The 288,358-nt window shown below is 48.3% G+C and overlaps 1 long non-coding RNA gene across 2 annotated transcripts; it reads left to right on the plus strand.

Moving 5' to 3' along the window:
• The first annotated feature begins 581 nt into the window (after positions 1-581).
• LOC116270514 lies at positions 582-164,700 on the plus strand. 2 transcript variants are annotated; one of them, XR_004178574.1, is made up of 3 exons: positions 582-2,949; positions 52,480-52,600; positions 160,852-164,700. It is a non-coding gene; the product is annotated as an uncharacterized LOC116270514 (long non-coding RNA). The 2 variants fall into 2 exon arrangements; XR_004178575.1 differs by lacking the exon at positions 160,852-164,700 and having other exon boundaries at positions 52,480-53,579.
• The last annotated feature ends 123,658 nt before the right edge of the window (positions 164,701-288,358 follow it).

The following is a 288,358-nucleotide window of genomic DNA, read 5'->3' on the forward strand; positions in this document are numbered from 1 at the left end:
GACAGGCCTGGGGACCTGCAGATGCTCTCTACACAGGACCAGCCTCCTACAGCTCGGACTGGATTCGGCAGGGGTCCTGCCTATGCTGGCAAGGCCAGACCAAGGGGTACAATTCTGTAAAAGGGGTAAGATGTTGGTTTGAGGGGTGAGCTGGAAATACCGTGTCTGCCCACCCCATCTCCCTTCCTCCCTTTTCCCCTCCCTTCCTCCTTCCTTTCCTTCTTTCCTTTCTCCCTCCCTCTCTCCTCCATTTCACATGCATGGCTGCAGATGTGACAGGGAGTGCGGGAGCCATCCCCACACGGCAGGGGAGACGGGAAGCTGATAGGTGAGGACAGAGTTGTGAAAGGATGGCAGGGCAGGGCGTGAGGCAGCCCAGAGCCCAGGCCAAGGGCTGGCAGGAGGCAGGATTGCCTGTGGAACGGGGCAGCAGAGGCAGGGCAGCGGCGGTCTGCAGTGGGAAGGAGGGTGGCTGGGAGAGGCAAGGCTGGCAGGGACGTCCAGAGGCTTCATCCCAAATGGTTCCGGAATTCCATGGAAAATCGCTGTTGCAGGGCGGGGCTGGGGGGCGGGGGGCATTAGCAGGATGGCATCCAAATCAAATGTGTGTTCCTTTACGTTCAGGGGGAAGTGGGTCTGGAGGAAGGGCCTGGGGCCAGGGCAGGGCACAGTGGCTCTTCCAATGGCCAGGCCAAGGGTTCAGGTGGTGTAGACCTGGAGCAGAGAGACCCCCAGGAGTGGGGAGGAGGACTTTGGGGGTGCAGGTAATGGCAGGCACCAGGAGGTTAGGGAGTCATCGCCCAGCCTCGGTGCTGTGGATGGAAGCATCCCCAGAGGCAGAGGAGCAGATGGGGGTTTGGCAGGAGAAGGGGAGTGTGTCTTAAGACGTGGAGATGTCCAGTGGTGGATCTGCATGTGGAAGCTCCAGACAGAGGCAGGGGCTGAGAGCACAGAGCTGGGCCGGCGGCACTCAGCTAGCACTGAAGCCATGGAGACCTCGCTGAGGCTGGCCTGGGCCGGCCGCCCCCACACCTCACAGGCTTCCTGCAACCTTACCAGGTGCAGGCCAGGATCTGCCAGGATCTTCCATCTCATGGTGCTGCCATTTCTTATAGCCTCCTCCTTAGGTGTCTTCCAGCCAAAGAGCATCAAAATCTTGAGAACTGTTCAGGAACATTTGGGTCAAAATGCAGTCACAGGTCCCAGCCCAACTGCAAGGGGGGGTTGGGGTGCAGTAGTATCCTGTGTCGGGAAGAGGCATGGCTGTGGTGGACATCCCGCCTGTCCTTGCCACACCCAAGAGTGGGTCCTGTTACCCAAGGGCAGTTGGTGGATAGGAGGCATGGGGCTGTCCTGGGTGAGGTGAGGTCACAGAAGGTGGGCGACGAGAGGGCTTCAAAAAGGGAAGGGCAGGCATCTCAGAGGTCAGGAAAAGGGCAGATACACATCCAGGGGTTTTCATGGAAAAATCAATCTTCTGCGATTTCAAACCGGACAGCACCCACGCAAAGCTACCCATTCACACACCACATGTGTTTACTCTCCCGGCCTGGTGTGGACTAAACAGAGTCAGTTAGAAAAGTGTTCGGATGCATTCAGAGCTTTCAAGGCCTCAGCTTGCGTAATTACAAGGGGCAGGAGCTGAAATTTCATCTGTGCGACATCAGCTCAAAAGGAGCCGGGATTGGAAGAAACCGGGAGCTATGATTTGCACTTTGATAACTTAAGTGAAATAAATTGATGGTTCCAAATGGAAAAAAATGACCAGGTCTATTTCTATAGACTTTAAAGATTATCCACGTTAGAAATTTCAGCAAATGGGACAAAGATACAAATCAGTTGCTCGGTAGTACTTATTTTCACACTTCTAAGACCGTGTAAAAATTGGCTTTATCATATATACCTTGCTATAAATGTTGACACTAATATTGTTCGTTTTGAGCACAGACCTGGGCTTGCCAGCTAAAACCCAGAGCTCTAGAACAGTTTCCATGAGGACGGGTAAATTAGGGAGTGCCTGTCCATGCTAGCCCAAGGGCCAGGTTCACCTGCGCGCTCGGCACATTGCAGGATAGCTGTCAGTTTATTTGTCCTTCTCCCTGTCTGCAAGCCAAGTGCTTCATGCAGGTGTGATACACAGAAGGTATACAATAAATGTTGAATAACTGAGAAACTATATTTGCATTATTTTATTTGATTTTCTCAATCACGCTGCGAAAGTGAGAAAGGACAAATGGTATCTTCATTTTCCTTTTCTATTTTTTAAAATATAGAACAGGGAGCCTGCATGTAGCCCAATTTTATACCTGAGGATGCTAAGGATGAAAAGTGATTTGCCCAAGTGGGTGGGCATCAAAGCTGTCACTTGACCTGGGGATTCTCTGACTCTGAGGCCTGTCCTTCCCACCCCACTCAGATGCACCCACCCAATGGCTTCTACCATAACTAAGATGTTCAGATTATTCCAACATATTGCATATTTAAGGCTTATTCCAACATATTGCAATCATATAATTATTAAAAGCCATAAGCATAATTTGCAACATATGTACTCATATCTCACTTGTATTTTGACCATATATATTATATGAATAGAGTGTGGATTTTATAGAAGCACAGGTTTAATGATGCTCATCTGAGTCTCCCACGTGGAAGGGCATACTGATAAGTTGGTGGATTCAAAATAATCCAAGTTACTTTATTAGATTTCCCACTGGGGGATTTTAAAACCTTGCTTATACTGGGGTCTCGGTGTGATCGGTACCCTGCCTGCCTCAGAGTCCTGGGTGCAGCCTCATTTTCCTCTCTGCTGCCCCAGATCCAGCCTCCAGAGGGAAACGTCCTGGTCCTAAATATTCATGAGTCTTCACACAAAGTGCCTGTGGCAGGATGTGCTCTTCTCCCTGGGAGCTGATAATCTGGGACCATCATTACCGCCGAGAAGACTATGTGAGTCAGTTTGCCTGAGAGGGCCCTGCTTTTTCACCTGTTGTTGTGATGTAATTGATATGCATGCCATTGTTCATTTCCAAAAATGAGAGTCAGCTTTTATGTGATCGCCCTACTTAGAGCTAGCCTCCACTGAGTCCTGAAGAGCACGCACCGTTTTGAGTGAGGTGCACATGTTACCTAACGTGATCTTCCCCACACCACGAAGAGGGAACGATAGCTTTGCAGTTAATGGCACAGATTCTGGGGCGACCTGCTTGGGGGTGTGGCCCTCACTAGCTGTGGACCTTGAATAAGCTCCTAAACATCTTTATGCTCCAGGTCCTTCATCTGCATATGAAGATGTTAATAATAATAATGGCCTCATGTCCTTATTTGCAAGAAAAAAGAAAAAAGCACTGCAGCCCCTGAGGCCGGGCCAGGCAGGAAAGCACATGGAGGGTGTCCTAAGGGCTCTAAAGTGCTGCGTAAACAGAACGCAGTCACCACAACCACCTGACTTTCATCTGTTATTTTGCTTTTTATCTTATTTAATATTTTAAGCTTATTTCATGTTGAAAATAATGTATGAGGGCTAGAGATATGAGGAATTATTACATGCGATCTCTATTGTTACTTATTATTCATATTTATTTGAGGAGATAGAAAATAAATATGAGAACATTAACAAAAAGAAGACCCGTCATATACGCTGGGTTAGGGTGTTGCTCATGGAAAGAGTGACACAGACTTGGGGTCCAGGAGCTCAGTGGGGACAGTCAGGAGCCGTCCCACAGGGCAGCCAAGAACAGCCTTGGTTGCACATCAGTTCTAGAAAGCAGATTTTTCTTGCCCACGTAGGACAAATCTGCGGTTTTAATTTACATGCGAAAAGAAACCTGCATTTGATGTACGACCGATTTGGAATTGGAAAGCGACTTTGGACAGTGATGGCACAAAATTAAATATAGTTTTGTAAAGAGAAAAAAGATAGCATTTATTCCTATAAATTTTATTATACATTAGTCCCCAGGCATTAACTATATACTATATACTAGACATGATTTTTTACATGGGCTGACTTACTCTGCCTGATAGAAATTTATGACTTAGAGGCTGCTTTTGTCTTCAGTTCCCAGATGAAAAACCTGAGTTTCAGAGAGCTTAAGTAACTTCTCCAAGGCGGCACAGCCACCACCTGGCAGGGCTGAGATTTGGACTGAGACTGACTGGATTCAGAGTCCTTGTAGTTATGGACACACTTTGCTGCCCTTTGTGAGGACTGAGTGGAATGCAGGCTGTGTGGCTCCTGAGTCCTCGAACATTCTCTATACCCCTGGGAAGCTAAACTAATTATTTTTTCATCGAAATGTCCTGTTTCTTCCCTTATTCTACAAACCTGGGGAGTCACTGTCTAACGGGCACCCGTGTTGGTTATATAGGGTTACTGTAACAAAGTGCCACACACAGGGTGGCTCCAAACCACAGAGAATAACCCTCTCACGGTCCTGGAAGCTGGAAGTCTGGAATCAGGGCATCCAAAGGGCCATGCTCCCTGGGAAGCCCCTGGAGAGAGATCCTTTCCCATCTCTTCCACTGTCTGGTGGCCCCCTAGCCCCAGTGCCCCCATGGCTTGTAGATGCTTCAGTCCAATCTCTGCCTCCATCCTCATGCCTTCTTCCTGTGCATCTCCTCTCTGTGTCCAACTCCCTCTCCTTATAAGGACACCAGCCCTGTTGGATTAGGGTCTACCCAACTCCTGGATGACCTCCTCTTATCTAATTACATCTGCAATGACCTTATTTCCAAAAAAGTCACGTTGTGAAGTTCTAGGGGAGAGAGCCTCAGCATATCTTCTGGAGGGACACAGTTCAACCCGTAACAGCACCCACGAAGAAAATGCACGGCCCCAGAGAGGGTAGGCTGAGACGTCTGTAAAAACTCCGCAGTAGAGGCTCTAAGAACAGAGGTGCTGGCCCTGCGATGGCTGTGTGCTATGCTGTTCTTGCATTGCTGTAAATAAATACTGGAGACTGGGTTATTTACAAAGAAAAGAGGTTCAATTGGCTCGCTCTCCTGCAGGCTCCTGTGTAAGCATGGCGCTGGCATCTGCCCAGCTTCTGAGAAGGCCTCGGGAAGCTTCCAGTCATCGTGGAGGGTGGAGGGAGAGCAGACACATCACACAGTGAGAGCAGGAATGAGAGAGAGCAAAAGAGAGAGAGGGAGGGAGGTGCTGCACACTTTAAATGACCAGATCTCCTGTGAACTTGGAGCAAGAGCTCACTCATCACCAAGAGGATGGCCCCAGGCATTCATGAAGGATCCACCCCCCCATGACCCCATCACCTCCCATCAGGCCCACCTCCAACATTGGGGAGTATGTTCCAACATGAGATTTGGTTGGGGAAAACATCCAGACTCTAGCAGGCCTTTCAATAGATCAGAACAGACAGTGACCCACTAGCCTGGACACTCAGCCAGCAGGCGGGAGCTTCCCATTGGCGACTGCCTGCCCAACCCAACAGACACCCCATCAGTAAGGCCAGGTGGCACCTTCAACTCCCGGCCAGGCTGAACACGGCTGAAGGGCAACCTGGGTCTGAGAGGAAGAATGAAACAATGGCTCTGAGGGCACAACTTTTGCCTTAAGAAGTTCAGTGTAGCCCAACCAGCAGTTGGGTGCCACTTTGCGGTGAGTGGACGGACAGAGAAGCCCGGTGGATTCTGGCATGACTGACCCCTCATTGCTTAGTGTGTGACTGTGTCACTGCCTGCCGCCTAGGGAGCACGAGGACGAAAATAAGAGAGGGTCATCGAGCATCGTGACTGGAACAGGAGGCGTCAGACCCTCTGGGCAGCCCCCTGACAAGAAGCCCCTGCCTTGCTTGGGGTGGGTGGAGCACAGACCTTGTCTAGGATGCTGGATTTTAGTCTGAGGAGCTCACATCTCCCCAGCTGCATTGGAACCTGTAAATGTTCGGAGGGTGGGGGGCAGGCGGAGATTAGCCGTCCTTCTTCAACAAATGCGGAAAACAGCCGATCTCTGTAGAGCCTGAAGTGCCAGGTAGGGCCACAACGGGCTTTCCAGACCTTCTCTGAGAAAGAACAAAGCGTAAAGAAGTATAAACACAAATTGCTTTCATTCTCTTGGGCTGTGGGTTGAACTCTGAACTGTAGCATTTGAGTCAAGGAATGTAGGTCTTGGTGATTATTCGCATGTTCCACAGGATGTCTCCAGCGCGGCTGGGAGGTGAAGTTGCTGAATTGTTCAAGTGCCATCTCTTATTTCATCTGGACCCTCCTGTATTTTGGGAGAAAGGCCAAGCCCTGAGCACCGAATTAAACCTCCTGTGACTTGGTCTCCCTCCGCCTTCTGGGCTGTGCTTGAGGTGGGCTGAGGATTACTCTGTCTTTAGTAAAGAAGTTTTCTTTTCCCTGGATGACTTGAACTTAAAAACACAAATCAAAGAGTTGCGCGATTTCCATAGGGACGCATTAGGCAGGAGGAAATTATTCCCATCAGAATCCAGTGAATTTCATGTATATCTAGAATTGCTCTTATAATAAAAAATAAATGTTCTATAAGTGACGGTACCTGGGGAAATCACTCGTCCTACATCAATCGGTTTTGTGCTCAGAAATCAGGTTTCGCAGCCCCCTGTACCTTTCATCTTCCTGCATCACTGTCACTAATTACGTGACTTTATTTCACAGCATCTTGTATTTTGTGTGTGTGTGTGTGTTTTTTTCTTTTTCAAACAGCACTTCTTTGTGCCTTCAATGGGACTGACTTAGGTTCCTGTCGAGCTCAGGCTGTGGCTCGGTAGGAACCTAAGTCTGCACCAGCTCACCGCAGAACTTGTGCTTCCCTGAGAACCCCGGCACACATACACGACAGAAAGAGGCTGTGGCCACAGCAGTTTTGGAGTGCAAGGGCCGGTTACCCCTCATTTCGGCCGCGGTGGTTTGCTACCATCAGCCTGAGAGAATCTCTTTCTGTTGCAAGGTGAGTGACAGTTTAGAGCCGATGTTGGAAAAAATACCCCTGCATGAAAAAAGTAAGAGACAGAGCCTGCACCATCCTTAGTAGGGAGACGATGACGGTTCAGAAGAGGGTTGCTAAGGGGCTGCTGGATCACGAAGACGGGGACGCAGCCGGCTCTGGAGGGGGTGACATGGCTCAGGAAGGCTGACATCAGCACGCAAGGGATTGCCCTGTTGTCACCTTGCTACTGGAATTTAGAGGAAAATAAAGCCGTGGTGTATCTTTTGCTGGGAGTTAACACTGTAAATTATAAACGAGAACCCCAACCCACAGTGTGAAAATCTGAAAGTCAGAATCTCTCAGTTGCCTACCTACGGGGCCACTAAAATAAAAAACATGTCCCTTTCTCCGTCTCTCAACACATGCACACACACACTCAAAGAAAACAAAAGACTTCGTTAGCAGGTCTTTGCAAAGTTCACAGAATGCCGGTTGGAGATTCTTTCCACACACGGGTATTCCGAGTCTTTTGTTTCCTTAGGTGCATTTTGTACAGGGGGGCGGGGGTGCAGGCAGAAAGTCCCAGGGAGAAGGGCTCTGAAGCCGCGGATGGAGTTGTCCTAGGCTCTCGGAAGTGAGACACGTTGTCGATTTAAAAACAAATATTTGGTTTCCTTTTTTTTTTTTTTTTTTTTTTCCTGAACGGGATAAAGCAATTTCTTTTAGGTTGTTTAAACTCTCCCCGCCAGACTGAATGGGGTGGGGAGTGGTATTATTTCTAGATTTAGACGCCGTACGGGTGATAATGCATCGACTCCCGTCTGTGGCTGGGAGCCGTGGCTGCGCGAGACCCGGAATTCTAAAGGCTCTGGTCTCCGCATGGACGGAGACTTCCGTTGTTTTCTTCCCTTTCTCTCCTCAGCGGAGAGGGCTGGAGCGGATTTTGGTTCACATGAAAGTGTGCAGTGTTAACTAGGTGGCATATGGGTGGGGGGACATTCCTGCCTGTCCACTGCAGCCGGGGGGCGCGTTTCCATGGAGATAAGAAGCGAAAGTGCTCCGTGCAGCCTAATTGGTATGCATCCCTGGTTCAGGTTCATTGTGCTCCTGCTAATGACAGGGTTGTCTCAGTAATAAGGATGGTGCACTGGAGAAATTTGCTGCCTTGGTATATTTTTCCCTGGCAGAAAACTACTTAGAGACTGTAGTCAGTAAGAAGAGTGACTGGCAGGCTCAAGGGCTGCCCGCAGCATATGGGGGAAGGCTGCCGCTCCGTGCCACATGCATATGCTGCCATTAGACTCCAGCTTTGCGCTTTGTGTGTTCCTGGGCCCATGCCAGGAAGCCCACCTGCTGCAAGAATACTTGTAAAGCCCAACTCAAAAGTGATTGAAAAGCTACTAGAATAAACTGTAATAACACAGTAACACAGTGCTTCACAGATGGGACATAATTGCACGCTGAAGTGCACAGCCTCTGCAGTAATGAAAACACGAGCCATTAAATTAAAATCACAAGGGAAAAAACGATAAAAGTCTGTTGATTTTTTTTTAGTTTTATTGCAAAAACTTCAATTTTCCTGCCCTCATTAATCAAATACCATAAAACTATAGTGTTACTTTGTTCTGGTGGAGATTCAGGCAATTAAAATGATGAATGTTGATTAAAATGATGTAACTTTGGTTATTTACTTGCTAGGATAACTTAAACCCTCTGTAACCAGAGCCGCAAGCTACTGACACTCATCTATCTGTCTACAGATCGCAAAAGGCTTTGGGCACCTGCTCTGGAAGTTGGTGGAGGAGTCTGTCCAAGTTCGCTCAAGGCCGAGGGTGCTATCAAAGAAGAACTCTGGGTTTTGTGCTCAGTATTGATACATGTGAGGAGTAAATCCTTTTTCTCTGATCAGCCCACCCTTTTTCTGAAATATTAGTTTTTTTTTTTTTGGACAATTAAGGGAGACTTGTCCAACTATGTAAACACAGAAAGCACTTGAGCAACAATGCCCTTGTAATTAGCAGCGGGCCGGCCGCGTCTGGGCTGGCCTGTCAGGCGCGGCGTCAGCTGAAAGGGCGTCAGCTGAAAGGGCCCAGCAGGGCTCTGCGAGGTTGGGCTCTCGAGACCCGGCCGGCAAAGCCCAGCGCGGCATTGTTCGGCTCCTTTCTGTGGGTGGGCCCTATGAGGAGAAAGAAACATTTGTGTCACCCAAGTAAACAGCCTTGAAAAGACTTTCTTTTTTCATTTTTAATTATTCATTTCTCCAGCATTCCTCATGGCAAAGTGGAATGATTCCCACCCATTCAAAAAAAAGAAAGAAAGAAAAAAAGAAAGAAAAGAAAAGAAGAAGAAGAAAAGAGAAAATCAGCAGCAATGGGACCAATATATTTTCAATTTACAAACTGAGACAGGTGTGGGATTTCGTGTCCCCTCCAGCGGGACTGCGGGGAAAAGGAACCCGCGTTTGTCCCTGCAACTTGTTTCTTTTCTTCCCCTTCCCTGCAAAGGACATGGGGACGGTTTCTCTCCTGTGAGCCTCCTTTGCTCCAAGAAGGCCTTGCCAGTCACTAGAGGTGCTAATGAGTCATTCACAAAAACAACACCCTCCCTTTCTCAGCCGCCTCAGCTGAACATTGTCTCTGAAGGAGGGACATTTGCCGCTGGGTGAAAACTCAGAATGATTCAGTGGCAGGTTCAAAACGGTAATCATAAGCAGAAGCAGCATCACTGCCCTGTCCACGGCGGGCAGTGCAGGGGACAACAGCGGGGCAGGAAGCCGCCATCCAGCCTTTAACTCGGTGCAGATTTGTTATTTTCCCAGGGCATGAGCCTGTCTGTTGGATAGAGTCCTTTTTGTGGGGGACAGTGGCAGGGCTCACCGGGCAGCCACACTCGGGTGCAGACGAGTAAACTGGGGCCAGGCGCTCATGGTGCTGCCAGACTACACCACAGGCAGCAGCTTCCTGTGCCTCAGTTTACCAGGGGATGTACTGCCCTTCTGAAGGGCCATGTCATGACCCCTTTCCTGCACACACCCCAACACTCACATTGTATTCCTGTGTAGTCAGTCGGGTGTTATCACTCTGCCACACCCCAACAGTGCCGCATCGTGTACTGTGGGGCCCTAGACGTCTGCCCAGGAGTGGGATTTATGTTTTGTGCTGGGAATAGGCACACACGTGAGGCCAGCGAAGGGCTTGCCAAACTGCTCATGGCATCCTCCTACTCAGACCCGTCCTCCTTGGTGACTCGGCAGCCTGTTCCATGTGGCAGGCAGGATCCTGGCTGGGCCCGATGCTCCCTCAGACGAGTGGGCTGGCCAGTCCCTGCCCAGTGGCCCTGGAGGGCATTTGGGCCACAGGAGGGGCAGAGCATTGAAGTCAGGACAACACTGGGTGGGGGTTCGGTTCTAACTTGAACTTCATCCGGGTGGTGTGTTCGTGTCACGTGGCCGTGTTGTCAGGACAACACTGGGGTGGGGAGGGGATCGGCTCTGACGTGAACTTCATCGGGGTGGTGTGTTCATGGCACGTGAGCATGTTTGTGTGAGCAGGGATGCCCTGCACCTCCTCAACATGCTGAGAAGTGGCCAGGGCTGGGCCGCGGGCCGCGTCTTCACCGTGCGACTGTGGCCCATTGCTACATGCCTCGTGTGCTCTGCCATGGAGCCGAAATGCGGCAAAGTACGACTCTTCGAACCGTTAAGGCAACATGCAGCAACTTTAAGTGTGAAGGGAGAAGGTTATTCATATGTATGGGGTTTTCCCTCCTTCAGCCAAACAACTGATTGACAAAAAAGGCATGGGAAGTGTCTGCTTCTGATGGGATGTCCATGCAGAGCACATCGGCTCCCCACGGGAATGTGGGAGTGACAGCCAGCAGGCTGCCTCTGAAGCCACACAGGTGGGAGCTCGGTTGCCGTGTGGAAGAAGGCGGCCGGCTGCCCAGGGCAGAGGAGGGTTTCTGGAACCCCTGGGACTGTGGGAACCCAAGTTTATGTTTTCTCACCCTCATCCCTGACACTGCCCTGCAGCCTGGCCTGCTGTCCTGTCCATGGGTGCCCTTTTGGAGACTTTACCAAACAAGCCGCGTTGAAAGGCACACAAGGAAATGCTCACAGGGCCTGAGACAGCCCGCTGGGGTCAGGGTGCTCAAGAGGCGTGAACGTGCCCACTTCGCACCGCGTTACTCTGCACGGGGTTAGAGTGCTCCCTTGAGAATTGTGTCCTGAGTGCGTTTCTCATGCTTAAAAACATGTGACGAGGCTGGGCGCACACCGACAGCAGGCAGCCATGCCTAACCGTGCGGGGACATCGGGGTGCACTCAGGTCCCTTGCGCCCTAACAGGAACCAAGGGCTGTCCCCTGTAGAAATATTTCTTGCCTGGTGGCCAACGTCTGGTTCTAGATGTTTGCTTTCTCTGCTCTGCGTTCCTTCTCATTTCCAAGTCCAGACTTAGAGGGGATGCTGAGGATGCTGACCAAGCGTAAATGTGGTTGAATTAAGGCAGTCTGTGGGACGACAGAAGTTTGTAGTTTACGATAATTAAACAATGTTCTCTCTTCACATCATAAGACTCTATCTTTGGCGATAGAATTGGTTGACTTTCAAATTTGGTTGTTTTTTCCCCTCTCTGCCTTAAAAAGATGTTCTAAAGGAAAAATGGCTGTTTGTTTTTTGGTAGGATCCTTAAGGGAAGGATTCAAGGCCATGCAATCCCAAAAGACGCTGTTTTGAGAAAGGAGTAAGCGGTCCTTTCACGGGTCTCCTGAGTCTCCATGAAGGATTAATCAGAGTTATAGATCTGGGTTTTACTATGATATCTTACTAGTTTTGGTCAACTGGCCATCTTCTGGCAACACGGGAGTTGAGAGGAGAGTTGCTTCGACGTCTTAAAAGGCTCGGACTGACAGGGTGTTGTCCATTTCTCAGGTCTGGAAATGTGTCAAACTTGAGACCTTAGGGGTCCAGAAAAAATATGGCCATGGAGGTGTTCAGTCATCTGGTCATTCTTTGTCTCTGGGGGTCCAGAGGATCATTTGTAGGCTGGGAATGGTGGCTCACGCCTGTAATCCCAGCACTTTGTTAGGCCAAGGCAGGTGGATCACCTGAGGTCAGGAGTTCTAGACCAGTTTGACCAATATAGTGAAACCCTGTCTCTATAAAAATACAAAAATTGGCATGATGGTGAGCACCTGTAATCCCAGCTACTTGGGAGGCTGAGGGGGAAGAATCACTTGAACCTGGGAGGCGGAGGTTGCAGTGAGCCAAGATCGCGCCATTGCCTCCAGCCTGGGTAACAGAGCAAGACTGTCTCACCAACAAAAAAAGAAAATAATTTGTAGAACAAAATTATCTCCTTCTTGGATTTGTTGGGGCCAAACACCTTCAGCTGGGCTGTGCTTCAGACTTTGTTCTTTCCACAGGACCAGGTTCTGCTCAGCCATGAATATCAGTGGCATTCTCTGCTCCAGGGCTTCTCAGCTGCTGCTTAATGACTTTGCTCAGGCTTTGCGGCTTTTTCCTCTCCTGGCTTCCCCCTTAACAGTTTTCCACATCCTCATCTGGGCAGAATCCTCCTAATATCACACTTATTAACGGATTCTAGAAATTTCTGACACTTGGAAGAGAAAGCTTTCCACGCAGCTTCTTGGCCATGGGTTTCCCATGAGCATGTGTCTCTCCCCAGCGGGCTGGGCGACAGGCTGTGTCCATCCACTGGAAGGTTCTGCTTGGAATCAACTGAGTTACAAAGTAAATCCAGAAATGCATTCTGAGGTCTTGCTTTTATCCCTTGGAGGTGAACACACATGTGGGAAAACAGCCTGGGAAGCCACGGGCCCCCCGGGAGCCATCCACAGTGAGGCTGTGGCCCCTGGTGACCGTCGTGCTATTCTCTGATGACTGAAGTTTGTTGACGACTCCTTCTGCCTGTGGGCTAACTGCAGTCTTGCTCTCGGCTCTGGGTAGGGACCTGCATAAGAGATAATGTTTGGCTGCTGTAGATCTCATTAAATCATTAAAAATGTTCCCACCCGCTGTGGCTTAACAACCAATCTGCTTGAATGCAGTGGCACAGGCAGCGTGGCAGCCATGCCTGGCGGGGCCCAGCCAGTACGGCCAATGGCCATCCTGCAGGGAGGCCACCCTCGCACGTGCTTGGAAGGAGCACCCAGTCATCGAGAATCAAACCCTCCCATCTTCAGATGTGCTGACAATTCACTAGAAAGTGGCAAGGGAAACAATAGGCTAGGTGGCACCAGTCACCCAACTTTGCTACCAGTTTAGCAGTTTGGTAGAGCAGAGAAGGAGTTTGAAGATTCTGGTAGCATCAAGAATTTTATCTAAAAAGCCAGCACCTGCGTGAGCATCATCCCTTGACTGACCAACCTGCGACCATGACAGTGATGGCACCTGGCTGGTCTGTGTGTGTACATGTGCTTGTGAATGTGGCCTGTGTGCGTGCCTGTGTCTGTCAAAGCAAGGATGAAAGCTCTTCTGGTACGTCTTGATCACAGACACAGCCAAGTTACAGTAACGTAACTCCTTATAAAGTGAAGAAAGCCCCCGTTCGTCCTGCCCCCCCAGTTACTGTGTTCTGTTTCGGGTTCTGAGATGGAGGTTCGCTGCCGTGCAGGTGTGATGGGTGGTCGGGGAAGTTCTGGTGGTGGGAAGGCCCCCCAGAGATGTCTCAGAATGAGGCCAGGGAAGTGCCACCAGGGAGAGTTAATCTTCAGAGGATGTATTCATGTCCGGGGGCTGCTGTCACAAAATACTGCAAACCGGGTGGCCTAAAACAGCAGAAATTTATTCTTTCATGGTTCTAGGGGCCTGGAATCTGAGATCAAAGTGGGCAGGGACAGGAGCTCTCTGACGTCCCTGGGGGTCCCCTCCTTGTCCTGCCTGGCATCTCTGGTGCTCCTTGTCTGGAAGCTGCTCACTGCAGGCTCTGCCTCTTTCCCCACAGTCCTCCCTCTGCGTCCATGCCCTCACATAGCCTCCTCCTACCCCACTCCTGTGTGACCTTCTCCTAACTGAGCTGGTCACATCTGCAAAGACCCTGTGTCCAAGGTCACATTCTGAGGCTGCAGGTGGACATGGATGTTGGGAGGTCACCACTCAACCTGGAATGAAGGCAGCCCCTGCACTGGCCCTCCCTGAGCAGGGCCTGAGGGTGTTGGTCCTAGGGGAGGGACCTGGGCATCATGCCCGGTGTCCAGGCACCACCTTCACAGCAGATACGCTTCTCGTCCTGGTGCCGACGGTCATTCATCTGGAGCTGAAGAGTTCTCACATGGGCTCCATGGAAGGGGCAGAGTCAGAAAGGGCGGATGCACCCGAGATGCTTTGCACATGGCGATGGTGACATTGGACTGTTGCTTTGCCCACCGTCGCCCTGTCCATGCGTGGCCTGCCCTGCTCACCATCTCTGATGAGTTCTGGGCAAGCCAGAACTCAAGGCATATAAGGCTGTGGTAGAGATATGCACGTTCCCGAAATGACTAGCCACAAGGTCATCCCTAAATCAGTGACTCCAGAAACAAGCAGTCCTGAAGGAAATAGCAGAGTGTCTTGGGGTCTGAGTGGGATCTGCAGCCACTTCTGGAATGGAAGAGTTGCAGCTGTGGATGTTGAGTGGCTTCATGGTTGGAAAGTCATGGCAGGACCTGACAGCAGCTACAGTGTTGCTGGGCAGTGACCCCTCACCCACCAACCTGTCAAGAGGGCCGCATGGTGGCCACCCCGCCGCTGAGCTCAAGGCCAGGGAGAAGTGGCTGCAATGCCACCTAGGTGCTGGAGAGTCCTGTAGGTGGGAATGGTGCTGTTCTCTGCTCTTGTCTCCTCAGACACCCTCCCTGACAAGAGGCAGGCACCAAGAGCCGTGAAGGTCCAAGGATGCAGACACCTCTGGGCCCGTCGTATACAGAGCTTGCTGCTTCATTGGCAAGATGCTGTGGAGGGTTGGAGATGATTTTTGATCATCTGAGATTATTTTGAACTCAAGAGGCAACATCCTGAGTTTGTCCTACAGTCTCTGATTGGGATGTCACTAAAATATAGGAACCCCCTTGTCCCTCTAAATTTCTCCTGATTACTGTGGACCTTTGCATGATGCTAGAGTGAAGACAGAAAAGTAAGACACGTAGAGGTATGATCCATGAAGACCCATGATCCATGAAGAGCTATCATCCATGAAGAGCTGCGATATCTAAAGAACTATGATCCATGAAGAGCTATGATCCATGAAGAGCTATGTTCTATGAAGAGTTATGATCTATGAAGAGCTATGATCTATGAAGAGCTATGATCCATGAAGAACTATGGTCTATGAAGAGCTATGATCTATGAAGAGCTATGATCCATGAATAGCTATGATCCATGAAGAGCTATGTTCTTTGAAGAGCTATGTTCTATGAAGAGCTATGGTCTATGAAGAGTTATGATCTATGAAGAGCTATGATCTATGAAGAGCTATGATCCATGAAGAGCTATGATCCATGAAGAGCTATGTTCTATGAAGAGCTATGATCTATGAAGAGCTATGATCTATGAAGAGCTATGATCTATGAAGAGCTATGATCTATGAAGAGCTATGATCTATGAAGAGCTATGATCTATGTAGAGCTATGATCCATGGAGAGCTATGTTCTATGAAGAGCTATGATCTATGAAGAGCCATGATCTATGTAAAGCTATGACCTCTGAAGAGCCATGATCCATGAAGAGCCATGATCTCTGAAGCACTGTGATCTCAAGAACTGTGATCTCTGAAGAGCTATGATCTATGTAGAGCTATGACCTCTGAAGAGTCATGACCCATGAAGAACTGTGATCCATGAAGAGCTATGGTCTATGTAGAGCTATGATCTCTGAAGAGCTGTGATCTAACTGAAGATGTGACAGTGACTTCTAAGAAACTCAGCAACAATGTAGGGGTTATTGGTTGGCAGTGGGCCTCACAAGGCTTACTCCTGAGCCTTACAGGAGTGAGAATTGCAAGAGTTAGCACAATTCAGAAAGACAGGGCCCACAGAAAGTGAATTTATCTGAGAAGTCTCTGTACAGGGCTGGATCTTTGTGTCCTTATAAGGAGGCAAGAGAGATGCATGGAAGGAAGACAGCACATGATGATGGAGGCAGAATGGGGATTTTTCAGCTGCGAACCAGAAAATATCATGGACTATGGAGGTATGAGGCACTGGAGACAGTCTGGCTCTGCCAACACCTTGAGTTCAGACTCTGGCTTCCAGGACTATGGGATTCTAAATGTTTGCTACTTTAAGCCACCCAGTTTGCAGTAGTTCCTCACAGCAGCCTCAGCACACGAATCCAGAGTGCTCAACCTGGTCTCAGGTGCCTAGAATGAAGGAGTCTTATCAAAAGGGAGAAGCAGTTTCCTAAGAAATGGTGTGGGGTCGGGTTTGGAGGGCCTTGGTGGGTGGGCGAAGGGGCCTGGATGCCAGGATGTTCGCAGAGGGAGTTTGAGCAAGAATTGCTGGGTGGGGGCGTGTTGGATGAATTGGAAAGACTCAGCGAGGGAGGCTGGCGGAGTGGCTTTGTGAGTCGCTGGAACGGGGCACTGGGCTCCCCTTAGAATCCACTCCTTTCTTCCAGAAGACACTGGGGAGGCCGTTGCACTCCTGAAGCAATGAAGTTCGGGTACCACCCCCTCCCCCACACTGAACACTGCTTCTCCAATAATCCACGACCCCTAGGGGAGAGTAGCAATTTATTTTTCTTTCTTGGCTACAATTAGGCTTCCAACCATGGTGCACCATTCCCGCCGTTGCCTCCATCACAACTTAAGACAATGAGAATGCATTCGGATGAAAGTCACCGATGGCAGCGCTGTTGGGCAGGGCTTTATGCGGGCGCTCAGCCCTGGGGCGGGAGGCCCCTCTTTCTCCAGCAAGATACAAATCTGAATGTGAAATGTCATTAGAGCCTCCTTCCTCTAGTACTGCTTCTTTTTAGAATAACAAAAACACATCAGTGGTAAGTTTCAGTGTTATTTTTAATAAAAGAAAACCCTTTAATTTACATATATTTAAGGCTAAGTAAATGAAAATGCATTATGTTACCACTGTTCTATTGAATAATGAGCCCAGAGGGTTCAGAAGAACAGTTTGCTTTTCAAACCTTGTACACCCCCAGCTCAAGCCTGTCACTGGGGATAAGGGAGGGGACCAGATGGTATTGAATGTCCGGGGCCACACTGGGATGTTTTATGTGCTGGACTGGCAGTGCCCTGCTTGGACTTTGGGGAACAAGTGGATCCTACATAAAGCTACTGCCCAAGGCCTGGTCATCTACAGCAGCATCTGCAGGGGCTCAGAACCCATCCACTGCAAGCTAGCCCAGAGGCGGCCCTGGGGCAGGCACACCTGCCTCTCCCAAAAGCAGGCTTCTAGCCTTGCCTCTCCCACACTGAGGCAGTAGAAGGCCAGGGAAACAAAAGAAATAAAACACACACTTACAGGCATATGCACATACACAAACACACATGCACACATGCACACACACGCACACACAAACATATACTTACGCACACACACAAATACAGTCCTACATGCATAGACATGCAAACACACATGCATACACACAGACACTAGTGCACACATGCACACGCACACAGAAACACATATGCAACACATATGCTCACACACAAATACTTGTGCACACATGCACACGGACCCAGAAACACATACACACACAAATACAGTCCTACAGGCATAGACATACAAACACACATGCACACACAGACACTAGTGCACACATACACACACAGAAACACACACACACAAATATAGTCCTACATGCATACACATACAAACACACATGCACACACACAGAAACACATATGCTCACACACACCCAAATGCACACATACAAACATGCTCACACACATACATGCACACACAAAAATGCCAACACATAGTCCTACATACCTAGACACACAAACACACATGCACACACACAGAAACACATATGCTCACACACATACAAATGCACACACAAACACATGCTCACACACATACACACATGCATGCATACACACAGAGAGAAACATACGCTCACACACACACTGTTAAATGCATACACATACAAACACATATGCACATACACATACACACATACAAACAGAAACACATGTGCTTACATATACACACTTCTACATGCAAACACACATGCACACACATGAACAAACAATATCCTCCCCTATATTTTACAAGAAAAAAAAATCCTTAGGATTTAAAATTCACATTTTTCCCAGACTTGCATCTTGGAGTCTGGCATTCCCTTTCCCCCTCGGGTCCACGAGGAGGCCGTGCTGAAGCCTTGAGTGGTGTCCAGGTGAAGAGTTTAGCACAAGCTCAGGCACGCAGAGGCCCAGAAGGAACATCAGTCATCATCACCATTATCAACTGTTTCATTAACAAGCATTTACTCTGCTCTGCACTTTGACTCTCGTGGTGGTCCAGGGTTCCTTTTTTAAGAAAAATACTCTAGAGGCCCTGGTCCTGGCTCCAGTGATATGCCCTCATTTCCGCCGTGGGGTGCAGGCTGGACGTGGGCAGAAGAAACACCCATCCCAGGGTCTCCTGGCTGCCTTCCGTTGCCTTACTGGGATTTTCCTTGGGCAACTTCCGGGTGTGATCCTGAGCTCGCAGCGCCATGTGAACAGTGAGCTGAGACCCAGTCCTTCCCCTGGGGCAGCTTGGCCAGGGCTTCCCAGGGGAGGTGGCTTCTGTCCCAGGCCTAGAAGGGTCCCTGGGCAGTGGCCAGGCAGAGACTGTGTTGATCAGGGAGCCAGCCACCTGCAGGCTGAGGAGGGCCCAAGTGGCCCAGGGGAGACCTGAGGCTGCCAGCAAAGGCAGGACAGTCCCCTGGCCTTTCGGTGACATTACCGCCTCTGTGCAAGGACACACTCTTTTCTCTCTGTTTCTATTTTCTCCAGTTAATCAGGTGACTTAAAAAGAAGCTAGATAACGGTATTGTTTGCATTGACAACATCCTGATGATACTGTCAGGAAAGATGGGGGAAATGTCGCCTTCTGAACCAATAGAGTCATTAGGGAGCCCTCTGTCACCTCAGCACCCCGGTTAATTACCACAGAAAACCTGGGAATAGTAGCTATAATTTTTCTTCAGAAAGTACCGTATTTTTACTCTTGAGACAATAAAAGGCCCATGAAAGTGCTTTGAAGGACCTCATTTTACAATGTAATGGGTTGATAATTTTAGCAGAATGCTCCTGTTCGCAGGGCACTGTCCTTGTGCATTTGATTAAATTTGGGCTGCAAGTTATGAGCTGGACAAATGAAATCCTCTCCCATCTCCAGCGGCCCGTCACCATCTAGAGCATCTATGAATGGGCACGTTGGCCTACGACAGCGTCTCTCTGGGAAATGGAGATGCAAGCGGCTGAGGGGGCGGCATCTGCCTGTGCACGCGGCTGCCTGGGCACAGGCTGATTCTGTTTGGACAGCCATATGCAGACATTTCTCAAACAGCATAAGGCAGCAAGCTGCTGGCTTTCGGCTCACATCAAAATTATGGCAAGGAAAGCTGTTTAGATAATTTGGATGGTTGGTATGGTCTTAGACCATGACAAACCTGTGTGACTCTCATGATACTTAAAACCACAGCTTGCAGAAGACAGTCTGCACTGAGAGGCAGAAACGTGTGCGGTAGCATGTTGAACTTTCTCCTGAAGGGACAGACTTCTGTAATAGTGGTCACATCTCTTTATGTCTTCTGTTTCTACATGAGATGAAACTTGAAATGACTCATTGTAGAGCCTGATTGCTGGAGATGCTGCCCTGAGCTGCCAGGCTGCCCACTGGAGACAGAGGTGGCATAAGCCTGCAGCCTGATGTTGGAACACTCTTCATCCTTTCCTCTTGCAAGAAATCCTGTCCTTTAGTTTTGGCTGTAGATTTTGCACACTGCTCAGAATTGTATAAGATGCAAGGGGCCTGGGAGAAGCGATGTATGAATCTTTCGTTCTTCCGCCTCCTGCCCTATTGCTCACCCTTTTTGATTTAGACACTGGCTGGCTGTGCCCGGCCTGGACAAACCCTTACAGGGGCCATGGGAGTGTGGGAGGTCTTGGACCCAGAGGGCAATGCCTGGGGTCAGGGCTTGCCTTCCAGTCTCAGCACTCAGTTCGCTATGTACGTTGGGCCCAGAGCTGGTGAGCAAGGAACAGAAGGGCTATAGGTAAACAAAGTGCAGAATGCTGGAGGGGTAGCCTCGAGGGGAGCTCTGGCTGACCCCCCCGCAGGGTGTGGGGACAAAAGAGGAGACCTCCGGATTCAGCTCCACCCTTGCCTGTCTCTGATTCTCCAGAACTTTACTGAGTATAATTGTGCTGGGATGCCATACGTGGTCTGGCTCTCCTATAGATGGCAAGCTTGGTGAGAACAAGGACCATCCCCTGCGTATCATGGTGTCCTCAGGATAATGCAATGCCTGGGCACAAACATCTGCCCCAAGGAGAACGTCAGGTGCTGCCGTGTGGCTCAGCACAGTCGCCTTTTAGCAGCATTCCCCGGGACCCCTGGGCCGATGCTAGAATGCTCTCTGAGGGAACCCAACCCTGAATGTTTTACATTGTGAAGCAGTTGACTTATGAGGATGTTTTTGTTTTATCTTAAAAAATTGTCTTATTAGAGATGTATGGAGTTATTTTCCAAACCAAAGGCCCAACGTCCTTCCAACCGCATTCTTTAGGTTGCATGAAGGGATGAACTTGCGTGGATTAGGGAGGGAATTCCCCCCTCACCTTCCCTTAGCGGGGACATCGTCACTGTCGGAAGCATGATAGAACTGTCAAAAGTATGTGAAATCAGCTATGCAAATGGTGAAACAGAAGTCACAGTTCCCTTTGTTCTGTGACAGGGTAAAAATTTCACATTTTTCATCAGAGAGGAAATAACATTCCAACACTTACACATCTAAATAATTGGGTGAGGTTCCCTCCGCACTTCACGTAACCCCCGTCTGGCTGTGCAGGGCCAGTCGCTGCCCTGACCAGCATGACCACTGGCCAGGTTTACCTGCCAGCTGCAAGCACCATGTTCTCCTGGAGTGTGCCAAGCTGTGGGGATGTTTGGGTCTGTCCTTGCAGAGCACGGGCGCTCAGAGAGGTCTTTTCACAGCCTCCGTAGTTCTAGTTCCCTGCCTATGTCAGAAACCTGCCGCAGCTTCACAGGAGAGGGCCTGGGGGAGAAGCCTCAGGCTGGAGCCCCGGCCAGAGATGCTATCTGCCCTCTGCCTCTCTCCAGATTCCCTGGGTGGTCCCGTGGAAGGATGGCCGCTCCCTCAGGAGTCAGCCTGGGGCGTGGGGGAGGCCTGGGGAGGAGACCAGCTGGACCACCGTGTCCCCTGCTGTTCCCTGGAGGATGCAGCTTTCCCAGGAGCCCTAGAGTCCTCAGCTCCTCTCCCAGCCACTGTCACTGGGACCCCTGGCAATGCCTGACTGCCGGCCTGCCTGGGGGTCCCCCCTGCACCAAACCAGTCCTGGACACCTGAGTGTCTGCCATGGTCCCACAGAAACTCCACTTCTAGGGACACTAACGCCTGTGGAAGCACCTTGAGCAGTTTCTAAACATTGAGAGAATGTCAGTGAGCGCACTGACCCTTGAACAAGGGTCAAATATCCACACATAACTTTTGGCTCCCCCAAAACTTGACTAATAGCCTACTGTTGACTGGAAGGCTTACCAGTAATGTAGACAGTTGGTCACCACATATTTTTTATGTCGTATGTATTAGATATCATATTCTTATAACAAAGTAAGCCAGAGGGGAAAAGTGTTATTTAAAAAATCTTAAGGAAGAGAAAGTACATGTACTATTCGTTAAGTGGAAGCAGGTTATCCTGCAGACCTCCATCCTGCCCGTCTCCACATGGAGCGGACTGAGGAGGAGGAGGCACAGTGGGGTCCCTGCACTGTCTTGGGGCGGCAAAGCAGGGAGAAAATCCAGTATGATTGGGCCTTGCAAACCCTTCAAACCTGCGCTGTCCAAGGCTCAGCTGGAACTGCTCAAAGAACTCCACAAAATCCTAAATCACACCTTTACCTTTATAAGAGCTGCGCTCAAGAACCAAAATCACACAGGAGTAACAGTAGAACGTTAAGGAATGTTAATAGGCAGCTGTCTCCCCAGAACACCTCAGTCACAGAATGGTGGCCGCCCTCTCTCTCCTCTCTCCTGTCTCCTTCTCCCTTGTCCCCTTTCTCCCTTTGTCTTGGCTGCCTCCCCTTTCTCCACTGTCCTCTGACTCCCTGCTTGTCTTCCCTTCTCTTCCTGAGCCCCTTTGACCTTTGCCTCTTCCTTTCTTTCCTTTTCCTTCTGACTTTGTCTCTCTTCTGACTTCTTTCTTTCCTGACTTTTTCTTGAAACTTTGTTGTCTCTCTTTTGTCCTTGGCCTTCTTCCTCTCTCTTTTCTGTCTCTCCTTTGACTCCTTTATCATGAGTGGTGGTCACTTCCTCTCCTCTCTCTTCTCTCTCCTCTGTCTCCTCAGAACACCTCAGTCACAGAGTGGTGGCCGCCCTCCCTCTCTCTCACTGTCTCCTCAGAACACCTCAGTCACAGAATGGTGGCCGCCCTCCCTCTCCACTGTCTCCTCAGAACACCCCAGTCACAGAATGGTGGCCGCCCTCTCTCCTCTGTCTCCTCAGAACACCTCAGTCACAGAGTGGTGGCCGCCCTCCCTCTCCTCTCTCCGCTCTCTGTCACCTGTACGCACCCCTCATACCGTGGAGCGGAGAAAGTAGGACAGAGTAATATGGTTGGGATATTTGCCCCCTTCAAATCCCATGTTGTGATGTCGCCCCAGTTCTGGAGTGGGCCTAGTGGGAGGTGTTGGGGTCATGGAGCAAGTCCCTCTGTGGGCTTGGTGTCCTCCTGTGGTAATGAGTGAGTTCTTGCTCTGATAGTTCACATAAGTGCTGGGGGTTTAAAGAGCCTGGCACCTCCCCCGTAGCTCTCGGCTCCTTTTCCTCATCTGCCATGAGCGAAACCTTCCTGAGTCCTCCCCAGAAGCAGATGCTGGTGCCATGTTTCTTATACGGCCTGCAGAACCATACGCCAAATAAACCTCTTTTAATTATCAATTACCCAGCCTTGGGTATTCCTTTACAGCAACACAAAATGGACTAACACACAGCAGAAGGCAGAAATCAGCCCCAGTGGATGGAAGAACATTCTAGAAGAACAGAGGTTAGGGCAGAGTCCGAGGGAGTTTTGGTTTTCCCTTTCTTTCCCAATAACGAAGGCAGGAAGCCAGGAGGAGAGGGGAGCCCCGTTATCCAGGCAGCAAACCTGCCTCTGGACGTCACAGACTCTTCTCCACCACAGGGGCTCCCAAAGGAGAAGAGGGCCTCCCGCCATCCTGCCCCACAGCCGGTGCCCACACAACTGCCAGTGGTCCTGGGAGAACACAGAGCAATGCCCGCCCAGCCCCAGGCCCTGTCCCTCCTTTGTGGCTACAGGCCCAGAACACAAAACAGAAGCTGCTGCTTCTGTTGGGAGGAAACAGGGTCCCCTCATCTCACACCTCCTGTCAGGCAATGTGTTAACAGGGTAGCCAGCTGTGCCTGCAGGGCCGTGCCTCCAGCCTGGGCATCCGAGGGCAGGCAGCATTGGGAGCAAAGACAGAGATTTTCAGGGGCCACAGGTGTTGGGAGGTCAGAGTCCTGGGCACTTAGGGGCTGTTGGAGCTGTCTTCTCTCTCCGCTGCTGACCGTGGTCCTTGTCGAAGCCCCAGATGCACCCATGGGGCCTCAGTCTTCCCATCTGTGCAGCGAAGTGTCTTTACAAGACAATTAGCAGAAAGAAGTATGAACAATCGTGAATATTTGCAGCTGCATAAATAATGAATGGCTACAGGAGCAAACCTTCATACACAAATGTCACCCTTCATGTGTTTTTTGCAGGTCAGGGACAATAGCTGGAGCTTTGTTTTTTGGGGAGAGTAAAATAGGTTTACTTCCTCAAGGATTTCATCCATTTGTGCTTCACCCATTCCTTCCTGTGCCTGTGCGTGCATCAGAGAGCTGCGGCATAACAGGCCTGGCTTATATCCCTGCTTTCCCGGAATCTCCACCAAGCTCATTTTCTTGCCCATGGGTCACCTACGTCAGGGTCCCCTGAAAACATCTCATAACGCAGACGCCTGACCCCTGCCTCAGACTGGCTAAGTCAGAGTCTTGGAGGTGGTGCCGAGGAACCCGCATTTCCACAAACTCCCCGGTGATGCTGCTGCACACTGACGTTTGGGACCCGCTAGTCCAAGCAGGCTGTTTCTGGCCAGGGGTGTCTACAGGCCCATGTTGTAGAGTGGGTATGCCAAGGCTCTCTCCACAGCCCCGTCTCGGCTGGGGCGTTTGCATCCAAATCAGCTGTGGAACTTGCTCCAAATAGCGGTGCCCAGCTACCTGCCTGGAGATTTTGATTCCTGAGGTCTGGCAAGAACCTGGGCACCTCGTTTTTATCAAGCCCCCCAGGCATCTCAGATTCAAACAAGGAAAACGGATGCAGACTAAAAGCCCTGTGAAACTGCGCTAGGCTAAAAGCCCCATGAAAGTACCCTCAGGTGAGTCTCAGGGGAACTCATGGTCTCCACTGATGAAGAGATCAAGTCTAGCTGAAAGGCACGGATTTGTCCCAGGCCATGTAGTTACTGAGGGGCCTGGCTGGAAGGCAGGTGTCCGGAGCCAAATCCACCACCTCCCAGCACTGCAGAAGGCCCCTCTGCCTGCCTTCCTCTCCCTCCCTCCAGAGCCTGGCCAGCCGACCTCCCAGCTCCAAGGTCTCCCTCCTGGCTGGCACTGAGATGGGAAGGCTGATGTGTATAAACCACAGGACTGACTTTGTTCCTGGCTGAGAAATTAGTTGTAAACACGTATCTCTTCAATCAACAGGGTCTTCCGTGTGCCCAGACTCTAAGGTGATGGAGATGCAGAGCTGAGATGTACCAGCTCCCTGCTAGGCCAGAGCACAGGGGTAAGAAAGAGAGATGGCATGGAACTCAGGGACTACCTGAAGATGATGCGTTACACCCCCAAAGTCCATCTTAGGTGGGTGTGAGATTTGCAGAGGAGTTGCCAAGATGCTACAATCAGTTCCTGTGTACCCCACACCATTTCCAGGCTGTTAAGCTCTTACATTAGGATGATACATTTGATTTAACTGAGGGACTATTGTTGATACTTTGTTATTAACTAAGATTCATACTTTTCTACTTTCCTTCTTTTTGATGTAAATGTCCTTTTTCTAGTTCAGGATGCCGTCTACTTTTTCTTAAAACTTTGCAATTGCTGAGTTGCCAGGCACTATGCTAAATGCTTCACATGCATGTTTAAAAACGTTATGCCTTCAAGGCCCTGATTTGGGGACATTAGTGACTTGCTCAGAGATGAACCCTGATATGCCTCAGAGCTGAATGCGAAGCTCACTTTTGTCTTGGTCCAGGGCCCACATTCTTAGTACTGTGCTGCTGCTTCTTGGGAGGGTGCAGAGGTGGCCAGGGAGGCTGTGGTGTTGATGGTGCTCCTGATGCAGGACCCCCAGTGCAGGATCCCCAGTGCAGGGCCCCAAATGTGGAACCCCCAGTGCAGAACGCCCAATGCAAGACCCAAGTGCAGAACCAAATGCAGGACCCAAAATGTGGGACCCCAAATGCAGAACCCCAAATGTGGGGACCCCAAAGCAGAGCCCCTAGTGCAGGACCCCAAATGTGGGGCCGCAATGCAGAACCCCAAATGAAGGACCCCAAACATGGGACCCTAATGCATATCCCCCAGTGCAGGGCCCTAAATGCAGGACCCCCAGTGTTTACAGACGGCTGTCTTCTCTGTGTCCACATATGGTCTCCCACTGTGTGTCTGTGTCCTAATCTCCTCCCATTAGGGCGCCTGTCAGACTGGATCAAGGTCCACCCCAATGTCCTCATTTTACCTTCATCGCCTCGGTAACGACCCTATCTCCAAATACAGTTGCATTCTTTTTTTTTCTTTTTAAAGTTTATTTATTTATTTTTTATTATACTTTAAGTTCTAGGGTACATGTGCACAACGTGCAGGTTTGTTATGTATGTATACATGTGTCATGTTGGTGTGCTGCACCCATTAACTCATCATTTACATTAGGTATATCTCCTAATGCTATCCCTCCCCCCTCCCCTCACCCCATGACAGGCCTTGGTGTGTGATGTTCCCCATCCTGTGTCCAACTGTTCTCATTGTTCAGTTCCCATCTATGAGTGAGAACATGTGGTGTTTGGTTTTCTGTCCTTGTGATAGTTTGCTGAGAATGATGGTTTCCTGGTGCATCCATGTCCCTACAAAGAACGTGAACTCATCATTTTTTATTGCTGCATAGTATTCCATGGTGTATATGTGCCACATTTTCTTAATCCAGTCTGTCACTGATGGACATTTGGGTTGATTCCAAGTCTTTGCTATTGTGAATAGTGCCACAATAAACATACGTGTGCATGTGTCTTTATAGCGTGATTTATAATCCTTTGGGTATATACCCAGTAATGGGATGGCTGGGTCAAACGGTATTTCTAGTTCTAGATCCTTGAGGAATCGCCACACTGTCTTCCACAATGGTTGAACCAGTTTACAGTCCCACCAACAGTGTAAAAGTGTTTCTATTTCTCCACATTCTCTCCAGCACCTGTTGTTTCCTGACTTTTTAATGATTGCCATTCTAACTGGTGTGAGATGGTATCTCATTGTGGTTTTGATTTGCATTTCTCTGATGGCCAGTGATGATGAACATTTTTTCATGTGTCTGTTGGCTGCATAAATGTCTTCTTTTGAGAAGTGTCTGTTCATATCCTTCGCCCACTTTTTGATGGGGTTGTTTTTTTCTTGTAAATTTGTTTGAGTTCTTTGTGGGTTCTAGATATTAGCCCTTTGTCAGATGAGTAGATTGCAAAAAGTTTCTCCCATTCTGTAGGTTGCCTGTTCACTCTGATGGTAGTTTCTTTTGCTGTGCAGAAGCTCTTTAGTTTAATTAGATCCCGTTTGTCAATTTTGGCTTTTGTTGCCGTTGCTTTTGGTGTTTTAGACATGAAGTCCTTGCCCATGCCTATGGCCTGAATGGTATTGCCTAGGTTTTCTTCTAGGGTTTTTATGGTTTTAGGTCTAACATTTAAGTCTTTAATCCATCTTGAATTAATTTTTGCATAAGGTGTAAGGAAGGGATCCAGTTTCAGCTTTCTACATATGGCTAGCCAGTTTTCCCAACACCATTTATTAAATAGGAAATCCTTTCCCCATTTCTTGTTTTTGTCAGGTTTGTCAAAGATCAGATGATTGTAGATGTGTGGTATTATTTCTGAGGGCTCTGTTCTGTTTCATTGGTCTGTATCTCTGTTTTGGTACCAGTACCATGCTGTTTTGGTTACTGTAGCCTTGTAGTATAGTTTGAAGTCAGGTAGCGTGATGCCTCCAGTTTTGTTCTTTTGGCTTAGGATTGTCTTGGCAATGTGGGCTCTTTTTTGGTTCCATATGAACTTTAAAGTAGTTTTTTTTCCAATTCTGTGAAGAAAGTCCTTGGTAGCTTAATGGGGGTGGCATTGAATCTATAAATTACCTTGGGCAGTATGGCCATGTTCACGATGTTGATTCTTCCTATCCATGAGCATGGAATGTTCTTCCATTTGTGTCCTCTTTTATTTCCTTGAGCAGTGGTTTGTAGTTCTCCTTGAAGAGGTCCTACACATCCCTTGTAAGTTGGATTCCTAGATATTTTATTCTCTTTGAAGCAATTGTGAATGGGAGTTCACTCATGATTTGGCTCTCTGTTTGTCTGTTATTGGTGTATAGGAATGCTTGTGATTTTTGCACATTGATTTTGTATCCTGAGACTTTGCTGAAGCCACCCATCAGCTTAAGGAGATTTGGGGCTGAGACGATGGGGTTTTCTAAATATACAATCATGTCATCTGCAAACAGGGACAATTTGACTTCCTCTTTTCCTAATTGAATACCCTTTATTTCTTTCTCCTGCCTGATTGCCCTGGCCAACACTTCCAACATTATGTTGAATAGGAGTGGTGAGAGAGGGCATCCCTGTCTTGTGCCAGTTTTTAAAGGGAATGCTTCCAGTTTTTGCCCATTCAGTATGATATTGGCTATGGGTTTGTCATAAATAGCTCTTATTATTTTGAGATACAACCCATCAATACCTAGTTTATTGAGAGTTTTTAGCATGAAGTGCTGCTGAATTTTGTCAAAGGCCTTTTCTGCATCTCTTGAGATAATCATGTGGTTTTTGTCTTTGGTTCTGTTTATATGCTGGATTACATTTATTGATTTGTGTATGTTGAACCAGCCTTGCATCCCAGGGATGAAGCCCACTTGATCATGGTGGATAAGCCTTTTGATGTGCTGCTGGATTCAGTTTGCCAGTATTTTATTGAGGATTTTTGCATCGATGTTCATCAGGGATAATGGTCTAAAATTCTCTTTTTTTTTGTTGTGTCTCTGCCAGGTTTTGGTATCAGGATGATGCTGGCCTCATAAAATGAGTTAGGGAGGATTCCCTCTTTTTCTATTGATTTTAATAGTTTCAGAAGGAATGGTACCAGCTCCTCCTTGTACCTCTGGTAGAATTCGACTGTGAATTCATCTGGTCCTGGACTTTTTTTGGTTGGTAGGCTATTAATTATTGCCTCAATTTCAGAGCCTGTTATTGGTCTATTCAGGGATTCAACTTCTTCCTGGTTTAGTCTTGGGAGAGTGTATGTGTCCAGGAATTTATCCATTTCTTCTTGGTTTTCTAGTTTATTTGCATAGAGGCATTTATAGTATTCTCTAATGGTAGTTTTTATTTCTGTGGAGTCGGTGGTGATATCCCCTTTATCGTTTTTTATTGCGTCTATCTGATTTTTCTCTCTTTTTTTCTTTTTTAGTCTTGCTAGTGGTCTATCAATTTTGTTGATCTTTTCAAAAAACCGGCTCCTGGATTCACTGATTTTTTTGAAGGGTTTTTTGTGTCTCTGTCTCCTTCAGTTCTGCTCTGATCTTAGTTATTTCTTGCTAGTTTTTAAATGTGTTTGCTCTTGCTTCTCTAGTTCTTTTAATTGTGAAATTAGGGTGTCAATTTTAGATCTTTCCTGCTTTCTCTTGTGGGCATTTAATGCTATAAATTTCCCTCTACACACTGCTTTAAATGTGTCCCAGAGATTCTGGTATGTTGTGTCTTTGTTCTCATTGGTTTCAAAGAACATCTTTATTTCTGCCTTCATTTCGTTATGTACCCAGTAGTCATTCAGGAGCAGGTTGTTCAGTTTCCATGTAGTTGAGTGGTTTTGAGTGAGTTTCTTAATCCTGAGTTCTAGTTTGATTGCACTGTGGTCTGAGAGACAGTTTGTTATAATTTCCGTTCTTTTACATTTGCTGAGGAGTGCTTTACTTCCAACTGTGTGGTCAGTTTTCGAATAAGTGTGAGGTGGTGCTGAGAAGAATATATATTCTGTTGATTTGGGGTAGAGAGTTCTGCAGATGTCTATTAGGTCCACTTGGTGCAGAACTGAATTCAATTCCTGGATATCCTTGTTAACTTTCTGTCTCATTGATCTGTCTAATGTTGACAGTGGGGTGCTAAAGTCTCCCATTATTATTGTGTGAGAGTCTAAGTCTCTTTGTAAGTCTCTAAGGACTTGCTTTATGAATCTGGGTGCTCCTATATTGGGTGCATATATATTTAGGATAGTTAGCTCTTATTGTTGAATTGATCCCTTTACCATTATGTAATGGCCGCCTTTGTCTCTTTTGATCTTTGTTGGTTTAAAGTCTGTTTTATCAGAGACTAGGATTGTACCCCCTGCCTTTTTTTGTTTTCCATTTGCTTGGTAGATCTTCCTCCATCCCTTTATTTTGAGCCTATGTGTGTCTCTGCATGTGAGATGGGTCTCCTGAATACAGCACACTGATGGGTCTTGACTCTTTATCCAATTTGCCAGTCTGTGTCTTTTAATTGGAGCATTTAGCCCCTTTACATTTAAGGTTAATATTGTTATGTGGGAATTTTTTCCTGTCATTGTGATGTTAGCTGGTTATTTTACTCATTAGTTGGTGCAGTTTCTTCCTAGCATCGATGGTCTTTACATTTTGGCATGTTTTTGCAGTGACTGGTACCGGTTGTTCCTTTCCGTGTTTAGTGCTTCCTTTAGGAGCTCTTGTAGGGCAGGCCTGGTGGTGACAAAATTTCTCAGCATTTGCTTGTCTATAAAGGATTTTATTTCTCCTTCACTTATGAAACTTAGTTTGGCTGGATGTGAAATTCTGGGTTGAAAATTCTTTTCTTTAAGAATGTTGAATATTGGCCCCCACTCTCTTCTGGCTTGTAGAATTTCTGCTGAGAGATCCACTTTTAGTCTGATGGGGTTCCCTTTGTGGGTAACCCGACCTTTCTCTCTGGCTGCCCTTAACATTTTTTCCTTCACTTCACCTTTGGTGAATTTGACAATTATGTTTCTTGGACTTCAACACATGAATTTCAAGGGAATACAGTCTAGCCCACAACAGCAGCCTTCCCTCTCCTCGCCCCTGACACACGATAGTAGGAAAGGGGGTGTTTTGGAACCCAAGAGCGGGCTGGATTTTGCACTGAGGCTGCAAGTCAATACCATCAGTAATTGTGGCTTCATCCTCATGACTTTGGTCATCTTTATCAACCACATCTTATGAATAAGAACATCACTTTCTATTTTCAAATGTCTAAAAATAGCCTCCATGTTATTTTCTTTTAAGGCTTTCTATACATTTTTCATAACTTAACATTATGATAAGAAGCTTAAATTGTTAAATGTTTTCAAAATCAGAAAATTGTCCTGAGGAATTTGGAGCCTCAGTCATTTCAAATCACTCTACATATGCCTTTCCCGGGGCTGTGCTTAGAAGGCAGGCTGTCCTGGCTGGCTTCTTCTAGTTCCTGTGCCTTCTTCCGACCCCTTCCTGTCATCCACCTTCGACGGATCTCGGCAGGGAAACCTTTCCCACAGTTAAGGTGCGCCGAGAGGATCAATCTGCTTCGTGTGATCTTGTCAGAGATGTGGCACTGTAATCCAGCTGTTGATTGAAATCTAATTCCCGTTCACTTTTCCCAGCCTGGGTGAGGCCAGTTGCCTGTTTTCCACCTTCCTTCCGTGTTCTGTACCTGCCGCCTGATCAGAGATGACGGTATAATTGACTTCCAAGCCTTTGCTGGGGCCTTGAAATTGCCTTTGTTGGTAGTTGGTTGAGGTTGTCACATGTTGGGGATGAAAGAAAAGCCAAGTCAGGATTCTGTCTGCCCAGACCTGTCCAACAGGTGGGTTCCCAGCTGCAGAAGGCAGCTCCCCATGGGCAGCTGGGGATGATGGTCACGGCCAGGGAATCGTCACGCGCGACACACGGTTGCCAGTGTTTTCAGGTGAAATAATCCCCCTTCTATCTTGGAGCATCTTCTGGAAAATGCCTTGTTCTGATGCACATGATGAAGAAGAGGGCCCTGTGGATTCTCCTTGTAATGACTCAGGCTTCTAAAGATAATCTATGAAGCGGAATTTCTGTTGACTTTGAATGTTTTTGGTGGTAAGTACTAAGATGGAGGCTGAGCTGGCTTCGATGTGTCACAGCTGGTGCGCAGAGCTAAATGACAACTGAAGGAACTCAAATATGCATCTCTCCTCTGGCCTCCTTCCCACTTTTAGGACCCGATCACATGACTACCTTGAAAGGGAGGGGCTGGTTTGTATGAACGTCTTCTTCTGCCTGGGCTTCCACGTATGCCATCTCCTTTCCACTTTACCACCTGCTGCACTTCGCAGAGGATTTTCTAGATGCAGAGCTTTAGTAAATGCCCAGGGCTGGAGAGGCTGTGCATGGTGCATGTGGGATTTACTACGCGCTCTCCTTCCATCACAACCTCCTCCTGAACTGAGCACAGATCCAGCTGGACAGTCCTCGGCTTACATGGCTTTACAAATAGCTGTTTCAGAAAGAAGCCTGGACCGGCCGAAAGTTCCTTTGTGTACCAGGCAGACTAACTAACTCTGGATGTATGGACTCTTTTTGTTTTCTCCTAAGGATGATATTTTGGGACTTTTCTTTAAATGACTTGCCAGGGCTGGGTTCCAGGAATACAGATTCTGAGACACAGATTTGGATGTAGGAAGTTTGTTGGGGATTCTCCTCTGCATGGGAGAGAGGAGGGCAGAACTAGGCATAGGGGATGTTGAATGGCAGGCTGGGAGGACTGAGGTCCTTGCCAGCCCCACAAGGAACCCTGGGGCAGGGGCACCCTACAGTGGGGTCACCCTTGGTCCTATACCAGCAGCTGGTCCTGAGGGACCCTCCCCCTAGGGTGGGCTGAGGGAGAGGCATTAGTGCCACTGGGGGGCTGTCTTGGGGTTAGGACCACCTGCCCAGCTGTTCACACGATCCCGTCCCATGTCCACCCATGAACATCCTGCTAGAGTGTCTGGACCCTGTGCCCCGCCTGTCCCCAGTTCATGCAGTTCTGATGACGCTGTCACTTGATGTCCACTGACAAGTGCTCAGTCTCCACTGAGGTCCTGCAGCATACCCCAGGACTTTTGCAAGTGGCGCATGGTTCTTCAAAGCAGCAGCCAGCATGGCCTTGCTGTGGGACCCTCAGGGCCCAGCTGGAGTCTCTCTCTGGCTGGCTGAAAACTCAACGTGACATTTTCCCACCAGGTGTTCCTTTAGGTCTGCAGTGTCTCCCAGGCCAGAGGGTTAGGAGAGAGCCACTTACACCACCCCAGGGCCCCCTGCATGCCCTTGTCCTTCTCTGGGTCCTACCCATAGCTGTGAGCTTCTCCTGTCACTGGGTGTATATTGAAACCACATTCCCGAGGCTGAAGCATGAGGCCTCTGTGGCCCAAAGAGGACCCTTGTGGTTCCCCTGGAGGAGATGGAGGTGGAGGATGATGACTTCTTCTTTGTTTTGGAGGCCATCCTGGCGTAGCTGCACTAATGTGGTGGCCCCTGACCTTCCGGGGGCTGACCCCCCGCCCTTGGAGAGCTTGCATCTAGCATGGCCTCTCACGTCTGGCCCTTGAAGTCTGATGACCTTGACCCACCAGCACAGGGGGCCAAGGGGATGCTCTGTGGAGAGCTGGGACATGGGGGTCCCTGAGGATGGAAGGCAGGGGGTTCACACACCCCTGCAGCAAGACCACAAAGGCATCCCACATATCCCGTCGGTGTCACCGTTTCTGGTCCTACTTCCTGTGAGAGATGGGAACCCACACGCTTTTCAGGTCAACGCTGGTCCCACAACCCCGACGCCATGGGACCCTTCCAGCACAGATGCCAGGGCAGGTGCGGGCTGCACCCAGGCACGCACCGTTGGGTTGGTCATTGCTCCAGGCTTCCCAGGGAGCTACTTGGAGTTGTGGCAGGATGGCCCATGCACCCTTTAGGCCCTTCTGGAATTCATCTGTGGCTTGCTCATTCATCTGGCAAGGGGGCAACTCTGAGGCTTCCGTCAGACTCTCTTCACACTGAGGGCTCTCACCCCACAGGCCATTCCGATCTCACGGAACATTTCCATTCCAGGTGTACAGCTAGGAACTGGGAAGATAGCCGTCGTCCAGGTCTGTGGGGCCAGATGGGGTGGGACTCCACTTATTACCCAGCTCCCAGCGGGCCCACCCGGACATCGATGTCTGCAGACATTGATGTTAAACTACACCCCATCCCTCTAAATGTCTGCATGCTCCCTCTCCCTGAGGCATGGTGATCCCAGCAGTGGCTGAAGTTTCACTTTGACAGGGTGGGGAATGAATCACCGTACACCTTGCGTGAGTCACCATTGTCCAAGCCACGGAGGAGTGGAGTTGACACATCACAGCTGCTGGTCTAGCTGGCATCGGCTCAGGACATCATAACAGCTTAATGGGGCTGCTTGGTCACCTCATGACCGAACCCCGAGGGAGTCAGGAAATGTCAAGTTGACCTGTTTTGGAGGTTTTTTTGAGTTAAACTCTTTAAGCTCATTTGGTGTATGCTGCTCACACCTGTCCACCAGGGGACACTGGGAACTCAAGGTACACTAAGGGGTCCGTGCCCTGTCTTAAGGAAGCTGGCTAGGAGGTCCTAGCACTCCCTCCCTCTCTCACTGCACCTCAGGTGTCCCCATCCCAGCCATCACTGGCTCCACCTGCACGGCCTCCACAACAGCACAAGGAGGACGTGGGAGGGATGAAGGTGGCACCTTCAGGGCTGGTCCCATTCTAACTCCAGTGATAACAGAGCATCTCCTGGTCAGCCCCTTCTTCCTCATTACCCAAGCCTGGCTCTTCTCTGGCGCCACTTCCTGCCCCACGGTTCCAGCTGCAGCTCCTCCGGGCCTCCTTGGAGATCCACTGCTGAGGAGCCTTCCTCCCTGGAGATGCGGGTGCTGCTTGCCTGGTTGGAGGTTCTGGCAATCATTTTGAAAGAGATCTTTCCAATTGTTCTGTTCTTTTAAACTTTTAATTTTCAGTTGCCACTGACCCTGAAGTCAGGATCCTGAGGTCCTGAAAAGCGACAGACCCAGAGGCGTGGGTTTCCACTGCAAAAAGCGCAGCGAAAATGTTTGGAATCACCGAAGACAATTAAGTGTCAGGCAAGATTGTATGAACCAGGCCATCGGGTCTCGATTTAAAACTGGGAATGGTGTTTCTGTTTGAAAGATCTTGTGTATAAACATATTAACCTAGTTAAATATGTTAGATCGTACCTTGAATTTTGGCTTCCAAATGTAGCTATTTGACCAACTGGGGAAGTTTCTTAGAGGATGTGGGATTCAAACTGGCCTTTTAGGAGAGACTGGGTGAGTATGGGGTGGTGGGAAGTTCTGAATGGGGACAGCGCGGAGCACAGCCCAGGTGGGAGAGCAGGGAGAGGGTTTGGGAAGCAGACTCCCTGGCCGTCATTTGCCTCCTGGCCTTGGCTTTCCAAGCAGACAGGCAAGGTGGGACTGCCAGGATGTCCGTTTTTTGTTTAAAATAAGGTTTTCTCTGTGGTGTTTGACTGTTTCCTTATTGTTTAACGTTCGTCTGCTGCAAGAATTGAGGGAGGGAGATGCCCGGTAATCACAGAAGCTCTGGCTCTCATCAGTTACACATGCGCATCTGTGTAAGGAAGGTTGCACAAAGCTGCATCAGTGCGGGGGAGAGAGCCATGGCTGAGTCGCCCAGCGCTAGTGCACTGGCCTGCTCAGCATGCAAATAAATGCAAACATTTTGAATGAACATGTCACACGCCTGCACACATGTGCACACATAACACAACATGTGCGCATGGATCTAGATGTTTGTATAGCTATGATCTGGAGTTAGTAGAGAGCCTCTGATAATAAGTTGTCCATATTTAGCTGTAATCTGGAGTCAATATTCCGTAGGTCACTGCCGCTCGAGCCTGAGCATGTGTGCAAGTCCCCAGGCACCTGGCTAGAATGCAGATTCTGATTCAAGGGGCTCGGAGGGGCGTGACATTCTGTGTTTCCAGTAAGCTCCCAGGAGATGTTGAGCTGCTGGTCCGTGGGCCACACTTTGAGTAGCAAGGCTCTGTGCCTATTAGCTAGCGAGCAAGCTCTGAGGGCGGTCACTGATGTCCTCTGCCTGCTGCGGAGGGGGAGCCTGGTTATCAGAGCTGCTGCCTGGGTGTGACCCATCCTCCCTGAAGATGCTGCCCTGTCCCTGGCAGGTCTGAGGCTTGCCCACTGGTGTGCAGCTGGAGCATCTCAGCGGCTCGAGTCCAACGTTGACCTTTGGCCAACTGGGCAACCCCTCTATTCTTATATATATATATATATTTTTTGAGATGGAGTCTCGCTCTGTCGCCCAGGCTGGAGTGCAGTGGCCAGATCTCAGCTCACTGCAAGCTCCGCCTCCCGGGTTCCCGCTATTCTCCTGCCTCAGCCTCCCGAGTAGCTGGGACCACAGGCGCCACCACCTCGCCCGGCTAATTTTTTGTGTTTTTAGTAGAGACGGGGTTTCGCCGTGTTAGCCAGGATGGTCTCGATCTCCTGACCTTGTGATCCGCCCGTCTCGGCCTCCCAAAGTGCTGGGATTACAGGCTTGAGCCACCGCGTCCGGCCGCAACCCCTCTATTCTTGACCGCTGCAGGGCCTCTGGCTCTCTGGTGGGTGCTTTGTGCTGGGGAGTCACCAGAAGCCCCTAAGCCATGCATCCCGTCTGGTGCCAGGATCCCGCAGCGCTGAGGCTGAAGGCTCTGGTCGCCGCTTTAGTGATTCTGCAGCCCTTATCTTCATTTAGGGTTCTCTGGAAGCCGACCCGAGACAGGACTTGGGTGCGGGCTCCTCTGGGAGGGCGGGTTAAAGGCATGAGCGCTGAGCCTGCTGCCCTCCTGTGCTCCTGACCGGGAGAATCGCCAGCTGCCCAGACATCCAAGTCAGAAAACACTTTCTTTCACTAAACATGTCCAATCAGCCTCAGTTCTTCTCCTAAGGAGCCCTTGGCGGCTACGTCTTGGAGCCCTGCCTACAGCTGCTCTGGGCACTGCCACCCTCACCGGGCCCCTGTGCGTTTCCTAACTGGCCGCCGCCCATCTGTCCTCCCCCCACCACCAGCGTCACTGCCCGAAAACGTGAACTTAACGCTCTTCTGTGCAGAAGGACCCAGTGTCTTCTCCTTGCCCTTGGGATAAAGTGGCTCATACGCTATGAAACCTGGTCCTGCCTCCTCAAACCTGGGCCACGCACTCACCCTCTCTCCAGCCAAAATAGTCACGGAATGACAGCGATTTATGATTGATTTTATTATACTGTACTCATTATATAAGTTGTATCATGTATTAAAAAGAAATGTAATGGAACTGCATTATGGGAGGCATTTGAATAGGAATGAATTACAGAAATGAATCCCATTTATAAATTTCTTACTAAGTATCAGGCACTGAGCTGGGCTCTTCTCAACTATTTCACTGAACCTTTACACAGCTGAGTGATGCAGCCGTGATTATCTTCATCACACAAGTGAGGACACTCGGACATGGAAAAGGGTTTCAATTGCACAAGTCCACACGGCTAATAAATAGAATGGTTTGTTTCCATCCACAAGTCTCAAAATTGTCCAGTGAAATGGATCTCCAAATTCTACGTGTGTGTGTCTGTGTGTGTCTCTGTGTGTATGTGTGTGTCTGTGTTTCTGTGTGTGTATCTCTGTGTGTCTGTGTCCACGTGTGTCTATGTGTACATCTCGCTGTGTGTCTGTGTGTCTGTTTCTGTGTGTGAGCCCCTGTGTGTCTGTGTGTGTCTCTGTGTGTTTCTGGGTGTGAGTCTCTATGTGTCTGTGTTTGTATGTGTGTGTCCATGTCTGTCTGTGTGTTTCTGTGTGTGTGTCCCTGTGTGTCTGTGTATGTCTCCATGTGTGTCTGTGTATCTGTTTCTGTGTGTGTGTCCATGTGTGTCTGTGTATGTGTCTGTGTGTGTTTCTGTGTGTCCATGTCTGTGTGTGTGTCTGTCTGTGTGTGTGTCTGTATCTATGTCTGTTTCTGTGTGTGTGTCCATGTGTGTCTGTGTGTGTGTCTGTTTGTGTGTGTGTGTCTGTTTGTGTGTGTGTGTCTGTTTGTGTGTGTCTATGTCAGGGACAGGCACATCTGGTGTGTTGTTCTGGGAAGATGGGAACACCTTGGGATGCAAGGCAGGTTTGTGCAGCCCCACCCTGCAAGGCCATGTCTCCAACCTGGATGGAGGTTTCTCCCATCAGCCTCCATGCAGAGCCAGGCGTCTCCCCAAGTTGCCTTATTTGACCCACGGTGATTTAAATATCTGTGGTCTACATTCCACGGGGAATTAGTTTTCATAACTAGGTGGAGTTTAAGCTACTTAGGATTTAAGTGATGCTTCCTTGCTCTAGGCGATCTGGTTGAACGGTGTCAATCTTAGAGTGAGAATCAGGCTGGGCATGGTGGCTCAAGCCAGCAGTCCCAGCCACTCGGGAGGCTGAGGTGGGAGGATCACTTGGACCCTGGGGTCCAAGGCTGCAGTGAGCTCTGATTGCACCACTGCACTCCAGCCTGGGGAACAGAGCAAGACCCTGTCTCAAAATACATACACACGTAAATAAAATTAGAAAGACACTCTTATTTGCTTTAAAAATGATGAAACTGAAATATCTGATTTGACATTCATAACACACAAGTTTGAAGGAGAAAAATCCCCTCTTAGCTTTTGCTCTCTCAACAGGAAAAGTAGATTATGCAGCCTGTCAGATCTTTCTAGATCACCCATTCTTCCTGAATCAGCAAGCTGATGTCATAAGCCATGGCAAAGTGTCCCTTCTGCTGGCCTGTCACCTGATGCACTCATGCTGCTCAGTGGCACGATGAGTATTTTGTCCGAATCAATATTTTTCAGAGATACTAACTAAACGATGCAATATTTTTACGGGTCTTCTTACATCAGTGCAGGTGTTTCTGCATATTTGGTAAGCAACAGGAAGATTACAGCTCTTAACCTGTGGATTTTATTTGAGGTAACAGGCAATGGAACTTTTCTGCTTGTCTTAGTAAATCTTAGGAGTTGTCTACAATCAAATTCACAGGTCTCCCTCACAGGGGCTTTGTAGGTAAAAGTGAAAAGTGATTCAAACATATGTGAGTTCAAAGTGAATTGTATAAATCTTGTCAAGGTAGGAGAAAGGTGTGTTACATATTAGGAGAAAAAGAGTTTTTGAAAATACGTGGGAAACTTTTTCTTTCCTTCACTCCCAGCCTCAACTTGTAAACAAACTCTTCTCCTATCTATTTTACCTTCAGGAAGAGCAAATTTCCAGGTGTAAGGAGTGGAGAAGTACAAAACTGATTTGTAAAACAAAGGAATTAGTACAGAAAAAAACTTGCTTAAAAAAACAGAATTAACTGATGCTATTTTGTACTTGGAAAAGCCTATAATAAGGATGCATCAATTAGACACCTCTGCTATGATTGATGGGAGGACGTGCATATTATTTCTATTTATGATTCTCATAAACTGCTTCTCACTGCCTTCCATCTCCCGCAAACAAAGGGTACCTCTTCCTACGCCCGCTCTCTTCTTAAATGTGAGAGGTATGCGATGGGACTTGCTGGCTTTTTGGTTCCTTCGTGAAAGAAGGCAAATACAGGCCATGGGATGGTGATATATTTTCTCCTCTGTCTTTCTTTCTCTTATTTTCATTGCAGTAAACTTCAGTGCACACAGTTTCCTCGGTTTCAAGGTGCTTCTCCCCACAACCACCCCCAATCCCATTTCTTCTAAGCAGCCCCTGGTTGGGAAGTCCTTTGAGATTCAGCCTCTCTTGTACCCACAGCGGACTCCCTACCTTGCAGACAGCAGGTGCTTGGAGCTTGCTGGCAAGTCAGAGGGAGAAGCGGAGGTGAAAAGGGAACCTGGCCAGGGCGGGTCCTGCCTGAGCTCCCTGCCTCTGCTGCCAGGGGCTGCACAGCTCTTCGGGGTGATGTGCATGGGCAAAGCTCCCAGAAGCAGCCTCTGTCCTCATCTGCTCTAGCGCTTCAAGTCTGCCTTCTTCTTTTCAAAAATATTTTTGTCAATCTTACCTGTCTTTCTACACTTTTTTTGTTGGTTTAAGATTGGTTTTCTGTTCTTAAATCCTAATCTCACTTGTTCTTATTCTTTTTCACTTTACAACTAGTGGGTTTTAGACTTTTATTTTAATCTTCCCTCTCCTTCATCTTTCAAGCTTTTTATCTCAGTGGTTTTCAGATTTAACTTTTATTTAAATCTCATCAACTGTATCTCCTTTTCAACACTTACTTCTTTTTAAAGGAGTTTACCCCACATAGGCTGATGGCAAGGGTTTGGAATCAGATAGTTCAAACTCAAAGCTGGGGAAGCTGTTTCCTCACCGGGGTCTGGCTGCATGCATCTGTAAGATGGACACATGAACAGCACTTGTATCATGGAGATGCTATCATAAGGAACACCATGCATCTGCCCATGGTGAGTGCTTCAAAATCGTTACGCGTTGTTAAGGTTGTAATTTTTGTGATAGTCATTTTGGGATTTTGATACCTTTGCTTTTTAATTTCTACTTTTTTAATTGCTAAACTTAATCTTATTAAAATATCATTACAAAATAGATCATAAATAAAAATACTATAAAACAAATACACAAATTAAAATATAAAACTAGAAATTATTGATTCACCACTCAGCTTGAAATCGCAGAACGTCAGTGTCTACGCAGCTCCCCCGGGGCTCCTGCATTGTGTAGCTCCTCCCGTCCTGCAGAGGGAGCCACTGCTGTCCTGTGTGTGCAGCCATCCCTTTGCTTGTCTTTAGAGTTTCAACAGATGTTAATGCATTCTTTTTATTATTATTATTATTATTATTATACTTTAAGTTCTAGGGTACATGTGCACAACGTGCAGGTTTGTTATATATGTATACATGAGCCATGTTGGTGTGCTGCACCCATTAACTCATCATTTACATTAGGTATATCTCCTAATGCTATCCCTTCCCTCTCCCCCCTCCCCACAATAGGACCCGGTGTCTGATGTTCCCCTTCCTTAACAACACACTAAATAACACTGATTGTTTGCTGACCTCAGTATGACTGACTTCAACCATATATATTATTATTCTCTATGATTCTGTTCCCCGTTTTGTTCAGTCAACATTGTATTTTTGAGAGTCATTCCTTTTTTCACTGCTATTTAACACCTTTCATTCATCCCTTCAGAGGCCATAGATATATGGGTTTCGTGCAGTGCTGTTGGTTTTGGTTTCCTGATCATAAACAGGGCTTTCAGGACTTTCTTGTGCTTGTATTATTGCACATGCATTAGTGGTACCTTCAGAGTGGTGTGGCCAGTTCCTCAGCATGAGCCTATGCAACACTGGTGGGAGATGACCAATGGTGTGTCAAATTTCCTCCCCCTCCGATGGTGTAAAAGAGATGCAGCTGCTCTGCCTCTGTGAATGCTGAATCTCATCAGACTTTATATTTTAATTCATCCAGTAAGTGTGAATGGGATTTCACTGTAGCTTAGCTTTGCATTTACCAGGTTAGTACAGGAGACAGTGTGTCCTATATTCACTGATACCTCATATTTTTGTTCCTGTTCAGTGTTGGCTCTTATCTTTTATTCATTTTTCTATGAAGTGGATGGTCTTCTTCTGATTGATTGCTTCAGAGTTCTTCCTAGAGTCTGGATATTATTTCTTTGATGGTTATGTGTGGCAGTACCTTTATGGTGAACAGAAGTTCTAAGTATTAATACAGTTGAATTATCCATCTTTTCTGCTGTTTTGTAGTTTTTGTGTCTTTATTTAAAAAACAAATTTTCTTTACCTAAAATATACAAAGTTGATATCCTATATTTTCTTCCAAATTAAAAAAAAAATCATTTCACATGTTAACTACTAGTGCATTGTTTTGTATGTGGTGTAATGGTGTGAGGTAGGGAGGCCCAATTCTTGGCTTTATTGGGCTGCTAGTTGTCCCTTTCTTTCTTCAGTCACCCACAATGCCAGCTCTGTTAGAAATTAAGTTTCTGTATATGTGTGGGTCTGCTTCTAAATTCTATATTCTGTTCCATTTGTTTGTCAGTCCAGTGCCAATACCATGCCATCTGGATTACCAGAATGATATAAAAAGTCTCAACATCTGGCATATGGTTTTTTCTATTTGGGGCTGTTAATATAATAATGTAATTTTTAATGCAAAGGAAACCTTAAAGTCCTATGATAAACTCAATTTGGACCTAGATTCCATTTGCTTACAATGTCGTATTTTTGCATTTGTGTTTATGAGTGCTTTTGTTCATGTATGAGACTGGCTTGTCATCTTTCTTAAATTATTTTTGATTTTGATAACCAATACAATATATGAATTTGAGAAATATTTATCTTCTCTGGAACACTGTTGTGGTGAAATTGTTCAATGCTTGGTAAAACTCAACTGTAAAATCATCTGTATTTTCTCTGAAGGTAGATTTTAAATATTAATTCAAAGTATTTAATGATTATAGGACTATTTGGTTCTTTTTACATTAGTTTGGATAACTTGTGCTATGTCAGAATTTGTCATTTTCACATTTTTTCACATTGGTTGGCTTAAATTTTTTCTAATAACCCTAGGATATTTTTAAGTGTTTGTTGTATTTTCATTATTGCCAGTGTTTTAATTTGTGCAATGTATATTTGACTTTTATCCTTTTTTAACCTCGATTATATGCCAGAAATGTATTAATTTTATTAGTCTTTGTCAAAGAACCAGATTTTGGCTTTGTTGATTCTTTCTCCCATTTCTTTATTTTCAAGTACATAATATTTTGTTCTAATTCTCTTTCTTTTACTTTGTTGGGTCTATTCTCTTAATCTTGTAGTTCATTAACTTCTAGATTTTTTCTTTTCTTATATAATAATTTAAGACTACAAATTTGCCTCTTATTATGACTTTGGCTGCATCCTGTAATTCTTGATACCTAGTAATTTTATTGCTCAGTCCTAAGTATTTACCAGTTTTCACTACAAATGCTATTCTGACTTATGAGGTTTTTGGAAATGTATTTTGTACTTCACAAATATACTGATTTGTTTTAAAATTATTTTGTTAATTTTGAGCTTAATACATTATATTGAGTTTAGAGTGCTATTGATTCTAAAAAGTATTTTGATTTCAGAAATCCTAAAATGTGGATAAGAAATGACAAGAGCAAGTATAAGAAGTCACTGATTTTAAGACATATCACAACTTCAAAGACACTAAAAATAGAAAAAGAAAATTGGGTCTTAGAATCTAAAAAATTTGGGTGCAGTTAGAAACTATGTGTCTGTTATAGTACTGTGCTAAAACATGTTGCAATTGGCCTTATATTATAGTATATGGTCAGTATTTGTAAATATTTCTTGAGTGGAAAAAAATCACATTTTATTCTCTACTTCTATATATTTCTACTACATCAACCTCTTTAATAGTGGTATTCAAATATTTTATATCCTGACTGATTTTTGTCTGCTTGATCTTTCAAATATTTATGGAGTTGTTTTTAAAATCTACCATATGATACTAGATTTACCAATATTTTTATAATTTTATCTATTTTTGTTTTATATATGTTGAAGCTATGTTAATAAGAATAAAAATGTTTAGAATTATTATACTTTCCTAGTGAATTGAGCCTTCTGTCAATATATAGTAATCTCTTTTTTTAAAAAAAAAATCTCTGGTAAGGCCTTTTGTCTTTTTTTTTTTTTTTTTTTTTTTTTTGCTTCCAACTGATACTAATATATCTATCATCTGTACCAGCTTTTTAAGTTATTTGTTTTGAAATATATTTTCCATCTTTTTGCATTTTACCTGTCTATGTTTTTCTGTTTTAGATAGAGCTCTTCTAAATGGCATACAGTTGGAACTTTTAAAATTCAGACTAATAACCATAATATTTAAATTAGGAAGTTTATTCATTTATATTTGATTGTGAGTACTGGTGTATTTGGATTCCTTACTACTATTTTATTTCATGCATTCTATTTGTCCTCCCTTTTCCAGGTTTTTTTCCCCTTCTGTTCTTACCTTCTTTTAAATTGATTGAGACTTTTTTCCTCCCTATCTTATTGTGCAATTCAATTTGGAAGTAATACATTCTATTTCTATGATGTTATTGATTAACCTAGAAATGTTAAGAAGCTATGGCCACTTAACAAAGTCTACTGCTAATATTTACCCTCTTCACAGGTAATGCAGGAAATGTAGAGTTCTTTCAGTATAAATTATATGTTGTATATATAACTTAGTTCTATCTTGTTATTTTTAACCACACAAATTATATGTTATTATTTCCATGGTTGATGCTTGTTTAGACGTATTCACACATTTACTATTTTGTGTGCTAAACATTTCTTCTTGCATCTCAGACCTTTTTTCTGGAATCCTTTCTCTCTTCATAGAGTTTGCCCTATAAAAGTTCCTTTAATAAATATCAATCATAGTTTTTAAAAATGTCTTTAGTTCATTATCATTTTCAAAAGTACAATTAGCTGGTAGGCAATTTCAAGTCAACATCTTTTTTTTCCGTTTTTTTGAAGATATTATTCCACTGCCTTCCAGCTTCTCCCATAACTATTGAGAAGCCAGCTACCTTTCTAATTATTGTTTAATTTTAGGAAATCTACCTTTTCCTTGATAATCATTTTTAAATGTGTTTTTTAATCATTTATATTTGGCAGTATTACTAGGTTGTAGCTAAATTCAGCGGATTTAAAATTTCCCTTCTTGGGATTTATTGGTCTCCCTAAATATGAAAATGTATGTCTTTTAAAAGTAATAAAACCTTCCATCATTATCTTTTCAAATATTGTCTCTCAATCTATTTTTCCTCCTAGAATTCTGATAGAAAATATATTTAATATTATATTAATTTATATATTTAACTTTTATTTTTCTTACATTTTTCTGATATTTTCTCATTTTATTCTACATGTCTCTTAAATTGTGTTTTATAGTTTCTCCTTTTTTTCTATTTTATCCATTCTGCATAAGTTATTGAGAATTGAAGTGTATTTTCTAATCATATAATTCTCTCTTCAGCTGTATCTAGTTGGCTGCTTAGCCTTTCTTTTAAAATTTCTATTTTTGATTAGTAATACTTTTCATTGTTTTAAAAATCTCTTTGGTTCTAGGTCACTGCTCTACATATGGTCAAGCAATATTCATTATTGCCTGTGAAAAAATATGTTAGGAAAAGTATAAAGTGGCTGTTTAATATATTATTTACCTGTCCTTGATCCTTGACTTTCTGGGCAGAAGTTGATCAAGGCACGTGTTACACTAGCTTGATGTAAATTCGTAGATATTTATGCTTAAACCCACCCTGTGCACTAACACTACTTTGAATTGTGGCCAGTTTGTCAATTTAGGTAAGAATTCCAGTGGTCAAAAACAAAACTGTGTTATAGATCCCTTCTCAAATTATTAGTTAATAACTAGACACTGGTTTTATATGAGTTAGGTGTTTACCACCATGACAGAGAGAATAGAAATACAAATATTCTCTCATTGTCTTTCATCTGGTAGCATTTTCTTTTTTTTTTTTTTTCTTTTTTTTTTTTGAGACAGAGTCTCGCGCTGTGTCACCCAGGCTGGAGTGCAGTGGCGCGATCTCGGCTCACTGCAAGCTCCGCCTCCCAGGTTCACGCCATTCTCCTGCCTCAGCCTCCGAGTAGCTGGGACTACAGGCGCCCGCCACCTCGCCCGGCTAGTTTTTTGTATTTTTAGTAGAGACGGGGTTTCACCATGTTAGCCAGGATGGTCTCGATCTCCTGACCTCGTGATCCACCCGCCTCGGCCTCCCAAAGTGCTGGGATTACAGGCTTGAGCCACTGCGCCCGGCCTCATCTGGTAGCATTTTCTAACAAACCCTGACCTCAACTGATGTGAAGCTATTTATAATCCCTATTCCATTTGATATTCATACACTTTACTGTGGAAATATTAATGTTTAGTGACAGTCTCCTGCCTGAGATCCCCTGGCATATGATATAATATATGGTATTTTACAAAACTACAGTAGACTGTTCTAAAATCTGGAAGTTATAAATTCTGAAAAACAAGTTCTAAAATCTGGAAGTTATGAATTCGAAAAACAACTGGGTCTGGGGATTTCGGATAAGAAGTTGTGGTCCTGTAATGCTTATGTCATTGTCTTCTGGAAAGGATTAAATAAAATATGGCACAGTTCTTAATATACTGTGTTTGGCACATAGTAAACTCTCAATACATCGTAATTACAGTTGTTGTTGTTGAGTCTATCCAGATGTTTCCCTGATTATTGTACTTCATAAAGTGGTTTTAGGGACAAACAGACAGAAAATATGGATTTGACACTTTAATATGTATATGATGTTTTATCTTCCACATATTCATGGTGAAAGCTAGAAGGACATTTTGAAAGCTTGTTAGGCAGCAATGTAGGTTAGAGCCAGCAGGACTGAGAACTTGGATCTGAATGGCTTGGTGAGGAGGGAAGGCAATAGGAACGTAAAACAATTCCTCAGGCAGTCACCCTCCATCCAGGGAGGTGAGAACTGTGTTGAAGATTACCGGGGCAGAGAGTGGGTTCATAGCTTTCTAGCAGGAGGACTGAATCTAAGGGACTTGGCAGGAGGTAATAAGGCAGGGATTTTTTTTCTTAATCAAATGAGCAAATATCTTCAAAGATTATACGAAAAACTGTCAGGTTTGTGGAATTGAAAAATAGCCCTTTGTTATTCCTAAGCAGTTTGGCAATATTAATCAACACTCTGAAGAATGTCAGCACCCTTTCTTTCTCCACTTCTATAATTTAGTTCCAAAGAAATAATGCAAAATGAAAAAATATATATATTATGCAGGAAGATGTTCATTACCACCCTGTAAGACGTAATAGAGACTATCTGGTAAATACCTGTTAATCATGGAATGGTTAAGTCATAGTATATCTGATTTACGGACTATTACAAAGCCATTAAAAAATAATGCTTGTGAAACATTTCTTTTTAATTACATGGAACATGCTGGTGATAAAATGTTAAGTGAAAAGCAGGATACAACATTTTATGTAATGCTTGTTCTCAGAACTATGTAAAACATATTCATAGAAAAATAACGGAAGAAAGAGCTAAATAATGTTTATGGTGTGTGTGTGTAATAATCGGATTACAATTTTTTTTTAATCCTCTCTCTGGTCTTGTATTTTACATTGTGATAATGAATTAACTTCTTAATTAAAAAAGCAGCAATAAGAAAAAAATAAGATGTGGACAACGTAGGGTCCACAATGAAAGTGTTGTAGCAAAAGTAGGCTGCAGCCAGACTGGGGCGGGGGGGACGGTGGTGGGGGCCCTGCCACTGCGCAGGGCTGTAGGGCAGAGTTGTGACAAGCAACAACTAAACACACCCTGGTTTAGTAAGTCCAAGGGGGTTCCGGTGGAGGGAGGGTGTAGGCCTTGGCATCCAGGAAAAGTACCTGCAGGAGGTGACCACTGAAAATGCACCCCGCCTGGATGCAGAGTCTGCACTGTCTCCACAGAGACACCGCCTCAGCCTTCTTTAGGGAATTAGGGAAACCAGGCTGCATTTGGACAGATGGTGGCATTCAGGACACAGTATTAGAACATTCTGGTCGTTTGTGAATTAAATACATGTGTGTCCTCCTCCTCCCTTACTGTCTCACATAGGTGGAATGATTTTCTACTGTGAAGACACATGGGGTCAAGAGCACAGGTTTCTGGTGTTGGGCAGATCTGAGTTCTAATTCTACTGCTTGCTGGTGCCAAACGGCGTCCTAACCTCTCCAAACCTCAGTTTGCTCATTTGGAATGGACCACGTGTATTGACTGGCTGTTGTGGGATGGAGTGAAACAATGCGAGGATCTCAACCAAATGCCTGAGACCACACAGGTGTTCACAGGAACAGAGCTGTTATCTCTGGTACAAGCCTGAGCGAGCTGTTCACACCTATCACCCAGCAGGCATGGTTGCGTTCACCTATCTGGCAGGCATGGTGAGCCGTTCCCTCCATCACCCAGCCCAGGCATGGAGCGTTCACACACCTATTACCCAGCAGGCATGGCTGCCGTTCACACCTATCACCCAGAGGCATGGTGAGCTGTTCACACCTATCACCCAGCAGGCATGGCTGCCATTCACACCTATCACCCAGCAGGCATGGCTGCCATTCACACCTATCACCCAGAAGGCATGGTGAGCTGTTCACACCTATCACCCAGCAGTAATGGCTGCCATTCACACCTATCACCCAGCAGGCATGGTGAGCCATTCACACCTATCACCCAGCAGGCATGGTGAGCCGTTCACGGCTATCACCCAGCAGGGATGGCTGCCATTCACACCTACCACCCAGCAGGTATGGCTGCCTTCATTTAGAAACACGAGAAGTAATAGAGTTCTCAGTGTATGGAAACACCTTCTCACGGGGCTCTCTATGGTTAGGTGCTCTGCCTCCAGGGTTCCTATTCCTGAGCGTGGCTCCTTCTGGGGGCTGACGGTGGGGGGTGCGTGCCACGTCTGCTTCCCTGCCCTGTGTCTGCACTGCTTGGCTTCCCCAGACTAGGCAAGTTACTGAAACAAAGCACAGAACTGAGGCCTTGAGCCCTGCCTCATGGGCTCTTTCTCTATTTTCTTCAGAATAAAATGAAGAAATGAGAGGGGGTGGGGGGAGAGAGAGAGAGAGAGAGAGAGAGAGAGAGAGAGAGAGAGAATACAATACAAACAGTTTTGCACCTTAGCTTGTGAAAACATGTAAAGCTACAACCAGAGCTCCTTGCTTCCCGTCGGTGCCTTCATCCATTTTCAGACTGGTTTGCCTTTGGCCCCTTGGTGTTAGGGATGAAAGTAATTCCGTGCTGCTCATTGATGTATGCTTTCATTCTGCAATCGCAGGATGAGGGATAAAGGATACCTTTTAGGGATATCGAGGCATCAGTTAAGTCAAGGAGCATGTCCAGCCCCTCATCTCCTGCATAGGAAGAAGGATGGTAAGAGCAGGATGTCATGGTCTTGTCTGGCACCAGGACCCTGTTACTTCTCTGTAACTTACGAGATATGTGGTTAATATATGGTGTAGTACAGAAATTTAAAAATGTATTTAAATAGCAGTCATTTTCTCTTTAACTTTTCCTGGTATTGAACTGCACCATGGCCCACTCAGGTGTGTTGGAGGACAGCACTGTGTACTGGACTCATGGTTGGGTGAGGAAATTTATGAAGGGCAGGTCTCAAGTTCTTGCCTAAACCCCAACTTCTGTTTATTCCATTATTCCTTGAATCTCACAACTAGAGGTGAATCAAGGTTTCTGGCGAGGGCTAAAGCTTATACAATCTAGTCCCCATTAAGGAAAAACATAATGAAATATTAATATAAAATAGCCAGGACTCTTTCTGGTTGCTTAGAAGGGGGCATATGTGTGAGAGGTCTGAGGTTTCAACTTGAGGGTCTTCATGAAGACCAGGGATGACTAGGTGTTACCCTGCCCAAGTGCACTCAGAGCTGCTTTGGGCAAACAGCTGCATGGGCCTGTCCTTCTGGGGCTCCTCTTTCCATGAAGGCTACGAGAGACCCTGCAGTGCTCTGATGTCTACACTGCATCCTGCTCCTGGTCCGCAGTGGGGACCTCAGCTGAATTCACCAGGGCAGGTTTAGCACAGTCTGTGAGAAATAGACATTTTTTTTTCTTCCCAGGGAAAATACAATAGGTTTTAGCATTCTGGGAAGAAGATTGCAGTTGGGAGAGGTGTTGCTTTCTGAATATAGCTGTAAGCCCACCTGTTGATAATTAGGAAACAGACGGTCTTGAGCGGGGAGAGAGAGGTCACACTTCTGCAGGGAAGAAGAAACACAGGTGGCGACGCTCCCCAAAGTCACTTCCATATTTATTCTGACTTCCATAAGTATTTTCCTCTGTTTTCTCTTCTCCCTTTCTGCATATTTGTTGCACTGTCCTGCCATTATTTTAAAATGAGTGAAAAGGGCTGGAAGGGAAATAGAAGAAAGGAAGCGATGGAGCAGGCTTCACACACACAGTCCCCATCAATGGAAGTGACGGAGCAGGCTTCACACACACAGTCCCCATCAATGGCAGCGACAGAGCAGGCTTCACACACACAGTCCCCATCAATGGCAGTGACGGAGCAGGCTTCACACACACAGTCCCCATCAATGGCAGCGACAGAGCAGGGTTCACACACACATAGTCCCCATCAGTGTGGGGAGTGTGGCCAGCCCCAAATGCCAGATTCTTCTAAGAAGTATAACGTGGGGGTATTTGTTCCACCAGTTTTCTAAACATGATAGAAGTTTGGCTGTACTATTTTTACCAGATTTAAACATGAAAATGGGGCTTTTTCCCAGTGTTGGGTGGAGCCCACGCTGGCCTGAGCCCCCCTGAAGCACCTGAGGAGTGAAGTGGGGGCCAAACCTGGAGGAGGGTCCGTGCATGGAGGTTCCACTCAGGAAAGTGGCACAGGGGGCTCTGGGTCCAAATCCCCAGTACAGGCCCAGGACAAGGCATAGGGAGCCACTGGCCCCCACAGTGGAAGGGGACTGCTGGGGGGCAGGGAAGCTCACTCTGTTCTGTGTTGAAGCCCAGTGCCTGGCCCTAGCCTGGTGCAGAGTGGACCTGACTCATTATTTGTTGAGTGATAGATTCTGGAATGACCAGAGCAGGATGGGAGTAGGATTTCAGTATGCAGGGTTGAGCCCAGAGGGAGAGAATTAGAAACAAAAGAGGTGAGTGAAGGGGCCAGTCTAGTCCTCCCTCTCCCAGGAGAAAATGAGTTCTGCCATGAACACCACGCCCAGGGGTGGCTGCCCATGCTGACCAACTGTCTTTCTCAGCTGAAGGAAGAGGGTAGAGCAGCCTAGAAAGGTGGACATTTGGATGAAAAGCCACCAAGATAGTGTGACAATGGGCTGGCGCCAAGGACAAGAATGGAGATCCTAGGAGCAGAACTGATGCTGGGCAAGGTGTGGACAAAGAATAGGACATTAGCATTGAAGCGATGATCGAGATTGAAGGGATGATGGGGATTGAAGGGATGATGGGGATTGAAGGGCTGATGGGGACTGAAGCGATGATCGGGACTGAAGGGATGATCGGGATTGAAGGGATGATGAGGATTGAAGGGATGATGGGGATTGAAGGGATGATCGAGATTGAAGGGATGATGGGGATTGAAGGGATGATGGCGATAGCAGCCTCCACGGCTACCACCACCGTTCCACTGTGGCAGAGCACAACACAAAATAATTTTAAAAAGCAGTGCTGAAAGCAGTTTATATTCTTTTTAAACAAGAGGAAGTTCTGTTATAAAATAAGCATACTGAATGATAGGAGCATAAACTACAATCTATTATTCAACAACAAAAACAAAAATATTAAAAACATCTCCATGGGTGGAAAGAACATGGCCTCTAAGAATTCAGATCTAAGGACAGGCACCCAGTGTCCACGGAGCAAACGGTGAAGGAGCTGAAGCAGCATTGACACGGAGGGAGCAGAAGCAGAATGTTTTAAAATGTGATGTAAAACTATGAGAGAGGAATCGTTTTCAGATTATTAAACTAGTACATATGAGAAAATAAATGTACCGCCCAGGATGAGAGGCTCCATCAAGCATACCCACCAGCACAGCTGCTGGAGCAGGGCAAATAAATACAACACGTCCTGAGAAGACAGCAGTGGAAACGTCTCGGAACCCGACTCTGGAAACCAGGTATAAGAAAACCTCCAGATCAACTGAACGAAGGCTCTTGGCACAGTACCGTGGGCGATTCTTGACTCAGAGAAGTTTGGGAAAGCTGCAGGCAGCGTCCAGCAGGTGCTCCCGAGGGAAACGGGAGTTTCCGTCTGCCCCTCTGGGTCTCCGGGGTCCTGTGTTGGTTTCACTGCCGCTTCGCAAATGTTTCACCTTCAATTATTTGCCTGCTCCTCTGTGCCCAAAGCTTCTCATCCTAACTCAACTGCAATGCATGGCATGTCAGGGCAGGGCATCCACTGCTCCCCTACCATGGGCCACTTTGCTGGGCACCATTGCATGCACCACTGCAACGAGCGGGAACTCTGAGTATACTCATCTATTCTCACACTGCTCTAAAAGAATACCTGAAACTGGGTGGTTTATAAAGAAAAGAGGTTTAATTGACTCACAGTTCTTCAGTCTGTACAGGAGGCATGACTAGGGAGGTATCAGGAAAATTTAATCATGGTAGAAGGTGAAGAGGGAGCAGGTACGTCTTCACATAGCTGGAGCAGGAGGAAGAGAGAGAAGGGGGAGGTGCCACAGGCTTTTAAACAACCAAATGTCATGAGAACTCACTCAGCATCATGAGAACTGCAAGGGGAAACTCTGCCCCCATGATCCCATCACCTCCCACCAGGCCCCTCCTTCAACGTTGGGGATTACAATTAGACATGAGATTTGGGTGGGGACACAGATCCAGACCGTATCACTGAGTGACTGAGACATTTCATGGAGATAGAGGTAACCCATCAGCTCAGCTAGAGCCCGAGGGACCACCCCCACCACACCCTGGAATTGAGAGGGAAAGGGCTTCTAGTTCAACCCTCTATGTTCAGATTCACAGTCTAAGTCATGTCTCAATATGCTGCGTCCTAACCCAAAATGCAATTGGACAGTCTTCCTCATAGTTTTTTTTTTTAATATGTTAAATATGATCATTCTAATTGGAAAAAAAATGCATGTGGATTATAGGAAAGTGCATCTTTTAAGGAAAAACAAAAATCATAATGTATGTAAAATCTTGTATTCTGCATTTTTCACTTAGCATTACATTGTGAGAATTTTTCCATATCATTAAGCACTTCTCTAAAATGATTTTGAATATTATCCAATGGTCCTTGAAAAATATGCATGGTTATTAATTTTTAGTTGATTTATTTTAAACTATTCTCTTGATGAATGTTGAATGTTTTCTGCCAGGTTAATTTTTTTAAATTACAATTTTTTATCCTTAGTAAAATCCTTCATATCTATTTCTGATTATTTCCACAGAGGGAAGAGTGATAAAGCAGAATTGTGGATCCAAAGGAGGTAATCATTTCTGAGGCATCTGAGACACGTTGGAAATCTGCACTCTGGAAATTTTACACAAATGGACACACTCATGGACAAGGTATGTGTGATTCTTGATGCTTATTTCCACTTGACAATTGGAGTATTGTGAATTTCTGAAGTCTTTCTGGTTTTGGCCATTAAAACAATGGTAGCTGGTATCAGGTTGTGTTTGTTTGACTGTGAGTGAGGTTGCACTGCTTTCTTGTGGGAACTGGCTGTGTATTGGTCTGCCTTTCTGAACTATTTGCATCCATAGACGATTCTTCCTTAGAGATCTTTTTTCTTATTGATTTATAAGTGCTCTTTACATATTGAGATACTTAATAGCCTTTGAGTACTGTATATATTTTAAATCTTTTCCCCAATTTGTCATTTGCCTCCATTTTTTAATATTAAAAAGTATAAAAATTTTAGGTTGTCAAGTCCATCAAATTTTTCCTTAGTGTTTTGATGTCATGTTTACAAAATCTGTCTCCACACCGGATCTCTACACATATGACATTTTCTTTCTATAGTTGTTTAAGATTTTCTTCTTCATCTGGAGTATATTTATGCATGGTTTGAGTACAAGTGCCCAAATGTATAATTAAATAATTATTTCAGCAGAATGTATTGAATAATTCAGTCTTTCTCCACTGATTTAAAATACATTCTTACATTAAAGAATAATGCATAGTTCAGTTCTGTTTCTGCTTCTCTGTCTCTGCCATCGAACTCCTATCTCATCACCTGTCAGTGCCGCAAGTCTGAGTTGGTACGGCCTGATACAGCTTGTTTTCAAACGAAGCCAAAGGACATCCCTTCATTATTTTTCTTACTCATTTGTACTTCCATATCCAGTTTAATATAACTTAGTTAAGTTTGCAAAATTATGTTGACTTCTTATTGGAATTTCATTCAATTTATTAAATAATTTTGGGTGAATTGACATCTTTGCAATATACATAGTGACTTTACTATCTAGGATTATGATATGCTTGTTTACTTTATATCTGTTTCCTTTGTAAATATTTGCTTGATAAAGATATTTTTTATAACATTTATTTCAGTATATCTTCATGTGATATGGTTACTGTGAACAACTTTTTCATTGATGATATATAAGAATTATATCAATTTTTGTATATGTATTCTGCTAATTGCCATCTAAATTGACACAATAGTTAACCTTACTTTGCAAGTTACTGATTTATTAAGAGAGAGGTAGAGGAGAAAATCTTACTGTTAAAAATAATGATAATTTCGCCTTACAAAGTTTTAGCTTTTACTTATCTCCTTGAAATGCTTGGGATCAAGTCATCATAATTAATGCAAAAGGAAAAGTAATTTTAAAGGACGTATCATGGACTCCACCATGCACAGGACATCCTTTAAAGCCTGCTGCTTCCTTGGGGTGAATTTTTGTTATCTGTATTTCCCGTTCACTCAGATGCTTGTTCTGATATTCTTGTGTGGAAGGTGACCTAACCTTGAAGGGGGAATGAGAGAGAGGGATAAAGGAGGGAGAGAGGGAGAGATGAGCTGGATACATTTGTTTAATGTTACTGTTTTTTTTAAGGGAAAAGGGGAGTGAAAGAGATGGGTCCTTATTGTCCTGTTCGTGGAGAACTCTGTGCAGTAAGTCCCTCTCTGCAAGGCTGAAGATGTCGCCTGCTGTGCAAGGGTTCCCACAGCCTTCAACCTTGAGAATAAGGATGGTCCAGGCTGGGGTGCTACAGCGTCCCAGCACCAGTGCCTTTGCACAGCACCTGGCTGCTGCAAGTCCAGTCCCATTTAGACTGCGGAGTGAGATGTGCAGTAAGTCAGATGGGTCCTTATTGTCTTGTTCGTGGAGAACTCTGCAGTAAGTCAGATGGATCCTTATTGTCCTGTTCATGGAGAACTCTGCAGTAAGTCAGATGGGTCCTTATTGTCCTGTTCATGGAGAACGCTGCAGTAAGTCAGATCTGCAGCGCGCACGGCACAGCCTTTCCGAAAGCAAAGGTGAAGACTGTTGAGTTTTCTTTAGTCTCCAAGGCATCGACATGCTCAGAGCATGTGTTTATCTTTTGGTTTTGAGCTGAAAGTTGTCCGTGTTAATTGAAAACCTCCTAGCAATGTTAAAGCAGAGTTTTAAGGCAGGTGGATTTGAGCACTGACCTTGAGCCTGGGCACTAAAGTCCATTGTTTTTCCTAAATTGGCAACTCTGTGTGAAGCACCATGCCCGGTGCCTGGCACATTGCAGGTGGCCCAAAGCGCCTGGCTGTGGGGTGGCCTCTCTCCAGGCCTTGCTGCCTTCCAGGCACATGGTGGGACTGCAATGCCTGGGCCACTTTAGGCAAGGTGGGCCAGGTGGCAGATGTTGCTGCCACATGGAAGACTTGCTTTGTGGCCCAAGGCCCTCCAGGACTCTGCTCTCCTCTGGGAGAAGCTGGCCATGCTTGGAACGCCGCGGCTTCACCGGCCTGGGGTAAGCGGCCCCCCACCCCACCCCACCCCAATGAGTTCCTGTGGACACATGCTGTGGGTAAAGCCAAGGCTTCCTGTGGTGCTTTCTGGGATGCTGACCATCCGTCATGGTGGCAGCCAGCTGCCTATCTGACTGATGCATGAGGTTGTGTCGGAGATTTTAGCCAAATTCACGAAATCCGCAATCCAGGGAAACCCCGATTCACCTTCTGGAAGGAAGAGCTCCCATGACTTTGTCAACGAGGTAGACAGAAGGGTCCCCCAAAGATGTCTTTGCCCTGATTCCTGGAACCTGTGAAAATGTCGTGATACCTGGCAAATGTGGCTTTGCAGATGGGGTTAAGGTTAGGAGTACAAGATAGGGACATTCCCCTGGATGCTGCCATGGACCCAGTAGAAGCACAGGAGCCCTGACAATCACCTGGAGAGCAGAGGCAGAATGGGAGTGCAGAGACAGGAGGGTCGGGACTGGACCCATTATTCCTGGCTAGGAGGCTGCAGGAGGCCATGGGCCGGGGTTGTGGGCAGCTGCAGGTGCTGAGCATGGCCCCTGAGGGCGGCCAGCAAGGAAATGGGGTGTCAGACCCACTGGGGTGGCTGGCAGAGTGTAGCCAGCCACCCCAGTGAGCCTGGAAGCGAATTCCCCCCTTGAGGTTCTTAGTCACGGCCTGCCTGCCGGGCCTCTATCTCCACCTGGGGAGACCCAGAGCAGGGAGACCATCTGAGCCATAAGACTTTCCACCTCTAGAAGCGTGTGGTGAGCAATCTGCCTTGCTCTAAGGCACCGTTTGTGGGAATCTGCAACAGCACCCACAGAAAGCAAAAGCCGACTCCCATCAGCACGCTGATCTCCGTGACGCATGTCATTGTCCTTTAAAGTCCAGTACTTTAAAGCCGAGAGGCAGGGAGGCCACCACTAGGTTTTCTTCCTCCAGGAGACAATTTTCACAGCTGTGCGGCAGATGGAGGGGGCGTTGCAGACGGAAAGACTGGCTAGGAGGGGACTGTGGAGCCCAGGGTAGGGCCAGGGCTCGGGGTCCAGTGATGGCAGCAGAGAAGGAGCAGGATGAGCAAAACCGCCACCTGTCCTGGCAGGAGAGGTGGCAGCGGGTGGCAGCCAGCGGGATGCAGGGAATCATCACTCCTTCCCCCCAAGCATTCACTTTCATGCTAAACACTCTCGTCCAGACACATCAACCCAGGAGGTCATTTTCTTGGGTCCACCTTGCCTGGGTCACTGAGGTTAGAAGGACCTAGAGCCCAGATGAGGGTCAGGCACCCATTTAGGCTGTGTCTTTAGGGAAACCACCAGAGGGCTGGACTTTAGAGAAAATATTGCAATCAACAAAAGGAGAAGAATGTGTTCTGGCCATGGGCAGACTGTGCAAGTGAGGCGTGGCAAGAGAAGCTCCACAGACTTCTGTTGAGAACATTTTTCTCTCCCATGAGGGGTCCCTGATCCACCCAATGGCAAATGCTCCCTCCACTCTGTGCTCTGGTGTCGCTGGACTGCTCCGATGTACCCACCCTGTTTAGGTGAAATCATAGTTGAGCCTGCAGTCCTTAAGTCCTTTCCTACAGGATGGTGGGCATGGGCGGTGCTGACGGAGTTGCCTCGCTCTCGGTGCCAAGCCTCACAGTGGGGTATGCGCTCACTGCTGGCAGATCGGTGGCCCCCACTGCCCTCCTGCGGCAGCTTCTGTGGACCCCTCTACCTGGAATGCTGTTCCCTCCCTAGGGCAAGCCCAGCACAACGCTGAGCTCTGATTCTGCACCACTCCTCCCAGGAAACCTTCCCTGGCATCCCAGCCACATGAGGAGTCCAGCCAGGCATGCAGCTGGACACAGCCACCCAACTGGCCTAGGCAAGGCCAGCCAAGGGGCCACCCAGTCAGCCCACATCTTTGTAAAAATTAACAAATCCTTCTCAGCTGCTCTGTTTTGGGGACGGGTTGTTATGGAGCAAATCCTAACCTACACCATGGTCTCGACTCTGGAGAGAGAACGACGCGGATGAGCTGATGACTGGGGCAGTCTGAGCTGCTGGAATCGTGGCAAGATGACGTCATTGACTTTCTGGCGGGTTTTCTCCCACCAGTTGGTGCCCGAGGCTCCATCAGAAGCACAAATGAATCAGAAACATTTGGCTTGGCAGCCAGGTGTCTCAGGGTGCATGCGGGGCTGCAGGTGAGACATTAGCAGGGTGGTAATGACGATGGTGCTGACCTTGCTGGTGGAGCACCAGGTGTGCTCGGTGACTCCCTCCTGAGCATCTCACTCTGCAGTCGAAATGGGACTGGACCACAAAGCTTTGCAGCAGCCAGGTGCTGTGCAGGGGCGCTGGCGCTGGGACGCTGTAGCAGCCCAGCCTGGACCATCCTTCTTCTCAAGATTGAAGGCTGTGGGAACCCTGGCACAGCAGGCGACATCTTCAGCCTTGAAGAGCGGGAAGGGGAAGGTGTGTGCTGTATCCAGCTCTTTCTACCCCTCCTAGAGAAGGCGCTGCCTGAGCTGGGTTCAGGCAGGTCCTGGGAGAGCAGTGGGTTCTCTACTCTCAGAAGCAATTCACACTTTTAAAGCCAATTAATAACTGATTAGATGAACAGTGCCTGCAAAGGCCGTGAAGGTCCATTTCCATTCCACAAACCTTACGTCAGAAATAGTGTTCAGCTTGGCAGCCCAGAGGATGAATGAGGCCCCTGGGGAGTTCAAGCCCTAATGGGGAGCGTTAATTTGTTATGCTCGGTTAGTCTCTTTGCATTAGAAAGGTAGATAAGTACGTGCATGTTTAAAGCTACCTAAGCATATTACATTGGAGAAGGAAGGCCTCGCTAGGTTGGCCTTTTCCAGAAGAGTTTTAAATTTTGACCCAAGGCTGCACCCAGCTCTGGAACCTAAAGTTCAAGTCTGTGCTAAGCTTGTTCAGTGTGATGAGTTATCTAAGCAGGTCACAGGCCACATGATATTACAATGATCTGAGGGCAGGGCAAGTCCGAACTCAGAACGGCAGCAGTTGAGGCCGGTGTGGGGTATGACTGGGTTGCTGATTTATCTTCTTAGCATAGGAACAAAGATGTTTTGTGTTTCCATGTGCTGCTGGATCTGAACCCCGTGCTCTGAAGAGCTGAGGTGCTCCAGGGTAAACCCTGCACTGGCCATCCGGGTCAGATCCATCCAGATCCCACCCTGTGGCTGCAGAACCAAAGGGCAGCCAATGCCTTGGCCCTTGTCCTCGCAGCCCCATGAGGAAGTTATTCATGTTGGAAAAGACCATTAAATTTGGAAAACTTGGTCAGGGTGGGGGCCTGAGCGCTTTCCCTCCAGCTGCATCATGAGGCACCTGGCCAGTCAGCACACTCAGGTGCAGGTCCTGCTTGCCTCTGCCCGGGCCACTGCCTAGTCACCTCTTCTAGCAGGCGAGTCAGTGTGGCAGGTGGCTGGTCTCCTCCTGGTGGCACTCCCATGGTGCCACAGGCGTCACTGCACTGGGACTCCCGCCCACCCTGTTCCTGCTTCCTCTGGTGGCTGTGGCTACATGTGTGTTTTCGTCTTTTTACAATTTCTGGTTGTGTCTGTTTCCTGGGGCTGCTGTCACAAACCACCACAGACTGGGCAGTGCTCTGTAGTCTCGGTAGTTCTGGAGGCCAGAAGTCCCAGACCAGGGGTTTGGCGGGCTGTGCTCCCGTGGGGACCTGCAGAAGAGGATCCTTCTTGCGCCTTCCAGTCTCCATGCTGCTGGCAGGCCTTGGAATTCCCTGCCTTGCAGAAGCATTGCCCCGGCGTCCGCCTCCATCTTCACGGGCATTCTTCATCTGTGGCTCTAACCTTTCTTTCTTTTTTTTTCTTTTTCTTTTTTTTTTTTTGTGAGACAGAGTCTTGCTCTGTCGCCCAGGCTGGAGTGCAATGGCGCATTTTCAGCTTACTGCAACCTCCGCCCCCAGGGTCCTAGTGATTCTCCTACCTCAGCCTCCTGAGTAGTTGGGATTACAGGTGCCAGCCACCACGCCTGGCTAATTTTTTTGTATTTTTAGTAGAGATGGGCTTTCACCATGTTGGCCAGGCTGGTCTCGAACCCCTGACCTCAGGTGATCCACCCGCCTTGGTCTCCCAAAGTGCTGGGATTACAGGCATGAGCCACTGCACTCAACCTCCTTCTCTTCTTATAAGGAGAGGCCACGCTGGATGCAAGGCCCCCACTCCAGTGTGACCTCACCTCAACTAATTATATCTGCAAATACCCCATTTCCAGATAATGTTGCTGTCTTAGGGCCTTTGTGCTACTGTCACAGAATGCCATGGACTGGGTAATTGATAAAGAACAGACACTTCTTTCACACAGTTCTGGAGGTTGGAAGTCCTAGATCCAGTTGTGGGCACCTGGTGTCTGGTGGGGGCCTTCTTGCTGCGTCCTCATGTGTCAATGAGGAATAGAGATGAGCTCCTGGTCAAGCCCTTTTATAAACACACCTGATCCCTCCAGGAGGAAAAAGTCCTCTGGGCCAAATTACCTCTAAAAAGGCCTACCTCTCAATCCCATCACATTGCCAACACCTGTATTGGAGGAGGCGGAGACACACTCAAACCAGAGCAGTCACATTCACAGGAACCAGGAAGGACATGGGGGTAGGAGGACATGACTCCACCCAGGGCACATGTTAATCCGTCTCTTCAAGCTGTGGCTTTAGGTCACCTGTGCACTTAGTCTTCCTTTGTGTGACTGGAGTGCAGGGGATGGGTGACTCTTTGGGGAGCAGAGTGGGGGATGAGTCCACACTGTTTGGCTCTGCCTCCTTCCAAATACTCCCCTCACCACCTGCACTGCTTTGCTCTGCCTTTCCACGGTGTCCCCGATTGTTTCAGCCCTGTACCTGCACATTCCTTCCAGCCTTCTGTTGCTACCCTGGCCTTATTGTCTGGATCAAATGAAGTCATTTCTGACTGATCAGCATTTTCTGTGAGATGAATTAGTCAATGAGTTAGAGCAGGGAGTATGCAGCGAGAAAGAAATTAACTCCCCAAATCTACATCTGATGTAGGTAATATCTATCCCCCAAATTTGCAGCAACAGTAGTTAAGGCAACTAATTCCTATAAACCCCCAAATAAGTTGTGGCTGTCATGACTTATTCCCAGCCCCATAACAGGTGTCTGGAGGTGTTCCATGTGGGATGGTTCTTCTCCAGGTGGTGACTCAGGGATCCAAACCTCCTCTGTCCTGTGATCTATCATCCTCTATAGATTGTTGCTAAGGGCACCAAGATGTTGCCTCTATTCCACTCAAATGGAAAGGGGGAAAGATCGCGGAGGAGGATATTTGGAAGGTGAAAGTCACCTACTTTTATGTTCCATTGTACCTGCTATGGAAGGACCTATACCAGGTACTGGAGAGGTGGTGTTGAACAAGGTAGATCTTACCCTGTCCTCATGGAGCCTATAGTCTTGCTGGATTCACGTCACAATTAGTTCAATTGCTCAAGTCAAAATTCCATGAATGCCAGTTTTTTCTCATTTTTTCTCAATCTAGTTCATAGCTGGAATTTCAAATGTCCAGCCAAAATCTTCATCACAATAGCATTAAGTTTAACATATTCTTTCTCTCAATGTCTCTTCAATCCATTTTCTTGTTGCCACCAGAATGACTACAGTAGCCTCCAAGCTAACCTTGCCTCTTTTATTGACTGTCTTCAACTCTGCCCCATTTCAACAGCAGAGCCACACTAGTAAACTGCAAAGCAGATCGTGCTCTGGTTTCCTATACAATGATTTTCCTGGTTCTTACCAGATAAGGTCCAAATGCCTTAAAATAGAATACAAGATCCTCTGGAGGCGGGCCTCTGTCAATGTCTACATCCTTGTCCCTCAATACCCCCTCTAACCTCTCTTCTTCCAGCCCTGTACACACCACCCACATTCCCACAAAACACTCTTGGATGCATCACCTTGCTCATTATCTCTGTGCCCTCAAATGGAATATGGTACCTCTGTCTTAACTTCTTGGTGAACTCCAATTAAGCCTTTAGTTTTATTTTAGTTTTTATTTTATTTTCATTATTTTATTTTATTTATTTATTTTTTATTTTTGAAGAAGGAGTCTCACTCTATCGCCTAGGCTAGAGTGCAGTGGCATAATCATGGCTCACTGCAACCTCTGCCTCCCAGGTTCAAGCAATTCTCCTGCCTCGGCCTCCCGAGTAGCTGGGACTACAGGTGCACACTGCCACGCTCGGCTAATTTTTTTGTATTTCAGTAGAGACAGGGTTTCACTGTGTTGCCCGTGCTGGTCTTGAACTCCTGAGCTCAGGCAATCCACCCACCCTGGCCTCCCAAAGTGCTAGGATTACAGGTGTGAGCCACCACACCCAGCCTAGTTTTTATTTTTATCAAATGGTAAGCATGCATATAGTTAAAGAGTTACATCATTCTCTAGCATTTGTACAAATCATAAAAATCCCTTGCCTACCCTACTCCCATTTATCCCTCCTCAGACACAAGCACTTTGAACTCTTCTTTCTGATTCTTTTGGTATTACCTCCACATTTCTAAATAAAAGTGTTTAGATTGCTATTCCTTGGAGTTTCTGTTTTAGGCATTTATTTGTTGAGTTCATACTGTGGAAAAGTGAATAAGCTTTCTTTCACCATCCACCACCATCCTCCCAGTGTTACAGTGCTACCTGATTTTAGAAATGTTTACATGTCTGTATCTATGTAATGTAATTAACAGTTAGTACATGCAATGTGCCATGATCACGTTTCCTTCCTGCACAGATTTCCTGGACTTGATCATTGTTTTTTTAATCCCTTTGTTTTCTATGTACTTATAACTAATTACAATCCAGACTCTTCTCTAATTATCTAATTATTCAATACTTTAATGTAGACCCAATATTTTATCATTTTCATCTTCTTGAAGAATCCCTCCTTGAGCCTCTAAGCTTTTCTCATCTCGAGTTGTTTCCAGTTTCTCCTTTGGCACATACGGCTTCCTGGGATCTCACACCACATTATGTGGTGATTCCCTTTGCCTTTCTCTTGTATTGTATCACTTGTTTCCTGGAATGTGTATTTCTCCCGTTTCTGATTCACTCCCTCTTTTTGTTGGAGCACATCCTTCAGCAGCTTTCTGATAAGATGTGCATAAGAGATAAATTTTTTGAGAACTTTTATATCTGAAGGTAATCTCCATCTGCTTTTAAATTTGAGATTTGGCAATAGATGTAGAAGTGCCAGCAGAAAACAGTTTTCATCCAGGGCTGTGAAGGCATTTCTCTACTGTCCTCCAGCTTCCTTGATTGCTGTTGAAAAGGATGATGTTGTTCTGATCCTCTGTATGTGATCTTACTTCTTTTGTCCTATGTTTAGGAACTCCACTGAGCAACACTCTGATGCAGATCTGTATTCATCCATTGTTCTGGGCAAGTAATGGGCTTCTTTAATTTGGAAAATCATGTCCTAGAAATTTTCTGGAATTCTTCTATTGATTATTTCCTCCTCTTTGTTTTCACTGTTACCTCTCTAGAGGTCATTTGGTCATTGGACTTCCCATACTAATGCTGTGATGTTATCATCTTCCCTTCCTATTTTCTATTTCTGTACTCCTATTTCTATTTCTTTGTTTATTTGCTCTACATTTTGAGAGGTTCATTTCACTTTATTTTCCACTCTCATTTTTGAGATTTTCATTTCTGCCATCATCTATTTAATTTCAGTCCAAATGGTCCTTTTTATAGCTTTCTGTTCTTGTTTCTTTGATGTAATATTGTCTCTTATCTTCCTAAAGAATTAATGGTTGTTTCCATAAAGTTTGCTTCTTCCTATGTGGTCTCTGATTTATTTATTTATTTATTATTATTATTATTTTTTGAGACAGAGTCTTGCTCTGTTGCCCAGGCTGGAGTGCAATGGCACGATCTCAGCTCACTACAACCTCCACCTCCCAGGTTCAAATGATTCTCTTGCCTCAGCCTCCTGAGTAGCTGGGATTACAGGTGCGTGCCACCACAGCCAGCTAATTTTTTGTTTTGTTTCATTTTGGTTTTTTTGTATTTTTGGTAGAGACAGGGTTTCACTATGTTGGTCATGCTGGTCTCGAACTCCTGACCTCAAGTGATCCACCCACCTCGGCCTCCCAAAGTGCTGGGATTACAGGCGTGAGTCACTGTGCCTGGCCCGGTTTCTGATTTATCTAAGCAAATGTGCTTCTGTTTATTAGTTTCGATCTCTGCAGTTCGTATTTGAGCTTTTGCTCCTGTGTCTGATGCCATTTGGTTCTTTGCTCATATTTAAGAAAGAAGCACTAAAAGGTCAACTGGATGCTCCAGGCCAGGTTTTGATGATTGTGAGATTTACTGTGGGGAAGTCAACTACTCCTTTAAGTTGAGGGACTTCAGTGTCAGTAATTTTAGGTCATTTTTCTTTATCAATTCGGATACTACAAACTTTCATCTGGATTGCATGGCCCCTGATAGCTTTGTTATGAGGACCAAGAAAGGGAAAGAGCTGAAGACATCAACGCTCACTGACTGTTTCCCATTTCCGTGGTGGTGCCCCCACTTGCAACTGCACTGCAGTCCCCTGCTTTACCCTGCAGAGGTCACATCTCTGGCCTCCTGCTGGGCGGTGAGGAGGGCATCCTCCCACCTGCATGCATTGGGAATGGAGATCTAGGAATCTGACCACTTCTAAAGAGATTTTTGATCCATCTGCCTGCTTTTATTTCAATTGATTTACAGCTCTCAAAGGTCCCTGGCACTGGCAGCACTGGCCTCTGGGAGCCTGTCCTGTGGTGTCAGCTACAATAACTCTCCCCACTGCTGGCCCAGCTGCAGCCTTCTCTGGTCTTCCAAACTCATTGTCAATCATCTATCTACTCTCCAGCTTCCAAAATTGTGTTACTGCTCTTTCATTCCCTTTTCTCTTTATCCTGGTGGGTTTGTACCTTTAAAAGAAGCCCTGTGCTATCTTGGTGGGGGTTCAGAGCCCCGTTCAATCTGCCAACCCTATAGGAACAAAGCACAGCCTCACCCCTCCTTAGATATCTCCCAGTCACCTGGCAAAATCAACCACTTCATCCTTTTATTGTCACCTCTGACTTTAATCACGCTGTCTAGGCTCTATCCCCAACTAGACAAAATGCTCCTTGAAGGCAGAGACTGAGTCGATTTATCTATCCCCAGCACCAGTACAGTGCCTGGCATTCAATCCATCACTCACTCATCAAACGTTACGTAATGCATGTTATGTATGTGAATATATTGGGAATTCAGAGAGAAATGAGACATGGCTCCTGATATTGAGAGGTTTGCTTCATCATTGCAAGGTTGTAGGTGAAAACATACATGAAACATATCATTCAAATGACATATGTGTATGTGAATATACATGTGTCTATTTATATACACATATACATGTTGAAACATGTAACAATCAATGCAATTTGTCTAACAACTGATACAGTCATTTGAATACTGACCCCACTTCCAGAAGCATAAGCAGCTAACGAGTGCGACCTTTGCTCCCCTGTCATAGTTACCATCCGGTTACACAATGTAACAATGTCATATGTGAAATACATATGTGTTTGCTCATTAATCCATTGTCTGTACCTTTTGAGAAGACAGAAACAAAGGTGAAGTAAATTTGTGTAGCCAACTTATGTCTTTGTTGATTAAATTCCATGCTGCACGTAGGAATCAGGTCTGATTCACCCTTTTCACTCTCCACACCAAGCACATAATTTTCTCCCCATGGACAGTACATGCCAAACATGGAATAAATATTGAATACATGGATATATGGATGGATGGATGGATGAATAGATGCTAGATGGGTGGGTAGGTGGGTGAGTGATGGATGATGGACAGATAGACTTTGAATTTGAACTAAAGATCTTGAAGTAAACAACATGATGTCCTAGGATACATTTGGTAAACCCTAAAATTATGTGCATAAATTATTCCTGTGAGCTTTATATTCTTTATACAGCACCTCTTCTTGAAAACATTCTGAGGCTCCTATGAGGTCTTCGTTCCAGTGGATTTTGATTCTGGTGGGTCTGACCTGCCAACATGGACAAAATGGGCTGGTGATCCCTGTCCAGCATCTGCCCTCTTCTGTTTTGTCTGGACCTCAAGGACATGCAGTGGGAAAACGGGCCAACACTCCACTCACCCTTCATCCCACAGTGCCGAAATTTCCTCAGAAGGAGAGGATGCAGAAAAATCAGTTTCATTTATTAATCATTTCTATGTTATTCTTTATCTTATGTCTGATATTTTCAGCTAACATTAACTCCAAATTCATGTTGTCTGAAAGAAAGGAAATCCATGGGAACGCTAGGCAATTTTGAGTGTTTAAACGATAGGCTGGATTAACCACACCGAGTCCCTGGCCGAAGGAGGAGAGTGGAGAGCTGTGCTGTCTTCTGCATCCTTGACCTCTAGACCAGTGGTTCTCTGTGGTTCTCAACTGGGGTGGGGCTGGTTCACCCCAGGAGAATTTGGCGATATGTGAATAAATGTTTGATTGTCACTGCTGGGACGTAGGGGTGTTTGGTGTCTGGTGTGCCAAAGGCAGGAATGTTCCGAAGCATTTTACATGCACGAGATTCTGCCCTCCCTCCACCCCAAATACACACACATAGAATTGTCTGGTCCAAAATATCACTAGAGCAGGTGCAGATAAACCCTGGTCCAGAGGCAGTAGAAACAGCCAAGGGCCTGAGAGGGTCGCGAGTCACAGAAAAGAAAGGAAAATTTTAGTGAGAAAGTGACACGTAGCACACCGAACTTTTAAGGATCTCCAACGAGTAATCCGCCCCCTCTCCTTGCGTAACCCCAGATGAGTGGAACAACGTGTCTGTGACTGCCGCTCCTTCATTTCTCTTAGGAACTGACTTATCTGCTAAATCCTGAAATCAAATAAGACTAAACAGAAATGCCCTCTTGCTGGAGCAAAATATCAAGTTCACAGAAGGCTATTTGAGGAAAGAAAAAATCAAGAGCCGCATTGCTGGTGGCCTCCTCGAAGAGGAGAAAGCCGAGCCATTCTGCTGCAGCCGTCGCACACTTTGTGTGTCTGGAGTTGTCTGATTAAACTTGCCTTTCTAGTTAGAGAAATCTGCCTTACTGTCCGTTGATAACTTCCTTTGAGAATTGTTACTGTAATTAACTCACAGTCCAAGGACTGGAGTAAAATGCTTGGATTTTAAACAGGGGAGAAAATGACCATATTTTACCAAAAATCTAAAGCAGTCAATAAAATGGTAAGTGGTGCAAGAAGGGCTTCCAAGGGACTCTCGGACAGGTGCAAGAAACCGGGTATGGCTTTAATGGGCTCTTTAATGATTCCCTATTTCCGTCTTCTGCCTTTTTTATTTTTTATTTTTTTCCTGAGTGGGGGAAAAACCCCTTAAAACAGAAAGGTTAATCTAACTATACATTTTAAGCTTTTAAAGGCTCCATTACAAGACTGATTATGCGAAAGAAACGTACCTGACGCACTGCAGCTTCTAGATGCCTGTAATGATTCCCTTAAAACACCGTGGTCAGGATTCTCTCACATTATTTCTATGTAAATTGGATGCCTCACAATTACTATAATATGTGTGAAATTTCACTTATTATTTCTTTTAACATAGAAACTTTTATCACTTAGCTCACTGGACAGAATATTTGAGCCATTTGCAATCATTAGAGCATTTTTGTTTGGTCAAACCCTTATGGGATTATACTTCGGAAAAGACAGAGTGAATTATATTCATTGCAAGAAAACAGCAATTTTAAATATATAAGGGGCACCAGGAAACTTTTCATTTTAGTGCAAATTCAATCTTATATCTTACTTCTTTTTACAGCGGGGTAAGCCTTTTATCTTTAAGCAATTTATAAAACCCAGCAGGTAATGGGAGTGAGTCATGCAGGGAGAGATGAGTCTGATAGATAAATACACACTTTGGAGACAGACGGGAGATGTGATATCCTTGGATTTAAGGTAATAGCTTTGTACTTTGGAAGTTTTTCCTTGTGATCTCGGTGGAGGTCACAGATTGTTTACTCACGTCTCCCGAGATCGGCGTGGAGCGTTTATCCAAACTCTCCACCCCCGGCCCCCCAGCGCCCTCCTTCCACAGTTGGGCAGAGGTCTGGCCTGACCTGCGAGCGAGCTAGAGTGATGTGCCCTCCCTCGGAAAATGAACGCTCAGCCCACCTCTGCTGGGCCAGCTGGCTGCTCACGGGCCCTCACTTTGAAGAACATAGAATTGTTTCACATAGATTTGAGGAAGAAAAACAAAATCAGGAAAGAGAAGAGGTATTCCTATCTATTAAGCTGATTTCTTTTTGCATTGAGGGGCCCTGTTTGTGAATCTAACACATGAGAAAAACACGACTCGGCATCTTTGGAAGAACATTTTCTGCCTTAGTCATTTGGGATGCTTTTCTTATGGCAGAAAAAACAAAACAAAACAACCAGCAACTAAATGGAACTCTGCACAGATACACCCTGCATGTTAAGACAAAGTATAGATATGCTTGTTTTTAATAAGTGATTGAGGAAATTAAATTTAGACCTTGATTAATGTCTAGCTATATAAACACTTCAAAATTATTGAGGCAAGTTTATTTTATTTTTCATGTTTTTTTGTGTTATTTTAAAATGAGATGATTTCTGAGGGACATAAGATATTTATTTCCCAAATTTTATTCTCCAAACTTTTAACTTCTAAAGACAAGTTGAAAACTTTCAATTCTTTTGAGAGCACTTCCATATGGAATAAGAATTATTATTTTTACTTGGATTTTGATTATCTTTTTTTAGCTGTATTCCTCAAAAAGAAGATATTTACATTCCCCCAGAAATCAAATACAAAAGTTAAAATTTCTCTATTTATGTAGTGTTACTTCACATTTTGTTAGTAATCTTTTTAGACATATATAGGCAATTGAAATATGCCACATAATATATGTAAACCCAGAGCTGCATATTTGTCTATATTTGCGTATGTGAGAGAGAGAGACAGAGAGAGGGGGGAGGAGAGAGAGAGATTCAGAAAAGAATAGTTAGTAATATTGTGCTTTTTTAAATCTGGAAGTTAACTTGCATAGACACGATTGGAATGATATTAATGCTATAATATGAATAGTCAAACATATAATGCGTCCAACTTTGTCCTAAAGGTAGATGTCTATTTGTAAATAAAAGATGGAGCCTGAAATTCAAGGTTATGCCATGCTCGAGGGAAGAACAGTAGAGGAAGGCAGACAGGCAGTCCAGGGGGGCCGCACCCTACCTCAGCACAGGGGAGGGAAGAGAGCGTTGGCAAAGCCCGCAGTTCCCCTAGCCGGATGGCAGCCACAAGCTGCAGGTACCATGCACACAGGCAATTTAGGTCATAGGACTGCAGGTCTTGTAGCCTCAGGAATGAAGGACACGCACACACACGCATACACAGATAGCATAATTCCTGCAGATGCCTGGGAGAAAGGCAGCTACCGAGTACCGGATAAAGTACACTCAGTACATAGTAGGCGAAATAAAATGTATAAACATTGCATATTCGTTCTTCCTTTGCTCTTCGGTAGAAATGAATGCATTGGAGACACAGACTGTCTGCAGACTTCCAAATAGGAGTAGACACCCTAAGAGAATTCAAGAAAGAAACCTGAGGGACGGACGCTGCCTACCCTCTTTGGGCTGAATTATTAGAGCAGACTATTTTATACATTTTAAACTGATAATGTATTCATAGCTAAAGCAGAGGAAAACCCGGTGCATTTTTTTATTCCTTTTTTTTTTTTTTTTTTTTTTTTTAGCCTGCATATTTTCAAAGACCTCCTATAGTTAACATTATAATATAGTTAGTTGCTACAAATAATCGGGGGTGATTATAGGAAAACTGTCAGTGTCTGCTCACGGTCTGAAAAGGCTGCAGCAAATAGCTTTTCTCTTTGCCATGGAGACTGGGGCCTGTTTTTACGGTTACTCTGGAAACCGGAGGCTTTCTGTTGTTCGTCCTTTTCAGTTACTTCAGCTATTAAACCCTCCGGTTGAGACAAAAGGAAGGAGGTATGCAGACACTTCCTCGGAGAGAAAATCTCCGGCCCTAAGAAGAGCAGAACTCAGGATGAGAGAGAAAAGCGCTGTCTGTGGGTCTGGTGTTTTTCTCGGGGAGGTGGCTGTCCTGCACTCCAGGGGAAGCTGCCTTTGAACCTCAGAATCTGGAACCAGGTTAGGGCGGCGCTGCCCCCTCCCTCCTCCTCGGTCCTTCCCTCCCCAAAAGATGAAACGTGCGCCCCGCTGTTGCTGACATGCCCAGAAGTGGAGCCTCACGCGGCGCCCAAGACCTCACCACTCCCAGCATCCAGAGTTCCTTCTGGCTGCACAGACACAAGCCCAGCACCTCTCAACACAAATGCAGGGCTTAGCTGACTCAAGAGCACAGGTTTCGGATCCCTGAAAACAATGCGATGTTTTCACAATGCACATTCGCACGTGGAGAGACTGTGTGCACTTTGTTTTGCTTTGTTTTAAGAAATTGGAGCCAAAAATCATTAATACCCCATTATATTAATGGATCCAATAATAACCTAAAAAGATGAAAGACATTGAGTTGTCAGATATTTTACAGAAAAGTGGAAAAAGTAATTTGGAATACGAAGTTATAAACAGAATCCTGGGTTATGGGCAAGCTAAATGGGTTCCTCTCTCTCTCTTTTTTTTTTTTTTTTTTTTGTTTCTTTTTCTTCCAAATAAGAACGCTTTTTCACCTTAGGTAATCGTTTATTGTTGCCATCGATTATGTGCGTCTTGCCTTTTGGTTAAAGTGTTCTCTCAAGGGAAAGGAATTCTCCCTGGAAGAAACAGCTCACGAACTAGTCTCCAAATAATACCTTTCCCAAAAGTGGTCCATCCTAGCCTTGCCGTGGTCACACTGAGTAATGCTAAACACCACACAGGCCCCGTGGCGATAAACTAAACTAGTCTCAGTCAGCAAAGGATTCAGTTATCTTCCATTTGAACAGTTAAATGCGTCACACAAAAATCCCCACAACTGTTTTCCTTCCATCTGCCCAGTACCAAGGGTCCGTCCTGTCAGCAGAGTTACAACTAAAACACTTGGTCTTAAAAGGAGCAAGCAAATTAATAACAGTTGATATTTGTTAACGAGAAGCAGCATTAAGGAAAAGATGGGGAGAAAGAACTCTTTTTCGTCTACTCGCTGCTGTGCAGAGGTTTTAGTTATTTCAGATTGAAATGCAGAGCAGTAAAATGGCCAGCAGGCCGCACCCCTCCCTCCCCGTCCGCCTTGGGCACAACGGAGAGTACCCGTGCCAGGCGGCTCCCACAGAACAGCTGGAGTTTGGCCGGGCAGGAGGGCACCTCATGCACCAGGAGCCGCTCTGCCCTCTCAGTTCTGGCACATGGAAAACTGCAATAACAGAAACTTTGCAGCAAAGTAAAAATCGCAAAGCCTGTCCCCCTGGGAGGCCGTCCCCGGCCCCGTCGGGGATGCTCTGGGGTGGCAGTGTCTTCCGAGTGGCCCTATCCTGGCAGGTTTCAGATTCTCAGAGGTGGAAAACGAAGGATTCAAGATGGCAGCAGCGCTGCACAAAAAGTCAGTGCAATTTCCAATAGTCCTGGTCCATCCTCAGACTAAATCCTGTTGATTTCTCTCCAAATGGAAATTCTAGAAGTGCATGAAAGGCTACTGACCCTCATTAAACGTATATTTAAAGAGATTTCTGATCCCAAATGGGTGCCATTAAGAATTTCTAACACTCGTAAAAGTAGCTTTGGTTCTGGAAGAAGTATAAGGAGACTAACAAAATGGTCCATTGGCCCCCACCCCAATTTATGTTGTTTGTCTTTTGGATAATGCCATTCATTCATTAATTCATTCAGTTATTCTCGCGATAGTGATTTAGTGCCTGCTATGTGTTGGACCCTTTTCCTGGTGCTGGAAAGAGCATCATGAGCAAACTCCGAACGTGTCTGGGGAGGGCTCTTTTCAGATGCTGCGCAGGGGCTGCACGGCCGTCTCCATGCGTCTCGAGGGAGCAGAGGCAGGGAGAAGTTCCCCTTGATTAACTAACCTCTCATCATGATGTAGTGAAAATTAGATTGACCCAGGAAGACGGTACTTGTTATCTATTCCTTTTCTCTTCCAGTCGTCTCTGATCCATCAGGATGAGAAAATCCCACCCTGTGTAGAGGCTGCATTTTCTCAGTCCCACATGAAGTTGCAATGTCTCTGTAGCTGTTTTTGCCCTGATGACGATGCTATGTTTTGGGTGAACTTTGGCTTGAGGCTTGTGGCTCACTGTACATGTTTTCACCTTGATATCATACCAGACATCAGCCTTCTAAATATTCCTTTTGTTTTGGCCTCATTATTAACATTGTAATTGAATTTGAGTCGACTATAAGTAAATTAGTATTTTCTGTAACTTTGTCAAAGTACATTGTTTCCCTGAGTGAATTTGGTGCCTGCTTCAGAGATGCATATAAATTCTTAATTTGAATTTTTTACTATTGTTTGAAAACGGTTATGCAATATGTATGTCCTTTGTGTACTGTCAGACATAACTCTAGGGGTTTATATATTAAAGGCTGCCATCTTTTATAAATTGCTATTTAAAAGTGAATTGTTGATCCTTTGAAACTATAGTTTTCCAAATGCTAGCTTGTCAGCTATCAGCCTGAATGCCAGATTCATGCTGTAATTTTGTATCAAATTCAACCTTCCATTAAGAGGAATTCCATGGATTTGTGTGTGTTCAGGAATGCCTCAGACTGAGTAGTCATCCTCCTATGCTGCAAATGCCAAGTTCCAATAAAATCCCACTTACTCTGTTATGTTGTTCCTGGTTACCCCAGCTAAAAGTGAACTTTTTCTACCTGATTCTTAGCAGTTACTTCCTGTAAAGCTAATTTGACAGCTAACGCTATTGTGTCTATAGTAGACACTAAAGTAATCTTTAGGCCAGTGCGGTGGCTCACACCTGTAATCCCAGCACTTTGGGAGGCCAAGGCAGGAGGATCGCTTGAGGTCAGAAGTTCGAGACCAGCCTGCCCTGGTCTCTACGCAAAACCCCATCTCTACTAAAAATATAAAAGATTAGCCAGGCGTGGTGGCAGGCACCTGTCATCCCAGCTACTCGAGAGGCTGAGGCAGGAGAATCGCTTGAACCTGGAAGGCAGAGGTTGCCGTGAGCCGAGATTGCGCCACTGCACTCCAGCCTGGGCGACAGAGTAAGACTCAGTCTCAAAATAAATACATAAATAAATAAGTACGTAATCTTTAGATTTTGTTGTAATTTCAGTTCTCATTACTTTATGTCTCATCTTCCTAACTAGACATTAACTCCTTGAGGGCAAGGCTCCTATTCTAAGCATGTCTGTGCCTCTTCCAACCCTATCCCCATCTCCATCCCCAGTACGTGCGTTCTGCCCTGCTCAAAATATTTTTTGTTGTTGTTGAAGTTGAATCATCAATACTAGCTGACATGCATGCCTGAATTGAAATCACTTCTGATTTTAGAGGACAACAGGTTGGTGCTGTAGCCCAGCCCTCCCCACCGAGGCGTTAAAGCAATCACACAGATGCTGCTTCTGGTCTGCTGTGACTGTGGGTGATAGATGACTAACTGGCACTTGGGAAGACTTGTAGGAGAATGTGCCTAGGACAGACCCAGAAATACTGTGGCCCAAAGTCTTGCAGTGCAGGGAGCCAGGAATGGCCAGGTTGGCCAGGGCTCTGTCCTGGAGCGTGGGACCCATCTACTGTGTGAACGTTTCCTTTGGGGTTGCTGCCTGCTCCCCTTCCCTTTCTCCACTCCCATTTTCCTGCTATGCTGGCACTCATGCTAAATGGAACTTTTGACTTCATCTGTCTAACCTGGTCCTTTATGGTGCAGACCCCCAACACGTCAGAGACCCAGCACCTCACATTAAAGGGTTGATTAGTAATAGGGGAAGAAGTGGCAGATTCTGCAGGTCTTTGATTTCGGTTGCATATTAAATAATATGATGCTCTCTGGGACAATAGAGCTTTTCAGAAAATACAGATACAGTTTATGAAGATTTTTAAAATTATATTTTAAATAGAATTCTGGATTTTCTCCTGGCTTTATAACTTGTGCAAAATATATCAAAAAATATACAAAGTGAATGAACAACCCTGAAAGCCACAGATGTGCAGAATTAATCTGTAGATTTTTATGCAAAGGCCATTTTATGCCAGGACAGACAATAAACACATCCTTTTCCCTCCTCTCCAGTCTATTATTTGAATAGCTTCAGTACCCAGAAATTGTATGCATTAATAGGTTGGTTGATCTAGTGGTTTATTCATTTGTCTGTTTGAGCCATAGACAATTGTTGGGGGGAGGCTCTGTAGGGAGATTGCCTTTGATGATTTTGTAAATACTTTGTTTATGTAAGTTTTATTTATTTGTGGGAAAGTACACAGTTTTCCAAAAGCCTCTTTTAGGTCAGAAATACTAGAAAAGAAGTGTCAGATACGAGAAGAGAAGGTCAAGTTAAGGCTCAGAAGTCAATTCCCAAATGAAATGTTATCCCAGGCACATGCACATATGTGGAATGATAGAATGGAATTTGCCCAAAATCTTACCTGGTCTGAATACTTTCTAGAGAATTGCTGTTAGCACACAAAAGTCTAGACCTTTGCTCCCAAACACTTTCTGGGTCTCTCTGACTTGTCACTTCACCAAATGCTTTTGGGGTCCTTTCCTCTGATTTCTGACAGTGTCCTTCATCAGTTACCACGTGCACACACACACACACACACAGTCATGCACCCACTTGCAAAAAACAAAAACAAAAACAGCAAAAGGGACGCTCAGGCAGCTTGTTCTGCGCAGGAGCTGGCCAGTGCGTTCAAGGTGAACGTTCTGAGACTGCATTTATGTCCCCGGAGTTTTGAAGGCAGGGGCTGTATCTGCACCACCACAGAGGAGCTGGGCTCTGTGTCCCCCACTGACCCACTGGAGAGCAGAGGCGGGGGCAGGTGCAGGAGGACACACCCGCTCTTTGAGTCCACGTAACTAGCACTTGAAGAGATGCACAGGTCTGCAGCTCCTTCCCACAATTAAACAAGAAAGCCAGATGAAGAAGCTAGGTCGATTCTAAACAAAGCCTAGGTAAGGGGGAGTTTCGGTGATGGCTGTTTTACGTAGCTGGCAGCCACAGCGCTGCACGCAACGCTTTGAAAAGGACAAAGAGTTTCCTTCATGTTTACACTTTTTATTACTATATAAGATTAGGTCTGTTGCACACACAGAAGAGAAAGTCATTTTATTTTACACAAATCAGCTACTTAAAGTAAATTGAGATATATAGAATTTACCAATGAAATGAGTGATTTGATGTGAATAAAAGAGGTGGTGTGTTGTAAATCAACACTGACAGCCAAATGGGGAAAATTGACAGAGCACTGTAATCACTCCCAACATCCACTAAAGTTATTGATCCAGAACCTCTATAATCCCCTTCACATAACACAAGCAATTTCATATAATACCTGTAATAACAGCACATTCAACTCAAGTAGCCATCTGAAGCATTGCATGTAATGGTGAAGCAGGCCTCCGCTGAGTGAGTGTAACAACTAGAGCACAAAGCACCAGTGCCTCTTGCCTTTCACAGGTAACAGCCTCCGATAAGAGCTAGTTTAGAAGATAAACAGTTCCTAATGCCAAGGAAAATGAGCTATTAATTGCTGGCTTGCTAAATATGTTGTAAAAGACGGTGAGCAGCGGATGCAACACAGGGAGAATTTAACTGGATTTGGGGGTTGATAAACTTCTTAGGTTATCCACACGCCTGCTATCTGATGTTAATTACAACAGAGGGAAGACAGCTGACGGGCGTTTAGCCACTGGGTCATTACATCCTTCCCAGGTGTCTTTCCCATGCAATGTTCCTCCAGTTTTACAAGCTCCTTCTCGCACTGATGGATTATTCCGCCGCCTTATCAAAGCTTTGCCAGCTCCTCATTAATATATAGAGCAAGCTGCACTGTTCTATATATCATTGTCTTCCTCTTGGGGAGGGCTAATCAGTCAGCCATTATCAACCAGTCAGCAGAAGGCAGGCAATCAGACCTGACAGCAAAGAATCATGGGAGATCAGGGAAGGTTAAATGAGGCTGACAGTTGTGATAATGATGATTATACTATAAATTAAGATATGATGATAAAGGAGAATAAAAGACACAATCTGAAGCAATATTTGGTTTAACATGTCTCTCTTTTTCGTTACTGTTAAATGGCCATAACATTTATCACACCGAACAAGAATGGACGTTTAACTGCCATGATAAAATGGGACAGCATCAGATTGAAACCCAACAAGTTGTGATTACAATGTCAGGCACTTTTCCACTGGTTGAGAAAAAAACGGGAGATAGAGCATATGTTATAATCATTCATGCATTATTCTGTAGAATGAAAAGAAAATAGATCTATTTTAGAAATGTCTTTCAGCCTTCTAGATGGAAAACCAAAGGAAACAGTTAACATATTCTTCTGCTTCCAAGATCATTTTTATCAATGAAACAATAGGAAGTTAAGTGATAGTTCCTCCCATCATGCCTTCTCTCCGAAAATGTATGTTTATTAGTAGCTGATTCAAAGACTGCAAAGGGAGCTCTGTGAATGTCTCCTTCCCTGTTGAATTTTGAAATAAAGGCAGCTAAAATCAACCAAATAGTTCCTGTGTGTGACTTTTCATAGGCTTACAATAAAACAAAAGTGAGTCACCATTTACTCTGCTTTCAAAAATTAAGGCGTAAAATACCAATGCAGCTAAACGGATTATTAAATTGCCTTTACTAATACATTTTTTTAGGTATAAAGGCTGTAAGCTTTGAAACCTAAAAGAGATTTTGACAGCTCCATGTGGAAAAAAATGGAAAAATGGGGTCATATGTTCCTCTACAAACTCACATGTTGAATCTCGTCGTTTCTAACCTTGAAGTTTACTACACGTACGAAGACTGCCACTGTTACCCACAAAGAGCGTATGATTTTCACAAGACTTAGACAATACCTGTGCATTATGTACCCGTTCATATGGGCAGGCCAACAGACGATATATTATGAATTCCACAGTTCAATTTGCATCCACTGAAAGGACAACTTGGGTTCTTGATCTTGTTTTCAATTTTCTAGTAAAATCGGAGGTGGAGGAAAAAGAAGTCCCTTAATTCTCATTCATTTCCTTTGAAAATTTGTCTTTTAGTTGGAAAAGGAAAAAAACAATTAGAGTTGAAAATATTCCACTTTGCCCTTTTCTTGTTTTTAAATTTCAGAAGCTGGGACATTGGGAGAATAAAGTGTAGTGGTTCGTTCAGCTGCATCTGGTATTCACGGGTGCCCAGGCGAGATCTCAGGTTGGATTTTTTTTTTTCCAGCTAGTTTTTGCCATTTAATTGGGGTTTCTCAACCTCGGCACCACTGACAAGTAATTCTTAGTCGAGGCAGGGAGCTGTCCATCCTGAGCATAGTCGGGCGTTTGGCAGCATCGCTGGGTTCTGTGTTCACCAGATGCCGGTAGCACTCCCCACCCCTACAGCGCGACAACTCAAAGGGCTGGGGGCATCTCCAGTTGAGAACATTGATTTAAGCCAATGCAGTTAGCATGTAGCTAAGCGGACATGATTATCTGTTGCTCTGGGACATCCTCCCTTCCGCAGTGTGGCACAGGGACAAGGTGTTCCAGCACATGGCTGTCAACGAACCTATGGCCAGTGCACTTTAAAGCAGCATAGTTACTACCTGATTTCTACTATTTGGCAGCAGAATGAAAAGTCTCCGTGTTTATCTAGATGTGAAAGGAAGTTGCCAGGCATGCTTTGTAAACCTGTCAGTCGGTCAACAAGACTTAAGTGAATACCACAGTCTGGCACGGAAGTTTCCCCTTAGGTAGCACCAAGAAGGTAGTTCCGAGGGCTCAAAGAAGGGCCAAGGACACATTCCAGCATTTGGGGAACAGGCATTTCCTGTGTATCTGTTAATTGCGATACAGGACCTTCTACTCATATGCCGTGTGTATCACATTTTCATCATGAAGTTACACATTTTACACATAAGCATTCATGGTCAAAGATCACTTTGCTGCTTTCTCTGGAAGGCTTATTGCTTCAGAATCGCATCCACGGTCTTTATGAAGATGGGGGTTGTGCTCGGCCATTTATCCTCCCTGTGATCAGGCCTGCACGAGGCTTTTATTAAACAGGCGGAGCTGTCTGGCTTCGTGCTCCACGGCCTTCCCTGGGGCTCCTGGCAGATCAAGTGTACACCAAGGGCTCGGTCTGGGGAGGACAGGGCAGTGATTGTCTGGACTTAAGATATTTTGAGATGGCATCTTTCTCCCAAGACACGGGGTGTGTCTGGTGGGGGCTGAGGACAGAGAATCTGGAATGTGAGCTCTGCTGTCTCAGCGCATTTTGGTGGAGCCGAGTTCTCTGTCTGGGTGGCAGCCCTCCCTGTCATGAGCATTTCGAGGTCATCCTTACCACCATCTGCATGCATGCAAATGGTAGAACATAATTTACGAAGGACTTAAAATTTAGGGTCCTGCACAATGAAAACCAAAACAGCCTCCTTATTCCTGGTAAAAGGAGTCGTAGATGCGTTTCAGGTGCCTTCGAAACAGCCAGGATGCGTCTGCGTGCCCGGCGGCCACCTTCTGGCTCGCAGAGGCTCAGAGAGCTCTCTCAATCCCTGTATAGTCTGGCACTCGGACGTGCCGTTATCATTTGGCGGTCGGTTCTAATTTTGGCACATAAGCCACAGGCAGGAAAATATCTTGCTCCTTAGTCCATTTTATTAACCGTGTTTTGTTCGCTTGAGCCCAGCACAGTATTAGCCTCTGAATAATCACAGCTGTACAGGTAGCTGCAGAGAGTGAATGAGAGGTTTTCCAAGGGCCCTGCTCCCTGCAGAAATGATTTATACCTCTGGCTGATTGTCACTAACAGAAAATGAGAACGAGGGACATTCAATGCAAAGTAATGTGTTCTGTACAATTACTGGATTAATAATTTTATTCCATTACTGTGTGGGGACAGAGGACATCAGCCTGAAGATCTGCAATTCTAGGATATTTCTAAGCGTCCTGTTAAAAGAGTGAGCAAGGGTCAGGAAACTTAATTATGCTATAACTAGATAGAAATTGCCAAGTGATAAAAAGAAACATCCAGACAGATTCAGCAGGAAATTACAGCTTTAATAATATAGCATAATGCCTACTTCTATACAATTATTGGAGAGACCCTGAATGGTTCAGAATAACAGGCTTAGGTTTCCAGTAACTACCAAAAAAAACCCCACTAAAAATGACATTTTGCATCTTGCTGTAAATATTTTTTCCAAAAAAAAAAGCATTATTTGATCATCAAAAATCTTATACTCACTTGCAACCGGATACTATGGTCACAGTGACTTTTGGGAGTGATGAGAGGTTTGGATTATAAGGGGTAATTTATATTTGCAAATTAGATTTCCAGCATCATAATTTTAAGTTAAAAAAAATGTCTACTGCATTTAGTCTTTCGGAAAAGAAAAAAACTAAACTGAAACACAAACCAATGCATCATGGAGGTGCATTCAGACGCATGCCAGCTTCAGGAACTGTTGGCAGGTGTGTGACTGGCCACATCCCCACATCCTGTCCCCTCTGAGCTCACGTGGAGGTTGATGGGGGGAATAGTTTACTTCAATATATGCCTAGGAAGGGGGAGATTAAAGAGGAGGAGTGTTGATATTAATAAGTGGAGACGCCTGATAGCTATTCCATGACTTCAGAAATGAGGCAGGGAGAACTTTCTGAGGGTCAGGATAAGCCAGACCTAAAGCGAAGAAGCTATGTTTTGCAAACATGACATGACAAGCTATTTTAAATATCAGAGCCTCACCATTCACAGACACGGGCACGTGGTGCTGTGACCCTCCTCCTCGCTGCGTTTGGCCCTTTTCTCCTCTCTTATGGGGAGGAAAAGCCGTTTCTTGTGCTTGCCCAGGAGAGCCCAGTGTTTCATTTTGTATTCTAAGGATGCAGATTAATCAGCCGGCTCCCTTACCCAGAGATGGCCATTCTGCCCAGAAATCTGCATATCTGCATATGGCTGTTCTTCTCCGAATTTAATTTCCTACAGGAACTGATATTAATCACCCTGTTTAAACAGAGGGGATTTGGGGTCTGTACAAATGTGACATTTTTTTCCTTGCAGAACTTGCAGACTATTTTCCCTTTTTTTCCCAATTTAAAGGGACAATAGCTTCACTAGCTTAATCCTAAAGAGTTGCTGCTATTGCATTTTATTTTTATTTGACTGCTGATTATTTGGAAGGTAACAGTGAACACAGATTTCACTTCTTAGACTTGAGAAAAGTGTTCAGTTGATTTGGAAGTGGAAAGTCTCCAGCGTTTCAGCAACGATGACTTGGTTTTTCTGTGAGAAGTCCCTTTATCTCTCAGGCTAAAGCAAGGAGAAATTCACAGCAAGAACAACAAACCTTCTAAATAGCCTCACCGCATCCCTGGCTGATTACGTGTAGGAAAGTTAAATTCATTGGTGGCCAGTGTCCCTGCCAGGGTTATCTGGCGTATTTTATTCAGGCTGCCTGCGGTGTGGGGGTGGCTGGGGCAGAAATGTGAGACAGACGAACAGGCGCTGAGAAAAATGAGCAGTGTGCTTGGGGCTCCTGCCAGCTGGAAGCAGGGGCACAGCGGTGACCACGAGAGGCACCGCTTTTGTGAAAACAGAGGCTGTCGTCTGGGGTTTCGTTGAGACTCATGCCTTGGCCTCTCTTGGCCACAGAGATTAATTTGGGTTGGTGTTTCTTTTGCTGGGCCACGTGCAGTGACCTTGGAGACCATGTGGGCAGGGAGCAGGGACAGGTTTGACAGGCATGTTCCATGGCAGAGAAGCTGTGTGGGCCCTGGTGGCCTCCTGCCCCAGCAGGAGAGCCTCCGCTTGGACTAAAAGCGAGGCTAGGGGCTGGATGGCTTGCTCCCACAGAGGTCAGAACCTGGATTTTTGATGTTTAGTGCTTGCTGCCATGATTAGCAATGTGAAGTGGTGACCACAAGGTCAGAAGGAGCCTTCCAGAAGGGATCAGAACTTCCACAGCTCCAAGTTCATGCCACCAGCGGGTGTGTCCCTTACAAACCAAAGCAGAGACAAACACGAAACCATACTCTCTTCTTGCTCAACTAAAAATATGATGTTTCTTACATTAAATATTTCCTCCTCAAATTCGTGTATGCCACAAAATGGCAACTCGGAGCTGGTTTTGGAGTCACCCTAATGAAATGTTTGTGGCACGAGTGAGATGTGTGTCAGGCGTGGGATGCAGAGGCCTGCCACGGAGGCGCGGAGATTGTGGGATTCCTGCTATTCTCCCCGAACACCTAGGCTGCTGGATTTTCCTTGCCCATTGTAAATCACAAGGGTATCACTCCAGGCACATAGCGGCTTAGATTGTTTATCTACTTGTGCTAATAGCATTTTATTTGAAGTCTTAAAAGTCCCAAGTGGCTTAAAAGGGCACTATTACACGGCTTCACGTTTTATTGCAAAATGACGAGGTCCCACTTCATTTCCTTGGCTTTGAAGTCTTAATGCTGCTTGGCTGTCAGGGCCGTGTCTTTTCCAGTTTAAACTTTAAGCAAGATCCCCTTGAAACAAGACTCTTCTTTCTGCAGGGAGTGAGGACCAGTTAACAACTTGTGAAAACATTGTTTCCAAGACAGTAATGTGGCCGTCACCAGTGTGGTGCATCTCACTAGTTGGTTTATTGCCAACCAGTCAGAGAAAGGCAATAACCAGTTTGATGATGCATTTCTAATTCAGGGACTACATCTGACAATATTGATGCACACTCATTTTCTGCTAATTATTTAAAAGAAAAACATATCCCATTGCCTACCCCCGCCCTGACATATATACATGCACAGGAAAGGTGCTGGAAAGTTGCACCATCCTTAGAGTAACCAATACATTTGTTCATTAAAGAACAAAAACTGCATCCAAATGTTGGCACAGCTTCAAGCAGAGTTCCTGCCTGGGGAGCATGTGCAGGCCTCGGGGCAGACACATCCGGGAGGGAGGGAAGGAGGGGTAGTGGCAGAACAGTCCACCTACTGTTGGTGCCTTTAACCGTAGGACCAGAACTCAGAATCAGACACAGGTGTTGAGGAAGCAGAGCTGACAGTGAGGGTTAGCCTGGCCTGGCCTCTGCAGAGTCACCCTGTCATCCTGTGCTTGTGTAGACAGAAAATGCCAGTGATCATAGAGCAGAGGTAGTGAGGAAAACGTAGAGGAAGCTCTTTCAGATTGGGTTACAAACCAAAAGTTGAACTGGTTGGTCTGAGAAAGTCAAGGAGAGTGTGTGTGTGTGTGTGTGTGTGCACACGTATGGGTGTGCATGTATGTATTTGTGTATGTATATGTGTGTATTGTGCATATACGTGTGTGTGTCTGTGCATGTTGTATCAATGTGTGTATATGAATGTGTGTGTACATGTGGTGTCTGTGCACTTATATGGATGTGTGTAATTGTGTGTGTGCATGTGCTGACCGTGTGCACATATGGATGTGATTGTGCATATATGTAGTGTCCGTATGTACTTGTCCATGTGCATGTAATGACCATATGTGTATATATATTTGTGTGTATGTGGTGTCCATGTGCATATGTAAATGTGTGTGATTGTGTGTGAATGTGTTGTCTGTGTGTGTATATGACTGTGTGTAACTGTGTGTGTGCACATGGTGTCCGTGTGCATATATAGATGTGATTGTGTGTGTGTGTGTGTGTGTGTGGTATCCATATGGATGTGTGTGATTGTGTGTGTGCACGTGGTGTCCAGCTGTGTATATGGGTGTGTGTGATTGTGAGCACGTGGTGTCCAGCTGTGTATATGGATGTGTGTGTCCATGTGCATGTAAGAATGTGTGTGATTGAGTGTGTGTGCATGTGGCATGTGTATGTGCACATGTTTGTGCTTATGTGTGTGTGATGCGTGCATGTGTGTACTTCAGGATTAAATTAATGTGCGTTATCTCCCATGTCACATTTTCTAGAGAAGCTCCCTGGGTCTTCAGCTGGATACTGTAGGGACAGCCACCAAGGAGCTTTTCTCTAATACCTGGGACTTTCCTGAGGTACATCCGCCCTCACCATGTGGCTGGCACTCCCTGGAGCTGTGTGGCTCAGGAGTCCGGTTTAGAAAACCAAATATCAAGGGAAATGAACTCCCATCTCCACACTGAGGACTCTTTCTTGATATTTGCGGTGGCGCCTGTGGGTAAAATTTGACTCTAAGTGCAGCTGCCATGTTCGAAGCCACACTGAGCTCCTGGGGCAGCAGAGGATCCGGGGGCTCTCTGGAGCCTTGATATCCTGGTGGTAGTCTCCGAGTCCACCCCACAGACCCCGCTCTGGGTGACGACATCCAACCCTTACTGAACGGTCTTCATTTGCCTGGGTCAGTGGAATCCAGACGCAAGGGTGACCCTGGCCCAGGAACTGCTCGAGCAGCCGGGCGTCTCCTCAGCTCTGCGGCTGGGCTCTGAGGTGCTGGACGCACCTTCCAGCTGGGTGGTTCCACTGTCGTGGGCCACAGAACCGGCTGCTACATCTCAGGAGAGCTGCGTTCCTCGTGCCCTTCCTCTGTGCCGGGTGTGATGCTGAAGCTAGCTGTGGGTTGCCTCGCTCTGTTCCCACAGCAAGCCTGTTTCACAGAAAAAGAAATGGAAGTTCTAGCAGTTTAAGTGATTTCCTTAATTTGCTAGAAAGTGGCAGAACATGGATTCGAACTGAGGCCAGTGACATGAGAGCTTGGCATCACTCTTGACCACATTCCCTCTCCATTTGTTGTTGAAAGTTTAGTGCAGATGTGTGGAAAAGTAAGATTCTTGAGGGAATCTCATCGTTGACCCAGACAAAACTTCACTGATGCTCTTTGCCAGCCCACACATCACTGGCCTGCCCTGTCGTGGCCGTGCATTTAAGCCTGCATCCCAGCCCTCTGTGTGCAGGGATGGGGAGACAAAGATTATTCCCGCCCCCACATAAGAGCAGCATCTTTGAACATCAGTCCTCTGGTATGTGTGAAACAGGCATCGGTATAGAGATTCCACAGTGCCCAGGGCATTGTCCCTTCTTGGGAAACCAGGGGTAGCACAATCAAGAGCTGCAGACACACAGAGCTGTGCTTTGCTTTTATTTCCTTTTTTGCCATGCAATTCTATTTATTTCATCCAGAAGTCACTAGATAGCCCACTCTACAGATACTGGTGCAGAGGAGATGTTTGTCAGAAGAAAGGTAATTGACGGTAAATGTCAAATATTAAATCCTATCTGGTTATTACCCAGCGTATTAGCTATGTAAGTAGCTTAACAATTACAGCTGTGATTGACTAGGTGGGAACCAAAATCCTAAACATCAACTGCCAGAAGGGTAATTATAACACATTAGCACCTGCTTAGACAAGATTGACAACTCCAGTCTAACATCTGCTTAATATCACTTTCATACTTTTCATGCATTTTCTTCCCTTTTGAATGGAGCAACATAAGATTTCCTGGAGGATAACAAAAACGCCACATCCATGTGATTCATCCACGGTCCTACAGCAGCTCCTTGTCTCTGGTCATGGTTTCCTGCTGACACATTTACAACTGAATGAAGTGCAGAGAAACGGGCTTTGGGGAACGAGGCAGGCACAGTTGTGGTGCATTTCTAGCAAAACATTCCTGTCAAACCAATGCATTGAAAGAAATCCCAAAATGTAATATTTAGTTAGTTGGTTGACAACAAACAGTAGGAATACGTGTGTGTATGTGTGTGTGTGTGTATATATATGTGTGTGTGTGTATTTTAAATATGCCTTTCTTAAATATATCAAGACATATCTAAGAGAAGCATGTTTATATACCATAGGGCTTTATATGCCTATATATCTCTCAGATTGAAATGTACAAGAATGGTCTTCCACTCACACAATTACAGCTGGGGAGCGGCATTAGCAGTCCTCAGAGACAGCACATTCCTGCCCAGGGGCTCGTGCAGACCCAGCTGGCAGAGACAAAGGGCCACAGCACAACCCTGTCTCCCCTTCTGCACAAAAACGCCTGAGCAGCACATTGAAAAAAGGAGCCGGGTCATTTTCTGGCTGGGCTATATTTCTCTGGAGCTAAAAGGCATAGAGTTCTTGCCCATACATTAGAATGAGGGTTAGAAACTCATTTTAGTGACTTCCTACCACCTAAGTAACTGTTCTTCATCGTCTGATGAAAATTGTTTTGTTATTTAATATTCTCACTTTCATTTCCTAGGGTAGGGGCCCAAGGAAGATTATTTCTGCCTGACAATATTACAATCACACGGTTAACCTTTCTGACTTCGCTGGGTGAATTCACATGAATTCCCAGTGAGGGGGCATCAGAAAGTTAGTCAGACGACCACAGGATCAAACATGCAGGAAGTAGATTCTTCTCAGAGGTGCATATTTATTCAGTAATTTAAAAATATACATCCAGCTGGGCATGGTGGCCTATGCCTGTAATCCCAGCACTCTGGGAGGCCAAGGCAGGAGGATCACTTGAGGCCAAGAGTTCAAGTGAGATTCCATCTCAAAATAAAATAATAAATAATAAAAAAATTAAATATAGCTGGGTATAGCGGCTCATGCATGTAGTCCCAGCTACTTGGCAGGGAGGCTGAGGCTAGAGGATCACTCAAGCCCAGGAGTTAAAGGTTATAATAGCTACGATAGCACCACAGCCCTCCAGCCTGGGTGATAGACCATGACGCTATCTCAAAACACTAATCATTAAAATAAAATAATGCATTCGTTTATCTATTCACCCCATCACTCATATATTCTTTTATTTAACAAACTATTTATTGAGTATCTGTTATGCATCCAACCCTCAGCCGTAGCTGAACAGGCATTCATACAAGTGAGCATAAAAGCTGATTTCTGATAGTGTGAATTCTGAAAAGGAAGACAACATGTCAACAAATAACCACAGCTCGATGGAGGGATACTACGTGGAGTTATGAGAACTCCTTTGGACCGTGGAGGGCTTCACAGGAGAAAAATGTCACAGGAGAAAAAGATGTCACAGGAGAAAAGGAGCTGGATCTTAGAGAAGGAAGATGACTTTCTTCAAGGGTTTAGAAGTTGGTGGGATTGGAGGTCAGTATTCCAGGGGGAAAGAACAACCTCTAAAAAGACACTGACGTTCCATTAAGTCAACTGCATGCTCAGAAAACACCAAGAAGCCTGGCCTGGCCTGTGTTTCAGGAATGCCCTGCAGTTGAGGAGGAAGCTGCGGGGACGTCACGGGCTCTGGGGTCTCTTCCTGTCCAGGAGAAGCCATGAGAGCATTTTAAGCCGGATGAGAACTGGCCCAAGCTGTGTTTTCTAAGCTTTATGCTGGGTGCCACGTGCAGCTCTGCTTCAGGAGGGAGCTGAGGTCGGAGGAGCAGACCTTGTGGAAATCCAGAGGGGAAGGTGTAGGCGGCTGTGGGCAGAGGGGCGGGGGATGGGAGCAGGGCACTGATGCAGGGGACTTGGGGACAGACAGAAGCTGGGAAGTACACAGTGTACAAGAGAGAAGATTCTGGAATTGCCCCCAGTGTTGGCCGCTGGATGAAGAGCAGTGTGTCAACAGGTCAGAGTTCAAGCAGTGGAAAAGGTTTGGGATGGAAGAGAGAGTTTGGTTTTGGACATATCGAGCCCATTGGTTTGTTTGCTTTTTTGCTTAATATATAATGATTAATTCTTGTTCTTGATGGAAACATTAAGTTTGAAAACTTAAAAACACATGGTCTTGTGCCAACGCTGTAAACAGGTCGTTTATTTCTTAGAAACTGAGGCCACAAGACCACCTGGCAGGCCATTCTCCTTCTGGATGTGAGAACACAGGACACAGGAACTGACCTGAGAGGTGGCGCCTAGAAAGCCAGGACAGATCCGACGGTGTCCCGTGCCCGAGGGCCGTGGTCAGGGCCTTCCGTGTGGGACACGCGTGGCAGCAGTTTTTGGCTTCAGCTCGTCTGTCCTGTCGTTTCTGCGGGAGGCTCAGGAGCCCGCCCTTCTTGGAGGGCATCGCCGCTCCCTTCAGTCACAGGGCACAGGGCCCTGGAACATAAGGCACCACTCACCTGATTCCCTCTCATCCAATCCTTGCTCAACAGACACTTATTGAGCACCTGCTGTATGCCAGGCACGCTTCCAGGCACTGGGAACTCAACAGTGGAGGAAACAGACAAAACGGTGCCTTCCTGGGCTTCTGTCTGACACGAGGGCAGAGCGATTGATAGGCAATTGGCAGATGTGAGAGCCACGCTCCAGGGGGTCACAAGTGTCATGAGCACAAGACAGCATGGGGGGTGGGGTGCCTGGGGAGGGGTTGCCACCTCATGCTGGGATGTCCAGGTGGCTTTGGAGAGGACCTGAAGGAGGACAGCAAGGGAACCATGTGGTTCCCACCCCCAGAAGGTGCCCTCCTTAAGGTTCTTTGTGTTAGTCGGAAGCAGGGGGGCAATCAGGGGCCACAGACTCTCTGGACAGCAGCCTCCGACAGACTCAGCCTGGTCTAGGCCCTGGGTGGGGTTCTTCGTGTCCAACTGTGATCTGGTCCCTGTCCCTAAGGAGTTTACCACTTATGAGGAGAAACAGTCATAGAACAGACATATAAATGAGGCAGGTGTTTCCTGGGGAGGAGAGGCTGGGGGCCCCTGCAGTTGAGACCCCCAGTGTCATCTGGGCAGTCAGAAACCACAGCCTTGGAAAGTGCTATGCTGACTGAATCCTGAGAGATGAGTAGGACTTAGTGAGGCAAACAGGTCATTTCCCTCACACATTTAGCTCCTGAAACCTTGATTTAAAAAAAAAATCATCACAATCAAATAAATCATCTTTACAGTAGTGGTCAAACTGATAGTATAATAGCAGCCCTTGTGAATGTGAGTCGGCGTCTGTAGGATAGGGACTGGATTTGCAAGCACAAAAATGAGTTCGTGCAAAAACAAAGCCTTGTCTTGTGCTTGCTCTCCTCTCAAAATTACGCCGTTCTATTGGAGAAGAACATACCTAGTGAATAATTAAAGGAAAAGATTTGGTATGCAGATGCTATTAATAATCTTTATGTTAAGAAGGCAATAATTAAATAAGTCCCTGACATTCTGAGGGCACAGTTTTGCTGGAATAAGGATTACCTAAGAGCGGGTATGGATTCCTAGATCAGTCCGGATAAAAGATACAAAGGAGGGACACTGCCTTGACTGGAGAGTCACAACATTCAGGCTAATTCTCCAGGAATTCGCCTCCGGACCTGGGAACACGGGACGCGGGAACTCACCTGGGCAGTGGTGTCTGGGAAGCAGGGGTGGATCCAGTGGCATCCTGGGCCAAGAACTGTGGACAAGGCCCTCTGTGAGGGACACACTTGGGAGTGGCTCTCAGCTTCAGCGCATGGTGGGCTGCCTTTGTCTACATGCACGGGGCCCTCCAGGGTTGTTTTGGGAGGTGCTCCCTTCTGGAAATCGTGGAGCCTCCTCCTAGGGCGGATGGTGATGGGGGAGGCAGCAGGTGTGAGATCCCGGAAATGCGGCTTCTTGGGAAGGAGGCTGAACTGTTCAGCCAGCACTTCCCAACCTCTGATTCTTCTTGTGTCCAAAGGGTGCCTTGGCCTGGTGGTAGACATGCCCTCAGCTCAGCTAAGTCCATGGTGCTGAAAGAGAAAATGTAGACTTAAACACACCTGCACTCCATCCAGATGCACAGAGTGAGCATGCGTCTTAGAACATGCAGCATGTTGTCTATGTTTAAAAATACATGTGAAGCCAGGCGTGGTGGCTCACACCTGTAATCCCAGCACTTTAGGAGGCCGAGGTGGGATGATCACCTGAGATCAGGAGCTCAAGGCCAGCCTGGCCAACATGGTGACACCCCATCTCTACTAAAAACACAAAAATTACCCAGGCATGGTGGTGAGCACCTGTAATCTCAGCTACTCTGGGGGCTGAGGCAGGAGAATCGTTTGAACCCGAGAGGCAGAGGTTGCAGGGAGCCGAGATCGTGGCACTGCACTCCAGCCTGGGTGACAGTGTAAGACTCCGTCTCAAAAAAACAAAAAACAAAACAAAACAAAACAAAACAAAAAACAACTGTGATTACCTCTTGCCTCTTTTTCTCTTTAGTAGCTCTATCCTTCGTGTTTCATTTCTGCTTTCAGTTATGTTCTCAATAAGTGGTCCTGCTTCAAATTGCGTGCACTTGGTTTTTGGCTATTCATACTGGGCACTGTAGAAATCCAAGAGGTTGCTAAAAGGAAAAGAAACAATGACTCATGAAAGCAAACAGAATCCTCTCTTGGATTTGAAAGAGTAAGAAATTAGATTTGGGGGACGTGAACTGTACAGACCCCCGGTTGTGCAAGGAACCATGACTCCCTAGCAAAGACCCCATGGAGCTCAGTGTCAGGCGAGCCTGTGTCATGCACATCTGTGCCACCGAGTAGATGTGATGAACGGCGTCCACGCTCATCCTCATCTTCACACTGAAAGTACTCTCCGGATGTTGCTTTATTGTGTTGGGTGTGTAGTTTGCAGGTAGGCAGCAAATGAGATGCAGAAATTAGCAAAATGTTGACTATGATAACAAAGATGACAGTCAGGATTGCTGTTACCAAACATGTACACAGCAAGTAAAGAATCTGGCCAAGGCGGACATTGGCAGGACAGTGACGGAGGTGCAGTGGGACCCTCTCTTCTCTAGATGCCTACTTCTGTACACATGGAAATGTTGCTGTTTTAGGAACGACGACTCTCACATTGGGAGGGCACAATGCCAAGAAATCAATACCAGCTCTAATTGAGGCTACGGCTGCCGACGGCTGCCCCTGTCTGACAGCAGTTATCTCCGAGAAGAGATCCCACTCACGATCCTGTCTCTGAGGGAGAAGATTGGGAGCCCTCCGGGTGGATCCCTGCAACCTGCTGTCTGCCCCCGCAGTGGCCAAGATGGTCTGTGAAGCTGTGTGGCATGGAGCGTGCTGCCTGGCTAGAGGCTGAGCCTCAGAGGATCTGCAGAGGGAGTGGTGGACATGGGGGTGGTGAGATCCTGCATTTGTCCAGGAGAAGAATAGAAATGATATAGAACAGGAGCATGAGAAAGAAATACATAAGTAGGTTCTTCCAAAAACAACCACTACCTTTAAATGAAAGGGAAGACCATGTTCGCTCGGGGTGGCCACATAAATTCCCTTTCTCTGGACTCCACTGAAGCTTGGGGTTTCCTATTCCTTACCCCTCCCGCCCCTGGCTCCAGCCCCCTGCCTCCTATCTCCCCAAGAGATGTGGGGAGAAGGCAGGAGGGAGGAGCTCTGAGTGACAGCGTCCATGTCCCGCCTGAGGTCTCCTCCTGCCGCTGCCACAGAACGTGCACTTGTCTACAATCCTATCCTCTCCCTGACTTGACACACGGCCGTGTTCTGACTCATAAATCACCCTCATTTCTTCTTCTGCCCAGTAACTGTGGTGAACTGTACAGCCTCTCCCTGAGAAGGATGTCCTCAGCCTGCAATGCCCTGCATCTGTGTATGACCCTTTATCCCATACGAGGAACATTGGAACATTTGAGGGACCTAGAGGTGCCGCCTATGCTGTGCTGTAGAAATGGTCACACACAAAGGGCTAACTAGGAGACGGCCACACAGTGGGATTCAGGAGAACCTGCCCACAGGTTCCCTCCTCACTCCACCGTCCTCTGCTAACCACAGACCTGTTCACAACCCCACAGTTTTCCCTCTTCCAAAACGTCCTGTAAAGAGAATCTTGCAGCATTGCAGCCTTTTGAGATTAGGTTCTTTCACTTAACAAAATGAGTTCAAGATTTATCCATTTGTAGCATGAGTCAACTTTGTGCCTTTTTATAACTACTATCAACGTTCATGTGAAACTACTATCAAGTTCGGTCTTTTTGTGAAAATAAAAGTTTTGAGATTCACCTGGGCAAATACCTAGAACTGGGGTTGCTGGTTGTATTGCTCGTGTGTGTTGAACGGCATAGGAAACTTCAAACTGTTTTAGAAAGTGGCTGTTAACATTCTCATGAGCAATGAATGAGAATTTCCATTTCTCTGCATCTTTGCCAGCAATTACTGTTGTTAGTTTTTAAATTTTTATTCATTTCTTTTTATTTTAATTATTCCAATTGATGTGTAGTTAGCAGGATCTCATTGTGGTTTGGATTTGCATTTCCTTAATGTCAGCTGATGTTGGGCATCCTTTTATAAATGTATTTGCCATTGATATATCTTATTTAGTAAAGTGTCTGATCAGATCTTTTGTCTATTTTTTATTGGGTTGTTTTCTTATTGTTGAGTTTCAAGTATTCTTTATATATTCTGGATATAATTTATTCAACAGATATGTGATTTATACATATTTTCTATCAGGCCTGTAGCTTGTATTTTTATTCTCTTAAAGTGTTTTTCACAGAGGATAAATTTTTAATTTTGATGAAATACAATCTACCCATTTCTTTTTCATGGGTCATGCTTTTGGTGTCATATCTTGAAACATCTCATAAACTGTGGGTCAAACAGGTTTTCTTCTAGAAGTTTTATCATTTTACATTTTACATTTAGGGATATGATCTGCTTTGAGATACATTTTTGGATAAAGTATAAAGTGTATGTGAAGGTGTATTTATTTGCATAGGAATGTTCAATATTTCAAACATCTTTAAAATGATGTTTTCTCCACTGTTGCTGCCACTTTGCATAAAATCAGTTGGCTATATTTTTGCGGGTCTATTTCTGGACCCTATCCTGGTCCACTGATCTATGTGTCTATTCTTTTGTTAATATCACACCATCATGATTACTACACCATGATGGGAAGCATTGAAATTGGGTGAGGTCTTCTTTGTCAGAATCATCTTGACTATTGTACCTGCTTTGCCTTTGTACATAAATTTTGTAATCAGCTTGTCGATATCTACAAAAAAAACTTGCAGAGGTTGTGTTTAATCTATAGATCAAATTGGAGAGAACTAACATCTTAACAGTCAGTTTTCTGCTCCATGAACATAGTCTTTTCATTTCTGTATGAAGGAAATGACCTTGATTTCTTTCATTAGTGTTTTAAGTTATTTATGACATACAGATCCTGAATGTATTTTAGTAGATGTATACTTATGTACCTCATTGTGGGGTATTATTTTTAAATAGGTTTTTTAAAATTTCAAATTATAATGGTTTGTTGGTGGTATTGAGTTCAGCTGAGCTGGAGAGACCTCAGCCACCAGGCACAGAGTAGCCTCCTAAGACAGGAAGCCACATTATGAAGGCAGGACAGAGTCAGGCCTCCAGCCACACACTGCCATAGGTGAGCACGAGGCTGAATGTGAGAAGTGCTGGCTCCCGGGGTTCCAGCTTTGCCTGTAGAATGGCATAAGGAGAGGGTCAGATAGTGCAGATGTGGAGGTCACCTCCCAGCCAAGGGACCCTAAACCACATGTTCCTGTTGTTTATGGACCTGAGGACTTGGAGAGAAGGAGAAAGGGGAAGGAAGGGCTCCGAGCGGAAAAGATTGAATGCTGAGAGTGGGGAAAAGCGCCTTCCAGGTTGCCCCCTCCTCCCTCCAGATAGGGCGACCGGGGCTTGAAATGCAAATCTTCATGAGGGTGATTGGCTGGGGGCTGAGACATTGAAGGCAACTTCCCGGAGACCCTGCAGCGCTGGCTGGCTGTGCACCGAGCCCACCGTGGGGAGGGCAGTGTCTCCCTGGGCCTGCCAGGTGGAACCTTTGCCACTGCTCAGGGCTGCCTCTGAGGGATCACATGGAGGAGTCTGGCTGGGAACTGGACACCTCCGCTAGGAGGAAGACGGTTGGCTTTGCATGCCGCATTGGGTCCTGTGACTTTGCTCCACTCATCTCTTAGTTCTTAGTAGTGTTTGCTCTTAGTAGTTTTTACAGATTAAAAAAATTCTACATAGACAATTCATGTCATCTGCAAATAGAAACAATGTTATTTCTTCTTTTCCAATCTGTAGGCCTCGTATTTCTTTTTCTTGCCCCATTACACTGTGTAAAACAATATGATACTGAATAGGAATGATGAGGGTAAAGAGCTTAACCTGGTCCCCATCTTAAGGGAAAGAATTGAGGGTTGCATCATCTCTATGATGGCAGGTGTAGGTTACAGAAGGTGCCCTTTGTTAAGATGACAGAAGCTCCCCTCTACTGTGTCTTTACTGTGAGTCTAGGTCATGAGGATTCCATTATATTGATTGCTTTTTCTGCATGGATTAAGATGTTTATATTGTTTTTCTTTTGTGGTCTGTTCATCTGGTAAATTATATGGACTGATTTTCCAATGTTGGACTAGCCTTGAATCCCTGGGATGTACCTCAGTGAGTTGTGTTCTACTGTCCTTCTTATATATTGCTAGTTTCCGTTGCCTGTTTTCTATTTTTTCCATCTGAATTTATTTTTTGTTTCCTTTGTTCCGTATTCTCTTGTGTTAATTTGGCATATTTTTATGAGTTCATTTAACCTCCTTGATTGACTAGTTACTTATACCTCTTTTAAAAATTTTTTAGCAGTTGTCCTAGGGCTTAAAATATCTATCAATCTACTTTTACAAAATTGTATACCCATTTTTGTAGCATACCAAGGCCTTTTGACAATATATTACCAATTCCTCCCTTCCCTCCTATGTGCTATTTTGCTGTAACACTGGCTTTTATAGATGCTATAAACACATGACACATTGCTACTATTTTTTTCTTTAGACCAGGGATCAGCAGCATTTTTATTAAAGGATCAGACAATAAATATTTTAGGCTTTCCAGGCCATATGGCATCTCTTGCAACTACTCAATTTTGTTGTTGTGAATGGAAACAACCATGGGTCATATGGAAGTGAGTGGGTGTGAGAGGGTGTGAACGGGTGTGTGGGTGTGAGGGTGTGAGTGGGTTTGTGGGTGTGAGTGGGTGTGAGTGCATAAGAGTGGGTGTGAGTGGATGAGAGTGGGTGTGAGAGTGGGTGTGAGTGGGTGAGAGTGGATGTGAGCAGGTGTGAAAAGCGTGTGAGTGGATGTGAGGGGGTGTGAGTGGGTGTGAGCAGGTGTGAGTGGGTGAGAGTGGCTATGAGCAGGTGTGTGGGTGTGAGTGGGTGAGAGTGGGTGTGAGTGGGTGTGACTGCTTTCTAGTAAAGTTTCGTTTCCAGAGACAGGTGGGTCAGACTCCACCCGCAAGCCCCTGCTTTAGACTTTATCTTTTAGATAAGGTAAAACATGAATTTAAATTACCTTCAATTCATCTGTTTCTAGCATTCTTCATTTCTTTTTGCAGATCCAAGTTTTGGTCTGATCTAGTCGTTCTGACTCAAACATTTTTAACTTTTTTTTTTGTAGAGTACGTCTGCCGATACTGAATTTCCTCCAGTTTCTGTTGTTGTTGTTGTTGTTTGTTTGTTTTGAGTGTGTGTGTTTGAGAACGTGTTTCTCCTTCATTTTTGAAACGTGAAGTATTTCTCTGAGTATAGAATTCTGGATAAAGCATTTTCTTTCTCCCGCAGTTTCCCGGCGTCACCCACTGTCTTTGTCCTTCTGGCCTCTGGGTTCTCCTTGTCTGAGGTATCTTCTTTCTCCAGCTGCCTTGAAGATTTACTCTGTCTTTTATCTTCAGCAGTTTACTATGACATCTGCACTGGGATTTTGTGTTTTTTGCTCTTTTGTGTGTGTGTCTATTATCTTACTTGATGTTCTCTGCGTTTATTGGATCTGTGTTTGGTGTTTGTCCCTAATTTCTAAGAAGTCTTGGCCATTGTCACGTTCAGCATTTCTTCTGCCCTGTTCTCACTTCTCCTTCTGGTTTTCCAATTGTGCACACGTGGAATGCTTGATGTGGCCCCCAGCTCTTGGATGTTCTGTTCTGGTTGGGGGTTTTTTGTTTGTTTGTTTGTTTTGCTTTTTCTTATTCTTTTTACTTTTGTATTTTAACTTAGGTAATTTTTCTGGCCTGTCTTCGAGGTTGCTGACTCTTCTATGTCTGTGTCAAATCCACAGATGCATCTTTCAAGCACGCTCTTCATCTCCGTTACAGTGTTTATTTCTAGCATTTCCACTTGATTTTTTTCTCATACTTTCCATCCCTTCACTGAAATTCCCATTTGATATTGCATGTGACCCATTTTTTCTGTTAAAGCCTTTAACATACTAATTATAGTTATTTTAAATTCCCTGACAGATAGTTCCAACAACCGCTTCACATCGGAGTCGAGTTCTGATGATTGCTCCCTCGGGAATGTGCTGGCTTTCCTTGTCTTTTTATGCATTTCATAGCTTTTTTTTTTTTTTTTTCTCCAAGTCTCGTGCCTGGAGGTCAGCAGAGGATGAGAAGGCTTCAGGCCTGGACATGGGCCTGCCTTCTTCCTGCCAGGTCTGCAGGGTGAGGCCTGCATCAGCCTGCTGAGGACCTGGGGGTTATAATTTACTGTTGCTGCAGCTACTCTTGGCACACCTGGGATGCATGTTCCCACGAGGTCACTTGGGGAGGCGCTGGTGGGGAAGGATGGTGGGCAGAGGATGTCTGCCTGGGTTCAGGTTCAAGCAGTCCCTCCCCTTGGCTCTGCCCCAGGGCTGGTGCCTGGCAGCCACAGCCCCTTTCTGCCCGCTCCAAGCAGGGTTCTCAGTATTGTGCTGTTGTTTGTAACGGGAAGCTGTGAGTGGTAGGGTGGATGTGGTTTCTGCTGTGATTACACTCATTCCTGGTAACCCTTCTCCCCGGGTTTTTAGCCTCATCCAGGCTCCTGACACTCCCCCCAGGCGCAGTTGTGGATGGAGAGCTTAGCCCTGCCCCTCCCCAGGAGTAGCTTCTCTAGTTCTGCTCCTTTGTGCATGTCTGACCAGGAACAAGGACAGTTTGTGTTGTCTCCAGATTGTCTTCATGGTCTCGCACCCCCGAAGGAATATGTGAAACCTCACATCGTGTTCTAGAACAGAGCTTCTGGAACTCCGATGTGTATCCTGTTCACTCTGGAGTCTGTTGAACTGCAGACTGATTGAGGGGGTCCGGATCCTGCACTCCATACAAGCTCCTGGGTGATTGAGGAGGTCTGGATCCTGCACTCCATACAAGCTCCTGGGTGATTGAGGGGGTCTGGAGCCTGCACTCCATACAAGCTCCTGAGTGATTGAGGAGGTCCGGATCCTGCACTCCACACAGGCTCCTGGGTGATTGAGGGGGTCTGGATCCTGCACTCCATACAAGCTCCTGGGTGATTGAGGAGGTCTGGATCCTGCACTCCATACAAGCTCCTGGGTGATTGAGGGGGTCTGGATCCTGCACTCCATACAAGCTCCTGGGTGATTGAGGAGGTCTGGATCCTCCACTCCATACAAGCTCCTGGGTGATTGAGGGGGTCTGGATCCTGCACTCCACACAGGCTCCTGGGTGATTGAGGAGGTCTGGATCCTCCACTCCATACAAGCTCCTGGGTGATTGAGGAGGTCTGGATCCTGCAGTCCATACAAGCTCCTGGGTGATTGAGGGGGCCTGGATCCTGCAGTCCATACAAGCTCCTGGGTGATTGAGGGGGCCTGGATCCTGCACTCCATACAAGCTCCTGGGTGACTGAGGGGGCCTGGATCCTGCACTCCATACAAGCTCCTGGATGCTGCTGCTGCTGCTTCTCCCTGGGCCACACGTTAAATATAAGGCTCTAGAGGAGCTGAATGCACAAAAACTACATTTTGTTATTTTCTAGAATTGTTTATCTCTTCATTTTTTTTTAACAAAAGGCACTAGCTCAGTTTATACGTTTCAAGTTAGTGTCATCCAATATGCTCTCCTGACCTTAGCCCAAGGATCTCCCTGCAGTGCCATGAGAGCAGGAGCCCAGCCCACCAGCCTGGACAGGGCCTGGAACATAAGCTCAATATTTTCAGTTAATGAGTCTGTGAACAACTGGGATGGAAAGAGACAGATGAGCTGAGAAGGTAGTCAGGACCTCAACCTGTGCAACGAAATCCCACTTCTTTCCTGGTTACTTTGTAAGCAGGGAACCATCACTGCGAGTTGGCGACCTCCACGCAGCGCACTGGGCAATCCTGAGCACTGCAGATGCTCTGTGTGGAACACAGGCAGACAGCAGCACTACCGTTTCCTCCTTCTTCCTTTCTTCCACTTTCTCTCCGGATCCAGCCCCCACTGTATCCACCCAAACGACAGAGGACAGATTTGCCCACAGGGGCTGGCACAACGTCTGACACATCTTGCTAGGATGGCCTGACATTTCTCAGAGGCTAAATACTCCCTGCCTGAAGACCCCTCAAAGTGTGGGAGCCCCCGGCATAGAGTCAGCTACACCAGGGAGCTTCTGCACGGCTCTTCCTGTGGGCATCTCATGGTCCTTGTATGGATTCAGCTCTCTTATTTCCCAGCCAAACCCCGGGGACAGTCCCAGTGAATCTTTCTGGGAGGCCCAGGATGGGCTTGGCAGTGCCCTTGGCCTTTCCAGATCTGGCCCTGCCACACCCTCCCAGAGATGCCCAGCAGGACCTCACCTTCTGTATCTCATGTGACTGTGCTCACGACTCGTAGCACCAAGAAAAACATATTTGTATGCTTTCCTTAACTCTCTTCTCCTATTACTACAATATTTTTGGATATTCACTAAAATGGGAAAATAAGTCGATTATACTGTTCTGATCTCCTACTTGATAGAACAGTCTAGGGAAACTGACCTCCATTCACTGACCCTTGATATTTCCCTTAATGTTGTTTTCAAAGGAACTTGGTAATCTACTTGATTTCAGAACTGTGAGCATAAGGTCACCCTCTGAGAATATTGTGACCCTCCAATAAAAAGAGCATAATGTGTACTAACCCACTTCAGCTGCTCACTTACCCATTCAGCCAACCTCACCGAGCACACATGGACATGCAAGGCACTGGGCTAAGACGAGGCTATTCAATGACGACTCCAGTGTGGTCTCTTCTGCTAATGACTTACGATCTGTTGGGATCCACAAACACTGGTCATCTGTGACCCAAGATCTAAATGAAGTAGTTCAGGAGTGAGAGAAGGGAGCGAGCAGATGGACCAAGAGTGTTTGGAAGGTGCAAACGAGCCATGACTGGCGAGGCATCCCATCCCTTCTGGGAGAAGGCTGCCTTAAGTCGAATGGGGATTAAGTTCTAATCATACGGGGGAGGGCAAAGGATGTCATGTTCTGAGATGATCATAGCTCTGCTCTTCTGGTCTACTTGTGTGCTGTGTGGCACTTGTACACCTTCATCTTGACTCATTTATATACCATGACAACACTATGTGGCCTTTGCTACACTGGAATTTAATTCAATGGTGGTTCATTTACAGTTGTCAGGTCTATGTCCATAATCCAGTTTGGCCTATAGTGTTCTTTTGTTGTTATATTTTCACTAGATTTTAATGCCAGGAAATTGATGAGTTAATGGTATAATTGGGTAGCTTTCCATCTAAGCATGCAGGACCTAGAAATTTCCTTCTCTCCTTGCCACAAAATGCACAAACCCCTCAAATCAAATCGACTACACGGCTTTGCTTGCACCAGTGCTGATGTGCTGTGCTGTTTACTTCTTTGCATTTTCACATGTGCTTCATCCACCTCCCTGTGCACATGTATAGAGGGCTTATTTGGCTTTGATAGGATGATTCCAGTGGACAAGAAATCTGCTGTTATTTTGTATTTCTCTTATTATTGTTGTTGTAACTTTTTTTTTTTTTTTTTTTTTTTTTGAGATGGAGTCTCACACTATTGCCAGGGCTGGAGTGCAATGGTGTGATATTGGCTCACTGCAACCTCTGCCTCCCAGGTTCACGTGATTCTCCTGCCTCAGCCTCCTGAGTAGCTGGGATTACAGGTGCCTGCCACCACACTCAGCTAATTTTTTTTGTATTTTTAGTAGAGACAGGGTTTCACTATGTTGGCCAGACTGGTCTCGAACTGCTGACCTCGTGATCTGCCCACCTTGGCCTCCCAAAGTGCTGGGATTACAGGCGTGAGCCACTGCGCCCAGCCTGTTGTTACCTTTTATAGTACCTGAGCCAAGTACTGAATATGCATTGCTTTAACTAATGTGGCATTTTTCCAGAACCAGTTAAGTTCCAAGAAAGAGTCCCATAGTGAGAAAATAAATGCCATGAGGACTTTTCCTACACCATTCAGATGTCCCCACTGTTGGAGCTGTGGTGGGAGAGGACATGGCCTCTGGAGGTGACAGGTTTGGGAACAGTCCCTGGTCACCTTATTTAACATTTTCCCTAAAAACAGTGCTTACAGCTTAGTTTGCCAAATGCACTCACAGAAATAACTTCTTTGGATTTAAAGACACCCTTGATTTAGGCAGTCCCTAACCTCTGCATTGCATAGGCTGGAAATCTGGCTCAGAGAGGGGGAATGGCTCCTCACATCTACCTTATGAAGCTCCTATGGGGGCAGCTGTTGCAGAAGGTGGTGTGAGCTCCTCAAGGTCATACGGTTGTTAGGAACAGTCAGTCACTGGCAGAGCAGATGCTCGGCAGCAGCAGGAGAACGGCTGCTGCCTGCCCAGACATTGGTCTTTGTGCCCTGCCCCTACCCCCTCCTGGCCCATCCTGTGAGCAGGGCACTCAGGGGCTCTGCTAGCTCTGAGAGGAAGTGAGGTCTGGTGCTGCTGCCAGCACAGTTCACAGGGTGTTCAGGACGAAGGAAGATGTCCAGGGTGTCTCAGGGCCCACAGCGGTCACAGGAGGGCCCATTCAGTGCACCTTCTAGTAGAGAATCAACCACATGTTGCTCTATTTTTTTTTTTTTGAAACAGGCTCTCACTGTCACCCAAACTGGAGTGTAATGGTGTGATCACGACTTACAGCAGCCCTGACCTCCCAGGATCAAGTGATCCTCTTGCCTCAGCCTCCCAAGTAGCTGGGACCACAGACAGTTGCCACTACACCTGGCTAATTTTTGAAAAATTATTTGTAGCGATGGCGTCTTGCCATGTTGCCCAAGCTGGCCTCAACCTGCTGTCCTCAAGTCATCCTTCCACCTCAGCCTCCCAAAGTGTTGGGATTACAGGCATGAGCCACTGCACCCAGACTCCTGCTCTTAAAATGCCATTATTCACAGGCAACAGCAGCAGAATAGATAAATGGGACTTCATCAAAATCAAAACCTGCTATGCATCAAGGACACAACAAACACAGTACGACAGAGTGAAAAGAGGCAACCCAGGGAGGAGAGGAAATATGTGCAAATCATATACCTGATTGGGGTTAATATCCAGAATATGTAAAGAACTGCTACAACTCAACAACAAAACACGACTCAACTACAGAAGGGGCGCAGAACGTGAACAGACATTTCTCTGAAGAAGATACAGAGATGGCCAGTAAGCACAGGATAAGGTACCCTACAGCACTCCGCCCTGGGGAAGTGCAGACCAGAGCCCCATGAGGTGCCGCCTCACACCTGCAGGGATGGCTATTATAAAATGAAACAAAACAAAGTGTTACCAGTGGAGGGTGTCCAGGTTCTTGGTGTTTTGAACAAAGAATTGGACAAAACACACAAACAAAGCAACGAAGGAACAGCACAGATTTGTTGAAATGAAAGTACACGCCACAGAGCAGGAATGGGCTCTAGCAAGCAGCTCAAGAGCACCAATTACAGAATTTTCTGGGGTTTAAATACCCTCCAGAAGTTTCCCATTGGTTACTTGGCTTACACCCTATGTAAATGAGGTAGTGACCCACAGCCTGTCTGATTGGCTGCATTAGGTGACCAATCAGAGGCTGAAGAAGAGTTACAAAGTTACAAAAGTTACACATGAAGACTTGGCCTGTGACCAGTCTGATTGGTTTCAGGAGGGGACCAATCAGAGGTCCTTTCACTTTTCATCTGCAATGCAGAAAAAGAGTGGGGGGTGTTGCAAAGGGAGTAACCTCGGATCCTTTGGCCACTTTGGGTTTGGAGAGGTGAGGTTTTTCTTTTGATTCAGTTCTAGGAAGTCAGTGTGAATCAACCTTAGGTTCCCTGCCTCCAGACCCTATTCTGCCTCAAAAGAAAATAAAAAGTATTGGGAGCACAGGGAGAAACAGGACCGCTGTGCACTGTCCGTGGGGATATAGAATAGTGCCATTGTTATGGAAGACAGTATGGTGGCTCCTTAGAAAATCAAGTATAGGCCGGGCACGGTGGCTCACGCCTGTAATCCCAACACTTTGGGAGGCCGAGGCAGGCAGATCACAAGGTCAGGAGATGGAGACTATCCTGGCTAACAGGGTGAAACCCTGCCTTTACTCAAAATACAAAAAATTAGCGGGGCGTGGCGGCACACGCCTGTAGTTCCAGTGACTGGGAGGCTGAGCCAGGGGAATTGCTTGAATCGGGGAGGTGTAGGTTGCAGTGAGCCAAGATCGTGCCACTGCGCTCCAGCATGCGCCACAGAGTGAGGAAAAAAAAAAAAAAAAAAAAAAAGCATAGAATTAGCACACGAGCCAGAAATTCCCGTACTGAGTACATGTCCAAAAAACATAAAAGCAGGAGCTCAGGCTAATATTTGTTCCTAGCAGCACTATTCACAATCGCCAAAACATAAAAACAACCCAAATGAGTGGATAAACTTAAGGGTGAAATATCCGTACGATGGCAGGAGATTGTGACACACACGACAACATGGAGGAACCTGGAGGATGTCATGTAACATGAAATAAGCCAGTGATGAAAGGACAGAAACTGCATGACTTCACTCACATGACAGACCTAGAGTCGGCAAATTCATAGAGACCAAGAGTAGACGGGTGGCTGTCCGGGGCTGCGGGAAGGAATGGGGAGTGAGTGTTGAATGGGGACAGGGTTTCAGGATGGAAGATAAGAAAGTTCTGGAGATGGTGGTGGTGATGGCCACACAACAATGTGAGTGTACTTAATGCCTCTGCCTGTGCACTTAAACATGGGTCAGATGGTGAGTGTTATGTGTATTTTACTCCAATTTTAAAAAATATCTTGATGCTGCTGGCTATTGGGCAGGCCTTCTCAAAATAAGACACCCATATCTTGCCACCACAGGGCTTTTTCTTGGGTGATTGCAATTCATCTCTTATTAAAAAAAGAAGGAAAACATAGGATAGAGAAGATCCTCAGGTTATTTTGCTCAGATTTTTTTCTAAGATATCCTAAGAGTTGCCTCAGACATGGATTATTACTTTTGGTATGGAAAATATATAAAAATGTGATAGAATCTTGGGTTGGAAGGAACCCTAGGAGGTCATGCTACATCTTCTTCAGTCTGCAGATACCATATCACTTCAATTACCCCAGGTGGAAGAGAATTTATTCTTCTTTGGAAAAAGATCTCTTCTTACCCGTTTCAATTGTAAGCTTTTCACTGACAGGAGAATGTTCTTTATAGCTCCTCCAACAGTCGCTCTGTTCAAAAGAGCATCTGCAGAGGACCTGCCTCGACCACACTGTCTCCTGGGCAGGTGGAGGCCCAGGACCAAATAAAGCAACGTCTTCCTCTTCACTCACAGGCCCAGGAGGGGCAGGCACAGCTCTGTGGACTTCCATCTTCTCCTCCAACCCCATGGCCAGGGAGAGCTCCGGGCGAATGTATCTACAAGATGAGAGACCAAAGCTCACCTCACTGCCTTCCCCTCCCCTCTTTCCTTCCTGTTTCCTTCCAGGCATCTTTTCTGATAGTGCGGTGTTCTCTGGAGCCCTCGTATGTGAGCCTGGGTTCCTTTGGAGCCCCCCGTGTGACCTTTTGGTACCCCCCCACGTCCACATCTTCCCCGTTGGCTGTGTACCTTGCAACAGAACCCCATCTTCTAGAAAGGCTTTGTCAGCTCTAAAAAGAATGGAGTCGCTGCATATGCGATGCAGTTATTACAATAAAATGGGACTGGTATTCTGCTGCACTAGAACACTTCTAGAATTTACCAGATGCACCACTTTTATCTTCAATTCCAGAGGTCTCCTAACCTTCAGAGGCAGTCAGACACTAGAATCACGGCACAGTCGGCCTTTCGATTGGGATCCACCTTCTGCTGGGTGGTGCAGCCAACAGACATGTGGCTTACAGACTGGGGAGAATGCAGGTCGCTGACAACCTGCAGATTGTTCTTTCCAGGGTTCATATCCGTCTGCATTCTTTTATTATCTAATCACTGATCAAAGAATGTTTAGCTGGAACCGGAACTGATTATTTGGGTGGCACAGCAGGTGATCCTCCTGGCTTGTCACTTTATTTATTGCTGCGTTGATAACTTCTCTCCGATCCATGTATTAATCTACCTGCAGGGTTCCCACAGGCACACCTCTGGGCTGGATCAGGCACCATTCTGTAGACAAAGAAACTGAGGCTTAAAGAGATTATTTTCCCAAATAAGGCCACCCATGTCTTTGGACTCCAGCTACTTGATACCATTACAGAGTCAATAAGGCATGAGAACTCCGAGGCTAGAATAAGGTCAGGGATACAGTTGGGCCTCCTGTGAGGGTCACGGGGCCAGAACCAACAAGAAGGACAAGATCAGTTCCCTTCCTGGCCCTCCTGAATGTGTGGCACCCACGTCTCCCCATTACTTGCCCTGGCTGAGCTGCTGGTCCTAACTATTGGAAGGAAATCCAGAAAAGTGGATATTGATGTAAAGATTAAGTGAAATGCCATTATAATATGCAGCCTATAGTTGAACTGTTTAATCTATCATTGCTATCTGTCACATTGCTCGATGACTGAAAGCAACTGCATTACCAGTCTATAAAGCTGGAGTCGCTCCCTGGGTGATAATTGACCAGATTTGTATTTCTATTCATGGGGTTTTAAAAAGGAGGTAAAAGTGGGTTGTGTCCAAGTACAGCATTTGATTGTGTTAATAAATGTGATAATCGGGTTTGGATGTACAACAAAATGCCTCCCACAAGTAGCATGGAAGCCCATGCCGCTGGGGGCCTGTAACCTTATAAAACCCTAGGCCATTGTCCCTAAATTACTGCATTTATTGTACAAGGATTATTTCAACTGTACCCACTGGAATTATTTGTTCTAAAAGAAAGTTTTAAGCGAAGAGTCATTTAAGAAAAACACATTCTGCTTCTTCTACCCCCACCCTCCCTGTCAATCAGTGCCCTGGGCAATTGGAGCACAACTGGGCTGAACTCCCCAGAATCACAGGAGGGGCTTTCTGGACTCGTGGTCAGGGTCTGCGGTGCAGGCTTGTCTGGGTCTCAGCAGTGCAGCCACTGAGCCCCGCCTGGGTGGGGGCTAGGCCCTGGCAGGTGGAGACCCTGGTCCCGCCCCGGCTCCAGAGACATTGCTCAGCTCGTGACACCTTGACCATTTTACCTGGGACTCAAGCCAACTGCTCACCCAGCAGAGGACCTGAAATGGGACTGGCCCGCGGTGAAAGGCACCAGGTGTCAGAGCAGCCGGACCCTGGCCTAGTGCACTTCTTGGTCATTCCCACACACTCACGCTTGGGAGGCTCTCCAGGCTCTGGACGTCAGTATGGTATCTAAGTTCTCCTCATGTCTCCATCCGCAGAGAGGAGCTCAGGCTACCCACCACGCATGCTTCCTGTGAGGGTTCCAGATGCTTCCGACAAAGCAGTCAGCTCTCAAAACAACCAATGCCAATACCAGGAATAGTTATTAATATTTATAATATTGACTGACATTTTCTTCCTTAGGTTTTGAAGTTTGGAAGTCCAACTAGGGCACAGCAGAAGTGTACAATTAAAGTGGGTTCTGTGGGAGAAGCTGAGTCTGGTTTTTTGACGTTGACCCTCGTGTGGTCTTGGAATCACCCTTGTGGGTTCAGGTGCCACTGTCTGCCTGAGGGCCGGGGAAGCAGCCCCGAGGAGAAAGCTGCTAGCGCGTTGACAGTCTGAGGTCTTGGAGCTTGGCCTGTTGGGATGGTGATCACTAGAGGCCTTTGTCACAGAGCATGAGCAGGTTTGGAGACACCACCTACACCCCCAAGGCATCTACAATTACTTCCTTTATGTAAACACTTGCCCTCCTGAGATCCTGTCCACCCCTCCACCCTAAGGCTCCTCACCACCCTGCAGCCCACGCTGGCTCCCAGGGAAAGACCCTCGAGGCTTTTCTGGAGGTTAAGGAGAATGAATTCATCAGCCGCAATTGCTGTCCTCAACCTTTGCGCTGCCCTCTTAGGAGACCTGAGAGCTGGCCTGTGGGCGGGCTTAGGCTCTGCTCCCAGCTCACTTTGCTCTGTTCAGACTCATCTGAGAGCAAATGGCAAATAACCGGAGAGCACTTTGCAGCCTCCTGCGGGGGCCCCTCCCGCCATGCGGGGAGCACAGAATGCAGGGCCTTTTTGCCAACTGATCTCCTGTCTCTATTTCTATGGCTCCTATCACCATGGTATCCAAGATCCCGGCAGGCACGAGGCTAAAAACAGAACCCGGGGGTGGGGGAGTGTGCCCTTTCTGACTTCACAGTTATGTTCTTCAGGGAACAAACTGAAAGCAGAAAACCGGCTCCCTCCTCCCCACTGGGCACCCCAGAAGGCTGCCTTTCAGGCCCTACGGTGCAGGGGTGGTGGGTGTGCCCTTTGAAGAGGGAGAGCAACCCAGGCCTTGCAACGCCAGCCTGGGTGTCACTTAGGACCTGCTCAGAACCTGGGTACCTGAATTCCCACACTGTCCACATACATCTAGGGTTAGCCAAGAGGCCAGATGCTGTGCTGGGTCTGGGGGGAGCAGAATGAAGAAGGCAGCGTCCTCGTCCTCAAGCAGAAGGCAGGTCATCTGAACTCAGCCTCACAGGAAGCCATGGCTGAGTCAGGATGAAATATGCCGAGTAACTGGCTGCAAATGCATCAGAGGGTGGGGGAGGGATTCCAGATGGCTTCATAGAGGGAGTGCTCCAGGCTGGACTGGGTTGGGCCTGAGAAACCGAACAAGACTTTGGCAAGGAGAAATTGCTGTGGAGTGAGTGGGTAGCCTCCTGGGACCAGGGAATCGGGGCACCACAGATGCAACCTCCACGCCCCGCCTAGGGGTGCGCCTTTCAGCAGACACGTAAAGAACCCTCCCTGCCAGGTGCTGAAGATGCAAATAAAGGTGGAACTAGGTTGGGGGGCATGGGAGGCCCTCGGTGTGGGCTTGGTTCTAGGCAATGTGGAGCCGAGGAAGATTCTATTCAGGGACATCACTGACCCAAGCTTTCTTAGTGTTTTATGTATGGAAATTCAATCCTCAAATATTCTTCTTGTGACGTGAACGTGTTTCCAGCAACGGGTTAGCATTTAACATAACATAGAACAGTGCCTTTCTGCGTGCAGTACAGTACGCACTCGTGGAAATTCACAGTTTAGTTCTCTCGGGTGAGAAGGCCGGTCGCTAGGCAAGTTCTACTTCACAGTTCTTCACCGTTTACCAAGTGTTTCAGACCGTGGTTTTGATGGATTCTGGGTGGTGGGGCTGGCGGGCGGGATCATTTACCAAGCGTTTCAGACCCGTGGTTTTGATGGATTCTGGGTGGTGGGGCTGGCGGGCGGGTATCCCCAGCTACTGTGTGGTGGTACACACCCCCGTTCCTCCGATGCCCTCCTTCGTGAGCCGAGGGCATGTGAGAGCAGCCCATACAGCAGCACTGGCGGGATCTAGGGGCTCACACTGTGCTGGGAAGGAAGGGAACCTCATTTTGAGTTGGCCGAGCTGGGACTTGTCAGGTTGCACCATGCCCTGCCCTGCAATCCAGGACTCTGCCTTGACGACACACCTTGCAGATGACCTTGGACTCTGCAGCCTTCCATGTTCCCTCGTGGGAAGCTAGTCGTGGGAAGCCGTAAAACCTTTTGGAGGAAGGTTTTACGGACTGGTGGAGCCTCCTTCTGAATTGGCCAAGCTGGGGCCTTCAGGCTGTGTCCACACCCTGCGATCCAAGCCTCTGCCTTGAAGTCATGCCCTGCAGATGACCTTGGACTCTCCGACCCTCCATGTTCCCTCGTAGGAAGCTCATCACGTTCTTCACTAGCTTTTGGAGGAAGGTTTTGTGGACTTGTTCCCTTGATGCTGCATGATTGTCTGTACTTTACACTTTCATGTTTTAACCTTGGAGTGTTTGCCAACTGAAATAACCTACTCTCTGGAGATAGCATTTCCTCCTCATTTCAGGGTAAAGTGGCAAAGTCCTTTCTTTTGTTTCCTAAATGCTATCACGTGGCAGTCGATTGCTCTTCCTCCTCATGAGATAATTTTAAGTTAGAAATATATGAAAAACCATTTCTATCTGGTCAGAATTCCCTACAAAGGGGTTTTGTTGAACCTTTTATAACAACCATCTTAATGGACTTCTGGGTTGAACCTTGGTCAGTGCAGCCAACCACGTGAAGTCAATTCACTGGTACTGGTTGAATTGTTTCCCTCTAAAAAAAAAAAAGCCGAAGTTCTAACTCCCAGTGCCTGTGACTGTGGCCTTGTTTGGAAAGAAGATATTTACAGATAATCAGGTTAAGTTGAGGCCACTGGGGTGGTCCTGATCCAATAGGACTGCTATTCTCATGCAGAGGGGAATTGGGGCACAGACATCCATGAAGGAAAGCTGTGGAGATGAGGGAGAGAACAGCCACCTACAAGTGGAGAGACATCTGAGGCCATCAGGAGCCGGGGAAGAGGCAGAAACAGATGCTATCCCAAAGCCCTCCTAGGATCCAACCCTGCCAACACCTTCATCTTGGACTTCTGGCCTCCAGAACCTTGAGACAATAAATTTGTGTTGTTTTGAGCTACCCGGATTGTGGCACTTTGTGATGGTGGCCCCAGGAAAGAATGCGTTCACTTAAGTATAGTGATTTACAAGCCAGATTGGCTCAGAGCCAATTGACTCCTTTGGTCACTTAGAAGAACATTTCATCAATGCTTCATGAATGTATCTCTGTAATGTTTCTATTTAAGAAACCTGAAGGAAAGAAGCACCCTATGTTCAGAATGCATTGTTGCAACCTCTTAGAGAAAATGACCACATATAATTGTGATCCCCTCGTCAGCCAATCAGCATCCGGCAGGGACAGCACGGGGTGGAAACTGGAGCTTTCCATGAGCGGTGACAGGACCAGCTTCCCCAAGACCTTCCCATGGGCAGTTACAGGGCCAGCTTCTCCAGGAGCTTCCTGTGGGCAGTGACAGGGCCGGCTTCTCCATGTCTTTAAATATCTGATCTCTTATCAGTTTAAATATCTCCTAAGTGATAGCTTTTCATCAAATCTGGCTATTTTTCTGCCTTTATTCTGGCTTTGTTAAAGTACTCAGCTATGATCACTTTCAGTGACATGTCTTGGAAAGCCCTGATAATTAGATTTAAATCATAAAATATGCTAATGCATGCAGATAGTAGCAGGATAAGGATTTCAAAGGCAACTTAATGTATTATTCCCTTGGCAAAAACAGTTGAGTGCTGTGCAGCTGATAGGCTACGGGCTACTGTGAGGCACAGGAAGGTGAACGAAGAAGAGCCTAAGAATCTACCAGGGCTGTGCCTGAGAGGCCAAGGGCTGGGATCACTGTTAGATCTAAATCAATTATCTTTTAGTTCTTAAAGTCTTTCTGAATTTGTTCCTTGCCATGTGCATGTGCCCATTTGGTGCTGCCAAATCTTCCAGCTGCGTATTTACTGACTGTCTACTGTCTGGAGTGCACACTATTGGTGTTGGGGGTGTTTCAGAGCTTCAGCATGACTGAGCTCTCAGGGAAGAGACACAATAGACGTACAAGTGATGCCTACTGTATGTCTGGAATGCCCACACTCTGGGACACGTGGAGAGAAGGAAGAAGCAACTCACAAGGCAGACCATCTACACCCAGGGGAGTGGACATGAGCCCCGCTGGGGGCCACACGGTGAGGCATGACCTCCTAGGCACGTCTCTTCTCCATCTCCCAAGCAAGGAGACACCACAGCCCCAGGGGCTTTGGGGAGGTGACATAACCAGGTGAGCAGGTTTTCTGGGGGAAGAAGTGGAGGGACTGTAGGATTAGGAAGATGGTCTGGCACACTGTTTGCCACCTTTAACTGAGAAGGACTAGAACCCATGTGAGGAGATCTGGAAGAATGTTCTATCATCTGGTTATGAAATTTCATGAGAAAAGGCTCATGAGGGTGGGAGATAAGGACAATCACAACCCACACAAAGAAGGAGCCAGGAGAGTGACCAGATAGGGGTTTCCAAGTCTCCTCGACTTGGTGCCAGCACAGGATGGCTGCACACGGTGGGCTCATGGGGTGTGCTGGAGGAAGTGGACTCCATCTGTAATTTTGCTGACCTCCTGGATGATGTATGGGGGTCAAGTCATTGTTCTCAAAGAAAACAGGGGACAGGTGCTCCACTGGCTTCCTAGCCTGGGAGGATGTTCTGGGTCACGCCACTCACAGAGGCGAACCTGGGGTTAGTGCCATTCATTCATCCCACAAACACTTATGGAGCCAAACAAAGAAGGATCTTCATAGCATCCCACACAAGAACTCAGTTCACCCATGCAAGGCCTCCCCCGGCCACTCCATGTGAAGTCTTGGCCATCCCTGCTGTTCTGTCTCCCTGAGGTCCCTCCACCTGCGGTGAGCTACAGGAGACCCTGCTCACTGTGTGCCTGGTCACCGCTGGTCACCACCCCACCAGTCAGAGTACAGGGTGCAGGAGGGATGGATGTTTTGTCTTGCACACTGATGGGGCCCCGTTGCTTAAAACAGGTCCTACCACATAGTAGGGGCTCCACCCATGTTTGTGGAATGAACGAATGACGAATGGGGAGAGAGTTTGGATTCTGCTGCTGACTGAATTTGCACAGTTAGGGGCAGCCTGAGGGAGGGATGCTGAAGCCTGCTATGGGCCTGCACACCAGCAGGGTCTCTGGTCTTGTCAAATTGAACTTCCAATTCGAAGGAACAAATACTGGTTGTCTTGCCTCATATTTATTAGGTAAACGTTTCCCAATGCATAGCTCTGTTTTGGGAGCAGCTGGATGCATTAGTGGAAGCCATCAACTGCCTCCTGGAATCATGTAACACATCAACGTTTTACATCAGCAAACGGTGCCTTAGAGCAGCAAGTCGAGGCCTCTAGAATTTCTTTCAAAGCCCTTTTTGTTGGCGTCTGTTCAGACTGTCTGACTTCCTGTTGAGCTAGAAAGGAAAACTTTAGAAAGTCACTGGCACTGATATGCAGATGGGGGACTTCCATCTTTTTTTCTTCATGCTTTCAACAAAGAATTGACAATATTGTTTTGATGTGTTAATATCCTGGTTTCTTCTAAATACATTTTCTTCTATTCCTTTCACGAAAATGATTTGATCATGTTGTGTCCTTAGAAGGTATGCAGGAAGCACGGGGTGACTGGGTGCTCCCTGGGGGCAAGCGTGGTCACCCACGAGTTCCTCAGGATGCCTGGTGTCCTGTGGTCATCAGGGTGAGTGAGGGAGTGAAGCCAGGTGTAAGGAAACGGACAGGTTGTAGGATGTAAGTTACTGAATTCTGGGATTTAAAACAAGTACCTGTGCAGCCTGTAGGACTCAAACCTTCATTTTAATTTGCTATACATCTTTCCATGTTGCCTTCTGACCAAGTGTTAGTCTATAAAATTACTTTTAATCACACTATGAAACCAAAAAAGGTTTTATCTTTCAGGCATGGCTGTGATTGTTTTGAAATGCCATTCTGTCTCTCTGTTAAAGTTTAATTATCTGTTATGAATAGCATCTGTGGAATTCATGTTGCCCAACTTGTTTTGGAAGAGAAACCATCAAATATTTGGTAGCAAGAAAGCCAAGTGATGATGGTTACATCAAACACACAACTCTGCACTCTCCCTCTCATCCAAAGACACATCGCACAGCCCATCAGGGAGGAAAACATCCCGGAGACAGGGACTGATGACTGCCGTGCATGGCCTCACTCACTTATATGTTTTTTCAGCAATGTTGTCTCATGGTGCACACGCATGACCACGCAGGCACACACACATTCTGGCCTCGAGAATGCCTTCCAGCTCCTGCAGGCATCTGAATTCCGACTGAAGTGCCACCTTCTGCCAGAGCTGTGGTCTCTGGAGATTTGCTCCTGCAGAGTCAGGAGTCTCCAAACCCGAGGGCGCTTGTCTCCATGTGGAGGAAGCATTTGAATTTCTCCCCAGCTGCCTGGCCCCTCTCCTTTGAATGATGCTGTTGAACGTTGAGGCTCTACTCACTCGAAAGTTCCATGGTTCATGGAAAGTTTGCTGCCTTCTTCTGCAGTGATGTGGGTTGGAACACTGCTTAGCGTTCCACCTCCCCTGTCTCTGACATGGCTCTGTAAATGCTGTCTCATTACAAGTAATGTTTTTTTCCACCATGGGTATTCTGCTAGTTTTTCCATCTCCAAATATGTTTTTGTCCCATATCCACATGTCAATCAGCAACTCGTCTCAAGCTCAAAAATGATAGTTGGGAGAACTGAAATCGCTAGCAGTTTTAACACCAAAATTTAACTATTCCAGGCTCAGAATGACTGCAGAATAAATAGTTGCATTCAAAATTGGGCCACATTGCAAAGGCAAGTGCCCGGGTTATTCTAGAGTAATCTTGGGAGTTGCAAGTCAAGTCAGTCTGGTTTTCTTGAATGAGTGAAAACCCAAGTTTTTCCACCCAAGGTCTCACTGGCCCAGGAAGCTGAAGCCTTGGGCTCACTTACTTAAGCGCATGTGAGCAACTGGATTGGACACACATTTTCACCGGACTTGTGCCCCTACAACGTTTCCAAAGAAGGGAAAATCCCAGGTGTGCATGAATGTGGGGATGGTTTGCATGTGTGGAAACAAGAGGAAGGGACGGCCCAGCGGGCTGGGAGGGGGAAGAGTCTCCTGGGCGAGAGGATTCTGTAGGCGTGAGGCTGGGTTCCTTTTAATTTTGGGTGGCTCTAGGCCCAGGGACTGTGCCTACTTAGCTTATTCCATAGAAGGTTCTCACAAGGCAAGGGTTAGGTGCTTGGCTTTGCATCTTGCACAGACTTGGAGGGTGGGCAGGACTTCAGGGAGAGACCCAGCCACACGTGCAGGTGGCAGGTGGCACCCACATTCCAAAGAGTGACAGGTGGAGGTCCAAGCAGGGTCTGTGAGGCAGATGTCAGGGTGCAGGGCTTTCCCACAGGTGAGCCCGGGACACTGGAGGTTCTGAGACGGTGGAAAATAATGCAGTCTAGCGATAGGGACGGGGCCACAGTGCTGATCTATGGGGTGCAGGGCTTGGTTTAGAGGAAGTGGGGAGGTGCTTTACCCTCACCTGCAGGACTGGCAGGAGCCAAGACTCAGACGGTATTAGCCCTAGGATGAAATGTAGAAAAGGCCTTCAGAAACAAAGTGCTCATTTCGGGCCTGGAGTCAGGGTCAGTTCCTGACATCCACCTGCTCCCCAGTCCCAGGACAATCTGTTGCAAGCCTGGGTTAGGACCTATATTTCGTGGCTTGCAGGCCACAGGTGTGCCACGGAGGATGAGTGAGTTTGATCCTAGGCCTTCAATCTCAGACCCCCAGCCCAGGACCCTGGCCACCTCCCCTGTCTCAGGCCATCCCTTCTGCGACCACACCCTGCTGACCAGGGACTCAGCCCTTGGGACTGGGAGGGTCTCCCCATTGCTGGACCCCTTGGATATCATGCCAGCTTAGGTGGAACCTGGTTGGCCAAGTAGCCTCGGATACCTCAACATGTAGGACTAGGAATATCCAGAAGTTGCTGGCGTCATCAACAGAACAGCTCTTTAAATTTACCATGGCCAGTTCCAAGTTTTTTCCCAGGGTCAGAGCAGAGGAGGGCTGTGTGGGAAGGGAAGGGTACCATGGTATCAACCCAGAAGCACCATGGGAAGTGTGGGGCTGCATCTTTGGGTGAGATGGTGAGATGTCATTTTGCTGGACGGCTCTTTACAGAAGGCCCATGTGTATGTCTCACAACGGGTTGATGCGAATCTGGTGGACTTTTGTGTGTTTCGTGATGGGTTGATGACACTGGAAGTGTGAATCTGGTGGACTTTCCCTTCTGGTCTACAGAGTCTGGAAAGCACAAAGTAAGGAGGGAAAGGGAAGGAGAAAAGTGAGCTATGAAAAACTCAGTGACGACCTAATAATGACAAAGCTGACGGAAGCACAATGACAATCACAGCAAACACTGGTATGGTTTAGTGTGAAGATTCCGAGAGGATGGGCGCTGATGAGTCTGGCTGCGAACACACCACAGATCCTCATCTTAGAGAGAATCCTCATCTTAGAGAGGAGCGGCCGCCCGGCAGCCCTGTTGGTGACGGTGCGTCAGGACGAAAGTTTCCCACGGGACCGGTAAGCACAGAAAGGTGTGTGTTTGTGCTGCCTGACTTTGCACTGCCCCAAAGCATCAAGGAAGCCAGGGGGCCAGGCCTGGCTCTGGTCTAAAAGAGCCCATCAGAGACCAGGGGGCTGGATATGCCAGGAGGGAGGAGCCCCAAGCAGCCGGGACTCAACAGGCCATGGACAGCCACGCACAGCTGACCCCACCGTGCCCCACGTGGAGGTGCCCCCCTCCTGCATTCCGTCCATATCCACCTGGGCAGTGGTGGCCCAGGACCTCACACCAGCCCCCGCTGAGGGAGCCTGGAGCCCCTCCCTCTGTGGCAGAAAGTCCGCTGGGATGCCGGCCTCCGCAGACAGAACCAGGACAAAGCACACCGGCCACGCGTCCAAAGACAAATCAGACAAAATTGGCATTCGGGTCTCTCTGACACCCTCAGCAAGACCCAGCTCTGTTCAGTATCAATATCGTGAAATGGGCACCATTTGTGTACAAATGAAATACAAATCTGAGATTCATCACTCTCCTGATGAGGCTCTCTGTCTTCCCTCTTCCTCTGAGCTCAGGCTCCCGGCCTGACCCTGACCTTCTGCAATAATTAAGTTCTTGCACACCCTCTGTCTCCCCTCCCTTCGTTTTCTTGGCAGGCCTTTGGGAACATACCCATCTGAGCTAAGAACACGGTTTTGGACGGGATCTCCTCCACACCACCCGCTCCTCGTGAGAGAGCGCCGGAATGATCTCAGGCGCATTTTCCGTTACTGGTCCCCGTGCAACTGGACTCTGTTTCTTTAAACACGGACAATGGTTCTGGTGTGAGCCTTGATCATTATCTCCCACCTCTGAGTCTCATTCAAGGGGACCACTCGCCTGTCATTATTTTGGCCACATGTCCTTTCCCGTTTCTTATCCCTAATCTCATTATCTTCCCTTTTTCTCTGCTTAATTGCATTCAGCACTTACCCCACTTGCGGTTCATCCCTCTGAGTGACACTGTCTCACCTCTGCCTTTGTTGGCCGGCCCTGACGAGCGACTGTCATTATCGAAGGTCCTTGCCATCCTAGGTGTCTTTTCTCTTAGGACTAAATGGTCTTTTCCTACCCTTACCCCCTTGCAGCCTCCAGCAGCACTCAGCACTCGTTTCCAGGCTCCGTTTCTCTCTCCGGGTCCGCAGCGCCTCCTCGCTCCCCTGTCCACATCTGGGCACCTGGCACTATTTCCAGTTGAGCATTTTATAAAGCTGTGGAATGGGGCATCCCAAGGGTAGCTACTTCTATTTTTTTTCTTTCATGTCTTCAAAACAAACCCAAGGGAGAGATGGGCGCTGACGGGTCTGGTGGCAAACACACTGCAGATCCTCATCTCAGAGAGAATCCTTATTAAGCTGTAGTCTGTGTCATAAAGCACTGCAAAGCCTTTCATGCCCTGAGCTGATCTCAATTGCCCATTGTTTTTATAAACCTGGGCGGGTCGGTTTCCCTGAGATGCTATTAACTACAGCGAGAGATTTCCCTGAGCAGACGCTGCAGGAGCTTGGCCCCACATGTCACTCCGTGTGTGTCTGCCGTGCCTGGGGGTAATGTGCTCATGTGTGTGTATGTGTGTGTGTGTATGTGTGTGTGTGTGTGTGTGTGTCTTTCTCTGGGTACACTATCTTCATGCAATAGAATGTGGACATTCATTTCTTTCCGCCAGGAAATACGCCTCATTCAGTTGAAATAAATGAGCCCATGATCCTTATCTTTTCTGTAAGCCCTACATATGGAAGGCATTTGCTGATGACTCCTGAAACATTTCAGCTTCCCTGGTGTTTCCTGCAGGGTCTGGGATGGGTATTGCCTCCTTCCACTGGTTCATTGGCGCCAAATGTGCTGATTTCCCAGCCGCTCGTATTGACACAGTCCTGGCTTCCTTCCCCACCCTTGCTCTTCCGCTCTTCCTCTGGGAAATACACGCATTGCCTTCGTCTGCTCCAGCCTGCTTTGTGAAGGATCAGAGAAAATATTAATTGATTTTTTAAAAGAAATTAATTATCATTGCCATGTTTCAGAATCCTCATTGTCTCCCTGGGTGACCTCTGGCTTTATAAAGTTGCATTAAATTGTGTAACTTAACTTCACGGGGCCTTCCTTTCATTTCCAAGCATGACTTTCTTACCTCCTTAAAACAAAAACAACCTGTTTAAACTTCAGTCTGAGTTGATTTTCTCATTCCGCTCTGTCCCGGCACTTTATACTTATAGGTGCCCCTTCCTTAGGATTCATCATTTCTACGCCAGCTGCTTGTAGATGATGATAATGCTTAGCATTTATATGTGCTGTTCGTCTTCAAATGCTCCACAAATTTGGGGAGGTTTAATTGTCTCGCCCTTTCAGGCACTGCTGGATCAGTCACCCGAGGCCCAGACGCAGCCCCAGAGGCTCAGGGAGGACAGTCCCCGCGTCTCGCTGACCTCCCGGCTAATTCTACGTGCAGGGGCCTTCTCCGGGAGGGAATGAGGACAGCCGTGTCCTCCAGAGGCTGACGGCAGTGCACAATTATGCATTTCACCCCATTAAAACTGTAATTGATTCCTAAACCCCGCACACAGCAGCTGTTAGCGGGAAGCGTGGCACACTTCACACAGAGGAAGGCAGAAAGCACGGAGACTGTGTTGAGCGTCCAGCTTGCTTCCTGTGATCAGTTAGGCCCGTGGGAAAAACGGACTTCCTAGAAATCCCGGGCAATAAGGACCGGGGGCAAGAGGCGTTTTTATGCAGCGACCAATTTAACCGTTAAAAATGATCTTTTATGTGGTAGCACTGGGGTGCAATGTCTATGACAACCTTGTGAATCTCGTTAAGAGTCACTGTAGAGGAAGCTGCTGAGAGTCATGGAATAACTTTTCTTATGAAAATTCAGGGCAACATCACAGTTAGAGATGGACAGTTAAGAACAGATTGTTGTTTTAGACTGCTTCAACTCAAGCTTTCCCTAGGGTCGTTTTATTTCTAATAAATTTCATGTCCTCTTTCTGGAATCTTCGGATACCTTCCATCCTAGGACGGCCTTTCCCAGCCTCTAAGGACCATGTTCCTTATATTTCATCCTCATCTCTATTTCTTTTTTTTCTTTTTCTGAGATGGAGTCTTGATCTGTCGCCCAGGCTGGAGTGCAGTGGTGCAATCTCAGCTCACTGCAACTTCCGCCTCCCGGGTTCAAGCGATTCTCCTGCCTCAGCTTCCCAAGTAGCTGGGACTAGAGGTGTGTGCCACCACGCCCAGCTAATTTTTTGTATTTTTAGTAGAGACGGGGTTTCACCGTGTTAGACAGGATGGTCTCAATCTCCTGACCTCGTGATCCACCCACCTCGACCTCCCAAAGTGCGGGGACTACAGGTGTGAGCCACCGCATCAGACCCTTCATCTCTATTTCTAAATTTAATTTTTAGGCCTGGAAAATAAGCAAAAACATGCAACCCAGCTTCCCAGAAAACCATTTCTAGTGGCTACTTCTGTGACACCTCTTGAGCTATAATAGAAACAAGGTTTGGCTGTGTGCGGTGACTCACACCTGTAATCCCAGCACTTTGGGTAGCTGAGGATCGCTTAAACCCAGGAGCTCAAGACCAGCCTGGGCAATATGGTGAAACCCCATCTCTACTAAAAATACAAAAAATTAGCCAGGTATGGTGCACCCACCTGTAGTCCTAGCTACTTGAGAGGCTGAGTTGGGAGGATTAGTTGTGCCTGGGAGGTGGAGGCTGCAGTGAGCCGAGATCATGCCACTGCCTTCCAGCCTGGGCAACAGAGTGAGATTCTGTCTCAGTAATAATAATAAAAAGGTTTATTTAAGAATCCATCAGCTGAAACCTCAATCCACCAGGGACCATTCATTCCTTTGTAGAATACGATGATATTGACAAACGTATTGATAACTCCGAGGCGTGGCAAGTTCTGAGGAGACATCAGAATCATTAAAGAAACAGCAAATTATATTTAGACAGATTTTATTGCTAACTGTATCTTTATTCCAACCACTTGGAAATTAACAATTCAGTTACAATATAGCTATGACAAGTTTATTAACCAAAATTACTTGTATGCCTACCCTACTATGTGAGCTCAGTGTGTACACTTGAACAAATAATGACATCATGCTCTTCTTACTTGAATATGTATTTATACAAAGTATGTGGCTATTCCAGGGAAACCGTGATAAAATGGGAATACGTAGGGCTCAGGAGTTACTGCTGATACCAAGATAATCAGATCTGGATGTCCTAATGGTTTTATGGCCCTGGAAGGTCACCTAGTTTGCAGGACACAAAAATCAGATGAATCATTGCATATGACCTGTGATTAAATTGCTTGCAAAGACCATAAGTGCATTGCAAAGTTTATTGATTTCTCAGAAAATCATAATTATCTTGACCTCATGACTCTCAAATGGGATTAAATAATTCTTCCCAGCAGAGGCAATGAGAAGAGCGAACAGGCTTTCTGTCCCAAAACGAATTTGCCAAACTTTTCCTTAAGATATTGACTGATCCTATTAACTTGTTGGCCGCACAAGTAATGATGTTGAGATGTTCTTTCCCAGTGAATCTTGATTGGAATAGGATTATCTTTTCGTACAGATTTATCTCCAGAACTACAAATGTTTGTGACGAAATGTCCTCAAATTTTAGTCTCATTCAAACTCTCAGATAATATTGAATGCCCAAGCACTGAGGTTTCACTTAAGGACAAAGCCAGACACTGTCCATCCTCATGTCCTATTGATGGTGCTACTCTAAGTGTGTGTGTGTGCGCGTACAGTTGTGTGTTGCACACACGTGTGTGTTGTTGGCATGAGGGGGAAGTCAGGAAGGCGGTTCACAAGCTTGTTTATGATTTCTCCTAAGCAGAAAGAAGGGAGAGAAAATAGCTATCTTTGGAGGGATGGAAAAGCAGAAATACGTAGCCCCACCCTAATGGAGTTAGTGGGAAACACTGAATAATTCTACAGTGAGCATGCAGGAAGCTGCTGACATGAGTTCTGATAGGGGGAATGGAGTTCAGGAATCAAATGGATGAGGATGTGACTGGATCACAAAGAATGGAATGGAGGAATGGACCATGGAAGTGGCATGGGGATGGAGGAAGGGACTCCATTCCCAGCATAAATGAACAGGGAAATGGAATGGAAGGGAAACGGACAGGTGGAATGGAAGGTGGCAGGTGGTTCTGCGAGTGCAAGGTAGTACTGGAAAGGTCTGGCGGATGCAAGCGTCTCCCCAGGCAGGTCTGGCGAGGTTCAGTCCATGGTGACCTTAATGTACCTTATAATCAGGCTTCAGGTTCTGGCACCGAGAACAGGCGTAATGGTGGTCTGGCATCGCCCCGGTTCCTGGCGGCAGGTTCCGCGGTTCATATGGCGGAGTCTGGCATTGCCCAGGCGCGTGGTTCATATGCGGTATCCAGGACGAACTGCAGGTGATTCAGGTGGCAGTGGTCTGATGGTGATAAAAGACCGCAGATCTATCCTGGCCCAGCATCACCGACCCAGGCATTGCAGCGTCACCAAGAACCTGCGCGGATTCAGCACGCAATTGCGGTGCAGGAGCGCGCACGCCGATGTTCCAGGCGCGCCCTTCAGGCGGGCGGCGGCTTCAGACCAGGTGAACTGGCGGCATGACGGTGGAAAGCAGACCAGCATCCAAGATCCTGACATCCGGATGTGGCAAGGGCGACATTGCGGCGCACGCCGATATCGCCGCTGATCTGATAGTTCAGGCGGCGGCCCCTGAGGCGGGCAGCAAGTACTGGCCCTGATCGGTGACGCTACCAGGTGATCGGCGGCAAACGCGGCACTGATCAGGCGTGCGGCATGACCAGGCGGATCAGGCGGCCCAGGCATTGCGCCCAGACCAGGTGAACTGGCGGCGGTACGCGATGCGGCAAGAACAGGTACGCAGATCCAGATCCATGCGCACGCACTGCGCACGCAAGCCACCGCGTCGATCTGATCAGGCGCGCGTCTCCAGCGGCAGTGCTTACTGGATCAGGTGCTCTCAGGTGTGTGTGTGCGCATTGAGTCAGGTGTGTGTGTGTATGTGTTGTGTGAGCAGGTGTGCATGTGCGTGTGGGTGTGCAGCAGGTGGGGTACGATCAGGCTGAAGGCTGAGCAGGCACTGCTGGCTCCAGAGATCCTGGTTCCAGCCCTGGGGTCAGGAGCAAGTATGGTTTCGTGAAGGAGGTCGGGTGAGCACCGCCGCGCCCACCGGCAGGGCAGGGTCACAGTGGGCAGAGCACGGAGGCCACGTGAAGGGCTTGGCAGAGTGGATGGATGTCTCCGGAAGCATCTACGTGACCCAGTCAGTGGGATCAGACTCGCGTGTGTCAGGGTCACCATGGGTCAGTGAGGAGGGCAGATGGGAACGGTGACAGCAGCTGCTTATACACACATGTTTAGGAGGACAGGAGTCGTCAGGGGAACCTTTAAAAGCAGAGTGAAAGGCAGCCCATTCGGCATGCCTCATCCCACTGATACATCAGTTAAAGGGGGACAAGCGGCATGCATAAGCCCGCTGGTGTCTCGTGTCTGTGTCTGAGGGACAGAGCCGTTTTGGCCCTGTTGCCCAAGTCTGCTTTTCCCATAACCTCATCTCCACTTGGTCGTCACCCGTGCCTGGGCTTGTTGTGGGAGCAGCTTCTCACCACCCTCCTCAGATTCCCCGCTTCTACCAGGAGCTGCACCCTCGGAGACAAAACCTGGTGACCAGAACCGTCCGTGGCGGTGAAGGAATGAGGGGCGGCCGGGAGGGGCCATCGCGGCTTGGCGACGTGCACTTCCCCATCCTTACTTTGACTCCCTAGAGGACTTTTTGGCCGGTGTCTATGGGCGACTGTCACAAGTACCGTACACTGGGCAGCTTTAACAACAGAAACCACACAAACAACAGAAACGGCTTAAACAACAGAAACGAACTCTCCGTGATTCTGAGGCTGGAAGTCCCACAGAGCTGGGTCTTTCTGAGGCTCCGAGCGAGGCTGCTGGTGTGGCCGGAGCGCCGTGGTCTTTCCCCGCTCGTGGAGGAAGCATCACCCCCATGTTTGTCAGCCGTCGTCCCATGACCATCTTCCTGCTCTGTGTGCCTCTCTCCTCCTCTTCTAAGGACACAGTCATACTGGATTAAGAACGCAACTGCTGTGGTATGACCCAGCCTGACCCGGGCTGAACAACTGCATCTGCAAAGACCCTATTTCCAACTGAGCTACTGCGGAGCGGGACTTCAACGGGTATTTTGGGGAGACGCAGTTCCACCCACGACAGCTGGTTTTCTGCTGCTGGAATTCAGGGACCAGATCCTGGAACGCGGACCCTTTACCGGATGATCTTGACTGAGTCGCTCTAGGCAAACGTGAGAAGAGGAAACAGGCCCTTGTCCTTGAAGAGTTCACAACGAAGGTCTAGACTTAATTTTCTTCCTCAGCAACGGCTGCAAGGCTCTGCTGTGACAACTGAGGACCTACCGTCCACGTGTGGATTTGTTGCCCATCCCTGAGGTGACTCATTACCGGGACTTGACCACAGATGCCCTCCCATGTGACCTCACAAATGCGCACAGGAGCTTCCCTGCAGAGCAAGCTTCACTACTGTGAACCCATGAGAACCAAAGGCCGTGGGCAATCGTGTGTCAGTGGCCGACGGCCGTGCACCTACTCCTATGAGAATTTTAAAAATAAGCATCGGACATCCTTCCCTGAACCTATCGTGGTCCTGGCTACATAACCTGTAATAACGGCTCCAGGTGGCTTAAATTCTGTTTTCGGTGGTGGGTTGGTAACTGTTCCCTGCCCAGAGATGTACCTGGTGCCGTAGCGCCTGTGACCTGCCCTGGCAAAGGCAGACACGTCCATGATGAGACTTCCTGTGTCCTCTTTCCACAGAACCTGCAGATGCATCCGCACACCTGGCATTAGATCAGAGTGTCTTCAGAAGGCATCTGTCTCCAGAAGGTGTCTGTAGTTAGCTCATTCGCCCAGGGAGTGATGGGAACGGTAACCAGGAGGATTGGTGAATAACAGGGTTCATCGGCTGCAGTAATAAGGCTCAAATCACCAGCTAAGTGGGGAACTGGAGCTCCCAAACCCAGCATCTTCCCGTCAGGTGCTTCCACCTATTTCTTGTCCATCCTGAACCTCCTAGATCTCATTATTTAATCAAAATTCACAGCAATTAGTGCACAAGATTCTCGCCATCTGCCTGGTGAAGAGGTGCCACCCGTCTGCATGTGAGTTTTACAAGCCAGGAAATGAGGGGACTGGAAAGGCACAGAGCTTTTGAGCTGGGGCCACAGTGGCTGAGACAGGTACAGGTGTGCTGAAGGTGTGTCCTTCCCTTCTCTTCCCCAACGTGCTGGACAGGCCTCAAGCAGCCACTGTCCCCAGTAGTTAGCCGGAAGCTTCTACAGCTCACTCCAGTGTGCAGGGAAAATATGGTCATTTTTCTGTGTCTGTGACCCACAAAAAAGCGCCTTGGAAGAGAGAAGATCAGCATGCCTTTGAGATGAATGCTTTTTATTTAATCCCAAGCTCAAGTCTTGGAGACCTGATTGAAAGATTCCCCAGGTTGTTTACTCCCTATTCGATCCCCCCGTAAGTTAAACAGCCATCAGGGATCTACCGTGCGCCTGATGTGGGTGCTGCTGGGATTCCCAAAACAGAGGAGTTCTTCTCTAGAGAGACCAGCTAGTAAACAAAAGATGATCAGAGCTCCAGATGCGTGTGGTGGAGCTCAGAGGGGCAGTGCAGCCCCCAGCAGCTCAGGGGGAGCAGAGCACAGCTCTGGGCGGAGTGAGCCGGGCGGGCACCCTGAGCACTAGCGTGTGACCTGAGACTGGAGCCATGAGGAACGCTGGGCGCAGACAGCAGCTGAGGTGACAGCACGGGGTAGAAGCCCCGGCGAGTCAAACGTCCCGTGGCAGCAGCCAGCTCCATGTTGGAAGATCGGTAACGAGGCCACTGTCTGCTCCGCTTTTAAAAGCTTCTTGATACTCACCTGATTGCGGAAATACTTGAGTGAATCTATTGAACATTTTTTCCCCTGCCTGAGAGCAACAACTGCGCCAGCAAAATGCCTGACACCCACTAAATACACACCTGACACATCCTGGGGATCAGGTAACCGCCACGGTCCCCCGAGTGCGTAATCCCTCAGCTTGTTCTGGTCAGGTACTCATTGGCAGCGTTCCGCCCAAGGGGAAAAGCCATTGCATGACTGAGTAAATAATGTGCTTGGAAATGGGATTTTGAAATATGGAATTGAGATTGACGATAATAATGTGTATTTGTGACTACTTTTCCTCCTTCACCTCAGAATTTTCTCACTGTCGGATGAAAGCGTGAGCACGCTTTACACACCCTCACCACAAGCCCGCCGGGGAGAGTGGCTAATAACGGTAATAGGAGGAATGACGGCACTCGGCGTTTGCTGAGAGTGCGACCACGGCCAGGCCACGTGCAAGCCCGAGGCAAGGGATATTTTCTATTCATTAATAAATTGTAGGAATAGTAGCTATAATAAATATATCAAGCAAATTCATATATTATCATTCAACAAATTGTCCAGCACCTGCTAAGTGCAAGGCCCTGCCTCAGGACGCGGGCAGGGAGCAGCAAACCGAACTGGTAAAATCTCTGTGGTCACAGAGCTTCCCTCCCTTCAAACCTCACAACACCCCGGCAAAGAGTTGCTGTTCCTGTCCCAGAGAGATTTTTCATCTGTCAAATTATAGTAATAGTAATAGAGTTTAAAAAAATCAATAGCAATTATTTAATAGTATTATCAAAAATAATAGTAGAGTTATTATTATTTTACAGACAAAGACACGGATCTGGAGACATTAAGGAACACGCTCAAAGTCACACATTTACTAACTGGTCACTTTATCAGCCAGTCACGTACCAGGGGTCCCTCCCAGCGCCGGGGCAATGAGGCTCTGAGTGGAAATTACTTTCGGTGCCTCAGGGTTGCTGCATCCACATGCAGAAAGGACCTGGGGACTCCTGGACACCCTCCAGCCCGGCCTCACTCCCATGGGAGATGGGGACTACCCCAAGGGACACGAGAGTGAAATGCACTACCCCACAGCCTCAACCCCACAGCCTCAACCCCACAGCCTCACCCCACGGCCTCACCCCACGGCCTCACCCCACGGCCTCACACCCCCCACCCAGGCATCACCCCATGGCCTAACCCCACAGCCTCACCCCCATGGCCTCACCTCGGAGATGCAGGAAGTGAGTGTGAACTGCACACTTGTTTTATTGCAAAGATGCAGGAAGTGGGCGTGTGCCTCAGTCCAGGGCCCTGGACTTGGGCGTGGTGCAGACGGTCCCAGGAGTACAGGAGAAGTGCTGTGAGATTCCACCTGATTCTCTTGCCTCTAGTGCAAAAGCGGCACATTGCACACCCATCTGCAGTGTGAAAGGAACAAAATCGTTCAAGGGAAACAGCCACATCAGACTAACATGCCGAGGAGCCGAGGGAAAGAAGGCGAGCTGCGTGTGGCTCCCAGGAGAGCTGCCTGCCTTCACCTGTGACAGGTGGCCTCTGCCCACAGACGATCTTGTCCAGAATGAACACGATCCTTTCCAGGACATTAGCACTGACACCACACGCAGGTCCTCCAGGAGGACAAGACACACCACATCATAGATGCCCACTCAACCCCAGAGCAAGAGGACCAACGGTACCAGCGGTGGGGGAGGAAGGAGGGGAAACAGCACCGAACCCCTCAAGCCCGTGTGGGCCATCTCGTCCCAGGATCACGGTTTTAGAATCACTGTGTCCTGTTGGTGCAGGTGCATTTTCCTGGAGTCACATGTGAGGTATAAAGCCGTGAGAAGGTGGTTTACGTAAACCACGTCGTGCTTTTCTGTGGCAATGTGTGTGTCTGTGTGCACATGGGTGTGCGGATTTGGGCGGTGCTGAGGCGTGTGTTCGGTTGGGACGTAGCAATAAAGAGTGATCCCAAAGAGGGTTTGCAGGGGCCTGGCGGGGGTGGGAGCATCCACAGTGCACGGTGGCTTCTCTGCCTCTTTTCCTGGTGGCTGCAAACACCCATACACTCAGAATCATGCCGTCTGATGGAACATCCTGTGACTCTGGGAATGTTCCTGTTCCGTGTCTGTCCTGGTTAATACCACACCCACGGGCCCCGGTGGGTCTTTAGTATTTAAAATGTGGCTGCTCAGAATGAAGAATGCATGTTTAATGGAGTGAAATTTTAATTCAGATTTTAGTGTAAATGGTCACGTTGGGCTGCTGACTGTCGCACTGTCTGCCTGACTCTAGAAAGGATCCTGTGAGGATGGGACTGTTTCCCTTCCCTCTCTTCATCCAGCCCGGGGCTTTCAAGACATATTTACAATAAACGAAGAAATCTGGCCGGGCGCGGTGGCTCAAGCCTGTAATCCCAGCACTTTGGGAGGCCGAGGCGGGCGGATCATGAGGTCAGGAGATCGAGACCATCCTGGCTAACACGGTGAAACCCCGTCTCTACTAAAAAAACCACAAAACACTAGCCGGGCGTGGTGGCGGCGCCTGTAGTCCCAGCTACTCAGGAGGCTGAGGCAGGAGAATGGTGTAAACCTGGGAGGCGGAGCTTGCAGTGAGCCGAGATCATGCCACTGCTCTCCAGCCTGGGTGAGACTCCATCTCAAAAAATAATAATAATAATAATAAATGAAGAAATCAAAGGACAAAGGCAAGAGCAATGTTAAGAAGTCCCGAAACTGTCCCCTCACAACCGCCCATAAACACCCTGGAGGGAAACTTTCCCGTATTGAGAACTTATTTCTAGAGAAAGAGCCTGACTCAATGGCGAGGAATATTGTTGTTGTTGCTTGTGGTAGCAGATGATGACTCTGTCCCTCACACGTGTCCCGAAGCCTTTCAGATCCATGCATATTTCCTATCTGTGCAGCCGCTGGGGGCCAAGAGGTCCTCCGGATGTTCACCAATGGGAGAGGTGGCATCCTGCACACGGTGTCCGCCCTGTGCTCAGACTCCTGGTGTCCAGGATCTGCCGGCCAAATCTGCGGCCTCCCTGTTCTTGCTGGTTGGCCGCTTTCCACACACCTGCCTCCTCCCCTCCCACCTCTCCAGGACGAGGCCGCATCTTTCGCTCAGGGAAGGGCCCCAAGTATCTCTGCCACCCTCGCCCTTTCAGCCACTCCATGCTTTTCTGATTTTACGACGTCTGCTTAGGACGTGGCAGCCCAGTTGACATCTGTCATTGCGGGTAGAACTTACACTGTCATTGTCATTGGTATTATAAGAAAAAATATGGTGTTGGTTATCCTTTGTGATGAGACCTCACCTGTGTGTGGGGTTGTTTTTGGCCATTGTGCCCCAAGGGAGCTCAGGCAGTGGATACGCCCCGAGCAGCTCAGCCCTCCCTGCCTAGCGGGGGTGGCGGGAGATGGCATGTGCCTCGCGGGTACAGAGTCACAGGGCAGTAGATACACCCCGAGCGGCTCAGCCCTCCCTGCCTAGCGGGAGTGGCGGGAGATGGCATGTGCCTCGCGGGGACAGAGTCGCAGGTTGGGCGTCCAGTGCTTGACACGGAGAACGTCCAGAGCATCGTCATCACTGGAAGGGCTGGGCAGGCAGAGCCCCACGGTCCTGTGGGTCATAGTTAAGGGACGATGGACAACACTATGCTCCCCGTGAAAACTGCCAGGCAGGCTGGGCAGACCCCACGTCTGGGATGCCTGGTGAGAAGGTGGGCTTGGCACATCCTCACATCAACCAGCCTGGCCCATGTGCCCACCAGCCACCCCAACAGGGACAGCCAGCACATGGAGCAGGACAAGCTGCACTGACTCTCCCAGCCACGCTGTCTGTGATGGGCCACCTGCTTGCATCCCCAGAAAGCCGACTCTTCTCGGTGGGGTCTGGGGGGAGGAGAAGGGAGGTGGCACCTTTGCAGGGTATTTCTGGGGCCTCCTGCCTGCCCTGGGCTTGTCCCTGCTGCTGGCATGGCCCAGGGCTTCTGGGCCCCACCTCCCCTCTTCCTGTGCTAGGTCCGGCCTCCTCCCCCCTCACCACAGCCCCCCAAGCCTGCCGAGCTCTGCGAGTGACGGGGGCTCTGTCGGGGTGCTGTGAGGGCCCTTGTGCTCACAATGGCCTGGGCCTGGTGACTGGCAGCTACTTACCCGCAGCTCCCCATGGAGCTATTGGCTACTGTGCTTGCTCTCTGCAATTTTAAGCTGCTCCTGGCCTGAATATTAATAGGTAAGGTCCAGTGTGTGGAAAAAATAATGGCAGTTAAACCCCTTAACATCAAATCTGCATACAGTGAAATGATTCTGAAGTCTCCACAGCAAGCTCTTAATTTAGGGTTAGCTGAGGCATGAGGGTGAGGGTGGCGTTGTTCCCTGCATCTCCAGGGTGAGGGTGAGGATGAGGGTGAGGGTGAGAGTGAGGGTGACGTTGTTCCCCACGTCTCTGGGGTGAGGTATGAGGGTGAGGGTGACGTTGTTCCCCACATCTCTGGGGTGAGGTATGAGGGTGAGGGCGAGGGCGAGGGTGAGGGTGAGGGTGACATTGTTCCCCACATCTCTGGGGTGAGGGTGAGGGTGACGTTGTTCCCCACATCTCTGGGGTGAGGGTGAGAGTGAGGGTGACATTCTTCCCCACATCTCTGGGGTGAGTATGAGGGTGAGGGTGGCGTTGTTCCCCACATCTCCAGAGCACATTCCTGTTTTTGATGTATATTGGGCTTCACGTCCATGCAGAAGCTGGGAAAGGCCCCATTCTCATTCAGAGACAACCTGATCGCTGTTCCGCCTTTTCTCTTTATGCTGGATCCGGATACATTCAGGCCATTATGAGACTTTTTTCTTAAAACTTGTCATGAGAGAGGGACAATTTGGAACCAATTATTCATAACAGATCATTTCACACATACATATACAATTATACACAACGGATCAGTTCACACACCTCCACCTGAGATATAAAACACCTCTTGCTTTTAATATTATCTCACTGTGTAATTTTTTAAGGTAAATTATCCAGAATGTAAGAAAACATATTTTTTTTCTGGTTTAAATAGATTAGGTCTTATCTTGCTGCCTGCATCGTTGATAGGATTAAAATTCAAATCATAGACATGTGCCGTCAGGGCAAGGATGCTGAACAGGACAGAACCCAAGGCTGGCCCCTAGTCCCCACAGTTGAACCTGATGTCTTCTCCTAAATTCCACCTTTATTTAATCCTTAAGAAAGTGAATCCTTGGGCCGGTGCAGTGGATCACCCCTGTAATCCCAACACTTTAGGAGGCTGAGACAGGTGGATGACTTGTGGCCAGGAGTTCAAGACCATTCTGGCCAACACGGTGAAACTCCGTCTCTACTAAAAATACAAAAATTAGCTGGGCGTGGTTGTGGGTGCCTGTGATCCCAGCTACTCAGGAGGCTGAGGCAGGTGAATTGCTCGAACCCAGGAGGCAGAGTTTGCAGTGAACCGAGATTACACCACTGCACTCCAGCTTGAGTGACAGAGCAAGACTCTCTCTCCAAAAAAAAAGAAAGAAAGAAAGTGAATCCTTGGATTCCTTGGTTGCATCAGGGATGTACATATCAGCGGGACTCATCCCTGTGAATGCCGGCATCTGTCCCCTGGCCAAGGGGGTTGTCAGGCCCCCCTTCTGCCTGTTTCCATCCTCCACCATCCCCCACTCTTCAGAAGAAAGCCGCTGTGCACAGTCCACACTCCAGGTGGAGGGTTCTGCTCCTCTCCTTGAAAGTGAAGTAGCTACATAAACTGTTTGGAATTCTGCACAAGAGATTTGCCTCTTCTCCAGTTTATTAATTTATTCAATCACTTATTTATACCCAGTCAGACTTATGGACCTAGGGTCATTTGCTTGTGATTTCATATCTTAAAACAATTACCCATAAATACTCCCTGCGAGGTGTGTAACATACACTTTAAAATCATCTTTCATTCACTGCAACATGGCACGAGTGTAAGAAATGTTTCCTAAATATTAGTATACATTGATTTTATTAAGTTCTTTAGAATGAAATAATATGTAGTTAATACCACGTAGCCCCTTCCGTCATTTCCTTTCTTTTTATATTTTTAATTTAGTTGTTGCTTTTGTGACATGGGATCTTGCTGTGCTGTCCAGACTGGTCTCAAACTCCTGGGCTCAAATGATCCTCCTGCCTCAGCTTCCCACAGTGCTGGGATTACAAACGTGAGCCACCGTGCCCAGTCCCTTCCCATAATTTCATTTTACTTTGTCCACTATTCACTCACACCATTAAAACTAATCTTGGGGATATTTTCTTGATATTTATCTTTTTCTGACCTATAATTCAGTTGCTCATGTTGGCTCTTGATGCTTATATAAATTAGAAATAAACTGGCAAGACTTGACTTTGTCAGTCCCTGACTCCCACCCATGGTAACGCGTTCTCGATGATGGAATTAAGGAAGCAACAACCCAGGTGACTTGTGTCTACCTGGGAAGCTACACTCCAGGCCAGGCGGACCGGCCATCCCGGAACTCACAAGCAAAGAAGTAAATATGGTCATTTTCAGCAGGAATAATTGCCAGAGAGAAAGCGAGACAGTAATGAGGTGGCGTTGTGGGAAGGACGATTTTGATGAGGGCAAGGAAAGGTCTTTCTAAGGAGATATTTGTGCTGCTGTATTAATTTCAAAGCCATCATACTGTTGAGTCCCAGGAGCAGGTATTAATATATAATTTCTTTATAGTGGCAATTGTAGAAATGCACATAATTTGTTGGTATAGCATAAGTGCTATAGGTATTTTCCAGTTATATAATAATTAGCAGCTTTGTAGAGTTTATAGAACTATAGAACTATTCACAGATGTTATAATACGTTATCATGCTTCCTCCTTCACTGACCCTGGGGAAGCGTTCAACCGACTGTTGTCCAGTCTGGGAGGCTAGCACTAACCTGAGAACCTTTGTTCCCTGAGTCACACCATCAACAGCACCAGTCAGTCCTTCAACACAAGCTCTGGAGATGCAGAGGTGGACTGGAAGGGCCCCTCCCCTCACAGAGCTTCTCATCCAGTCCAGAAGGCAGAAATCAAGTAAATTGGCCCCCTGTCCACCCATTCATTTGCCCATCCACCTGTCTGTTCGTCTGCCTGTTCACCCGTCCATTCATCCAACCATCTACCCATCCACTTGTCTACCTGTCCACCAGTCCACCCACCCATTTGTCCACCTGTTCACGCACCCACCCGTCCCCCCGTCCAGCCATCCACCCATCCATTTATCCATCTGTCCAACCACACAACCATCCACCTGTCCACCCACTCACCCATCTATCCCTCCACCTGTCCGCTGGTCCACCCACCCATTTGTCTACCTGTCCACCCATCCACCTGCCACCCATCCATTTGTCCACCTGTCGCCCACCCACCTGTCCTCCCGTCCACCCATCCATTTGTCCACCTGTCTACCTGTCCACCCATCCATTTGTCCACTTGTCCACCCATCCACTCATCTATTTATCCACCCGTCCACCCATCCACCTGTCCCTCTATCCACCCATCCCCCCATCCAACCATCCACCTGTCCACCCATCCATTTGTCCACCCATCCACCCGTCCATCAGTTCACTAGTCCAATTGTCCATCCATCTATTTAGCATATGGATAGACAGCTGAGAAGGAGGCACCCTGACTGAGGCTGTGTAAAGCAGGAGGACCACCCTAAGGGGGAGATAGGAAAGGCCCAGGAAAAAGGGATGCTGGGTGTGAGCCAGACAGGAGAGCAAGAAAACTCTAGGAAGTGGCAACCCCTTTGGGAAGGCTTTTCACCTTTAAGAAACTAAAGGGCCAAGATGGTGAAACGTGAAAAGGAGAAGAAAATGGCAGGACCTGGAGCTGGAGGCCACGCCCCTCATCCCGAGTGCAGGCCCTGAATGGCTGGCTCCTTGCTTCCCCTCTGACCACATCTCCTCTCACTGCCCCGACCCGGCTCAACATCCTCCAGGAGCCACGTGGGTGCCACCTTGGTTTTCACCTGCCATCTCCCCAGACACACATGGGCCCATTCCCTCACTCTCTGTCCTTGTCCAAACGCCACCTCTCAGGGGGGTCTCCACTCTGCACTGCCTGTCCCCTAGACCTCCAGGTTCCCGTGTCCAGGTCCACCCTCCCACTACATGAGTCTTCCAACATGCCCTGCAGTTTTCTTATGCCTTGTTTGGTGCCTGACTTCCCTGAAAATGTTGTCTCTACAAGGCAGGGATGCTTCTCTGCTTTGTCCACCAATGTATCCCTGGTGGTTAGAACAGTCATGGTCTCCAATAAAAATTTGTTGACCTAATGCAGTGGAGAACCATTGTAGGATTTTAGGCAGGAGAGGAATGTGGCAAAATTTGCATCATGACAAAGTTCACCATGTGCAATGAGGTGGAGGCTTTGGGTTTGCAATGGGGTGGGCTTAGATGACCATCTGCAATGAGATGGGCTTAGATGACCAGGCAGGCCTGGAGGCTGCGGAGATAGAGGTGGCCATAGTGAAATTATCGCTGTAAAAGGATTTCTCAGGCTTCCAGGCAAAAATAACTTGTGATACATTAGGTGAACTCTGGGGAAGAAGGCCCAGAATCACAGCAGAAGGTCCTGGCCCCATTGGCTGGTGTGGACCAACTTCCGAAAGTACAGCTTTTCACAAGGAGAGGCCACACATTCAACGCAGAGTCCCTCCGGGTGCCGCCAAGTGAAGCAAGCCCCGGAAAACAGAAGCTGAGGACCACGAATGTTGCCAGAGCCCGCACTCACTCAGTCTCCGGCTTCTGAGACCGGAGTCAGCAGAGGGGCCCACGTGTCACCAGGAAAAACTGCTGGATGAGGAATGTGCCCAGAGCCTCTTCCTGGGAGGAGGCATGAGGTGCTCCCATGGCTCTGCCACCTGCTCCCTGCATAAAGGGAAGGACAGGAAGCCTTGCAGAGGCTCGAGGCGCTGGAAGAAGAGTCAGCTTCTGGTTCTGGAAGACTTTCTTAGGACGTGCTTTCTCTAAGAAGGCATCTTCCCCAGAAGCCAGGGAGATTTTCTGGGACGGTTTCACATTAAAATCCCCTCCGGGAGGCGTGGGTGGGGTAATTAGCCTGAATGCCATCATCATGTTGCCATGTACACGTGTTTCAAAGCATCACGTCATGCACGGTAAATATATACAACTTTAACTTCTTAAAAAAATAAAAACAAAAGAGAACTTAAAATTTTTAAAAATTAAAATTCCCACCAGCACAGCAGCTGCTGTCACCCCCGTCTCTGGAAGCTGCAAGGCCGGTGCTGGGAGCCACCCTGAGGATGAGGATGCTCACACAGACCCCGGCTTCTGAGACCTGGGATGGATCACAAAAGATCTAAACGTGGGCACCTGTGTGATGGAGTCACTGGCACAAGCCGGGTCTTGGGGGAAATTGTCCTGTGCTGTAGGGAAATAAGAAGGGACTTCTGAAAAGAAGGGCCAGTGATGTCTCACTGCTGCTAGAGACTTCTTAGACTTCCTACATGACTAAGGTCAGACTAATGTTCCCACAGACAATTATTGAGTTATTTTGACTCAGCAGTTCTCCAAGACGGCCCACAAATCCCCCAGGGTCTTTGGGACTTTTAAGGTGTCTGCAAGACCAAAACTGTTGGCAAATAAGTCAGGGCCGGGTTTGTGAGCCTGTGACCCAAGCAGACATCCAGGATCCTGGGTGTAGAAGGTGCTGCTTGTTTTAATGCTCAGCTGTCAGTCTTCAAATTCTTAATAATTTTTGAAGAGGAGCCCCCACATTTTCACGTTGCACTGAGCCCCGGAAATTATGTAGCCAGTCCCGATGGTAGTATTAAGACTTAAATCTTGTGGTGGGCAGGATTCTAGGAGAGCCCTGCGATTCCTCCACCCTCACCCTGCTGTAGGCTCCCTGTAGAGTCCCTTCCCTCTGAGTCAGAGTTGGAACGATGAGCTCTCACTCCTATGATTATGTTAAGTGGCAAAACATTGCAAATGTAATCAAGGCCTCAGATCAGTTGACTTTAAATTAATCAAGAGAGATTATTTGGTATGGGCCTATCCTCATTGGGTGAGCCCTTTGAAAGCAGAGCTTTTCTTTGGATCCTCTTGGAAGGAGAAGATAAATAGCCATGATGTGAGCCATCTACAGGGAGGGGCATCTCAGAGCTGAGAGTGGTCCCCAGCCCACAGCTCTCAAGAGAACAGGGTCCTCAGTCATCACCCCAATGAGCTGAGATCTGCCGACTGTCCACATGATCTTGGAAGTGCACCTGAGACCTGATGAGAACTATAGCCTCAAATGACGCTTTCCTGGCAGCCGGGATAGACCTGCAGAGGCTGTGGCTAGACCTCAGCCCCACCCACACAGAAGCTGTGAGATGGCACCTGTGTGTTGTTTGTAGCTGCTGCATTTGTGGTAATTTGCTGTGCAGCAATGTTACTTCAACATGCGCCCTTTCATTGAAAAGACATTCACGCTGATGGCACCTCAGCATCCGCCAACTTGGTGGCGCCCAACCACGCCAGAAGCCGCTGCATGGGTCCCTACCACGTGCTGGCAGGGAAAAAGCCACTTTCACATAGGTGTTCTGGGTGAAGCACTGAAAGGCTTTAAAGTATTAGACCGTGGCCCTTGTGTATTTGTCTCTCCCACATCCACGTGAAGATGGGGAGTGCAAGCTGTTGCAAACCGAGGGATGGAGGCACACGTGTGATTGTTCCAGCTGGATCCCGCACTGTCCACTCTCCGCGAAACACCATCTTTGTCTGAAGGAATGCTTAACAAACACACACTACTTATTTTCTCCAAAACATCACTTCAAAGGAAATAACTGACAGTGTTTGTTGCCAATAATAAATTTCAGCATTCAAGTGAAAATTAGAGTTTTGGAAAACATACCTGCCACGATGAGCTTGAAATGTTCTCGAACTAAAGACTCTCCTGATGAGATGTGTGGTATTAACAAATGTAATTTTCAAAATATTGTCTAGGCTGGATGCGGTGGCTTACACCCATAATCCCAGTACTTTGGGAGCCAGAGGCAGTAGGATCACTTGAGCCTGGGACTTCAAGGCTGCCGTGAGCTATGATCACACAATTATACCAGTGCACCCTAGCCTTGGCGACAGAGAAAAATCCCATCTCTCTCATCTCTCTCTCTATATATATACATATGTGTGTGTGTCTATAAAATTTAGTGAACTAATTTTTTTTAATGATAGTGTCCAAGTGCATGCAAACAGACTGATGGCTTGTGATGTAACAGAGTGAAAAAGGGAATGGTGTGGCTTTAGATTCCACAACTGATCTTATAGCACTGCCATTTTTCAAGTTTTGTTGTAGCCACAAGGAATATCCATAATGATCGGAAAAGGCTATAAAAATACTCATTCCCTTTTCATGTACATCTGCCAGAGGCTGGTTTTCTTCCTACACTTCCCCCAGAACATTGTTTTGCAAAAGATTGAAAGAAGCCATTATCATAATTCAGCAAACTTCTATTAAGCCAGATATTAAAGAGATTTCTAAAAATGTGATACCATGCTGCTCTTCTCACCCATTTTCAAGCAATACAGTTACTTCCACACGACGTTCACCAACTTAACAATAGTTCAACGTAAGGTTTTTCAACTTTGGGATGGTTTCAAGCGACACGCACTCAGTAGAGGCCACAGCATGAGCACCCATAGGAACATTCTGCTTTTTTACTTGCAGCTCAGTATTCAACAAGTTATTTGAGCAATTCAACACTTTATTATAAAATAGGCTTTGTGTGAGATGATTTTGCCCAACAGTAGGCTAACGTGCATGTTCTGGGCACCTTTAAGGTAGACTGAGCTAAGCTGTGATGTTCAGTAGTCTAGGTGTATTAAATGCATTTCCAGCTTATAATTTTAATTCACAATAGTTTTGTTGGACATAACCCCATGAAAAGTCAGGGGGCATCTGTAATGGGTTTGTTATAATTTTTAAATTAATTAAAAATGAATATTTAAAATTTTTCCTATTTTTAATTTCTACCCTGGTAAATGTTAATCGATATATCCCACAGGGGAAAATCAAGCTTTTTGTTTCTCAGTGTTTGTTAATAGTGTAAAAGATTCTTCAGACAAAAAAGTTTGAGAACCACTGACTTGACCTCATAGTGCAGTGTTTGGCGTAGCTGGGGAGAGGAATACATTAAGGTTGGTCAGGCAGCCAATTGTTATTTGTTGAACTGCATCCCCTCCCAAAAAGTTATGTTGAAGTTCTAACCCGCAGAACCTGCGCCTGGGACCTTATTTGAAAATAGAGACTTTACAGAGATAATCAAGTTAAAAGGTGGTCACTAAGGCAAGTGCTAATTCCATGTGACTGGTGACTTAGAAAGAGGGAAATTTGGATACAGGAGCACAAAGAAGACAATGGAAGACACCGTCTACCAGCCGAGGAACCGCAAGGCTCACCGGCCAACACGGGAAGCTGGAAGAGGCAAGACAAAATTATCCTCGGGGGGTTCAGAGAGGGCAGGGCCCTGCCGACACCTTAATTTTGGACTTCCAGCCTCCAGAACTGTAAGACAATAAACGTCTGTGCTAAGTCACCCAGTTTGTGCTTTGATAGGACAGCCCGGGGAATGAAATCCCCACTGCACATGTGATGGGCACCTATGCCCATGAGGCACTGAGCACTCCACTCCAGTTACCGCTTTCCGCCCTCCAGGATGGACAGGAAAGGTGGTGTCCTATCCAGCCTGCATGTCAGGAACCCGAAGATGAGAAGGAATCTCTATGCCAGTCTCCATGATTTCTCTATTTCCCTATTTCCCTATTTCTCTATTTCTCTATTTCTCTATTTCCCTGCTCCTCCGCGTCACAGGACTAAGACTGACTTTGGCTAAAAACACTCCATTTGCTGATGCGGAGTTTATCCTTTAATTGTGGTGCACATACAAAGGAGGAAATTATTATTTAATCGTATTGGCCAAGGACCTACTCATAAAGTTAGTAATTCTTCATTTTACTGCTGATCGTTGAGTGTTGTTGCTGTCTGTCAATTTCATCATTGAATACGATAACGCAATTCAACAGGCATCTAGAGTTCCCACTGCACAGGGGCAGAGGACAGGGGCGGCCAGACAGAGAAGGCGACTGCCAAGATAGAAACACAGATGGGAGGCCCAGGGGATTCAGCCAACGGGTCTGGTTGAATCCCAGGAAACCCGAATGGGAGAGGGGGCTTGCGCGGTGCTCAAAGCCGCAGGTGCAGGATGCCAGGAACTGAGAGGAGAACTCTCAGCATCTGCCCCACTCCGAGCGGCATCAGGAGACCTCAGAGGGGATCTGCCGACAGTGGGTGGGGATGTGGCCTGCAGGGGTGTAGGACTGGCCCATTGTCAAGCCCTTCGCCGTTCTCACCATGAATACATACCAAGAAGCATCCCAGTTAAGGTGTGTTTCCCTGGAGGTGCACTGGCATCTCTTTTTCTCCTCTTTGACCTTTTGGGGATGCCTTGCCCCCTCCTCCCAACCCCCAACCTTGGGAACCCAGAATTTTCTATTTTTTTCCTTTTCTTCTTCTGAGAAAATCTGCCTTTCAAGCAAGATTCTGAAAATCTTTTAGATTAATCTGTTAATGATTCGCCTTGGGGGAAGATAAAATCTCATTTAAAGTGAGTCAAAGGCATGGCTCTCTGAGGACAGACTGTAGCAACCTGGAAGGGGAGGGGCTCCCGTTTCATGGGAAGGGGCTTTTTTCCATCCACAAAGCCATGCAGCCCACCCACGCTGGGCACGAGCTGGGAGAAGAAACCCCACCCATGCTGGACACAGGCTGGGAGAACAAACGCTTCCCAAGACACGCACAGCTTCTGGGAAATTCTACCTTCTCCACCTTATTCTCACAATTTACCCTAAGTAAGTAACTCCTGGAATGAAGGTCTTTGGCGCAGAATGATAGAAACAGCCTGGAAAGTGGAACCTGGAGGAGAACAGGAGCGCCACTCCCAGTGTGAGTCCAAAGCCGGCCATGTGCACTGAGCGGGGCCGCGCCCACCCCGTGCGCTCACCATGTGATCCTCCATCTCTATTTTAAAACACGTGAATTGATTTGGAATCCAGAAGTTTACTCTTCTCCACTTGGCTAACCATGCTCACATGACCTGACCACGAGGCCCCCCGAGCTTCTCACGGAGGTCGCCGGCCCTCATGCTGCCACCTGTCAGGGCCGGGTTCTGGGGAGACACACGCCCCAGGTCCTGTGCCAGGTGGTCTGCACAGGATCCAGACTAGCCGCTCTGTTTGCTGCCAGGCCACACGGAGCCAGGCATTCCGTGATTCTGTCATGGGGTGGAATTCATGGAAGTAACGTGGCATGGGGGAAATAAGAAGCAATTGATAAATTTGGAGAAGCTGGTGGATGAGATGATTCTCCCTAGTGATTCGTGTTAAGTGCAGGAAATCAAGCCGTCCTCTTGTGCAGTACGGGAGCTACAATCACAGTGGGCAAAACCTTTCCACACCTGACAATGAACTCACAGAAGATTAGTCACCTCTCAGTTATCTGAGGGCAGATGACGCCACTGGAGGATTACCTGGGGTTCCCGTTCCTCCTCATGCTGGCGCCTGCCTTCACGCCACCTTCAATACGAGAGCTAATCCCTCCCGCCCGTGTGCTCCAAGAGCCCTCCATTAACGCACTGCGAACTCTCCACCCGACAACCCCTCCCGTCTCCCTGCCAGGGTGGCCGTGTGGATAACAGAGGCTGGGAGAAAGTAGGGAAACTGCCGAGGTTTACACAGGCCACAGGCTGTCCCCTGAGAACTGACCCCAAATTCTCATCTTTGAGGTTAACACAGACATTTCTCTTGTCTGCTTCCTTTGCACTAAAGACAAGAAAATAAAATTCAAGCCCTGTAATCCAGATACTTAGGAAGCCTTTGCTTTGGAACATATGGATACTCTCTGTGCTCTAAAGTTTGCCTTCTTAGATTATCTGTCCATTTCGGCCACCCATCCTCGCTTTGCTGGAGACAGAGTTCAGCACTGGCCGTTGGCGTAGCTGCCACATTTTCATGTTGGTTGAAGGAAAATGTTTCCGACGCGTGTGAAGAGCCACAGAGGATCCGTATGTTGTCTGTCTGTCTGGGGATGAGCTGAAGTTTTGTTCACTGTGAATGGATCCTTCACAGATGACAAAGTCACTGCAGGCTTGATTCAGCCTGATTGCTCAAAGGGCTTCACCAACCTTCGACAGCCTCTAACCAGCCCGGGATGACACTGGGTGCAGGCATACAGGGTATGGGCCCCTCCAGCCTCGGAAGGTCTCTTATGGAGGCCAGAGTTCAACTGCTGAAGCCAAAATCAACAGAAATGTCAAACCTGCCCGGCACCCTGTACGTCCGAGCGTGGCGCTGCTGCCGTCTGTGATCCAGGCTGGGTGCTCCTGCCCGGCACCCTCTGCCCAGCACCCTGTACATCCAAGCATGGCACTGCTGCTGTCTGTGATCCAGGCTGGGCGCTCCTGCCCGGTACCCTCTGCCCGGCACCCTGTACCTCCGAGCGTGGCGCTGCTGCCGTCTGTGATCCAGGCTGGGCACTCCTGCCCGGCACCCTCTGCTCGGCACCCCATACATCAGAGCGTGGCACTGCTGCTGTCTGTGATCCAGGCTGAGCACTGAGCTCAGTGGCTATCGCCAGCTCACGTGCATGACTGCCTTGTCCTCAGGCTGTGGATCTTGGGTAACAAAAGCATTAAGCTCTTAAGGCTTGGGTTCAGGTGGTTTGCTGTGAGTTGAAGTCTGCATTCGTCTCATTTGTCTTGGCCGTGGGGACCCTGGTTAGACAGACCCTGATGCTGCGCACAGTTCATTGCAGAGGATCAGATGAGCCCTCCCGTGTGCTTTCTGTGTCATCCGAAAAGTCAGTAAATTCTACCATCAATGAGAAATCTGATTTTAGTTAGTACAAAAGAAAATTAAATAGCCAGGGCGTGGGAAGGCCACGTGGCTTCTGAGGTCAACAACATGGCTCTGCCCAGGTGTATTTCCTGAGCGATAAACTTCCTTACCCATCTCAGCCCTGGTGTCTTCCCATCCAGTGTCTCAAAATCAATGCAGATCATCTTACCCCCACCCGGCCTCTCATTGACAAGCAGGAACTTCACGGCGGGATGGGGCGGCTCTCCACAGACTTTCTGTGTGGGAGTTTCGCGGATGGGGACTTTCATGGCCACTGTTGATGCTGGGGAGCCTTCACGGAGAATAGGGTTACACGTAAATGTTGAAGCAGGGCAGAGAATTCTGTTCTTGATGAAACTTTCTAATGCTATTTCAGACCATTGCTGGCAAATGGCAAAAGCCTGTAGCCAGGGATGAGAGAAAGAAAAATGTCATCAAAGATCGATCTTGGGCCTCGCAGGAGCCTCAGAAGAGCAGGTGAGGGCAGCAGGAAGAGAGGCGCCGGGAAGCCGAGCGTGAACTGGCATGTGGGGCCCGCCACGTGGTGACGTGGGACCCCAGTCAGACCTTCCCAGGATGGAAGGGCACAGCCGGACAGCGGCACCTGGAATACCAAGGGAAGGATTTCCGCGGGGGCCACAGCCCAAACACAGCATGCGCAGCTCAGCCTCCTTGATGTGGGGACGACAAGGGCCACTGGTAACCGTAAGGCAGGAAAAGAGGTGCTGGAGGAATGTGACATGTGGGGCCCGTGGGGCCAGGGAAGGGGAAGCTCCAGGAAACACCGGGGGATTCGCATTTACAGTAAAGCCTGAGAAGTTAGGGAGGAAAGTGGTGGCCACACATTTGCTGTGAATGATGACAGGAGATGTTTCCATTTGCTTGTCCTAATACCAATGAGCAAATGGAAATCCTGCCAGATGAGATACTTAGTCTTTTTCGCGGCCCATAAGTCTCTGGGGGAATCCGTACACACAAGCCCTCCGCATCCAGAGACTGGGATGTGAGCGTGTTCCTGAGTGCGGTCCCTTTACCGTCTCCCAATAAGACTCCAGCTACTCTTTCAGCCCAGCATCCGCTGGACTTCACTCCACACCTGAGGTCGGGGGTTGTTTCTTCCCTCTAGTGTGGGGGTGGTGGGCACTGGCTGGGGTGGAAGAGGAGCTGAGGCTGGCAGGGGCGGGGCACAGCTCCAGGAACACAAGCCCCCGATAACCAGTCCTCGGATGAATGAACAGTGCATGACCTAGGAGATGTAGTAAATATCAAACTCCGGTTCCTGCACTGCGAGCCGAGACCTGGGAGCTGACGCACAGGACGGACCTTGGCGCTGCTCAGACTCATTGCTGGGCCTTGTCTCCTGCATTTCTCAGCTAAGCCAGGCTGGGCCGGTGACTGTGGGATGTGGACCCATGTGCCTCCTGCATGGACATGTTGAGGACCTGGCGGGTTGCAGTGCCCACACCGCCTTGCTTACCGTCTTGATGATCTGGGAACCATCAGCTGACACGGGGTGGCCATGAGACCAAGGCTTCCAGAGGCCGAGCCAGCGTGGGGAGCACAGCTCCGACGGTCATCTCGGCCCTGAGGTTCTGACCTCAGTGTCACCGCAACATAACCAAAACTACCCTGTAAACTACCCTGACCCAAACAAAACACCTGTTGTCATTCTCCCTTTGGGGAAGACACATTTGCTGTGAGTTTCTACCAGGCCCATCTGGGGACCAGCCTGAGATTGGAGGCCTCCCAGAGTACAGTGTTCACAAAAATCTGCAAAGAATGTGTCTGTGGCCTCCTGTGGAAACAGCATTAAGGTCACGCCGCCTGCACCCGCTTCATGGAGAAACCTGCATACTTCCTCCTGGCCTCCACCATGAGTCATGCGTGCACTCAAGGTCTTGCATCAGGCAGAGGGCAGGGGAATTTCACAATGAGGCAGTGCGTGGCATGCACCGTGGCTCTGGGACCAGAGGGCCCACAGCACGGGCCGCCTCGTGCATTCTCTCAGAGGGCACTAGCCGCATGGGCAGAATGAGCCTGGGCAGGAGCGCTTCCCAGCCCACAGGTCCTGGCACTCTCTGGGCCCGACATAGGGATGGTGGGAGACAGGATATGGGCACACGCTGCTCAGACCCTGAATACGTCAAAGTGCATTCTCACCCGGGGAAAACGGGGCTCACATGGAAGAAAGAAAGCTGAGGTGCCAGCTCTCTGTCAAACTTCCAAATATTGGAGCATGAAGCCAAGTCCCACACAGCCAGCCTGACTGCCAGCGGCTTCCCAAGGAGAAGAGGCTTCCTGCTGCCTGGACTCAGAGGCACTCAGTCAGGCCGAGTGAGGGGCAAGGACAGGGTTGTCTGGCCCCACCAGTGTGCCTTTCTCTCCAGCCTCTGAGGCAGGACCCAGTGCAGCTCAGTTCTGCAGGCGCTAAGTGTCCTTGCTTTTCTTTGGGCGAGGCTATGGTGTTTCAGGGCTGTGGCTCACTAGAGGACACCTGGGCTTGACTCTGCCTCTTCTCCCTCTGGTCCTGGACATGGAGATGGGACGCCCGGAGCCCCAGGTACCCGTGGGGTGATGCACACGCGTGTCTTCAGTGAGCCGTCAAGAACGCCCTACCTCTGTGCTTGTGGCACTCTTGAGAGCTCCGGACAGGCTGGAAGCTGCTTCAGAACCCAAACGGCTTCTGTCTCCATGAGGCTCCACATGCCCACAATGGCTTCAGTCACCCCTGCAGAGCAGGATGCCCCGGCACCCTACAGACAGTCCGATGCTGCCTGCTTGAAAGCAGGGCGTGTGCTGGGCTGTGGCACCAGGCAAGCTTGCCAGGTGGTCCCCAGCGGCTCTTCTCACACCCTGCAGTCTGGTGACACCCACGCTTGGCCAGGCCCTCCTCTGGGGTCCCTGTCATCTGTCCTGAAGAGCAACCTCTACGGGAGCCCTGAGACAACAACGTGGGGGCCATGACGGGACCAGGGGCAAGGCTGCGATCAGCCCTTTTCTTCCCAAGTGAGCTCAGGGCTTGAAGCGGGTCACTGCCCAGGAGCGCACGCTCCGGAGGGGCCCAGGCAGTCGTGGGCACCTGCCCTGTTCCGGACCCACGGCCCTCACCCTGCACCTGGCTCCATGGGCTCTGGCAGGGTGCGGGCAGCGGCGGGCGGGGTCAGCGCAGCTCCCACCCCGTGCTCTTTTGTTTCAGTGTCACAAACACCGTGCAACCAACGCTGACTCCTGAAAGCTTTTTTCCTTTCTTCCTTTTGTTTTTTTAAATTTCTCTCGTTTCTGTTGAAACGTGACACTCAAATTCGAGATGGGAGCAGAGATCAACAAACCCTGTCAGCGTTGTCAACCCAGGTGTGACAGAGCCGTCTTCCTAAATTGCTGCTAATCTACCAAAGGCCTCTCTCTCTGCAACCTCCATTGCGCTGTTTGCTCACATACTGTTAACACTTTAGACTTCGCCCTCCGAGGTGTCACTGTGTGCCACTTAGTGAGTAAGGAGAGCCGTGTGAGCAGCCTCCAGCACGCGGATTTGGGGAGCTGGAGAAAGCTGATTAGCTATTCAGGGAGAATAATCTTATTGAGAGTAGTAAGAGCTGCATGAAGAACGCGCTTCCCTTCCCAGGAACAATCTCCTCATTATGTTGTCAAGCTTGCCGTTGAGTTCCCCCCTGTGCCATTAAGAAACCGTTTTCCATGTTAAGAAAGCGATTTCCAGATTGTGATGCTGTTTGCTGATTTTATTTTATTGTTTAAAGAATCTGTATTATCAAACCAAACATTAAAAAATGACTCATGTGCATCTTAATTACTTGCAGTGAGGCACGGCCGGACCGGGTGGGTGGGGAGGAAGGGGTGCGAGGGGCGCCCGTGGCCGGGCGGGGAAGATTAGAATTCCACATCAGCGCGCAACACTTTCACCTCTGCGCGAAATGCAGTTGCAGATCGATAAGGCTCGATGGGCGAGGAGCGGGCGGAGAGGCGGTGCAGCTGCAGGCTGCTGAGTGTGGCAAACATTTCTGCCCCGTCGATGTTCTCCGTGCAGCAGGAGACACAAGAGGCCTGAGCCTCCTGGACCCCTCTCCTGGCTGGAAAGGGAAGAATCTGCATAACAGGAAACGGGTCCTCCACCGCAAGGGGCCCCCAGGGGTGTGAGCGGCCCCCCAGGCCCGCCCTGCCTCTCGTGGGAAGGCATGAGGGCGGCTGGGCTGGCATTGTTCTTTAGTGGCGGGCACGGTGTCTTCCAGCCGTGGCGGACCGGCTAATTTAAATAATGAACAGGAAGGAGCTTTTTCTTAATCTCTGCATGCACCAGGGCACGAGGCGTGGGTGTCACAAGATTTCATGATAACGATTCCCATCAAAACGAGCACCGCTGACGCCACAGCCTGTGCCCCACGCGGCGCGCACAGCAGTCGGGAGCGGACGCGCCTGCTAGGGCCGCACGTGCTCCTCCTGGTGACTCGGTCTGCGTTGCCTTCACCACCGTGGGGCCTTCAGGCTGATTCTGGCAGATCCTGTAGTTAAGCAATTTGGAATGAACGTGTTTGGGAGCTTTGTCGTGAAACCTCAGGTGTGTTTTGCAGAAGTGGGGATGACTGAAGGGGCTTCTTTCTTAGGTAGCAACCTGCGTGATAAGGTGACTCCCTCTTATCCAAAAACGAAAGTCAGTTTCAAGGCTTAGACTGCATTTGCTGGTAGCTTCTGCTTTTTGGAATGTTCCACCAAATACCCAATAGCTCCAAAATAGGCCGTCAGTGATCTGCCCCTCGCGGCCCTTCCTGGGCAGGTGGCTGGCCACAGCAGAGCTTCACCAGCCTTGGTGTGACTGGCAGGTGGGGGCCTCAACCTCCAGCAATGGAAACTCTCATGCTCCCTCAGCTGACTCCCACATCACTTCACTGTAGACACAGTGCTGGGTGCCCGGCACCCAAGCGACAAGGCGGGTGCGCACCTTTCCTCGTGAAGAGCTTATCTACCGGTGGCAACAGCACCATGAGGGAGCGAGTGTGCCTGCCTGCGTCTGCAGGGGTGTCAGGGCGTCCTGGGGAAGGGAGGCTGCCTGAGAGACAGGGATGGAATGTTCTAGCTGTGGAGACCAAATGAGCTGCTTTATAGGACACTGGAGGAGATTTACGTGGCCCAGTGCCTCATCTGTGCTTCCCCTAAGAGCTGTAGGAAGCCCCAGAATTGAGCCTTGGACAGTTTTCATTGGCTTAGGGTGTTGGTGCTGGAGAGGGAAGCCTGGGAGAGGGGCCTGGCGACCCCTACCCTAGCCCAGGCCACAGAGATGGAGCTCCTGGTACTGCCCAGGGAAGGAAGGGGGTGGACTTTGGAATAGGATGGCCCCGATGTGGTGCCAGGCTGGGTGTCCAGAATCAGGGCCCAGGCAGCCTCTCCAGTCTCTGCCCAGAGCAATGTGCAGAGTCTTTGGCTGGGGCGCAGCAGGGGACAACAGCCTCGATGTGATGGGATGCGAGACTCACCAACGGTGACCTCCTCAGTGTGACCCTACAAGAACTTACTGCATGATTATTAGGGCCAGACCCTGCAGCAGGCATTAAGGAAACAAATACTAATAAAGTGTGTGTGTTCAGGAGGTTGGAAGTAAAGCTTCCTAGGCAGGTGTCAGTGGAGGCAGAACTGAGCCACCTTGAGCATGGGCTCTGCTGCTCTGAACCTGGGCTCCTGATGACAAAGAACAGTAAGCATTTATTGCAGGGTTGTTGGGAGGCTTAGAAGAAAGTGCCTAGCGCATAGTAGGTGATGAATAATTGTGCATTTTCTTTAATGATTGTGCATTCTTCTTTCAGCGTGCTCACAGTCTGAAAGCACCGCCTAAATGCTGATTTCCATTTTATTTCTTTGCTCTCTCTCTCTCTCTCTCTTTTTTTTTTTTTTTTTAAGACAGGGTCTTACTCTGTCACCCAAGCTGGAATGCAGTGGCACAATCATAGCTCACTGATACCTCAAACTCCTGGGCAATCCTCCCACCTCGACCTCCCAAACTGCTGGGATTTTAGGCATCAACCACCGCCCCCAGCCAGTTTTGTTTGTTTTGAATGACAGTGTATGCACAAAACTCAAAAGGTGCAGGAGGGAACCTCCTAGAAGTGTGTCTTCTGATTTGTCAATTTGTGAAGCTGAGCCCCTTTCTCTTTTTTAATTGGGGGTTCGGACAGAAAGTCAGGCAGGGGCCTTACTGCACATTGAAACCCGAACCTGGATGGGGAGGACACTCCCCCCGCAACGTCCCATCATCTGATGGGATGAATCAGCCGTAGGCTACCTGTCAGTCTCCTGCTGATAGATTTCTTTCAATATTGTACATTTTACCCAATGCTGCAATGGGTATCTTTGAACATGTACATCTTGCACATGAGTCAGTATATGCAAAAGATAAATTTCCTGAAGTGCAATTTTGGATGAAAAGGAATGTTGCATTGATAGGTAATTGACAAATGGCTCTCTGTAGGTTCTGTTCTAATACATGCTCTGTCAGACACTGTAAGAAAGTCCATCTCCTACCCCCCACCTCCTTACCAACCCAGTAGCCACCCAGTTTTTTTTTATCTCTGCCCACTTGAGGGGCAAGTCAATGGAATCTTGCTGTAGTTTTAATTTGAGTTTCTCTTTTTATGAGTAAAGTTGAGTTTTCTGTGGAGGAGACATTTGTATTTCCTTTTCTGCGAACTGTCTGCTTGTATTCCTTGGCAATACACTCTGTTAGATGGCTGGCCTTTTGCTTATTGATTTGAGAAAGTTCTTTATCTACTAGACAAATTAGCACTGTATACTATGAATTCAAATACTTTGATCTAGTTAGTAAGTTATCTTTTCTCTGTCTCTATTCCTTTTCATAACTCAAAATTTCAAATTTTTATGTTAAGTTAGGCAAAGATTTCTTAGACATGACACCAAAAGAAAAAAAAATGATAAACTGAATGTCATCAAAATTAAGAACTTCTGGCCTTCAAAAGATACTGTTCAGACAATATAAAGACAAGCTACAGCCTGGGAGAAAATATTTGCAAATTGTATATCTGATAAAAAAGACTTGCATCTAGAATATGTGAAAAACTCTTAAACTCAATGATAAAAAGACAAATGAGTCAACAAAAAGTGGGCAAGAGATTTCAATAGACGGTTCACAGATGTGTAAAGAAGATGTAATCATGGCAACGTGGCCTTCAAAGGATGTTCAGCATCATTAGTCACTAGGAAGATGCAGATAAAAACCACAGCAAGATACCACTGCACCCACCAGCATGGCTACAATAATGATGATAAACATAAAACAGGCAATAACAGTGTTGGTGAGGACGTGAAGAAATTAGAACCCTCACAAGCTGATGGTGGAGATGGAAAATGTGGCAGCCACTTGCGAAACTCCTCAGCAATTTCTCTAACACGTTGAATAGAACTTATCACATGGCCCAGCAATTCCAAAGGCCCCCTAGGCATGGCGCTCAGACAGACCAAGAGGAATGAAGACACATGTCCATACAGTGACAAATGCATAATGTTCACAGCAGCCCAAATTGCAAAGTACCCAAATGTCCATCGACAGATAACTGGATAAACAAATGGAGGTATATCTGTGTAGTAGAATGCTACTAAGGGATGAAAAGGAACATACTAATGATACTCGCAACAACATGGATACGTCTCCAAATAGTTCTACTGAGTGAAAGAAATAAGACAAGATAGAGTACACACTGTGTGATTCTGTTCACAGAATATTCTAGAGAAAGCAAACTAGTCAGTAGTGACAGAAAGCAGACCAGAGTGGGCCTGGGGTGGGGGCGCAGGGTGGGGCGGGGTTGGAGAGATAGGTTACAAAGGGCAGGAGCTATGGGGAGTGGCAGATAGGTTTGTTATCTTGATTGCAATGGTGGTTTTACAAGTGTAGACATATGTAAAAACTATCAAATCATTTATTTTATATATGTAAGGGCTACTGGACAGCAAATACACCTCAATAAAGCTGTTCAAAAAATGAGAACTATATATGTGAAGTAGCAATCTTTTGCTTTATGGATGCTAGGTTTTATGATTTTTTCCTCACTCCAATTATGAAAAAAATTCTACCCTTTTTTCTTCTAGTGTTTTCTGTAAGGCTAGGCAAAGGTTTCTTAAGTATGACATCTAAGATTATTTCATTGTTCACATGTATAATTGTTTCCTCTAAAATTTGTTTGGGTATACGGTGCAAACTAGAAATCCAGTTCATTTTCTTCCAGTTGGGCTGATATCACTGCTTGAAAACATTGATCTTTTCTTCACTTGTTTAAAATGTCATCTTTATCAGATAGTAAATTCTTGTGTATATTTGCTGCTGTTTTTGGACTTTCTTTTTTTTATACTTTTGTCTATTTTTGTTCCAATACCACATTGTTTTAACTATTGTAGCTTTTACAATATGCTCTGGCTGGGCGCAGTGGCTTATGCCTGTAATCCTAGCACTTTGGGAGGCCGATGAGGTTGGATCGCCTGAAGTCAGGAGTTCGAGACCAGCCTGGCCAACATGGTGAAACCCCATCTCTACTAAAAGTACAATAATTAGCCAGCTGTGGTGGTGGGTGCCTGTAACCCCAGCTACTCGGGAGGCTGAGACACGAGAATTGCTTGAACCCGGGAGGCAGAGTTTGCAGTGAGCCGAGATCATGCCACTACACTCCAGCCTGGGCAACAGAGTGAGATTCTGTCTCAAAAAAATAATAATTATTATAATTTTATATATATATATATGGGCAATAGAGTGAGATTCTGTCTCAAAAAAATAATTATTATAATTATATATATATATATATATGCTCCAATGTTTAGTATGCTAAGGGAAAATCATTTTTACTAATTTTAATTTTCAGAATCTCTCTGTTTTTGCTGACTTACTTTTCTATGTGAAATTCAGAAGCAACATATTTTAGTTAGAAGCTCCTCCTTGGCTTTCTTGAAAGGTCGTATTACATTGAGTGCATTAAATGGTAAAGATGATCTCACAGACGACGGGTAGCTTCATAATCTTGTTTGTGGTGAGTGGATTCAAAGTCCTCTCTTCTGGCCGTTTTGAAGTGTGTATTGCGTCATTGTTAAGCGTCACCCTGACATGCCACGGATCCTCAGGACTCACCGGCCCCACATAACTGCGACTTGGTCCCCATCCAGCAGCCTCTGTCACACCTCCCTCCACCTCTCCGTTCTGTGTTGGCTGGAACCTCAGATCCCAAGGGCAGTTCTTGCTTTCCAGGGGCCTCGTGGTGTGAGGAGTGGTAGAAAGTGACTGTAGAGGAGGCCCTGGATGCTCACAATGTTGGACCTGAAAGAGACCTGCCTCTTCCAGAATCGAGAAGAAGGCGAACCAGGAGAAAAGAGATCCTGACCTCAAGTGGTTCCATCCAAGATAGGGCTGGGCGGAGGGTCTGGGCTGTAGGGGACAGTGGTGGGCAGGCATCCGTCGACCCTTCCAGTGTCCGGGCTCCGGAGAAGCTCCAGAGCAAACTGGCCTCATCCTTGGATTTGATTTCGATTGCCGATTTTTTTGTTGATGACGCTGATGATGCCGGATGATTTATTTTGATTGATTTTTGATGCCGATGGATTTTTTGCCGATTTCGATTTGATTTCGATTTTTTGATTTTTTCGATTGATTTTTGCCGGATTTCGATTTTGTCCACCGGTGACCCTCCTCCACTGCCCTCCCCACTGAGACTCCTCCTCCACCACATTTACCCTCCTCTCCACTGAGACCCTCCTTCCACGACCTCGCGCCGCCTCCCACGCCCAACCCACCTCCCATCTCCATTGGCCAGAAAGACAGATCCCAGGGCCTTCCTCTGTGCTTACACTAATGGACAGCATTTATCTACACCTGAGTACATGTGAGTCATTCTGTTTAGCTCATTCGATATCTCCTCAAGTCTGTGAGGCGGGCACGACCGCTGTCCTCATTTTACAGATGAGGAAACTGAGACACGGAGAGGTGAAATGACCAGTAGTTGAGTTGGATTTGAACTCAAGCATTTTAGGCCCAGGATCCACTCATCAGAAAGGTTTTGATCCATTATCACCCATTTAAAGTAGCAGAAGGAAAGGTTCTGAGGCTGACCAGGGGCAGGTGAGCATAGCAGCGAGTGTGCTTGGTGCTTAGAGTCTCGGAGGCGGTCTTTCTGGGGAGGTGGCGGAAGCAGCAGCGGGTGGCCTGCCCCTCACAACTAGAGTGGTCTGGTGCTATGGCTCTGCAGGGCTCATAGCAGCCTCTGTGTCCCCGTATCCTTCTTCCATTTATGGACTTATTTTTTTCAGTGCTCCAGGAATTGACCTGGGAGTGGATCCGCTCAGCAACGTAATGAACAACGAAATGAGCCAGCTATTTTCTGCAAATGGGGACTCTATGGGGTAGAGGTAAAGAGTGCAGAAGCCAGGCAGGAGTGGATGGGGACCAGCTTGATTTCCCTGCGTGCTGTACCGTGTGGACCCAGCCTGGGATGGGCAAGCAGGATGGGGTGGGGAAACTATAGCCAGGGAGACAAGGAGATCCCTTTCACCTTTGCCAGGGCTTTGCCTATTCTAAGAAGTGGTCTTCCTGAATACAGAAAGCTAAAAAGAAGGAAAGGAAAAGAAAATAATTGGATCAGAACAAAACCAGACCCTTCTAATTCTCAGAATTGCTGAAACGTCTCAGAAGGTCTCACCAGGCACAGTTCTAATTAATAAGGCATTACACATCATTTCTAGTAGCGCTAATCTTGCCCCATGCTATGAAAACCCTGGTTATATAAAGCTCTCAGAGTAAGAAGAGGAGGAGAGGTGGAAAGCTCCATTTTCATACCCTGTCCTCATCGCCCGTAGAACGCAGGTGCTCCCCACAACCACACTCAGCATCACGGAGGCACAGTGTGGCTTCTCCAAAGGCTGGCACCCTCGTGCCTTGCTCTGGGAATGTTTGCTTTGAAAGCTGCAGAATCTGATGAAGTGGAGCTTCCTAGATGGTCGAGCCCTCATTCCCTCACTCCCTGACACTCTCTGAAGCACATCCACTCCATCATGTCTCTATCCCTTACACGGAGGAATGAAGGGAGTGAATTAAGTGGATGCAGTGTCTGTCTTTTGTGAGCTGCCAGGTCGTGGATCCCAGGTTCTCCTCCATGGGTGAGAACCACAGGAGGGTAGAGGTTGGAGGCTCACAGAGACCTTGGGAAGTCCTTAGACGCCGCCTCTTGTTGCCTGGAGCAGAGGGAACCTGCAGAACCTCCAGGCAGTGCTGCACCAGGCACCGTCCACTCCTCCCACCAGCTCCTGGGTGCTGTTGCTATTCCTTCCAGCCCGTCAAGGCTTGTTCATCACGAGTGCTCCACAAAGACGTCACTGGCTGGGAGGACAGAGGCCTTGGCCATGACCACTGCCTGTGTGGCTTCACCTCTTTGAGCTGATTCTTCTGTGGAAAGGCTTCATCCCATCCACCCTGCATTTCTCTCCAAGTCGTGGGAGCTTCCACAAGGCTGGGGTGGGTGAAAACACTCCATAAACCAGAAGGTTCCAAACGAGGCCAAGGCAAGCTCCCCGTCTTTTGCCTGAGGCATGTACTGAAGTTTCCTGGGAGAGCTCCTGCGTCTCCCCAGATCTCACAAGAATTCACTCGCTGTTTCACGGACAGAACCAAGGGATGGCACTAAACCGTTCATGAGAAATCCAGTCCATAATCCAGTCACCTCCCACCAGGCTGCACCTCCAACACTGGGGATTATTTTTCAACCCAGGCTTTAGAGGGGACAACGTCCAAGCTATATCATCAGTGGTCCTGGTGGCTTTTGTGGGTGAAATATCAGCCCGGAAGCGTCTGTGCTCACACGTCTGCTCCAGCGACCCCTCCTCAGTCAGCTCCCCCAACCCCCACGACCCGGGTGTTCTCGCCCCTCTCCGCTTTCCTTCGCCGTGGAGCACCCATCCCCACAGGCGAACATGCCTGTGACTTCTCTGCAGGGAAGGATGCATTTCCTGGACAGAACATAAGCTCCAAGAGGGCAGAGGGTTCCGCTGGTGTCCCTGGAAGTGACAGGATCACTGGTATCTGCAGGCGCCTGATAAAGATTGTTAAAGAAAAAGATGGAGGCAGGAATGGGAGGCAGAAAAGAGAAGGAAGGAGAGGAGGGAGGGAGAATAAAGAGGAGGGAGGGAGGAGGGAGGGACGAAGAGGTGGGAGGAGAGGAGGGAGAAGAGAAGAGAGGAGGGAGGGAGGAAGGAGGGGAGGAGGGAGGAGAGGAGGGAAGAGGAAAAAAGGGAGAGAGGAAGAAGGGAGGGAGGGAAGAGGGAGGGAAGGAGGAGGGGGAGAAGGAGGAATAAGAGAGGGAGGAAGGAGAGGAGAGAGGAGGGAGGAGGGGAGAGGAGGGAGAAAGAGGAGGAGGGAGGGAGGGAGGAGTGAGGAAGAGAGGGCAGCATCTCAGGGGCCAGGCTGGTGGTACCACATACAGGGGCCTCATGGGAGCAGCTACGCATCAGTGCCCTGCGTGTCAGCCCATTTCAGGGTTCAAGTTCATCGACTCCATCAGGGGACTCCAGTGTGCAATTACAGTCAGAAGTGCTTTTCACTAAGGTACATAATGATTCATGCTGAGAATGTAATTAAAATGTTGTGGTAGTTTAAAAATAATACTCTATTAGGATAATACACCAAAATGGCTAATTCAGAATGAGTGCTTCCTGCTTTGATTGCGCGACGGTGAGTTCTGTGCATCAAATACTTTCATCTAAAACACGATGTATATAAATACATCACTCGGCTGTGCACTGGACTCTGGGCGGGTGACATTTGAGAATTTCTTTGCGCCACAGAAGTGTCTGAGAGCAGTATCTCGTGCTGACTCTGGTTTTTGAAGTTCTGGCCTTGGATGCTGCAAAGATCCTCTAAATATCATCTCTGGATGGTCCCTGCAAAGATCGGGGCTGGACACCTGCCTGGCAACCTTTGCCTCTGTCCTCTGCAAATTGCATGGGTCAGAATTCTGAGTTCTGAAAGTGCACAAAGCCTGCCTGCGAGGGTGAGGAGGGGTCTTCAAGCCCCTCTGGAGCAGCCCCGGCAAGCAGACGGGCAGTTTGTGCCCAGATCCCTGCCTCCCTCAGGCTCAAGCAGGACAGGTGGGATCTGTCCCAGGACATAAAAACCTGACATTTGCTTCTCTTACTCCTTACGAGGTCTTGAAACAATGATTCTCTGACCAGCACTGGCTGTAGTGACGAACACGCGCTGAGACCTTACTCCAGTCCAGGCTGTGACCTGGCTGTGTGAGCACTGTCCCGTGGCTGGGCACAGACACAATTGCTGTGCTCTCCTGAGAGTTTCCGACTGGGGAGGTCTGGAGAGGCCAGGGGTAGGGTCTGCAGTTCCAGTGACCGCCCGATGGAGGTCCAGGCTGCTGGTCGGGAGCCCCTGGAGAACCTGCTGCCCACACAGCAGCTGTGAGACTCCCTCTAAACTGAGGATGCACCCAGGCCTTGTAGGGCCCTGTGGAAGTTAGTATTGTTATTCCTTTGTGCTAATAAAAAAATAAAATAAAAAGGACAAAGAGTAGGTTGGGAACGTGCTCAGGCTCCCACACTGCACCTGACTCCCGGGCCTGAGTCCTCACTTGGCACCCTGCACATGGACTGAGCATTTCACATGAACCGAGGCTGTGTCCTGGGCCAGAGCTGCACGGCTGCTGCAGGGGCTTCCCAGGGTGGTAGCCCCAAGGCTCCACAGGCCAGGAGGCTGAGGCAGCAGAAACGGACTCCCTGCAGTTCTAGAGGCGAGAAGTCCAAACTCCAGGGGTAGACAGGCCTGTTTCCTTCTGAGGTCCTGCCAGGAACCTGCTCCAGCCTCTGGTGGTGCTGACATTCCCAGTGGTCCTCGGCTTGTAGGAGGGTCACCCCCTCTCCGCCTCTCTCATCCCGTGTGTGGCCTCTCCCTGGGTGCCCATCTCTGTGTCTCCACCTCCTCCTCCCATGACACCAGTCCTGTGGGGCTGGGGCTCTCCTACTGCAGGATGACCTCGTCTTCACTTTACTAATGGTATCAGCAGCCACCACATCACCAAATATGGGTGCATTCTGAGGTGGTGGAGAGTACAGTTCACCCCAACACACCACTGGCCCCTAAGCCTTCCTCGCCTCCCCCACCTGCACCTCCACTGTCCCCTAAGCCTTCCTTACCTTCCCTGCCCATGCCCCACCCACAGCACTGCACAGAGAGGAGGGGTTGGTGCGAGGTCCACACCAGCTGGTCTGGGCCTGCTCTTCCTCCCTGCCCTCCCTTCTCCACCATGAGATTTAGAGCCTGGGCTCCAGGGAGGGGGCCTGGCAGCCAGGCCCTGGCCTTCCCATGTTTAAGCCCCTGCTGAACTATCTCCTGGGATCCAGGAGGAAGTCAAGGAGAAGTCCATGACCTTGAAATCCTCCTGGTGCCCGTCCTTTCCTTGGTCAGGACGAGTGGGCAGCCCAGGATGAGGCCTGGAATCAAGCCGAGGGTGGCAGCTGGCTGCGGTCTGGTGTAAGTCCTGGTCTCATCCAGGCTCCGGGGGATTTGTCGTCCTCAGAAGCCAGCTCCCTGGGGTGCAGGACTGAGGTTGCTGCTTCTCCTCGCTGATTGCCAGCCAGGGTCGCCCTCAGCAGCTGGAGGCCGGGCACGTGGCTCCCACAGCCGGGCAGCCTCCCCACCACCCAGGAGTCTCTCCTCATGTTACATGGTGGCCGCCCAGCTCGGTACATACGCAGGCCTGATCTCGAGAGTGACGTCTGCCTGCAGTTCTCGCAGTTCTGCATGGGGGGCTCCTTGTGGGCCCCCTGGAGTCCTGCCTCCTGGGGCTTGAGCTGTGCTGAGAAGGAAGGCATGAGAGTGTCCTAGGATGGGCTGGGAGAGGGGCCAGGAAAGCAGAGGAAAGATGGTGACTCCTCTGTTTCTTTGTGTAGTAAGAAGCCTCCAGCCGCACTCTAAGCAAGCTGCTTTCCTCTTAAACCTCGGTCTCCTTGTCTGTTAAACGGGGCGTGACTCCCTCGGGGTTGCTGGGTGCGTGAGATCATGTCCCTGAATCACGGGTCTCACGGTGAGACTCACTGCTTAACCTCGGTCTCCTTGTCTGTGAAATGGGGCGTGACTCCCTCGGGGATGCTGGGAGTGTGAGATCATGTCCCGTGAATCACGGGGTTCACGACGGGACTCACTGAACACTCAGGCTGTCGTTTCCATGAACCCCCCTCGGTGCTGCCCTGGACCTCAGCATGAACGAGGGAGCAGAGGCCCCCACGTGAACGTGAACATGGTGCCCAGTGTGGCCCATGTGTGGCCAAGGCCACAAGGAGCACAGGAGCTGGGGGTCACCTTCCCGATTTCCCTCTGGAAGTCCTGACTGGAGACCCGCGTTGCTGACATCTTGGCTATGTGTTGACTGCATTACTGTGGGGGTCTTGAGACCTCGTGCCTGAGGCTCTGCACACGGGGTGGCCCCTCTGCACCTGCTCTCAGACCGAGCTCCCTGCATAAGCTCCCCACTGGTCACCTGCTCCCATGCAGCCTTCACAGCAGAGAAGAGGTGGCCAGCTTCCAACCTCAGTCTCTGATGACCACGTCCGCCACCAGCATTTTCCATCACCCCGGGGCGCTACGCTTCACCGTGCCCATTGGTGACTGGTGGGTCCATGTCCACAGCCCCCTTGCTTCTCCCCCCACCCTTTTAATTTTGATTTAATTTCCACACCTCCCCACCCGCCACCTCCACCACACACCCGTGTGTGATTGGATTATGGGCCCATTCCACTGAGGTTTCTGTTTTCCTTGCTAGACGCCCAACACAATATCTTCTTTCCTGTTCTTCTTTCTTTTTCTCTTCAAGTTAAAATGTACACATATCGAAATAAATCTTAGCTTTAAAGGTTTTGCGGAGACACTCCTGAAATGTGCGTCCCGTTGTGACACAGAACAGTTCCACTGCCCGGGAGACACTTTCTACTTCTCCCCCACGGGTCCCTGCCACCCCCAGGAAGCCGCCATTGTGATTTTGTTCCCTCAGAAGAGTTCGGCCCCCTCGACTGTCGTGGGAATGGGACCTGCACTGCATGCACCTGCGGCCGGGTCCTGCCGCTCTGCGTGTCTGGGATTCACTCTGGCGGTTAGCAGAGCAGTGGCTTGAGCTGTTTTACTGCTGAGCGCCATCCTGTTGCTCCCACACACCACCTTCTGTTTGCCATTCACCTGTTTTGTTTTGTTTTGTTGAGACAGAGTCTCACTCTGTCGCCCAGGCTGGAGTGCCGTGGCACGATCTCAGCTCACTGCAACTTCCACCTCCCGGGTTCAAGCGATTCTCCTGCCTCAGCCTCCTGTTAATGGATAGTTTGGTTGTTTGGGGACTTGAGTTATTGTTCAGAAAGCAGCTATGCCTCTTCGTGCACAAGCATTTTATCGACCAACATATAGACCAGTATTGCCCAAGGCCAGGTGTGTGTTGACTTTGTGCAAAACCGCCCACGGGGTTGCCCACTGGTGCCCAAACTGGAGGGTTTGGGCCCCTCCACATCTCTGCTGATACTTCGTGCTTTACGTCTGTGTAATTTTAGACATTCTAGACAGTGTGTGGCAGTATGTCGTTCTGGCTTTACTTTTCATTTTCTTGATGACATATGATAACAGCAGTTTCTGAAGACCTTCAAAAGCATCTGACAAAAGCTACGACTTAAAATCTCCAAGAGGTTTGGAGTGTGTGTGGGTGAAGAATCGAGCCCGTGAGCTGCAGCCCCTCTCCGTGCCCACTCTGGGCACCCAGGTGTGGACAGGATTCTCCCCTGCTGCGGGTGCTGACGGCTCTGCCAGCTCCCCTGTGCCAATATTGACCAGAGAACTCTGTGTGGCGGGCGCTGGGCCAGCCCCACACTCCTGGCCCACAGCACTGGGCCCATAATCCAACGCTGGTGTGTCAGCACCATTATCTCAGCCTCTTTATTTCAGAGCTTCTTGTTCTCATACTGCTGAATTCTCTCAGAAAAAAGAAAGAAAAAGTCCTTGCCAGGTGGACGGAGCCTCCCCGGAACCAGCACCCTCACCGGCACCCTCGCTGGCAGGCACTAATGAGCTCCCGGGGTTTCAGGCTCGGCAGAGCAGGGGCGACTAATGAAGGGGTCTGCCAGGTCACGGTCACCCTTCGCCAGCAAGCACCCCAGGAGAAGAAACCGTGAGGCTGGTGCCAGAGCGAAGCCCACGTTGAGGTACCCTGGCACCCCCTTCCTCATCTCCCTGGCACCCAGTCAGCCTGGCTGTGGCGGGGGTGGTGAGCTGGGCCTCGCCTTGGGCATCCAGTGTGGCCTTGTCTCCAGCAGCAGCTGGAACTCCTGGAAGACAGAGGAAGTGCTGTGTTGCCCGTCTCCGCACTCACCTCCTGGGAGAGAGAGGAAGTGGCGAGATCTCGGCTCACTGCAAGCTCGGCCTCCCGGGTTCAAGCGATTCTCCTGCCTCAGCCTCCCAAGTAGCTGGGACTACAGGCATCCGCCACCATGCCCAGGTAATTTTTGTATTTTTAGTAGAGACGGGGTTTCACCATGTTGGCCAGGCTGGTCTCGAACTCCTGACCTCAGATGATCTGCCCGCCTCGGCCTCCCACAGTGCTGGGATTGCAGGCCTGAGCCACCGTGCCCGGCCTGACTGGTTACTTGGAAATCATTCATTCACACACCTGAGGTAGGTCGAGAAGACTGATGTTCTAGGAGGCGTGAGTAGAAATCACAGGGTCGGTGGGCTGTGACCTCTGGTCATCTGCCTTGCTGCAGCCCTGTCATGGTGGTGGCACTGACTGTGTGTGAGAGGAGCATATGCTCAGGACGCTTCCATCCCAGACAGAGAGAAACAGAACCACGAGAACGTCCAAGCCAGGGCCACAGCAGTCAGTGCACATGCCCTGGGGGCTGAAGGGCAGGACATGTGGGGTGGGTCCAGGGAGGGTATGGTGCAGGGACTCGGAATTACAGAGGGGCTGCCCTACTCTGCCAGATAGCTGGGGGAAGGGAGGCAGATTCTAGGTAAAAAGTGATGTTTATAATAGCTTCACAGCCCAGGCACTTCTGTCCAATGGATGGAGAACAGTTTGCAAAAAAATAGCCTTCAGGCCAGCGGTCACCTCTGAGCTGTCAGCAAGATTCAGTTTCCCACTATCCCCCGCCCCCATCCTGCCCACACCTGCTGTGCTTTCTCCAGACTGGCCCAGCAGGTTCCGTTCCTCTGTGTTTCTTCTCCATGTGTGTCTGGTCTCATCCCCTTGGCCTCCCTGGAAAATGCCACCAGCCCAGCCTGACACTCAGACGTCTCTAGGCGCATGGTGGAGGGACTGGGGAATTGTTGCCAGGCTCGTTATTTCTGAAAAGAGCTTTCACTCCTGGGGCGGCCGGGCTGACCACAGAAGCCTGTGCATGGCATGGTAGAGCAGACCAAGACAGAGGGCCGTGGCCACTCCGCTATCCCGGCCGGTGCTCTGTGGATACAGAGGGCATTCGTGTGTTTTATTTCTGTCTGTTTTGTCTTGAACGGAGAATTTCTGGGTTCAGTTTTGATTTGTTTTGAAGACGAATGTAGAAAGAAGGAAAAATCAGAGGTCAGAAAAGATGGAGGCGAGTCCGCCTGCCTAGCAGGCAAACTGCTGTGAAACTTATAAATATTGCACCTCGTTCTCTGTGAAGCGCGCTGTTCTGGGAGGGGGCCGTGAGTTCACGTGCACTTTCTGTGCAGTGGGGGACCGGCTGGTGCCTTCGGAGAAATCCGTTGTTAAAAGGGAGTTCTCAGGAACTGTGCAGAAATGGACTTTTTCTACCTCTTCGTGCTGATGTAACTTTAAGGAGAGTTTGGGGGATAATGGAAGAGTCTTGATCTCTCATCATTTACCTTGAAGGAAATAGAGATTTCTGTGCAGGAGCCAATTTTTTTCAACTAGCAAGTTAACCTCTTTCCTCCGTGGAAGGGAAAGGCCATTTGACCCCAGGACACAGCCTGGAGCAGCTGTGCTGTTTTGTGGGTAGAGGGGGGTGGCAAGGGTCACGGGGGCACCTTCAGGGTCAGGGTGGTGTTCAGAAATGCCATGATGTGCCTACTGCTGAGGGCAGGTGGAGCCAGAGCCACACACCAGGTTGTCCTCACCTCTGAGTCTGCCCCGCCACCGCCCCCAGCCTGTCTGCCCTGTTCTCTCACAAAAGAAAAGACCTTGCCCAGTGCCAAGGGTGGGAGCACAGCCACCTGCTCTTCATTAAGACGAGGATGACCGTCGCCATTGTCCTCACCATCATCATCGTCTGGTGAGAGATGCCTGTGCTAAGCACAGCTGATCCTCACCCCAGCCAGGAAGCAGGTAGTGCCATTCTTATTTTACCACGGAGAATTGAAACTCAGAACCTTGAAGTAACTCTCCTGGGACCACACAGATTTCTGGAGCCAACTGCAGACTCGGGTCAGCCTGCGTCAGGAAAGGTTGCATTCAGTCTTCCTCCATGGATGCCCCGCCTGCCCCCGCACCCCTCCGCCTCTCCGTCCCTCCTACCCCCAATTCTCCACTTGTTGTGGGTCTTCCTAGGCTCTTTGTTGATGACAACCCCACAGAAGAGAAAAGCATCCTTTACTATTTATTAATCGATGCCATCCGTAATTCAAAAAGCAGGTGAATCAGAAGGCTCGCGTTTCTCTTAGAACAACTCATGTTTGAAATAGAATTCTTTGTTCTTTCTCTGTGGACCATGGAGCCCAGCTAGGAAGCAGGTTGGCTGAGCTTCCGCAAACACACAGGGCCTTCTGATCTGAGGGTGTGAGTCAACGAGATAATTCCACCCACTAATTGTTCGTCTTTAAAGGCTGGACTACAGCTGGGAAAACATTGGCACACACAGGCCCATGGCCACAAGGCGACTGCAGCCTTTATTCCAGCTCACCTGCTGGGGTGCTGCTGAGAGCCACATTCACTGTCACCTGCCACATGCTAGCTCTTCCCAGTCTTTCACTCAGAAATTCTTCCACCTGCCTGAGGAGGGGGCACTATTATGCTTCCCATTTTACAGATTAAGAAGCAGAGTAACCTGCCCGGGTTCCCACTGCTGGCGAGCATGCGCTCCCAGGCACCCAGCTGCGAGGCCTGGTGCTGCCAAGGGGGGAGTATGGCAGGAAATGAGACAGAGGGAGACCCCGTAGCTTTGCCACATCTTATCCCAGAAATACTGGAGAAAAAGTGAAAATTGAATCAACCAACCAATCGGCAACTGTGCCACCTACACAGAGAAGCCCCTCATGTGGGGAAATTTTTCCACTGGCTTAAGTGAGATGGCTGCTGGTATGGTGCGCTGCACACACAAGCAAGGTCATTACTGACTCCTCAGGAAACTCCCTAACCATGAGTCAAGGTAAACCCCTTTTCCCTCCCAGGGAAGATCAATGGCACCCTTCAATCTGCTTGAATCTTGGTAGAAAAGTACCTGAAGCATTAACCATCTTTGTCTACAATAATTTACTTATTCATACGGGTCAGCAAATCCTCCTGCTGCCTCATCTCCTCCTGCTGTGAGAGCGGCTCAGTCCTGGCTGCCCACCTGCCCTTTCCTCCAGGCTGCACCCCTGGGCATGAGCAGAGGTGCCAGGCTTTAATTTTAATGCTGTCTTTGTAAACAGTGCCTTTTAGAGTATATTTGTCAGCCTGTCTTACTTAGCACTCACCACCTTGTCTCCTGAGTAGCTGAGAACATAGGTGTGAGCCACCACGCCTGCCAAAATTTTTAATTTTTTGTAGAGATGGGGTCTTGCTACATTGCCCAGGCTGGTTACAAACTCCTGGCCTCAACCAGTCCTCCCACCTCTGCCTCCCAAAGTGTTGGGAGCTACTGTGCCCGGCCTCTTTCTGTTGTTTTTTGCCTTTTGGGCTTTCATTGACCCGGTATCACTTTACTCATTCCTTTATTTTCGGGCTTTCTTTGTTCTATTATTTTATGTATGTTTCTTGTCCACAGTACAGAGCCCAGGGATTGCCTGTCCATCTAGGCAGTTTCTTCTTTGAACAAAACAAGTCGGCCTGCTGGATTTCAAGACATGGCTAATGACTTTATTGCTGTCATTTTCAAGTTGATTATTGAGTTTTCTTTTCTCTGTATTTTCTGGGTCGTCTAGGCACTGCTGTTTCCTTCTGCTCTTCCTGGTGGATTTCCGTTTCTTTGCAGGGCTGGTAACGGTGCCTGCCCTTCCCAATTGCCAGTGTCCATCGTAAGGTTCTTTACCGTTTGATGGAAACTCGGGACCGGGGACGTCCCCTACCCTGGCCAGCCTCCGTCCCATGAGAAGTGGGCTTTACATCACTCCCATCCTCTCCTTCCCACCCACTCCCAGCCTCTTCCAGTAACATGTGTGACTTTGACTCACCGCTGCCCCAGACCTGTCATGCTAACTTAGATTTTGCAGAATGAATACTTTCATTCGGGGCTATTATTTTAGACTTTGCTTGCGATTCATTTCAGAAATATTTCCATTTCCGGATTATTTACGTCGCACCTGTATTCTCCCTCCCAGGTAAGTCTTCACCGTTGCGTGTGTTCGCCTGGACGTGCAGGGTTTGTGGATTTCGTGGCTCGCCGCTGCCTCCTCCAACACTTTCCCAAGAAAGGGTCCCGCAATGCTTTCCCCTCCCTTCGTCCACCGTGGCACCCCGAGGGTGGGGCTCATGGGCTGCGCGTGTCCTTGCCCAGTCCCCAGGTGCCATGCTCGCTGCTTCTCTGTGCCACAAAGGAGAAATCTGACATCAGCCCCGCCCCTCTCCTTTTGCCATTTATTTGTTCTTTACTGCTGCAGCTTTTAGAATTGTTCTCTTCTGGCTAACATGGTAAAACCCTGTCTCTACTAAAAATACAAAAATAATAATAATAATAATAATAATAATAATAATAATAAGCCGGGCGCGGTGGCGGGTGCCTGTAGTCCCAGCTACTCAGGAGGCTGAGGCAGGAGAATGGTGTGAACCCAGGAGGCGGAGCTTCCAGTGAGCAGAGATCGCGCCACTGCACTCCAACCTGGGCGACAGAGTAAGACTCCATCTCAAAAAAAATAAAAATAAAAAAATAGAATTGTTCTCCTCCTCTTCCCACTGGGAGATTTCCCTGAACACCCTGCTAGGAGGCTTTTCTCCTCAGTTCCTCCAGATCTGTGGGCTCCGGCCTCTGCCTTGGGCTCCCCTGAGATGTGCTCAGTAGGCAGCCCCTCCCTCTAGAGCTGCCGTCCTGCAGGGCAGGCCCTGTCCTCTCCTCTCCCCCTGCTTCCCATCACATGCTCTGAGCATCTTTTATCTCCCATCCACTACAGTGCTCATTTAGGTCTCAACAGAGCCCGTGCTCTACTTGTGTTTATCTAAGGAGTTTTTTCCAGTAGGAAATCAGGCATTGGCTGTAAAGCAAGGCACATGTGGGACTCGAATCTCTATTCTCCCTGTCCTTGTTCAAGCCACTTCCTCAGCCTCTGCCTCCAACTGCTGTGTCTTTGGACACCCATTCCCAAAGCCTGCCTGCCGCTGCAGCTGTGGATATGCTGCGTGGACAGCCTCGGGGGCTCTGGCCTCGGCAGCCCCTGCCTGCACCCAATCTGTCTGAGGTCTCCTTGCCCCAAGGCTCAGTAGTAGAGAGCACAGCTACCACCACCTTCCTCGGCTCCTGGGTCCAGGAGACCCAGGCCCCCAGGCACTATGGCCTCCATCCAGGGGTCTCTGTCCAGCCTCTCTGGGCTGCAACTGTTCTGAGAGTCCCCCAGTGCCCACCCCAGGCTCCTGTCAGGCCCAGAGTGAGAGGCAAGAAGGGCCTTCATTCACTTCTAGGACTCCAGCAGGGCTGAGGCCTACCCTCCTCCAGGCCCACCCCACCCTCCAGCCCACTCCCTCCCAGGCCCACCCCACCCTCCAGCCCACTCCCTCCCAGGCCCCCACCCTTCAGCCCACTCCCTCCCAGGCCCACCCCACCCTCCAGCCCACTCCCTCCTCCAGGCCCACCCCACCCTCCAGCCCACTCCCTCCCAGCCCACCCCACCCTCCAGCCCACTCCCTCCCAGGCCCACCCCCACCCTCCAGCCCAGAGAAGCTGCTGGGCTCAGAGAAGCGCCGGCTGGAGCTGGAAGGAGAGGAGACATGCCCAGCCCTCCTGGCTTCTGAAAGCCTGTTGCACGGCTCATTCCCGAGGCACCTGCTCCACTGGTGTTAACAAGGACAGTCACATTAAGGGTGTTCCTGCCAAGGTCTTTCGGAAGTAGTCAGTTCCAGCTCCGAATGTTCATTTATTTTCATAATCCCTCGTTGAATTTGGACGCACAGAGTGGCAGATACACGCTTGATGAGTAACAGCCACTGGTCCTGACATCGGTACCGTTTTCATGCACTTGCCCTGTCTGGGCTCTGTGCTAAGTAACCACACGTTTTAACTATATTCTCACCCTTAATCCTCATAACACTGGTAAACTTGGCATTATTGTTTTTCTTTTTCAGATGGGAAAATAAACGCCTCAAGAAGCTGCACAGATTGCTCCAAGACTCTCAGGAGGTGAGTGGCCGTAGTGGCGTGGGAGCCCAGGTCTGCTGGTTCCAAAACCTGCTGGGTCTTCGTGACATAGATGTGCTTCGCGGCTCTCTACCTGGTAGCTGCCTGTCCCCTGGACTGTGAGGCCCAGGACAGACGTCCCGTGTGTTTTCTTCACCATACGGCCCTGACACGGCTGTCCCAAGGCCCTCTGCAAACACTAGTGAATGAGCGAACCAGCCAACCCGCAGAGGAGCTTCTCGTCCATCCTCTAATGACCAGGGCGTTCTTCACGATCTCTGGCCACTTGCTGGCTTTGCCCATGAACATGGGATGAGCAGAGGGAGGCGTGGAGACGTGGGGGATTAGTGGGTGCTCTGAGGATGATGCTGGCTTGGGTATCATGGACCCTGGGTTTCATGGGGCAGAGGAAACGGGGTGGGCTGAGCTCAGGGCAGGAGCTCACCTGGCTGGCCCTCCCATGAGTGGCTTCAGCAGAAGCCCCAGCTCAGCCCCGGGACACCGAATTGGACACCTCCTGGGGCATTTGAAAGCGGGATCCACAGACCCCAGGGCGCTGAAAGAGTTACTGTGCTGATAGGAGCCAGCAGGTGTGATGGCAGGAGGAACACAGGCCCAGGGCAGCTGGGTGGAGCAAAGGGGGCCCAGCCCATGCCCACCCTGCAGGCTGAGCCTGTGGAGCCTGTGTGAGGAGGTCAGGGTGGGCTGAGCAAAGGTAACCATAAGGCAGCAAGGACTTGCGCAGCTCTTTGCACACCCTCCCCACCCCCGGGGCATCCGTCCGTGTCCACTGGGGCTTCCAGCAGACCCACCCTGGCCAGGGACCGCCCAGGAGGGACTGTGCTCTGCAACTCTCATCCCCCACCTGGCACCCACTGCCAGTGAAGTGAGTTCATAGGTGAAGGAAGGCATGTGCATTGAAAGACAGGGATGAAAAAGTTCCATTTTCCAATTGTACTTTTCCTCCCTGAGGGAGAGCATTTTGGAAAGAGTAATGATTGTGATGACAAATGGATCTTAAGACAAGGGCTGGCACATCTTTCCTCATCAATTTCTATTCTTTGGGTCATTAAACCCTGAAGTGTTAAGTGGAAAGATGCTCACTGAATTGAGGCGGCCCTTTGGGGCCATGTAGGGGAAGCGATCCCCAGGCCTTCTTAGCGTCCATCAGATAGCCGTGTTTTGTGAAATCTTTGCACATCCACTTACAAAGCGGTTTTTAAAGCGGCCTGCAGCTTTGACAGGACACACTGTCAACCCACGTCCCACCTACCCTCCAGCCATGCCTGTTTCCCACAGCTCTGGTGTGTGTGCCTCGCACACATCATGTATCCAGAGCCCTCTCTGCCCGCCAGACACAGCCACGGGCAGCAAACATGCCCCTAGCAGCCGCTGTAACGTGTCTGGATGCAAAGGACATCTGACGGCCACAGAGCTTGGGCCTCCTTTTCTAGTAAAATCCCATGTCCATGTTCCTACAAGCATCGGTGGTCACCTGGCCAGCACCTCTGGGGAGCCAGTGAGAAGCAGCAGCTCCCCTCAGTTGAAGCCCCACTTACAAAGTGACAGCCTCACCCCTGCAAGAGGTGCGGGCCCTCCCTTGACGGCTAAGACGGGATCCGTGCCCAGCTGTCAGCTTCCTCCCATGCTTGGGGCCCCCTGCCCTCCCCCTCGCCCCCAGGCCTGGCGGAAAGCACTTCTGGAGAAGGTTCCGTCGGTCTCAAGTCTCCGGTGTCCTCTCTCTTGCTTGAGTTTGAGTTGCATTCTGGGAATGGCTCAGGGCCTATATCCCTGCAGCGGCCTGTTCTATGTGTGGTACTGCGTCCTGCAGGCTGGGCGCTCCTGGGGGTCTAGACCTCAGGCTGGCCGCTGACTCCCAACGGCATCCACCACGCTGTGTGGGGGCAGTGCTTAGCCAGGCAGGAAGCACCCCCAGAGGACGCTGGAAGGAATGTCCTCACAGCTCACAGGTGACCCTTTGGTTTCCTCAGCCATACCCCAGAGAAGCCTCAGGCATCATCTTTGGGAGTGGCAGGTGACATCCTAGGATTCTCCTTGTGTAACCTCAGGCACCTGGAGTCATGGCTGCTGCTCCATGCCACCCTGAGGCACATACCTATCGCTAGTGGGCGTTACTGGCCCCTGTGTTTCCCTCGTTCGTCATGTCAGGGCAGGTGGCAGAACGACCACATCAAGGTCGTATCCAAACCCAGGAAGTCCTCAGCACAGCAGAGGCTGACTTCCTCATTCACCTGCTACTGTCTCCCCAGGCCTCAATCAAATAATAGTAAGGAGGTTTGTTTTTAAAGGACACAAACCCAGGACAGACAACTGCGGGAAAGAGGCAATAGGAACACATTTTGGAAGCTGCACAGCAGGTGCATGAGGAGGGACTGAATTAGCCAAGGCGAGCTGCAGAGAGCTGAGCTGCAGAGGCCATCACGACCCAGAGGATGTGGATTTATCCTGGGCTGTCAAGGAGGGTAAGGGACAGGGCTCCCAGGGTGCCAGGTGGACAGCAGGACTGGGAGTGGCAAGACTATTTCAGAAGCAGGTACGTGGCCAGGTGTTCCTCTACCCCAGGTAGCCTGCCACACCCACCTCAGGTGGCATCTGGAGGATGGGGAAGAGACTCCAGACCGAGGGCTGTGGGCATAGCCAAGGGCAAGAGGATTCAGTGTTTCTTTGTTGTCACAGGACCGGGGGGCAGGGAGGCTGTCCCTTTTTTTGGGTGGTTTCCCAGGTCACTGGCTGAAAGCCCGTCAGACCCCTGGCAGGATGTTGGAGGATTCCTTTTTAGGGAGACTTATGGACTCAAAACAAATGATTCTAAACACTTCCAGACATTTAAAAACAAATAAAGGACTAGAATCAAGGTTCATTAGTCTTCTCAACAGCAACATTTGAAGCCAGGAGGTAATGGAAAATTGTCTTCAAAATTTTATGGGAAAAATAGTTTTCTACTAGAATTTTAACCCAAATGAACAAACTATCAATCAAGACAGTTCAGACACACAATTGTTCAATAAACACATCTCTCACTCACTCTTTCAGTGAGGTGCTGGGGGATGTACCCACAAAATGAGAGACGACGACTTGGGATTCAAGAAACCAAGAATCCAAAAGGAAAGAGGCAATGGGAATCCCCAGAGTGAAAGGAAAGGGAAGCTAAGGAATCCGGTGCTGAAGAGGAAGGGAGGCTGCAGGAGGGGCATCTCCCAGGGAAGATGAAAATACAGAGGGCCTTTTGCATCTTGAGAGGAGATTTACAATTCTCACAGAGAGTTTAGGGCTGAGTTAGTGATATGTATATGAAAAACGAATCCAGTGAAAAAGCAATTAAGTAAAGTCCAGGAAAAACAAACTGAAAAAAAAAAATTGTTTAAGGAAGAAACTGCAATTATAGTACACTATGTGTCTCAGCTGTGAGTCATATTTATATAATGTCATGACATTTAATTGATCTACTAGAATACTGATCTGTTCAGACATTACAAACAGCAGTGGGTGTGTCGGGGAAGAAAGACCTTGATAATGAGTAGGGATGTGGTACAGAAATGCCAAATTCTCATTTTTCATTATATGAAGTCAGTAGCCAAAATTGAACTAAAGAAAGTCGGCAAATAGAAATATAAGCATGCTATTTAGAAATGTGGGGGTAAACAGGTACAGTTTTAGCTTTTAAGTGGATTGCCTCTTGGGAGTGGAATGGACACTGCCCTGCAGATCTGTTGGTGGGTATTTGTGTTGTGTGTGTGTGTGTGTGTGTGTGTGTGTGTGTGTAAGATGGAGTCTTGTTCTGTCACCCAGGGTTGAATGCAGTGGCACAATCTCAGCTCACTGCAGCCTCTGCCTCTGGGTCCAAGAGATTCTCTTGCCTCAGCCTTCCGAATAGCTGGGATTACAGACATGTGCCACCATACCAGCTACTTTTTGCATTTTTAGTAGAGACGGGTTTCGCCATGTTGGCCAGGCTGGTCTCAAACTCCTGACCTCAAGTGATCCACCCACCTTGGCCTCCCAAAGTGTTGGGATTACAGGCGTGAGCCACCATGCCCAGCCTGTGTTTGCTTTTAAGACTAGTCAAGTGCAATAGTGAGAAGGGCAGAAAGAGTAGAACCTAGAGGAGGTTTATTTTCCTGCTTTTTAAAATACAGGGTCTCACTCTGTTGCCTAGGCTGGTGTGCAGTGGCAAGTTCATGGATCACAACAGCCTCAGACTTCTGGCTTCAAGCAATCCTCCCACCTCAGCCTCCAAGTAGCTGGAGCAACAGGCATGTACCACTGCACCCAGCCTGGGCTTTTAACCTATGTACATTAAATGTATAGCTGATTTTTAAAAATCTTTGGCAATTTAAAGAAAGAATGAAAGGATATGCTGAGTTTCTGGTACTTTCTGGCATTTTCCAGCATTCATACAATTGATGGGTATGAATAATTCAAGACCAGAAATGGGTATTTTTTTGCAATTAGGTAAAAAAAAAAATTAACTAATTTTCACCTCATTATCTAATTATTCCCTATTCCTTAATTATCTGTGTGGACCTTGCAATAATTGGAAATGGTAAAAGATGAGGTAGAAAAAAAGTCAAGATGTATGTGTAATGGGCTGTAGTGCTATTTCTGGTCTTAAATGGGCAACAAGGAAAACTGTGTCTTTCTCTGAGCAGGGCGTTGGCTCCTCTAAGCTGTATTCTGTATGTAGGTGTCTGAGTGAAAATTCCACTCGGATAGTTTCAGTGCATTCATGCTCCGTTTAATGCTGTTTGGAATATATATTTAACCAGAAAGGTGATTTCGCCTCTTCCTTTATCTCTGCTTCTCACCTAAAAAGAGAGTTATAGTGTTGAGTCCTGCCCCCCTCGAGTTGCTGCCTTGGTCCAACGAGGACAATGCAGGAGCTCTGCAGGAATCACCGGGGTCTGGGTCTCAGATGCGGCCGGGTGCTCTGTCTTTCCCAGGTCCTCTCACCTGCAGTCACCACTGCGCACAGTTCCCGGGGAGCAGGGCCTCGGGCCGGGCACAGCAGGGGCCTGTGTTCATGTGACCCTTGGCACGTCCCTCTCATCCCCAGTGTGCTCAGGGGCCAATCCCAGTCCGTGGTGAGGACCAGCATCGACCCGGGAACACTGGGAGCGCCAGGCAGGGGAAGAGTGTGAGGGACGCCGGCCTTCCTCCCTTTCACTGTCCTTGGTGTCACTGTTCAGCTATCGGCTTCTCACAGTGGCTTTGCTTTTTGATTAAGAGACACATTTGGATTCTGTGTGGCTGGGAATGGCCCAGTCTGCAGGGCAGTCCCCCAGGAGCTCAGCCGCTGTGGAGGGGATCCTAGCAGAGGAGGCTGATGGCCCAGAGAGGCACGTGGTTGTTCCTGGGCCTCTTCCTGCACACAAATCTGCAAAGAGGAGACCTAAGGAATGGGCTGAGGGCAGACTGTGCCTCTGTGCCTTCCTGAGATGGAGAAGCCAGAGCTGGCTCCACAAGTGCAGAGTCCAACAGAGCCGCGAGAACTGCCCGGGGCCGGCTCGTGGGCACAGGTGGGTCGGCGGGCACCGTGTGGCCTGACGGGACTTGAGTGGGTTGCACTTGCCAGACAAGGGCCACCTTCTCTTTCTGTGCTGGCTCCATTGCCCCAGCCCTGAAGGGACAGGACAGGTGGCCTTGACTGTGTGAGGGGCGCAGGGTACGGGAGCCCCATGCAGGGAGATTCGCCCATCCCAGACTCCGCCAGGTACCCTGGACGCCAGCAGGTCCTGAATGTGAGGGGAGGCTGGGGCTGCTGTCCAGGTCCCGTCCCTCCCACCCACTCAGGGCGGCCTCACTGCTGCCAGGTGACCCCAGCTACACTCTGGGGGTGACAGAGTGGGGAGTCCCGCCTAGGCATCATGGATGTGAGGGGGGAAGGCACCCTAGAACTCAGTCAGCCCCTGTGTGGGGTAGCGTCTTTGTTTAAGCCAAGGCTAGTGGGGGTCTGATGGGTAACTGAGGAAACAGCTGTGCTCAAGTCCTGAGTAGGGCAGGTTCTGCCTCCCCCATGCTGGACGGGGCCTGGGACCCCAGAGCACCAGAGAGTGAGTCCAGGCCTCCCCCACACTGGACAGACCCTGGGGATCCTGGAGGAAAAAGTGAGTCCACGCCTCTCCCATGCTAGACGGGCCCTGGGATCCCAGAGACCACCAGAAAGTGAGTCCAGGCCTCTCCCACGCTGGACGGGCCCTGGGATCCCAGAGACCACCAGAAAGTGAGTCCAGGCCTGAGTGTGAGGACAAGGACATGAGCCCAGAGGGACAGGACCCTCCCAGGCGCACGGCGAGGTTTGCAGGCAGTTAGAACAGGCGCTAGGGAGGGTCCCGCAGCCCCCAGAGCAGGCCAGGCTGCCAGGTGGCTGCCACCTTCCTTCCCTCTTGCACACCAGTTTCCAGCAGGGCTTCTGTGAGCATTTTGGTTCCCCAAGCAGCCCACAGTGGATTTTGTTTCCAGGCCCCAGAGAGAGTCCATGGCTCTGGTCAACAGGAAGATATGCTCAAAATGAGGTTGTACTTCCTCTTCTGTGGCTTCAGAGACCTGCGCACTGTCTGCCCTGTGGCCCCATGTCTGTTGGTGTAGACAGACTCCGCTCTGATTAAAACATCACTCCCATTGCCTCCCGAGAGCATGTCTTCCCCACCCCCGCAACTGCCTCCGCCCACAGACCAGGGCTTCTCAAACTGCGGCGCCTGCTGGAACCCACCGCAGGATTTGCTGAGACACGGGGGTTGGGTCCCATCCCTGAGTCTCCATCCAGAGGACGCAGGTGCAACGGAAGAACTCGCTGAGCTTATGCATTCCCAGGTGATGCTGATGCTGTGGGTCTGGAAGGCCTCCTCTGAGAACCACTGGCCGGGCTCTTACAGAGATCAAACAGTAGGAGACGGCACAAGGGGTCGCAGTGGTCCGTAAATAGCCTCAAATTCTGCCAGCATTCAGCTGTGATCTTCCCCCTCCTGGTAAACAGGGTTGGAACCCAGACGCCTTCCCCCTCCACCTCAGAAAGGTGCGTCTGAGCCCCGCTCGGCCCCCAGGTGCTGTCCTCTGCCCATGTGCGGCCTCAATGCCGTCTCATCTGGACCTTTGTAAAGAAAGAGGTTTTCAATTAGAGCCTGTGCTGTCTGCGCGCCCAGGGCACTCACCCAGGCGGCCGCACGAGAGGCCCATCTCTCAAGGGCCGCGGTGAAGCACCCTTGTCCAGATGTCAGCGCGGTCCGGCGGCGCCCGCGTCTTGGAGGTAGCACATGAGTTGCAGTGAGAACAGCGTTATGCTTCCCCGCCGGCCAGGTCCTCACTGGAAGACTCGGAGACAATTACCCCTCACTCCCCAGACCACCGTTCTGGGGAGAGGAGGGACTGCAGGTCCAGTGCTGATGAGAAACACCCGGGGAAAGCAGGCATCATTTCTGCAGATCACACCTCTTCAGGCAGGCCTTCCTTTCGGCGCTCGCTGTTGGATGTGCAAAGGCAGTAGACGTGTCTGGGTCCTCTGGAGGGTGGGAGCCTCCACTGTCCTGCAAGCCTGGCCACCAGGCACCCAGCACAGGCACAGGACTGCTGCAATGGGACGGGCTGCAAAACTGATTGTAAAAAGGGCAGAAAAATGAATAGAAAAAATAGAAGGCTTTTCCAGGGTTTGTATCTAGAAATATGTGACCACATAAAATATAAGTCAATGGCATCTCTGCAGAATTGACTTTCGGAGTCACCCAAGAATAAGAAATGTGAGGCACGGCCGGGTGCAGAGGCTCACACCTGTCGTCCCAGCACTTTGTGAGGCCAAGGCGGGTGGATCACCTGAGGTCAGGGGTTCGAGACCAGCCTGGCCAACATGGTGAAACCTGGTCTGTACTAAAAACACAAAAATGGAAAATGGAATGAAGGAAGAGGCTGGAGGCAGGAGAACATGGAACTGGAGGTGGAGCTGAGATTCCACAATAAATGAATGGACGGAGATCTCTGAAATGGAGGGAAGGAGGGAAGGAGGGAAGGAAGGAAGGAGGGAGGAGGGAGGAAGGAAAGAAAGGAGAGGAGGAGGGAGGAGGGGGGAGGGAGGAAAGGAGGAAGGAGGGAGGGGAGGGAGGAAGGAAGGAAGGAAGGAAGGGAAGGAAGGGAAGGAAGGAAGAGGGAGGAGGGAGGGGGAGGGGATGGAGGGAAGGAGGGGAGGAGGGAGGGAAGGGAAGGGAAGGGAAGGGAAGGGAAGGGGCAGAGAGAGAGAGACAGCGTTCCTGGCAGGGTAGAGTGGGGATCTGAATCCCCAGGCACCCCTCCTCCTGCTGCCCTGAGGTCCCAGCCTTCCCCCGGGTCGGGGAGTGCAGGGGTGGGTGTCAGAGGCAGGTGTGTTTATAGTCTTAGGAGCACTTTTTTTAAAAAATAGCTTTACTGAATCCTGAAAGCATAGACTTTTGTTTTGCTTACTAAAACTCAGATTTCAGTGGCTGCAACATAGAATTTGTGTGAGGGGAACCCCTAGCCTCATCCTCCAAGTCCGCTTGTACCGTTTACTTGTGAGACAAACCTAAAGGGAGAGGCAGGAGCATGGCCTGAGGCAGGTGTCTCAGACCCAGGGGCGCACGAGGAAGCGCAAGGGAGCTGTCAGGGTCAGAGGTGTGACCCTGGAGACCCTACAGAGGGAGTGAGGAAGGCAGGAGGGGGACCCCCTGGGCGCTCCCTTTCCCCTTAGTGCCAGCCTCTGTCCCTCCTTATACCCCGGGCTCCTTCCAGTCCCGTGTGCCTGGAAGGTCCCCTCTGGTCCATCATCCTCCGGGGGACCCGGGACGTAGCCTGTGGGACATTTGCCCTTCAGCAGAGCACACGGCCCACGGCCCAGCCCCTGACCGACCAGGCGGAAGAGCATCCGGGCGTGTGGGCCGGCACAGACACGAGCCGGGGAGCAGACAGTCGGCTCTCTCCCCACACAGACTCCTCTCCATGCTGGGCCCGGGGCACTGGCACCCACGCCCAGAATTTCCCCACCACTCCTGAACCTGAGGTGGAAGAAGGCAGGAAGCCAGGCCCGAGCCGTCCAGCCGGACAGAAGGACCACAGCAGGCTCAGCCCTTCCCCACTCAGGGCCAGTCCCTGGGGCCGCCAGGGAAGGAAGGCCCAGCCCCAGGGGTGGTGCCCTCAGACCCGGACGTGCCCCTGGGTTCCCAGTTCAGCAATACCCGCCAAGCACTGACCCATCGGCATCTGCACAGCATCCTGAGCCTCATGTGGGTCCTTGCCCCGTTTCAGGCCCCCCGAGGCGTGTCTGCCCTGAGCTGCCTGCCCTGTGCCACCCGGTCACCACTCTGCCACCTCTGCCCAGTGGGCTCTGCTGTCCCATCCTTCCCGCCCCGAACCAGACTCTTGTCTGTTAAGTGGGCTGCGGTGTGAGTGGGGACAGACACTGAGGGCTTGGCGGCCACCACTCCCCTGATGGAATCTGGGGTCGCAGCCATCGGAAGGGGAGAGCAGTAGTTCAGTGGGCTCTTCCCACACCCCTCAAGGGGCCCCTTGGCCAGGAGGGGACACAGAGGAGGGGCCAGGTTTTCCCAGATTAGGGGCAGGATGCGGAGGGGGCTGCACCCAGGACGGGGAGGCTCAGGCAGAAGTTGCATGAACTCGTGTGGTGGCCACCCCGGAGAGACGCCAGCATCGCTCACTGCCTCAGATTTGCCACAGAAACCGGCTGTGGCTGCCAGTTATGCTTGGGGCCGGACCCCACATTTTTCTGAATCCAACATCCCTGCCATCCAGGTCCCACCCACCAGTGGGAGTGAGGGAAGTTTCCAGATAACTCAGAGGAGAGCAGGCACTTGGCCACCACCTGGCCCTGCGGGCGGCCTCTGCCCACATGGTTTTGCCTGCTGCGTCCGCACTGCTCATAGGATGCGTTCACTCAGGCCTGGAACACTCTACGTAGTCCCTGCTCGCTGGGCCCCCTCTCTTAGAAAGTGCCAGATACCAGCTTGTGTGCGACCGCTAAGCCTCCACCGCCCTCCTGCCTGCCGGGTGCGTGCCACCAGCCTCGGCTCCCCGTTCTGCCCACGCCTGCCCACCCGGGCCCTGGCCTGTCCTTGGGTCGTGGGCAGTGCGTTTGTCCACCTCTCCCCGAGTTGCCTGAAGGCAGAGGCTATGCTGTGTCTGCAAAACCAAGACAGAGCCCTGCTCCCGCCTGACTGAGCCCCACTCCCACTGCTCTCCTGCGCCTTCCCCTCCTCCCAGTGCCCGGCCTTGCTCTCTGCCCGCCTCGACCGGCCCATGTGTTCCGTGGGGTCCATGGTCTGGACTTTGCAGAGCCGCCGGCCCCTCGCAGGGGCTCGAGTCGCCCCTCTCCCTGCACACGTTGCACTTCCCTTGATTCAAAATCCTGCAGCGACATCACATTCCACTCAGATTAAAAGCAAAATCCACAGCACTGGCGTGTGACCCACGTGGTCTGCACGGTTGGCTTCCCTCCTGGCTTATCTCCTGCCGTCTCCTCTTTGCCAAGTGGCTCTGACCCACCCATCGCTGCCCCAGTCAAGGCCAACCCACCTCAGACTCACTCCCTCCTGCCCATGAGCCTGGGCTCCAGGGTCCTCTCATGAAGGAGTCCCCCCTGGTCTCTCCATGAATCCAACACCCCCGGTCAGCACCCCGTGCCCTCTGGCTCACCGTGGACATTCTGCACGCAGACCTGTCATGGCTCTCCCTGCTGTCCATCCTCTCACCAGCATAAACTTGGTGCCACACAGGGATCTCGATAACCAGGCCTTTCTGAATGAATTTACCATCACCCTCTGCCATGTTGCTTCGACTCTCAGGCCGAATGTGCCAGTGATGTGTTATGATCATCAGCACAGATGATTTCTGTGTGTGCCACACATGACACATGTTCTATGCATGTTCCACGCATGTTCTATGACATTTACACCTGTCCGCTGTGAGCCAGGGCTGACACAGGCCTGCATCCAGCCTAAACCGTCTTCACATCCAAGTACTGCTTTCTGTGGGGCTTTCCCGCTCAGTTCCAGTCTGTCTCTGAGCCCAGCATCCCAGTCCCCAGAGGAAGAAACTGAGATTGAGGGAGACCAGAAGCTTGCCCGAGGTAGCACACCTGACCTCCGCAAAGCTAAGGGAAGACAGACCCAGACTGTTTATCGCTGTGCTCCCATGCAAGTACCTGATGTGAGAGGTTTTGAGTCAATATCACTTTACACTTAGAATCTGAGATTGTGGAGTTAATGTACTTCCGTGAAGCTGTACTTTATATGGAGTGTCTCAAAGAGTACACTTGCAAAAATTATTAGAGTGTTTGGCTCATAGGATATCTTTCAATGTTACCCAGCTGTGGTGGTGATCGTTTATTAGTAGTGAAAACATTCTCCTAATTGTTCAAAATCATCTCTGGACTGATAAGTATACCATATAAATATTTTATAGGTATAATCCAATTAATCTCCACAGGAAAATTTCTGTTGGATGCATGTAAGCATACTGTTTAAATTGTGCATCTTCATTCCTTCCACTCCAGTGACTGAGACTGTGGAGAACAGACTCTCAAAACTGCAGCAAAGCGCTTATTCGTTTTTTATCACCTGTCAAATTATTGCTGTGACGCCCATACTTGGTGGTGAAACATTGTGATCCACAGCTAGCTAGCAACGAGACGCCAAGTGTGAGTTGTGCATTGAGTTTAGGTAATGTACCAGAAAACGTGGCATGAAAACACTAATTTTCTCAATATACATTAGTAGACACGGTGTTTACCAAAGAGAAATGAAGATGTTTTTAAACAGAGTTTGTTAACTCGAAGTCTCGGCCAGGCTGCATGCCCCTGTTCTCTAGCTTGTGTTAGAATTGAGGGCGGGGGTCTCCCCAGGGCTGGCAAGGTCTTGGCCACACCACTCAAACCCATGTGTCCCAGGGAGTGTCCTAGGCCTCAGTGTCCTGTGGACTCAGTCTAGAACGTAGCCATGACGCACTGCCCAGGCAGCGCCAGCATTCCTAGCGTCGGGTCGGACACGAATAGCTCCTCCCCTTTTCTCCAGGCCGTGTCTACGCAGCCTTCTGCCAGCCATGCACACCCAACTTTGGAAGGGGGACCTCCATACCCGGGCATCCTTGAGCCAGGCATGCCACTGAAGGACAGCAGTGAGCTATTATTAAAAACGCGTGTCAAACTGTTGAGCAAGGAGCTAGTTTAATTTATCTGGCCTATAAAAATAAAATAAAGAGAAATACGTGCTATGTTATTAGCAGCCTTAGGTGACACCGGCATTCAAACATTTTATTATCTTATTATTCAACAGCGACTCCAGCAAGGGCCTCTTTGTCTCTTTTGCCGTTCTTAGGAAACCTATTCTTCAGTTTTAAGGAATAATTGTTGTCTAAGAGCCTGAAGAAAAGATGGTATCGTGTGGATTCTAAAAGTGGTTGATCTGAATGTGGTCCACGAAGAGCTCACTCCAGCTTTGCCCCCTTTGCCTCTCTGCTGGGCTCCTTCCCAGTTTTCTGTGCCGTGGTTAGTCCCTGATATTTAGTGGGCTCCATCCTTGTGCCTTTTAAAATAACCCTCCTGAGCAACAGGGACAGGGAAGAGGGGTCAAACCTGGAGCCTGTCCTCTGGCTGCCAAGGGCGGCCGACCCATCGCAGGAGCACACGCGTGCTGACTGTCCTCGGGATTTTGTCTGCTGGTGCCATGTTTCATATTCAAATTAAAGGGGTGGGGAAGAGCTGGGCCTTTGATCTCACACTGACACATACCTGCCAGCGTTCTAGTGGGTGCAGAGTGACCAGCACTACGTCAGCGGCAGCTCTCTGCACTCTGGTACCTGGTACAAGCATGCATTAATTCAACAACCACATTTAAAAGCAGTCGTTCAAAGGCCCCGTGTATGGTAGAACGAGGCATTCAGCCCGGAGGAGCACTTCAGCCAGAGCACGGTCACAGCGGAGTGGCCCTGTCAGTGCGGAACCCAGGGAACTGCGCCGGTTCGGATGGAGGGGTGTCCGCTTTGGCTTTCCTTATTGACGTTTATAGCTAATTATTGCCACTTCGTAATGATGCCCTGAGGACCCAAAGAACTGGGTCAGGCTGGAAGATATCTAAAGGGTTTGATCAGGAGGGCGAAGAGAATTCTATCTCAATGGAATTTAATAAAATAAGTACATTTTATTCACCTATGATGTATTATTACAATAAAACTTTATGAAGGCTTTTTTGGTAAGTGTGTAGAGCATTTTGAATTTACGAAAAATCCTAAAGAGGAACATAACACCGCTCCTAGCCTCAATCCCAGAGAGAAATCTTTGTTAATGGTGTGGCCCTTCCTTGAGGCATTTCTACCATAAATATCATATAGCTCCTGAAAGTCCTCAGTTCTGCAAAATTTCAATAGCAAAATAGGGTTGGGACAGACTCTCAAAATCTATGGAACTTTGTAACTAGAGCCCTAACCAAAACCACAGAATGCAAATGTCTCTCCGGGGGACGTTTGGCAATGTCTGGATACATTTTCGGTGGTCACAGCTGGGGAAGGGCGCCTGGTTTCTGGTGGGTGGAGAGCAGGGATGCTGCTAAATGCCCCACAGCGCACAGGGTAGCCCTCAAACAGTGCCCATCTGACACACGTCCACCACGCAGAGGTAGAGAAACCCAGCCTGCCTTCCCTCCTGAAGGACCCAACAAAACCTCACCTTCTCTGTAATGCCTCCCTCACCATCTGCCTCATAATTGACTCATTTGTTCCTGTTTTCATTTGGTCATTTGCAGACATATCTTGAGAAGCCATTTGATGCCTCCGAAATGCTACAGATGTGAGCATGTTGTGGTCCCATAGAGGATCCCATAGTCTAGAGAAGAAGCCAGCATCAACCATACCAACAACATCAACCATACCAACAGCATCAACCATACCAACAACATCAACCATACCAACAACATCAGCCATACCAACAGTATCAACCATACCAACACCAACAGCATCAACCATACCAACAACATCAGCCATACCAACAGCATCAACCATACCAACAACATCAGCCATACCAACAGCATCAACCATACCAACAACATCAGCCATACCAACAGTATCAACCATACCAACACCAACAGCATCAACCATACCAACAACATCAGCCATACCAACAGCATCAGCCATACCAACAACATCAACTGTACCAACAGCATCAACCATACCAACAGCATCAACCATACCAACAGCATCAATCATACCAACACCAACAGCATCAACCATACCAACATCATCATCAACCATACCAATAACATCAGCCATACCAACAGCATCAACTATACTAACAGCATCAACCATACCAACAGCATCAACTATACCAACAGCATCAACCATACCAACAGCATCAACCATACCAACAGCATCAACCATACCAATACCAACAGCATCAACCATACCAACAACATCAACCATACCAACAACATCAGCCATACTAACAGCATCAACTATACCAACAGCATTAGTGTATTTTGTATCCATTAACTGATGTAATTTTACCACCATTGCATCAGAAAGTCCAAATATAATTTTATTTTATAGATGCAGAATTTGGCACATAGACAATTGCAATAGATCAGAGTACCAATATTGGCACGTCAATAACGCTGTAGGATTACAGCAAGTATTCACTGAATTCCTTCCATGCCCAGAGCTGTGAGTAACACTGGGAGCACAAACACTGACTTTTTAATGACATAATTCACGACAGCAAAAGGTTGTTTTAACATCACATGCCAAAATCCAAATAAAATTTATTTTGTAATGTTCATATTTTAAAAATCATTTTTCAAAAACCTGACATTTTATTTTTAAAGGATAAAAATATTGCTAATTGCCTTTATATTGATCTGTGGCTTCTGAAAAACACAATGGCATGTGTAATTGTCCCATAAGAGCATTTTAAAAGAAATGACAACATGTAAATTAAAAACTATCCCCTGAGGACATGAGCAGAAGCAATAAATTGATAATGATGAATTTTGCTTCTCTCATCTCAAGTTTCTAGGGATATTTTTCATACTGTATCAATGATCATGAAAAAATAGAAAATTAACATTTCAGGTTATAAAAATTATTTTCCTGAGAGTCACTGCCACAATGTGAGTGTTTATTTTTACGTAACTGTTTAGGCATGTGGTGGGGAGGTGGGATTAGGTAGCAATAAACGTACAGGAAAGAATCTTATTAGCACTTTCCAACGTGGTAGCCACTAGCCACATGTGTCTTTTTAAATTTAAATTTGAATTTAATTTATTCAAAATCAAATACAATTAAAAACTCAGTTCTTCTTCCTCACTGGCCACGTTTCAGGTGCTCAACAGCCCTGCGTGGTTGGTGGCCAATGTCGTGCACGGGGTAGATGTACGGCGTTTCTGTTGTCACATAAAGGCCTCTCGACAGAGCCGTCCTGGGTACGACACCGTCCCGATACAGAGCCATCCCGGACACAGAGGTGTCCCGGGTACAGAGCCATCCCGGATACAGAGCCATCCCGGACACAGTGCCTTCCTGGGTACAGAACTGTCCTGGATACAGCGTTGTTTCGGGTACAGAGCTGTCCCGGATACAGAGCCGTCCCGGATACAGAGCCGTGCCAGACAGAGCCATTCTGGGTACAACACCATCCCGGGTACAGCATTGTCCCAGATACAGAGCCGTCCTGGGTACAGAACTGTCCTGGATACAGCGTTGTTTCGGGTACAGAGCTGTCCCGGATACAGAGCCGTCCCGGATACAGAGCCGTGCCAGACAGAGCTGTTCTGGGTACAACACCATCCCGGGTACAGCGTCGTCCCGGATACAGAGCCGTCCTGGGTACAGAACTGTACTGGATACAGTGCTGTTCCGGGTACAGAGCCATCCCAGGTACAGAGCCGTCCTGGGTACAGAACTGTCCTGGATACAGCACCATTCAGGATGCAGAGCCATCCTGGATGGGTCTCCATGCTTTCAGTTGTCATCCAGCAGCAGCATCAGGTCTGGAACTTATCTCTGGCCCTTCATCTAACCAGCCATTATGTGTCAGAAGCATCCTCTTGTGTCAAATGTCATTTTTGAGATGATAAACATTGTGTCAGTTTTGATGCCTTCAGAGAAAATTACTCAGACTTAATATAAATATGTGTTCAAATTTGGTTTTGAAAAGTTCTCTGACTCAGACCCCACGAACTGTTAGGAGGTCCCTAAGACCCCGCAGCCATGTCCCAGGGTACAAGGTGTCCCCACGCAGTGTCTGTGGGGTGGGGCTGGACAGATCCCATCTCCACGTGTCTCCATCTTCAGCTCTAGTGTGACAACTGACTTAGGAACCAAAAACCACTGCCATACAGATCAGCATCAACCGTACAAAACCCACGGGCTCCGCAAAGATTCCACAGGTTCTAGGTGGACATGGTATGGCCTTGCTAAAACACAACGTGGAACCAAAAGCAGGAGTCCCTTCCTTTAAGAAATGCCAGGGTCAGAACAAACAAGTTGACCTGGAATCGCTGCCCAGTAAGAAAGAAAGATCTGTTTCAACCAAATAGCTGCCCACCTCCCTTCTGGACCTCAAAGTCCTCTGTTGAAGCTGGCAGGCCTCAGGGTCAGGGCACGTCTGCATCTTGGGGGGCATTTACCTGCACTGTGGAGGGAATGATTCGTGAGCACTAACAAGAGGTGCCCGCTCTCACCGCGGGGACCAGACCATTTCTGATGGATGGGGCAGAGGTTGCCTGCACTTCCTAGTGCTGTTTGCAGTTGGGCTTCCAGCTACAGCAAGCCCCTGTGGGACCCACAGCATTGAATTATGAAAATCACAGGCATGGGAGGCAGCCTCTATGCTGCAGAATGGGCACATGCTTTGTGCAGTGGTGCCTTTCACACCAGACTGCGTGTGTGCCCTGTGTGGGTGTTCTTGGGGTGTGCCACGGGCCGTGTACCCCGCGTGGGTGTGCACAGGGTGTGCCACGGGCTGCATGCCCTGCGTGGGTGTGCACGGGGTGTGCTGCCTGCACGCAGCTGCTGGCTGCTACCATTCTGCTCTTGTTTTGTTCCTTACAACCTCTTTGCACTGAAACCCAGATGCAAGTGAAATGGTCACAAAAGAAGTATCTGGGTTAAATGCGTGCTAAACAGGTTTAAAATTACAGCTCATTGTTTGGAAGCAGATGCAAGCCTCAAACAAATGCAAAACATCAATGCAGATGCAAACGGGAGGGCAATTTGAAAATTCAATCCTAAGTGCCTGATACTGTCAGGGGCGAAATGGGCTGGCTTCCCTGGGGGCCGTCGGGCCAGAAGGGCCGGCCCCAGGAAGGACAGCGAGGGGGCCGTCTGCTCAGTGAGGGAGAGGTTGATAAAAGCAAAGCCCACCCCTCTCTTTGGCTTCCTTACAGTTCTCTAATTTCTCAAAAAGCAATATTGATATTGCTGATATCTTGGGAATGCCAAGAAGAAAATGAGCTTCAAGCACATTCCTGTGATGTCCTTTGTCACTTTACAAGGGTGCCCAGAAGGGTTTTCTCTCTCCATCCACCCGGAAGCTTCCATGCTTTCAGCAAGGAATGACCCATATTTAAGCTTGGGTTGGCTTCATGCACATTTTCCCTCTTTGTTTCCTCCCTGGATACGTTTTACACATGCCAGTGTTGCTCCCGTGATTCGCAAGTCACTAATAACGGGCTCATATTCTTGCAGCCGGCCCTCCAGCCTGGCTTCATACACAAGTGCATGGAACATACTACCTGTGTTTTATGACGCCGCCGCCAATTATAGAACCTGGATCTGCTGTCCTGGAGTCTTCCTGGCAAGTTCTCCGTTTTATAACCGCCCTATGGAGGCAGGGATCTGATGTTGATTATTACGCGCTCGGCATTTTAATAAGCACTTGACTCTGGTCTCTAGGGGGTAGATATTGTTCCTTGTACTGACCAGTTAAAGCAGTGCAACTTGAGACAGGAAGCAACTTGCCCAGAGGACCCTGAGTGGGAAGCAGAGCCCCTCCCCTCCACCCAACCCAAACTCAGTCCTGAGGTGATCGCATCACACTGACTGCTCTGCCCACCTGGAAGGAAAGGGGTCACACCACACCATCGGCAACTCAGTCTTTTTTGTTTTCAGTGTTTTAGTGTCAAGTCACTATCTGAAAAAAAATAAAAGAGGTCATGTTTTACTTTTGCTATGTGACTTTTGATTAATTGAATGCTTTCTTTTTTGTGTTTTTAAATTTTTTTAAGTGACAAAAATTGCATCTATTGTATGCAACATGTTGTTTTGAAATATGCATATATTGTGAAATGTTTAAATAGGCTAATTATCATATGCATGGTCTCACCTTTTTTTGTAGGAGAACACTTAAAATCTACTCTGAGTAATTTTCAAGAATATAATACATTGTTACTAACAATGTAGTCACCATCTTTGTACAATAGATCTCTTGAACTTGTTCTTCCTGTCTAGCTGAAAGTTTGTACCCTTTGACTAACATCTCCAGCACCTCACTCCCCACCCCACCCCACAATCCCTCCGCCCCTGTCCCTGGTAACCACCATTCTATCCTCTGCTTCTGTGACTTCACTCTTTTAGCTCTTTTAGCTTCAACAAGTGAGATTGTGCAGTACTGGTCTTTGTGCAGTTGGCTTATTTCACTTAATATAATGTCCTTCTGGTTCATCCCTGCTGTCTCAAGTGAGAGGCTCTCCTTCTTTAAGGCTGTATAATATTCCATTGTGTATGTGCCACATTTTCTTTATCCATTCATCCCTTGAAGGACACATAGGTTGATTCTATATTGGCTATATCGGCACTCTTCAAGTGCTGCAGGGAACGTGGGGGTGTAGACAGCTCTTAGACTTACTGGCCCCAGTTCCTATGGGTATATGCCTGCCTTTGGGACTGCTGAATCATATGGTGGTTGTATTTTTAGTTTTTGAAGAATCTCCATACTGTTCTCCATCCTGGCTGTAGTAATTTACATTCCCACCTACAAGGTACAAGAGTCCTCTTTTCTCTGCCTCCTCACCAATACTTGTTATCTTTCGTCTTTGACAATGGCATTCGAACAGGTGGGAGGTGATGTGCCATTGTAGTTTTATTGTGCATTTCTCTGATGATAAGTGATTTTGAGCATTTTTCATATATCTATTGGACATTTGTCTGTCTTCTTTTGAGAAATGTCTATTCAGATCTTTTGATCACTTTGTAATTGGGCTATTTATTTTCTTACTATTGAGTTGTTCAATGTCCTTACATATCTTGGCTATCAGCCACTTATCAGATGTGTGGTTTGCAGGTACATTTCCCATCTGTAGGCTGTCTCTTCACTCTGCTGATTGTTTCCTTTTCTGTGAAGAAGCTTTTAATTAATATTTTGATGAAATCTCATTTGTCTTTGTTGCATTTGTTTCCTGTGCTTTTGGGGTCATATCCAAAAAATCATTGCCCAGATTAATATCATGGAGGTTTTTCCTTTATGTTCTCTTTTAGTAGTTTCATAGCTTCAGATCTTATGTTGAAATGCTTAATCCACTCAAGTTAATATTTATATATGGTGTGAGATAAGGATGCAATTTAATTCTGCATGTAGATATTCAGTTATTCCAACACCATGACATATATTCTTATTTCATGTAAGCTCCATAACTGTTTTGCCAAAAATACTGAAACTTAGCTCTTAGACCAATGGACTGCTTTAAATTATCTTCCCCTTTGCTACTTACTACAGTTTAATATAGAGAAATCTTAAAATACCTAAGTGCTGCTTAAAAACATAAACTTCCCTACCATTTGTAGATTATTCATACATCCCCTCTTCCTGGGGAGACAGAGGGAAGAGGTGGGCTCCAGAAGGCATTCTTCCTGAGCTATCTTCTGCTAATAACAGGCTCCTGATTATCAAGCTGGAAGTGGAAGGGGCTGTGATGCTATCAAAACTTATAAACGATTAGCTTCTTAATGATAATACATACTATCTGCTACTATTATACACAATAACATATACTAGTGAGTTTCCTAAATATATTGACTATTTCATTTAACACCACAACACCAATATTTTACTTATTCAATACTTATTTAAGATTCTACTCCATGCCAGGCATGCTTCTAGATGCAGATCATACAGCAGTGAACTGTGTCCTGTTGTATTAAAAGGGAAAGATAGATACTAGTGAATCAATAAGCATGAGGACAGCAGATGCACACACAGGTTTAGGCACCACTGGAAAATTCAAAATAACATAAGGCTCACATTTTCTGTGTGTGTGTGTATATGTGTGTGTGTATATATATATATATATATACACACACACATATACACACATATGTACATTTACAGTAGTATATATTATTATATATATACACTAGTATATATTATTGTGTATAATAGTAGCAGACATTATAGAGAGAGCGATGAGAGAGAGGTGGGGTTTTGCTGTGTTGCCCAGGCTGGTCTCGAATTCCCGGCCTCAAGCAATCCTCTTGCCTCAGTCTCCTAAGTAGCTGGGACTATAGGTGTGATCCATCACACTGGCTTCACATTATGTTTTTAACAGTATGGCCTTGATCTCAAGAGGCAACAGTGCTTTTCCTTTTCTATTTAACTACAAAGCATCCCAAAGTACCGTTCTTTGTAATGACCAGTTAGGGCAGTGCAGCTTGAGACAGGAAGCCACTTACCCAGGGGACCCTGAGTGGGAAGCCTGGCCTCGCCCTCTTGGCTCTGACCTGGTGTTTGCCCATCACTGTATCCATGAAACAAGTCAGCCTTCCCGACATTGGCTGGCTTTAAAAAAGCATCTGATAAAAATACGACTACTTTTGTTACCGAGAAAAATGTTAAAATAGGCTGGGCATGATGGCTCATGCCTGTTATGCTAGTACTTTGGGAGGCTAAGGCAGGCAGATCGCTTGAGCTTAGGAGTTCAAGACCAGCCTGGACAACACAGAAAAATCCTATCTCGACAAAAAATTAGCCAGGACTTAGGGCCCTGTAGTTCCAGCTACATGAGGGGCTGAGACAAGAGAATCGCTTGAGCCTGGGAGGTCAGAGCTGCAGTGAGCCAAAATCATGCCACTGCACCCTAGCCTGGGTGACAAAGAGAGACCCCATTTCAAAAAAAGAAAAAAAAGAAAGAAAAATGTTAAAATATATATGGACATAAAACTGTATATTACTATAGAAAGCACATTTTCTACTGTAGCCCGAGTGAGTATGTTACCCCTATGCTGACTGCTGTCATAATTTGCTTACAAATGTTGAGTTTTTATTGCTTCAGTATTCTTCTTCACAAAATTATCTCAGCTTTCTATGTGCTTAGTAACTGCTTTCTGGGCGAATATTGCTTTGGGGTGCATTACCATGTGCTAGGAACAAGGAGAAAGTGTATCCTTTCCCACCCTCCTGCCCTGTGGTGCCCTGTCCGGTGAGCCTGGGTAGGCCCCTAGGAGGGGAGTGTGGGTGCCCGGGAGGCTGGCCTCCAGCGACACTGTTCGCTCCCCGAGATTGTCTCCAAGGGCTGTTCCAAGGGTGCATGAAAACATTCCAATCGCTCTTGGAAGGAAAACAAACATATTCTACAAAATACTTAAAAAAAAAAAATCTTTAAGGGATGCAGCAAGTCACTGCAGGATTCGCACTGCTTCTTCTCTGCCGCAACGGTGAAATGTGTTTTCCTTCCGAGGAAAGAAACCAAGGCGATGGGAAGTCGGCTTCACCCCATTCTTCTTGCCTTAATTTCAAGGCACCTTGAAGAAAAAAAGAGATACCCTCCCCTCTGTGAAAGGAAAATCTTGGGGCCCCAAAATCACTAAGCCAAAGGGAAGAAGTCCAGCTGGGAACTGTTCAGGGCAAACCTGCCTTCCATTCTATTCAAAGTCATCCCTCTGCTCACAGAGATAGATGCATATCTGATTGTCTCCTTTGGAAAGGCTAATCAGAAACTCAAAAGAATGCAACTGTTTGTCTCTCACCTTCCTGTGCCCTGGAAGCCCCTCCCTGCTTCGAGCTGTCCCGCCCTTTCTGGATGGAACCAATGTACTTCTTACATGTATTGATTGACGTCTCATGTCTCCCTAAAATGTATAAAATCAAGCTGTGCCCCGACCAGCTTGGGCACGTGTCATCAGGACCTCCTGAGGCTGCGTCATGGGTTCACGTCCTCAACGTTGGCAAAATCAACTTTCTAAATTAACTGAGGCCTGTCTCAGATTATCGGACTTTACACCCCAAAATATCATTTATTTCTACACAAAAGATCTCTAACTGGAGGAAAAGCATCCCTCTGTGTAGGAGACACAGAAACAGCATTTGTGGGGTCATCTTACCATAAGACCAATCCTATTCCATTTTCGATTTCCCAAACATTTACAGAGTGACTGCTAACTACCCTAGCACTGGTCAGCTAGTACATCTCCCCTTAAAAATAAAAGTATAACAGGATAAAAACATGGTTAAAAATTGGTTGAATTAATTGCTGAACATCTTTAACAACGTTGGAAGCACAGCCAATATTGAAGAGAGGATTTGGTTTCCTGGTCTGAAAACCAATGTTGATTACACTTTCTTGCACTTACCGACGAGATCTTTTCATGGAGAACCATTTCCATATGTGAAAACTTTTGGAAGCTAAAGTTCATTAAATTCCCTTGGACTCTGGTAGAGAGGGAGCACCTTCAGGCACGGGTACCAAGGGGTCTCCCTAACTTTGCTGCCTGCACCAGTACCTCCCTCTTCGCTCTTCATCAAGACCATGGCGTTGAGTCCCAGCACTTTGGGAAGCTGAGGCAGGAGGGTCACTTAAGATCAGGAGTTTGAAAACAGCCTGGGCAACAAAATGAGACCCCATCTCTACAAAAACAAAATATTAGCCAGGCAGAGTGGTGTGCACCTGTGATTCCAGCTCTATGGAGGCTGAGGCAGGAGGATCGACCTTGGGAGGTCAAGGCTGCAGTGAGCTGTGATCACACCACTGCACTCCAGTGTGGGTGACAGAGTAAGACCCTGTTTCAAAAAAAAAAAGGCAGGCGTGCCCATCTCAGGTACCCTCCCTGCCACCAAGTCCCCTCTGCAGGGAGGTTACTGCCCAGGGTGTTCTCGGTTGCCAAACAGGGCTGGCTCATGGTTCCTTTGGAAATGCTACAGCCCACAGGACTCACATGACCTCGAATGTATTGCCCATGAAGCCACAAAGGAGGGGAACTGCTCCACCTCAGGTCTTGGTGCAGACGACACTGTCCTTGAAGGGAAGGACTGCTGGCTTCCAGGTGACAGTGCCAAGTCCGGGAGATGCTGACCTCATGGACTAGGGGACCGAGGAAGGCTTACCCCGGGAGGCAGCTACGTGTTTTCTCTCCCGCTGAAGCACAACACAGGGAGGAACAGAAATTCCTGCTGTGACAAACAAAAAGTACCTCAATAGGAAACGGGCTCCAAATCCAGTGAATTTGAAAGATATTCTCTTCATGGGACCCTAAAAACCAGTTTCTCCACACCTTGGATGTTTAAGATGCCAAGTTACCTGAAAAAAAGCAACTTGGAGGGTAAAGCTGTGCTTTTAATTCGGAAGTGTGAGGTTCAGGACGATTTAGAGCCGGGGTCTCCAATCCCTGGGTACCCACCTGTGAGCTGTTAGGAACTGGGCCGTGCGTCAGGAGGTGAGCAGCGGGCGAGTGAGTGAAGCTTCGTCTGTATTTACAGCTGCTCGAATCACTCTCATGACCACCTAAGCTCCGCCTCCTGCCAGATCAGCAGCGGCATCAGATTCTCACAGGAGTGCAAACCCTACTGTGAACTGCACATGGAGGGATCCAGGTTGTGGGCTGCTTATGAGAATCTAATGCCTCATCGTCTGAGGTGGAACGGTTTCATCCCAACACCATCCCGCCACCACCCCACCCACCATCTGTGGAGAAACTGTCTTCCACAAAACTGGTCCTTGGTGCCAAAAAGGTGGGGGCTGCTGGTTTAGAATGGGGATGTGGTGGCATCAACCCGCTGGCCTTCATCTGACAGCAGGGTGGGGCACTGATGTAATCCATGTCTGCAGAGAAGACGGGGCAAGCGTGGGTGTGAACTGCCCCCTCCCAGCAGGGGCGCATCCTGGAACATGGGCTGGGACTGTGGCCTGATTTGTGGGCCTGCTGTGCCTCGGTTTCCTCACGGTGTGGAGGGGTGCCGCTGTTTCTGTTTCTGGGGCTGGGCAGCCCTTTGCAACCCTCCAAAGCGACTCTTTCTGGTCGTGACGGTCTAAACACTGGAAGAAAACCATTGGAAACGTATTTCCTGTATCAATGAAATTACAATTTTTCACAAAAGAGAGTTGGGCCCTCAGGGCCGTGAAGACCGTGGGACACTGTGCTGTTCTGCGTCCTATTAAATCCAAAAGGGGCCTTTTGTGAACCTTTCTCCTGTCGTCACCAGGGGAAACTGGAGCACAGTTAAATTCGTGAGTCTGTTCGCTGTGTACACAATGCTAAGCAGAAAATTGAAACCCAGGATTACTGGAGAAGAGACATTGTAGCCAGCAGTACAGCTGCATTATTTCTTCTTTATTAAGTCCAGACACGATAAAGAGCCCTGCTCCTCCCTGGGGTGTGGACAAGTGGATGTCTAGAACCCTTGCAGGCAACAATTATCTTGATAAATAGCCCGGTGGACGCACAGCCTCCCGTGTCCCCACCGCAGAGCACGGGAGTGCAGGTCCCATCCCACAAACAACACTTGAGCCGTCACGGACGAGGCCACACAATACATCCAGGTATTAGTCACACAACTCGGGTCTACGGGAGAAAGGCTGAGACGCCACGAGAGGTTAATCAATAGCAACCCCACCTGAAAAACGTGTTTTCAAAAACATCTTCACTTCCCACACTCCATTTTCCATTAGCAGAGAGCAGATGGAGCCCAGACGCCGGCCGTGTTGAACTTAGCCCAGGAAGATGGTGGAGAGGGAGGATTTCTGGGAATTAGCAAGGTACAAGGCCTTCTATTTACATGTGGGCTCAGGCCGCAGGGAGCGCCCAGAGAGTCCAGCTTGCTCTAGGACGAAGGCCGTCTCTCCAGGCTCCTGCTTCAGTGAGAAGCTCTTTCTGTTCCTGTAATTATCTTGTCCTTGAAATGGCCTCACTCTTCCTCCCAGGTGAGGCCGTGGACAGCAGGCATGGGGTGGGGGTGGGGGTTAGTATCAGAGATGGGGCTTCAGCCTCCCCAGGGCTGGGATGAGTCAGGTGGACACAGTGACCCCACACAAATAGGTCAATGCCTCGAAGAAAAGCACGAGCTCAGCACAACTCGCTGCTCAACAGCAAACCATCCCAAAGCCTCGGGCTCCTTATCCGACCACAGGAATTAAAAACAGCGGCCTGGTGGGGATGCCAAATGCTTCTGTGGCTTTGTGGAGCTGTGTGGGCTGCAGCTGCTCATGGCTCCGCTGCACCCCATGTCAGACATCTAGCACGGTGGGACGTGGGGACGGAGCAGCTTTGATGGGGAGGGGCCACAGAAACCATCTCGGCCAGAGGTTTCCTGTGTGGGTGACTCTGCCTCCCGTGGGCATTTGGGACTGGGGGTGGAGGGCATGTAGGGCGTGGCTCCTGGCACGTGGTAGATGGAATCAGGATGCTGAAGGGCCTGTGATCTGGGACCAACCCTGTCCAAAATGCCAGCTGAGCAAACCAGGAGCAAACCTCTGCATTTTACACGGGAGAAACTGAGGCTCGGGGAAGTACAGTGAAGATCCTCAAACTGCTTCCAGAGAGAGAGCAGCTGTGCAGAGCGGACTGTGGGCATGAGGGCACCCAACTGGAGAGGGGCTGGGGCTCACAATTCCTAGAGCCCTGCACACGCAGGGTCCTGAGCCCACACACCTGATTCATTGTTGTTGTTATTTGGGGCTGTTTTGAGACAGTGTCTTCCTCTGTCACCCAGGCTGGAGTGCAGTGGTGTGATCACAGCTCACCACAGCCTTGTCCTCCTGAGCTCTGGGTACTCTCCCACCTCAGCCTCCCAGATCGCTGGGACCATGGACATGTGACATCATGCCTGGCTAAGTTTTTGTTTTTATTGTAGAGACAGGGTCTCCCTATGCTGCCCAGGCTGGTCTCAAACTCCTGGGATCAAGCAGTCCTCCTTCTTCACCTCCCAAAGTGCTAGGATTACAGGTGTGAGCCACCGCGCCCAGCCACCACGTGTCTTGTGAGGGGGTCTTACCACCCCGTATTAGTCACAGAACTGAGGCTGGAGATGGAGCTAATTTCACCGCATCACATAGCTGGGAAGGGCAGAGTGTGGAGCTAAAGTCCCTGCTCCTTTCACCAAGAGCAGACGCACTTCAGAGAAGCTCTTCTCACCTCGGTGTTTGCTCAAACCCCAGGCTTGTTTTTAAATTAAGGCAGCAATTTCCTAAACCACCAGAAGCACTGGGGCAGGGGAGTGGTGGTGGTAAATTATGTGATCAAACGTAATCAGGAAATATGACCTAGTATATCCCCCTTGGAGATTTAAAAAAAAAAATCCATAAAGGTGCTGAGACATCTCCAGTGAAGGCTTCATGTAATGCAGTGTTTTCATTCATGCTGTTAATAGTGAAAAGTGCTATGAGAAACCTGAGTGCCCGCTGTGCCAATCAGCACTGACTCAGCCACAAGGAACAGCAAAGCTGAACATGGGTGCACACACAGGAGTGTGTTTCTCACAGCACCAGAGGTCCTGAGGCTGCAGTGCTGGCATCTCAACAGCCTGGGGGCCCTGACACTGCCAATCTCTGAGCCTCCTCATGGCCACAAGAGGGCTGCGGCATTGCCACCACCTCCATGCCATCCACTTGCAAGGCAGGAGCGGGACGCATGGCCAAGGGAGATGGAAGTTAGGGTGGGCAAGGTGCTGGCCACTTCCTGCATCGGATGGGACACGGGGCTGGGCGGTGCTCCTGGTGGAGAGCAGGTGCTGTGGAGCATCACAGCCTCCCAGCAGGAGCCGTGGAGCGGGGGACAGTGATGGCCCCCCCAGTCCCTCTTCCCATGGAATGTATAGGGAATATGAGGCATTGTTAGTTAGTAATCTAGTTAGATAATAATCTAGATTTCTTTAACTTACTCTATGTATATATTTATGTCTACATGACATGTATATGATGTATGTTTTTTATGTTTGTAGGCAAGACATTGAACGCACTACAAAGCATAGGTGATGCGGTCACAGCCTGCAGACTCCCTTCGTCTCTGCCTTGGTGGTGGGGAGGGTGCTCAGTGTGTCTTCTGAAGCAGGAGCCCCCCGCCCCCCCACCCCAGGGCACTCCCATGAGTTTTGGTGGAAAGTTTAGAAATGGGGTTCCTGGGGTGCTTCTTCTCTGGAGTGCTCTAAAGGCTGTGCACGTGGAACCATGCTGGGTCAGCGATGAGCTGTGGCTGGAGGAAAGGAGTGGACACAGTCCTGCTGCGGCCCTGGAGGCCTAGGAATGGGGGCCGCAGGGCTGATCCAAGTGGAGGCTCTCCGCTGCCCGAGGCCCTGAGCATCCAGCAGGAGCTGAGGGCGTCCTGCTGTTTGGAGCCAGATGAGATCCCCTATCTTTCTGGGGATCTGTGGTGCCCAGACAAAGTGCGACCACACCTGAGGTTAATGTGCATGCCTAGTGCTGCCTGGGGAGTCAGTGGATGGCCAGGGCCACAGCCAGGCTGGCCCCAGTGGCAATGCATCCTGGCCGAGCCCTTCATCGCCTCCTCCTGTGGTCTTTCTCCTCTTCCTTCCCCAGCTGCCCACTGAAGGCATCGCCTGCCCGTCCCAGGAAATCCACGCCAGACCACGAGGAGGGGCAGGAAGATAAGCGGCTCTAAGCGTTGGGAACAACACGAGGATGATGAGGCTTCAGTTTCACTTTGTTATACGACTTGACTGTTCATGTGTGTCACATACATGCATTTCTAGTGATGCATAGGACATGGAGTGGAGAAGCTTGTTTCCTGAGGGAGTCGGGAGTCCTCTGGAATCTGGAGCTCTGCTCTGGCTGTGCTGTGGTGAAGGTGCCACTGGGCATCTCAGGGGGCATTTCCAGCCGTCGTTAGGGGAGTTTCCAGTGGTGGTTAGGGACGGGGAACGGGGAACATCTCTGGCGGTCATTAGGGCACAGGGGATGTCTCTGGCAGTCCTTAGGGGATGGGGGGATGAATCCAGTGATCATTAGGGGACGGGGGGACGTCTCAGCGGTCGTTAGGGGACGGGAGGATGTCTCCCGTGGTCGTTAGGGGACGGGGGGACGTCTCTGTGGTCGTTAGGGGACAGGGGGACATCTCAGGCGGGTGTTAGGGGATGGGGGACATCTTTGGCAGTCATTAGGGGATGGGGGTACTTTCCAGTGGTCTTAGGAGTGAGGGAGGGGGAAACGTATCCAGCAGTCCTGAGGGAAGGGGGGATGTGTACAGTGGTCATTAGAAAGACAGCACAGCAATTGTAGCTTCAGATGTTGATCTGGGAGTCATCAGTTCCAGAAAGCCTCTAGGACTGCCGTAGCACACAGAGCTGGGTCTTAAACCACAGAAATGCATTGTCTCCTGATTCTGGAGGCTGGCAGTCTGAGGTCCAAGTGTGGGCAGGACCAATTTCTCCTGAGGCCTTTCTCCCCGGCGTGTGGACGCTGTCTTTTTCCAGGGGCCTCCACCCACTGTCCCTCTGTGCGTATCTGTGTCCTAATCTTCTCCTCTTGTAAGGAAATGAGTCCAGTTGGATTAGGGCCCACCTCCAGGTCCTCATTTTTCATTAATTACCTATTTAAGGCCCTATCTCCAAACCGTCACATTCTGAAGTGTGGGTCCTGGGGCTTCAGTGTGTTAATTGCGGGAGACGTGATTCGTGATTCGGCTGTGACAGTGTCTAGAGCCAGGGAGCAGGTGGACACGGGGCTTGGAGAAGCAGCCTTTGCCTCTCCAAAGGCAGGCAGCCGAGCAGCAGGTCTCGGAGAGGAGGCTGCGGTTCACGCCCTGGCCCTGCCCTGTGGCTGTGTGGTCTTGCTAAGGTTATTAACCTCTCAGCACTCCACTGTCCCCATCTGTTAGATGGGGTGATTTACGCAACTCCAGGACACCGTGTCAAAGTGAGGTTTGAGTGGCATCGTGCCTACAAAGCGTGCCCAGTGCCTGAAGCAGCCTCACTTCTGCCAATGAAAATTGCTGTTATTGCTGCTGTTTTGCTCTTGTCACCCCCTGCAGAACCTCAGGCCCACCTAAGGGAGAGGGCTCGCTGACTGCAGTGTCCGGGACGATTCCAGGCCTAGGCAGGCGCTTCCTGAAGACAGAGTATCCGATGTTTCTGAAGCCTGAATTCAAGGACAAAACAAATTGCTCCTCTTCTTATTTAATCTGTACATCTTCAGGCTGCACATTTTCCTATTTGAGATCTGAACTAAATATAGAGCCTGTTTCTAAATTTAGTACGATGAATCTCTGTTCAATTCTGGAGCTTTTCACTGTCACCAACCAGCACTCCCCATGGAGATTTAATGATGCAGACCTTTGATGTGAGCTGAAAGAAAGTGCCCTCTATCAGGGCTGGAGTCTGGGAACAGGAGGGGAGGGAAAAGGCCCTGAGACCCTCTGCAGAGAGAACAGGGAGAGACTAAGTCACAAGGGAGGAGCTCTCCTACCTGGTATTTTACTCTCCCTGGCTTCTCCCAGAGGAAAGGTCATGGGAACCACGGTGGGAAAAAGGGCAATAACCAAAGAATCAAAAATAATGATGCATATTTGGTGAGAAGGTGACATGGGCTAGACCAACTCTGATTTGTCCTGGAGACACATGGAAATTGGCCTGAATTTAGTAACAGGCTGAGGCAAACAATTAGCCGTTGGGAAGGGAACTAATCATGCACTCATTGGGAAAAGTACTTACCAGTTATAATTAAGATTAGCACCTAAAAAAAAATGAAAAGAAAGAATGGAACTAGAGCTGGTGTGATAGACATATGGTCTACACAAATCCAAAACCTTCCCTGATTTCTGCTTTATCATTCCTTGGGGGGCAGGGTGGCCCTTACTCTCATGGTCCAGAATGGCTGCTGATGCTCCAACCATCAAGTCATGTTCCCAGCAGCAGGATGGAGGGGATGAGAAAAATGGCGTACTCCTTCCCTTTTCAAGAGACTACTCTGAGATCTCATGGAACACACAACTTCTGCTTTCACCTCATTGGAAAAAACTTAGTCTCATGGTCACATCTAGTTGCAGGGGAGACCAGGAAATAGTGTAGCAATGTATTCAGTGAAAAATCATGGTTTAATTTTGGAACAAAGGGAAAAGGATATTTGGAAGGTAAATGGATGTTTAGAAAAAAGGGACACGGATATTTGGAAGGTAAATGGATGTTTAGAAAGAAGGGACATGGATATTTGGAATGGTACATCAGGCATTTCCCAGAACAAATATGTAACTAGGTGAGCGTTCACAACCCTCTGGGAAGGAATATGACAACTGCCTTAGAATCATCTGCAGTCGAGTCTTTGTGGGAGTTACAGGAGAAAAACTAGGAATGTGGCTCTCAGAAAACATCTGCAGTGACACCCTCTAGGTAAATCAGTGACCACAACGGCACCACGCAGTGGGCAGGGGATTGGCCTTCCTACCAGGACACCAAATTATCATATTGGTTGAAAGAAGGACCAGGGAGGGGTTGACCTGTTATGGAATTGGTCCCGGGAAAATTGCTCCCCAGGAGTAATTAGTGTGCTGCCCAGAGAGGCTGCTTTCAAAAGAGAGGCCATCCTTGCACTTGCTCAGTGGACCTGAGCCCCGAAGGACAGCCTGGCTTATACGGGTGCGCGCCACACACGTAGAGGTGGGTTGTGCTGCCTCAGCGTCCAGGCGCGATCCACCGTGTGCTTCCATCACCGTTAAAAATGACCTGAGAGAGAAGACACGGAGATTGCCAGAAAAAGCACAATCAAGATTTCCTACAGTGTTCAAGCTCTGTGAGGAGAATGATGGAAGTGGAGGGAAAGAAGGATACAGGGGTGGGACACGCAGACGCAGGAAGAGGGCATCAGCAAGATGCAGGAGCGAAGCCCTCCAAAGGCGGGAGCGCACAGCCCTCTGGTGCACCAAACCCTCAGGCTTTTCTTCCCCCGCCTCTTTCCTCTGGCCTCACTGCCCTCCTAGTTGGGCTTAGACTAGTGCCGTGCTGGGAAACATTTAAAATCCAGCCCAGCGAGTGGGGTTGCTGATTTGCAGCGTTGGCCAATTTCTGTGGCATAAACGCTCCCCAGAGGCAGATTTCCTGCAGCCAGTGTGACGTCACTGAACTCAGCGCTGAAAAGAGTCACACAGAGGCCGCCATGCCGCAGCAGTTCAGTCTTCCAGACAGCATGATTCAAAATAACCTCAACACCAGCACGGGCAACCTGGTGAAACCCCGTCTCTACAGAGAACACAAAAATTAGCCAGGCGTGGTGGCACACGCCTGTAGTCCCAGCTCCTTGGGAGGATCACTGGAGCCTGGGGGGCAGAGGTGGCACTGAGTTGAGATTTTGCCACCACCCTCCAGCCTGGGCAACAGAGTGAGACCCTGTCTCAAAAAAATAAAAATAAAAAAATAACATCAAGACCACAGATAGCAGTAAAGTGTTCTAATACAATCAGGAGGTGATACTTTCTGAATGTTTACCTTTTTAAAAAAACACCGTTTATTTCATGTAAGGTTGTATGGCTAGATTTTTATTTTTAATAATGGCAAAGTTCTGATGAGAGGCTTGGCTGCTCTGACAGCTTCAGAAATATCTGTTCACTGGTACCTTACAAATGTGTGTTCACGTATGTATCATTATGCCTGAAGAAATGACTTTCTTACTCCACGGGTGAGCCCTCTTCTCCGCGGGATTGAAGTGTCATTCGTAACTCAGCCTCTTGTTAACCAAGAGATACGTGAACTTGCTACCAAAATGACTTTCTGACCCTCACTGCCTTTGGTCTTCTCTCTGCAGGCCCTGCCATCACCACAGCTCAGCCCAATTGCAGCCGATGTGTGCCTGAGCTGGCTGTGACCACCGCCCTCTGGCCGCAGGTCCGGTGCTGCACAGTCTTCAGGGGTGTGTGGGGCTGGGCAGCATCTACCAGGCCCAGGCCCTGGAAACTGAAGGTATTTCCTCCACGTCTGCTTCTGCACCTCCTGAGCACACACCTGCTGGAGGTGCCAGGAGTCAGCACCCGAGACACCTGAGGACGCCTCCTCCTTGAAGGCCAGAGTCAACTGACTGCATCTTGTACTGATTTTGTGGGGATTTCTGGTCTTTTTAATCCAATGCACGCTGGTCCTCGCTGCTGCTGGAGTGAGGCTGGTTGTCTCCGAGTGGGCTCCGCACCCTCACAGCAGGGATCCTGACTCCTCTCTTTTCCACTCCAAGCTCGCCATGCTGGATCCCACACCACAGACAGCCCTGAGGCCGCACTCGCAAGACCAGATGGCCAGCTCGCCATTTCTACCTTTCGGTGTCCACGAGTTTTTCTTTCGTCTTTACTCATTTATTGAGGAATGAAGAGGCAGTGAAGACTGATCAAGACACTGCCTTGAAAGGGTTTCAAGGGCAAAGAACAAAAGCAAATCAAAGGGTTCATCCGGGCAAGGGGCTGACGCTCTTCTCCTTTTGGGGAGGAGGAGCAGATGAGGACGAGGAGGACACAGCCCAGGACTCGCGGGGCCCTGCCGTCCACATTTCCTGAGAACTGTGAAGCAATATGCAGCCACGAGTTTCCCCAGACGCCAGCACCCATCCCCCTCCCCAGGCCTGTGGGTCAGTGATTCTAGCTCATCTGATGGGCTGTCCGTGGGGAAGGGATGGGCCCGCAGGTGCCTGTTTGGTTGATTGAAGAGGGAACTCTCACGACGAATGCCAGATTGAAACTCATCACAGCAAATGCCTAAGTTCTGAGAACAATATAATGTATTTACAGTGACTTATTAGTATCAGATGCACCTTTCCTACACAAGTTGTTCTCTCACCAGTTTGATTTCTAACCTCCTGAAGAGCAAAACCTGCCACCGACCCAGGAGCAACAGGTAGAAGAGAAATTCTAAAATGTCCTGAAGAGCGAGAGGCTCTGTGGAAAAGACTAGGGCTTGTGCAGGCGGGGGAGCTCACCGCCCTGGGGCAGCAGCCCCTCACCTGGGGGCAGCAGGCACTGCCCTGAGCCAGGGCCCACAGGAGGCTTCCGGGCACAGACACACCCTGCAGATAGGTCCTGCTGGACCACTTTGACATTTCTAGGATCTGGACTGTCCATGGGGAGTGATCGGGAGGGCATGAGAAATACGCTGATTTGGGGCCGGGTGCAGTGGCTCACGCCTGTCATCTTAGCACTTTGGGAGGCCGAGGCGGGTGGATCACATGAGGCCAGGAGTTTGAGACCAGCCTGGCCAGCATGATGAAACCCCATATCTACTAAAAACACAAAAATTAGCTGGGCTTGATGGTGCATGCCTGTAGTCCTAGCTACTTGGGAGGCCGAGGCAGGAGAATCACTTGAACTTGGAAGGCTGAGGCAGGAGAATCCCTTGAACCCAGGAGGCAGAGGAGGTTGCAGTGAGCCACTGCTCTCCAGCCTGGGCTACAGAGTAAGACTCTATCAAAAAGCAAAAAAAAAAGAAAAAGAAAAACACAGTGAATTGGAACTCACTCACTATATCACAAGCATTGAGGCCTACTTGCACAAAACACTTGTTCCAAGCAACAAACGTCACCCAATGCGCGCACTGGCGCCCAGTGTGACGTTTCTAAGGTGAATGCGCAACACGAGGACATGGAGGCCTGGAGGATTGTGGGAAAGGGGCGTGTGGCCTGTGCTGGGTGCCTCCCATCAGCCAGACGTGGCTGCGCTCCCACCCCAGCCGTGCCTTTTCCTTTCTTCTGCCAACTCTTCACATAGCCCGTGATTTGAGAGGGGAAGAATTATTTACCAAATTTTTAAATCCATTTTTTTCTTCCTCAATCTAGACTAATTTCTCAGGTCTGAGGCCTGGAAAGCTGTATTCCGCAGGCCACTGAACTGCACTCCTGGAGAGCGGGCCAGTGCTATGATTGCCTCTGAGGCCGTTTGAACCTGGAGCTGCTTTTTCTCTCCTACTAAAATCCAGAAGAACCAGAGATAAATAAACGAAGCTCTACAGACAGCATGGGGACAATGAGCCTGTTTCTCGAAGTCCCAGCGGCCACACAGCTGAACCTGGCCACTTCTTTTCAAACGTCCCAGCGGCCACACAGCTGAACCTGGCCACTTCTTATCAAACTCTCAGCCCAAGAACAATTAGCCAGGATCAACACACCAGCAAAGGTCATTTGGGTTTGGATTACAAATTGCCATGGTCTCAGAAGAAGAGAGGGAATCTGTTTGAGAAGAATGTTTCTCTGCAGCTAAGGATTAGCAGGCATCTGCAAGCAAGCCCACCCCGCAGGGATCTTCGAAAGGTAAGGCGTGTGCCTGCTTCCTGGGTCGGCTCTGGAGAGGGCTTCTCCACGATGCAGCCAGGTGGACAGGTTCTGTGGGCACTCGCTTCTGTGAGGACAATTGTCTTGTGTTCCTGCGGGATTGGGGTCTCATCTCCAGGACTCACAGACTGTCGCTGTCATTTTCTGTTCCTTCCACTCTCTTAATTGCTGAGGTGGGGAGCCCTGGATGCATTATGAATTCGCTTGGGTTCATGCGTCTCATTGATAGAGGAGAATCTCATCTGTTTGTTTCATGATTTAAAAAGCGGGGGGCTCTGGGAAACAAACCAACAGAATTAGGACACATTGGGTCATAAGAAAAATGTTATAAATGGTATCCAATTCGTTTTAGAAAGCATTTCAGTTTAGAGTACACGGCTTAAATAAACTGGCTTTTCCTGGATCAGGGAAAGAATGAGGCCCAGGAGGTGCAGGATCCTCGTGAACAGCCACGGCCTCCTCGGGAAAACAGAGCATCTGAAGTGATGGGGGAAAGGGGTGTGGAGTTAGCAAACCTTACAAGTTTCACCTGAAACAGGATTGCTGCGCGAGGGGAGTTTCCCGTAGTGTTCCCCTTGGCTCCCGGCGTGCCGGCTGGTCGTCCTGCTGCAGGCATCCCCTGGTCTCCTGCTCGGCTTCCTCGGGCAGGGGGTGAGGGTGAGGGTGAAAAGCCCCCAGTTCAGCCCTCAGACTTCAGGAGAGGGCCAGCGGGGCTGAGGGTGGGTTCTGCTAAGCTTTCACAATGGCAAATTTTCCAAAGTCAAAAGTGAGAAGCAGAACCTCCCGCGTTTCCAGAACTGGCTATTTATTATTTTTCTAGTTCTGTGCATTCTTGTTCAGTTGATAAAATCACATTCAAAAGTATAAAGCAATAATTTTCGGGCAAAAGTGGCCATACTCAGTACACTCAGTACTTCCACACGGTACTGAGGGTGTGGACACTCCAGAGGGGAATCTTGCTGTGTTTTCGGTGTCACCAAAATGATAACCTTTGACTCTCTAATTCCAGTTCTCCTGAGGAAACAAAGGTCAATAATGTACATGAAAAGATACATAATAATATAATAGACAATAATTGGTAAGGAAAAGGTGACGAGAGAGGTGTTTGTAAACAATGGTGTTAACTGTTGGAATTTTGTTTTGAAATCATTTAATCATACGGAAATTGTGAATGACAATGAAAAATGACCAAGGCAGATATGGACGTGTATGGTTCACATGGATTACATAGACGAGAAAAATTCACACAAAAAGGAAAGTCGGAAAGAAACGAGTGGTCTTTTTTTAATCTGGTAATTAGGCGTATTAGTTATTGCATAGTAATTTTGGATATATTTGAATTTGTATTTAGCCTCTGTTTTATACTTTCTACTTATTCCACCTGTGTTGGACAGAATTCCAAGTGTCCTCCGATTCCCTCTCCATCATGGAGCCCCCTCCCCTGGCGTGCGGGCGGGACTGTGAACAGGTGGGTCAGCGGCCACTTTGATTAGGCCATGTCACCCAGGACCCGTCTTATGGCCTATGGCCTCCATGCTGCCTTGTCTGAGAGGCTGGGACCTGGGGAGCTTCCAGAGCTGACAGCAACCCCCAGCTAACAGCCAGAAGAAAAGTAGACTTCAGTACTGAAACCTCAGGGAACTCAGTTCTCCCCACAACCAATGAGCTTGGGAAAGGTCCTGAGCCTCAGATGCCATCATAGCCCCGGCTGCGGTGCTTTCAGCCTGACCGGAGGACCCAGCCCACCCACCTCCAGACCTGCGGTCCACTGAGACAGCGAGATGATGTATGTGTGCTGTTTAAAGGCATTGAGTTTGTAGTGATTTGTCACACAGTGTCACAGCACACAACACCATACACACCTGGTTCACGGTTCTTTGTTTTTTCTTGAATTGTTTCAGATTTGTTGTTTTTTTCTCTGATTTTATCTTTCTCCCTCTATTGGTATAGTAGTTATCAACTGTATTTCTGTTCCTTTAGTAGTTGTGGTTATTAATACAAAAAATTAACATATCAGAGTCTGAAGGTAGTCAGTAGATTTAGCATCTGTAGGTGACTTTAGAAATATAACAATTCCATTCATCTCCTCCATCCTGAGTTTTATACTATTACTGCCACTTATTGGAATCCAGCCTTGGTTATTTTCCTTTTAATTCCCTAGACATGATTATTTCTGCTTTATACAGCCAGTGTTTACGTGGGTTCCCCATAGGTTTATCATGCTTCGCACCTCCACGCCATCTTTCACTTCAGACCACACAGCTGGGATCACACCCGTCTGTTTAACATCACACTCCCCGTTTCTGGTTTTCTGCAGGTGCCTTTCATCATCCTCTGCATCTGAAGGACAATTTAGCTGGGTATAGGAATTGAAGCAGTCATTTTCTGTCCATTTGTTGAGGACATAACTCTACCTTTTCTGGCTTCCACTGCTGATGAGTCAGCTGTTGGTTTCTCCTTGTTAAACGTAGTTTATCCTTTCTCATTGGGTGCTTTGAAGACATATTCTTCCTCTCATTGCTCATGTTCTTTTACTGTGCTGTATCTAGGTATGCATTTTTCCTTATTATGATGTTTACGAATCACGGGCATTCTTCAATCTGTGTAGTCTTATCTTCCATGAATTATGGAAAATCTCAGCTACTATTTCTTCAAATATTGTCTCTGGTCCAGTCTTACTCTTTCATTTTTCTTTTGAGATTTGGGATAGATATATGTCACAACTAAATAATACCCTCTCTGATTTTTAAGTCTTCGTCCATATTTTCTGTCTTTTTATTTCTCTGTGCTGCCTTCTCTATAATGTCTTCACATCTATCTCTTCCAGTTCACTAACTTTTCCTTCAGCTGAGCTAATCTGCTTTTGACCCTGTCAATTGAGTTTTTAAATTATTATATTCTCTTAAAAATTGTTTTTGGTTTCCAGTTTTCCTGACACCTGTCCCTTTACTCCTATTTTAGATCTTTATTTAAACGTATTAAACAGACTTTATTTTATGTGTCTCATATTTAACATATTCAGCTGTTCCCATTTTTTTTATTCTTTTAAAGTTTTCATCTCTTTGCTGAATTTTCCCATCTGTTCATGAATAGTGTTCATTTCCACTAGTGCAATAAAGTATTAATCATAGTTATTTAAAGTCTCTGTGTACAGTGCTTCTGACTCGGGTCATATCTGAATCTGGTTCTACAGATTGCTTTGTTTTTTAACAGTGAGCCTCCCTCCCCTGACCCTCTGCTTTCCTCCTTCCCCCACCCACCCCCCTTTCTCTCTCTCCTTTTCTTTATTTCTCTTACATGTTTTGGTTGAAAATGACACAATGTGTGGGGGCAATACTGAGTAAATTTTCATGCCTGGGAAGCTACAGGTCCTTTCTGCTTGGCCGTTGAAGGTTGAGTCAGTCTAGCTGGGAGTTGAGCTGAGTTTGGGATTTCTTGTTGCCTTCCAGGCACCACCAGCTTCAACTCTTCAAGCTTCACCAGAGGGAAGGGACGACTTTGCCAGAGAACTTTTCTTGAGGTTTGCTTCATTCTCAGTTCTGAGCTTTTCGTTCTTACCGTGCCCCACGTGCTTGCCTGTCCCATGGGAGACTGCTGTGTTTCCCACATGGCTCCTGCTGGCCTTGGTGGATGCCAAAGGGCCTTCTCTGATGTCTTGGTGCAGCTCAGTCTCAGGCAGGCAGGCAGGCATGGCCTCCCTGTCTTGGAAGGGGAGACTTTTCTCAGTCATTCTTTCTGTCTTTGGGTAATGGGAAATCTGTCATGATTCAGACTCACGATGATTTTCTGCCCCTCACCCAGGGGTAGAAGGTTTTCTTTTGCCGTCCTCCAGCCACATTGGGTTTTCATCTATAATTTCAGGGGGAGCAACAGGGTTTGTTGGAGAAGGGTCCAGGTGAGGCTTTCTGCAAACCACCTCACGCCTGTGACTCCTGCAGGTTTCATGATCTCATATTAACCCACACTCTCAGCTAAATTCCTCTCACCTGTCTCTAACCAATGGGCAGCCCCATCCTCTTCCCGTGCCCCAAGCCAGGTGAGACAACACTCTTGCCCCATCTCCTCTTGCAGACACCTGCTCTCTCTAGATTTCAGTCTAGTTGGATGACCTGCACCCTCAGCTCTCTGAGGTCCAAGGGAAGGCATGAGGATAGATCATCAGCTTTGTCTCGTTGCCAGGCATAAGCGACTGTCCTTCCCAGCTGCTGGGATCTGCTGTTCAACTTCCAGCAACTGCTCACTGTGATACCTTGAACCAGTTCCCTCTGAGCGCACTCCATTTATTCCCCAATCCTTTGCTATTTCAAACACCTCTGTGAAAAATAACATTATTTCTCACAGCTGTGAATATCCCTGACTAAATGCCTAGAAGTGGAGGCGCTGAGTTGAAGGGAATGCTGCATCTGTAGTATTGACATGAATCACCACGTTGCTCTCTGCAAAGGTTGTCGGGGCTCCCGACACACAGCTCCCATTAGTACACCCTTACCATGGTTTTTTTTTTTTTTTTAATTTTTACCTGCCTAAGAAATGAAAAAGAAAATTTCCATGTAGTTCACTTTTCTCTGATTAAAATGTGGTTCAGCTTCCTTTCATGTTAAAGCTATTTGCATTGAACTGTACACTTAAAAATAGTGAAGTTTTGTGATTTTTTTTTTACTACAATAAAAAGCTACTTACATTCTTGTCTATGAACTAAATATTCATATTTTTAACCACTTACAATTCATGTGTTGGTCTTTGTTCTGTTTCAGTTGTTTCTTCTAGGTTTCTGTGTAGATATTTTCCTCAAATAAGGCTAAAATTGTATTCTCCTTTAAATAATATTGGGAAGTGTGGGCATTCCTGTTTTCCCCTTAACTTTATCAGAAATCCTTTACTACTCTCAATTAACTGTGGAGTTGGCTATTGGTTTGATGTGGTCAGTCTTTATCAGAAGAAAATTTCTATTCCTAGTTTCTTAAAAACATCTTTTAGCCATGAAGAATTTTGTTCTCCCCCTGAAAAAATGTAATCAAAATTAAGATTAGCATTGCATTTAATTTGTGAATTTGTTTCAGGAAAACTAAGTTGCTGGCATTTAATCCTATGCATAAATGGATTAAATATTTACCACCAATCGTATATACCATGGCACTCCCATTCTTGAGTCTCTACTTAGATTCTTCTTTTAATTAGTTAATCTATATATTTGCATATTTTTTTTCCAGGAACAATATGTGGAGGTATGTTTTCTGAATTCTTACTTAAGTAAGAATAACTTTCTGTTGCCTTCACCCATGAACAATAATGTGGCTAGACAATTCCTGGCCCCAATTTTTTACCCTCAGAATCCCGTAGTCCTTGCTCTATTGTAGCCTCACATCAAAACCTGCCTGATGTTTTTTCTGTTTAATATTTTATAAGCATCTACTTGGTTGTGTGTCGACATTTTTATGCTTGGAAATGAAAGATTTAACTGGGCTGTGTCTGCTTATAAGTCTTCCTTTTGTTTGTTTTACTTGGAGTGTGGCATGTCGTTTCAAACTAAAGATTCCGGTATTCAGCTTACAAATGTGTTCTTAAATTATAACTTTGACTCTTGTGTCTCTTTCACTTATTCCAGCCTCTTCTTCGGAAATGCCGGTTCCTTGTGTGTTTGATCTTTTCCGTGTGTGCCCTGAACCTACTGCCTCCTTCTCATAGCATTTCCTTCTTTGTTCATTTTCTTTACTTTCATCGTCTATATCATGGAGCCAATGTTCTGCAACTTCATCTGGGGTTTTTCTTTTCCGACACTGTTAGAAATTTCGCTATGATGGTCTTTCTTTTATTACATTCTTTCCATAATTGTTCCAGCTACTAGATAAAACTAGCTGGTTATCACATCCTTTAGCTCAAGTTCATAGACTTCACATTGTCCTTATATTTTATGGAGAGTGCAAAGCAGGTATATAAAACTTCCTTCTTTTTCCTGGAGTTAATCTTTTTCAAAGCTATGCTAGTCTTCTCCCTCAACTATTAGGTTTATCTCTTTTGTGTAGAAAACTATTTCCACAGATGTTGTACGAAGATTTTGTTCTGCTTTCTGTAACCTTGCCTTTGGATCAGGGGAGGTTTACGTCAGCCTGGTATTTCCCTTGAGTGTTGTCTCTTAGTTTGTTCAGTGTTCACCTGCATGCTCTTAAAATCCTGTTATTCGCTTTTAAGCTAATAAATCACTTGATGATAATGTATATCATTTGTTTGGTAATCCAACAGCATGGTCAGGCAGAGGTACTGGGGAGGTGGGGAAACCTGCATATTAGTAGCCTTATTTTTTCAGCACGGATGTGAGGTTGTGTGGCTTCCATTCTTTCTACAGAATGTGGCTGGGTCTGAGTTTGTTACTGATGTCACCATCCCTGACATCCAGCAGGGTTGCCATATTTCCCAGGAGGATGCCTGTGCATCAGAAAGAATAGAGAGCAGGAAAAGCTGTCACCACCCATGCTTGTTGTTGGGTCTTCTGACAGGTGTTTCAGATGCTCTGCCGCATAGCCATGAACTGTTCCAAACAGGAGTTCAGTGTATCTCCATCTAACAAGGAGAATTTTGTATAGTTGAAGCCAAAATTGTTTCTGCGTGCATTCCATGACATTGCATATTTTCTCAAGAAAATCAACTTGGTGTTCCACTGGGTACCAGATGCACTGTGATCGCTAAAAGGGTTTCGGGACTTCCATTTCTTACTGCAACACCTTAGCATGCAGCAGACCAGCCTTCCCATCAACAGCCTACAGAAGAGCATCACAGAACTCCTTTGAAATATCTGTGAGGTCCTTGGAGAGCCACTAGGCCAGCTAGAGGCGCGGGACCAAGGCCGGGGGATGGGAACTTGCCGAGGGGAGCCCCCTGCTCTGTACAGCTCTTGCTTCCGGGCCTTGGCTGATATATAAACACCGCAGGCCAAGAAGTGGAAACTCTCTACAGAGCTCAGACCTCTGAGGAGATAAGGGCACTAAGGGAGAGCCAAGAGGAGCCAGGGAGAACTTCTAAAAGTTTCATAGAGCTGGTGAGACTAAAAGTGGAGTTCGGGTTACAAAGGTAGTTGTGACTGGAGGAACTCAGAGCCCAGAAGAAAGGGGCAGACACTTAAGTGTGGGTGGTCTTTCAGCCGGAGGCGTTGCTGAATCCTCGCCATTCAAGGCAAGAGATCCAGCCATGGCAAAGAGCCCGGTGGTCTTAGAGTGCTTGGGAGACAAAGGTTAGAGTCCAGGGCCCACTGAGGAGGAATTGGGAGAACACTCCAGACTACTCCAGATCAATGTTTTACTCAGGAGACCGGGAGCGGGGGTGCGGGGGCTGAACAAAATCCCCCAACCTCGTACACAGGCGTTCCCATCTAGTAAGCCAGCTGCACAAAGCTTGGACAGCCAAGAGGACAAGTGTCCCCGAGGGCCACTCACATGGCCAAAGTAGAGTCACCTTCTAAGCTGACACCTGTGTTCTGCAAAGCTCCTCTAAGGGCTGACGATTTTTGGATGCCAGTAATCTTGCAACGGGGATTAGAAGCAAACAGGCATGGTGGGAAATTTCACAAACACTCTGATTCTGCTGGTGGGGATGCCCCTGTGTGGAGAGGCCATGGCTAGAGTTTGATCCCAGCTCTGCCACCAGGTAGCTTTGTTCCCTCAGTGCCTCGGCTTTCTTGTCTGAAGGGAGTGGGACTGGGAACAGCTCTCTCCGCAGCTCTGTTTGGCTTTGAATTGGGGTGCTGGGGATGGCAGTAGAATGATGCTTCATTGCTATGCATATAGAGTGACGCCGTCATTAAACTTGACATGAGGCTGGACAGTTAAGGCGTTGGGCTAGTATAAAAGATATCCAGATGTGATGGATTTGCATATTCATGCCTCACTGCGATTCCCAGGGAATCTGAAATGTCAGAATTGTATTCATGCCAGTTGTGGGCCTGCAGTGTCATGGTCCAGGGTCTGCTTGCCATGCAGAGGAAGGCATTGCACAGCCTGGCCACGCAGAGGAGGGGGCCGCACAGCCAAAATCATGAGGTTGAGATGGCTGTTGTTTCCTTGAACCTCCAAATCCCCAAAAAGCTTCATCAGCCATTACATACTTGGGAAAGGTCTGTATATTTAGTGAAATTGGTGAAGCAATCACATTAACTTCAAGTGCAGAATGAAGGTAGCCTCAGCCATGGTGCAATTTAAGAGATGAAAACATTGCTTACATCCAAGAAGGCCACTGAAACAGGAACATGCATGAATTCACTCTGAACGTTGCCGATGTCAAGTTAGGTCCAGGGTGTCGGGGTGGAGCTGCTGCTGGGCTCCAGGGCCAGCTGTCTCTAGTGGTCAGCTCCACCATCTTCTAAAGACTAACCTACTCCAATCCATGGTTTTGTAGAAATAGAGGAAGTCCACCCAGATGAGAAAACAGAGCCCCCTGACTTGCTGTAGCATGGAGCCCAGTCATCATCACTGTGTTTGGAAGAGACTCACACACAGGCAGAGGACCAGGAAAGCTTCAGAATGGAAGAGGGGAGAGCTCGGGTGTGCCTGCATGGGAGGCTGTTGGCCTGAGGATGGTGGCAGCGGCAGACTAGAGACAGGGATCTTGTGTGGTTGGCAAGGGGTGGATACTTGGCTTTCCCTATTAGTACTGAGTTAGAAATAGGGACAGAAGTTACAAAGGCCAACTATTAATCAAGTGCTGGCCACTAGGGGCTGAGTGTTACGAGGGTGGTTGTTTGATTTCCTGCACGGTTACTAGAGACTGACAGCAGGCTGACTTCCTGGGTCAGTTGCTGAAGATCACGGGTTGGTTTCCTGGGACCCGGGTCAGTTGCTATAGAACACGGGTTGGTTTCCTGGGACCCAGGTCAGTTGCTGTAGATCATGGGTTGGTTTCCTGGGACCCGGGTCAGTTGATCATGGGTTGGTTTCCTGGGACCCGGGTCAGTTGCTGAAGATCATGAATTGGTTTCCTGGACCTGGCTGTTGTCCGTTGGTATATTTAGTCTCTCAGTTTTTAAATATAGACAATGAGACCAAGGTGGTCTTTCCCAAAACTTTAGGGAAATCAAGAGCATGCCCAATTCAGTCGACTCATTAAAGTATCCTAAAAATCCTTTTAGGATGAAAGAAACACTCAAATCCAAACAGGGAGAGTGGGGTGGTATTCTGCTCTCGTGTAAAGGACGCACACTCTAGTGGGTTATATGTGATCCCATAACAAAGAGGCAGAAGTCTGTGGGGGCCCAGACCCTGGAGGACGAAAGTCCAGGCTTGAGGCTTTTGAGTGACAGAGCTAGAGCGCGGGGGAAGATGAAAGAGCACCCAAGACTGCCCAGCACCCACCACAGAGACCCTGTCATGTCCGAGCACACTCTGACTAATGACATGGCTTTTTATTCAGGTGACTGAATTCTGGTGAGCATGTGCCCTGGAGACTGGACAGGAACATCTCTATTACCGAAAGTGCACACATGGGCTGCCGGTCCTCTGTGAGGTTGGGTTGCCTGAGGGCAGATGGATAAAATCCAGTTTATGGGCATCCAGACTGGACAGGTCCTACCCCAAGGAGGTCTTGATCCAGGGGTCCCTGTGGGAGCTCAGCCCTCAGGCCGTCATCCTCAGCCTCTCTCTGGTGCCTTTTGAGCAGCACCACAGCCCTCTTTGGGTAGCCATAGAGGTTCTCAGTCAGTGCTGTGCTGAGCCACATGGGAGATCGAAGGAAAAGGAAAAGTCAGAAATTCTGATGCTGTCTTTATTCCCCATTTGGATATTTTGTTTTTCACAGAGTTTTACATTGACGTGTGTAAACACTGCATTAAAATATTCTTTCTCTCAATGCCATTTTGCACTCAAGTGGCTGTCTGACCTGAGCCTGGTCCTGCCCGCAGTGTCCTGAAGACCCCAACAGAACGCTGGGTCTCTTCCTCCCCCAGACACTCCTCTACTTTATGCATTCCAAAGCCAGCCGCTCAGCTGAGCCCTGATGCGAGGGAAAATGCATAGTTGAAAATCTATTGTATGTGAGGACATAATGAAATACGAATCGAGCAATGCAACATTGCTCCAAACTTTAGAAGTAACAGCAACAGAGAGACCTACTTGCCATTGTGCTATTAGGGACAGATGCCTTCCTGCTTTTGAGCTTGGGAAACCCAGGGGCTGGTAGGCAGAGTTTCAGACACGGAGACCCTGTTACCAAACGAGAACAGAGCGCGATGGGTGGATGCTGGCCACGTGTACCAGGAAGTGACATCCACGTGCACAGGAGGCCACCCCGTTCGCCCGGCAACCTCACTGCCCAGTGCAGGGAAGCTGTTCATCAGACCACGTTGGATCCTCCTCCTTCTCGTGTGGCATTCCTGCTTGGACAGCGATGGCATCAACAGAGACCTCCTTGATGCCAGGCATGTGAAAAATCAATGATGCTGAGGAGGGCGGTGATATTTCAATGCCCTGAAAGGAGAATAACTGTAAAAAGAGCCTGGCAGGGTGGGCACTGGTCTGTGCAGGGCATGGACCTCTAGGAAGAGCAGCACTGCCCCCCTGAAAGTGGTTCCAGTGAGTGCCACTGCATGGGAGGGAGGCTTCCCTGGCAGCCTCCAGAGGACACTGAGGTACACACAGAGGGCAGTGGGGTTAGTCCATGGGCTGTGGCGTGATGTAAAGGATGTCCAATGTAATTTGAATTTTGGATAAGCAATGAAGGCTTTTCTAGTATAAGTGTGACCCACATTGTGCACAGGCATCCTGTATTTTTACTTGCTACCTCTGGCAACCCCCGAGTGTCAAGGTTCTGAAAGCAGAGGGCATGGAAGGCTCTATTTGTGTCTCCCATATGAGACTGCTGGCAGCTATTGAGAGCCCAGGTGAGGGTACCTGGTGAGCCACATCTCCCTCTGTCCCAGCAGGGCTGTTGGGAGCCCAGGAACCTGGGTGGGTTTTAGCTCTGGGTCTTTGTAATTTCTTAAGAAAACCCTCCAAGTTAGAAAGAGGCAGGAGAAGGGGAGGAGTTGCAGAGAAAAGGGAAAGGAATGATTAAGGGGCTATAGGACTTCTTGATTTATGGCTTAGGGGTAGAAATAGAAAGAACTAGATAGGATTTACCTTAATCGTACAGTGACTAATTGCTCAAAGATTGGTGACAGAGATGAATGCTGGTAAATATCTTTCTGAGCAAAAGCATCAAAGGTGATTAAACTCTGCTAGAATTAAGGACAATGCCACAGGGTTAAGAAAAGAGGGAAAAACATTAATAAGATGAAGAATTTTTCTCTGAAACCTTACCGCATCGTTATTCATCATGGACCCTGCATGCTACATTGATCTCTGATGTTTCACCCACTAACTTGTTCTTTGGATGTTTTCCTCGTTCCTGAAAACTTTTGTTCCAGTCCTCTGGAAGTCACTATGGAATGGGGGTTTGGTGAAGGAAAGAGGACCCCGGCGATGTTTCTGTTTCTGAGATATGAAGTAAGCACAGTGTGTTAGGAGAAGTGCAAAATTCTAGGGGAGGATGAAAATACCTTCCGAAGGAGGGGCAGGTAGGCAAGAAGCAGCCGCACCCAGGGTAGCGATGATTTGCTTTTAGACATACATCTTTGGGACTTACTTCACACCAGGGTCTCCAGGGAAGGAACCGGACAAACTTGCCAGGGGGAAGTTTCTATTTGAAAGGTCCATTTTTTTTTTTTTTTTGAGACGGAGTCTCGCTCTGTTGCCTAGGCTGGAGTGCACTGGCGCAATCTCGGCTCACTGCAACTTCTGCCTCCTGGGTTCAAGCGATTCTCCTGCCTCAGCCTCCCAAGTAGCTGGGATTATAGGTGGCCACCACTACACCTGGCTAATTTTTTTTTGTATTTTTAGTAGAGACGGGGTTTCACCATGTTAGGCAGGTCTCGAACTCCTGACCTCAGGTGATCCATCCGCCTCGGCCTTCTAAAGTGCTGGGATTACAGGCGTGAGCCGCCACGTGCCGCGTAAGGTCCTTCTTAGAGGCAAGTATGTGGTTCTGAATACTGGGAAGCTACTGCAGGATCCAACTTTGCTTTTCATCAGGGCGTGGCGGTGAACTTCCTGTACCGCATGGCTGGCAGGTGAGAGCAGAGATGAGGCCTCAGTGCGTAAACCACCCCCACAGACACCCCCCACCCCGTCTGCAGCAGCTCCGTTGGCCCAGGTGAACTGATGGATGCTGTGCCCCTTCATGAGGGGGGGTCCTCAAAGCGTGCCACCTGCTTGTGTTGGTGACAGAAGTGGTCTCAAAGTAACTCTCTGCCAGGCAACAGCTTCATGAACAATTTTGATCCCATGTTTATGCATTTAAAGTCTGAATGAGCTATTTCAATTTTTGAAATGTATACTGCATGCGATTGGGAATACAGTGTTGTTTGAGAATTTGGGGGGGGACACTCTTAGGATATGCCCATTACAGGTGTTGGGAGGTACCGTCATGCTTTCTATTGACAGTAAAAAAAAAGGGAAGGAAAAGAACCTCCCAACTTGAGCTGCTGCAACTTGGCTAGCAAGCGGACGCACTGTAGCCTCCCGTCAGGAGACTGTCGCTCCCGCCTGCCTGTCGGTTGGACGATTAGAGGCTGAGTGGCCCTTCCAACGTGGAGAAGCACATTTGATGCACATTTTCTTCATGTCCATCGGCTCTCAGGTATGAACTTACTCAAGGCTGCCCCAGGAACAGGACTGATTCAGAATCAGAATCTTGGTTTTATAAAAAAGACAGTTAATAATCCTCAAAGAAATTGGTTTGTAAGAATATTGTAATATATATTATGTGTGCACCCATCATTCTTCTCAGAACAACTATGAATGTATTAGTCTTTTATTTACTGGGTTGTTTCTATTATTTGTCAACTATTTAGTTCAGCAATTAGAAATAAGCTTCAAGGCAAGAACGTATATTAATAATTATAATTAGGTTTCGGAAAAATTAAAACCAAGTGAAAATAAATGGCTCCATCTCTAGAAGAAAATTGCTGCTTTGTTGTCAAGTTAGCACGGAGGCATTAAGAATTGTAGATGGTTTACAACCCACTCTTATTTATGTAGCAGGGAACGCAGGAGCAAAGGAGGCGTGCAGCTCCTCTGCACATCTGTTCCTACGAGGTGACTTGAATGTTTGTTTTGTGTTTGGTGCCTGAAGTCCAAGCATATTTAGAAGTGATATGTTAAAGCCCATTGGTAAGGACCTAAAGTTGGTACATTGAAATTTGTGACTTTCTTTGGTGTTATCCTGCTGATGGATGGTGCTGGTCTTGCAGATTCTCTGGGGTGCAGTCAGGAGCAGGCAAACTGGCAATTTTAACACATCATAAGATGGTCTGGAAGCCCCAGAGAAAGCAATCCCCTGAGACGCTGGCAATTTTCTGCCTCTTGGAAAGGATTAAAGTCAACCTGAAGCAGGCCTCTCTGGCTCAGCAAGCCTGGAACCCAGCAGCTTCCTGGAAGCCCCGCAGAGCTGTGTGGCGACCGTAATGGTGCTTGCAGGGCGTGAGGGATTCTTTTTGCCCCCTCTGTGCTGAGGAAACCATTTTGCTTTCTTGCCTGAATGAAAACGTTGCTGTTGTTTAATATAAGTAGCAGGAGGAGAACCCAGCACAGCAGGTACATGGCATCCGAAGACTCTCTGGAGAGACCTGGAGTTCTGTTCGGCAATGTTTTCTCTTTCTGGGGTGTCTCAGAGGTACCTCTGTGCTCACCTGATGACCTGTGGTCTGTCTGCCAAGGGGCGAGCTCACGTCCACTCTGCATGAGCAAATGGCCCCTCCAGAGGGCCACCTGGAAACAGTGCTTGCTGCGGGGACCCTGCGGGGGGACTCAGGAGACACGGGGTCTAATTCTGCATAACCTTGATGACTGCATAACCCTGGGCGAGTTCCTTGACTTCTCCAGGCCTTGGTTCCTTTATTTTCAAAACAAGTTTGGACTTGATCTTTTCTAGCTCTTCAGTTTTGCAATTCTATGTTTCTTTGATATAAAAATGTATTCTAAGCTCAGTATTTTTCTGACAGAAGTTTGGGCTCATGTTGCTCAATCACTCTCTACAACCAGGGTCCAAAAGTTAGAGCAGCCTGTGTGTGTGCGTGTCCTCTTCCCACCAGAGCCCCTGAGCTCCATGCTCCTGCTCCCCAGGGTTGCTCCCACAGGGAGTTGGAGCAGGGCCCCTAAGCTCCGTGCACCTGCCACCCAGGACTGTTCCCGCAGGCAGATTGAGCGGGGCTCCTGAGCTCCCTGTGCCTGTTACTCGGGACTGCTCCTGCGGGCAGATGGAGCGGGGCCCCTGAGCTCCGTGCACCTGCCACCCAGGACTGCTCCCACAGGCAGATTGAGCGGGGCCCCTGAGCTTTGTGTACCTGCCACCCAGGACTGCTCCTGCGGGCAGATGGAGGAGGGCACGTCCCACATCCCACTTACTTTGGGATGTGCTCTTGTACATATGGTCGCTTAGAAAACAAGGCACTCATCACGATTAAGTTGATCTCATTACCGAGCAATAAATTGGAAATTGCAATGAAATGAGGTTGATTTCTGACTGACAAATTTTGGTTTCAGGGTGGAAAGGAAATAATCATATTTAAAGCTGCAACAGCTGTTGCATCGTATTATATTTTAAACCCTTTTAGAGGAATTAGTTAATTAATTTTAACATTGTTAAACTCTCCTTAATAGTGTTCCAAAATACCTAGCGCTGATTAATCATGATCAGAATTTTTATCAGTCATGATCTAATACGTTTTCCCAAAAAGAAGATTTTATTGCACATTAAAATTACTTAGTTCGTATTCTTTAATTGTAGATCTTAATCTTGTTTGAAAATATAATCTTTATCCATTCAGTGTCGTGCAAAGTTAGTGCCTCTCCTCAAAAAAACATTTTCAAACTTTGCTTGGATTCTTTTCTTCCTTTTTGCTAAGCCATATCATTTAATTTCATGTGGCTTTAATGAGTAATTGTTTTCAACAGTTTCTAAGAGTTTCAGTCAGCAATATTTCATTCCAGAATAAAAGGTAATGATCCGTAAATTCCTAATGCCATAATTTTATAGCCAGTAAATTAGTCTTTAATGGGTTCAATAAGTTCTGTGATGTATGTCATTAATTGTTAATGGTGTTTTAACTAGATAATTGTTAGGAAGGGCTGTTTATCATCACCACCGGTGAATGACTGATCCGTAGTTTTGGTTCCACTCCATATCGTGGAGTTTATTTTATCTGGCTTTGTGGGCAGAGAGTTGATCAGGTGCCCAAAACGCACAGGCCAAGCATCCCCTTCCCATGTTAGCATATCCTGCGCTGAGACACGTAACCCTACAGCCTTCCATGCCAATTTACTTTCTCTTCTGTATCAGTTAGCTGTTGGTCCTGTTATGCGGGGTAACAAACCACACCAGAATGCAGTGGCTAAAATAACCGCTGTTCACGCTCACTGTGATGGTTGGTTTCCTGTCTCACGTTGGTGAGACTGTGGGATCCAGTTATTTAGTCAAATAAGAATCTCGTGTGACCATGAAGATATTTTGTAGATGTTAACATCATGATTCAAATATGAGTCATGTTTGAAATCTCCTTTCTTGTAGGAGATTGTAGATCTCCCTACAATCAGCAGACTCTGAGCCAAGCAGATGACTCTCCCTAATGTGGGTGGGCCTCATCCAATCAGCTGACATTCTTAAGAGCAAAGACCGAGGTTTCCCAGAGAAGGAGGACTGCAGTGTTAGCTCCTGCCTGTGTTTCCAGCCTGCAGCCTACCCCTCGATCCTGGACTTGCCAGCCTCCTTGCACATGTGCAGACTCCGTGAAGATGAGCTGGTCTCCTGTGGGCTCGGCTGGGACAGGGTCTCCACTGCAGGTTGGGTCCACCTCTGTGCTCGCACCTCTCCTCCTCCTCGAGCGAGAAGCTTCCCAAGGCATGCTCTTCCCCTGAGCAGTGGCAAAGAAGCAGGAGGGTTAGCCTCGTCATTATTATTATTATTTTTTGAGATGGAGTCTTGCTCTTGTCACCCAGGCTGGAGTGCAATGGCATGATCTCCACTCACTGCAGCCTCCTCCTCCTCCTGGGTTTAAGTTATTTTCCTGCCTCAGCCTCCCAAGTAGCTGGGATTATAGGTGTGCGCCAACGCACCAGGCTAATTTTTGTATTTTTGGTAGAGATGGGGTTTCACCATGTTGGCCAGGCTGGTCTTGAACTCCTAATCTCAACTGATCTGCCCGCCTCGGTCTCCCAAAGTGCTGGGATGACAGGCATGAGCCACTGTGCCCAGCCTGTGGCCTCATCCTTTGAGCATGTTCCTCGCTGGTTTCAAGTTGGCCAACATCTCATTGGCCAATGCAGATCCCACGATGGAGCCCACACTATGGGGCAGAGAAGTTCACTCCACTCGTGGTGGGAAGAACTACAAAGTCACTCGGCAAAGAGAGGAGATGAAGGAAGGGTGGAGGAGCGTGGCAACAATTCACTCCACCTCAGCTCCTCAGCCAAGTGAGGCCGGAGACACAGGGACCCCAACAGACACATCTCCCAGTTGCATCTTACATATCCTGGACCAGAGAGAATAAGTTGCAGCAAGTCAAAGACACACACAATCGGTTTTCTCTAAAAACCCCACCAAGGCGCCACTGCAGAGGAGCATAGAATTCACGTTTGACGGCCTCAACGTCCAATCATGTTCACTGCCTGCTTTCGTGTGTCATGTTGGTGAGGCTGTAGTATCCAGTTACTTAGTCAAACAAGAATCTCATGTGACCATGGAGATATTTTATACATGTTTTTCCATTCAGGCAACCCTACGTGTGTCGGCAAACTGAGGGTTTACTTTTGGAGTTTTGCCATTGTAAAAACGTGACCATGAGCACATTCCCTCTCCTCTCTGCATTTATGACTATTTCAGGTAGATAGTTTTGGATGCTGCTGCCACATGAGAACTCAACAATCATGTGTGCATGGGGACGTCGGGTGGAGAAAGGGGGCACAGAGAAGACGTGGCAGGGCCCTTTGGAGGGAAGAGCATGGCTTTGCCAGTGAAGATGGATGAGCTTTGAAACAGGAATTCCTGGCCAAGGGAAAAACATGAGCAAATTCAGAGACAATGATAATTGGTGATAAATGATAATGACTTCAGCTTAAGCAAGCCTAACTCAGCTGATGCACATTCCAAATATTAACGCTTGGGCATGGATGTCTTTGGTGATCTGTGTAATCTAGAAAAAATTACCCTCAAAAAATGTGCACAGGCACACACGAGACATACTTCCAAAGCCTTCAATAGCATAGCGTAACACACGACTACGGAACTTGTAATCCATAACACACAATTACAGAACCCATAATTGCAAGGAATTTGTGGGCTACAATACTATAATAGAAAGGTATTTATGAAGCAGAATCCATAGGATCGTTGATCAATTGAGCACATGAGATTAAGAAACGGGAAAAATCAAGAATTGCCGAGTTTTCCAAATTGATGGATTAAGTGGAGACAAGGGGGCTGGCTGTCCCGGGGCACATGGAAGGGTGGGGTCTCCGGAAGGCGAAGGTTTCGGGTGGACCCTGTGCGGGTTATCCATGCCCAGGAGGCAGCTGTGCCTCCCCATCTGAGGCCCAGGAGAGAACTGGGCTCTGAAAACAGAAGGCAGGCATCGCTAACACAGGAAGGGTTTGGGACATGCCTGTGTGACCTCAACGCTGCTGGGAAGCCAGTAGGGACTGTGCCAGGCCGTGGGAGGCAGGCAGGAGAAGTGGAAGTACCTTCAGAGGGCAGGATCCCAGACCCAGGATGGAAGGGCATGCTCGGAGCAGAGAGCGATGGGAGAGTCAGCTGCCAGGGCGAGAAGAGCACTGAGCAGAGGCCGTGGATTTAGCACAAAGATCATTCATTTTTAAATTAGACCACCCAACCCCTTTGGAGATGCCTGGACTACTTGCCTACCCCATCTGCTCTCATGGGAGACAGCGGAAGTGAGCTGAGGAGCTGCTGCAGGCTCTGGCAGTGGGTCCCGGGGTCCCTGGGAACAGGTGGAACCTGGAGTTAGTGAAGGACCCCGCAGGGTCTGAAAGGCATCCACACTCACCTCCCATTAAGCAGCACTGGTCTTGAGGGCGATGTCGTGCCCACAGTTAAAATTCTGGACGCACTGACTGTTCCATGAAGTACGCCTTCCTTGAAATTCATGAGAATGGGACCTGGATTCCAATCCATCAAAAATATTCATTCTATACCCACCCATGCAGAGAGTGGTATAGAAATACACTCTGGGCCCGATGGTGGCAGGTGCAGCCCCCACACAGAGATCTTCCTGCTGTCCGAGCCTGTCATCCAGAGAGGCTGGAGATCTTCATGGGATAAAATGCTACTGCTGCTGAGGAATGGTAAATGAGTTGTGTGCAGAGTGACGTGGCATCAGTGGAGATAGAAAACCAACAACGCTTCGCCGTTCATACTAATATCTAAAATATCCCTGAGCTCAGCTCACGTATTCATAGATTTTTGAAATGCAGTGTATTGCACTGCCAATATGAAAGCACTGATATTATGCGATGTCTAAGTAGTGCTAACAAAACAAAAGTAACATAGCTTACAGAAACCCCAGAATTCAGGCAATAATCAAAAGGACTACTGTTCAAATCAGAACAAATTTAATAAAGATAGTATCAGATCTCGAAAAATAACCTCCTTATATTACATGTAATAATAACAACATGAATCAGTGAAAAGCAAGGTTGCCTAAGCAGTAGAAAAAATATAAAACCACGTCAACATTATCCTCGCTAGTTTCAAAATGCATACAAACTTCCTCACACATAGAAGTTCATAGAGATCAAACGTCATCACTGCAGCCATCAAGAAACAATGCAGGTTGAAAATAAGAAGAAAGAATAGTAAGATTCATTCAGCACACTTGAGTAGCTACTATGGGCCAGGCAACACGTGAGGTTCAAGCACACAGAGATTAGTAACAGTTCATTACTGCCATTGAAGAGCTAGCAACTTAATAAGTGAAATCACCCAAGGGAAGTATTTCAATGTATATAGCAATCCACTGATCACTCTTCATCTCTGAATACTTTTCCTTCCTTCGTTTTTTAAAATTTTAATTTATGTATAGTAAAATTCACCCTTTTTGGTGTACAGTTTTGTGAGTTTTGGCCCATATATACGGTCATGTACCCACCACCACACCAAGATGCAGAATCCTTTCACCACACCTCGAAACCACCCCCACTGCAGCTTCATGGCACACCTCCCTTTACCCTGGACTCCGACAACCACAGAACACTTCTTTTCCAGAATGTCATGTGAATGGAAAAGTACAATATGTAACATGTGGAGACTTTTTTTTTTTTTTTTTTTGAGACAGGGTCTTGCTCTGTCACCCAGGCTGGAGTACAGTGACTTGATCTCAGCTCACTGCAGTCTTGACCTCCCAGACTCAAGCCATCCTCCCGCCTCAGCCTCCCGAGTAGCTGGGACCACAGGCACGTGCCACCATGATGGGCTATTTTCTGTATTTTCTGTACAGACAGGATCTCACCATATTGCCGAGGCTGGTCTCAAATGCCTGAGCTCAAGCCATCCACTGACTTCAGCCTCCCAAAGTGCTGGGATGACAGATGTGAGCCACTGCACCCAGCCTACCTTCTGTCATCATAAAACACGTGAGAGTCACCATGTTGATGCTCATATGCTGCTCAGCATTCTGTGGTGTGGTGAAATACACGTTCCCCAACTGAGGAACATTTGGCTGGTGACTAACTTTTGGTAATTATGGCAGGAGCTACTGTACATATTCATATAGAGGTCTTTGTGCAAACAAGCTTTCATTTCACTAGGATAAATATCAGGAGTGGGATTGCTGTCTTGTATGGTAAGTGCACACCCATTAGAAGAAAAGATAGGAGAAAATATTCATGATCTTAGTTAGGCAAAGAAATAAGTCTTGGCAATAGCACCCGAAACAAGATGTTTTAAACAAAGAATATAAATTAGACTTTATCCAGACTAAAAGATTTTGCTGTATGGAAGATTCTCTTAAGAGAAATGCAACCCAAAGGTTAGGAGAAAATGTTTGCAAATTATTTATCTGACAAAGGACTTATATTCACAATACATAAAGAACAGTCAAAACTCAACAATAAGTAGTAAACAATCCAATAAAAAAATGGGCAAAAAGTAAACATATTTTGCTATGGCAAATAAGCACATAAAATGCTCGACATCGGACTAGGGGCACAGTGGCTCACACCTGCAATCCCAGCACTTTGGGAGGCAGAGGCGGGTGGATCACCTGAGGTCAGGAGTTCGGGACCAGCCTGCCCAACATGGTCTGGGCTACTAAATAGACAAAAAAAATTAGCCAGGTGTGGTGGTGGGCATCTATAATTACAGCTACTCGGGAGGCTGAGGTAGGAGAATTGCTTGAACGCAGGAGGTGGAAGTTGCAGTGAGCCAAGATTGCACCATTGCACTCCAGCCTGGACAATGAAAGAGAGACTCTATCTCAAAGAAAAAGCTCAACATCATTACTCATCACAGAAATGTAAAATAAAACCACAACAACAAACCACTAGCCACCCTTCAGAACAACAACAAACCACTAGCCACCCTTCAGAACGTCTAGAAAGGAAGCAAACTGAGCACAGCACATGTTGGTGGGGATGAGAGAACGGGAACACGCTGCTGGTGGGAATGCGAAATGGTGAATTCACAATGGTAGATGGTTTATTCACTCATCAACTAATAGAGCTTTGGATTGTTTTTACTTTTTGGTTATGAATAATGCTGCTGCAAATACATGTGTACAAATGTTTGTGTATGTTTCTGATCCTCTTGAGTATATAAGTAACATTTCTGGGTCGTATGGTGACTCCATGTTTAAATGGTGAGGAATTTTCACACTGCCTTCCAAAGCTGCTGCCACATTCTGCGTTTCCACCAGCCAAGAACTGGAGTTCCAACTTTCCACACCCTCATCAACACTTATTATAAATACTTTTTGGTCATAGTAAGCTGGCAGGTATGAAGCAATATCTTTGTGGATTTGATGTACATTTCCCCGATGACTTATGACGTTGGACATGTCTGCATATGTTTATTGGCCATTTGCATATGTTCTTTGAGAAAATTCTCTTCAAATCCTTTGACCATTTTATAAATTAGGGGACTGGTCTTTTTTATTTTTGAGTTGTAAGAGTACTTTCCATATTCTGGTTACTAGACCTATGTCAGGTATATATTTGGAAATCTCCCATCCTGTAGATTGTCTTTTCACGTTCTTGGTGTTGTCCCTGTGAAGGACAAAAGATTATAATTTCAATAATATCCCGTTTAATTTTTTATTTTGTGGCTTGTGTTTTTGGTGCCGTATCTAAGAAACCATTGCCTACTTCAAGGTCGTGAAGCTTTGTGCTTAAGTTTTCTTCCAAGAGTTTTGCAGTTTTAGCACTTACGTTTAAGTCTTCAATCCATTTGCAGTTAAAATTTGTATAGGGTAACAGGTAAAGGTCCAACTTTATTTGTTTGCATTTGGATATTCAATTGTCCCAGCACCACGCCTTGTTGAAAAGACAACTCTTTGCCTGTTGCATTGTCTTGGCACCTTGACTGAAGATTGATGGGCTCTAAATGTGATGGTTGATTTTTGGACTCTCGTTTCTTCTCTTCCATTGATCTATGAGTCTATTCTCATGCTCAGACGACACTGTCTTGTTTATTTTAGCTTTGTCATAAGTTTCAAAATCAAGAAACGTATCGTGCAACTTCTTTTACAAGTTTGTCTCGGCAGTTTTGGGTCTCTTGCATTTCCATATACATTTTAGGCTTACCTTAAAATGTCTATAAAGAAGCCAGCTGGGATTTTGATAGCATCAAATCTGGGGCATATTCCCATTTTAATACTATTAAGTCTCTTGTTCAGTAAACAGTGGATGTCTTTTTAATTTTTTAGGTCTTCTTTAATTGTTTACAGTAACATAGTTTTTAGTGTACAAGTTTTCATTTAATTTGTTCAATTTTTATGCTATTGTAGATGTAATTGGTTTTGAATTTTATTTTTAGATAGCTCATTAGTAGTATATAGAAATACAATTGATATTTGCTTATATCTGAAACATGGTAGAACTTGTTTATACTAATTTTTTTGTGTGTGGATTTTTGGGATATCATATATGCACGGTTAGGTCATTTGTGAATAGAGATGGTTTTACTTCTTTCTTTACAATCTGAATGCTTGTCTCCCCTTACCTAATTGCTCTGGCTAGAATATCCAGTACAATGTTGAATAAATTTTTTTTTTTTTTGAGACGGAGTCTTGCTCTGTCTCCCAGGCTGGAGTGCAGTGGCGTGATCTCAGCTCACTGCAAACTCTGCCTCCCGGGTTCACGCCATTCTCCTGCCTCAGCCTCCCGAGTAGCTGGGACTACAGGCGCCCGCCACCATGGCTGGCTAATTTTTGTATTTTTAGTAGAGACGGGGTTTCACCGTGTTAGCCAGGATGGTCTCGATCTCCTGACCTCATGACCCGCCCGCCTCAGCCTCCCAAAGTGCTGGGATTACAGGCGTGAGCCACTACACCTGGCCAAAATTCTTAAAAGAACTTCTTCTTTTTTTTTTTTTTTTTGTCTTGTTCCTAATTTTGGTAGAAAATATTTCAGTATTTCATTATTATACATGATATTAACTGTGGATTTTTATATATGTCTTCTCTAAGGTTGAAAAAGTTCCTTTCTATTCATAATTTGTTGATTTTTTTTATCAGCAAAGGATGTTGGGGTTTGTCAAATGATTTATCTTGTGAGTTAACCATGTGGCATTTATTCTTTATTTTATTAGTATGACCAATTTTCATATGTATTCACTTTTCTTTTCTTTGGGATCAGAGTAATACTAGCCTCACAATGAGTAAAGAACTATTCCCTTCTCTTGTGTTTTTTGAAGAGTTTATAAAGAAAAAGTATTCATTATTCTTTAAACATTTGGTAAAATTTACCATTGAAATCATTTGGTCTTTGTGAGAAATTATTTGATTATCAGTTAAATCTCTTGCTATAGGTCTATTCAGATTTTTAATTTTTTCTTGAGACAGTTTCGGTAGCTTGTTTCTTTCTAGGCATTTGCACATTTTATCTAAGTTATCTAATTCATTGGCATGTAACTATTCATAGCATTCATTTGTAATCCTTTTCATTTCTGTTAGGGGTATTATTCCTTTTTTCATTCCTGATTTTAGTGATTTGAGTCTTCTCTCTTTTTCTTCATAGTCTAAAGTGTATCAATATTATTGATCTTTGAAAAGGGAAAAGCTTTTGCTTTTGTTGATTTTCTCTACTGGTTTTAATTCCTGATTTTACTTGTTTCTACTCTCATCTTTACTATTTTCTTCCTTTTGCTTGCTTTAGATTTATTTTGCTCTTCATTTTTCAATGTCTTAAGAGCGTTAGCTTACTAATTTGAAATTTTTCTTTTTTTAAAAAACTACATTTTTTCAACTATAAATACTCTGAAAAGCACTGGCTTAGTTGCATCCCATAAGTTTGTTATGCTGTGTCCTTGTTTCCAATCATGTCAACGTACTTCCTAATTTCCTTTGTGATTTCTTCTTTGACTCATGGGTTATTCAGGAGGGTGTAAATTGATTTCCACCTTTTAATTTTCCCAAATTGCCTTCCATTATTGATTTCTAGTTTCATTCTATTGTGATCAGAAATCATACTCTTTATTATCTTAATCATTTTAAATTTATTGAATTTTAAATTTAAATTTAAATCCTTTAAAAAATTAAATCATTAAATTTAGAATTACTGAATACACTATGGCCTAACATTTAGTCTATTCTGGAGAATGTTCCATGTTTACTTGAGAACAGTGTGTATTCCACTGTTGGATAAAATGTTCTGTATGTATTGGTTAGGTTTAGTTGATTTATAGTGTTTTTTAGACTTTATTAATTGGTCTTATATCTAATTGTCCTATTCATTATTAAAAGATATTGAAGTTTTTGAGTATTTTTATTAACTATTTCTACCTTCAATTCTGTCAGTTGTTGCTTCATGTATTTTAGCCTCTGTTTTTAAATGCATATTGCTTATAGTTGTTATATCTTCTTGATAGATTGATCTTTTATCATTAAAATTGTCCTACTTTGTCTTTAGTAGCAGCTTTGCCTTAAAGTTTATTTTTAGTATAGCTATGCCAGCTCTTTTTTGGTTATTGTTTGCACAGTATATCTTTATCCATCCCTTCACTGTCAACCTACTTATGTCTTTGGAAATAAAGTATATCACTGCAGACAAAATATAGTTGAATCATGCCATTTTTATTCATCCTGCCAATATCTATCTTTTGACTAGAGCATTTAATTCATTCATATTTTATGAGTTATTTATAAGGTCTGGTTTACATCTGCCATTTTGTTAATTGTTTTCTATATGCCTTATGTCTTTTTGGTTCCCTTAGCTTACCATTACTGTTTCCCTTTGTCCTAAATATATATTTTCTAGTGTACAATTTTAAGTCCCTTGTTTCTTTTAGTATATTATGTTATTGAGTTATTTACTTAGTAGTTGACTGAGGATTACCATTAGTATCTTAAAATCATCTAGTTTGGATTAATACCAATTTAATTCTAATTGTACACAAAATTTTACTCCTATGCTGTTATTGTCCTATAACTGGCATCTTTACAGAGTACATGGCTGTCATCACAGATCTATAATTGTTGCTTTGTGCTATTTCCTTTTAAATCAGATAGGAGAAAAACAGGTACAAACAAAAAACACTTTTATGCTGTGTTTTATATTTAGCTGTTACCTTTACTGATGGTACTTTAGAAAAAAATTCTTTATTTTGATGTGAGTTATAGTCTAATATTGTTTCGTTTCAGCCCGAAAGATTCTAGTATTTCTTGTAGGGAAGATCTCATAGTGATAAACTCTCTCAGAATTTTGTTTATTTGGGAATGTCTTAATTTTTCCTTCATTTTTGAAGAACAGTTTTAGATACAGAATTCTTACTTGACTTTCTTTTCTTTAGCATTTTGTAAATGTTATTCCACTGCCTTCTTGCCTTTATAATTTCTAATGTAAAACCAGCTGTTGATCTTGTTGAGAATCTCTCATATGTCATGAATCACTTCCCTGTTGCTACTTTCAAGAGTTTCTTTGAAATTTTGTCTTTGTTGAAAGATATCCTACTTGGAATTTGGAGAGCTCCTTGGTTATATAGATTAATGTTTTTTATTCAAATTGGGAAGTTTTTTGCTATTATTTCTTCAAATAGTCTTTCTTCCCCATTTTGTCTTTCCTTTCATGCCGAGACTCCCATTACATATATGTTTATTTGATCATTTTCCATAGGTCTCTGAGGCTCTGTTTATTTCTCTTCATTTTCTTTCTTCTATTTCTCAGAATGAATAATCTCAGCTGATGTATCTCTAAGTCTGCCAATTCTTTAACCTACTAAAATCCGCTATTGGTTCCTTCTAGTGAATTTTTAATTTCAGTTACTGTCGTTTTTAGCTCCAGACTTTCTATTTGGTTATTTTCTTATAATTTCTGCCTTTCTATTGATATTTTTGATTTGGTGAGACATTGTTCTCATACTTTCCATTGGTTCTTTGAGCATACTAACAATAGAAGATTAAAAGGCTTTGTCTAAAAAGTTCAATGTCTGGGCTTCCCTGGGGATAATTTGTATAAAATACATTTTTCTTTGTGGGTGGGTCACACTTTCTTGTCTCTTTCCTTGTCCCATAGCTTTTTGTTGAGAGCTGGACATTTTATGTAATATAATGTGCCAATTCTGGAAATCAGATTCTTCCCCTTCTTCCAGGCTTTTGGTTATTCTTTGTTTAGTAAATTTCCTAAATGAATTTTATAGTCTATAATTTTTAAAATCTTATGTAGCCAATGAAATCTCTGCTCAGTTATCTTAGCGGTCAACTAATGATTAGACAAAAACGTCCTAAATGTCTGGAACCAAGAAGTCGCCCATCTTTGCTGAGGGTCCAGGTTGTGTGTTCTCACTGTCCTTATAGATCCTGCCTTTAACCTACATTTGGTTGATTGCAATTCTGAACTGTTTCTGATTTTAGGGTTAATTTTTCCAACCCTAGGTTTTCTATTTGTTCCTTCAATAAAGAAGCATTTTAGAATACCTGACTTTTTTATTTGGCTAGAGAATTGTATTTAGCTCAGATATAACAAAAAATAGACATAATGGGATAATCTTAAGAGTTATTATTTTTTAATAAGGACTTTTTTTAAAAAAAAAAGTCAGATAGAGCAAGATAGACATGGAAGATCTTCCTGGGTCTAGAACAAGACCCCTTCCTCTGTCACCCTGTGAGCCCTGGGCTATACATTGGTTACTTACTGCAGTTAGCACAGGCGTCCTGACATTCAACATACAGGTATGTGCACTTGTGTTTCACTGGCTAGGGAACCATGGACCACAGAGGCCTTTGACATCTCTTATCACCCAAAGTATGTGGCACAGCACTGTGCTTATAGGACACACTCAAAAAATTTTTTGACGGTGATGGCAAGAGATTGGATTTCCATACCCAGGTCTTTCCCTCGTTTGTTCAAAGCCTGGAGTATTTATTTACCCTAACTCCTCAAAACGGACGAATTTGTTCTTGTAAATATAAGGTTTGCGGGACTTACTCTGGCAATTAGTTAAGGCTATCATTCTGCAGAAATCGCTTTATAAATCAGCTTGATTATTTGGCTCCGTTTATATTTGAAAATTTTAATATGGAGGAATTCATTGCCCAGCCGAAGACATACACCCTATTCAAATGCACAGACAAATGCAGACCTCAGGAAACAAACCAAGCGCACTCCCCGTACTGTTCCTTTGGATCACAGGTCTCCAATTCCAAGCTTTAGTGGAAATAATGAAATGTCAGCCCTCGCATGCCACAGAATTCAAATCCCAATGAAAAAGAGGGAAAGGCTCTTTGCCATTTGGTTCAATATATACAGAACACAAAACAGTGATTTGGACACCAGCAATTCATGACGAGGCAAGGAAACAAACAAACAAACACACACAAATCCACAGGTGGGTTTGTTTTTAAGGTCCCTTCACAACAGCAGCCAACAGCCTTGAGCAGCAGGAAACCTCCAGACCCACTTCTCATCCTGCGTGAGTCCTGGAGGCGGGAACGTGGCTGGTTGAGGTTCAAAGACCTGCGCTCTAATTACCAGCGTAATTAGAATAAGAACATGTTGCTCCCTCCAGAGGGGCCAGCCCCGCGCCTCTGCTGCTCTGGGAGAGCGCGTGGTGCAGAATTCCCATGGAGCTGCATGGGAGGAAAAGCGACCCCACGCTGAGCTGCCAACGTGGTTGTTAGCGCGCCCCGTGTAATTTCGTGCCACCGTTTTGAATGTGCTAACGAGGCACGTTATTCTTAGCCCCGTCGGGGAGGGGATCAGATTCCTGCACAGTTGTGCTGCTGGCGGAAGTGACTCGTTTTCTAACGACCCCCGTGACAGCCAGAGAATGTCCGTTTCTGGGAGCGCAGCACAGGCTGTGCCACGGAGGACCCTCGGGCCAGGGGCCTGGTGGGCGCCTGGAGGCCGCTGGGCGGTTGTGGGAGGGACGGTGACTCCCCACTCCGGGTGACGAAGGGCACGCAAACCAGAAGCCGTTTGGGATTGAGATGAATAAGCCACAGTGAGTGGTTAGAAGCAGGTTAGGAAGAAGCGGGGATGAGAAAGCTGAGTAGGGTTCTGGGCTGGAGCCATTCACTGAGACAGGAACCTTGGGAGAGGTGCGGTGTCTCCCTGGCGACTCGGTGCAAATGTCCAGAGAGCGGCTGGAACCCCTCGAGGCTAGAGCACGGGGACGCTGACCTGGGGTGTAGGTCTGGGAGCAGTGGGCCCTCAGGTGGTTCACTGACACCATGAGTCTGGAGGGGCACCCGGGCTGTTGTGGGTGGTGCTGTGGAGGGAGAAGGGTCTGGTTCTGCCCCCAGAGACTGGAAACAGTGATGGGGTGGGAAGGGAAGGGACCACAGAGCAGGCCAGGGAGGGAACTGGGGGGCTGGGGATCCCCCAGCCCTGGAGCCATGGGCGCAGGAGAACCATCTGCCGGGGGCCTAAGGGACTGAGCAGCACCCACTGGGAATCATCACCCTGGGTTCTGGGCAAGGGCTGGCTCATGGGTGGGGAGAGGAAGCCAGACCTGGATGACTGGAAGAGCAGGAAGAGTGAGAAGTCGGGGAAATGGGGTGGTAGCAGAAGGGTCTTAGGAGCAGGAAAAGACTTTACAGAACTCCCCAGGGGAGACTTAGGAAGAGGAAACCCAGACGCCTGGGGCTCGGTGGGGGTCCTGAAGGGCATGCACCTTCTCCAGCTTCCCAGACACCATGACAAAAGACATCGTTTTTTGCTGCACCAAAGCAGCCAGAGGCGGGCTCTCCCACGCTCTGGAAGCAAAGGGAATGATCTGGCTAGGGAGCAGCACTCCACGGTGACTCGGTCCTGCTGTCTAGCCAGCCTCCGGTGCTCGCCTGTGGGCCACTCCGGGCAGATCACCTGACTCTCTGAACCACTCTGAACATCAGCCTCTTCATCTCTAAATGAGGGTGCTGGCCGTGTGCATCCACAGGTGTATCCTGAGGTTTGACACATACAAAAAGTTTAGGACAGTAAATACTAACAGGCTGGTGCAAAATAGTGTTTTTGTCACTGAAAAAAAGTGGCAAAACCCGTAATTACTTTTCCACCAACTTAATATTAATTGTGAGTGACTGGGTCAATTTGATGCAGCTTTCTGATCCCTGCCCAACCTGCGACCAGCTTCTAGGAGGACAGGAGCAGCCTGTGACTGTGGGTCTTAAAGTCAAGAGAACAACAGAGAGATGTTTCTGGCCCCTCTTGTGTGAAATGAAGACTTTTTAATGTGAATTTAGAAGTAAGTCCTGAGAGTGAAAACAAAATCAGACTCTGGAGAATGGCAGAAAGTCCAAAGGAGATGAAGGCCGGGGAACCCCAGGCAAAGTTAAATCAGCCCGACAGGAGCACAGACGCGTGATGGGGCACCAGGTGGGAGTGACGGGAGGGCACAAGCTGCCTTCTGGGCTGATGGAATGCTCTGTAGCTTGCTCGGGGAGTGAGGTACTCGCAAACGAGCATTGGTCAGAACTAATTGAATGGTAGCACTTGAGATCTGACCAGTTTCATACATGCTCACTAGGCCTCAATCTAAAACAGGAAAAGGAGAAAAAAAAGAGTTAGAAACTAAGGGCTAGAGGAAATAAGTGACAGACAAGGAAAGGCTTCTGTAACCAGAATGTGTCTTTTTCACGGGGAAATATGAACCATATGTCTATACACGTGTGCACATATGAACATGAATCTGTGAATGCACACACATGCACACACAGGTACATTCACACATATGCACAAATGCATGTGTGTATACCCGTGTGGGAGTGTATACAGATGTACATGCACACATACACACAAATGCATGTGTGTACACCCGTGTGGAAGCATATACACATGTACATGCACATATATGCACAAATGCATGTGTGTACACCTGCGTGGGAGTGTATACAGAGGTACCTGCACATGTGTGCACAAATGCATGTGTACACCTGTGTGGGAGCGTTTACACATGTACATGCACGCGTATGCACAAATGAATGTGTATACACCTGCGTGGGAGTGTATACAGATGTACATGCACACATATGCACAAATACATGTGTGTACACCTGCGTAGGAGTGTATACAGATGTACATGCACACATGCATGTGTGTATACCCATATGGGAGTGTATACGCATGTACATGCACACATGCCTGTGTGTACACCCGCATGGGAGCATATACATATGTACATGCACAAATACATGTGTGTACACCGGCATGGGGGCATATACAGATGTCCATGTACAAATACATGTGTGTATACCTGCGTGGGAGCATATACAAATGTACATGCACACATATGCACAAATGCATGTATGTACACCGTGTGAGGGGTGTATACAGATGTACATGCACACGTGTGCACAAATACATATGTGTACACCTGCATGGGAGCATATACAGATGTACATGCACACGTATGCACAAATGCTTGTGTGTACTGTGTGTATACCCACATGGGAGCATATACATATGTATACAGGTGAACATGAATACACACATGTGCATTTATCCACACATACATGTACACACACGTGCATGCATATGTATAAACCCAACATACGCAGATGAAAGAGTGAAAGGGGAGATAGAAGAGTGAATCTGGGCTTTCGCCAACTCACACTTCTGTCTGAACAAGTCAACTGTGGTCCCCGCCCAGTGCACACCAAAAAGGTCTGCACATCCCTCACGGTCCACCCTCTGCATTGACACTTCACGTTTCCCAACAGAGCCGGGGCCCATTGGAAACGCGGGTTGGGTTCAGAGGTTGGTTTCCATGGCGTCCTGCCACTCTCCAGCTGCGGGTCTTGCACGCAGCCATCTAACTTCCCCACACATCAGCCATTCTCCTACAGCTACAGATGAGCAGAGAAAGGAGAGAACACATGTGTAAGGCACTTATCCTGCACCCAAAACAGACGCGTGCTCAGTACAGGATGGTTCACATCATCTCCATCGTCATTATCACCGTCATTGTCACCTCATCATCATCGCCATCACCATGAAGGGGAACAGCTTTGCCAGCTCTTAGCCGTGATCTATCTCTGGACCCTAATGGAACAGAGGAAGACAGCGTTACAAACGCAGGCTCCAGGCCCCACACAGTGGGCAGGCCCCAGAATCCAGGAATCTCCCTGGTTCCCAGTGGGCCCTCAGCTCAGAGAGCAGGAGGCTGGGAAGGCTTGTGCTGGGTACAGGGCCAGGTGGGTCCTGCATGTGTGAATGGGTACAGAGGTGAGAAAGGCATCTAGGGTAGGAGGAGTCACACACACAAAGGTTCTGAGCTAGGAAAGGGCAGACAGCTAGCGGAGTTGGCATGGAGGCCTCTGGGTGTTGTGGCGGTGCCAGCTCGGGCACCCTGTGTCAGTCCTGAACGGAGGAGACACACTCCTTGTCTGCATTAGTCCGTTCTCACACTGCTGGAAAGAACTGTCCGAGACTGGGTAATTTATAAACAAAGGAGGTTTAATCAACACAGTTCTGCATGGCTGGGGAGGCCTCAGGAAACTTACAATTATGGCGCAAGGGGAAGCAGGCACGTCTCACACTGTGGCAGGTGAGAGAGCATGTGAAGGAGGAACTGTCAAACATGTATAAAACCATCGGATCTGGGCAGAACTCACTATCACAAGAACAGCCTGGCGGAAACTGCCCCCAGGATCCAATCACCTCCCACCAGGGTCACTCCCTCAACATGCGGGGATTATCGGGATTACAATTCAAGATGAGATTTGGGTGGGGACACAGCCAAACCATATCACCATTCTCCCGTGGCGTGCATCGCCATGGGCGAAGTTCACTATACACAAATACAAGCACACACAAACAGCGCGTATGCCTGCAGTGCCAGAAAGAGGAACCTGGCAAGGAAGTGCCAGGAGGTCAGAAGAAGCATTTCTGGCCTCTCTGAGGTCACACCCAGAATCTGAGCACCTTTATAAGGATGGAGGCCAAGGTTCCATCTCTACTCAGTTTCTGTGCTGAAACCTAGCCTCCAATGCCATAGTATTGAGAGGTGGAGCTTTAGGAGGGGATTAGGTCAGGAGGACAGAGCCTGCATGAATGGGATTAATGACTTGTAAAAGAGGCACCATTCAAAAGCAGAAAAAGCCCTTACCAGACAAGGAATCTGCCAGCACCTTGAGCTTGGACTTCTCAGCTTCCAGAACGGTGAGCAACACGTTTCTGGTGTTTAACAATCACTCAGTCTGGGATGTTTTGTTATCGCGGCTTCAGCAAAGTAAGATGGTCGCTAGCAAGCCCAGGCTGCAGGACACCCTTTGTACGAGACAGGTGCCTGCTCCCTAAACCTCAGAGTGTAGCCGTGGCAGCTGTGCCCACGTGGCCTCAGCCCCCGTGGTGTGATGGAGTTAGGGAGGTCGTGCTTCCTGGGTTCCTCACTCCCAGGAGAAAGGAGGGCCGGGATAGACATGCCCAGCATTCCTCGCAGGTGTACCAGGTCAGGCCTCCAACTCCCCGGGGTAGAGGGAGGCCCGAGTTACACTGGGAGCCTCCTTCAGGGGAGGGCCATCCCCCCAGGAAAGCGAAACCTAAGATGTGGTTAGTGGTGATTAGGAGGTGGGCGGAGGACCTGTGTCCGAAAGCCCTCAGGGCCAGAACGCAAGTCCCGCACTGGAAACAGAGAGAGGGGTTCCGCGGTTGGGCCCAGAAAACGGGGTATGGGACAGGAGGGAACACGACAGCCAGGGGAGGGCCGTGCAGGGGACTCCGCTCTGGCTAGGCCTCTGGGCATGTTTCAGAAGGAAACTCATCACGTTTTTAAACGACTTCTGTGGAAGACGTGGAGGAGGGCTGTGGGCAGAGCATCGCATAGACAGATTGGGGAATTTCGTATGGGTCAGTGGGACAGGATGGCACCCTGGCTGCTCCAGGATCTAGTGACGGCTTGAGAAGGAGGTTGAGCGAACAGCTAGTGGCTGAGCCACAGAGAAGAGGAGTGACTCAGGGAGGAGCAGGGACAGATGTCGGGCAGCAGGAAGCTCTGGAGTGATTTGGGACGGCAGCCCTGAGATGCCTGGGAGCTACAGCAGGAACCCAGTGGGGACGGCCATGCTTTGAGACAGCAACTCTGTGCTTCCTTCCGCTGCACCGGAAACTGATTCTAAAATGTGGAGATTTGCCCTCCTGAAGCCCAATTTTTATTATTCTTGTTTTATTTTTATTTTTTTGAGACGGAGTCTCGCTCTGTCACCCAGGCTGGAGTGCAATGGTGCTATCTCAGCTCACTGCGACCTCTGCCTCCTGGTTCAAGCGATTCTTCTGCCTCAGCCTCCTGAGTAGCTGGGAATTACAGGCGTGCGCACCACCACGCCTGGCTAACTTTTGTATTTTTAATAGAGAAGGGGTTTCACCACGTTGGCCACACTGGTCTCGAACTCCTGACCCCAGGTGATCTGCCTGCCTTGGCCTCCCAAAAGTGCTAGGATTACAGGCATGAGCCATCCCACTTGGCCAAAAACAACCCTGAAGCCCAATTTTTAAATGACGTTAAAAGTGTATCACAAAAGTGAAATAGGCATATCAAAAAGATGCTCTGCATAATAAGGTTGCTGAATCTAAAAACCAAAAATGGAACAGTTTAAGACAGGAGGGAACTGGCTTCCATGAGGGTGTCAGGTTGGACAAATTCCCTCTGAGCGTGTCCTGTCACCGTGATCCACGGTTGTGGGGCTCACAGGGGACTGCTCCTTGCTCTGGGACGTGGCCGAGAGTTCAGATTCACCACTGTAAGTAGGAACGCTGAAAAACTCCAGCTGAACCTAAGAACCCACCTTTGAGCCAGGTTTCAGCCAATTTATCTCATTCTGCAATTTCACCCTGAGTCACGCTGCACATTCCACGGATAAATCTCAGAGTGTAAACATCTGCTTTGACATCCTCAGACAGAACGCAGATGCAGACACGCCAAAGCTCGGGTCTCATCCTATGCCGGAAAAGATGGGGAAAGAATAAAAAGTGGCATGTGTGATATTTAGTTTGGGGTCAAGGACAGTTGCTAGGTGAGCCAACATCACACACACAACATAGCCCACCTGCATCCCAGTGGCATCCTGGGCCCCCTACTGCCGCCGTCCCTGCCAGGGTTAATCACGACAAGGATTGGCATATCCCAGTGACAACCTGGGACCCCCCTCCCCCGCTGCTGTCCCTGCCCGAGCTAATCACAGCAAAGGGTTGGTGTTACTGGAATGCACTCTTATGTTCACGCTGACTTATCTATCCAAGTGATGGTCCATTGTTATCACAGGGTTCCTTTCTTCATTGGTTAAATCTAGAGTGGTCAGTGGGGTTTAGTTTTTAATTGCCCCTCGCTGATGTACTTTGGAGCACACCTTCTCTGACCTCCATGTAAGCCTGGCCATCAGAAATGCTTTTTGTCCCTGAACAGCGACAGGTGCACTGTGTATGGGAGACAAATGACTAGAATGTGGCATGTTCCTCCAAAGCCAACCCGGACTGGCGGCGTGGAGCTGCAAGGTGCGACGTCACTCTCGCTCAACTGCCTTTTGTACCTTTCAAGTGGGCACGGACTCCATGGAAGCCTGAGCCGCCAGGGGCTTCCCTGGGGCAACACTGCTTCGTGTAGGCTCACGAGAAACTCCCAGGGTTCCTGGGTAAGGGAGACACAGCAAGAGCTGGCCTCTGCCACATCCACCTTTGTCACCAGAAGCCCATCTTTAGGGCACCTCTCTCTCAGCTGTTTGAGTTTTAGGGTCTTGCCATAAAACTTCATTAAGGCCTCCTGGGCGAGGCTCAAAGCACCCAGCCCCACGTAGGAACAGGTTCAGAGCACACAGAGAAAAGAGCAAGGTTGCACCCCAAAAGAATGACAGGCGGGGAGACAAATGCTGGCTCTGTCAGCCTGACCCCATTCCCTGGGTGGCCGAGGGGGACGTGTGATGGGTCTTGTGAGGGTGGAAGGCACCTGAGGGACGCTGCACCCATTCCTCTGCTGGCAGTTCACCCGAAGGAGTTGACGTTTTTAAATGAACACGGTCTCTGCTCTTCAGAGTGTGACAGGCTGCCCCTGTCTGCGGAAGCTGTCCCTGAATAGGCTTTCTCTGAGCTTGTTCCCGTGGAGGGCTGGGCCTGGTTTCTAATCGCCCCCTTCACCGGGCTGCCTGCTGCTGGCTGCGGAAAGTGTGGGTTTGGCTGCATGATGGCCTCGTAATGGCTCTGGTGACGCCCTCTGCATCTTCTCCCGGCGCCAGCCTTTCAACGGAGCAGCACATTATGCCTGGATAAGACTCAAAGAGCAGCTTAATATCAGGTTCTCTGGGGCTGTAATCATGGGTTCAGGATGGAGCAGACTCAGCCTCAGCGAGGCCTCTGTGCAGCCCCCGGCTTAAAACACGTCAACGCATCCGTGGGCACTTTCTGGAGTTAAAGCTCAACTTACACATCTGCTTGTATCCATAGGAAATGAATGAAAATAAACAAACAGATGCCTTGCATTCAGCACAGCATAAGAAAAACCACATCCTGCTCCCCAGTAGCCGAGGAAAGCCGGCTCACGAGAGCATACAGGGAGAAGAGGCCGGCATTGTGTGGCTGCCAGCGAAGCTCACTTGTATGTCAAATGCAGCACTTTTGTTAGCCCATTATGTTGTTATTTTTTTTTTCTTCAACACTCCTGTGTCTACTGGGATCTCCTGTTTTTATTGTTTTGGGATGAGATAAAAACAAAAAACAAAAAACAAAACAAAAACAAAAACACACCATTTCATGTGGCCTGTGTGCTCTTGTACATTAAACCAAAAAGAAACCCTGGATCGCCGCACAGGAGACTCTCCTCCCCGTTCTCTAGGGACGCGCCCGCGTGGGGAAACCCTCTTTTCTCTTTGTTTTTGACGGTGTGCTCTAACAGGACGATCTGGAGGAAACGCCATGTTCACAGGACACATTTCTGCAGCGTGGCTCGGAGGCCCACCGCCAGGGTTTGGCTCACTCATGTCGCAAACTAGAGGGGAGGAGGGTGCTGGCTGTTTCCCATCTGCAGCCTCAGTTTCCCCACCAGAGGATTCGAGGAAATACTTGGGTGGGCTGTGATGCATCCCGGCATGAAACCCCCAGCACTGACGTTGGAGTCCGGAGGTTTGGACATAGTTGCCAACATCGCACTGACTTCCATGCCAGCACCAAATCTGCGGCTCCCAGGCCACTCGCGCTTCTGAACACAAGGCCAAGGCTCCCACAGCCTCTCTGGGGTCCGTAGTTCACTAGAACGACTCGCAGAACTCGGAAAAGCTCTGTCCTTACAACTGCAGCTCTACTACCAAGGGCACGCTGAGGACCTCCCAGCGGAGATGTGTCCAGGCCGGTCAAGATCAGGAGGCTCCCAACATGGGGCTCCCAGGCCCTCTCCCTGTGGAAGGCGGCAGGGGGCACTTCCCCTCCTGTACGTCTGCGAGTTCTCACTGGAGCCTCCTTCTGTAGGGATCTCTTCCCGGGTGATGAGCTCCATCTCAAGCCTTCTCCCTTTTGGGAGGTCAAAGGTCAGCTATATCGTGTGACCCCACCCTGTAACCACATAGTTGGGCTTTCTGGTGTGGCCAGCCCCATGCAGACCCTAAGATGCCTAGGGACCTCGTTGAGTAACAAATTCCTATCACTCAGGAAATTCCACAGGTTTAGATGTTACCTCCTAGGATCCCGGGACAAAGACCAGGCACGTTTCTTACTACGCAACAATAATGGTAAGCTACGGCAGGAGTGTCGTGATGATGAAATGGGAAGATGCAGGTCAAGCATGAGTGGTGGGGTCTGTGATCTGTGCTTTACATACTGACGAGTGCTGAATAAATGTTAGCTGGTGTTGTCTGCACCATTGCTGCGTCATCCCACTCCCGAGTCAAGGCCAGTCCAAGTCCCACATGTGTTGTTCAGTTCAGGTGCCAGCAAACTTACACGACAGGGTCCATTTGATACATTCTCTATAAACCTATCCATAAAACAGACTTACACAACAGGGTCCATTTGATACATTCTCTATAAAACCTATCTATAAACTATCATTTCTGCATGAGCTGAGACATAGGCAAACAATTTTTTTCAATGTTTAAAATTTTCACTGCTTCTCAGAAAAATAGTAGGTTAGAATCTTAAACTGTATTTTACTTACATTATCACATACAAATCATGTCATATTCTGGTGTATTTTATGGAAGATTGATTAGTTAGCACTAAAAACTCACAGGCAAAAGAATGAACGCAAATCATTTTCACACTCATCTGTAATTTTATCCTTCTGGTGATACTTTGAAATTAGTATTCTTGTCCACAGTTTCTAAGTAATGATTCTGATGAGCCTCAGAGAGGTAATGTGACCGCCCAAGTTCATAAAGCTAGTCATCGATGCAACATGTCAGCAAAACCACAGCATTATTGAATAGGAAGAAGTACATGTGGTGGCCTTTGGTTCGAGGTATCCAGCGCTGTCCTTGGGTGGGGAGAAGCAGTGTCACCTCCCGTCCAGCACGAGGCTTGCCCTGCTCCAGAGTGGGGTGAGGGGGTGCGTGTTCTGTTGCTCCAGCGCTTACAGGGTAAGGCGAGGTACCAGGACTCATTTCAGGTACCAAAGCAGATCAGAGGACAGACTGAAATTCTGTAAAAATTTCACATTAGGTGGTCAAGAACTCATGAAATGATTCACTTGCATTAAGGATATACACGCTTTCACTCAGTGGTGTGCTGGATAAATATCTTGCAACTGGCTCTCCAGAAAGCAGGAAGAGAGCTTCCTTACAATGTGCCAGCGTCCATGGTGAAAACGCCCTCACGATGGCAGATTCCAGAAAGCAGAAAGAGCTGACTCACAGTGTGCCAATATCCATGGTGTAAATGCCCTCAGAGTGGCAGATTCCAGAAAGCAGAAAGAGAGCTGCCTTACAGCGTGCCACTGCCCACGGTGCAATCCCCTCACCGTGGCAGATTCCAGCCCCACAGTGCAACATTGCTGAATGCAGACTTGGGAAAAGCCGTGCATATCAGTCCTTGCAAGACGCTCAGCACACCACTGGTTTCATTCTGGGGCTCCTACCCCTCATGACGATTTTGAATCTTGATTTTGTTATCAATCATATTTATGTTAGTTACCTGCCCAAGTCACCTTCAGTGTTGTCAGGGTGCCCTATGGATAGGATGGTGAGTGGGCAGACTGTAGAGCCCTCCTGGGCACATGTCACCTTATCTACTTTGAGCAAAATTCTTTGCTCAACATAAGTCTCCCTACCTATATTCTTACCTAAATCATATTTCTCTACTCTCAATGTTAAATAAAAAATAAATAATTACACTTAGGGCATTTTCCAGTTGGCAAACCTCCATTTCATTCTGACACTGGTCTCATCCATCTCTCTCATAGCTTGGGTCTTCTGGTCTTCTGCAGATGTGTAAGAATGCCCTGTAGGACTTGGTGTGGCCGAATGTTGGATTCCCAAGTTCAGGAAGGGCGGGGCTCGCTTTATAGCAATGCATGGAGAATAAAAGTTTGTGTTGATTGAGTTACCAAAACCAGGTTAATACGACTTTGGAGAAGCAGAACTTTGGTGGAGGATATTGAGGTGTGTGAATAAAGGCATGAGAGGGTCTGAAAGATGTTGCTGAGGGAAAATAGCAAGATGTGACTGTGCTTTAGAGGGAGGGCATGGAGCGGGAGTGGAGTGTTGGAAAGGACCCCAGACCTAGAGCCTGGGAGTGGGGAACCTGGTGAGGCCAGGCTGGAGATCATGATCTACAGTAAGCAACAAGAAGGCAGTGCTCAACAAGGCAGCCGTGGAGAGCCAAGGGCTGCCAGCAGCCTCTTCATCACCCTCGGGGTGAAGGCAGAGGAAGAAGCAGCCCCTGGGAAGCATGTGGTAAAAACCTAGCAGAGGCTCCGACTAACCCAAAGTGCATCGTAAAATATCATAACAGGATGCCGTGGGGGAAATCTACAAAAGACTGTTGTTTCAAAAACAAGAGTCATTTTTTTTTTTTCCCGAGATGGAGTCTTGCTCTGTGGCCCAGGCTGGAGTGCAGTGGTGCGATCTCGGCTCACCGCAAGCTCTGCCTCCTGGGTTCACACCATTCTCCTGACTCAGCCTCCCAAGTAGCTAGAACTACAGGTGCTCGCCACCGCGCCCCACTAATTTTTTGTATTTTTAGTAGAGACAGGGTTTCACCATGTTAGCCAGGCTGGTCTCGATCTCCTGACCTCGTGTTCCACCCGCCTCAGCCTCCCAAAGTGCTGGGATTACAGGTGTGAGCCACCGTGCCCAGCAAAAACAAGAATCTTTTATGCAACAACCGGGAGACCACAGGCTTTCCCAGCCTTGCGTTTGAAGGTTTTTGCAGGAATTTTACCTTGTTTTCACCCAGCTGTGCTTTCTATGCATTTGGAAATGATGCCCCCCGCATGTATCTGTGTGGCAGCAAAATCCAGGCTACGGCCTTCCATCATTTTCTTGCCAGAAGCCCGCAGAGCCCACTCCAGCTCAGCACCTCCCAGCAGGCCCTGGAGGCCACCCATGGTACCCCCTGGCTAATTGGCTGCCACTGGTGCTGCTGGAAGTCAGGAGCAATGTGGCCACCGCCGCCCTCCACTTCCTCCGTCAGTATTTTTAGCGTCTTTTCTCTGCCAACCCAACTCACAGACATGCCACACGCGTTCGGCTGCAGGAGCAGTTTGGATATTCTGCTGTTTAATAGCCTTCGCGCTTACGCAGACCCAGGAGCAGGACTGCGTGGTTGAATATACAGTGACAAAGCCCAGGGACAGGGCGCGTTGCAGGTCAGCCGCTCGCAGCTGCCGGGTACGGGTGGTGTCCACTCTTACCGGCGTTGATTCCACTGGAAACCTGATCCTATCTCGATAATGCGGTGACCCTGGGCTCCAAAAGCTTCCTGCCTTTTAAAGCATTTTTCTTGTGCAGCCCATGGTGACATGACAAATAAGCTGTCCACGTACCTTCGTGTGTTCACAGAGGGTCCCCGGCAGTGGATGTGGCTTCTGTGGCTCAGGTTAGAACCCAGCCTTTGTCCCCGTCCATCTGTGTTCTAGCTCACCGTGGTTTCCCAGGCTTAAACAGGTGGACCAGCAAGTCGGGCGAAGCACTTGTTTGGACTGTGGCCCCGTGGCCCCGCCCCCTTCTGCATCCCCATCCCCCTACCCCCACCCCCAGCGACTGTCACTTTCTCTCTCACACTGCCCTCTCACTCCTGTGTGCCAGTGAAGGCAGGATCAGAGCTCCGCTCACAGCTCCGACACTCCAGTGGCTTCACGTGATGAAAGTTTTATTTGTTCTCACTTCACAGTGCCGTATGTTGGTTTTTGGGGTGGAAGAGAGACCCTACTCCATTCCGTGGTTCAGAGACTGTTGGCTGGAACTCAGCCTCACAGCTGCACTGATGGCGGCTTAGGGACATGAAGTCACCGGTGAGCCAGGGAGATAGTGGATGGGTGTCATGAGCATCAAGCCAGCCTCTGACTCTCCTGAGACTTATGAAGAACAATGCGATTGCTTCACAGTCCACCTTCTAAAAGCCTTTTATTTTATTTTTATTTTATTATTTTTGTTTGTTTGTTTTTTGAGACAGAGTGTCACTCTTGTCTCCCAGGCTAGAGTGCAGTGGTATGATCTCGGCTCAGTGCAACCTCCGCCTCCCGGGTTCAAGTGGTTCTTCTGCCTCAGCCTCTGGAGTAGCTGGGATTACAGGTGTGCCCCACCACACCCGGCTAATTTCTGTATTTTTCGTGGAGATGGGGGTTTTGCCATGTTGGCCAGGCGGGTCTCAAACTCCTGACCTCAGGCGAACCACCCACCTTGGCCTCCCACAGTGTTGGGATTACAGACATGAGCCACCACACCCAGGCCATAGTCCCCATTCTTATTTGGTATGGGAAGCAGTGATTCAAATTTTAAAGGTTCCAAATCTACCACCTCATCATTAGTTGGGAGCAGGCATTGCCTGGCCACTGCACACCTGGCATGCTTCCAGACACTGACCCTGCTGCACACTTTATAATCTCTCTGTGGCCGTGTTGAGCTGATTGAAATGGAAGAATTTCCCTGAAATCAGAATTGTAATCTGCAATGAGACTTCCAGTTTTGATCCTGGTCCCGGGGCAACATCGTACTTAACTTTGAGACTTAGCTCTCATGTTACTTCCCTCTGAAGCCTCCCAGCTCTTTTCTTCCTCTCCTCAAACTCAGTTCCTGGGTTCCTACATTTTCCTAATGACCTGCAAATCCCCATGGATCCCAGATCTGGGTTATGCTGTCCCTGGTGTTTCGTCTCCCACGATGCAAGCCCTTGGGATGGTGGCTGCTCTCTCTGCACTTGGAGCAAGCACCGTGCACACCATTGATGCTCAATTGATGCCTATGAAACTGACCTAGGTCATGGCCTCAAATACAGCTACACAGAATGGGACTGAAGGCCTGAAATGCTGCCTGTGCCTCGTGGCTTCTATCAGAGGGGTCATTACCAAGGAAATGGAGAGGGGCTCAGTTCTTGACCCTAGTTCTCATATTTCTCAAATTTTGAGAAAACAGTTCTTCAAATTCTGCCTGTGTCTCTTTTCCTTTTTTTTTCATGTTTAATGTTTGTGGGTACATGAGATATTTTGATACAGGCAGGTAACATGTAATAATTGTGTCTCTTTTCTAATGGACAAATGAGCTTCTGTTCTGTTGGGGCCGTTGTTAGGGAACGGAATTCTTCCCTGAAAGGAGAGGGCTAATGTCAGCCACTGAGGAACAGGCAGATGGCTCCAGGGACAGAAAGCATGCAGTGGGGCAGAAGCCTCAGCGCAAGGGAAGAGAGGCCCTTCCTCTGGCTGTGCTCTTGGAGGCTTAACCCCAAGGCTACAGGGACCCTGGTGGTGCAGAAGGAGAGGCTTCTGCTCCAGACAGGCCTACCCAATGGAAGGGAGCTGGCCCCAGGCGCCTCCAGGAAGGTCACATCTGAGGAGTCGGGGCTGGGTATCTCTCCTCTGCAGTTCTCTCGCCCTGAGCCTGCAGGGAAGTCACGTGAACACAACAGCCTGGCCTCCTGGGAGCTCTGGGAAGTCCAGGTGTCTGAACCTTGCTTGATCTGGAGATATAAGAGGGAGAGGCTCCTGGGGCCCAGGAGTGTTGATAGCCTGATGGGTGAGAAGCACAAGTGGGGAGAGTTTGAGAAGTGAATATGCTCCCTGCGTGGTAGGATGGTGGGCAAAGCTCTGCGTATTCAACCTGGCCGCTGTCTTTGTGGGGCAAATGGACTGATTCCTTTTTAAGCATAAGTAGATGTCAAAGATGGCATCTAGCAACAGATTCTTCCTTCTCTGTGCACTAAAAGTGGAGATTTCTTGATCTCAAAAAGAGGAATTAGAAAGTAGTAAACGTTCATACCTTCTCTTGGCAAGATATAAAATTTTGCAGACTTAAACCATAAGATGTAAAATACGTTCTGTAAAATATAAAATGTGGGCATTGCATATTTTTGTATGTGGGCATCACACATATACACGAGGGCATCACACGTATACACACACATTCCCTCCGAGGAGTGAATCAGCAGCGTCTTCTGATTCCTCAGGAGCAGCATAGAATGTGGTTTGGAAAATGCTGTCTTGACCCAGTTTGGGGGCCCTGGCTAGAGGTGGTCAGGTCCCTTCTTCAGCCCACACCCCGACCACCTGCTTACTGGGTCACCCTCCGGGCCACTATCTGAGCTGATCACACCAGGGCAGGTGCCGGACAGCTAGAGACAGCCCCGGTGCTGCCGGGCCTGCCGGAATTATTCAAACCAGCCAATCCCAAGCCTGCCTTCCCTGCCCCAGAAATGGCCATAAAGGCTGGTGGATAGAGGCTCCTACCACAGCCCCTCTCCCTCCCGGCCCTGTGTGCCCTGCAGGGTGCTGCTTGCCTCCTTCTCCTGGAAGCAGTGACTGCAACAAACTTTTCTCAATAGCAGTTGTCTCCCAATCTGCTGGCCTCACACCACTTAAATAATAATAAAATCTGGCTGGGCGCAGTGGCTCACACCTGTAATCATGGCGTGGGAGGCTGAGGTGGGTGGATCACCTGAGGTCGGGAGTTCAAGACCCACCTGACCAACATGGTGAAACCCCATCTCTACTAAAAATACAAAAATTAGCTGGGTGTGATAGCAGGCACCTGTAATCCCAGCTACTCGGAAGGCTGAGGCAGGAAAATCACTTGAACCTGGGAGGCAGAGGTTGGAGTGAGCAGAAGTCACACCACTGTACTCTAGCCTGGGCAGCAGAGCGAAACTCTTTCTCAAAATAATAATGATAATAAAACCTATTAAAACACAGTGGTGAATCAGCCTGTCTTTTTCCAGATGAAGGATCAAGAAGTCCATTGGCTTCCAGGCCAAGGCTGTGCTGGCATCCCTGACACTGTCCACCCCTGCTCCTCTCCATCCACTGGAGGTGAGGCGAGTGGGTGCATCTGGACCCACGGTGGCTGGGGCAGGTTGCCGTTATCTCGATCCTAATGGCAGAAGGCTCTGGGTGAACCCCTGGTGCAGCAGCAGCCAGGCGGTGGCTGTAATGGCCAGGAGAGAGGCTGGGGGATCTAATTCGTGTTCTATGTTTGCCTGTGGTTGACCTCATTTGATTTCTAACTGCAGCCTCTCGGTTTTGCATCCGCATTTTATCTTCTACCTACATAGGGTTCTGTTTCCATCTGATTCAGAGTAAGATGCTCTCTGACCTGAGGTCGGGCCTCAGTCCACTAGGTTTGAGGATGAGACCCTGGTACACCTTTTCCTTCAGCCAATAAGGCGGTGCCTCCCCCGAGGGTCTCTCTAGCATTGTGTGCCCTGGGCACAGAGGGGCCCCAGGCGCGAGTAGGGGCCGTACATCCTAGGATGACAGTGGACAGGGTGGGGCTGGTGAAGGGAAGTCGTATCCCGCCAGGAGAGATGTTGGCAGTGCTAGGAGGTGCTGGGTGGGTCCCATGCTGGCCTGGGGGAATGTCACTCAGGCCACATGGTTCTTAAGATTCCAAATCCTGGATGGACGGACTCCCTGTCCCTGTGGCGCTCATGGCTGTGACTCGATGGGCATGGAGCCTTCTCTTCCTTGTGCCCTGGCCTCCAGATACTTACCCCACATCTTGCCTTTCATTCTTTCTCTAGTCCTTTTGGCAAATGGTAAAGTGGGGGAATTCCTGCTTTTCTCACAAACCTCCTGCTCCTGGCCTCTGGGTGGATGTGTGCTGAGGTACTGCCCCACTCTGAGGGAGCCCTGTTTATGCCCCCTTACTGCTCCCCAGTATCTGGGCTTCAATACTGCTCCTCACCAAAGGGTGATGGGACCCCCATTGAAATTACCATCAAAATGGGGTGGGAATCTCAGCCAGTGGATCCCCAGAGACTGACTCCATCCACCCCAAACCCGAGGCTCCTTCCTCAGGTCCAGGTACCCGGAGTGCAGGCACCTGTCTACCTGACAATGGGGCCCATGGTACCTTCGGGAGGCTGGGAGCTGGCCCAGGTGCTTCTTTATCTCTGCAGAGGCCATGAGCCCCGCAGCCTCCATTGTCTCCCAAGGGCACGGGTGTAGCCACAGCCATTGCTCCTGCCTTGGAGAAGAGCTGTCTGTGAGCCAGCCAGACGCCTGCAGGCCAGCGTCTCACGGAGAGCAGGACACCGAGATAAATGGTGTGCCTGCTAAGTGAAGCTGATGAATGTTGGTGGCTGAAACCATCAGGAGGAGGAATAGCTGGACCTAGGACTGCACACCAGAGAGGGTGGCATGAGAAAGAGCTCCGGACCCCATCAACGAGGAGCCAGCCCTGCCAGGGGGACCTCTCATCGGTTCCGACATGCACAGTCAACCTCCAGGAGCCCTTGACACTGATGAGGGGCCACCCAAGGAGGGAGAGCTGGTGGGGAGACCCACAGCCCCAGTCCCCACCTTCTCCACTGCTGTGGCTGCTCCCGCTCCTACGGGGGCCCAGGCAGCCTCACACTCCTCATTTTATGGAGGAAGAACGGAGGCTCCAACAACACAAGCCTGGCTGTTGTACCTGCAGGCTTCGTGTGCTCCACCCGTGTGTCTAGGGGCTGATCCTCTGAGAGTCACAATAACTCCATCCCTAACACCTACAAGACTGACACGTGGTGTTTATTTCATTCTCCTTGTTGAACTGATATGGTGGCTGCAGCCACTCACCTCCTCATCTGCAATGCTGCAGGTTTAAATTTCTAAGATATCATATTGCTCCTGACTCTGAGTTGTGAAAGTCCTCCAAAAGAATGAATATTTTATTTTGTCCAAAAGTCTCAGGGTTCTCTGAGCAGATCTGACACTGCAGTGCCTCTGGAGAGAAAGAGTTGGTGTCTTTGAGTCTCTCCTGCAGGGAGCCCAAACTGATTCTTACTCTGTAGGATCAGACTCCTCAAACTCTGAAATGCCTTGACAGATCAAGGAGGGGCTGTAGAAGGACTCTTTCCAGATATGGGGGTTTCATTCTCATCCTGCAGAAACTGGCCAGGGGCCCAGCAACCTGGAACCGTCACACCCCAAGGAGCAGAGGGGACCAGCATCGCTCAGCAGGAATCAGGTCTGCTAGAATGAAATTGCAGCAAATCACCTGCAGACTCTGGTCCTGCCGCTTTCTCTGGAGGGAGGGTGACTGCCTGGGAAGGTTTGCATCGAATGGGGCAGAACTCTTGCTTTCCCTCTTGTCTTGAAGGTGATATATTTTATGTACCAGTGAAGTATGCCGCCAGGCATTGTGCGTACTCTCTGAGCGTCAATGAGCTGCTATTAGGATACTTTCTGCAAGGTCATTCTGGGTACAAGGTTGTCATGACCTGCAGTACCAACTGCTTTGAAACCGTCACGGTCCTCGAACAGCAAGTTTCCTGGAACAGGAGCCTTCATTTCTGATGGTCTTGCATCCATGTATGTTAGGGTCCGATTGAAGAGGTTCCTAGATTAATTCTGCCACTGAGAGAGGAGTTGGGAGCTCAGCATTGCTACTGGAAAGAATGAAAGAATTCACAACAGTGCGTTCATGCTAAATCTGCTGCATCCATTATGTGGGTCCGTAGTTCAGTGTGCATATCATGCCCTGCCTGAATTTGCATGACCTTCTTCTAGCAAGTCAGTCTGCCCAGGGTCTCCCACGGGCCCAGTGCTTGCCTGCTCAGGCATCACAGTTCACTTACTACGGGCCGGCCTGACTCTGTGGGTTCCTAGCTTGAACCTCTTCATTGACATCCCGTTGCCAAGATACCATCCACACTGCCTACAAAGCCCAACAGCATCTGGCCCCTGCAGGCTGTCCCTAGACTCTTCTCCCTCCCAGAGTCCTCCCATTCCACTCCTTTTATGCCTCCAGGCCCCTGCACACCATTTCCCTAAACGCTCTTCCTCCCCCACACTGTTCCACATCCTTCACCCAACTAACCCTGCCTTTCCCTGATGAACTTGGCAGGTACCTTCTTACAGATAGATCCCCCGCCCAGCATCCCTCTGTGTGTTCATAGCCCTTGCTCCTCTTCACCAAAGCACTTTTTAAAGACAGGGTCTTACTCTGTGGCCCGGGCTGGAGTGCAGTGGTGTGATCGTGGCTCGCTCAGCCTCCAACTCCTAGGTTCAAGCCATCCTCCCACCTCGACCTCTCAAAGTATTGGGATTTGAGGCGTACACCACTGCGTCCAGCCCCAAAGCACTTTGTCATTGCCCATTTTTCCTCCCTGAACCATGAACACCCATATATGCAGCGCAATCCGTGCCTGAATCTTCTCGGTGTTCACCTGTGTGGCTGATCACTGCCAATGCCTGTGACTGCCTGGGGCATGCCTCGAGGTTGCAGGGGTGAACAGCTGGTGTGGGGGGCAGCCTGGAAGCAGCCTTGCAAGCAGCTCTGGCCAGAATTGATGGGGACCTGGGGATAAGCGCCAACCTCCTTGCCCCTTTACGAGGGCAATTCTAAAGTGGGTTCCATACTGCCTCCTGGGGTCCCACCATGGGGCGAGGACAATTCTGAGGTGGGTTCCATACTGCTTCCTGGGGTCCCACCATGGGGTGAGGGCAATTCTGGGGTGGGTTCCATACTGCCTCCTGGGGTCCCACCAGGGGGTTAGGCTGCAGTGGACTGCAGCTGTCACTTGCCTGGTACGCACCGTTTCTCACCCCACCCCACACCCCTCCGTGCGAGCGAGTGGCTGCGTCTCTCCTGGGATCACTTTCCACTTAAGCCTCTTGCCCTCAAGTCCTTGTCTAGGGTCCCCTCCCAGAGGAGCACACACTGAGACCACCTAGGAAGCAGGTATGGTGGGCGTCAGGAAATACTCCTTAAATAAAATACAATACACTTCAAGTAGGTCTATTGTGTCAATATCTCTAAGGAAGGGTCTGGTATGAGGGAAGAGGCGGGGAAAAATCATGACCAAAATGAGATCACCGACAAATGGCAAGGCTTGGAATCCTCGCAAAGAACGGGGACACTTCACTCCAACTCCAATAGGCGGAGCCTCTGTGTGCAGTGACAAGACTTTCGGATCCTACAGCCAAGCCCAAAGGCAGTGAGATTTCCTATTTCTTCTCTGCACACCGCAAGCCCCTTTCTCCCGCTCCCCAGCCCCGCTGCCGTGGCACCGTGGAGCTCCCCATGCTGAAACTCAACTTAGATGTCATACTCAGGTTCTACCAAAGCAGCACCTGCTGAGGGTGGAGCTTGAGGAGAGAGAGGCGTTCAGGAGGTGGGGGGCCCCGGGAAGAGTGCACAGGACCAGGGGTCCGGGCTTCTCCTCCTTTTTCTCTGTCACCTTAGAGGAGAGATGCAAGGGTCCAGTTCCTCAGGTTCCCACATCTAAAGGCTTCCAAGGACTGTACTGACCAGCCGTCTGGCTCATTATGTGAGGTTTGCACGCCTTGCTCCCTTTCCACCTCCCATGCTGCCTCTCTTCCGTCATCTTGCCCTGCTCAGCCTCCTCGCCTTGTAGTTCCACTAAGTGCAGAGCTTGGAGTGAGCCTCTGGCCCCGGGCTCAGCCAGCACTGCAGTTTCTCAGCGTGAGGCTCCGGGGGTCAGGCTGTGGCACACGTTTAACCTGCCTGGCTCAGTGCAGCAGTGAGTGACCCACCAAGACGTGGTGGGAAAGCGGCCTGGGAAACTGAACCGTAATGTGTATGCACCCTTCTTGCTGCCAACAAGAGCAATTTGAGAATAAAATGCTCCTTTTCTCAATGAAAGCTTCAGGCCATCTTTCTCCCTTTCGCATGCCCTTTCCTGGAAGCTGTGTGTCAGGACAGCTGCCGCCTCAGCAGCAATGACATTACCTGATTGTTGGGACTTCTCACAACTAAACAGACTCTTACACAAAGCATCCAGGGCCGCTCAGCCACCTGGGAGGGACCTACTAAGTCACTCTCTCGGCTTTGGAGAGGAAGATGCTGGCGCTTCCGGAGGTGGCACTGCGGCTTCACGGAGTGACCACGGAAACTGCAGATGGGCTCTGATGTGAACTTGTTAGTTGATTAAGGCCTGAAGTGAATACCTGCCTAGCACTATTTGCCGGTGCTTCAGTTACTGGAGTGACACATGGTGGAATATGCAATCTGTAAGATTGGAATTAGAGTGAATCCATTTAGAAAAAGCTGGAAAACAGATTATCTCTATCTGCTCTATCTGATCAAATGGAAGATGGGGTGGGAAAGTGTTCCTGGCATTTTCCTCTAGAACAGGCTGGAATGTTGTATGTCCCAGCCTCTCCCCGCCATGACTAAGTGTGAGCGAATGGCCGTGGGTCACAGTGACACTGTCCTCATAACACATCCTGACAAAGGCTGGAAGGTGGGGCCTCCCCCTAGGACCTGGGGAAAGGACTGGGCTGGTGCATTTCTTTCTGCCCCTGGCGCTCATCCGCTGAGGGGTGTACCAGAGCACATCCTCTCAGTGTCAGAGCACTCTGTGTCAGAGTGCAGCCACCAAGGAGTGGCTGGACCACCCCAAGTTGTGTGGACGCTCGCTCACCCGATGTTCTGTCCTCTCATTCCTTGTGTAGCTTTCTCTCTCTCCTTTCTCATCTTCAAACAAATGGCTTTCTTTTCTTCTAAAAAGGCTTCTTTATAATATTGTGTCCACTGGACTCACTGCCTAACTGTGGGAGTTTCCGGGGAGGCCCGCCCTCTGCAGCAGGTCTGTGGCACTGGCGTGTACCTCCTCTGGCCTTCTGAAGCCGGCCCCCTCTGCTGACATGAAGGGGAAGGTGGCTGGATCATGGTTTGCCCCACACAGGGCTTTAAGACAAACAGAAACAGCTCTGAGCCCACTGGACACCTTCTTGATTTCGGGGAACTCATCTGGGGCCACCCAAGCCCGCTCCAGCCGCAGGCCAAGGTCTCCCCTCTGGAAGGAGCACGCGGGAGCTGGGGCTGCCTTCTCCCATCCGCTGACCTCCCCAACCAGAAAAACAATTTTCTTCTGGAAGGGAGATTTTAATGAGCTGCAAGGTTCAGGTGGTGACTCAGAGACTGTGGTTTAGCCCCCACCTGCCAGTCCCCTCCCAGCCCTCCAGCCCTGCTGCCCCTTCCCCGAGCCTTCTTCCCCTGCCCCCTCCACCTGCCTGCAGATCTCAGCATCTGCTGGCCGCCCGGACCCGGGAAGTCAGCCTGTCGGAGTGACTCGCCTGCAGACCCCAGAGCAGGAGAGATGGGACCTGGGGAGGCCTCTGGGGCTGTTACACCAGCCTCAGTTTGGGACTGGATGCACAGGAGGCAGGGAAAGGCCAGCCTAGACCTAGAGGCGGAGACAGAGCGCTCCCCACGGTCCCTGATGCTGGGGCAGAATCTGACCGCGAATGTCGCTCTAGAGCTGAGGTCCACGAATGATAAATCATAAAGTTTCCTGTGGACATTTGTAAAATAGGAAAGTTTTTTTCACTATGTTACTCCCTATTTGATTTATATTCTATGACTTTGTATGGGTTGTAAGTGGGTTCCATGTGGCCCCGGGAGAGGAAGACACCTGCTGCCAGTGTGCGTGTGCTGTTCCATTGTCAAGAGGGAAATCGGCCTAAACAACCGGCCTCCAGATCTTATAATGCCCCAAACTGCCACTGGCCATGCTCTAGGACCATGTCCATATTTTTGGCCACCACTCCCACCCAAGCCTGTCCTTGGCTTCTCTTTTGAAATCCATGTGACTTAGAGGAACAGGCACCCCACCCCTTCCTCCTGGGCCTCCCTATAAGCATTTGTGGCCAAGATGAATGTCGAGTTACACCCACTTTGAGATTTTCCTGGGTCAAATCCATCTTGAGGAATTCGGGGGCTCCTCAGCCGAGTTCTGGAGCAGACCCCAAACTGTGTGGAAGAGACTTGGTCCAGGCGGGTCCTCCTCGGCCACTCCCAGCAGAAAGGAAGTACAACTCCCACTGCTCTCATCAGCTCTTCCCTGGGGCCGGCCTGCCAGGCTAACAGTCACAGTGTGGCTGGACCCTTCCCCAGTCCCAGGAGAACACAACTGTGTTCTGACACTGCAGATCCCTCCTGATGGGCCATCACCGGAGGCAGGATCAAGGGCAGCCCTGTTTACCGAGGACGGCCCTTCCACGGGGTCTTGGATCCACGTCTTACCTGGGTTGTGTTATTTCAGCTCCTGCAAAGCATTGCTTTCTTGACTTTCTCTTTGCTGTTTTCCACTGTCTTACTTTGGGGGCAGAAATGTGACATGGCCCACACGTGTGTTCCTCTATTTACCGTAGAACTGTTGGTGGAGACACTACTCCTTACCGTACGTGCGTCTCCCACATAGGCACCTTCAGGGGACGTATTTCTGGATTTAGTACTAGAATTTTAGGGCTTTCTCCTAGACAAATGGTTTGTTTTTATGTTACTGATGTTTATTCACCTATCTGATCACCCTGGGCTTTTGGCAGTAGTTGCCAGAAAGTTTGGAACTAAATGCGTGGCCAGCTTCTTGCAGGGGTACCAGTCCTCACCATACGACTCTGTACTTGTCCTGGACTTCTCAGGATTGTCAGTTCTTCCCAGACTCCCTTTGGACTGCTTTCCTCATTCTTCTTTGTTTGCCGTATTTATGTAAGCCATCATCAATTCCGATCGTAAATGCTTTTTATTGGAGTAAGATGGAGGGTGTGAAAGGGTGAACGTACACTCCATTGAGTAGGAAACAATTCAGCCTGGTGTCTGGAGTCCCAGCGCTGTCCCAGGTGGAGTGAGCCTTGGACGGCTTCTTCACGTGCTGGGGGGACCAGGGGGCTGCACTACTCCCACGCGGTGGTAGGGCCAGAAGGCAGCCGTGAGAGATGGGTGGGTGCAGATGGGAGGACCTCATGTGCCCATGGGCAGCCTGGGCCTCGGTGTTCCTGTGTGTCAGGCTCGGGGAGCCTCTCTCTGTCCCCAACCCACCCCGTGTGGTTCTGGAACCTGCTGAGCCGGAGGGTTCCCTTCGCTGATGGATCTGATTCTATGTCATACTCCTCCTCCACCCGATGTCGGGAAACTGGCCAGCCCACGTAGCGCAGGACTCCAAGATTGTCCATCACCTTTATGGTAGCGACTTGTCCTGAATCACAGATCGTGTTCAGACGAGACATCTATGAATCTGTGACCTTATATACCACTGGGGACATCAATTTGTATCTAACTCCGAGGCCATCACCTTTTTGGTAACAGGGTGCTCCTTAAAAATAAGTCAGAACATAGAAATAAAATCAAGTACTCATGACAGACCAAAATAAAACAAAAAACCACAGGGAACTTAATAGAAAACCAGGAAAGACGTCTAGACTCAGAAGAAATCAGATGGCACAAATACTTCAACCCAGTGCACACTGACTCTACACTTCGTTCATTTGATGTTCGCATGGACCCGTGCCTGCAGCCAATCCTAGTACACTTGTTGCCGAGAGGTTATTAGTCCTTCATGTCGTCATATTGGAAAAAATACACAATACATGGAGATAGGATTTCTGAGCGTTTTGTGGGCCAGTTAGAATTTCTGAGCATCTGGTGGGCCCGTTAGAATTTCTTTGGCATCCGGAGGTTTTTGAAAGTTACTTGCCAGGTTAGACCCCCAAACTCTTACTCACCGGCCTGGCCATGGCACTGAGGACTTTGTTCAGGAGCAGGGAGAGAGGCTTTTCCTAGAAGGAATGGTAAGTGGTACCCAGTACCCAGACATGAAGCTTCTTCCCAAAGCCTCTGCACAGAAAGCACGTCGAGCCTCGTAACGACCACACGACTGAAAACCTGCCGGTGCCGGGGACTGTGTGAGAGTCCTCACAGCCGCCTGGCAGCGTCGGGGCTACCGTCCCCGTTGTAAGAAGGAGGCGATGTGGTAGACCTAAGCCTATCTGATTGCAAAGCCCCAGCCCTTCCTTGCGTGCGTCAGGAGTGCTTCTCTACGCTGCCAAGGGCGTCTCCCATGGGGTTCTCTTGGACACATCTGTTTCTAGAGCAAAAATGTCCTCACACGCAGCACCCAGGCGAAGCAAAGCTCCCAGCCGCCAGGCATCCTCCCACCATGCAGAGCCTGGAGTCGCTCACACCCGGGATGCCCACTGGGTCAGAAAAGTGCATTTGAATTTGAGGGATTTTAAAACACTAAATATTTCTTGTCCTATTAATTAAAAATGTAAGAACTCAAGAGTTACAACTTCCTGGTCTTTCTCCATCCCTGCGTGAGATGGCCCGAGGTGTTTAACACATCCTGTTCTCTCCAGCTTTTCCCTTTCGACCCAAAGGGCATCTCTCCTTTGCTCTTAGGATGTCAGCAAAATGCTGAGACTTAGTGCAGCTGCGAGTGTGCTCGGCACAGCTCCAGTCCACATTCTCAGGGGCCACTTGGCATCCCCACCACCTGGTCTTTGCCCCAGCCCCTTCTCCTCTGCTGCTAGAGTTGGGTAACGTGAGCCCTGGACACTTGGTTCTACCTGAAGTCGGCGTCCGTGCCCCGGATCCCTCAGCAGGGCCAGCCGGGAGCCTGTGCTGAGGCGCCTTTGAGCCGCGGAGCTGGGCCCAGCTGGGGACGGGGTTCCCACGGAGCCTCTGGTGTTAGGTGTCCAGTTCCCAGGGCCTCGGCTCTGTCGGGTCCCACATGGGCAGTACAATCATTCAGATGAGCTGAAATCCATCATATAATGAGTCCCATATGATACTCATCTTTGAGGAGAAATGAATAAATCATTGTGCCCAACAGGAGACTTATTTATGCGCAGCCTGCCCTGGGAAGAGGCGTGGGGGTGCTGTGATGAGCAGTGCCGGGAGACAGCAGCAATTCAGGAATGAATGCACCTTTCTGTCCGGGCCCCCCGAGGCCCTGGCACCTGCTGAAACTAGACCTGGGCACAGGGCACAGTCCCGCAGCTAAAGAAAGGCAGTGGGAACAAAGCCGTCTGCCCTGGCCCCACTCGCCCGGGCTGGGGACGTGCCACGGCTGCACAGATGCCTCCAGAAGGCCCCGAGCCCGCGCGGCCCCTCCTCCTGGGACTCGGCTCCCCTGCGTGGGGCCCCGTCTGTTGAGGCAGTGGGGTCAGGCAGTCCCTCACTCTGCCCCGTTTGCCTTTCCTCAATAGGATTCTCGTTTTTATACGAGGTTTCCCACTGTGTTCATGGACAGACAGTGTGGCATCATGCCGAGATGGGAGCTTGGGGCACAGGTGCCAGTCTACCTCCCCTCTACCCAGGCATGATGTTAGGAATGGACACCACTTTGCAGAGTCCCCAGGTGCTGAGGATAAAACCCTTGGCAGGGCCCCACTCGGTAACAGCAGCCGCCCTAGGTGCAGGATAGTAAAGTGACCACGTCAGAAACACTGTGGGGACCTCCGTGCCTCCGGCCCTTTATGGGCCTGGATATGACACAAACAGCTGATGTGCAAGCCTCAGTGTGTCAGAGCCCCCGAGGCCCTGCCTACTCCTGGACACAGGAAAGGGGACGTGAGGAGAGAGAGGAAGAGGAGAGAGAGGAAAACGAGAGAGCTTCCTGGTGTTGGCGTCTTGACCCGTGTGTGTGGTGGTGACAATCCAGTATTAAATCCAATCAGACAAACAAGCCTCAGCTCTCAGCTCTCGCAGAAGCAGACGCCCACTGGAGCTGGTGGACACATGTCCCGAACACAGAAAGGTTCGCAGAGAAGGACACCATACATCACCCACAGGTTTTAGCAAATGACTGCTTCCTTCACTGAGAGAACATTTCATCAAAAGGGTCAGCTTTTCTTTCCCTTTCTCTGTTTCTTTTTATAGAAATAAAATATAGAAACAGAAACATTCACCACAAAGGAATCATGACCCAGGGGACGGGGGCCAGTTCCTGAGGACACAGAAGGTGTGTGTCTGGGGAGAGAGAGCCGTAGTTTCGGCGCCAGACACTGAGGCAGGAGCTGCAGCAGCCACCCTTGGGGACCCTGAACCTGCCAGGGGAGAGCCGGGCGGGGTGTTCTCTGAGGAGGGTGGATGGAGTTCCCACCCTCAGCCCTCCTGTCCCTGCTTCTCTTAGGGTCACCGCGCTTTCCCTGCAGAGAACACGCTGGGAAGGCTCTGTCGGGACGACAGCTTCTGCAGCCACTGGCGCCCTCCTGGCCCGGTTGCCCGACGCTCCCCCACATCTTTTCCCTCTGTGTGCTGGGTGCACACGCTGTTCCCTTGGTGTCTGTATCCGTTCCCTGAAGCTTCCATAGCGAAGCACTGCACTGAGTGGCTTAGACAAGCTCTATTCCAAATAGGGCCACATTCAGAGGCACGGGGGTGAGGAACCCAACACGTGAATTCTGAAGCACAGTTTGACCACAGCAGCCTTTAGTTGGGCTCCTGGTCCTGGCTTCCCTAGACCTGGCATCTCCAGGCTTTAACCGTCTTCGTTTATGAGCCCCTAATACTTTTGTAAAACTGTGTACCAGCTCACATATCCTTAGGATGACATTTAAAGTTTTACAGCATACTTTTCTACAGTTGCACTGGATACGTTTTCTAACATATGTTGAAGCAACAGCATTTGGCTTATTTGTTTTGTAGAAAATGTTCACCTTATACATTAATTAGAAAATTCAATCCTCATTTTCAAATCAATATGCCAATCCGATGTAATTTCCTCATTAGTCAGGGCATGCTGGGTTATACTACATAATAACCCCAAACCTCCACCGTATGACACGAGGCCTCCAGGTTCAAAGCAGCTCAGTCAGGGTGCCCGGGTTGGCAGAGGTTGGCCCAGCTCCCCCAGGGACACAGAAAGTTCGGCTGAGGGAGGCTTCTCGACATGTGGCTATGATCGCCACATTCACGGGAAGGAGGGGAACGCTGGTGCTGGAAGTAACACGTGTCACTTCTGCTCATGGCTTTGTAGTGCCCAAGACTGGTCATAGGACCAGCCCTGAATTCAGAGAGGAAAGAAAGTAAAATGTCATCAAATGCCCAGAAGAAAGACCGAATTATTTGAAAACAGCCCTAACAATTACAGTCTGACTTCATTTTTAATTAACGTGTATTAATACATGATCCTGCACAGTCTTCTTTGAATTCTAATTCTGAGATATAGACAGACAGATGGGTGGATGGATAGGTAGTTGGGCAGGTAGGTAAGTAGATGATAGATAGACAGACAGACAGAAAAATAGATGATGGACGGACAGACAGACAGAAGAGTCATAGCCTTCCCACCTCCAGTATTTTTGCTTTACTCCATGGTCTTTCCCTCAGGACCAATGCATTCTCCAATCACCCTCCCAGAGGTGTTTGCATTCTCCAATCACCCTCCCAGAGGTGTTTGCTCCCAAGTGATGCACCGTGGTGAACTAAAGGCAGGTGAGAGGTTTGCCTTTCTTTTCAGTGTGAGAGAAGGGAGAACTGGCAGACAGCAGGCACCTTTCCAAGCACATTGGTCTTAGAAAAGAAGCACGAGGAAATGGAAGATCCAGAACTTTATTTTATGAAAGTCACTGGCCTTGGCTTGCACCAGGGAGCTTGGAGATCACGGCTCTGGTCCCCACCTGCAATACCTACTTGTTCCTGACTGTACTGATTAACCTTTCTGGGTTTGACCCGTGGCCTCCCTAACCTTCAGGACATGCTTAGTTGCATCCTTTCCAGGGCAGCCCTCGTTCCTACCCTCCTTGGCCCAATTTGAGCCCCAAACCCTGGTGTAATCCGATGACGATTCCTTCAAATAACAGCAATGTTTGAACATTTTCAGAATCCATACCCTTTATTCTAATGAAATCATACAGGAAGCCCAGTACGAGACTGAGAAGGGTGAAGCTGGTCTGGCTGAGGAAGGGCAGGGGTGCTACAGGCCCAGGCCCCACCCATAGGCTGTGCGAGGCACCCAGAGCAGCCCCTGAGGCAATTCTGCTGACCTAGGAGTCCTGGGAGGCACCTTCCGAGAACCCCCACATGACATCAGGGTGATTACTGGGGTCCACTGAGAAGAGCAGGGCTCCCTTCAGCCAGTCGCTTCACACAGAAGCAACTGGATTGCAGCCATGTAGACAGGCCCTCCTCCAAGAGAACCGTCTGCTGCATTTCTGCCCAAGTAGACACGACGAATACTGTCATTTGGTCACATTCAGGAATCTGGCGGTACTTAAGTCCCTCATTTGCAATAAAGGATCATGTCAGCATTTCTGTTCTAAATTCCTATTTTCAATGATTTATAATGAAGCATCTTTTTAAAATGGTTTCAGCTGTTTGAGCTATATGCAGCCAAGAGAATAGATCCTAGGGCTTTTTTAGCACTCCACTAACTATGAAATTGTTTGATTTTTACAAAACATATTTAGCAAATTGTTAAAAGTATTGGCTAAACACAGCATTTCATAAATGAAATGTTGAAGTGATCAAGATGTTGAACTTTAAAATCATCTGCTTTCGCTGAACAGTGTCTTTTTTTACAAAGTTCAATAAGAATTTCTAACATAATTTTATACAACATCATAAGTGCATTGCTACATGTTGTAAATATCACGCCATTACACATTCTAATTACCTGATTACATTCATTTACATTAAATTTGTAATTAAATGTAATTTCATGCTTATTGAGTAAAAATCCTTTTGAAACATTGCGATCGTCCTCGCCATCGCAGTGTGTGAAGCCAAGAGCAGCCCTGACCTGGGATGTCTGCAAAAGCCATTAGTGATTCTCAGCCATTAAATCGCGGCCGCTTAAAGACGCTGCAGACAGCAAGATCATGCATCACAGTTAACTTATCGTGAAGGTGATGTTGGAACAAAGATTCTTGTTTCTGCAGCTTTGGTCTTTTGGGGTCTTGGGCTAATGTAGTAAGATGCTGCTTTGGCTTACAAATTAGAAAATTTTGATCTGTGTTATGACAGTTATGTTATGGGAAGCAGGCAATGGAAGTCACCTGACTATATTCTAACCAAAGATTTTTAAGTCATGAGAATCCTTTCTTCATCTGCAACATCTTACAGTCTTTTTCCAAATTCTATCTCCCACCATCACCATAGCAACTATGTCTTTTGGCAAGCCTGGGGACATGATCAGATCAACTCGGAGGAGTCTTAGCCCCGAATTTGGCCTTGAATGACTAATTTTATCTTCTCCTTGTGAACATTTGGCATCATGTGACAGGTCAGCAGCCAGGCTCATGCAGCGAAAGGTTTCTCAGTGGATCTCGGCTTCCCTTGACACCTTGATACTGAAGATGGTGTCTGAGTCCTCCCCTGTGTCTCGTGTGGAAAGATCAGGAAAAACCAAAGCCACTGATGTCTTGAATGCTAACGACGGAAGAGTGGAGGGAGAGGCAGCATGCCTGGAGATGAGAGAAGGCACACCTTCCCATCCAGCAGCCTGAAAGCAGGCTTCGTCCTGGGGCCGGCTGCTCACGGGAGGCCTGGAATGACCTCCTTGGTTCTGATTGGGGTCCCTCTCCAAACAAACAAACAAACAAAACACAAATCATTCTTCCTGAAGGAGGGGATGGGGGCAGACTCGTGGTGCCCAGCCTTGGGGATGATCAGAATTACCCAGCAGGCTTTGTGAAAACCCAGACTGCTGGGCCATTTCTCCAGAGCTGCTGATTCAGGAGGTCTAGGTGGGCCTGAGAATTTGCATGTCTCATGAGCTCCCGGGAAAGCTGCTGCTGCTGGCCCAGGAAACACATTGTGTGAACCTCCCGCCTGGGTGAAGCCTCCTCTCAATCACAGTATCTACACATCTTAAGCGACTCCCAATACAGAGTCCCATTGATCTCAGGAACAGCCCTGGATCTGAACTGCAGATTGTCCACTCAGACCACGGCCCTGGCTCCTCTCTGGACCACTGTGCGGCATTGGAGTGTGCAGGCAGAGCTCACCACCTGGGCCGTGCCTGCCGGCACCTCTGTACGTTCCAAAGGGGGTTCTGGGGGATGGTGGGTGGGAGACAGTGCCCATTCTATCTGTGCCCCCCACACCAGGATCGGTAGCTCTGGTTTGGAAAGAGCCTTGTGGCCAAGCATTCACCTGGAAAGAGAAAGGAAATGTCCTCCCAGAAACCGATTTCTGGAACAGAAGCAGAGACCGCCAGACTGTGGGCTCCTGTTCAATGGAGCCAGTCCCGTGAACACTTATTGTGGGCGTGTTACACTGTGCCCAGGAGGAGGCCTGGGTCAAATGAGGCCACCAGGTCTCCAGTGGATGTCCGTGGGCATAGAGCTGGGCAGAGTCCCAGTGGGAGTGGACGGGGTACACTAACGACTGTTGGAGTCCTCAAGGAACCTATGCATTCAAGATTTCTAGGACCAATTCCAGGTCCAAAGACTGTTCTTGCACATAGTAAGGATGTCCACTTTGGGAATCGTATTTTAAAGTGTACATTTCTCACCTAATTCCATCACAAGTATAGCAGGAAAATGAGCAATTGCGTCTTCCTCACATTTGGTTTGAATAATGGAAGTCAATGGTTTGTTTCTTAACTCAGTATGCAAGATTCTCTTGAAATTAGACATTCTGTCAGTATGAAAAATAAGTAGGCTGAGCGCGGTGGCTCACGCCTGTAATCCCAGCACTTTGGGAGGCCGAGGCAGGCAGATTATGAGGTCAGGAGTTTAAGACCTGTCTGGCCAATATGGTGAAACCCCATATCTACTAAAAATACAGAAATAAGCTGGCTGCAGTGGCACATGCCTGTAATCCCAGCTACTCAGGAGGCTGAGGCAGGAGAATTGCTTGAATCCGGGAGGCAAAGGTTTCAGTGAGCCAAGATCGCACCACTGCACTCCAGCCTGGGTGGCAGAGCGAGACTCTGTCTCAAAAATAAATAAATAAAAAAGCAAAAAGACGTCGCCATCAAAATAAGCGCTAAGGAAGCAGAAGGGGGTGGCAGGTGTTGGGTAGAACTCCCATATAGAATCCTAAGTGCCATTTTACCTTTTCAGCATTGTTGGAAATAGGTGCAGAGTAACGTATGCAAGGATATTATTTCAAAACTGAGTGATTTCTGGCAATGCCGGTAGACTCGCAAATAACCGCTAGTGTGCGAACACAGCAACATCGGTGTTCACTTTCTACCCTACTCACTCCAGAGTGCACAGCTGCTCCGAGTCTGCAGAGAACCTCCCTGCGGTGTGGCAATTGCGCGTCTGCACCTGACCTCAGTGCTGAAGGCTCACAAACTGCAGTTTGCTCTCCCTGACTGTTCCCTGCCACAGAGGGAAGGGGAGCCCCCATGAGTGTCCCTTCCCATCAGATACCTGTGGCTGAGACCTCCTGGGGTCACTAAATTTCACAAACAGGTCCCACGTGTATCTAATAATTGATTTTTACGGTATTTTCAGGCAAGCTCAGCGTGTGTATCGTACCCAACAGGAAAAGGAAGAAGGGGCGGAACTCTAGGGGTGACACAAGGCTTCCACCCTCAAGTGAAGTAATGTCATGCACATAACATAAATATATAAACAGCAGCAACACAGAGCCTGCAGAGCCGCCACCTCCTGAGTGGAGAAAGGGAAAGGATGGGCAGCCGGGAGGAGGCTGGAGATGCATGATGCCACCTGAGCTTCGGGTGCACACCCCTGGGCATAGAGCGGGGCAGAGTCCCAGTGGGGGTGGAAGGGGTACAGTTGACTGACATCTCTGAGGTTCCCGAGAAAATAATTTGAGCAAAATCTTGCAAATTCCATGAGAAAACAACCCTGAACTTCTAGAATAGGTTTGCAATCTAAAGAAGAAATCAGGCATAAACAGCAACTGTGAAATGGCGAGGTCGGGGAAAGTGTTGGAAGCCTGTACCTCTGCAGGCAGACAGGCAGTACCAGAGCTCCCTCCGGACTGGCACAGCCCCGCTGCCCCTCTGCTCCCAGGCCTTTCAGCAAGGCTTAGTAGAAAGAGCTGGCCCCTCCTTGGGGCACACTCCTGTACCCTGCCAGCCCCCCATCTCCAGCCCCTACCTTAGTCTCCCAGTGCGTGCCCTTTTGTCTTCCCCTCCCTGCCTACTGCATATCCCAAACTGCAAGAGCATCACTGCTGTTCTGCGTTCCACTCATAGGGCTTCTGTTCTTACCAATGGTTTTAAAAGTCAGCAATTTGATCCTTTTCTATTTCCATTTAGGAAAAAGAAAACGTAAAATTCTAGTAGGTTTGTTATGTGTTATTATAGCCTGTGAGTAAATCAAGCCCTTTAGAGAAAGTTTCCCTGTTTCCCTTTAGGTAAGTGGGAATGATCTTTGTGTTGGGGGCCTTGGCCTTGAGCAGAACATGCATGCCAGCATTATTTTCTCTAAAATATCAAATCCTTAAGGAAAGATGGCTGCCACCACAATTGTGGTCAGAGCTACAGCAGCAGCAGCTACTGTTGGTTCTGGGCACTGTGTGTGAGTACTTCATTGTGAGCCCTCACCGCAACCCCATGTGGGAGGGACTGAAAATGACCCCATTTTACAGACAGGGAAATTTTGGGTCATCAAACTGCAGCAACTTTCCCAAGATCACACGGACTGAAGATGTGAGTGGTGTTTTCACTGTGTGGCTTGAGTATGTGTGAAAACTGCGTTCCCTAGTCTGTGTTACTGACTTTACGTGTTACCTCATCCCAGGGAACACTTTGCATCGATAGAAGGAATTCTCGTCCTACTTGGGATCCAGGTCCTCTTCTCAATCTGGATCCGTTACTATTCTTAAAGCTCCCCTAATCTTCCAGTCTCAAAGCACATTCTTAATGCCTTGGCTCTCTGAGCTGGGATGATGGTGGAGAATGGGGCTATTTCCTTGGCGCAGGCACCAAGGCCCCAGGTTGTTGGATCTGCTGTGCTTTCTGCCCGAGGCCCATCTGCACGGCCCCGGCCTTCCCTTCTCCCGCACCTTACTTTCTCCTGGTGCACCACGTTGTCAGTTGATTGCAGCTCCAGCATTAGACCAAACTGTCTGAGACGTGCGTCTGACATTTCTGAAGCTAAGCAGGTGCAGTAGGAAAAAAAAGGCTCAGCCGCTTTTTAGGGAGTCAGGTGGCATTGTGCAGCAAACAGAAGGCACACGGCGGATTCCGGAGCCCAAATCAGATCCTTTTATGTGTGTAGAATATATCAATTTGGAATGCACAGTTTGAAATTGCTGGTTATAGAATGTGATCCGTCTTATTGTAGTGTAATTTCCCAAGGGCTGCAATATCCAAATCCCAGCCTAGGGGTGACATGCTCCTGCTCAGGTTTCTTTCTTCGGGAATCATCACCCGGTGCTCTGAGAACGGGGGTCTGTAGGACACTCCATTCCTGCTCCCTGTTTTCATGTGGAAAACACTCTGGGGGCCTTGGGTCTTCTGAACCACCTGCCTGGTTGCTTCATGCTGCTGCTTAGGGCCTTTCAGATGGATTTGTATTTATGCTCTCACTCCCTTCTTACTGATTTCTGCTTAACTAAACTTCCACGCCAACAAAACAGTGGGAAGATCCCTAGATTGTAGCATCTGTCCCCTCTCTCTTGAGCTCAGAGGCCACAGTTCTTTGGACTTTTCCTGCCTGGCTTGAAACTGTGCCCAGCTCAGAGGGGAGGATTTGGTTCAGCATCACAGCCCTCCACGGAAGTGCCCCTGGCAGATGCGATGGCTGTGGACACTGAGTCCGCTCACAGATAAAAAGACAGACCTTCATTCATGTGGTCAAGAAAGTTGCAGCCAAGATATCATCATCAGGGGAGGCAAGGGGGGGTGCTCCCTGGGGGAATGGCAGAGACAGAAGGGTGGGAGGGTCTCAAGCTCTGGGCCATTCCTGGCCTCTCCAGCCCAGTGTGAAGTGGGAGCTTCAGTCTCATCCCAATGGCCGCAGGTTGGAAGTCAGCCCTCCTAGACCAGGAAGACACTTTGCTATCTGTCTTTCTGGCATCACGGCATCCACCTGTGGACCACTGTGAGGTGAGGGCCACAGGTGTGGGCCCAGCCCTGCTACCTCCACAGCTTCCTCTGTATCATCTCAGGTGCAGCCCTCCACACGGCCACTGCCACTGGGGAGTGTGACCCTGGATGCAATCACTGGAGTGGACTCCAGGGCCAATTTCTTTTCCATTTCCTCCTTCACTGCCATTTTTGAACCAACAGGAGAAAAACATGCATACATGCATAAAAGGCTTTATCTTAGAAAGAAACAAACAAAAAAATGGGGAAGAGGGAAGAAGGAAGGAAAGACAGGAAAGTTGGAAGGAGGAAAAAAGGAGGCATGGAGGGAGGAAGGAAGGGAAGAAGGCAAAAGAGAGAAAGGAAGAGTTAATTTTCGTTGAGTATTTTAGTCATTAAAGAAGAATAAAAGTCACATTAAATAAGACACACAGATTGAAATACTTAATAACTGTGCTTCTAATTTTGCCATTATTTGTGACTTTTGTTATACATTTCTACCCGAAGTGGTTAAGGTAGCTCTAAACACCCAGCCTTTCCTTTGTTTCTTCTCTGATTTTTTCTTTTAGACCCACCTGTTCTTTACAGACATTGATTTATTTCCCTGAGGTGAACACCATCCAATTTTTTACAAGTAGAGTAAACATGGGTCATAAGATCCCTCAGATGAGTCACAGAATTAAAATTCAGGAAGTGTTCTATGGCCCCACCTCTGGATGCCCACCGTGTACATTTATCTTGTGGATGCCCACCGTGTACATTTATCTTGTGGATGCCCACCGTGGACTTTTATCCTGTGGACCCCCGCCGTGGACTTTTATCCTAGGGTCCTTGTGGGAAGCAACCTCATGTGCTTCCCTTCAAGTCTTTTACCTATTTGTTTGCTACCCTACCTTACCACTTTATTTATTTATTTATTTATTCATTCATTCATTCATTCATTCGTTCCTGCAGTCGTTCTGGGGCCAAAGTTCATAACGCTAGTCAACACATGTTGCTCCGTCCATCTGAGTGGGAGCTGCAATCTAGTCATGCCTCCTGTCCACCATGATCCCTCCAAAGTCCCTGTAATTTATTTTTTTAACCACTCTGTAAGGGAGGGTCATTAGAGTTACTTCCATTTTTTTTTTTTTCTGATGATCATTCCCTATGTTTCCAAACAATGCCATGGTGAGCATTATCTCCCAGGTGTTACACTTAGGGAGTGTTTCTGTAGTATGAATGCCTAGGAGTGGAAATGTGAACCACTGTGAACAATGAAATGTTAACACTGCCACCAATGGTGCTGCCTGCTTGGTTTTTGCCACTCTCGTCTTGGTGCCCAACAGATAGGGTCCGTTCCCATGTCTGTTATCTTGCATGGCCAGGGAGCCCTCACAAACACCAAACCTTTTCATTTCCCAACTTAAAAACAATCCCCCAGTGTTAATATAATCCATAAGGTTGGAAAAAAAAAATGGGTGTTTTTCCCCAGTGCAAATTCCTCCAGGCCCAGGCTGCCTTGCAGATGTTGCAACGGGAGCTCTGGTTTCTCAGCTCCAAGGCTCATCTTTACTTGTGTGTGTGTGTGTGTGCATGCGTGCGTGTGTTTGTTTTGTTTGTTTTGTTTTCTTGGTGAAAGGCTGATGACTAACTTCGAAGCTTTCCTGAATTCCGTCGGTTGACTCGAGCTTTCCCCTAGCTGTGCACTTAGAGGGTTTAGCTGCGTGTTCCAAGCCAGCTGGTGCCCAGGGCTCCCCTGTTTCCATCTGCTGAGTGAGGGCACCTGCCAGGCGGCCTTCAGCTCCTGAGGGCCTGGAGGAGGGAAGGGCTTTGTACCCACTGAGTGGCCCCTTCAGGGCTGCAGGCTCCCTGGCTTCAGGTCTCTGTGCAATGATCAGGCAGAGGAAATCTGGGAGCAAGCTCAGACACGCTGTGATCTCCTCGGGCCTGTGTGTTTCTAGATGGCCTGACTCACAGGATAAGTTTGAGGAGTGAATGAATCCTATGGACTAATGTTTGTAAACTGTGTAAAAAGCACCTTGCAAGGTCAGCACTAGAGAAGTGTTTTCAGAAGGAAGAAATAAAATAGGAGGAAAGCCTTCTTGCATTATTATTATGATTATAACATAAACACTAGATCTTTATCCATTTTTTAAAGTGGGTTGAATTCTTCATTTTTTCCCCCTAGTCAATTCAATGCGTGTTGAACAAATCCTTCATTTATCAGGTTAAACGTACAATAAAATTCAGATTTACCAGAGGATTCATACCTGAATAAACTGTGATTTCACATGCAAGAGGCAAATTTACTTTTTTATTAGGGAAATTGACTATTGGCGGTAATAGGTAAATAAGAACCAAACACAGCAATACTAGAGGTTTATTTTTAACTCCTATCCTTTACACAATTAGAAGAGGGAACAATACAAGAAAACCTATGCAACCTTTCATCTGGCAATTATCAATATTTTACCATCATGTTTTAGCAGTCTCCCCTCCCATTTTGACTTCGTTTTTTCTAGATCATGTTAGAGGAGTGCCTTCCAAACTTTCATGTGCCTCTGCAGCACCCGGGCATGGTGCCAAAGGGCAGGTTCTGCGTTAGCAGGTCTGGGAGAAACCTGAGACTCTGTGTTTCTGACGGGCTCGTGAGCCCACCTCCCAGGTGGCACAGACCACACTGGCCAGATTTTAAGGCAAAACCTGGCCATCAGATCAATTGCAGACACCAGGTACTTTTTTAAGTATAAAAGAATATAAAGAAAGAAATTCAAACTAGTGTCCTCTACCTCCCGCACACATATCTCAGCATTTTATAATGAGAATGGACATTGACTCACAGGACTGTGAGATTCAAAACCAGCCAAACAGAGCAAATGTGTTTTCTTTTCCATACTCACAAAGGCAGAAAATACATATCCTCACATATGTTACAAAGATTTCTAACAACATCTCTCAAAATCAAGAATCATATCTGGGTTAATTGTGCTAAGCAGGAAAAAAACATAAGATCTGCACAAATGCCTCATTTCCTGAGCTTTCCCATTCATCAGATTTTCCTGCTGGGTGGAGTCTCTGAGCCTGGAGCTCTCGCAGGCACCGCCCTGGGCTGGGGCTCCAGCATCCCGCAGTGTCCCGCCTGGGGAAACCGCTCTGCCACTCACCTGCCTCCACTTCTCCTACAGGTGTGTTTCCACGGCATCTGCATTTGCTTCTTCCTGTGGCAGGGATTTTAGCTGGTACCCAAAGGAACATTTTTTATTTTAATGGTTATAAATTCATTCTAATCTGTACAAGGAAAAAAAATCCCTAAAACTAGCACTTTAAAGCGATGATTTCCCAAGTATTATTGCTAAGTACACACACACACACACAAAAGAGCCAATTTGAAAACCTAAAAAAAATTAAGTAAATAGCAGTAAAGGTGGTTGGGGCTGGGTGAGAGTTGTGGGCTGGTCATTGATGGCAGGACCCCAAGAGGCCACCATGCCCCATCGTCTGCACGTGAGGGAGGTCACTGCACTCCAGCCTGCCCGAGTAAGGACAGCTCTGCTCTCTCAGCACTTAGCTTCCTGGACATGCATATGTGCTCTCTCACATACACACACACACACACACACACACACACACAGACACACACACTCACACAGAGACACACACACACACACACACACACACACACATACTCACACAGAGACACACAATCACACACACACAGACATACTCACACAGAGACACACACACACAGAGACATCTTTTCTATTTCTCATTGAAGGACACATAGAATCATCTGCTTATTTAAATTTTCTGGTTAACTGAGAGTTAACCCTGATCTCTTTTTTATTTCAATAATTCAGTTTGAAAATTTTGAAAAATATATTCATCATCTACATATGTTTATTTATAAGATATTTTTACTATAGAACTGACTCATGCTTGTTGTTTTAAAAAAAGTGCAACCAGAAAGAACGTATATGATTTTAAAAAAAACAAAGCAAGCCAAAAAAACATAGCAACTGCATCCTAAGAAATGAAACTTAATTCCAGTCTCTCTCATTGCACACACACACATGCACACATTTGTGGACTGTGTAATTGTGTGCCTGTGTAGCACCCTCCTTGCACAATTATTCTGTGTAGAAATTTCAGTTATCTCAGCTCAGTTAAATAATACCAGTTTCCCAACAACAGGCTTCAAATTTCAGTTACCTTGGTATATGAGCTACAAATAATTGCATGAAATACAAACTTCAGTGCTAGCTCCTCAGTCATAAGTCACAGCTGTGTCTGTCACTGAGTTCCTGCACAGACAGCAAAGCATGCAGTTGTGCTGCCTCCTCATCTCCTAGGGATACCCCCATGGTATTGTACAAAGACGCATTCTCAACAGAGGGGATTGGCTGGCAAAGATGGAGTGCGCCAAAAAACTGGAAACTGGTAACAATGAAAGGGAAATTCAAACTGAACAGAAATGAGGTTTAAGAATAAAGCACTGCTCGGCGCGGTGGCTCACGCCTGTAATCCCAGCACTTTGGGAGGCCGAGACGGGCGGATCATGAGGTCAGGAGATCGAGACCATCCTGGCTAACACAGTGAAGCCCTGTCTCTACTAAAAATACAAAAAATTAGCCGGGTGAGGTGGCAGGTGCCTGTAGTCCCAGCTGCTCGGGAGGCTGAGGCAGGAGAATGGCGTGAACCCGGGAGGCGGAGCTTGCAGTGAGCCGAGATCGGGCCACTGCACTCCAGCCTGGGCGACAGAGCAAGACTCCGTCTCAAAAAAAAAAAAAGAATAAAGCGCAACTGTGATACAAGGGACACTGCCCTTGGGCAGCTCAGAGGAACCAGTGAAGGTGACGTGTCAGTGTGATGAGGGCAGTGGCCATCGCAGGATGGAGACATCCAGGGAAATGAGGTTAGCAAGACACTTCACGCTAAAGGAACGCTCGTGTTTCCTGGCACTAAGAGTGCAAAGAGCAGAGTACTGAGAAAGGAATCAGAATTCTCCAAGGCGTAGAAAACATGCTCACTCTAGACTGTAAGTTACACAGAGAGACAAAAAGCAAGCCCTGCTCTTGGTAATTTTTAACAAAGAAACAAAACATTATTTCCCAGCACTTCCATTGTTTTAAACGATAGTGCACTAAATAAATATTAAATATTACAAATTTATAGTTATTTTTCACTGTCTATACAGGATAGCTGACAGTAAAAGAGTTTTTAACGGTTTAACAGCAACCTTCAGTGGTCCCTGAACACCTGAAATGTCCCCATTGATGGCAAAGATCACTCTGCCTGGCTTAGCTGGCTTGGCCGGTGTTAGGCTCTGGCCAGTGTTAGGCTCTGGCCCCACTGTGTAGAGTGAGGACTGCCTGTGTATTCAAAATGGAACTATTCTGCATTTAGTTCTTCTCGCAACACATTGTACCTTTCTTTCTGTGCCAGTGCCCACACACATACCTTGTTCTTTTCAGTTGTGTAGGAACTGACTGGATCCCATGGGGTTGCCATTCTTTGCTGAACAAACCTTTCTTGATGGATTTTAGGAAGTCCCATTTTTAATTTGCTTTTTGCTATCACAGACTACCACAGAAGAGGACACATGCCTGTAAGCGTGCATGCGCACACACACACTGTCACACAATCACACAACCACACACTCACACACACAATCACAAAATCACACACAGAATCACAAAATCACACAGAATCACACTCGCACACAATCACACACAGTCACACACACCACACACACAGACACAATCACACACAATCACAAAATCATACACAGTCACTCACAATCACACACACGCAATCACAAAATCATACAATCACACACACATACACAGTCACATTGAATCACACACAATCACACACATACAATCTCACACACACACACACATGCAGCACCAGCTCCTGCTGCTGCCCAGGCTGCAGGGCCCCCTCCAGGCAGGAGATCAGCCTGACCCCTCCTACAGCTAGCTCCTTGTTCTTCCTCACCCTCTTCCTCGCCTTCCTCTAACGCTCACTGCTAAGGTGGTAGTGAGTCTCTTCTGAGGCCGCTGTTGTGATCTCTTGTCCTGAGCTTGGTGATCCTGGATGATGGGCTTAACCTTTCTGGGCTCCAGTTTTCATCTATACAATGGGGGTGATAGTACGGAATACATAGCTCTCAGAGTTGTTTTGGGATTAAATGAGGTGTTGTATCCAGAGTATGTAGGATACTGACTGGCAGTTAGTAAATGTTCAATAAATAGTAGAAACAACGAAAGCAGAGAGAGGTCCTCCTTTGTGTGGGCTGGTGGCCGGTGTCCTGTGATGCTTCTAGGCCAGTTTCCCAGCCTCTGCACAATTGCCATTGTGGGCTGGATAAGTATTTGCTTTGTGAGGCCTGCCCTGTACTTTGTGGCATGTTTGGCAGCACCTCACAGCCTCTACCTTTAAATGCCAGGAACCCCTTTGCATCATGACAATGTAAGATGTCTCCAGACATTGCCAAGTATCCCCAGAGACAAAATCATCCCCAATTGAGATGGTTATAAGGTATAACCACTGGTATACCATAAGATGGTATAAGGTATAACCACTGGTATAAGGTTATGTGCCTTTGCTTTGAATATTATTTTATTTTCTACATCAAATTCTTAGCACACATTAGAGTAGGGTCACCTGGTGTCACAGACTCAAATAGCCACAGGGGCACAAAAAGCCATTCCAGAAAAACAGAGCAAATGGACAGGAAAAACAGTATTTCTAGGATAATTGGAGGAACATGAATGAGCGTATTAGATGAATTATTGTTCATATCGAAAAGTATGATGATGGTATCTGAAATTCTATGGTGGCTTTGATTTATTTCAGAATGATTTATCAAAAAACAGAAAAAGAAACCCACAGATGACAGGAGTCCCTTGGGGGGAAAAGGAACAGGGCCCGGAGGGTGCTCGGTCTGCAGGGGAGAAGGAGAAATGGCGTTTTGGTCACGGCGATTGGACACATGTGGTTGAGTCTAAGAGGGAAGTGGGCGTTGGGAGGGAAGTCAGGGAGGGGTCTAGGGCAGGGTTCTCCCAACACAGGCTGTGCCTGCGCAGAACAGCCAGGAAGACAAAATTCCAAAAAGAGCTCAGATCTTGGCGTCTCACCTACCCAGATTCAAATCCTAGTGTGACAGGCTTGTTTGAGTCATTCCCGGGCTGACAGCACGGAGACGGCTTCTCTGGGATCAGCAGGTCCTGTGCCCGTCCCTGGGGAGGGGGCGGCTGCTGGCCCCTGATCCATAGTTGCAGGATGGAGGAGGAGCTTACTGGTGAGCCCCTGGAGGCCTTCCCAGTCTCACCAGATGTCAAGGCAGCATGTAAGACTGGGCCTTATTTTTAGGCACTTACAACACAAAACAATTTATATTCCAAACAAGACACAGGTCGTTGGCCCTACCTGCCATCTGGTGTGCCCTAGCCAGTTCAGCCGCCTGCCCGCATCCCTGGATGGGGCACTTGGCCCAACAGTGACATCAGGTTAGCCTAGAAAGGACGCATCCAGTACACATGCTGGAGAAGACACTCCCGTGCCAGCCTCTCCCTAGTTTGCTCTACCTGGACCCACATCAGCTGCCCAACAAGTTAATTATGCAAGTTACTACACAGGCGGTTCTGAGCCCATCCTGCCTTCTCTGAGGCCACCTACGCGGAATGTGGCCTCCACTGTTGTTTTACATTTTATTGACTTAGTTTTAGGCAGGTAGCGTTTGCACCTGGCACACGTTTTTAGGCACAGGGTACACAATGGTAAACTCCTTCCGGCCTGCCCTCGGCGGGCGCCTCTCCCAGGACAGCCAGTGTTTGTGCTATGCCATTCGCAAAAATACATGAAAGGTGATTTGCTGCAGTCAGGTGAGCGCCACGATGTCCTAACATCGTAATTTCTTTTCAACGCTGCCTACTAACCCACGAGTCACTGAAGGGCACACACAGTTTACTGAAACACAGCCCACATGTGGCTGGGCTCACAGGCAAATGCGGCCCATGAAGGCACGGCCAGTCCTCACCTGAGCAGCCCCCGTCCACTCACTGATCTAGAATCTATTTATCCTGCCTGCTACTTTTGAGGGTGACCTGTTACCCAGCCCCGAGCGAGCGGCCGTTTGCTGATCTGATAGAAGCTCATTTGCAGGATCCTCTCACGTTTCCACTCATTCTCACTGGCTGTGCCCAGTGCACTGTGGCTTCTTATGGAATAATAATGACGGCAAGCCCCCCGCAATCCCCACGCAGGTGAACAATGTACATGGCATCACATGCATTTTTCTTCGCTTTTTAAAAAAATAATTAAGGCTGTTCATTGCTTAGTGAATCATGACTGCAATCTGAGGATAATGTGGGAAGAGAACCTCTCTGGCCTGAGCCCAGAGAAAACAACTAATGTTGGGCAGCAGTTGTGACTTCTCAGAAGCCCAGCAGCATTCTCAGATGTCGGGGGTCCAGTGATACCCAGAGAATCGAGAATTAAAGACCCCACAATCATCCGAGCGTTTTTAAAAGCATTTCCCTGTTCTCTTCCGCTGTTTAGATTTGAACGTTCTTTCTCCTGATGGTGCCACCTGCTTCCCTCACGAGGGCTCCCTCTCCAGTGATGTCTGAACCTCTGTTTCTAACCCCACTCACTCCAAATGAGGAGTTTTTTAAATGGACTGATGTGAGGGAAAATGTAATAAAGTTGCTGGGATTTCAAATAGCAGAGCAGAGAGGACGTGAATGAATCAGATCCCAAGACTCCCTCATTCGAGCTCCCATTCAGCAATTGCCAAACTCGACATTGCTTCCCTGTCCCGCACCACTATGATCTGTTTTTCATGTTGGGTTCGAAGTGCTTTTTCTCTTGCAATCCCTTTTCTACCCATCTCTTCTTTTCTACAGATAACGAAAATTAGACCAAAGCCTTGTGTGGACTGATGCGGGCTCTGGGTCTGCTGCAGGGGTGGGCGGTGCAGGAATGACGGCTTCCTAACTGAGTGGTTTAATAACAGGTATTTATTATCTCAGCTTTGGAGGCTGGAAGCCTGAGATTCAGGTGTCTGTGGAGTAGGTTCCTTCTGAGGCTGTGGGAGGATCTGTTCCTGGCCTCCCTCCAGCTTCCACTGGCCACCGACAATCGCCAGCATGCCTCAGCTTGTAGACGCATCACCCCAATCTCTGCCCGCACCCTCCAAGGGCCGGCTCCTTGTGTGTGTGTCTGTCCAAATTTTCTCTGTTTACAAGGCTAACATCACAATGAATGAAGGCCGACCCCAAGAACCTCTTCTTAGCTTGATCATCTGCTTTGACCCTGTTTCTGCCCATGGTCACACTTGCGGGCACTGGGAGTTAGAGTTTCAGCATCTTTCTGGGGACACAGTTCCACTTGCAGCAGAGGCTCCTATTGCTGCATCCATTTCCCAGAAGACTGCCATGACATGCTTCCAAGAGGCTGCAGTTCTTCATATTATTCCAAAATACCTTACAGTAATTGTACATTTATTTACTTATTTATTTATTGAGACAGAGTCTCACTCTGTCGCCCAGGCTGGAGTACGGTGGTGTGACATTGGCTCACTGCAACCTGCGCCTCCCAGGTTCAAGTGATTCTCCTGCCTCAGCATTCCTGAGTAGCTGGAATTACAGGCGTGCACCACCACGCTCAGTTAATTTTTGTATTTTTAGTAGAGACAGGGTTTCACCATATTGGACAGGCTGGTCTTGAACTCCTGACCTCAGGTGATTTGCCCACCTTGGCTTCCCAAAGTGCTGGGATTACAGGCGTGAGCCACTGCGCCTGGCCTGCACTTTTATTTTTGATACAAATTTCTCCAGATTCTGTACTCTCAAAACGCCGAGATTCCCGGAGCTTGCAGGTTCCTGGGGATGGAGAGGCAGTGGGAGGTGGCATGAGGAGGCTGTGTGCGGCTGTGGTTGTCGCCCCTGCAGTGTTGGCCCACAGAACCCCTCTAGGGAGGCCCCAGTGGAAGCTTAGAACGATAAGTGGGAAATGGCTCCAAAATCCAGCCACAAGCTGACCCCAGCATGTGTTGGCTGGAGGGAAACAGAAGCTCAATGAGCTCACTTTGCAGGAGCAACCACGAGCTCCCAGTGCATGGGAATGGCCCTCTGAGACCTCGCGGGAGAGAATTAATTACACATTGGCTTTGACAAGTTCAACAGTGGGAAGACAGCTTTCATTCTCTCCCTTCTTTCATCCTCTCTCAGAAAAGCTGAGCATCATAGACCGTCCCAACCACCTCCTTTCTGGCACTGACCAACCCAGTAATGATAGCACGGAGGGTCGATACTGAGTTGTTGTTTCGTGTTTGAGCATCTGCCAGTGTGTGTGTATGTGTAAGAGGGATGATATTATCAGCATCTTTTTGGTTAACATTAGTCAGTTTGCAATCCCCACAAGGCCTGGCAGGTGTGAACGTGTCTGTAGCCACATTCGTCCGTGTGTGCCATTTACAAACGTCCAGTCCCAAGTGAGGGAGATGAGCTGTGAGAGTGGGGAGCCCCCACTGACCCACAACCAGCAGGACACCAGCAGCCTCAGCAAAGGCCGCGGACTGAAAGCGCGTTCTCCCGGACACGTTTTACAGCTGTTTTCCGGGTCTTCAGTCTGTTTCCACTTCAGCCCCTCCTCGAGCATTCTTAATGAAAAAAGGTGAACGGGGGAATGTTAACAGAACCATCGTGGAACTTCCACCACACAACCATTGCTTCTTAGCTTGTGACGTGTGCCGCAATCCTATGGCATCCACTGACCTGATCGGAAACACCTAAATAGGTTCAACACCACATCTAAAATCAAATGCTAGCAATTATCACATTGCCTATGGTTTCCAAGGCACTGCGTGGCCACGTGCTTCTGATATACTGGTGGGTGGGGTACGGGGAGGCGCCATGCCTGGATGTACATCGTCAACCCCTGCGATGAAAGATCCTTTCTGATGCTACGAAGGGGCACAGGCCCCCAAGGCAGGATCACTCCCATTTTGCTGTGTGATAGTCATAATCATTGCATTTCACTGGAGAACATCACAATCATGTCCCACCTGACCATCTCATGTCTCAAGGGATGGGCAGACGTGTCTGCTTTAAACTAACTCAGCATTTGGAAATCCACATTTGCAAAATGGTTAAATGGAGGAGTCAAGTTACTGTTTTTCATATATAAATGTTTCTCACCACTTTTCCTTAAAAAGTAAGCTCCCCCTGTGAATTGAAAATAGGACTTTTAAAAACCTGATAGAAACACATCTATATACATTTCCATGTGAATTGTCATCTGCCCATATGTGCCTGCAATCAACTCTTCCCTGCGAGCTAAGGAAACCATCTCATTGTGCAAAACTGTCATTCATGTCTCGAGGGCCCAGTGTGATGCACAGACTGTGATCCCTCGAGCAGTGGCCGTGCCGTGCCGCTGGGACCACGGGGGACAGTCATGATGAACGGCACAATGTGTGCCACAGTAGGGGTTTGGAAGATGTGCTGTGAGATCACAGAGGAGGGGTGGGAATCCTTCTGAAACTGACACCAAGTTTTGAGAAGGTACCATCCAAGCCTCACCTTGCTGTGGTCAGTGGCTCACCAGGTGGGGAAGGGGAGAAGGGGAGCAAAGGCTGCCAATCATCAAAGAGTGTGAGGAGGACACAGAATGAGGCTGGTCCTATGGGGCAGGAGGCTGATGGCATTTTGGGAAGGGTCTCCAGTGCCGTGGTGAAGGGTGTGGTGCTCTAATGCCTGCCCGGTTCCCCCAGCTTTCCTTACTGACCAAAGGTTTCCTACTGCAAGGTCCTAAGACCTGGCCTGAGGGCTTGTCTGTCAGTAAGAAAGTATCCACTGCATGGAGCAGCCATTCACACCAGAGCGGTCCCCATGCCGTCCTCTACTCGTGCTGCGCTGGAGTGAACGATGGACCCCACAACCAACGCAGCCCTCAAGGGGACACCCGAGCATGGTCTGCCATCTCCCCGAGGTCCATAGCAGACTGGAACCCCAGTGGTCACAGCAGCAACCACTTGTGAAGACACCCTGAATCTACTTCTTACCATTCTCTGAATTTGCTTCCCTGCGCTTCCTGAGATCACTTCCCAAAGAGGCCACCTGCACTCAAAACTGACTTTGATTGGCTCCTGGAAGAGTCCAACCCAAAACAGCATGGACTTGACTTTGGAGACGAGGGGGTCAAAGATGATAAGGCAAGCCAGTGACAGGCCAGGAACAAGGCTTTAAAAAGGTGATGCTTGCTGGTCATGGGGAGGAAGGATAAGTCTGGAGGTGGGAGGCCCAACAGCAACTGTGACCCAGCGAAAGCATGAGCAACTGGAAAGAAAAGACTGGGGATGGTACCTGGGGAATACTGGAGTTTATGGAAGAAAGAAATGGAGAGAGAGCACGCAGGGAGGTAAAGGCAACCAGAAGGCTCTCCTACCAGTGTCTCCAAAACCAGCGGAAGGCATACATGCCCAGTAGTCCCATTGTGTTTGAGACAAGGCAGCCCTGGCCATGAGGCCACTGTGGACCAGTGAGCGGTCAGCGAAGGCCCTGACAGGTGAGAGAGGATGATGGGGTGAGAACTCCCAGCTGCCCTACCCCACTGCGTCAGAACTCCAGTCGCTGTGCACAGGGGAGCTGGTGGAGAGGGCAGCACAGTCCTGGAAAGCAGCAAGGAGAGCTGCCTGCAGAGCTTCTCGGCTTTTTAGGAATTCTGACGGGCAGGTCTGACACTTTGGTGGAGGCACCAGGGGAGAGTGGTGTTTAGACAGAACACAACTCTTTGAATATAGTGTGCTTTAATCCATTTATATGATATTTAATTAAATATCTGGTTAGGCTGAAGTTGGTGATCTCTAGTTATCTGTCTTCAACTTCGAGACAAAGCTTTGAACCAGCGTGCTTCTGAAAATACAAATTTGAATGTATAAAGTAGTCTTATCAAGATTGTGTTCTGGTAGCTAATGCCAACACTTAATGTATTTTCCAGAATAAAATTAGCCAGATTCTACATTTTCTGTTCTTTGTAACTATTGAAAGATGGTTACAACAAATAATCTCATGTTCATTCAACAACCATTTATTTTATACTTGAAATAAAATAGAGAAAATTGTCTTTCCCAAAATTCTGCTTGGGGAGAACAGGGCATCCGTTGGAAGACATGATTTGCTAAATCACTCAGGGTAGAGGATGAGGCACCAAAGGAAAGCCCAAGGATTGAAGTCATGTTGCTAAACTGCTCTGCTTAATAAAGGGGTGAGATGCTTCAAGTTCCTCAGCATAGCCGAGAAGATACAACACACGGCAAAGTGCAAGGAGGGGTGGTGGAGCAGGAACGGTGGATGGTCAATTGGAGAAGGTTGGGAAAATGCACACTGTGTGCCTGGATGCCTCCCCAGGACCCCAGAGATCATCAGCAGAAACAGGAAACGTCCTGAGAGGCTTCATGTGATTGATTTGTTGTAGCTGCGTTCAAATGTGTATGTGAGGCCAGGTGTGGTGCCTGACTGGGCATGGTCACCTGGGCCAAGTGACAGTGAATGGAACCTCCCATTACAAGGCACAGAATGTTCCTTTGTTCCACCCCACATGGCTCCCGTTTCATTAGAACCGGTGAACCTCAGGACTGAACTAAGATAGCCAATCAGCACCTGGAGAGCCAAAGGCATGGGGCAGAGTTGAAGACCCCAAAACCAACTCACCATGTTTCTGGTCAGCATGACCCCGGGCCATGAGGCCCTCGGGTGTGGTCTCTGAGCCATTCTGGGCGAGCGTCTACAGTGCTGTTTGCTGATGCCTGGGATCCCCGGTGTCTCCTGCTGAGCCAGCAGCTAGGGCAAATGAGGCCACAGAAATGCCTGGCCGTCCTCGGAGTCAGAAGTTCCCTTCCAGTTGTGCCAGTCCCAGTGCTGGCTCCAGAGCAGCCCTGTGTCCTCTCCCCATGGAGAAGCAACAGGATTCAGCCAAGGGAGGCATCTGGCTCTCTTCCCACCTCTGAAGAGGAACCACTCCCTGAGACCATCTGAGATCCCAGAGCTTCCAGAAACAAGATAAATGAGGCACTGCGTCTCTGCCGGGGGTGGGGGCTTCACTTGCTTTTGAGTGTGCAGGGGGCCTTGGATTAGAAAGCAGGAAACCGGGTGGGATCTGAAAGCTCTTTCTTTTGTAGGTGCGTGTCGTAAAGTCCACCTATGGAAGGCTAGGTTAGGAAACGAGAAGGCGGCCCTTTTTTTTCTTATTTGGTCCAAGCCCATTCTTACACATGTTTTGGTGAAAAATGTTCTGTGATTTTCTCCTTTTCACTCCTCAAGGGGCAGGCATTGCTGCTACGTTTTTTGTTTTGTTTTGTTTTTTGTTTTTGTTTTTTTGAGATGCACAGAACCTTCTTGGTAGAGCGCTTCCACGTTCGTAACCACTCCATTCCTCCTGTGGGCTCACGCGCATCCTTGTTCAATGCTGGTTTGATAGGTGAGTGCGCTTCCACGTTCGTAACCACTCCATTCCTCCTGTGGGCTCACGCGCATCCTCATTCAATGCTACTTTGATAGGTGAGTGCGCTTCCACGTTCGTAACCACCCCACTCCTCCTGTGGGCTCACGCGCATCCTCATTCAATGCTGCATTGATAGGTGAGTATTTCCTTAGGAACAGGTAGGACAGGTCCACCCGGGAACCCTCGGGAGCCGAGGGACCCAGGAGCAATCCACACACCCATGAAGGATGAGGGTCAGGTGTGCGGGCCAGCTGGGCTGCAGCAGGACAGCAGAGAGGACCAGCAGGAAGGAAGCCGAGGAAGTCAGAGGCGCCGAGTTGGAGGAGACTCGTGTGAGCAGCTGGTCAGTGTGATGCAGGCACCTGCCCCTTGGGTGGGGATCCATGGGTGCGCAAATTAATTGGTTAGCAGATGCGATTGCCGTCAGAAGCCTGAGCCGGCAACTCCGTTTTAGTCCCAGCCATTGAAACATCAGCCCTGAAAGCTCCTGCCCCTCTTTCCTGCATTAATTGTCAAACATAGCTGAGCATCCCTGGTGGCTTAGGAGCCAGATCCTTTCCTTCAAAGCCTTGCCTCAGCTTTCACCTGCTGGGACAGGGCTGGGTGAATGTGTGTCACCTACAGTGGACAGCAAGACCCAGGGGAGGTGGGGCCTCACCTGCTCCCCCCACTCAATGGCTGTGTCCCTGCCCCTCGCATGCTGCACCCCGTAAATATGTGCTGAGCCAATTAACCAACTGAATTGTTTCCAAGGTTCAGGCGCATTCCTCTGAACATTGGAAAATACAACAGACAAGAAAGGAATAGGTTGGCCGGATTAATACTGCACTCAGGACATACTTAGGAGGGTCCTAGTTTTGATTTTTTTTCCCAAGTTCCTGACATTACTGTGGGGAGTTATTCATCCCTCATTCAGTGAATAGATATTGGTTGACAGTGCCCAGGAGCTGGAGAAAAAAAACAGAAAACAAAGCAGACACTTCACCGTCCACTGGGGAAAAGCCAGAGGCCAAGCACAGGCAGAAAGGGTGGGACAGGAATAAGCCCCGTGAAAAACCACAACAGGGTAAGAGGACGGGGAGCGAGGGGTATGAGGGGCGCGAGGGGCACGAGGGGCAGCGGGGGGTGCGAGGGGCAGCAGGGGGCATGGGGGGCATGAGGGGCGCTAGGAGTGTGAGGGTCAGCGTGGGCAGTGGGGGCTTTGCCAGGAAGGTGAGTTGAGCAGACTCAGGAGGGAGGAGAGATGGGCCTGGCCAACCTGGGAGCAGCCAGCAAGAGGGAGAGCAAGGACCACAAGAAGCTGCTGCATGTTTTTAGTGCTTTATTTTGTTTCTCAGTGTTTTGACTTTTTCTCCAAAAGTCAAGAGGAGGAGAAAATGTCTGCTTAATCACAGTCTCCAGGCGTCGCACTCCCGTGTACAAGAACCAACAGCGTGTGTCTGGCTTTCCGACTGGGGTGAGGTGGCTGGGGTCCTGGGCAGCCTGAAAGCAGCACTGCAGCTGCAAGTGAGGCTCTGCAGCCTCGGGGACACCCTGCGCCGCCAGTCACAGGGCGTGGAGGAGGACACATAGTGGGCACCCAGGCTCTGAACACACGCGCAGCTCACCAGTCTCTCCTTCCAGGTCTCTCCAAATAAAAACAATAAGAATGGATTACAGAAACCATTAGAAAGCACACGTTCCTGGAAACACACAGGACTACAGTTCAGACAAGCCGGTGATGGTCCATCCGTTCCTTGAGCATTGAGGCCTGTGCCGTGTCTGGCCTTGGCCGAGCAGGTTTCCTGACTTGCTGTTCCTCTTTCTCACTAAGGCACGGGTGACAGATGAGACACTCTGCACCCTCACGTGGTTCTGCATAAGGATTGAAGCCTTTACCCCGAGGAGACGCTCCAGGGACAGGGTCCTCATGGCTGTCAGCGGGAGGGGGATTGGAGGGCAGGCCTAGGGCTTACACACCACCCAGGGGTTGCACAGTGTCTGTGACTCACGAACAAAGGGATGCGGCCTCCTGTGTCGCCATGGGATGAGCAGAGGCACTGGGGTCGACCTGATTCCGTCACTTGTCACCTGTGGGCAGAGGCCTCACCCCAGGGTCTTTGCAGCTGCAGAAACTCCTCCCCCTGGTTTTGCAATGTGTTCCTTCTCACCACCCGACACATGACACTCCTCATCTGTTCATGGTCATGTGCCCCTTCAGCAGGATGGACGTCCGGGGGGCGCTGGGCCTTGTCTGTGGTTCAAGAGGACATCTCAGGGCCATATTAAAGATCCTTAGCGCTGGTACGGCAGGAGCAGAGGCTGCCAGGAATGCCAGTGTGCTCCAGCCCGGTCAGCCTGCCATGAACGCTCTGCGAACACTGGCCTCAGCGCACTTGGGTGCGGAATGAAGGGCAACCCCTTCTCCAAGGCCTGCTGCCAGCTGCAGGTGAGCAGAGGTGTGCGTGGCATCTTCAGGCTGCTCCTGGGTCAATGGCCCACGCACGGTTCCCAAGACGTCAAAACAAGCCCCCTATCCCATAATTACCTAGAACAAAGAACATTTCAAATTCTGAAAGGCAGGATTTCAGATCCAAGCCGTTTGACAACTCTGGGGCCACAGGGCTTGGCCCGGGTCTGTGGAACACTGAAGGCTTTTGTGAGGGAAAGTTCCAGAGAGCGACCCTCCGCTCGCAAAATACAAACACATCCTGCCAAAAAGTTAAGAACCAGCTCCCCTTTTTTTTCAATTGTGCAAAATACACATAATGTAAAATGTACCATCTTTACCATTTTTAAGTGGACAGTTGAGTGGTGTTAAGTGGATTCACATCATCCACAGCTGTCCCCAGCGGCCCGCAGTCGCCACCACGGATTTCCTCTAAGACTTCCCAGTTTGCAAAATGGAAACTGTCCCCGTTCAACAACTACTCCCCATCGCGCCTCCCCCAGGCCTCGCAGCTGTCTCACGTTCGCTGTCTGCCTCTAGGAATGTGGCCACTCTGGATCCCTCACATGAGTGTCAGACAGTATCTGTCATTTTGTGGCTGGCTGATTTCACTTGGCACAGTAGTCCTCAAGGTTCCTCCCTGCTGGGGCATGTATGTGACTCCCTTCTCTTTGGGGCTGATAACGTTCCGTGGGATGGGTGGCCACATTTGGCTTCTCCACTCATCCACGGCTGCACGCTTGGGTGGCCTCTGTCTTTCGGTTACTGTGAACGAAGCGGGTGTGAATGTGGTGTGCACAAATGAACCAATTTCCTTGTAAGACTCGTGGACCTCTGCAGCCAGGTGTGAATGAGTCAACCTCACATCGTTTTGCAAGCGAGGGACGCTGACCTCTGCATCTGCTACTTCCCCAGTCCCTGAATGTTCCTCCTGGTGTTATAGCCTCAAGTCCCGTTATCTTTACCAGAGATGTTGGTGTAGGGGCATTGTGGGTGGTGGTAGGAAGGAGAATAAACTCCCTGACCATGGTGGAGATGCTGCCTCCAAGGACCAGTAAGGTTCCTGGGGCTGCCAGTGGCTTGGACAATGCCCCTTTGTGTCTTCATGAGCAGCTGTCAGGCCAAAGCCCCCACTAGGCACCAGCTGTGTTTGGGAGGAGAAGGTGAGAAGCCCCCTGCGGTGCCTGCTGGAGGGGAGGGAGCCCATGGTCACTGGGCAGGTGCAGCTGGGGTGGGAGGGCCGGCTGGCTGTCCTGGGGCATCTTCCTCTTCACTGCTCTTTGCCTGAAGTCATCAGGGCCGGGCTGTCCCCTTCGCTCAGGAGGACTGGCGTGTGTCTGTGGAAACCAGCCCTGTGCACCCCCCTGGACCACGCCGGTGGACATTGCTTCATCTTTATCTTCATCGCCGGGCTGTTTCTTAGACTCGCAGCCTTGACGTTGGGCTTCTGAACGATGCTATCCATTACACTGTCAGCAAAGCAGGGGGCTGCGCGTAGGCCAAGTGTCAACAGAAGGTGAGGAAGAAAATCAGCCGCAATCTCAAGCTAATTACCCTGCCTAGAAGTTAATTAAATACTTGTTGGAAGCAGCAGGGTAGATCCTAATTAAACTTGTCTAATAACAGTGCCCTGACACTCCCTGACGCTGGGAATTCCTGCCGGGCTTAAATAATTCCACAGAGGGCAATCGTACCTGTGAGGCGCAGTGTGCAGGCGGACTCCAGAGATGTACAGGCCTCCGTATTTTCTGTACTAATTTGCCACATATCGGGCACTTCATGTGTGTTTCATTTACACACATTTTAATTGGGGAGACCCTGGATGGCTCCTAATGATTCTGTCGATTTTCCCCTTTTCCAAGAGGAAAAGAAAAGGAACAAAAAATAACCGCCGCGGAAGCGGTCAGCAGCATCATTTTGCATGATTTGGGGTAATGATCATGATTAATGCTTGTTTATTGTGATATCTCTTGTGTTATGTAAATAAAGCTGTGGCCTTCTCCTTCCCGTTCCTGGGCGGTGGGGCCGCTTCCATTTGGAAGTGAGTGCAGGGCTGGGAGGGCCCTGCCAGCCGGGCCGTGTGCACTCCGGGACGCGGGTGCCTCTGAGCCCCGCTCGGCCGTGCCCAGCCCAGAGTCACAGGCCAGTGGGCGGGCACCATGTGGGAGCCAGGGAGCCCCCTCGGCTTCTCTCTTCTCCTTCCTCCCTCTGCTCTCCGCTGTGCCTAGGAGTTCAGAAAAATAGGAATGACCCCCCAAAATGCAGCATTCCTGCTCAACGCTGGCGGGAAGCTGTGAAAGGCATGGAGGCCGCAGGCCCAACCACTTGTGAAAGCGGTGTCTGTACTGTTTCAGCCTGTGGGGGAAGAACTGGAGGCCGTGGAGGGGTGCAGGGGCTGTGTGTGAGTTTGGGGCGGTTTGGCGATTGAGAACAGCAGGAACTCATTGCACCTGCATTTGGGGCTGGAAATGGTTGTCTTCAGAGACAGAATTATGCTCCTGTACCACAGGAGCACCAGATAGACTCACGGTCCTCCCCATGCCACAAAAGGCTGGGGCTTCTTCCTGTCTAGGAAATGTAATAATGCCTGCATAATCTTAATGCTTGTTCCAAAAAACCGTGACTCCTGACCAAGCTCTCCCGGTCAACCCATGAGCCGTGGCGCAGGTCTGTATGAGCGGGGACACCCCCTGTCCTGATCGTGCCCGTCATGATTATGGATTGCTGGTCTCGTCCTCAGCACCCAGGCGGCCCTGGTCAGCCCTTGTCCAACGTGAATTGTCTGCTGCCGCAGAGGTGCTGAACATCATCAGGCTTAGCAAGGCTGGAAATGAAGTCAGTTGTTTTCACCACAGCATGAACGCCTACCTGAGTCCTCCGGTAACTCAGCTTGGGCCTGTGAAGACGTGTGCTAATTCATTTTGCTTCTGCCCATGAAGCTGTGGTTTGATCGGGCAGGGCAAGCCCCAGACCTGTTTCTCCATCTTCCTTGGAGGCTGGGCAATGAAAGGGTTAAATCAAACAACCCCTTTGTATTTTTCACCTTCTCACCAAACAGCATGAATTAATGAAAAGATGTGAGCACTCAGATCTTTTCTGGCAAGAATGCTTGTTGAAATAATCAATTAACCTTGGAAGATCAAATTGACAGGGCTTAAGTGCAAAGTTATTTAAGATGCCAGATTAGCCAGATGATTGCATTTGTGGCAATGCAAGAAAGCAGCAAGAATGCTTTTGAGAAATTTCAAGGCTTCAGAAAGATTTAATGTTATTTCCCCTCAGAATTAATCTGCCCATTAGAACCTACTTTAACCTCGTACGAGTAATATCCTGGGATAACTTTAATTCACCTCTTTCCTTTAGTCATACAGTGAAATGACCCAAAGACAGCAAACATATAAGTGAATTTCGAGCCTTGGCTTGCATTTATTTTAAACGGGTTTTTAAAAAATTAAATCAACTCTTAATTGGCATCACTTTTTTTATTTGAACGCAGGTATTCTAAATGCACCAGAGTGTCACTTGGATATCTTTATTTTGCAGTAGGTGCTTCTGGTTGTTGTATAATCAAGATGAGAACGTTTAACTCAGGCAATGCCTCTAGGATCAAAGCCATCGTTTTAATAACTCCCTGGCCACTCTGCTCATTTTTGAAGAAAATAATTGCACACTTCTCAGGAAAAAAAAATCCCTGAGAAATCGTGTCACTGGGTACCACCTTGGTCAAGTCGTGTGAGGCTGACTCAGGAAACGCCGGGGCCAGGGGTGTTTGCGCTCAGCCAGACACGAGGGCAACAGTGTCTCCTTCTAGATTCACACTTGTAAAATCGCGTTAGAAGCAGTCGGTCTATACATGGTGTTTAACTTACTCTGCCTTAAGATGTCATTCACAAGATGTGAGTATTGCTATAATTTGGAACAGTGACTGTGGAGAAGAGAGTATAATTCATACTGCACGTACTCCGACCCTGGCTAGCTCCATGACAGTTTATGTTTCTTGTGAAAGCAGCCTGCTTATTGGTAATTCCTTTAAATAAAGGAATTATTTTCCTAAGCAATTTGTTTTGATTGTGTTACTTTCTAGCTCGTCCTCCTCTGCTGTGATGGAAGAAAAGCTAATCTGCTGGTTTACTATCTCGCCACACATAAAAGACAAGTGGAAAATGAAATTTTCGAAAAGCTAAACTCCTAATTTCTGTGACAAAATGTGAATGAAAATGATGAACTTATTCATAAGAGATGAGAATTTTGAAATGAATGATTTATGGGTATAAGCATTAAAATATATTAATTTAGCATGAAGGCAGCAGATTTAAATGTAACTTGGTTGCTGAACAAAAAGCATGCACAATTGCATGGAGGTGTAAACAATGCCCTCACCTAGTGGTGCTGGCTGAGTGAGGGTCACACTAAGAGTTTGAGGGACTCCATGCGCCAGTGGGTGGTGGGCACCCACGGAACCCAGCCCACATTTACACGCACACCTAGGTGAGTCCGAGTTTGCAAATCCAGCTCATAAACTATATTTTGAGCCCTCCAGTTGGAATCGATTGATCCGTGGCTGGGCGTTCTGTGAGAACACATCTCTAGCTATAACTCAGGGCTTCTCAGCCTCAGTACTATTGACACTTTGGACTGGGAAGGTCTTTGTTCTTGAGGCCTGTCCGGAGCATTATCAGATGTTTAGCAGCATCCCTGGCCTCTACCCATTAGATGCCAGTAACATTCCCTCTGTCCCATGGTCGGGACAGCCAACATTGTCTTCAGACATTTCCAAATGTCCCCTGGGGGAAGAACAGCCTCCGACTGAGAGCTGCTGCTGTAACCTACAAGAGCCCACGAGCACGGGAACATTGTTCTAAGACCTTGGCAGAGGACGAGAGAATGGCTATGAAGCCAACAAAACATCTGGGCCTGGGCCACTTTCAAGGCTCTGTACTTAATTTTGTATTTATATTTCATATTTGCAACTTTTATGTCTTTATTAAAGAAGGCATCCAACATTCTAGAAGTTCAGGCCCCATAAAATCCGGACATGCACCTGGGTCTCAACACGATTTTATTCATTAACTTTTCTGAACCAAACTCTATCCAAAATGGCCTCCTACCCCTCCTCATTTTGCTTAGTTTGCTTAAACTTTCAGTTAATCTGCACTAACTGGCTGCTCTTACACTGGGCAAAATATGCCTGCCCTCGTGGAACCCAAGAAGTTTTGAGCAAAAGAGTCAAGGCCACCTCCTGACCTCAACCCCTGTGTTCAGAGGACTTCAGGGTGGGATCAAACTTTTGCAGCAAAGGGAGTGACATGGTCCTGTCTTCATGCTTGTGAGGATTTCACAAAAATACAGGTTGCCAACAAAAAAATTCTACTTATGTTTATTTATGAAGCTACTTTCAGATTAAAAATTCTTTGAGAAATAATCCCAGTGCCTGCCAACATCTTCTTATTTCTTAATATATGTATATATCCTGCTGGATGGATAGATGGATGAATGGATGATGGGTGGAGGGGAAGATAAATGGATAGATGGGTGGATGATGGATGAATGGATGGATAAGTAGAGAGACAGATGGATAGATGAATAGCTAGAGAAATTGATAGATGGATGAATGGATGGATAGAGATGGATGGATGGATGGATGGAGAGATGGGTGGAGAGATGGGTGGATGGGTGGATCAATAGATAAATGGATGGATGGATAGATGAATAGATAAAGGGATGGATGGATGGATGGATGGATGGATACAGAGATGGATGGATGGATAGATGAATGGATGAATAGATAAAGGGATGGATGGATGGATGGAGAGATGGATGGAGAGATGGATGGATGGGTGGATAAATAGATGCATGAATCTTAACAAAATATTTTAAATATTAAATGAGAAATATTAAAAAAATAGATGCATGAATGAATGGATGGATAGATGAATACATGAGATGGATGGATGGATGGATGGATAGATGGACGGATGGATAGATGAATAGATAAAGAGATGGATGGACGGATGGATGGATGGATGGATGGATGGATGCATGGATGGATGGATGGATGGATAAAACACAGTATAAAGATTCTACTTTTTTTTCTGCTGTTTTCTCCTAAAAAAGAACACAGGAAACTGTCATCAGTGGTTAGCTATTAGCAAAGGAACTGAGAGTTTGTGGAGTATTAGCATGGCTTTAAAAGATTTTCACTTTTCATTCTGTACTTTCCTGTAATGTGTATTTCCTTGCTATGTGTATAATTTATTTTCATATAATTGGGGTTATCTTGTTGGCGAGATAATGGGCTGGTTGTTTTCCTCTTTGTACTTTCTGTATTTTTTAATGACTACACTCTAAGATATGGGTCCCTCTGGGAGCTCCCTGCTGTGTACTATGATTTGTCCTCTTGCCTGATTTTGGATGAACTCAGTGGACACACGTCCTCCTCGTCTGAGGCCTATCCCTGCCTCCCATCCTGCGCCCCACTGGTCTCTCTGAAACAGTGTTTTTCTCCTGCACATCTGGCCGTACTCTGTCACTGCTCTTTGTGCTCGTCACCCTGTGTCTGCTCCTGGTCTTGCCTACCTTCTCTCTGCCAGTGGCCAGTGTGCCTCTCCCAGCCCTGATCCTCCCCCTGAGCTGGGCGTCCATGAATGCAGAGCATAGGGAGCTTTCCTGAGATATGTAAAGGGAGCCACTGTCCAGCTGCCCTCCCATGTCCGTGTCAGTCCTCGCATTCACCTCAATCTTTCCGGGCCCTGAATGGAAACTGTGCACATTACCTTGCACATTGCTGCTCCCTCACACCAGGACAGACTCCACCCCAGTCCAATCATGCAAGCCAGAAAATACTGACACTCACAGGGAGATAGCAAAATCACACACCTTAGGCCCCACTGTCCTCTAGGGGTGTCCAGCAAGTACGTCGGGGAGCAGCACATTTCTGTGCAGAGGAGTGAATTGTTTGACTTGTGTGTTGATAACAGAAGGTGTTTCTGTGCCTTAAGAACAGGCTGTCGGGAGCGCCTGCCTGCTGGCGGGTGACCAGCTGCCAGCTACCATGCACTAAATCTTCCTTTCGAAATCTCAGTTTGTCATTGGCAACACACCACATACTCTGCTTTTGGTAACTATATCAAAGACAACATGTTTATGCCTTACATTGGTCCTGAGCGTGATGCCACCAAAGCGGGTGGACAGAGAAGCCCAGGAAATCAGGGCTGTGGAGTCAGACATGAAACAAGGAGTCCTGATTCTGAACTCAGGAAAATAACTTAAAGCCTCACGAATCTCAGCCATGCTGCTCAACACTGTCTGCAGGGCAAATCACCATTTCTCAGCTCCTCGTCACTTTGGCTGTAACTGTATGGCCTTAAAATATGGCCTGAAATGGAAACACTCAGTATTCACAGGCTTTGGCGTGTAATGCCAGATAAGCCTTCTCAACTTAGGAGGTGTACTTTGTTGCTGTTGTTTTACAGCCATCATTCTCATCCCTGCAAGGGAGCTAAAGGAAATGTCTTCCACACCCTGTTAGGTGATCATGGGAAATAGGAGACACATGGAAAACGATAGGAGAAAAACGCTCCCAAAGATTGCCCCGTGCAGAGTGGGCTCCACACAAGGCACGGGCCTTGCTTGCTGCTCTGTGAAAACCCCACTCACGTGGACTCCTGGGTCTTAGCCACAGTGCACCCTCAGCCCCGAGTCGATTGGACCTCAGGAAGTCAGCACCAGTGGCACGTTTCCCTAGCACCTGCTGCGAGCCCAGCACCACCCCTGCATCTTCACAGACATTGGCTCCCACCGGCCTAACAGCAGCCCTATGTGGGAGGGTGTACCTCCCATTACAGAGGAGGAAACTGAGGCCAGAGGTGGTAAGTGACTTGATTTAGGTCCCACAGCTATGAAGGAGCAGAGGGATGACTTGAAGGAGGAGGAGTCTGGCTCCACAGTTCACACTGGTGACCATGACAGGCAATGTCTAAACCCAGCAGAGTGCTTACCCAACGGTTCACTCCTTGTATACACACACAGAATGCACAGACAGGAGCACACATTAGGAAGCTGGTGAGGCCTGGGCCAGCCTGGCCGAAGACCACAAAGTGCTTCTTCCATCCGGGACTCCCCGGACTCTCCCTTTGCCGGCTGCAGCAAGTCCCTCTCTTCTGAGCTGCTTTGACTCTGATTAGGTGTCAGTCACACAGCATGGTCTATACTGGAAATGGCACAACTGAAATACGAACTGAAATCCTGCTGTCATTGGACAAGGTTCGGAATTTGGAGCATGGCAGCATCCCCGGACGTCGTGCTATAGGGATCTAGGTCTTTGTCCCGTGCACTCCTGTGGTGAGCTCTCCATGGGTTCCTGGACCAGCATCTCCTCCGGGGTAACACAGTGAGAGCTCAGGATGGTCCTGCCTGCCTGTGAGAAGGAGGCTTCCCCAGGAGGCTGCACCACGGGAGATGCTCAGGGGGTCGCAGGGGCTGCAGCCGGCTCTGCTAACCAGCCTGTGAGGACGGCAGGGTTCTTTGTCTACACTGAGCTAACACATCAAGGGGGACGGTGCCATGGGTCCTGTGCTACTATAAACATGTCCCATCACAGAGGACTAGCACAGGACAGCAGCCAGAGTGAGCGGGGAAGGAAACACTTGGGCCTGACGTGTCCAGGCCTGGGCATATTTTGGTAGCAATCCTCATCGACAAGCTCACCTGGGCAGGGTTTAGCAACCTCCGATCTCATCTAATTTGTCTTTAAGACCCCAACCTCGCTTCCTATTGAGGACAACTTGAACCAAAGTCTTATTGTGATTCTCCTCAGTCTGCTGAATTGGGCCATTCTAGAATCATCTGTAAAGCTTTTGGGGCAGGGGCAGGGCTTGTGGGGGTAGGAGGCTGTAGGTCTGTCTGCCTGGCTTGGGTGCTAGGATTCTGTCACTAGTCTCTTTCTTTGTTTTTTGTTTTTTGTTTTTTTGAGACAGAGTCTCACTTTGTCGTCCAGGCTGCAGTGGCACAATCTCAGCTCAATGCAACCTCCACCTCCTGGGTTCAAGCAATTCTCCTGCCTCAGCCTCCCAAGCAGCTGGGACTATAGGCACATACCACCATGCCCAACTAATTTTTTTTGTATTTTTAGTAGAGATGGGGTTTTGCCATGTTGGCCAGGCTGGTCTCGAACTCCCAGCCTCAGGTGATCCACGTGCCTCGGCCTCCCAAAGTGCTGGAAGTACAGGCGTGAGCCACCGCGATTGGCTGTCACCAATGTCTTTCTAAGGGGTTGCCTGGGGATGCCAGCCCAGTACTGTCAGGAAGAAATATAATGCAAGCCACACGTGTGAGTTTAAATTTTCTAGCAGCTATTTTTAAAAGATGATAAGAAATAAGTAAAAGTCAGTTTAATAATATATTTTGTTTAACACAATATATTAAAAATATATTCATTCCAGTCCAGCAAAGTTAGTTTTTTGTTTTGTTTTGTTTGGTTGGTTTTGAGACGGAGTCTCACCCAGTCACCTAGGCTGGAGTGCAGTGGCGTGATCTTGGCTCACTGCAACCTCCGCCTCCTGGGTTGAAGTGATTCTCCTGCCTCAGCCTCCCAGTAGCTGGGATTACAGGCGCCGGCCAGCACACCCGGCTAATTTTTTTGAATTTGTATTAGAGACGGGGTTTCACCATGTTGGCCAGACTGGTCTTGAACTCCTGACCTCGCATGATTCGACCGCCTCGGCCTCCCAAAGTGCAAAGTGAGTTTTATTTGGAAGTCTTACTGTGGACCATAGCCCGGGGCCTGCAGCCGGAGAGCAGCATCGCAGCGAGGCTCTGCCTGACCGCTCTGGCACAGCGTTTCCGCCCACAGCTTCTATACGTGCGGCAGGGCTTCCGTACAGGCAGAACCCCATCCGGCTGGCTCAGAAGCTGCAGTGATCAGAACCACGTCAGGGTTTGGGTGCAAGAGTGTGTCTGGTTCCAGATCACAGAGACCGAGTCACTAACCCCGTCAGGCGTCACCTCATGCAGGAAAAGGAGAGGACCCCTGGTCCTGTATCTCCATTTTTTTTTTTAAATTTTTATTTTACTTTAAGTTCTGGGATACATGTGCAGAATGTGCAGTTTTGTTACGTAGGTATACAAGTGCCATGGTGGTTTGCTGAACCTATCTTTTTTTTTTTTTTTTTTTTTTTTTGAGACAGGGTTTCGCTCTTATCACCCAGACTAGAGTACACTGGCGCGATCTCGACTCACTGCAACCTCCGCCTCCCGGGTTCAAGCAATTCTCCTGCCTCAGTCTCCCACGTAGCTGGGATTACAGGCACCCGCCACCACGCCCAGCTAATTTTTTGTATTTTTAGTAGAGATGGGGTTTCGCCATGTTGGGCAGGCTGGTCTCGAACTCCTGACCTCAGGTGATCCACCCGCCTTGGTCTCCCAAAGTGCTGGGATTACAGGCGTGAGCCACTGCGCCTGGTCTCTCCACCTATCAGCCCGTCATCTAGCTTTTGAGCCCTGCATGCATGAGGTGTTTGTCCTAATGTTCTCCCTCCCCTTGGCCCCCACCTCTCGACAGGTGCCTGTGTGTGATGTTCCCCTCCCTGTGTCCATGTGTTCTCGTTGTTCAACTCCCACTTATGAATGAGAACATGCTGTGTTTGGTTTTCTGTTCCTGTGTTAGTTTGCTGAGAATGATAGCCGTATCTCTTAAGGAGACAGTGACTCGAGCGGGAGCCCCAGGGGCGGCGTGCACCCTCTTGCTTTGTCCTCTGAGCATCTTTAGAGGGCGGCCCATCAGCACAGAGCTGGGCTGGTGAAGTCACACCGCAAGCAGAAACGCACAGACATGGCTTCTTACCTTGCCTTGATGTCTCACGGCACCTTCCCCATAATTTTGCTGTGAGCCTTAAACTACTATAAAAATATAAAGTCTATTAATTAAAGTTTTAAAAAACCACATTCTTTTTTCCATAAAAAAGCTTCAAAATCTGGCATGGACTTTACAGTCTCTGCACACCTCCATTTGAGGGAGCCGGATTTCAAGGGCTGAGGAGCCTCTGGGGCCCGAGCTCTGTCCCATGGGGTTCCAGCTCTGCACCCAGCCCAGCCCTGCTCTGTGGCTCACACGGCGATTACCTGCTAGAAAGGGGACCGAGGGAAAGAAAGAACATTAAAAGCCTGAAGTAACGTGTCTCCATCCTCAGTGCCACCTCCTATGCAGCAGCGAACTCACCCAGTCATTTTGATATTTAAGCCACACAGGGTGGCTCAGACTTGTAATCCTAACACTTTGGGAGGCTGAGGTGCGAGGCTCTGTTGAGCCCAGAAGTTTGAGATTAGCCTGGGCAACATAGTGAGACCCCATCTCTACAAAAAATACAGAGAAATACAGAAAAATGGTGGTGTGCACCTGTGGTCCCAGCTACTCAGGAGGCTGAGGTGGGAGGACTGACTGAGCCCATGAGGTCGAGGCTGCAGTGAGCCGTGGTCACACCACTGCACTCCACCCTGGGCAACACAGTGAGACCCAGTCTCAAAATAAGTGAATAAAAATGTGTTCATAATGTCTGTGAAATAACAGCATTCAATGGATGAGCTATAAAACACCGCAACTCCCTGTTAAGGCAGAAATAAGTCAATAAAGCAAGTGTCTTTTCCTGATTTCACTTTTTCTTTCTTAAACACACCAGCAGGCAAACCATTTATGTTTGGGTGTTCCAATCTTACGGTCTACGATGCTTAGAGTATGTTCCTCTGCTTTATTTCATGATAGAGTCTGGGCTGAAGTGGTGGTGGCTTGCATATGTTTTGTACATATTCACTGAACTGAGTGGATAACTATTATTTTTTTTTAAAAAAGGCCTGTGTTTTAGGCAATTACATAAATAGGTATCAGAAATTTTCTTACTTTACTATATAATAAGGTGGGAAGTCAGGTTTAAAATAGAGTTTTAGAAAAAATACAAATCCTAAAACATCGATTATTTTATGTGAGAATAGACTGCTTTACATCTAAAAGCCTTTTATGAAGCATTTTAACCATTTTAACCATCAACTGCTCTGCCGAAAATTAAGCTTGTTCCTAATGAATAAATCTGACATAGCTCCAATGTAGTCACTCTGTGATGAGCAATATTCATGCTAACCCCAAAGCTCACACTCCACAAGCCTCTGATGGTATAAATCCCTTCCTCACCCCGCAGCTCCCCAGCCCTCAGGACAACCCTGTGTGACAAGTGTGGGGGTGGCAGGGGTTTGCATGTCACAGGCCATCTGGTCGACCCTGAGTGGTGGGCCGGGTAGCACTGGGGTCCAGGGATGAAGGTCCCAGGGGAGCTCTCTCTACCATCATGGGAAGGCCGTGGTAAAACTGCGGACTCAGATCAGCAAGGCGGGAGCCACGCTGGGGGGCAGCGCGGGGCAGTGGTCACTGAAGCCTCCTTCCGGCTGCCTTGGGAGTAGACTCCCAGTTCAATGGGTTACTAGAGAGGCTAAAGTCAGTTTTTCCTCCTACATAGCATGGAGCTAGTGACAACATTTCTGCGTCGTGTTCTGGAGGCTTCTGAGAGAAAGTTCTCAGAGATGCACACACAGCATCACAGTCAGTCCTCAGGACGCATTCTCACTGCGGCTTTGGTGCTGGGAGCTCACCCTGGCTGTGGGCACCAGCATGGAGCCGGTGCCAGCAACAGGGTGAGGAAGAGAAAGAATGGGTTTATTTTTAGGGGGTTGAGGGAAAATAATGAAAATGAAAAGGAGAAATTTGTTTAATGAAGAAAGAACCTGAGAAGGCCCAAGGATGAGGAGGAGTAGACGGCAAAGGAGAAAAGAAGCCCAGCTTCGTGGAAGCAAGGGGAATGCCGGCAGGCGCGGGAGAGGGCAAGACGCCAAGTTCTGTAATAAAGAAGTGATTAATTGAGGCAGCCGGAGAGGATAGAACAGAGAGCTTTTGATATGGTGCAGTTAGGAGGGAAGGCTGCGAAGAATGTTAAAGCTTATGAAAAAAAAAAAAAAGGAGAAAGAAGAGTTGAAAAAATTAAAGACTGGAGACCCGATTATTTCAAACGGGTTTGCTGTTTGATTCAGCGAAGCAGGCAGTGCTCTGCTAATCATGTGAATTTGTGAATTTCTCCTCCTATGGAAACTAATCCTGGTCTGAAAATCAAAACATATCAGGACCCAATCATGTGAAATAAAATTCAAGAAATACAGCATGAAACAATCATGCTCCTTAAGGTCTTGAAGGACTTTTGAAGTCAGAGTGATGACAGCTCAATTCCACTTCCTGTGCATTTGTTGTGAAAATTCAGATTCTTGGACGTATGTGGAAAAACACAGGGTGAGATAGACTCCTGACGTGCAATGCCTGCTTGGGACTCTAGTGTAAACTTGTTGAATCAGAGACTCTAAATGTTGAAGATCACATGGGGTAGCTGGATGGGCGGTCACGCATAATGACAGCATTTCAACCCTGGGTGACTCCCCTTTCAACGTAGACTAGGATTACCTAGAATTATGCAGAACCTTTCTTCCTGAGAACCTTCCTGAGTAATGAGTGCGAATTTCTCACTTGTCTTTAAGGTGTCTGTGGATTAAACAGATTTCAGGGGCATTCCCGTCTCCAGGAAATATGTGGGCGTGTTGAGGTTGTATTAACTTGAGGTCCCTGAACCGCCATGGCCATTTCAAAGCCACCAGATCGGGAGATCGAGAGGTAACATAACTTCTCCCAGGGGCCCAGGACCCGGAGTGAAATCTAGACTCACTTCCTAGCCCCTGGCCAATGTTCACTCCGCAGAATTTTGGACTGACCCACTTACGATTTACCGAGTAATGAAAAAGTAGAAACTGTGCATTCTGTGGGCCACTCCAGTGGCTTAGGGAATACACCTCTATTGAAGGGTGAGAAGGTTATGCAACAGCCGACCTCATCTTCCTCGCCTGCCCGTTAGCCCACGTGCTTCCTCCGCCATCAGCAGCCTGAGGAAAGCGAGCTGCGAGGACTTGGTGGGAGGAAGCTGAGACGCCCTGAGCATGTGACCAGCAGCGTACACCACTTAGCAAATGGTACGTGCTACTTCATTGTGAAATAGACCACGGA

Source organism: Papio anubis, chromosome 15, assembly GCF_008728515.1.
Source record: "Papio anubis isolate 15944 chromosome 15, Panubis1.0, whole genome shotgun sequence".
Classification (NCBI taxonomy): Eukaryota; Metazoa; Chordata; class Mammalia; order Primates; family Cercopithecidae; genus Papio; species Papio anubis.